Source organism: Microcaecilia unicolor, chromosome 2, assembly GCF_901765095.1.
Source record: "Microcaecilia unicolor chromosome 2, aMicUni1.1, whole genome shotgun sequence".
In the NCBI taxonomy this organism is placed as follows: Eukaryota; Metazoa; Chordata; class Amphibia; order Gymnophiona; family Siphonopidae; genus Microcaecilia; species Microcaecilia unicolor.
Window position 1 is genome coordinate 166,129,765 of NC_044032.1, and position 288,358 is coordinate 166,418,122.

The 288,358-nt window shown below is 42.8% G+C and overlaps 1 protein-coding gene across 1 annotated transcript; it reads left to right on the forward strand.

The window, feature by feature from the left end:
• The first annotated feature begins 11,363 nt into the window (after window positions 1–11,363).
• On the forward strand, window positions 11,364–239,406 carry MAN2A1 (mannosidase alpha class 2A member 1). Its single transcript, XM_030193463.1, has 22 exons — window positions 11,364–12,378; window positions 35,776–36,036; window positions 54,028–54,172; window positions 64,351–64,522; window positions 89,293–89,420; window positions 89,516–89,689; window positions 96,222–96,408; window positions 113,057–113,234; window positions 122,428–122,630; window positions 134,919–135,095; window positions 145,948–146,065; window positions 149,335–149,402; window positions 157,841–158,006; window positions 161,438–161,674; window positions 163,803–163,925; window positions 172,799–172,913; window positions 183,299–183,432; window positions 187,893–188,034; window positions 200,327–200,460; window positions 211,417–211,608; window positions 220,997–221,107; window positions 238,963–239,406. Exons 1-22 carry the CDS (start codon window positions 12,244–12,246, stop codon window positions 239,113–239,115), a joined length of 3,453 nt encoding a protein of 1,150 aa, XP_030049323.1. The 5' UTR covers window positions 11,364–12,243; the 3' UTR covers window positions 239,116–239,406.
• The last annotated feature ends 48,952 nt before the right edge of the window (window positions 239,407–288,358 follow it).

Consider the following 288,358-nt stretch of genomic DNA (forward strand, 5'->3'; position numbering starts at 1 on the left):
AAACCCACCCAAAACCCCCTACCCTCAACTGTACACCACTACCATAGCCCTTACGAGTGAAGGGGGCACCTATATGTGGGTACAGTGGGTTTCTGGTGAGTTTTGGAGGGCTCACAGTTTCCTCCACAAGTGTAACAGGTAGGGGGAGGTAGGAGCTTGGGTCCATCTGTCTGCAGCGCATTGCACCCAACACTAGACTACTCCAGGGACCTGCATGCTGTTCTAATGGACCTGAGTATAACATCTGAGGCTGGCAAGTAATGTTTTTCATCACATTTTTTGGGGGTGGGAGGGGGTTAGTGACCACTGGAGGAATAAGGGGAGGTCATCCCTGATTCCCTCCAGTGGTCATCTGGTTATTTAGGACATGTTTGTGTGCATTATTCGTTCTAAAAACAGGTCTAGCTCAAAATGTCATATTTTTAGTCCTGGACATTTTTGTTTTGTTCCATTATGGCTGAAAAACATCTAAATCTTAGCAACGCCAATGTCCCCGCCTGAACACGCCCCTGATACACCCCCTTGAGATTTGGACGTACTTCTGACTGATTTAATAGAAAAACATCTAGAAATGAGTTTTGAAAATACTGATTTGGACGTGTTTGTGAGAAAACGTCCAAATGCTGCTTCATGCCACTTTTTAGACGTTTTTCAGTTTCGAAAATGAGCCCGATAGTAACTGAGTAAATGTGACTAGTTACTGTACTTAAGTAAAGGTTTCATTACTTTTACTTGTAAAGAAGTACAGGATGACATTTGTTAATTTTACTGAAGAAATAATTTCACCAATTTTTACTAATTTTACTCAGTTACATCTGATACTTGCAATTAAAAGTAAAAAGTAAAAGTGGAAGCGAAATGTAATTGATGATTCCATAGAAAACCAAATGAAACAGCAAAACCAGGAACAGGATTGTTTTTATAGCAAACCTCGTGACTTAAACAGTAGATCATCTCATCTCAGTGAATATAGCCTAGAAGAACATTGGAGTCGCCTATGTTTGTTGAATTGGTTACTGGTCTCCAGCCAAGAAGAACAGTGATGAGTTGGGTCCAGTGGTGTGCTGGTAAATGTTTAACAACAGGCTCTCTCCCCGGTTCTCCTCTGCGCCCTCCCATCCCCCTCTGCGCCCCTCCCCCAAATTGCAGAGCTGGCTATAACCGGGGAGAGAGCCTGGGGGGGTGGCAATGCATTACTCCAGGAAAAAAAAATTTAAATGATCCCAGGTTCCAATCTAATTCATGTTTAATGTGCGATAAAAATGCCATAAATAAGTAAATAAATATAAACTGTTAATGTTGAGCACCTGATTTTCAAAGTGAACATATTCCAAACACTATAATGAAAATAAAATGATTTCTTTCTACCTTTGTTGTTGTCTGGTGACTGTTTTTCTGATCATGCTGGCCCAGTATCCGATTCTGCTGCTATCTGTCCTCTTAACTCCGTTTCCAGGGCTTCCTTTCCATTTATTTCTTTCCTTTCCTCCTTTCTTCTTCATTTCTGGTCCTCAGCTTCTGCCTATTTTCTTCATCCATGTGCAATTTTTCTCCTCTCTTCCTTTTCCCTCATCTCATCTCCTTCCTCAATCTTCCCTCCCCTCCATCCATGTCCAGCATTTCTTCTCTCTCCTCTCCTCTCCCCTCCATCCACCCATGTCAAGTGACCCTCCTCTCCCCCTGCCCTCCATCCACCCATGTCCAGCGACCCTTCTCTCCCCCTGCCCTGCATACACCCATACCCAATGACCCTCCTTTCCCCTGCCCTCCATCCACCTATGTCCAGTGACCCTCCTCTCCCCTGCCCTGCATGCACCCATACCCAGTGACCCTCCTCTCCCCTGCCCTGCATGCACCCATACCCAGCGACCCTCCTCTCCCCTGCCCTCCATCCACCCATGTCCAGTGACCCTCCTTTCCCCTGCCCTCCATCCACCCATGTCCAGCAGTGACCCTCCTCTCGCCTGCCCTGCATGCACCCATACCCAGTGACCCTTCTCTCCCCTCCATCCACCCATGCCCAGCGACTCCCTTCTTTCCCCTGCCACCCCCTCCCGAGTTGTTCAGCGAATTCTCCTCCCTCCCTCCCTCCGGATCCAGTCCATCATCGACTCCTTGTCCTTTGAATTCTTCGGGGCAGGCAGTCTTGCCTGCCCGCTGCCAGCGCTGACTCTCCCCCGCTGCCAGTTCGCACTTCAAAATGGCCGCCAAGACTTCAGCAGGTCCGCGAGGCCACCTCTGGAAGTCTCGGTGGCCATTTTTAAAGCACGAACCGGCAGCGGGGGGAGAGTCAGTGCTGGCAGCGGGCAGGCAAGACTGCCTGCCCTGAAGAATTCAAAGGACAAGGAGTTGGTGAGGGACCGGATCCGGAGGGAGGGAGGAGAGCCAGAGCCGGCTTGCACTTTTTAACAACCGACTCACAAGTCGGAAGAAAATTTAACAACCGGCTCTTGCGAGCCGGTGCGAGCCGGCTCCAGCACACCATTGGCTGGATCACTTTCAAGCGGAGATGAAGTTCAAACTTTTAGCCATTCTTGGTGAACAGACATATGTCTCTACAACAACAGACTGATGATCATCCCATAGAAAATTTTACATTGTGGTGACTGTCCATTGGATTGATAGAGTCTTTAGAGAGGAAGTCTGCTTTTCTGGCCTTAAGACTGAAAGGTTCCCCACACATTTGACATTCTTGCATCAATTCTCTAAGATATTCACACGGAGTTTGTCATCAGATGAAAGATTATTAGAACAACAACAGACAATAATTCCAACTTTGTGAAAGCTTTCTTTATAATTAGACAGCATGATGATAACAAAGATGAAGGTGAAGATCAAATGATGAATTTGACAGCAGTACTTCTAATGCAGATAATAAAGACAATAATGATGATAAAGTATTCTTTGCTATACAGAATCTTTTCGGCTGTGCTGGATTAATGACTTACAAGTGCACGCACATGAGTGACAGTCATTTTCAAAATTTAGTTTTGCTAAAAGCAATGTGGATTGAATTATAGAGCAACGTTGGTATTCGTATAAAACATTAACAATAGTTGCATTCATTGTAGTTGTGGTACTTTTACTTTTTACTCAAAAAGTATTATATTAGGCAAGAACTTTTTTACTTTCACTTAAGTAAATTTTTTAATATGTTCTTCACTATATTTTTTACTTTTACTTAAGTATTAAAATATATATTTATTTTTACTTTTACTTAAGTAGTGTGACCTAGTACTTCTTTGAACAACACTGCACATAGACAAGTAGCAAGTCATTGGGATGTAGGAGAAGCCAGCATTTTTAGTAGACTGGTCCCCCTGATATCCCAGGAGCAATAGGGCACCCTAGGGGACATTGCAGTGGACTTCATAGCATACTCCCAGGTACACATCTCACCACTGCTCCCTTACCTTGTGTGCTGAGCCCCTAAAACCCACCCAAAACCCCCTACCCTCAACTGTACACCACTACCATAGCCCTTACGAGTGAAGGGGGGAATCTACCAAATTCCTCAGTCTCCCTAGGCAGGTCCTGGACTAATCTACCAAGACTCAAGGAAAGGAAACTAATAGGCAGTGGCGTTCCTGGCCTGGATGGCACCCAGGGCATAGCGCCGATGCCCCCCCCCCCCCCCGCTAAATGACACCTTCCCTCCCCCTCCGGCGAAATGACACTCCCCTGGGTGCACGCCGCTGGGGGTGGTGCCGCGGCACGCGCCTGCTGCGAGTTCGCTAAACTTCACTTTGCTGCAGCTCCCTCTGCCCCGGAACAGGAAGTAACCTGTTCCAGGGCAGAGGGAGTTGCAGCGAATGAGCGACAAAGTTTAGCGAACTCGGAGCAGGCGCGCGCCACGGCACCCCCCAGCGGCGTGCACCCGGGGCAGACCGCCCCCACTGCCCCCCCTTGGTACGCCACTGCTAATAGGTAAGAATAAATTTCACTTTCCTTATCATCCTGCTAGACCAGTACAGATCTATGACTTTTATCCCACTGGACAGGAGGAAGACACAACACCTTCCAGGACTCCTACAAAGGCACTCTCCTGTCTAGTCCAAACATCAAACTTGTAATGTTTGGCAAAAGAATGGAGCCCTACAAATGTCTTCAGAGGCAACGGTCCCTTTTCTAGCCCAGGATGCAGCCTGTGATGTGGTAGAGTCTTAAGGCCCCAAGGAACCTCATTTCTCTGAATAATGTAGGTTGAATCAATAGTTGACCTACTCCAGCATGCCATTGAAGACTTTGAGGACACATATCCCTTGCAAGAACTATAAAAGAGAACAAAATGAAGACCCAACATCTAAAAAGGATGTGACCACCAAGTAACAGAAAAGCATTCTACAAATGTTTAGTTATGGAGTGTCTATAACCATCCTGACACTGAGGACCTCTGAAAAGCAGAGAGAAATTGTATAGTTCAATCTGATATAGCGTGGTGGTATATAAAGTTTTAATAAAACATAAACATAAAGGAGAAATCACCTTTTTCCAGAAAGGGGAGAACAGTATGCAAGGAAAAAGCTTCAGAAGAGAAGGACAAATAAAGATCCCTGCCAGAGAGTGCCTACAGCTCTGAAATCCTTCTAGCTCAGTGGGTCCCAAACCTGGTCTTGGAGGCACCCCAACCAGTCAGATTTTCAGGATATCCACAGTGAATATTCATGAGAGATTTGCATGCACTGCTTGGAGCTGATGCTGGTCAGCCTAGTCTTCAGCTGGCTCTTTGTGGAACAGACAGATGCATCGAAGGCTGGGCTTGGGGCAGTCTTAGCCCAAGAAGTGGATGGCGAAGAACACCCTGTGACCTACATCAGCTGTTTCCTAGGGAGCGAAAGTATGCAGTGATTAAAAGGAGGTCATAGCTGTCAAGAGGGTCTTGGAGACATTCCAGTATTATCTGCTGGGACGTCACTTCTTTCAAGTCATAGACCATAAACCCTTCAAGTGGATGGCTTGCCACAAGGAAACAAATGCCAGCATCAAGCGGTGGTTTATTAACCTCCAGCCCTATAGTTTTGAGGATTGACATTGGGTGGGCCGAGATTATGCCAACGCTGATTTTATTTTTTGTCATGAAAGGTAGACCCTGACATGGCAGGTGCTCAACCGAGCACAGCTGAGCTGAGGGGGAGGGTATACAAGGGAGTCTATAGGATGCTGCCACTTTCCCTTAAGGATACTCCCTCACAGTGTCAGAGCTAACATAAAACGCGTAGTCCTACCCAAGGGGAAAATGACACAGGATGGGAAGAGCCTGGAGGACATGGTTCAGGAAGTATAAAAGCCCAGGGCAGAGCTAGGTTAAGGAAATCCAGAAGGATGCAGCAATGCTCAAACACATTTGCACCACCTATATGTGAACTGCAACTGCTACTGTCAGGTAGGCCAAATTCAACTTGGAACCTTGCAACTTTGGATTTTGACCCAGACAACTGCTACAGACTATATTGGTAACTCTGGAGAACTAGGCCAAAGACAAGTAAAGTGCACTGCCGTGCTGACAGTAATGTATTGTGTGGCCCTGCAGGAGTAGTCCACTTTTGGGTTTATTTTCTTTTCCCTGCAAATGGAACAGGACCTCTGCCTGATACTTATAATAAAAAGTATTTTCTTTCACCTGCAACTGCTGCGTAGCTCTGTCTTACCTGGGTTCTGGGCCCACTTTCGTTCACGTTACCATAGTGACCTAGATTCAAATCTCACTTCAGCTGTTTGTGATTTTTTTTTTAAATTATGAGCCCTCCAGGGACAGAAAAATATGTACTGTACCTGAAAGTATAAGAAACTTACAAGCCTGAAGATTATTGAAGTGGTGTAAATTCAGGTACAGTAGGTATTTTTTCTGTCCCTGGAAAGCAAACAATTAAAAAAAAAATACAAAGAGCAGAAATGGGATTTGAACCTGGGTTCTCAGCCCACTGCACAAACCATCAGGCTGCTCCTCAGCTCTGCATTGAAAAATTAAAAAAAAAGGATTTTAAAACTTGCAGTTCCTGAAGCTGTCCTAGAGCCCAGTATTCCCTTGCTAATTTCACATTCTGGGGAAAGAGGGGGACAGTAACCACTAACAGAGGAGCCGACTTTTCAAAATGATTGGGGGTGCTGAACACAACCCAATATTCTCCCTCCACCTGCCACCACAAAAAAAAGCCTTAGGGACCCATTTACTAAGCCGCTCTAGAGGTGTGTTAGTGCTTTTAGCGTGCTAGCGTGCGCTGTGTAGGCACCCACAATATTCCTATGGGGGCGCCTACACAGCACGTGCTAATTTTGAGCACACGCTAAAAATGCTATCGCACCTTAGTAAACAGAGCCCTTAGTTTGCATTCAAGGATTTCCTGTCCCTCTGCACCTCTTATGGGAGCTTAAAAATGAGGCCAAATATATTTGTTTGTATAGCCCCCCCCCCACCTCAGTTCAAAGGATTATCCCTTCATTTAGTGCAACAATTTTATCTGAATTCAAGAAAGCATGGGACAAGCACAGAACAAGTAGACAAACATGGTTTAATGGGAGTCAGCATGGGTTCAGCTGAGGGAAGTTTTGCCTCACCAATTTGCTTCATTTCTTTGAAGGTGTGAATAAACATGTGAATAAAGGTGAGCCAGTTGATGTAGTGTATCTAGATTTTCAGAAAGATTTTGATAAGTTCCTCATGAGAGACTCCTGAGAAAATTAGAGTCATGGGATGCGAGGCAAGGTTCTGGTTGGATTAGGAATTGGTTATTGGACAGGAAACAGGGTAGGGTTAAATGGTCATTTCTCTCAATGGAGGAAGGTGAACAGTGGAGTACCAAAGGGATTTGTACTGGGACCGGTACTATATAACATATTTATAAATTATATGGAAATCGGAACAACAAATGAGGTGATTAAATTTGCAAAACTATTCAAGGTTAAAACAGGTGCGGACCGTGAAATATTGCAGGAAGACCGTAGGAAATTGGAAGAGTGGGCATTCAAATGGCAGATGAAATTTAATGTGGACAAATGCAAGGTGATGCACATTGGAAAGAATAATCTGAATCATAGTTACCTGATTCTAGGGTCCACCTTTGGGGTCAGCACTCAAGAAAAAGATCTGGGTGTTGTTGTAGATAATACGCTGAAATCTTCTACTCAGTGTGTGGCAGCAGTCAAAAAAGCAAACAGGATGCTAGAAATTATTAGGAAAGGGATGGTGAATAAGACTGAAAATACTATAATGCTTTTGTATCACTCCATGGTGCATCTGCACCTTGAGTATTGCGTTCAGTTCTGGTTGCCGTATCTCAAAAAAGATATAGCGGCATTAGAAAAGGTTCAAAGAAGAGTGATCAAAATGATAAAGGGGATAAAACTCCTCTCGTATGAGGAAAGGCTAAAGAGGTTAGGGCTCTTCAGATTGGAAAAGAGACGGATGAGGGGAGATATGATTGAGGTTTCCAGAATCCTGAGTGATGTAGTAGAAGTAAATCGATTTTTACTCGTTCCAAAAGTACAAAGCCTAGGGGACACACGAGGAAGTTACATGGAAATACTTTTAAAACAAATAGGAGGAAATACTTTTTCATTCGATGAAGAGGTAAGCTCTGGAACTCTTTGCTGGAGAATGTGGTAACAGTGATTAGTGTATCTGGGTTTAAAAAAGGTTTAGACAAATTCCTGGAGGAAAAGTCCATAGTCTGCTATTGAGACAGAAATGGGAAGCAACTGCTTGCCTTGGGATTTGTAGTATGGAGTGTTGCCACAATTTAGTTTTCTGTCAAGTACTTGTGACCTGGCATGACCACTGTTTGGAAAACAGAATACTGGGCTAGATGGACCATTGGTCTGACCCAGTATGGCTACTCCTATGTTCTTATGGACAGGAAGAGATTGTGGAGCTTAGTTGGCGTGGATTGGCAGTCAGGATAATCTTTTATCTGTTATCATTTATCTATGCTTCTATGTTCGGTATTTAATATTTTTAATGAACTTTATTCAAAACATTTTAAATTATAGCTTTTGTAAGTAACATTGTTTTCACCCGTGATAGGTATTGTAGGTTACTTGGTCTAATGTACTGATTTTGTGGAAAATTGTTCCTAGAAAATATCGGTGTTACTTAACACATATCAACAGTATATTATATTATAAAAATGTCCCTGTGCACCTATTGCAATCTAAAGAAACCCGTTGAAAAGTGCACACATGTGGAGCAGCCTTTTAGAAAAGACATACAATTTGGATCTACTGACACACAGCCTGTTCTAAAATACATGGAGAAACAGATGTTTATACACCAGTTACATGTGGAAGGAGTATCCATTTTAATTAATAAACTTCTAAAATATCAGTGGGCACAACCTACAACAAAAAGGTATATTTCAGAACATACACTTTTATGTGCTGACATATAAATGTTTATATTGGCCCTTTTGGAAATATACAGGTCCATGTGTTCCAATGCTGTAACAGAGCCCAATATTCTTGGATGGTATTGCACTTTTTTCTTGGGGGGGGGGGGGGGGGGGGGGGGAGGGGGAGACAAGAAACACAGGGGAATTAAGGGAGGTTACTTCCCATAATTCCTCTGGTAGAGCACAGTACAAAACAAGCACTCTTCTAAAACCTAGATGTCATAAGTACATAAGTATTGCCACACTGGGACAGAGCAAAGGTCCATCAAGCCTAGCATCCTGTTTCCAACAGTGGCTAATCCAGGTCACAAATACCTGGCAAGATCCCAGAAAACTCAATACATTTTATGCTGCTTATCCCACAAATAAGCAGTGGATTTTCCCCAAGTCAATTTAATAATGGTCTGTGGACTTTCCTTTAGGAAGCCGGCCAGACCTTTTTTAAACCCTGCTAAGCTAACCACCTTTACCACATTCTTTGGCAGTGAATTCCAGAGTTTAATTACACGTTGAGTGAAGAAACTTTTTCTCCGATTTGTATTAAATTTACTACTTTGTAGATTCATCACATGCCCCTTAGTCCTTGTATTTTTGGAAAGAGTAAACAAACGATTCACGTCTACCCGTTCCACTCCACTCATTATTTTATAGACCTCTATCATATTGCCCCTCAGCCGTCTCTTTTCCAAGCTGAAGAGCCCTAGACACTTCAGCCTTTCCTCATAGGGAAGTTGTCCCATCCCCTTTATCATTTTCTTCGCCCTTCTCTGTACCTTTTCTGGGGAGCAGGTGCAAATTTCAGGGTTGATCTTTTTGGACACAGGCATGCATTCCCATTCTGAGATGGGGAGTGCACATTCATTTTTTTTGGCCTAGTCCTAGTCCTGCCACTGCCCCAAACATGCCTAGACTACACTCCCTTGCCAAATGAACATTTTAGAGTTTTAGATGTTTATATCCTGGCTTTGTAAAATTGGGATTTAGATGTGTAAAGTGGAGTATTTAAACTAGGAGTGCCAGTGGCATACACACCCTCTATCAGACCCAGTCCCCCACCTTAAAATCCTCTTGGCATTAGTCTTCACCAGTGCAGTGGCACTCATAGGCTGCTTGTGGCCTAGGAGTACCACTGCCCGGGTAAAGACTAAAGCCAAGAAGATTTTAAAGTATGGGGGGGGGGGGGGGGGGGAGATGCACCCACTTAAAAATGTTCCTGACTACACTATTGGAAGTGTATATTGCATACACATCTAAAACACATCTAGGGCTTCTAAAATAAGCAGCGTGGTGTGACAAAAAGGTGTTTCCCCTTCCTCCATTTGCAAACTCATGCATGTGTGTTGATGGACTTAGTGTGAAAAGTCAAGATAAAATGTTTCTTCTTATTGTGCACGGACATATGTGCACAGATGGAAAGATTAATGGAGCCTCCCCAATAGGCACTATCATTTGGGCAAAGCATGCCTAATTTAATTAAAATAAATGACAACAATTATGACTCTTCCCACTTCCTCCTCTACCACCTTCCTCCCTTACCCATCTTACTTACCCACTTTTATTGTTCACCTCTTTATCCTATATAATAATTCTCACCTCCAACGTTCTGTCTTGCTGCCTGGGACCGTGGCTCCTTCCGAGTTGGTCTGCTAGGCTCCGTAGATCAGGCTGACATCACCGTAGCCATTATTTTATTTATTATTTATTTATTTTACAGTGCTTATATCCCACAATTTCCCACCTCTGGTAGGCTCAATATGGCTTACAACATTTGAATAAAAAATAGACAGGATACAGTAAATGGAAAGGGGTAAGTAGGGCAGAGAGGTAAGGATAAAGAAATGGGTCCATAATAGCAGCGCCAGAGCGCAATGACAGCGTCCTGAGGTTAGTGAGGTTGGCCTGGATCTTTGGGGTATGCTTGCTCAAATAAGCAAGTCTTAAGCGACTTCCTAAAAGCCAGATGATCCTGAATCGCTTTCACTGATTTCGGTAGGGCATTCCACAAGTGGACGCCGACGTAGGCAAAGGAGGAAGCATACATGGTTTTATTCTTCAGCCTAGAACACGCAGGGTAATGGAGGATTAAGTAGGAGCGGGCAGTTCTGAGACAGTCAACTTCAGAACCCAGGGAAAAAAAACATGCCTCACAGCTGATCCATGTCCAGAGGAGGGTCGCTGGACATGGGTGGCTGGAGGGGGGGGCAGGGGAGAGAGGAGGGTCACTGGACATGGGTGGCTCGAGGGGGACAGGGGAGAGAGGAGGGTCACTGGACATGGGTGGCTGCAAGGAAGATGAAGAAAACCTTGCTAGCGCCCGTTTCATTTGTGTCAGAAACGGGCATTTTTTACTAGTATACTATATTTAACTGTTTTATCTTTTTTTGTGTTATCTTTTAAACCTATTATATATTATGTAAGCCACATTGAGCCTGCTAATAAGCGGCAAAAAGCGCGGGGTATAAATGTTACAATACAATACAATTTATTTCAATTATGGAAAGAGAGTGGGAAAGTGCGGGGTACAAATGTAAAAAAAAAAAAGTTAAGTAGAGAAGGTCACCATGTCAGGCTGCTTTTTGCAACATACATGAGAAATAATGCACAGTGGCACAGCTACGGTACTTTGTTATAGTTTTACAGACCTGCTATTTACAGCACAGATGTTACACAACCCCAACCTATTATCTAAATGTCTTACGCACACACCCTTCTTTGACTGACTTGCAGAAGCGTCCTTTGCCATGTTAAGAGGAGAGGCTCTAATGGCTCTAACAAACATTTTCCTTCTTTGTTGCTATAGCTTTGTTATTGTAGGTATTTTTTTAATGCTTTTATGTGGTTCTTTTACTACTTGCAGGGAAAAGCGTGTCGCGGGAAAACAGCAACATCCCCACACCATCACCATTTTTGCTATGAAGAGATCCTTTTACCCTTTCACTTTGTTACCCCCCCCCCCCCCCCCCCTATATAGTCCGGCACGCGGCGAGGTAAAGTCATTTCCCAGGTTCTGACGTCATTGAACCATTCCTCCAGTTTTTAACATTACCCACGCCAAGGACGGTTGGGCCATTGGCTGTCAGAACGTCCAGTTTAGAGCAATGGGCTGTAGGTGGCGCGAGCCCTGCTGCGATTCTGGCTGCGTGGACTCTGTCGCCGCCTATGGCAAAAAAAGGTTTCTGCAGCTCGTAGCGGAGCAGCGGTAACGAATTGGAGCTGTCTGTCTATATGTATATGTGTGTGCGCGCCCGCCTGCGCGTTCTGGTTATCGGAAGAGTCTGCCTGCCAGTGCCAAGCAGCTTGCTTATTTCTCCTGTGAGCAACCAGAGGACGCACCGGTGCTGCTGCCCCCAGGACTAGAGGGGTGCTCTTTTACCCACTATATCCTCCCTCAATTCTTTCAGAAATAATTCCCGTAGTATAATCTTCCACTCAAGCTGCTACCCCCGCAATAACAGCCCACTAAACTGCGACCACCGAGGTCGTCTGCGGGTGCTGGAAAGTGAGGACGCTGTCCATCTGCTGCTTACTTCCTGCTCGAGGAGATCTCGCCTGGCTCTGTGATTCTTTATCGGTCGTTTGGCTCATAGCAAAGGACGGGGTGGGCGCCGGGAGGCTGCTCACTTGGCTTTGGTTTCCCCCCTCCCAGCCCTGGAAGTTGAAGTGAAACTAGCTCCCGGGGTTGAAGTCCTCTTGTCTGCTCGCGCTCGGATTTGACGGGGTCCTTCCCCACCCACCGCCGAGCTGGGAGTTTCGTTTGCTGCCTCATAGCTGTCTACTCACTGGAAGTTTGCCGGCCCGTTGCCTCTCCACAGGTTGGGGGTTTTGGGGGTGGGGGCGCCTCTCTGCGGCCGAGTAGAAAATGAAACTGAGCCGGCAGTTCACCGTGATCGGCAGTGCCATCTTCTGTGTGGTGATCTTTTCTCTCTATCTGATGCTTGACCGGGGACACCTGGACCAGCTGCAGGGCCCCCGGCGGGAGGCCGCCTTCCACAAGGTGAGAGAGGAAGGGAGGGATCATCCGGGGACAGGGCTGTTGCACCACATCGGTCCTTGAAACCTTTGCACTTTTACACACTGTCAAATGCGAATGAACGAGCAAAGGGAAGTGTAGAATTTGATCATTTTTGCATCACAGAATAGGGAGGTACTTAAACTGGGAGACAGAAGAACTGTCAGGATGGAAAGTGGTGGGGCGTTTATCGGGCTTGCACGTTCACATTGTTCACATTGTTCTAATGAATTGTTTTCAGAAGGGCTTAAGAAGTTGTTGCAGACGGGTTTTCTCTCTGTGCTGCAGGCAGCCGATATGCTGGTGGTTGGGTAAAGGGCTCGGGTTAGTAGCAGTTGTGATCGGATGGTTGGGTGGTTCTTTCCAGATAACTCGCCTTGGCACGTGTTATTAGTGACATCTAAACACTTACTAACAGGCTACATGTGCACGTATCGAAAAATAGGGAGTGCAGATGATATGCTGCTTCTCTGTTAAACTTTTTCTAAGTACTTTTTTTTTTTTTTACAAAGGTTTACAACTGAGCATGAGAAGGTGGATGTGTGGTGTTGGATTATTGAGCTCTATGACAACCTAAATTTGCACCTTTGGGAGCAACAGTGTTTCCGCTCGCCAGAGATTGATAAACAATGTATCAAGACCTGTCAAAGGGCAATGAACGCGATCGTGGCTTCCATGCGGACATGCTACCGATACGTTTTTCTTAAATATCAGTGTAGAACGTTTCTCTTTGATTTTTGTTTTGTTTTTGAATATATGATAAGAGAAATACTTTATTTTAAGCATTGCTTCTACCAATATATTGATTTCCATTAGGGAGTTAGTTGTACTGAGAGGCTATGCAAGAAACTAAAACCAAACTTTTGAGTACAGCATGTGCAGCTGAAAAATGAGGCGAAAATATGGAAGAACGCAAACAATGAAAAGCGCACAACTGATTTGAAATGTAAATATTTAATAGGCTTATTAAAAAAGAACTTCTAATGAAATCTCGGAACAAAACGGCTTTTAAGACATTCCTTATATTCTAGTATAGTAGCAGTAAAAACATTTTTTGGGCCCCCAAACAGCTGATCACTTAAGGAACCCTTAATATACAAAGTGAGCCCTATATCTTCTTTAAAGTCTGATAAGAATATAACCTCGTTATCTATGAATGTTTAAAAATTACAGCCTTCCCATTTTGATATTACTTTATTGCCTGTTAATAGCAGCTCTAATTCCAACATTAGAACTTAGAAACATAGAATATGAACACAAACAAGAACCATAAAGCCCATTTAGCTTCGCCAAACTTAGTGGCTGATTTCTTAGTAAAAAGGCACCTAACATGCCTAACACAATTAAAATGGAGTGCTGCAGAACACGCTCAGTTGCGGTAACCCCAAAATGTGCACACACTAACTGTGCTCTAAAGTTTTTATTTTTTTGAGGGGGCATGTCATGGGCTGAGAGTGGGCATTCCTGCACTGACTGATTAGCGCATCTATACTACCGTGTACTAACTGGCTAGGTCAGGGGTACTGCGTGAACTCTTCCTTCCTACAAAATAGGTGGTGGTAAGTGCTTACATGGTAACTTTAAAAATGGCTGCACACCAATGGCAACATTAGCTTATGCTACAAAATATAAGTATAGGAAAACTCTCGTAGGTGTAAGTCTATATATACATATGCAACAAGGAGGAAAAAGCCTCTAGAAGCACTTCTTTGCTCAACAAAGTGAAAAGAGAGCTAGGGCTTCATCATGGGCAAAAAAACCTCCTGTGTCAGTATGCAAAAAGCACCTGATTGAACACTTTCTTTTTAAAGTTCAAGTGATAACAATGTAAGTGGGCACTTAACTTAGCGTTGTCCTGACTCTTCTCGTCTCTCCTGTGTTTAATGACTGTGGTCAACGTTGGCCTCCATTTTGCCGATGCTGTGTCAGAACCACACGTCCAATCCACAAAAGTCCGTTCAATCTTCCGATGGTTGCAAGTTGAACATTAGCTTATGGCCATTAATGGGGAAAAATAGAAAGTCAGCCTTAGTTTGTGGGAAAGACCCATGTAAGGGCATACTAAGGCCACTTATCTGTACCCAACGGGGCCTGTTTCACCCACTGGCTTCATCAGGGGTATAATGCTTTAACTGTTTGTTGCCATTATTAAAAAAAAAAATCTGCAATCAAGTGGAGAACTCGAACGCCCCACGGGAAAACACAGAAATAGGTAAAAAGTGGGATGTTTGACCATGGAAATACAAATCATGGAGACAATATCATAACTTTTTTCAATAAAGAAGTTTTTATGATATTGTCTCCAGGATTTGTATTTCCGTGGTCAAACATCCCACTTTTTACCTATTTCTGCTGCCATTATTCTTCAGGCTCTTTTGGGTACAGATAAGTGCGCTGCAAGTTTTATAAAGTTTTATTGGTATATATAAAAGAACAAAAAACATAAAATATTTGTTGGGTTAAATAAAGTGTGGTAATGGATGGAAGCAGATGAAAGTGTTTTTGCTGATGATAGATAGTGGCTCAGTGTGAACAGCCCAGAGTAAGCTTTAAACAAGCATATAAAGAGAGTTCCACATATTCAGCAGACTGCTAAAACCTGTCGTTTCTTTCTCTATAATATCAGCAAAATTCGCCCTTTCCTTTCTGAGCACACTACCAGAACCCTCATCCACACTCTTATCACCTCTCGCTTAGACTATTGCAACTTGCTTCTCACAGGTCTCCCACTTAGCCATCTCTCTCCTCTTCAATCTGTTCAAAATTCTGCTGCACGACTAATATTCCGCCAATGTCGCTATGCTCATATTAGCCCTCTCCTCAAGTCACTTCACTGGCTCCCTATCTGTTTCTGCATACAGTTCAAACTCCTCTTATTGACTTATAAGTGCATTCACTCTGCAGCTCCTCAGTACCTCTCCACTTTCATCTCTCCCTACACTCCTCCCCGGGAACTCTGTTCACTGGGTAAATCTCTCTTATCTGCACCCATCTCCACTGCTAACTCCAGACTCCGTTCCTTTTATCTTGCTGCACCATATGCCTGGAATAGACTTCCTGAGCCAGTATGCCAAGCTCCATCTCTGGCCGTCTTCAAATCTAAGCTAAAAGCCCACGTTTTTGGTGCTGCTTTTAACTCCTAACCCTTATTGACTTGTTGAGAACCCTTATTTTATCATCCTCACCTTAATATTCCCTTATCTCTTGTTTGTCCTGTTTGTCTGTCCTAATTAGATTGTAAGCTCTGTCGAGCAGGGACTGTCTCTTCATGTTCAAGTGTACAGCACTGCGTACGTCTAGTAGCGCTATAGAAATGATAAGTAGTAGTAGTAGTAGGACTGGTCTGATAGGGCGTTGTATTTACCATGGACCTCTGAGGGTTTTCCCATTCTTTCCCTTCTACACATGTAAGATACAAAGACTCAGTTAATGACTATTCAGCTCAATCAATATCTAAACTTACAATCTAGACTTCACAGTCAGGATTCCGTACATTTTTTAGTACAGAGACAGTAGTGTGTTCTTTGGATCATGTAAAGTTATTGTTGAGCTTAGGTAAAAATGCTTTATAACTTCTGTTTGATTTATCGTCGGCTTTCGAACTTGTGGAATTTTCCTTTTGTTATATGAGTTGGAGGATTTAGGGATTACAGAGGTGGTGCTGGATTGGTTCAGAGGTTTTTTGACTTGTAGTTCGTATAGAGTAAAATTACAAGGGGATCTGTCCATCAGTCGGAGTAATCCTTGTGGTGTTTCAGGGTTCTCCACTTTCTCTGGTGTTATTTTACATTTTTATGCAATCTCTAAGCCTCTTATTAGAGAACATGGGTTCCTTCATTATATCTATGCTGACAATATTTCAGTACTAATTCCTATACAATCTATTACTAATTTAAATACCACAAACATTCATTTATGTATGAAATTGATGAAAGGATGAATGTAAGATCATAAGCTACAAGTTAATTCAGAGAAAAGTTTTGTGTTTTAATTTTCATCCAGATTTAAATCCTCAGTTGATTACTATTAATGTAGATTTCACTCTTTCTCCAGTTATTAAAATCCTGGGTGTTTATTTGACTTGCTCAATTTCATTAGACACTCACATATCGGTGAGGGAAGTCTGATTGTCCTGCAAGATGCTCTTAATGGAGCGCAGTTCATCCATTATAACATGGAGCGAAATCTCAGAGGCCGCTTCCGTCGCCATGTTAGGGGAGCGGAGATCTTGCTTGTGCCGCTTAGGGGCCGGGAGCGGCGTCAATGTCGGCTCCATCTTCGGATTTTTCCCAGCCATATCACGCTAAGGTTGTCCTCAAGCGACCCCTCGACGTTTGAACTCACAAATCAAGTAGCTAGAGAGCGACGAAAGTTCAGGAGACTTGAAAACAGTGGGAGCTGTTACATCAGGCAGCCATCCTGCTCAAGGCTTAGACACTCACATAAGCTTTGTTATTAAAAAAATGCTTTTTATGATGAAAATAATTGTGGTGTATATGGAAATTCTTTGAACTTGCTCAGTTTGAGCTGTTGGTTCATTCATTGATGCTTTCATCACTTGATTATTGTAATGTGATATACTTGGGCTGTACAAAGCGGTCCATTAAAAGACTTCAGACAGTGCAGAATACGGCAGTTAGATTGATATATGGTCTCTTTAAGTTTGACAGTTTCTCCCCTTTTTACGATAGGCTCCATTGTCTTTCCATAGGTGCTCGGGTAAATTTTAAACTTGTATGTTTCCTTTCATGATCAAATTCCTGGTTACTTACTCATTTCTGATTTGTTTCCTCTCAAAGAGCGAGGAGATACATCGATGACTTTTTTACTTTTCCATCAACTAGAGGGGTAAAGAGATTTTCAGTTTTTGATAGATTGTTGACCGTTCAAGCAGCACATCTATGGGAGGATTTTGCAGTGCAACTTTTTTCATTCATATCCCTCCTTTAGAAAAAAAATCTAAAGACTATCTTACTTAGAAAATTCATCCCTTAATTATGGTCTCTTTGCTAATTTGATACCCTAGGAGTTTGTCCTGGTTCTCTTGTTATATGTAACCCGTTTAGAACTTGATGGTATTAGTGGGATATAAGACAGAGTGTAATGTAATGTCATTTTTGGAGCCAGGCCCAATTCCTCGGTGTTGGCTTCGACTTTGGGTACTGCACCAGAATCGGGAGTGTCAGTATGTATGGCTGCTAGACCTGTAGATGCTGGGAGCGGTGGTGCATCGAGTGGGTCTCCACCTGACGCCGAGGTGACATGAGGATTCGTTGCCATCTTCATTGACACCAAGGAACCTCGATGATTCACTTCAGGTGAAGGCCAAGAAGCATTAATATCGATCGCCCATGACACACAGTGCCGGAAGCTTGTAGGGTGAAAAATAAGTAATTAGGGCAATAATTATTCCCTGATAATACTTATTACAAGGTTCCTGCTCAGTCTAGGGGATATTATAAAGGAACCTTGGAGCTGGCACCCTGCCAGTGTTTTGTTCCCCGCCAAAGAACCAGAGCCACGTCACAGATGTTATTATAATTTATTGTAGGTAGAAAAATAGGAACACTCTGCAATAGCTTATATGCAATATAATATATCTTACTGATATGCACACTAACAAAATATATTGGCTAACTACACTCTGATTATCCTGAGACTACATACAGTAATGATTAGAACAGTACAAATGATATCCTAATGATCCTTATGAAAACTTATCACATCTTATGCAAAATACACATTAGCAGCTGTCCCTGACCAAGAGCTGACATAAACCAGTCGTACTTAGATAAAACCACTGCCTAACCCCAGACTAGGAAATATAACACTGTGATCTTACCACGCTGTCCTGATGACGGCTTCAGATGAGACCGGAGCAGAATCTCCCCAGATGCTATCTCAGCTGTCTGTGTCAGAGGGTTGCAGCAGCCATCTTATTGTACCAAGATTTCATAGGCTTGTATAGGCCAAGACCAGCTCAGGCTAGATCACAAGGAAATACCCCTACAAGCTCCAGGACATCAAGGGATTCAGTACCTGAGGAGCGTCAGTGCCGTGAGAACAGCCCCCCTCCATTCAAGAGGTGTTGATGCGTCGGTCTCCCAGCAGCCAGAACTAAGCTCTCATCTCAACCTTAGCAGTTCTGCAGTTTGTCTCTGAGCCAATGCCCAAACCTTTCCAAATATTGGCCCTCAATGAGCACATCTGGGGCTTGCTCACCAAGCTGCTGGATGACTTGTTGCAATGGTGTGCATCGGCATCGGGTTGCTTACGCCTACCCTGCCTCCCGTTTTGGCTCTGCTTTGCCCTCAGCCTACGGTGAGGCCTCTGATGCTGGTGTTGCATGCAGCCCTGATGTCAACTGCCACCCAAGCCTGTACTCCCTCTATGTTGGTGGAGGAAGCTTCGCCAGAGAACATGGTTCCAAGTTGAGGCAGGCTCTGTCTCGGCCCTCCCATGAGGAGGTTTTGACCGACTTCGATGAGGAGTGCTCATGGTAGTCAGAGGAGGATCCATGGTACTTTTTGGAGAGTGAGTCTTATTGCGTCCCCTCTGAAACCTCCCCTCCACTTGAAAGGAGGAAATCTCCCCTGGAGAGCCTTTCCATTGGAGGTGGAGGACGAGCCCAGGACCAAGATGCTTGGAGTTCTGTACTATGTCTCCTAGAGAGGCTGTGACTGTCTCTCTCCACGAGGTACTACAGGAGGTTCTCATCCAAAATTGGGCGTCCCCTCTGTCCCGGTACTTCACAAGAAGATTGATATTATCTACCAGATCCACAGCACACCTGGTTTTGATAAACCCCAGTTGCCTCATCATTTCATGGTGGTGGAATCTGCCCTCAAAAGAGCCAGTTCTATAGACTATGCTTCGGTGCTTGGACTCTTTTGGGAGGAAGATGTTCCAGGCCTCAATGCTCATGTCACACATTGTCATACCAGCTGTTCACGAGCGTCTGCTTGCGGGACTCTCTCTCACCGGAGCAGGCCGAGTCACTGCGCAAGTTGACCAAGCAGCAGAAGGTGTGTCATAAGTTCTTGGCTGAGGAGCATATGACACTTTTTGATGTGGCATCCAGGATCTCTGCCCAAAGTATAGCAATGCAGAGACTCTCATGGATGCATGTTTCTGACTTAGAGCTGGTGGTTCAGCAGAGGCTGGCGGATGCCCCATGCCTTTTTGGAGAGAAGATTGAGGGGGTCGCTGATCAAATCAATAAACATACTACCTTCTGCATCAGCTTCCTCCTCTAAGAGGTCTTTTGGCAGGTCCAGAAGGGGTGCTTACTATTCTTGGAGGTGTAGATATGCCACCTCCTCTCGCCAGACTGCTCAGGATCAGCCCCAGCTCGCTTGTTCCCATCAACAGCATGAGCCTAAGGCCCCTGCTACTTCCCAGTCAAAGCAGGGGATGAGCTTTCGACTGGCTTCAGCAGAGCATCGTTGTCAAATTGTCCATCCCGGACGACTTGCCAGTCGGGGGGGGGGGGGGGGGGGGAGACTGAAGTTTTCCCATGAAATATGGTCCCTTATAATCTCCGACCAGTGGGTTCTTCAAATTGTCTTTGATGTGCCTTAAATTGGCGTTAGAAACCTCCAAATTGTCCACTGACAGCTCATTACTTCAGCTATCAGCACAAGCAGGTATTTACGTAGGAGCTCTCATCCCTTCTGAAGGTACTTCCTTGTGCAGAAGAAGATGGGGGGGGGGGGGGGGGGGAATGCTTCCTATCCTTGACCTAAGGTGCCCTTGGCCTGGATTGGCCGCTGTCGTGGACCGGATGCTGGGCTTGTTGGACCCTTGGTCTTTTCCCAGTGTGGCATTACTTATGTACTTATGTCCTGAAGAAATTCTTGGTCAAGGAAAAGTTCAGGATGGTTTTTCTGGGCACGCTTGTTCCCATGATTCAGGAACATGATTAACTGTTCTCACTGGACTTAAAGGATACATATATACACACATCCCGATACTTTTAATCCACCGGAACTATCTACCATTTTGACTGTAAACACATCACTTCCAGTACCGTGTGTTTCCCTTTCGCCTCATGTCATCTCCCAGGGTATTTACCAAATGTCTAGCGGTAGTCGCAGCATCGCTACGCAGACTGGGAATCCATGTGTTCCCTTACCTCGACGACTGGCTGTTGAAGAGCACATCAGAGGGATGGTGTTTGGGAGTCTGTGTGGAGGACTATTTGAGTGCTCGAGCTATTTGGGTTCATTTTAAACTACCTGAAGCCCCATCTTTGCCCTGCCCATCATTTGGAATTCATTGGAGCCCTGCTCAATACGCAGTAGGTTTGAGCCTTCCTCCCAGGGCCAAGAATAGACACTCTAGTCACACTGGTTTCTCAGGTTCTAGTCTCTCAGCAGGTCACGGTTCGGTAGATTTGAGGTTATTTGGTCCAAATGGCGTCCACAGTTTGTGACACCCATGACCAAGCCACGGGGGTCTGAAAGATGACATCCGAGGGTCCCTGGAGCTTGCTCGTTCCCTGTTGTAGTGGATAATTTGATCCAATTTGCCTCTGGGACTTACATTCCAAAATCCTCAGCCATAACAAGTGCTGATGACGGATTCATCTTTCTTGGGTTGGGAGCTCATGTTGATTGGCTTCACGCTCAAAGTTCTTGTTCTGCTCAGGAAACGGATGTGCAGATCAATCTGCTGGAGCTTCAGGTGATCTGGAATGCTCTAATGGCTTTCAGAGGTTGGCTTTCTTACCAAATTGTACTAATTCAAATGGGCAATCAGGTTGCCATATATTACAACAAAAAGCAGGGGAGCACCAGATCTGTGTCAGGACGCCGTCCGGATGTGGCGTTGAGCTTGCCAGTATGGCCTGTTCCTTCAAGCCGCTTACCAGGCTGGCAAAAACATCTGGCCGACAGACTGAGCAGGGTTATGCAAGCACACGAGTGGTCTCTCTACACGGGTGTTGCCCACAAGATCATCTGAGCATGGGGCAACCCCTCGGTGGATCTCTCTGCCACTCATATGAATCACAAAGTCCCTGTGCTCACTGCGCATGTGCGGAGTGCCTTCCCGCCCGTCGCACAACCATGCTCCTCTGCCTGAATGCTAGGGATTCTCCACTTGTGAGAATAATATAGCCTGCTTGTCCTCAGAGAAAGCGAAGATACTTACCTGTAGCAGGTATTCTCTGAGGACAACAGGCTTATTATTCTTACAATCCCGCCCACCTCCCCTTGGAGTTGTTTGATTCTACTTTTTTTCATATGCTGTTCAATTAAACTGAGGAGCATGGTTGTGCAGCAGGCGGAAAGGCACTCCGCGCATGAGCAGTGAACACAGCACGTGCAGCAGAAGGCTCTGGCAAAGTTTTTGCTATATATTATGCCGGTTCCCGGGCTGACATGGATCATCGACCCAATTGTGAGAATACTAAGCCTGCTGTCCTCAGAGAATACTTGTTACAGGTAAGTATCTTCGCTTCTCTTCATGTTGCTCTGTGCTTTGGTGATTTCAAGATTGGAGATAAATAAAATTGAAAAAGACAGTTTGAATTAAAAAAAAACAACAAATTTTATTTACTAGCAGTAGCAGCAGTAACAGCCTCTAGAAGGCCTAGTTGAGTCTTCATTCCCACCCACTCCTAGCACATCTCTTCATTTGTATTCTTAATTTATAGTCTGTTGTTCAAATTAGGAAAACAAGAGGGAGTTTTAATTACATTTCATTACTTTCTGAGAAACGAACACTAAATAAATCTCACAATGTACCATATTTTATTTATTTATTTTCAGCCCTTGATATACCGCAAGTGATCCCTGAGGCAACTATGCAGTTAATCTTTAGTCTCTTTTTATATTGCTTTAATATTTATTTATTTATTTATTGCATTTGTATCCCACATTTTCCCACCTATTTGCAGTCTCAATGTGGCTTACAATATTACAACATGACAGGCATCAATCGTCATAAGTAAACAAATGAATTACATAAAAAAATAGATGTAACATAGGGTAAAAATCTATACAGACGTCAGCACACAGTTAAACTATCAAGTAGTAATGTTTTACAGTTCTTATAATTGATTAATTGTGATAAGCCTGATTAAAGAGAGAGGTTTTTAGTGTTTTTCGAAAGTTAGTTAAGTCATAAGTAGTTTTCAGACCAAGTGGTAATGCATTCCACAACTGAGTGCCAATGTAGGAAAAGCAGGACGCGTGTACTAGTTTATATTTTAGACCTTTACAACTAGGGAAATGAAGTTCCAGGAATGTGCGACAAAAGTAGACGAAAGTATCCCTAGTACCTTAACAAGTTTTAATTAATTAAACAACTCGGTAATACTAAGATGTAGACATCAGTCCAGCAGCAAGAAGAGTGCTATCCAGTGTTTTACATCACTGAGTTTCACATGTATGATTATCTCCCAGTTGGTGAGAGGTTATATGTGTGTGCTTGATGCAAAAAAACTCCTAGCTCTCAGAGAATGAGCCCATTCTCTTGTGGCTAGAGTAGCAGACTTGGAGGAGCTGAGGGAAACAGAGAGGTACATAAAGGAGACGTACAGGCAGTGGTGTGCTGGAGCCGGCTTGCACCGACTTGAAAGAGCCGATTGTTAAATTTTGTACCGACTTGCAAGCCGGTTGTTCCTTAGTGCGAGCCGGCTCTCTTCCCTCCCTCCCGATCCGGTCTGGTCCCTCACGTCACTGACCTGACTCTTCTAATTCTTTGGGGCAGGCAGTCTTGCCTGCCCACTGCCAGCGCTGACTCTCCCCCGCTGGCGCTGCCAGTTCGCGGTGTAAAAATGGCCGCCGAGACTTCCAGAGGCGGCCTCGCGAGACTTCTGCTGAAGTCTTGGAGGCCGCTTTTGTAAGTCTCGGCGGCCATTTTGAAGCGCGAACCGGCAGCGCCAGCGGGGGAGAGTCAGCTCTGGCAGTGGGCAAGCAAGACTGCCTGTCCTGAAGAATTAAGAGTCAGGTCGGTGACATGAGGGATCGGGAGGGAGGGAGGAGAATTCACCGAACAACTCGAGAGGGGGTGGCAGGGGAGATAAGGGAGTTGCTGGGCATTTGTGTATGGAGGGGAGAGAAGGGTCGCTGAGTATGGGTGCATGCAGGGCAGGGGAGAGGAGGGTCACTGCTGGACATGGGTGGATGGAGGGCGGGGGAAAGGAGGGTCACTGGGTATGGGTGCATGCAGGGCAGGGGGAGAGAAGGGTTGCTGGACATGGGTGGATGGAGGGGAGGGGAGAGGAGGGGAGAGAGAAGAAATGCTGGACATGGATGGAGGGGAGGGAAGAGTGACGAAGGAGATGAGATGAGGGAAAAGGAAGAGAGGAGAAAAACTGCACATAGATGAAGAAAATAGGCAGAAGCTGAGGACCAGAAATGAAGAAGAAAGGAGGAAAGGAAAGAAATAAATGGAAAGGAAGCCCTGGAAATGGAGTTAAGAGGACAGATAGCAGCAGAATCAGATACTGGGCCAGCATGATCAGAAAAACAGTCACCAGACAACAAAGGTAGAAAAAAAATCGTTTTATTTTTATTATAGTGTTTGGAATATGTTCACTTTGAGAACCAGGTGTTCAACATTAAAAGTTTATATTTATTTACTTATTTATGGCATTTTATCGCACATTAAACATGAATTAGATTGGAACCTGGGATCATTTAATTTTTTTTTCCTGGAGTAATGTATTGCCACCCCCCCAGGCTCTCTCCCCGGCTATAGCCAGCTCTGCAATTTGGGGGGGGGGGGGGCGCAGAGGGGGACCGGGGAGAGAGCCTGTTGTTAAACATTTACCAGTACACCACTGCCTACAGGGATCTTGTAGAGAAGTCCCACTTCCAGTCTGGCAGTCCATGTTCTGTCTTGAAGGAGGGAGGTCTCCTAAAAGGAGAGCATCATCCTGCTGAAGTAGGAAGAAATCCTGTGTCCATGACCGGCCCACTAGGGAATGCAATATCCTCTTGCGCCAAGGGTATGTCTCCAGGACAGAAGGGTTAGGACAGCTGTTCCTTAGCGTCAGCAGTAGATGAATCCAGAGACTTGTGAGTTGTGTCCATCTACCAGTAGGAATTAATAGAGAGCGCTGAATTGTACTTCCTTATATGATGAAATGCTCTTGGTCAGACAGTATTCTGTATCTCCAGCAGGCGGATAGATGGTTTCTCACAAGCTCCTGGTCTTTCTGTGACAGCTCCTGTTCTGGGTCTCTCAGTTCATTTGAGCTAGGGAGATGTGCAGCTGAGCGGTGCCACTTTTAGGGGGTACACCTGGACACCCACCTTAATACTCTCTGGCCCTTCTCCATTCTCCTTCCGCCTTCCTAAAAAAAAAAAAAGTAGAGTCTTAAGACTACATTAGCTCCTGGAGAGATACTGGAGGTACTGGAGACCTAGTGGACTCCGATGACCCCAGAAGTAAGTAGGCAGGCCTTGCAACAGCTTCCTGGGGTGAGTGTTTCTTTGATGTATAGCTTATTTTCTGGGGCTGTGATAACTGCAAAGGTGAACGCGTGCTATGGCCACCATACAGGCTGGGGAACAAACCTGCATCTTACTCCAAGATATATGGGCTCTGTTCAGACATGGACTGTGTTTGCATGGGCTGTTTTCCCACGTGAGTGGAGCGTGATCTGCTCTTTAGTGCTGACTGGGCTTCGACGGCCATTTTGTCAGCATGAGAGCTAGAGTGTCTTGTCTTTCCTGCTTCTTTGCCGGTTCAGATAGACCAGGTATGTCTACTGGGGGGGGGGGGGGGGGGAGTACCTTACTCTGGTTTCCCTCATGTTTATCTTACTAGAAAAAAAAGGGGTCCCGTCCAAGTGCTTCCCTCCTGACTTCAGAGCTCTTGGGTGCCGTCGGAAATTGCACACTAGACTTAGATTCCTTTTGCGCTGCCACTGTTGGCACAGGTCTGGCATAACATGTGGCAGGGTCATAGGTGGTTCCAAAATTTTTTATTAACAAAATTCAGTTTAAGTACTGAGGATTGTATTGAAGTCACTGGATTTCCTTTGTCAGGTTTCTGGACAGCTGTTTTTATTACTGACCAACATCAGGCTAACTGAGTGGCCTTCTAGTGACTGTACCCAGCTGGGATTATCACCAAGTTTTACTGCTGCGGGTCCACATCCACTGTGCCTTGCGTTCAGTGATACAATCTGGTTCCCACAGCCAGTTTCTGTGGCACTGCATACCTGGGTGGTCAGCCACTCTAGGTATTTCCATAGGCAGTCATGCCAGCCAGTTCTGGAGCTCAGTCTCACCGTCCGTTTCTTGCCACTGTCAGCATACAATCTGCTCTGACTTAGAAGCCTCTTCTACTGTCTATTGCTTAGGTCACTTTTAGCAAGCTTCATTTGCAAAAAAAGAAAAAAATGGTTTCAGACAACCTCCAGTTTTGTGGTTTACACACCTAAGGTGGCCAAATCTCTGGGTTTCTAGGTGCACATCAGGCAAGATTCGGGTATCTCCTCTGGCTCTTTGAGGTAGAGGGCCAGGTACTACAGACCAGCCAATTTTTATGTTCAGGATTTCCGCTTCTTCTGCATTTCCCACGGGGCTTCCTATCCAGAAGGCCTCAGCTCCGCATTCCTGTTTCCATGGCCTTACATACTGCTTGTGGAAGGGATTTCGCATTTCTCCTTGGAATCTGGAGTGGCATTGTACTTCTTCCGGTGGTTTTGGGTGGTTACTAACTGCCTCAGTCCGATGGGGCTTGGCCATGCTTCAATGGGGTTACAAGCTGCAGTTCTTCCATTCTGCTGTGTAATTTTTCTCTTGGTCTCGTCATACCAGCTCTGGCTCATCTTTCAGGCAATTCTGTCTGCCTGGCAGACGCTGCTTCTTGGTACCACAGCTGAGGCTATCCCCGGTATCCATGGAGGGGCACTGGGGTTATGCTATTTTTTTAGTACTTTCATAAAAGTCATTCCTTCCACCTATTCATGGAGTACGATACAGTCCTTTCTTATTGGGACCTTGCATCTGTTATAGGGCTTTCCTTTGCCTTGCACTGCTTCAGAGTCCTTAAACATGTCAGCCACTCGGTGGGGGGGGGGGGGGGGGGTGTCTCTGGGGCTGGGGTCTTCAGACCTTCCTCCCCCCCCCTTCCGGAGTTCATTCTGCTGTTGCATAATGATTCGGGGCAGGATCCATCAGTGGACACTGAGGCAGGGAACAAGCCAGAAGTTTTCAAAGGCTTCTTCAACGTATGTGCATTATGGTTGCAGATGCAGCTTCACACAGTGGCTGGTTAAGCTCCCTAACTTTTGTGCTGTTCTGTGTCCTTTTTGCAGAGTCATAAGAGATTTCAGCGCTTGTGTTCTGCAGAGGCTCTTCTCCGTCATTTGCGATTTGTCTGATTTACAGCTTTCGTCTACTATAGATACCCGTCTTCACTCCTCAGAATGAATATTCAGTTGCACCGAGAAGCAGTTGTTTCATGAAGTAATACTAGACTTAGTCTACAGGAGGACATTCTTTATCTGGCTCATCAGCAAACCCTCACGCCCTAGTTCAAGGCAACTCTCTTTTTCTGGTCCTTGACTCTGGGCAATAGTCTTAGTTCTTCATCAGACTCCTTCGGGGTTCCTTGTTGATCTCTGTATTTACTGGACTCTCTAAGTCACCTCAGCCGTGACTGAGGGTTCCAGTCTTGTTTTCCTCAGGCAATTTGGGAATTCTCTCTCTCTTGGCACATAGTTCTCTGTAGCTGCTTTGCCAGGTCTTGGCTGGATGCAGCAGATTTTGGAATATTCCAGGAGTCCAACAGTCAGCAGTTTCTTGAACGGCCAATTGTGGTCTCGAGTCTGGTATACTTGGCCAGTTCCTACTTGTCTAAATTCAGGCGTCTTCTGAATCATTGTCTTTGGCAGTCGCAGCCTCACTGTTTCTAGGCTTGCACCACCGGGCGGCTGGTCCACCGTAGCACAGTAATTGGTTCATCTCTCTGTTTCTGGCAGGCTGGTGTTTTGGGGTGGATTTAGCATATTTGATGCAAGCTCCAGTTGGCACAAGGACATAGTGTCCTCCTCCTTTTGTCGATTCGAGGATATTGTCTGAAGCACCCTAGTTTGGTCAATGCTTCAGGTATCAGCCTAAGCAGAGGCTTGGAGTACAGGACTTAGGCCTGTCAAGATCTCTTGGATTCTTCTCCTAGGGTGCAGGTACCCTTAGTTCTTCTTTCTTCTGGGGATCTGTCTTTCCTCTTTCTTGTCTTGTTCTGGCTGTTTACATGGTTTCTGTGCACGTATCCTCTGTTGCACAGTGTTAAGAACTGTGTTTGTCGGAGCACAGGTTTCTACCTTGCTTGAATCCTCAGCAAGTACTGCGGTTTCCTCAGCCATGCTAGCTCGCTGACTCAAAGCTTCCACCTCCGCAGATCTTATAGGAGCCGTGCTTTTTGCCCAGTTTCCGGCTGTTTTTGGTCCACACGGAGACATTCTTCGGGGAGTAGGTTTGTCTTTTTTTTTTTCCTGGGGAAAATAGGTAGGCCAGCTCATTGTTATTCCTTGCCTGCTTTCTACAGGCATTTCCATGGTTGCCTGCATCTTTTGGCATGTCAGTGCTATCCGTAGGAGATTTAGGTCTTCCTTACCTGCGTTTCCTACACACTTCCATTTGGAGGTCTCCTTCAGTCGGATACATCTTTTGGAGTGTTAGTGGTACCCGTGAGAACTTTAGGTTCCCACCCTACTTCAGGACTGCTTTGTTACATCCCACAAGTCTCTGAATTCATCTGCTGCTGACGCTAAGGAACGAAGAATTGTCTTGCATGGTAATTTTCTTTCCTTTAGTTGCAGCAGATGAATCCAGAGTGCACCCTGTTCATGGGTAATTTTGCAGGTTCCTCTCTCTTCTCTATATAGGTTGGACCGTGTTTCTGCATTTTCCAATTTAGTGAAACTGTTGTGCTAGTTTGTCCTCTTGGACATTCTTGGTATATCCTATTTTCTGGTGGGGAAGGAGAAATGTTCTAATTTGTTATGAGAAATACTAACTGACCAAGAGCATTCTATCCTCAGGGCCGGTCTTAAGGCGAGGCGGCCGCATAGGGCCTCGCGCTCAGGGGGGCCCCGCGCGGCGCGCCTCAGGTCGCCCCGCCCCAACTGCCCGAGCTCCACTCTCCCTCCCTCCCAAGTTCAACAATGCGCGACGGCGACATGGTGGGGGCGGTCCGCCCCAGATGTCAGCGGGTGTTGGTGGGGGGGGGGGGGGGTGCTCCGAGTCCGCTCCCGGCGCTGCTCGCCCTGTCCTGCCTTTAAAAAAACAATTTGAAGCGCTGGACTAACAGGCAGCAGCGCCTTGCGTCTGCCCTGCTACTAAAAATCTCTTCGACGACATCGTTGGGCCTTCCCACATTGAGTCCCGCCCGCCCTCGCGGTAATTGGAAGTTACCTCAGAGGAGGGTGGGACTCAATGTGGGAAGGCCCAACGACGTCGTCGAAGAGATTTTTAGTAGCAGGGCAGACGCGAGGCGCTGCTGCCTGTTACTCCAGCGCTTCACATTGTTTTTTTTAAAGGCAGTGAGGGTGGTGGGCCTGGGCGGCAGGAGAATGGAGCTAGTAGGTGGGGAGGGACTCAGATGGGAGAAGGGTGTGGGGCTCTCAGGTGGGGGAAGGGTGGGGAGGGGGTTCTAAAATGGGAAGGAGACTGAGGTGGGGAGGGGGTTCATGATGGGAGAAGCAGAAGGGGGTGGGGAGGGGGTTCTTGGATAGTTGAAGGGGACAGGTGGGGAGGGGACGGGTTCTTGGATGAGAGAGACTGGGGAGGGGGTTCTCGGATGGGAGAAGGGGACGGGTGGGGAGGGGACTGGGGTTCTTGAATGGGAGAAGGGGATTGAGGTGGGGAGGGGGTTCAAGGATGGGAGAAGGGGATGGGGAGGGGGTTCTTGGATGCTTGAAGGGGACGGGTGGGGAGGGGACTGGGGTTCTTGGATGGGAGAGACTGGGGAGGGGGTTCTCGAATGGGAGAAGGGGACGGGTGGGGAGGAGACTGGGGTTCTTGGATGGGAGAAGGGGACTGAGGTGGGGAGGGGGTTCTTGGATGGTTGAAGGGGATGGGTGGGGAGGGGACTGGGGTTCTTGGATGGGAGAAGGGGACTGGGTCTGAGAAGGGGCAATATGGGAAAATGGGGGCCATGCCTGGGGCTGGTGGGAAAATGGGGCATGCGTGGGTCAGGTGGGAGAATGGTTCTGAAAAGGGGGCCCTAATACAAGGCATGTGGATGAAGGGGGCTGGAACTGGGGGCTGAAAAGGAGGTTAGGTGGGATAAGGGGGCTAGTACTGGGACTGGAGGCTGAAAAGGGGCAGGGGCTGAAACTGGGGACTGGGGGCTGAAAAGGGGACAGGGAGAAGTGGCTGGGGGGCTGAAGCTCGGGACTGGTGGGAGAAAAGGGCTGGGGCTGAAATGGGGGACTGGTGGGATAGTGGGGCTGGAACTTGGGGCTGAAAAAAGGGACGGAGAGAGGGGCAGATCCTGGATGGGGGGGAGCAAGAGGGAGGGCAAGCCATGGATGGATGGGAGAGGGAAGGCAAATGGTGGATTGAAGGGGCAGAGAGAAAGGGCAGACAGTGGATGGAAGGGATAGAAAGGGCAGACAGTGAATGGATGGGGGAGAGAGAGAGGGCAGGCGGGGCAGATGGTGGATGGAAGGGGCAGAGATAGAGGGCAGATGTGGATGGAAGGGGCAGGAAGAGAGGGCAGACATTGGATGGAGGGGACAGCAGAGAGGGCAGACACTGGATGACAGAGAGAGACCGAAGACAGATGCTGGATGGAAGGAAGACAGTGAAATGAAGATGAGGAAAGCAGAAACCAGAGACAACAAACTGTAAATAAAATATATATTTAAATTTTTTTGCTTTAGGATAAAGTAGTATTGTAGATGTGTTAATAAATGTTTATAATAGAACATATAAACAAGGTAATCTTTTTATTGGACTAATTTTAATACATTTTGGCTAACTTTCGGAGAACAAAACCCCCTTCCTCAGGTCAGGATAGGATACTGTATTGACCTGAGGAAGGATGTTTTGGCCTCTGAAAGCTAAATGTATTAGTTCAATAAAATGGTATTTTATTTTCTATATTTGTTTTATTTCTATTTGTTAATTTGTAAAGTGGTGATTGGTATTTGTTAGGTTTTTTTCAAATTTATATCTGCTGTCTTTATATTTTGCACAGTACTAGAGGACATTTTCTGTTTCTGTGGTGTTGCATTGTATGCAGAGTCTGGCATCTTGGGGGTTCATTTTATTTTTTTGTCTAAATAGAAAGTTTATGATTACTTATTCTATAGTGGATTAGGGTGTATCTGTGTTTGTGAAAAAGACATGGCTTTCAGTTGGCATTGACTGTGCAGGATCGACAAACCCTGGAGCTGGGGGCCTTGGAGCTCGGAGGGAGGGGTGGCGGGCCCTGGAGCTAGGGTGGGGCGGAGTTAGGGTGGGGGCAGGGCTAGGGTGGGGCCCCATTAAATTGGTCTGCATAGGGCCTCGCACTTGCTGAGACCGGCCCTCTCTATCCTGTAAGGAGGGTTAGTTCAATGCTCTCTTTCTCCACCTGCTAGTAGATGGACACAAGTCTCTGGATTAATCTGCTGCAACTAAAGGAAAGAAAATTATCAGGTAAGACATAATTTTTTGTTGTAGTTGATTTGATGATTAGGCGTGTAGCTAGCTGGGTGACTGCTGGGCATGAGGATCGCCTGGCCACATGACTTCCTGGTGTGAAGGTGGCGGACCTCATGTGTCATCTAGATAGGATTTTAGTGCTGGGGAGGAACCGGCTGACTTGGTACATGTGGGTTACCAATGACATAGGAAAATGTGGTAGGGAGGTTCTGGAAGCCAAATTAGGCTCTTAAGTAGAAAACTGAAATCTAGATGCTACTGGGTAGCATTTTTGGAAATGCTCCCTGTTCCACATTCAAGACCCAAGGGGCAGGCAGTCTCAATGCGTGGTTGAGACGATGGGGCAGGGATAAAGGATTTAGATTTGTTAGGAACTGGGCAACATTTTGGAGTGAGGTAGTGCATATTCTGAAAGGATGGACTCTACTTTAACCAGGATGAAACCAGGCTGCTGACGCTAACATTTAAAAAAAAGAGGGAGAGCAGCTTTTAAACTAAAATGGGCTGGTGGGAAATCAACAGTTGCCCAGAGGCACATGGTTTGTTGTGGAGTATCCTTGAAGGATATCATTGAAACATGACATTTAGGGAATCTCAATAGAGAGGTTTCAACAATGTGAAAGAAAGCCAGGAGTTTGTAAGGGGAGAGCAGGGTAAAGGATGCACATTATCCTTATCCCTGTCAACTTCTAAGCAGCTTGCAGATGCAAGGGAAAAAAACATTTTGAAGTGTCTGTATAGAAATGCTAAAAGCCTAAAAAAATAAGGTTAGAGTTAGAGTATATGGCACTAAATGATGAGGTAGATATAATAGCATCTCAGAGACCTGGTGGAAGAGGGCAATCAATGAGACACAGTATTAACAGGGTACAAATTATATGCGGACTGTGAAAAATTGCAGGGAGACCTTAGGAAATTGGAAGACTGGGCATTCAAATGGCAGATAGAATTTAATGTTGGAAAATTCAAGTGATGCATATTGGGAAGAATAATCCAAATCATAGTTACTTGATGCTAGGGTCCACCTTGGGAGTCAGCATCCAAAAAAGCAAACAGAATGCTAGGAATTATTAGGAAAGAGATGGTAAATAAGATTAAGAATATTGTATTGCCTCTGTATTGCTTCATGGTGTGACCTCACCTTTAGTATTGCGTTCATTTCTGGTCACCGTATCTCAAAAATGGTATAGTGGAATCAGAAAAGGTTCAAAGAAGAGCGACCAGATTGTAAAAGGAATGGAACTCCTCATATGAGGAAAGGCTAAAGTGGGTAGGGCTCTTCAGCTTTGAATAGAGACAGCTGAGTAGAGATATGATTGAGATCTACAAAATCCTGAGTGGTGTAGAACGTGTCGAAGTGAATTGATATTTTTTTTACTCTTTCAAAAAGTACAAAGACTAGGTGACGCTTGTTAAGTTAATTTAAAAACAAATGGGAGGAGGAAATATTTTTTCACTCAATGAATAGTTAAGCTCTGGAACTCATTGCCAGAGGTTGTGGTAACAGTGGTTTGCGTATCTGGGTTTAAAATAGGTTCAGACAAGTTCCTGGAGGAAAGAAACTGTCACATCTGTGGTCGTGACCCCACTCAGGCTTACCTTATTTCTGGCGGTCAGCTTCTAAGCTGGCTTCTGTCTGGTCTTTCTAAGTTAGCTCTGTCTCTGTGTGCTGGCTGCTTCCAGCATGGCTCTGATTTCTCCACTATACTGCACCTGTGTGTGTTAAGCCTCTCTGAGCTTCTGTATGCCTTCTGCTTGTGCTTTGGTTTGTGTTCCTCTTGCCCTCTGGTGGCCAGACCTGGTGGCTGCATTGGATTATCTATGTGCTGTTTCCTGTTCCAGACTTCAGCCCAGTCCAGTCCGGATCTTCCTGCCTGCCAGACTTGCTTGTCATGTTTGAACGTGCTCAGCACCCGTAGCTGCCGGGTGATTGCTGCGGCTGAATCTCAGCTGCTGCTGGGCTTATTAGCCATTTGAAAACTCTCTGCTGTGCCTTTGCATCGCCTAAGGCCCTGGTTTGTTGGTGCTTGTTGCACTTCTGCCCAGTCCAGTTTATAGTCTGTATTCTTGCCTGATTCTAGATTAGTCTTTGTGTAGCTTTGTGTTTTGTATTGCTTGTTTCCCAGTCTTGTTTCTTGTTTGTAGTTCGGTGTGTAGTTCCTAGGTTGTCTGTGTTTCTTGTTCAGTGGCTGCCTGGCAGCTTTCAGTTCTGTCTCTTATCTATCAGTGTTTTTTTCCCCTGTTTCAGTGGCTGCTTGTAGCTTTCAGTTCTGTCCCTTGTCTGTCTGAGAGTCCTAGTCTAGTATTCTGCCTAGCCTCCCTGTGTGCTCTAGTCCCTGAGTGTATCCTGCTGGTATCCAGTTCCGGCCCTGTCCGGCAAGTCCTGCCGGCCACCTGCACCCAGGGGCTCAACTCCTGAGGAACGGTGGTCAAGTGCAGGTGAAGTCTAGCTGGCCCTGTCAGAGTTCTGCCTTATCCCTGTGTGGGGTGGTTTTGCCTGCCACTCCTCGGCAGTGGCCCAAGGGCTCACAAACCTAGTTCCTGCTTTTGGAAAACGTGACAGAAACATGAGGAAGCCACTGCTTGCCCTGGGATTGGTAGCTTGCAGTGTTGCTACTACTACGTATCATTTCTATAGCGCTACTAGACGTATGCAGCGCTGTACACTACTATTTGGGTTTCTGCTAGGTACTTGTGACCTGATTTGTCTACTTTTGGAAACAGGATATTGGGTTAGATGGACCATTGGTATGAGCCACTATGACTATTCTTATGCTCTCCATGGACAGCAGCGAAATGGAGCCTTACATTCTTGCCCACCACCCCCTTTCAGCTGTGTTGTGGACTGAAGAGTGGGTCTGATGGTTTGTGATACTGGAGTTCCTGCGCATGCTCAGGAAAACCAGCATGAGCTCTCAGAACTTGTAGAAATCAAGGGGTCTGGACTAGGTGATGGAGGATGGTTTCACTCAGCATATGGCTCCATTCTTCTGCTGTCCATGGTGAACCCTTCATGCTTTAGATTGCAAGAAAACCATCACCTTGTTCCTGGAGCTGACTAAACGCTCTAGTTCACTCAGCTTTTTGTTTTTGACCCCTTCAAATATGGAGTGGTTGTGTTGAAGGGAACACTGTCTAATGGTATGGAAGATTATATTTATATTTCTCTTAAATTCGTGCAAGCCTGATCTTAGAAGGGCATGCAATAGTACATGATGCTATGTTCATGACTACTCCAGTGGCCCTTCTAAGGTCAACTTGAAAATCTTTGAAAAGGTGTGTCATGGAGTTCAGTTTATGGTTCCATCCTATTAGTGTTTTAATACTTAATTCAGATGTGACAACATTTTTGGGCAGTCTTTTCCAGCATACCCAGGGCACATTCTTAGAAATGTCTTCATTTTAGGGTGGGGGGGGGAAGACTCTAACCCACCAAAATGAGTTGTGCTGCCTTGTTGGGAGTTGTTTTTGCTTGTAAATCCCATATGTATGGTTAGAGTGAACTGTGTTTAGAGAAAATGAAATTGCTTTCCTTGTAACAGGTTTTTTTTAAAAAAGAAAGCAATTCACTAGTTATATATAGTTTTCCTCCATCCCTTCTGGAGTTGTACCGTTTAGGTGAGTTAGAGAACTGAGTAATCCTGCATGGCTCTGGGTTGTGCACTTTGAGATATTATTAAAAATGTCATAGAACCTGGGCATCATCAAATGATGTTGTCCATATGTGTGTCATTAGAGAACAGGAACTATTTGACTACTTGTTTATGTGACTAGATAGTGGTGTCTCTGAAAAATCACACTGATGAAATAATCCTATCCTGTAAAATGTAGAGTGTATTATTCCTGGTAGTTTGTGAATCTGTGTTGTTTGATTTTCTTAGCAAGTGCTTTTGCTTCATCACTGACTTATTTTAGTTTTATTCATGTTTTGATTATACTTTGTGGCCTATTTACTATGCTGCATTAGCTATATAATGTAGAAGTTAATCTGGCAGTTAGTATGGCATCGTGCCAAGTTAAAGCAGTTCACTAACTGGTGTGTTTTGCACAGGGCTTTTTTTTTTGAGGTGGGCATTGAGTACCGGCACCTTTTCCATTGTCTACTAAAATTGACCCATGAACCCCAAGTTTTAGTGAAAGAGCTCAGGCTCTACACACCAATTCTGCCTTGTCATAGATTATGTGACTGGTTGCAGTGGGCCTAGCTATTGAGGGGTGGGTCCTCGGTGATCACCCCACCCCTGAAGGGTGGTCTATCATTTGAGTACCGGCACCTTTTTTGTAAAAAAAAAAATGCGCTGGTTTTTCAGCTAGTGAGGAATGGTCATGGACTGGGCCTTACTGTGAATGCAGAGGTCATCACTAAGTTGTAACTGCTAATGCAGCAGATAATGCTACCATGAGAGAAGCAGCTAACTGCACTGTGCATTTCCTGTCATGCAGTTAATACATAATAGTACCTTTCTCTGTCTGTTTCCCCCAAAGTGCTGGAAAATGCCCCCACCCAAAAGGAAGAGGTTTTGCAGTTACCATTTGCTAATTTTTATTATTAGTGTGCGGTAACTGCATTACCTTAACATAGCTTAGCAAATAAGAGCCTTTGTGTTTACAGTATATTATCTGTAAGTGTTTTATACAGACCTGCATAAATGAGTACAATAAACAAAATATTTTGTGTTAAGTTGTATTTGGATTTTTTACAGAACATAAAGGAAGTAAATACAAATTTTCCTTTTCCTTTTCCTTTTTTTTTTCTTTACAGGGTCAACTTTCAGTTTTGCAAGAGAAGATAGATCATTTAGAACGCCTTTTAGCAGAAAACAATGAAATAATATCTAACATAAGAGACTCTGTAATCAATCTGAGTGAATCAGTAAAGGATGGTCAAAAGATCCCAGAAAACATTAACTTTAGCCAAGAATCTGATTCCCATCTCATGCCATCTGTGCCAGTTTTGCTGCCAGCTGACCCCAAGGACTGTTTGTTTGCTGGGAAAAGTGGTAATCAAGTTTCAGATGTGCAGGTAAGTGATAGTAAATGTCTTTTATCATACAAATTAAATTCCAGTAGTGTACTGTAATGGTCATTTTGAATTTATGGAGCATTGTGTTCTGTGGTTTATATAAAATATATTCTATTACAACCTTTCATATGACATTGAAATAAAAAAGCAAACAAAGCATTATTGCTTTCCTGTAACATGAGGCATGACAGATCTTGGGCACCAGGTTGCCGTGGAGGGGCATAATCGAAAGGGACACCCAAGTTTTGCTGAGGACGTCTTTGCAAAATGTCCCAGTGGAGGGGCAGGGAAACTTGTATTATTGAAACAAGATGGACGTCCATCTTTCGTTTCGATAATACGGTCAGGGACACACAAATCTTGAGTGGATGATCCCTCTCACTTTGGTCTTACGGCCTGGTGTTTTGAGAGTTCGACTCTGAGGAACAGAGTTCTTTGGACGCTATGGTTACTGTTCTGTTGCGATCTTGTATGTCCACTGCAACCGCGTATTCTCAGGTGTTGAGGATTTTTTGAGGCTGGTTGCGGCCCAGTCTTGCTCTTCATTGTTTGCGTCTGTTCCTCAGCAATTGAGTTCTTTCTGCAGGAAGGGTTGCAGAAGGGCCTGCCCTTGCACTCTGAGGTGGTTCATTTCTTGCAGAGTGCTTTGCTCCTCCGCTGCTGCGACCTTCTTCTCCCTGAAACCTCGTTCGTATTCTCCGAGTCGTCTAGCTTGGGGTTCCTTGTCTACCGAGCATTGCTTTGGACTCATTTTGTTCCTTTGGTTGCCAATTCTTCTGCATGCAGTGTCTGAATTTTTAGTGCAGCCATTCCGAGCTGTTGTTTCTGCAATTTGCTGAGTCTGGAGTGACCTTGCTTTCGGTTCCTTCTTTCTTTTCCAGCTATGGTTTGGCTTTTTCAGCCTCTCTTTCTTCCCTTCTTTCGGGAGGGGGATTTTCACACAGAGTACACGGCGCTTCATCTTCTGGATGTTCAGAGGGCTCTCCGGTATTTGCAGATGTTGCATTTTTTCAGCATTCGATCTTCTCTTTGTCTTTGTCGCTGGTTCTTGCTGTGGGACGGCAGCCTCTGGTCTAATCTGATTTTTTTCTCGTTGGATTGCAGATAATTTGTGGATTTTTTGGAAAGGCTCAATCCTGCCAGTGGCATTCCAGGCTCATTTCTCGAGTTTGCTATCTACTTCTTGGGCGGAATGGGTGTGCTTTCACTATTCAGATGCTGCCTTTGCAGCGGCGGTTCTGTCTCGCGAAGCGGCGACTTCCCACCCTTCTTAGGGATTGCTTTGGTACATCCCACCAGTTCTTGGATTCATCTGCTGCATACGCTAAGGAAGGGAAAATTATGCCTTACCTGCTGATAATTTTCTTTCCTTTAGTAGCAGCAGATGAATCCAGGATCCCGCCCTTTGTCAGCCGCGTTTGTTTTACCTCTTGTTCTGGTCTTTAGTTTCCAAAAACAAAAAAAAAAAAAGGAGAAGAGGAAAGAGAACAGAAACCACTGAAGAGGACTCCTTTGCAGTCGTGGTTTCTGTTAAGTCAGACTGACAAGTTTCTGTTTTGTATGGTTGGTGAGGAAGGCTTCCTGGTTTCTTGTCTGATTCTGCTTGGTGATGAGACATGTACTGAGGTGAAGGAGGAGCTGGCCGTCTGGTATCACTGCCTTCAGCTTTGTAATCTCTATCTCCACCTGCTGGTAGATGGACACAACCACCAGTTCTTGGATTCATCTGCTGCCACTAAAGGAAAGAAAATTATTGGCAGGTAAGGCATAATTTTACCATTTAGGTCGTCCTTAGAGATGGTCGTCCCTAGACTTGGTCGTTTCTGATTTTCAGCGATAATGGAAACCAAGGATGCCCATCTCAGAAACGACCAAGTGCAAGCCCTTTGGTCGTGGGAGGAGCCTGCATTCGTAGTGTACTGGTCTCCTTGACATGCCAGGACACCAACCGGGCACCCTAGGGGGCACTGCAGTGGACTTCCTAAATTGCTCCCAGGTACATAGCTCCCTTACCTTGTGTGCTGAGCCCCCTAACCCCCCCCCCCCAAAAAAAAAAAACCCACTACCCACAACTGTACACCACTACCATTGCCCTTATGGCTGAAGGGGGCACCTATATGTGGGTACAGTGGGTTTGTGGTGGGTTTTGGAGGGCTCCCATTTACCACCACAAGTGTAACAGGTGAGGGGGATGGGCCTGGGTCCGCCTGCCTGAAGTGCACTGCACCCACTAAAACTGCTCCAGGGACCTGCATACTGCTGTGATGGACCTGAGTATGACATTTGAGGCTGGCACAAAATATTAAAAAAAAAATTTTTTTAGGGTGGGAGGGGGTTAGTGACCACTGGGGGAGTAAGGGGATGTCATCCTCGATTCTCTCCGGTGGTCATCTGGTCAGTTTGGGCACTTTTTTGTACCTTGGTCGTAAGAAAAACATGACCAGGTAAAGTCGTCCAAGTGCTCGTCAGGGATGCCCTTTTTTTCCATTATGGGTCGAGGACGTCCACGTGTTAGGCATGCCCAAGTTCCACCTTCGCTACGCCTCCAACAGGCCCCCATGAACTTTGGCTGTCCCTGCAATGGAAAGCAGTTGGGGACATCCAAAATCGGCTTTCGATTATACCAATTTGGGCGACCCTGTGAGAAGGATGCCCATCTTCCGATTTGTGTCGAAAGATATTTGTCCTTCTTTTTCGAAAATAAGCCTGATAGTGTCTAGAAATCGCATTTTGGTGCTAAGGATTCCTTACATATACCCAAATATGTTGGGTTCCCCCCCATTTACTCTGTTGCTGAAGAAATTTCAACAACTCCTAGTTTCTCACTATGATTTGGCTCTCTTTAAATTTGAGCTGTGTGGTAGAAGAGCTTTGAGCTGATCTTGTGCTTGTTAATCCCTTATGGCCAACCCTGTTTCACTGCCTATGTTGTTTTCAGCTGCAGAAAAACAGTGCTTTTCCTGCTTCCACACTGTGCTTCAGCTTTCTGTAAGCTTGATCCAAATGGTGGAGAAACTTTGGGCTGATTTCATGGTTTCAAGCCAGACAAAATTGTGAGACCAGCCTGAATGTTCTCCACCACACATCTCATGTTTTCAGAGAGCTGAATTGTGGCATGGAAATTGAAAATGTGCTGGGTTTTTTTTGGCAGCTGTAGATAACATAGGCATTGGTATGGGTTGGGCTACAGGGGCTATATGGCCTTACAAATGTTTGCTTCACAAAACATTAGTGGGGAAAATGAGATTGAGAGGAACTGCTGGGGGGCATTGGTCTATGAGAGAGAGACAAAGTGAAAGATGGTTGTGTGGGAAGTTGTATGAGGGAAAGGAGGAGAATACAAAACTGAGGCTCTGCCATAGAGGAGATCAGATGGTAGTTGATCCTTGGTGCAGTTGCTGGTCTGTTGTTGCTGTTCTCTTCCATGGACACTTCTGATTCTAATTTTCTCCTCGGTGAGTAATCCCGTTCAGCAGCAGCTAGGCAACAAGAGCAAACAGAAGCAAAACTATAAACAAGGCAGGAACAGGACTTGGCTTGGCAGGAGCAGGAACCAGTAACAGAGCTTTGGCTTGGCAGGAACAGGATTCAGGAGCAGACGACTTGGCGACAGAAACAGGATTCGGGAACACAGGATTCAGGGACAGACTTGGCTTAGCAACAGAAACAGGATTCAGGAACACTTGGCTTAGCAACAGAAACAGGATTCAGGAACACTAGGCTTGGCAACAGGAATAGGATACAGGAACAGACTTGGCTTAGTAGGGACAGAAACAGAGCTTGGTTTTAGCAGAAAGCAGAAACAGGGTTTTGGCTTTAGCAGATAGCAGGCACAGAGCTTTGGCAATAGCAGAAAGCAGGGTTTAACAGTAGCAAGGCTAGACTGAATGTAGGAGCCAGGTTAGAGTCAAACAGACACCAAGAGCAGGGTGTGACTATAGAGCCAGGCTTTCAGGAAGAAGGTTGAAAAGCAAGACACACAGAATTAATTGGTCGCCTTTGCATAGGTGTTGTTTGACATATATGTAGTTAGAACTAGCAGCAATGTTTCCATACCATGTAATGATCTGAAGCCAAATTGTGACCAGTGTAATATAGAAAATTTTTCCAGATATAAAGAGAGTTGTTTACTGATGTAGGTTTCTAATATTTTAATGAAAATGGGTATGCTTGCCACTGAACGGTAGTTTGCAGGTTTTTACATCTAGCCTAGATCTCTTCAACAGCAGAGTGAGAACAATTTTGCCCATATTAGGAGGGAGAGAGCCAGTTTTTAACAGCTCATTGAGATCATCGAGTAAAGGGATGGATTTGAGTAGGTATTTTGGGCATTGATTTAGGGAGCAGTTGGCTCGGGAGCATTTCAACAGCAGTGATCTTACATCCTCAACTGGTAGTGGTTGAAAAGATTCCCAGTTTTGGTCAGTTTTGACTCCTTGTATTGTAGGGTCTCCTTCAATTGAGGCTGAACTACAGGTTGGATTATTTTCCTCTGTTGGAGTACCTCCGTTGGAGTAGCTTTAGATAGTTCAGACCTAATTTGGAGGAACTTATTGGCGAAATGATACTGCAGGTAGTTATTCTAGCACAACAGTATATCTTATTAATTCTGATGATGCTAGTGAGAGTAGGTGATGAATCCTCTGTTTCACTACTTCTACCAGAGCAGCCGCATTCATTCCTGCTATGATTAATGAATTTTTAAAAGAATATTTCAAGGACAAGCAGGTTGAATTATTCTCACACATGAGTTGGCGATCTGCGTCGGTCCGGGAATCGGCATAAAAACACTGCAAAAACAAAAAGATTTGCCAGAGCCTTCTGGTGCATGTGCAGCGGCATGCCGCGCATGTGTGGACTGACATCTTGCCAACCTTGCGAACGCGTAACTTTGTTTTCTTCTGCGTGAGGAGCGACAGCTTTTTCTGTGGCTCCTCTCTTCACCTGGGAAAGAGCCTTCTCAATTTTTTGAGTGTGAATTTTTTGTCTTTTCATTTAGTTCTGTTAAAAAAAAAAGGTTTTCTCCTTATTTTTTCATTAGTTTTGTTAGCCCCTGTTAAAGTTTCCTTTTTTTTCGATATCGGCCGTCTTTTAGGCTGCGCGGCCGGGTCTCTCTCTTTTTGTGCCTTTTTTCTCAGTACAATTGAGCCGTTTGATTTCGCTGGTGCGGTTTTTCCTTCCATGTCAACAAAGACTCCCAGCGGCTTCAAGCGTTGTACTCAGTGCAACCGGATCATCTCGGGCACAGATACACATTCCTGGTGTATCCAGTGCCTTGGGCCCGACCATAGCCCAGCTCATTGTGTCCTTTGTCTTCGTAAGAAGAAAAGGACTCAGTTGGCTCAAGAAGCCCAGAGAAACTTTTTGGGGCTCAATCCGGTCCTTCAACATCAGTATCAGAATCGAGGTCAGCGTTGTCGACTTCGACATCGAGGGAAGCCTTGACGTCGGGAGTGGAGGTAGGCATGGCTGCTGAGAGTAGTGAAGCATTGAGTGGGTCTCCACCTACCTTGAGGCCTCCTGCTGTACAGTCCCCCGGGACCGTCCATCATTGGACCCGATCCCGAGGCGATGTGGGGATTCGACGTCGTCCTTATCGGCACTAAGGAGCCTCGGTGAGGTGCATCGAGCGAAGGCTAAGAAGCACCGACACTGTTCCCCCTCGACGCATGGTGCTGGTCCAGTTCCGGCTCCCAAGCCTCATTAGACTCTGCCACAGACTGCTCCACCAGCCCTCAGCCTTCTCCGATGGCGGCTCTCGATGGAGCACATCCGGGCCCTGCTTCCAGAGCTTCTGGAAGGGCTTCTGCTTAAATCTGCTTAGGCATCGGGGGTACTTTTGCCTACCATGCCGTCTGCTGTAGCAGCGTCTGGCCCTCCGCCTGTGATGAGGTCAGTATTGACTGCCACCCAGGTTGACTGCCCATTGACGTCTGTGGAGGAAGCTTTGCCGCAGTCCATGTGGGTGTTGGCCCCTTGACATTGCCATCGAGACCATAGGTCCTCAGCGTCGAGTCAGGCTCAGTCTCGGAGGTCCCTGAGGGAAGTGCTTTCTGACACTGAGGAGGAGCACTTGTGGGAGTCAGAGGAAGATACCAGGTACTTTTCTTCTGATGAGTCCTTGGGGATTCCCTCTGAACTTTCCTCTCCTCCAGAGAGCCTCCCCTTTTCATCGTTTGTGCGGGAAATGGCTGAGGCAATTCTGTTCCCTTCTGATGTGGAGGATGAGCCCAGGGCTGAGGTGCTCGAAGTCCTGGACTACACCTCTGCACCTAAGAAGGTAGTAATGGCTCCTTTGCATAAGGATCTCCGGGAAGGCCTTATGCGAAACTGGTCGTTCCCTCTGTCTGGCCCTATGATCCCTAAGAACGATCCCCAGTATCAGATCCACGATGAATCTGGGCTGATGAGGTCTCAGTTACCACATAACTCCATGGTGGCGGACTCCGCCCTCAAGAGAGCCAAGAGTACTAGAAATTATGCCTTGGCGCCCCCAGGCAGAGAAGCTAGAACCTTGGACTCTTTTGGGAGGAAGACGTATCAGGCTGCTATGCTCGCTGCCCGTATCCAATCTTACCAGCTCTTCATGAGCATTCACTTGTGGAACTTGGTGAGGCAGCTGTCTAGTTTGGTCGATGCCTTTTCTCCGGAGCAGGCCGAACCTTTTTTGCCAGGTGGTCAGGCAGCAGAAGGCGTATTGTAAATTCCTTTACAGGGGTGCTTAGGACTCTTTTGATGTGGCATCTGAATCTCTGCTAAAGGTATAGTGATGTGCAGACTCTCATGGCTGCGTGTCTCTGACCTAGACAATTCGGTCCAGCAGAGGATGGTGGGTGTACTTTGCTGGGGGGATAACCTTTTTGGAGAGAAGGTAGAAGACCTGGTCGATCAGATGAAGAAGCACACAGATGGTATGGCTTCTCTATCCCACCGGGCACCTTCTGCTACATTCTCCTCAACTAGGAGGTATTTGGGGGGGGGGGGGGGGGGGGTCGCGGAGTGCTCCCTATTCCTATGCCAGGTGTAGGTACACTCCGGCATCTCAGCCCCAGCGCTCTCGTTCCCTTCAACAGCATGCACCCAAGGCCCCTGCTGCTCCCCAGCAAAAGCAAGGGACTGGATCCAGAACAGCATAGCCTCAATAACAGTATCCGTGCCGGATGAGTTGCCGGTTGGGGGGAGGTTAATGTTTTTTCACCAAAGGTGGCCTCTCATAACCTCCGACTGGTGGGTTCTTCAAATAGTCCGGTTAGGATACATACTCAATCTGGAATCCAAACCTCAAAATTGCCCACCGGAAACTAATTCATACAGCTCCCAGCACAGGCAGGTACTTTAGGAACTCTACGCCCTTCTAAAGGCCCATGTGGTTGAACCTGTTCCAGTAGGGGAACAAGGGCTGGGATTCTATTCCAGCTACTTCCTTGTTCAAAATAAAACGGGGGATTCGTCCCATCCTAGACCTAAGGGCGCTGAACGAATTCCTGGTCTGAGAAAAGTTCAGGATGGTTTCCTTCGGCACCCTTCTCCCAATGATTCAGGAAAATGATTGGCTATGCTCTCTGGACTTGAAAGAGGCTTACACTCACATCCCGATACTTCCAGCTCACAGAAAGTATCTTTGGTTTCGGCTGGGAACGCAGCACTTTCAGTACTGCGTATTGCCATTTGGCCTAGTGTCAGCTCCAAGAGTTTTCACGAAATGTCTTAACAGTAGTCTCAGCGTCGCTGTGCAGATTGGGAGTGCATGTGTTCCCTTACTTTGGCTAGTGATTGGCTAGTGAAGAGCACCTCAGAGGATGGTGCACGGGAGTCCATGCGGATGACTATTCAGGTGCTGGGACTACTGGGGTTTGTAATAAATTACGCCAAGTCCCATCTCACTCCTCTTCTGAAATTGGAGTTCATTGGAGCACTGCTGGACATGAGGATGGCTCGAGCCTATCTCTCTGAGGCACGGGCAGACAACCTTCTGTCCCTGGTGTCCACGGTTTGAATGTCTCAGCAGGTTACAGCTCGGCAGATGTTGAGACTCTTCGGGCACATGGCCTCCACAGTTCGTTACACCCATGGGACATTTACACATGAGATCTACTCAATGGACTCTAGCTTCTCAGTGTTTTCAAGTTGCGGGGAATGTAGAGGATGTGATCCAACTGTCCACCGACTTTCGCAACTCTCTTCAGTTGTGGACAATCCAATCCAATTTGACCATGGGACGCCCATTCCAAATTCCTCAGCCGCAGAAATTGCTGACGACGGATGCATCCCTCCTGGGTTGGGAGCTCATGTAGATGGGCTTCACACTGGGGGAGCCTGGTCCTTCCATCCCATCCAGATTCTGCCAAATAAAGCAAAATGCCCATATTTGGAAGACTGACCCCCCCCCCCCCCCAAACCATGTGTCCCAGGATGCACTGTATGGGGCAGAAGTGCAAAGAGGTTTGATTGAGAACAGGAGATGGCATTAACTCAAAAAGTTGAAGCCAATTAGGTAAATCTCTGTTTCCTCTCCCCCGCGCAGCCGTCTTTCCATGTACTCTCAAAACCAAGCAAACAAACTGTTAATCTGGTCGTGAGCCCTTGAGCCCAGGCCGAGACCTAGTATAGGGTTTTGGCCAAGGCCTAGGGTAGACCAAACAGGCAATATGCACTACCACAGCCACCAAGCCCCGCACACACACAACAACCAACTAGCACCACCAGAAAATGGGAGATAGAGCATTCAGGCGGGCCTCACGGCCTTTTGGGAACCCACTTGCACAGAGTTCAAGCGTGCGGGCCTCACGGCCGAACAGGAAGCGAGTCATACACTTGGAAGGGAGAAAGAACAACGAGGGGTCCCCAAATGGACAGGAGCACCAGCAATGCACACAGAGCTAGCTAAGAACTCAAGGGAAAAGGGACTGACAGACGTTCCTACAGGAAACACAAGGCTGTGCCACAGGCAGTCAAGGATAAAGGAAGCCGCACAAGACAACACCCCATGCTGTACAATACAGCCACACAGCACACAAGGACAAGGGAAAGGTAAGCAAACAGAGATTGTTGCATTAACACACACAGATCAGATAAGGAGCAGCACTCACCAGAAACAGGAGACAGACACAGCAAAGAAGGAATTAAAGCAGGCTAAAGGAAAAGACAGCTTCAAAACACAACCTGCCAGAAGCAGGGCTTACACTGCAGACATAGGGTTAACAAAGAGGAAAGGGAAACAAACAAACTGGAGCAATACAAGGGACAAGCTTACCACAAACAATACAACACCAGCCAAGCAGAGAATAGACCCAGGTTCAGAGTAGTGAGGCAATCAAGCACACGCTGGGAACACCCAGCACTCACACAGAATCTACAAGCTAAGAGGAGAGAAAGCAAATTTTCAACGTAAACACAGTGTGCACTAGCACAAACAGAGAGAGGAAAGGTGGCTTCAGCTGACAGCAATCAATGCTAAAGCAAGAGAGGTAAGGAGAAGTAGGCTTAAGTAGATCAGGCTTCTGATGTCTGCTGCTCCAGCCGTCAGCTCAGCCACTGACAAGCCAATCAGGAGTGAGTCCCAAACATTTCACTGCCTGTCTAGCAGAATGATAACACAAACCTACAATCTACTGCATTCACGTTGTTGTTCTTTATTGTTGGTAACATTTTTATTTAATCTCACTTATATTTTCAAATATGCCAGCTTGTTCAGCATACGGATGTACACAGGGGAAGTATAATAACAGAATAACTTTTCATAGGTAGAGCTGTAATTTGTTATAAATCATAATCAGTGTGTCATTTGGAGAGGCTGGTTATAGGGACACCCTTGCACGTGTTATATTTGTGCAGATTTTTTTCTCCTGGTAAAGGGCCACTAAAATAGACATGAGAATTAGGTGCTCAACATTCAGAGTTCCTATTTACTTATTTATGGCATTTATTTCCCACTTTAAACATGAATTAGGTTGAAATCTGAGAGCATTTGAAATCTTTTTTTTTTCTGTGCCTAGATCAAAAGAGAGAGGTGATTTATGGGAACTTGCCCCTTTTGTTTGGTAGAATGCAGTGGTATATTATAAAAATTCACTTAATATTGTTTATTACTACTATTTAATAACATGAGCAGAGCTACCTTTCTGCAGAAGTCCAGACTCAGTGTAAATGTTCCAGTGTTTTCCAGTTCTTTGATATATATTTATTTCTTCTTCAAGTCTGGTTGTAAAAGACGTTTTTTTTTGGAGGGGAGGTTAATCTTTGTCTCCTGGCTGTGTGTTTGTATATAAATGAGTTCTGGGAATAATGACAGCTATAAGAAAGCAGCAGTAAAACAGATGGAGCTGAATGACATTTATTTTTTCCAAATGGTGTTGCATAGCTTGATGGGGTGTCCTTGTTGTAAGCTTAAAATTAACCAAGGAGGAACAAATCTGGTGGAGGGGAAATGAGTCAGCATGAGTTCAGCAAACAAAATCTATCCTTAAAACTATTAGCTGGTTGGGGAAGGGGCGTGTCAAGATGGCTGCGTGACTGAGCGAGTGAATCCACAGAGCTCTGAGGTTGGGCTTTTTTCTTTTTTCCTTTGAATATTTTTTCTTTGAAATGCCTCATACTAAAAGAAAAAGCTCGGTGAGGTTTATTCCTCCACCTACCTCATTGTCGTCCCCGACCCAACAGAGCCTGGATCGATTCCTCGCCAGGATTTCTCAGAATGAAAAGAGGACGGAAAGTCTCATAGCAGAGGCTTCCGGAGAAGCGGAGTCTCTGCAGGGAAGTGAGACATCTCTTTCTCCGCTCTCACTATCCAACATTCCCCTTTGCCCAGCTCTGGTGGCATCGCAGACAGAAAGCCTTCAAACCTCCAAAGTTGGGATAAAAGGCATTCCTGGTGGGGGGCCTTCAACGCAGGAAAAGAGCTTGAAAGACGAGACTCAAATTACATCTGAGGCCTCAGGAGCAGCAAAGGAGATTGATCTAGGAAAAATTTGGAGTAAGCTCAATCAGATGGATTCCACACTACAAAAGTCCTCCGGGGAGGTAAATTCTTTATATTTAAAATTTGAAGAATTAATCAACAATGTAGAGTTGTTGAAAGTGGAGTTAATTACAAAAGATACTCAAATGAAAAAAGAATTAGACCATCTTCAAGAATTTAAAGCTGCAGTGGCAAAAGATAATTTGTCCATTAATAAGAGGATTGAACAGATAGAGAACTTTAATAGGCGGTTAAATCTTCACTTACTGAACTTCCCCAAAATACCTGGGTCTCTGCCAAGAGATTTGTTTAAACGATTCTTAATGGAAAACCTAAAAATGCCTCAAGAAGCAATTCCCCCGATAACAAAGATATTCTATATATTGAAAAGACCAGGTGTAAAGGAGAGTGAAGTCCAGAGTGAAATACAAACAAATATTGATGTGAATAATATATCCGCTATCTTGGAGCAATCATTGGAAATAGTATCTGAACGTGCTACACTAGTTGTTACCTTTGTTTTCCAACAAGATCTAGACGCAGTTTTGAGACTATATTTTAAACTGCCTAAGACCCCTTTTTGTGGGGGGGAAAATTTGGTTTTATCCGGATGTAACTCGACAGACTCAAGATCGGAGAAAAGATTTCCTGAAAATGAAATCAGAAGTTTTGAAAATGGGAGGGACTTTTTTTCTTTCATACCCTTGCAAGTGCTTAGTCCGGTTTGCTGATATTAAATATACTTTTTTTGTTCCTGAACAGTTAAAGAGTTTTCTAGATTCTAAACAACTTTAATAATGTTGGACTATAAAAGGTGCAACCTTTAATTTGAATGTTCCGCTGATAATCTTCTATAAATCTGTACGCGCTCCCCATTTATAGTGGTCTAAGAAAGCGACAATTGAATAGTATGTTAAATGTGGGGAAGCAAAATTGTTTCTTTTCTTTTATTAGTGTATCTTATATTCTTTTGATTTGCTGTATTGCCATAACAAGTATATGCTTGTTAAAAGTTTGAAAAGTTTAATAAATAAAAAACAAAACAAAAAACTATTAGCTGGTTGATATTCAGCAGAAGTTAACCAAGTCTACGTCAAGCTTCCTAATATGATTCGATAACAGCATTTTCTCAGTTATTACCCAAATGTGAACAAAATTATAAAGTTAATACGCTTTGGATGTTGCTGAATTCTATTATTCTCTCACTCTATTTCCAGTTCTGGCACAGTATGTCATCACAAGGACAAAATATAAGAAGACCAATGGACTGCATTAGGGGCTTATAGCTCATTTACCTGCTTATTTTTGAACGATTTGTGTCGGAAGATGGCCGGCCATCTAAAGCCGGCGAAATCGGTATAATCGAAAGCCGATTTTCGCCGGCTTCAACTGCTTTCCGTCGCTGGGCCGGCCAAAGTTCAAGGGGGTGTTTTGGCAGGGTATAGAAGGCGGGTCAGGAGTGTGGTTACGAGCTTCGGCCGATAATGTAAAAAAAGAACGTCGACTCTGACGATCACTTCGCCGGCTTCACTTGGTCCATTTATTTTTAGGACCAAGCCTCAAAAAAGTGCCCCAACTGAGCAGATGACCACCGGAGGAAATCGGGGATGACCTTCTCTTACTCCCCCAGTAGTCACTAACCCCCTCCCACCCAAAAACAAAATTTAAAAACATTTTTTTGCCAGCCTCAAATGTCAAGACAGCAGTATGCAGGTCCCTGGAGCAGTTTTTAGTGGGTGCAGTGCACTTCAGGCAGGTGGACCCAGGCCCATCCCCCCTACATGTTACACTTGTGGTGGTAAATGGGAGCCCTCCAACCCCCCCCCAAATCCACTGTACCCACATGTAGGTGCCCCCCTTCATCCCTAAGGGCTATGGTAGTGGTGTACAGTTGTGGAGAGTGGGTTTTGGGAGGGGGGGGGGGTTGGGGGGCTCAGCACACAAGGTAAGGGAGGTATGCACCTGGGAGCAATTTTTGAAGTCCACTGCAGTGCCCCCTAGGGTGCTCGGTTGGTGTCCTGGCATGTCAGGGGGACCAGTGCACTACAAATGCTGGCCCCTCCCACAACCAAATGCCTTGGATTTGGCCGGGTTTGAGATGGCCAGCATCAGTTTTCATTATCGGCAAAAACCGATGCCGGCCATCTCAAACCCGGCCATCTCTGGCATTTGGCCGGCCCCAACCGTATTATCGAAACGAAAGATGGCCGGCCATCTTTTTCGATAATACGGTTCGGGACCGCTCTGCCGTTCGATTATGCCCCTCTTAGTTATGTTTAAACAACTGATAGATCTGCATGAAAGAAAATATTTATTTTTATTATTTTGACTTATGAAAACCACTTGTCCTTGAAACATGCTCAAAACAGAATAATCCATTTGTACAAAAGAGGAGGTGAAGATATGACTCCATGTGCCCCAATGAAAGGAGAGTTTACTTTTACTTCCAGTCTTTAACACCAGGCTTCCCAGGGCAGATTACAACAACAGTTAAGATGAACCCATCAGTAAACAGGACCTTTTTCTCACACACCTTGAGGACTTTGGGGGCTCCTACCAGACCCCTTGATTCTCAGTACTCATACTGCACAGGGGCCTGGAGCCCAGAAAGAGTTTGTGTAAGGCAGTCCAAGAGTGTATGACAGCATTGTGGTCCTAAAAAATTGCAACTCCTCCTGGGGCCTCTTCCACAGGACTGCAGCTGCGTGGTGGTGCTAGCGTGTGTGTAGGGGAGTAGTCCCTGATTCAGGAGAGTGGAACATGATTCTCCTTGGACCTGTTCTGTTGACAAAATGGCCATCGTTACCACCACAGTACCTTAGCTTTTTGATACAAAGAGGTCACCTTCCAGTGCTGCCACTCAGAGGATGACTGTGGTTAGAACCCCCCCCCCCCCAAAAAAAAAAAAAAAACAACCCAAAAAACAAAAGAAAGAACACCAAACTCTTCAAAAATATCTGCTACTTCGGGCCTGGACAGAAAAAAAGAATAAGGTTAAGTGGCCATTTTCCTCAATGTAGGAGGGTGAATAGTGGAGTGCTGAAATGATGTGTACTGGGATCAGTGCCATTTGACATATTTATAAATGATCTGGAAATCAAAACAAGTGAAATGATTAAATTTGCAGATGACACAAAACTATTCAAGGTTGTTAAAACACATGCGAACTGTGAAAAATTGCAGGAAGACAGCCTAAAAATACTCTGCGTCACAATTGACCACAACCTTACTCTTGAGAGCCAAGTAAACTTCGTAAAAAAGAAAATGTTCTACTCAATGTGGAAACTTAAATGCGTAAAACCATTCTTCCCGAGGGAAATATTTAGAAACCTAGTACAATCAATGGTTCTAAGCCATGCAGATTACCGCAATGGACTCTATGCGGGATGTAAAGAACAACTCACAAAGAAACTCCAGACCGCCCAAAACACAGCAGTGGAATACCAATAGATAGTTTTTGGTAGGCACATCTACCCTTCAACAACTTACATAAACTACCTTTCCTAACAAAATGGTAAATTTAGCACAGAATGAAAATGTTCCATTATCGAAGAATCCATCTCCTGTTTCTTTTTTTTTTTTAAGGGCCCTGTTTACTAAGCTGCGCTGTAGGCACGCTAAATAGTTAACTTACCTGCAGCGTGGCTTAGTAAACAGGGCCCTAAGTTTTTAAGGAAGAAGTAGTAAAATAAACGCTTAAAAAAAACTACCTGTGTTCAGACTTGTATTAATGATAGTCAACAGCCAGAAAAACTTCTGTTATTTTTCTCAGTTTGTGCACAGAGGATAAGGATATAAGCAACAGAAAGAATTCTCACGTTGAAAAATATATGCAAGTTAAGCAGAAGTTAACTCTATAAACCTATCCCCAAGTTCCCATCTCTATCCAAAGTAAATGATATGACTGGGACAAAATCCATGTCTACCCCCAGTTTAATTTGATCCTATCTCAGGATTGCTTCAGTTAAAGGGAACTCTGGAAATCCAGATCAAATGGCCACTATCTTAGCATGAAAACAAATTAAAAAAAAAAAAAAAAAAAAAAAACTTTGGTGAAACATTCTCTGGAGCCAACCCCAAAACGGGGGAAAATTGCCTATTAATTCAGACAATAATATGAAATAATTTCCTGTGTACAGACATAGTTAAGTGCTGATAGCTTAAAAAAAGGGGACAAAAATGATTTTGACTGTGCATCATCTTTCTTATAGAATTGGATAGTCTTACAATGTTTAGAATTCTCAGTTGTCACTTTTTTCCATCACTTTTGGGCTCATTTTTGAAAGAGAAGGACGTCCATCTTTCGACATAAAACGGAAGAAGGACATCCTCCCAGAGATGTCCAAATCAGTATAATCGAAACTCGATTTTGGACGTCTCCAACTGCAGTCTGTCGCAAGGACGTCCAAAGTTCAAGGGGTCGTGTCAGAGGCGTAGCGAAGGCGAGACTTGGGCGTGCCTTACACTTGGACGTCATTGACCCATAATCGAAAAAAACAAGGACGTCCCTGATGAACATTTTCACCCGGACCAGTTTTTTAAACAAGTCACAAAAAGATGCTTGAAATGACCAGATGACCACCGGAGGGAATCGGGGATGACCTCCCGTTACTCCCCCAGTGGTCACTAACCCCCTCCCACCCTCAAAAAAACATCTGTAAAAATATGTCGTGCCAGCCTCTATGCCAGCCTCAGATGTCATACTCGGGTCCATCATAGCGCATGAAGGTCCCAGGAGCAGTTTTAGTGGGTACTGCAGTGCACTTCAGACAGGCGGACCTAGGCCCATACCCCTCCTACGTGTTACATTTGTGGAGGAAACAGCGAGCTCTCCAAAACCCACCACAAACCCACTGTACCCACATCTAGGTGCCGCCCTTCACCTGTAAGGGCTAAGGTAGTGGTGTACAGTTGTTAGTAGTGGGTTTTGGGGGGCTCCGCACACAAGATAAGGGAGCTATGTTTCTGGGAGCATTTTGTGAAGTCCACTGCAGTGCCCACTAGGGTGCCCGGTTGGTGTCCTGGCATGTCAGGGGGACCAGTGCACTACAAACGCTGGCTTCTCCCCACGACCAGATGGCTTGCATTTGGAAGTTTTTGACATGGACGTCTTGGGTTTCGAAAATCGCCGAAGTCAGAAACGTCCATGTCTAGGGACGTCCAAATTTAAGGATTTGGACGTCTCTGACGGTATTTTTGAAATGAAAGATGGACATCCATCTTGTTTCAAAAATACTGGTTTCCCCGCCCCTGAATTTCGCCGTTTTGCAAGGATGTCCAAATCGCAACTTGGACGTTTCTTTTGAAAATGCCCCTCTTTGTCATTTAGTGTGACTTGTCTCAGGAGACACAATTCCTCCCTAAACTAAGGATAGTGCTTCCCCTGTTTAGTTTCATTTTTGGGTTTCACATATGAACTCAAATTAATAATGCTGCTGATCTACCTTCTGATCCAATATAATAAGGGATACTCAACGCCTATAAAACAATCAATCTTGTCAAATTTTCTGATGTCTACGTCTGTTTACTAAGGTGCGCTATAGGTGCATTAGTGTTTTTAACGCACGTAAATGGTTTACGTGCATTAAACGCTAACGCCCATAGAAATGTATAGACGTATTCGCGTTTAACGCGCCTTAACTTTAAAGATGCATTACAAATGTTAATGCGCCTTAGTAAACATACCCCCTAATTTTGTTTCTTTCTTTAAAGTGTTTGAGACCCATTAATATTATGAACTGCACCAGAAAACAATCTGACCAAGACACAGATAAAGCAACTAATTTGCCTTGTCCAAAAGGAAAATCTAGTCTGCAGTATGACTTTTTTTTTATATATGAGTTGGAATACTAATCATCTCATGGAAGCTTTTTTTGTCCTCCATCTTCCAAATAAAAGATTTTTCCACAGCTGATAGTACCTTATCTACCTGTAAATTGAAATTTCCCATCAAAAGAAGTTGCTCATATGAAAGAGAGAAGCCAGAAACAATTATAAAAATTCAGAATAACCATTATTTTAGTTTATAATCCTCTCTAGTTTAAAAAACAAACAAACAAGTGGCTGTAAAGGGGGCCCTGCAGTGGTATCGGTGCTTGGATTTGTCGCATGCTGAGATCCCTTTTAGCGCTGCCAGTAAAAGGCTTTTTTAAATTTTTTTTAAAAGGAAGGAAATGGCCATGTGGAAAGTTAAACACTTGCTCTGCGGCCATTTTCTGGGGGAGTCCTTACCATCTCCTGTTTAGGAGGTGATAAGGGCTCCTGCGGTAGCTTGGGATAACCTATTATCACTGGGCACACCCCTGGTGCTAGAAAATACAAAAATATTTTCTAGCACTGGGAATGGAACATGATGGGGGCTGGAACTACTTCCAGCTGCAATGTAAGTCTGCTGTGGGCTTGCCACACTTTCGTAAAAGGGTCTCTGAATGCATTATGATGACCACTGCTTTTACTACTAAATATTCCATAATCTGATATACTCTTTTGTCTCCAGGGCTAAATAATTCTGAATTGCAACTCTCCACCCATTTAAAATGCTATAGTCAGTGGCGTTCCTAGGGGGGCTGTCACCCGGGGCGGATCGCCGATGCGCCCCGCCCCCCGGGTGCAGTGCCCCCCCAGATGCCACGCGGACCCCCCCCCCCGGCGAAAGGATACCCCCGCGAAGGAACCCCCCCCCCCCCGCCGGGGGCCCCCCGCCGGGGGGGGGGGGGGGGGTGCCGCGCGCTTTTCCTCTGTTGTTCGATGCTTCTTCTCTGCCCCGGAACAGGAAGTAACCTGTTCCGGGGCAGAGAAGAAGCATCGAACAATGGAGGGCAGGCGCGCGTGGCACCCCCCTGGCGGCGTGCACCCGGGGCGGACTGCCCCCCCCTAGGAACGCCACTGGCTATAGTAGTACTTTTTTTTGTTTTTTAAGAGCACAAACAGGTCGAGGAGACTGTCTACTCTTCCCAGGTTTCAGTTGAGCAAAAGGTCTGAAAAGTGTGCTTTCTTCTCCATATGAGATTTTTTTTTTCTTTTTATCATTTCAGATGCTGGATGTCTATGACATTCTTCCTTTTGATAATCCAGATGGTGGTGTTTGGAAGCAAGGATTTGATATCACATATGATGAGAAAGAAATGAATAATGAGCTTCTTCAGGTCTTTGTTGTACCTCATTCTCATAATGACCCAGGTATTATATTTTATTGTTCATTAAATATTTATTGTGGCTGTAGCTGTCTAATCATATAGTTGAAGACTTGAAATATCCTATTCTCAGAGAACAAGCAGGTATAATCTCTCATATGGGTGATGTCATCCACAGAGCCCAGTGTGGACACTGCCAAGTGCACTGTCACTTTAAATCTCTGAGGAAGTGTCCCCACCCTGCATGCGCAGGTACCTTCCTGCCCGACGCTCAAGTGTGGGACCATCAGTCTATTGTTTTCCGTAGAACAGAGAGAGTGTTTTTTAAATCTTTCCTCTGCACATTAAACTTTTGCCTTTTTGGTGCCTTCTTTTTTTTTTTTTTTTTTTTTTGAGACTCTTCATATTTTTCTTTTTCTTTGTTAACTTATACAAATTATACATTTTTTCAATTAGCCTCTGAGTCCTACTTTTACCTGGGAAGCGTTGAACATTTTCGGTACACGAGTACTGGATCTCCTCCATGACCTCATGTTAGTCATTTTCCCTTCCATGTCAACGAGTGTTTAAAAAGTGTGTTCAATGCAGTTGCACTATTTCAGGCACAGACCCCCATAATATTGGTGTGTTCAGTGCTTGGGTCCAGTGCACCGAGACATACAGTGTAGCCTCTGCCTGTGCATGCAAGCAAGGACCTTTAAAGCCTGCAAAATCCAATGTGAAAAACTTTTTGGTTCTGCATTGACATTGGCATCCGCGTCGAGCATGGCAAGGGATTTGGCACTCATCGTAGAACCTGCATTGGCATCTGCATCGACAACAGGTACACTGACGCAATATTGAGAAGATCCAGTATCGGACTCAGTACTATGTATATAAAAGGACTTCACATCCTCGTCGGTGCTGCTTGCAACATGGGACCTGCAGTGTAAAAAGCCTAAGAAGCATCACCATCATTCTGCTCCAGGCACTCTGCCCACACCTGTCTTACATCAGTGTCCTCAATGCACAGGAAGTGTCCATGCTGCAGTGACCACTCTCCTTCTCTCCAACTTATTTCTCATGGAGAGTCTTCGAGATCTTCCAGAGCTCCTATATCTACACAGGCTATAATTCAGGCTGCGTCCACACTGCTTTCTCAGCCAATACAAACGCCCTACTCTTCATGAGGAAATACGGCCTATACTCAAGGAGGACCTTTCAGGGCTACTGTATTCACAGTCTATACAGACTTACAGGGTGCTTGTGCCAGCCTCAGCCCAGCCTGTTGATACATCGGAGAGATAATAACCGGAGAGGTCCTGCTCAGTGTTGACCATCCAGGGTGGCACGAACCCGACTGATGCATTCGTCAGCATCGGCAGAAGAACTTTCTCCAGCTTTGGCGATTCCTCTGCCTTGACACAGAGCTGACACTCTATTCAACGCTCTCTTCCATGTACATCCCATGAACAGTACTTTGAAGAGTCAGACTCTGACCTCTCCTGGGAGACCAGGAACAACAGGACCTCTCAGCTGAAAGAGTCCCTATTGCATCCCATCTGATTCTTCTCTGTCACCTGGGAGACGTAGATCTCCTCCAGAAAGTATATACTTTCTTTGTCCGTGAGATGGCTCAAGCTATTCCTTTCAAATTAGAGACAGAGGAAGAACCTTGTTCAGAACTCTTTGAGGTTCTCGATTTTGACTCTCCTCCTAGAGAAGGAATCACTGTTCCACTTCATATAGTTATGAAAAATACTCTACTCAAAAACTGGGGGACTCCGCTCACAGTTCAGGTAGCCCCAAATAAAGTTGTTAACAGTGTATAGGTTACAGAAATCCACTGGGTTTGAGAAAACAGTTACCCCATCATTCCCTAGTTGTGGAATCTGCTTTAAAATGCACTCATAGTGCAAGATCTCATGCTTCTGCGCCTCCAGGAAGAGGACCTAGAACATTGGACTTTTTTTTGGCAGGAAAACTTTTCAGACTTCAATGCTAAGCAATCAACTTCATTCTACAGTTTACTTAGAATACTCTGTATTGGAGATTTTATCTTTTGCAGAATTCCTTCCCTCCTGAGAAAGCTGAGGAATTCCATAAGCTTCACAGGAAACTTCTTGACTGCTGTAAATATTTGGCAAGGCAAGCCAAATGATGTTGTTGGAAGTAGGATCTAATCAGCCAAAGTTGTCTCATTAAAGAAAAATGTTTTTTTTCCAAAGTTGGGAAACTTGAAGGTCAAAAGTAGGAGAGGAATCTAAAATAAAGCTCAAGATCCTTGAACTATTTTCAACAAGCAAAGAAATTCCTGATGGCAAAAAAATAAAAGAAGGGACCTGAACATCAGGATTTGTGAACCATAAAACCTTGGTTTTAGTAGTGTTAATTTTTAGCATGTTACAAAGTTCCCAAATTTGAAGCTGAGAAAGACAAGAAGATATCCTACTAAAAGTATCAGTTGGAATGGCAGAGGCATGAATCAACATGAAAATATCATCAGCCTATGAACATAGTCATTCACCTTGTCAGAGTTTGATAGAACCAAGCAAACTCATAAAAAGATTAAATAACATCAGGGACAAAGGGGAGCCCTGAGGTATCCCACACTTTGAAGGCCAACTGTGGAAAAAGATCTCATTTTTACATACACTACGTGACCTATTAGAAATTCTTAGAACCAGTTTAACACAGATCCTTTCATGCCTAATTCACTCAACCTATTTAACAATAATGTGGTAGGTTCAACACTTTGCACATGGGGCATCTATTTCTTCTGCTATCTGGACAACTGGTTAATCAAGGCAGACTCCTGGGAGTCAGCGCACACCTCCATTATATCCGCTATAAAGCTCTGAGAACTCCTTAGTTTTGTGATCAAAATTACCCCAAATCACATCTTCAACCAGTTCAGAACTGGGTTCATCAGAGCCCTTCTGGACAGCAACTCATTCCCAAATGATTGAACAAGGATGTCACAATTTGTGCAATTCTGCCAGTTATACCGACAGATCCAGCGCTAAACGCTCTGCAAATCCCCAACAAGGATCCAAGTTTTGCCCCACTGAGCTTCTTCGGGGGCAATCTACATAAAATTAAAAACTGATCAATACAAAAAATAAAAAGTATAATAATCCAAAAAATTAAATCTAATCTTATGGCTCATTGGCTGGATGGAACACTGCCGCTTCCAAAATGGCGTCCAACAGGCCATAGCTAGAAGTTAACAGAAAATGTTATTCTTAGGAAGAAAGATAACATAAGAGTAGCCATAGTGGGTCAGACCAATGGTCCATTTAGCCCAGTATCCTGTTTCCAAATAGTGGCCAAGCCAGATCACAAGTATCTAGCAGAAACCCAAATCGTGGCAACACTCCATACTACAAATCCCAGGGCAAGCAGTTGCTTCTCATGTCTATCTCAATAGCAGACTATGGACCTTTCCTCCAGGAATTTGTCCAAACCTTTTTTAAATCCAGATATGCTAACCGCTGTTATCACATCCTCTGGCAAAGATTTCCAGAGCTTAACTATTCGTTGAGTGAAAAAAATATTTCCTCCTATTTGTTTTAAAAGTATTTCATTGTAACTTCCTCGAGTGTCCCCTAGTCTTTGTCCTTTTGCAATGAGTAAAAAATCGATTTACTTCTACTCGTTCTACACCACTCAGGATTTTGTAGACCTCAATCATATCTCCCCTCAGCCATCTCTTTTCCAAGCTGAAGAGCCCTAACCTCTTTAGCCTTTCTTCTTACGAGAGGAGTTCCATCCCCTTTATCATTTGTTCTCTTCTTCAAACCTTTTCTATTTCTGCTTTATCTTTTATATCTTTAGGTGCTCATTCTCCATGTACATAGACTTACCAAGTTAGTATTTTCAAAGCACTTAGACTTACATAGGGGCTCACTTTGAAAAGAGAAAAATGTTTAAAAAGTGGCAAAAGCAGCATTTGGATGTTTTGCTTGCCAAAACATTCAAATCACTATTTTCAAAACCTATTTTGCAGATGTTTATCTATGCAGTTTGTCTGCAGTGCATCAAAATCACAAAGGGTCATGTCGGGGGCATCTTGGGGGTGAGATTATGGCTCTCCTAGCACTTGGACGTTTTTCTGTCATTATGGAACAAAGCAAAAGTGTCTAGGACTAAATCTAAGGTATTTTGAGTTAGATCTGTTTTAATAAAGACCAAGCCATAAAACAGTGCCCTAAATGGCCAAATGACCACTGAAGGAATAAAGGAATGACCCTCCCTTAGTCCCCCAGTGGTCACTGAATCCCTCCTACCCCTCAAAGATGCGAAAGAAATAGTACATGCAAGCCTCTATGACAGCCTCAGATGTCATAGCCAGTCCTATTGGAGCAGCAAGCAGGTCCCTGGAGTAGCCCAGTGGTCAGTGCAGTGCACTGTAGAGAAGGGGACCCAAGCCCATTCCACTCTTACACTTGTGAAAAGTGTGAACTCCCCCAAAACTCACCAAAAACCTACTGGACCCACATATAGGTGACACCTGCAGCCATAAGGGCTATTGCAGTGATGTACAGTTTGTTATGGTTGGTGGGGTTTGAAGGGCTCACCATACAATATAATGGGGTAATGGTGAGATGTGTACCTGGCTGCTTTTATGTGGAATCCACTGCATTGCCCCCTAGGATGCCCCATTGTTCTGCTGGGACGTCTGTGTGGCAAGTGTACTAAGAATGCTGCCTCCTCTTACATCCCAATGGCTTGACTTTTGTGTGTTTTTCACTTGGACATTTTTTTTCTTTCAAAAATGGACCAATAAGATAAACGCACAGAACAGAAAAACATCGAGCAAGTGGCCATTTTCAAACAAAAAAGAGACGTTTTTGCTGTTTTTAAAATCTCTATATTCCCCACTTGGATTCTGGATGTTTTGAGCAAAACTTTTAAAGTCAGATGTAGACGTCATATTGAAAATGCCCCTCATAGTAACCTATGGAGCTTTGTAAGTCTAAGTGCTTTGAAAGTTAGCCCCATAGTGTAAAGACAAAATTCTAAGAACTTTATGGAGAAAAGTTTTTAGAAGGGTTTAGACGTTTACATGTGTAAAAAGTTGATTTACACCTGTAAATTAGTATTTACATATAATTAGCAGTTTTAGAAAAAGGACAAATTATACATATATGCTAGTCATGCACAAATTTAAAGAAGGTATTTTCTGGGTATGGTTTGGTGGGCCCTTCAATGTATATGTGTATTATGCATTTTAAAATGTCAAGATATGAGCAGTCTGTAAAATTTCCCTCGTACTTATCCACAGCTTGGAAGGAGAAAGTGAGGTGAAGAATTGTGTTTACCTCATTGGTGTTCAAATTCTTTCAACTGCCAACAATTAAGAGTTTTGAGGATGGCTCCTTTATCATAGACATGCAGAGTTGCAAAATTTGCTGCTTATATATGTATATTGTGCTGCTAAAATGGGCAAAACCCTGAGTGATGCTTTTTTTAACTGAATATGCTCTTTTTAAAAATGAGTTCTTCTGATGTTCATCATGACAAATACAATTGTATTTTCATGGCATTATGAAAGACTCCTTATTAGTTTAGCACTTGAAAGAATACTATTGTATTGCATGCTCATCTAAAGTTCTATTTTCCAACCTATACATCCTATACAAAATTATTCTCTGGCTGTCATATTAGTACAACTTTACTTAGATTAATGTAGTTATAAACTGGAATTATAATCAAACTTTACTTGGTGCTTATATTCTGCTCACACCTCAAGAGGTTCGGAGTGGATTACAGAGCAAAAAGAATTCAACAATATTGGATTATGAAGACAAGTTTCATAGCAGATTATAGAGCAGGTAGATAAGTCAGTCTAATACATAGATGCAAGAAAAGGACTTCAGTTTGACGTTAGACATATTGGAAAAAGTCATGTTGGGGAATCAGATTTACGAGGAGTTTAGTAAGACGTAGTTCTTGAATAGAACAGATTTTAAGGCTTTACAGAATTGAGTGTAGCAGTTGATGTTGAGCATTGGTGTCAGTAGGGCGTTCCAGAACTTGGCGACTTGATAAGAGAATAGGTTTGAGAAAAGTCTCTTTGAGTCGAAATTCCTTGAAGGATGGGAAGGATAATTTTCTAGTTTCTTGTCCTGTAATTTGAGTGCCGATTCGTGATTACAGAGAACATGTATTGGGGAACACAGCCCTGAAAGATTTTAAAGACAAAACAACAGAGTTTAAAGATAATACTGGCCTCTACTGGTAGCCAGTGCAGCTGGGCATATCGGTGAGAGACCCTGTTAGATTTTTTTTCAGACTGTAGATTAGTCTTATGGCTGTGTTTTGTGTTGTCTGTAGTTTGAGTATTAAGTTTTTAGTGCAGTTTAAGTAGATTATATTGCAGTAGTCTAGTTAGAATTAGAGCTTGTGCCACGAGTCTGAAGTATTCGTCTGAGGTTATGCAGTTGGAAGAAGCAAGACTTGACTGTTCTATTCCTCTGTGTTTCCCAGGATAAGTTTTGGTTTATTGTAATACTTAGGGTTTTGAGGGAGGGTTCAAGGAACTGTTTTGTTCTATGGTTGTGTTATGGCTTATCAGTAGGAATTTTGTTTTATCACAGTTTAGATTTAATTGGTTCATTGCCATCGAGTTGTGATTAGGGTGATGCATTTGTTTATGTGTTGTTTTATTGAGTGAATGTCGTCATTTTTTGGAATTAGTGTGATGATGTCATCTGTGTATATAAATGCTCTGAAACCCGCTGCTTCGAGGATGTATCCCAGGGAGGCCATAAGGACGTTGAATAGAATGGGAGAGAGTGGCAAGCCCTGGGGGGCACTGCTATCTGTGGGCCATCTTTCTGAGTATGTTCCATTCATCCTAACTAGGTAAGATCTGCTTGTTAGGAAGCCACAAAACCAGTTTAGTATGTGATCTGTTATGCCAATGTTGTTTAGGATCATTAGGAGCAATTTGTGATCTACCACATCGAAGGTACTTGAGAGGTCGAACTGCATGATGAGTGCTTTCTTCCCCTTGGCCTGAAGGGTGTTTATGTTATGTATCCGAGCACATAGAGTGGTCTTGGTGCTGAAATTTGCTCGGTATCCTGATTGTGAGCTGTGTAGTATATTGAATCTCTCCAGGTATTCAGTTGGTTGTATGGTTGTACTATTCCTTTCATTAGCTTTTTCAGGAATGGTATGGATGCTACAGGTCAGTAGTTGTTCACATTGGCCCTTGATTCTTGTTTGTTTTTCAGTATGGGAGTGAGGATAGTATTTCCCATTGAAGGTGGAAAGGAACCTCTGGATATAGAGTTGGTCAGCCAGTTGTAGAAAATGGGCATATGTCTAGTCAGGAGTGGGATTTGGAGAATTTCCCAGTTAGTCAATCTAATTCGGACCATTTGATGGTGTGGAAGTTATCCCATGTCATATCTTTGGGTATTGCCATGTCGGAATGTTTGGTTATTTCATATTCTTTGTTGGTGGTATTATTATTGAATTGTGCTCTGATTTTGGTGATTTTCTCTCTGAAATGGAAGGCTAGTTGTTCTACTGTTGGGGCGGATTCCTGAGTTGGTATGGTGATTCCCTCAACGTTTATTAGGTTGTCAACTTTTGAGAAGAGACGTTTGGTGGTGTTGATGATGTCATTCAGTTTGAAGTAATAGAGTTTTTTTTGGCATCAGTTAATTTGATTTTATATCTGGATGCTGCTTTTCTCTAGTTTAGTCTATCAAAGTTTTGTCTTTCTTCCAGTTTCTCTCAAGGTGTCTACATGTTTTCTTTAGTAGCAAGAGATCTTACTAGCTTTAGATTTTTCTTTTATTTTCATAGGGGGTCATGCTATCTAGAATGATCCCACAGACCTCATTCCAATCTTCTAGTGTTGCTTTTTCATTCCTTGAGTAGTATTTACCTGCTTTATCTCAGAATTTTGTGCCGTCAATCTTTCCTCTGGCATAGTATTGTATTTTAACATTGTCTGGGGTACTGTAGCCATTATTTTGGGAATTTGCATTTTGTTGTGTCCAGTTTATATTGAAGTCTAATAGGAAGTGATCTGACCAGGGGAGACCATTTACCCATTTCTATGTATGGGCTGGATGCTGTGCTTTTGGTATATACAACTAGGTCTAGTTGGTTACCCATTTTGTGAGTTGCCAGGCCTGGTGGGCTGTGGAGATCTAGGGATTCAAAGAAGGTAGATAGGTTCTTGACTTTAGGTTGTTTGTTATATTTAGGTGTAGGTTGATATCTCCTAGTAGTAGGGTGCAGGTTGGCAAGTCTACATTCTTGGCAAGGAAATCAAAGAAGTCTGTGCTAGCTGTGCGCCATTTCCCTGGTGGGCAGTAGAATAATATGCATGTCAATGGGTTTAACAGTGTCTTCTATTTTACATGCCATTATTTCTAGTTCTGATGAGTGATGTGAATCAGAGTAATTTTAAACATCCCATTGTACATAAGGCCTAGACCCCCTCCTTTCTTCAGTTTTCTTGGGACAGATAAGAATTTGGAGCCTGGAGGACAGTTTTCATTTAAGTGTGGGTCACTGTTAGAACACAACCAGATTTCTGTAATAAATACCAGACCTGGTGTGTGGCGTTCTATCCAGTCTTTGATTGTACTAGTGGTTTTGTTTTCAAGCGACCTCGCATTTAGGTAATAAGCAGAAACTGGAATGGTTGTAGAGGACGGTTTATTCTCTAGGCTCAGTCTTGTAAGGGATCTTTTTTGTGTTTTGGTAGGTTGGTGGTATTTTTTCCCTGTGTGTGCACTTTCTGGTGTTTGTTAGTGTTGTGATGTTGTGTTGCAAAGAGTCTGCATAATCAGGTAGGAGCCTTTCAATTTGGTGGTTATGGTATTTTATTTTATTTATTTATTTATTTGTTGCATTTGTATCCCACATTTTCCCACCTATTTGCGGGCTCAGTGTGGCTTACAATACATTGTGAATGATGGAAATACAATTTGTTGCAGTATGATTATGGGTTACATTGTGAAGAGTTATGGTAAGACAAAGTCAAAGTCAAAATATCATTTGGGGAATAGAACAATTGAATGTAACAATGGGGAATTGATAGGGCGATAAAACAATAGCAAGAGAACATTAGGGTATAACAATTTTATCTGTGGGTAGGGTTATAAGTGTGGTGAAAAAACGGGAGAAGAGAACTCAGAAGAGAGTGTATTGATGCATTTCTATTAGTATGTATGGACTTCATGTGTTTTGATCCTTGCAATAAATTTTCTCAAAGAGATGAGTCTTCAATAGTTTGCGGAAGTTGATTAGTTCGTAGATCGTTTTCAGGTTGCGTGGTAGTGTATTCCAGAATTGCGTTCTCATATAAGAGAGTATAGTGTGAGGGAGTATATGGGCGGTGGTCGAGTGTCAGACCTGTCGACAGGCATGCGATCAGGATCCCCGGTATTATCAAAAGTATTGTTTCCGTGTCTTTGGGTTTACCTATCAATGTACTTCTCGGGTCTTGTCTCGTCATGTAGAGGGGTACTACTCGATTAGTAGGTGTATTTGAAGTCTTAGGTTAGAATCTTGGTTCCAGCCCGGGGTGGATATCCTCTCATTGCTTGCTTGTAACTGGATGGTATTTTATTTTTATTGTAATGTGGAGCAGTCAAATTTTCCCTTAGGTGTTGTGTGTTGGGTGGGCTTCTTACCTTGGCTTCAGCATTTGTATGTAGGGGTCACGTTAGAGTGATATGGGTCTCAGAATGAGCTGTCCGCAAGGGTGTGGATTTAGGTCTCCAGTTGAGCTAGCTTCGTTGTTTACAAGGAGCCTTTACAGTCTGCTGCTGTTGTGGTGTATTGTCCTGACCTATGGGAGGAGGTTTTGTCCTCTTAATGCTCTACCCTCAATGGCCCCAATATTGCCCACTAAGGTGCATGGCCATGCCCCTTCGGCATGCTCCTTCAGCGGCGTGCCTCAGACTAGGTATCCTGATATAGTTACTCCGTGAGAGTGTGTTTAGGACATTGATTTCACAGGGGTGGGGCTTTGCACCACACTTCAAGAAAGTAAGCTGGAAAAATCTGTAGTTGAAAATGCTCATGCTGCAGTCCGTTCTCTTTAAAGCAACAAAGGAGACAGTAAAGATGGTGGAAGTACCTCAGATGAGGCACCCTGATATAGTTCCACCATGAGAGCGTATTGAAGATGTTGATGATGTCGGGTGGGGGGGGGGGGGGACTTCACGCCAAACTACTAGAAAGTAAGCTTGCCTTTCTAATTTTTAGGATGGCTCAAGACATTTGATGAATACTTTCATGACCAGACGCAACATATCCTCAATAACATGGTGGTAAAGCTGCAAGAAAACGGCAAGAGAAAATTCATATGGTCTGAAATTTCCTACTTTTCAAAGTGGTGGGATGGAATAGATATACAGAAAAGAGAAGCTGTAAAAAGGTATGTCTTTATATGTAATGTTACCACAATTCTCCTATAAGACATTTTATCTTTAAGGTAAAATATGGCCACATATATGTAGTATGTTATATACTTGCTGTATTATTGCATTTTATCTTAGATATTAGTAAACATCGTTGGGTCCCTGTTCGGTGGAATAAAGTGGTTTTAAGCCTAAAAACAAAATTTAGTTATTTTTTCAGGATATTGAAGCTAAATTTTCTCTTGCTTAATCCTTTTCCATTATAGGTTAAAAGAAAACAGGGAAGTACTTTATTTCCATATTTTACATAGTATCGTCTAGAAATAATAAATGATTAGGCATTTAAAGGCAGTAAACAGTAAAGTTATTCAGTTATTTTTATCTGGTTAATTCTAGTGGCATTTACTTGGGAAAAAGCACTGATAAATATACCCAGATAGTTATCCAATTACATTTAGGTCAGATGTTTGGACAGGTCAGCTTACTTTAGCTCTGAGTATTAGTGGCTGAATGTCTGACAATTGATTTTCTAGACAGAATTTAGTTAATCATTTATACAAAATTATCCTCTGAGTGTCAGTCCTGAAAGCATGCCATATTTTCAGAAGCAGTCCTGCAAACCATGATGGTGAGAGTTCTAAGGGCTCCTCCCTTGTGGTATAAAATTCAAAATTCAGAAAAAAAGCTTTTTTTCACCATAGCTCATCAGGAGGCAGAACTTTACAAGCTGCAGGGTGAAACAATTAAACCTTATACATAGGTGTTTAACATTAGTGGATAGCTATTAATGCACACAATTTAAAAAAAAAAAGGCATATTTACCGCTGCGGTAAAAATGGTCTTAGTGTGCAGGAAAGACCCGAATAAGTGCTTGCTAAGGCGTATTTGTACTGCACCTTAGCAAAGGGGACCCCATAGTGACTTGAAACAGCTATGGTTCCTTTCACTAAGGTGCACTAATAATTAGTGCACGCTAAATGCTAAGAAGCCCATAGGAATGAAATAGACTTCTTAGCATTTAGCATGCGCTAATCGTTAGCGCACCTTAGTGAAAGGAACCCTATAACTTAAAATCAGAATGCATTTCTGAATAATTAATTACCTAAGAGCTAAATAGTACTACACCTTTCTCTTGTTTATCAAAGATTCAACTGCTTTAAGGTCCCATGGCATCCTCTTTTGTCTTGAACTCTTCACTATGCTGTTTATTTCCACAGTGGAATAAATTATTTCCGGGACCTTATCTGATCTTTTTTTCTTTAACAAACAATATGAAATCAGGCATACAAATGAATATCATCTCACTCCACTGGGATGGAACAGCTTTTCCACAGCTCGGATCTAAGAGTAAAGTTCTGAACATGCATGGCCCTTACTGTGTGCAGCAGTCTCTCCCATCCCTTCAGTTTTGTTTTTTTTTCCTCTTTGCCAAATGCCCACAAAAGGAAAAATTTCCAAAAACTTAAGATGTTTAACCTGATTGCATCTTCTGACTTTGTTTTAGTTCATTATTTTCTGTGAGGACAAGTAGGACAGTAAGATCCATACTCATGGGTGATGACACTGTTGGAGCCTTGTGCAGGAAGCACTACTTTAGCAACTTTTTCTAGAAGCTTTGGAGCAAGCATATGGTATACCTTTTTCTGTCTGTAGCTGTCACATGGGACCTCCTCAGTGTTCCAATTGGGCCCTTTTTGTTTTGAGGTTTCCTCAGCACTTTGTTCAAGTTCAAATGTTTCTCGTGTGTAAGTCCTGTTGGTATTGTGTGGATTTTGTTTTACTCTCTTTCTTTCTTAGTGATCTTAGTTAGGTTTCGTCTTTGTTATAAAGTTTTCTTTCTTTTCTATGTTAGCTTGATTTGGGCTTTGTATGGACTTTGAACTCTTGTGTATAGAATTTCTGTCACCATCAAGCTGTTTGATTTAATTTCAGCTATTTTTCCAGACAGTATGTCCCAAAGGAAAACAGCCAACAGCTTTAAAAGGTGTTACTGTTTGTAACAGGGCCATGTCCATCATGGATACTCTTCCCTGGAGCCTGCAGTGTCTAGCACCTGACTTTGACCCCTCTCAAGTTATCTGTTTGAAGATGTCAAAAAGAGGGGTTTAGAATAGAGAAAGCAATGTGAGATGATGTTTGGTGACAAATCTGGTCCATTGATGTCAGCATCAGAAATATTGCACTCAGTGGGTCCAGTAGCTGCACTGGACTCTGGAGATGCATCAGCATCAATAGTGTCTTGGTCACCCTTAACATTGAGTATCACTAGAGATCATTGGGAGCAGTCGTCTGTATCCTGTCTGAAGAAAAGGAAGAATTTGTCCTCATCTTCATTGGAACCAAAGAAATGCAATGCCACTTACTGGGCAGGGATGCCTTTGGCATGGTTCACCATTGATGCACTCAAATGTGAAACAAAAGACCAAACAAGAAGTATCGAATTAATCACTTTCACTTCATTAAAAATTGGAGAGGAAAAGGACTCAGAAGTCTGCGGTACACAAATGTTCTTTAAGCACCTTGCAGACATAAATTTCAATCATCGGCCATAAAAACCTTTCCCTCCCTAATATATATAAATTTTTATTTTGTATCCATCAATCTATTCCATTTTTTATATTCTATTTTTCTATATTATAAAAGCAGCACACTTATCTCATTGACTGTTCTTTATCACTTCCCAGCAGGAACTCGTTTTACAATGAGGATTCATCAGTGGTATTTTGTGCATTTACCTAAAAAATATAAAGCAATATCAATAAACTGGACATGCACTGCTACTTGCTTCCATTATATAGTTTCGGCAATCTGATCCAAAATGATGACCATTTGTAACTAGAATGCCAATCAGAACAGCTGACTACTTAAAAGAAAAACCCTGATACTCACTTAAAGGAGGGAACAAGTGTGAATATAACCTCCTCACAGAAACATGGCCCATTTAATTAATATATTAAGATCCACAAATTCTATAACACCAAATTTAAATATCCACCTCTGTTCACATTTCAGTAATCTCTAGCTCAATCTCCACCATGTGCCATGGGTGCAATTCTATCAATAACCCAGCAACGAAGTTGTTCAAATGAATGTTTCTGAATCATATGGTGCACTACCATGGGTGCTCATGCTTTCAAACAGGATATACAAGAGCGATGCTCAATCAAACAAGTGTGCCATTTTCTTATGGTCATACCCATTTATATTTTATCACAAGGACACTGTAAGATATGAACAACAAAGTCTGAATGGCAATTGGTTTTCCACCGCAATTTAAAGATCTCTTCAGTAACAGGATTTGTGAATTCATGACGCTCTAATGCAATAGAGCACGTCATGCGTCCTCCATCTTTATAATGACCCAAAACTGTATCTTCCATATCTGGAGTCTTAAAATCTGGTAGAGCCGCTGGGCTTAATATTTCTCTCAGATAACTGCCTCTTAAATATGCAATCCCTAGATTATGATCTTTAAATAACAGATGTGTCTGTACTATATCCCATTTGCATTGCAAAATTCTTGCCACCTCTTTCACACTCCAAGTACTTCAACAAATGTTTCAATTGCTTCACATTGGAATGTATCAACAACAGATCTCTATTATTAAATTAGACTCTTGTGTAAGCTTTCTTCACAACTCTGGTTGAATATCTTTGATCAATCAAATCCTTTGAAAACTTTTATGCATGAAATCTGTAATCTGTCATTTCAGTACATATACCCAGGCCAAAGTCTCGGCCTGCTTATCCGACATTGCTGCCTGGATGTCCAACCGCCACCTGAAACTGAATATGTCTAAGACTGAACTTATTGTCTTCCCACCCAAACCCACTTCCCCTCTCCCTTCACTCTCTATCTCAGTTGAGAACACCCTCATCGTCCCCGTCTCATCTGCCCGCAACCTCGGTGTTATCTTCGACTCCTCCCTCTCCTTTTCTGCGCACATCCAGCAGATAGCCAAGACCTGTCGCTTCTTCCTCTATAACATCAGCAAAATTTGCCCCTTCCTCTCCGAGCACACCACCCGAACTCTCATCCACTCTCTCATTACCTCTCGCCTTGACTACTGCAACCTACTCCTGACCGGCCTCCCACGTAGCCATCTACTCCCCCTTCAGTCCATCCAGAACTCTGCCGCACGTCTTATCTTCCGCCTTAACCGATATACTCATATCACCCCTCACCTCAAGTCACTTCACTGGCTCCCAATCAGATACCGCATACAGTTCAAGCTTCTCCTACTCACCTACAAATGCACTTGATCTGCGGCCCCTCCGTACCTCTCTACCCTCATCTCCCCTTACGTCCCTACCCGTAACCTCCGCTCTCAAGACAAATCCCTCCTTTCAGTACCCTTCTCTACCACCTCCAACTCCAGGCTCCGTCCCTTCTGTCTCGCCTCACCCCATGCGTGGAACAAACTCCCTGAGCCCATACGCCGTGCCCCCTCCCTACCCATCTTCAAATCAATGCTCAAAGCCCACCTCTTCAATGTCGCCTTCGGCACCTAATCACTACACCTCTTCTCAGAAAACTTATTTACCCCAACTTGACATTTCGTCCTTTAGATTGTAAGCTCTTCCGAGCAGGGACCGTCCTTATTGTTAACTTGTACAGCGCTGCGTAACCCTAGTAGCGCTTTAGAAATGTTAAGTAGTAGTAGTAGTACATATCTGACAAAACCTTAAAAATTTTAAAAAGGGTAAGCTGAGTCATAGGATGTCCGCTTTGATATTGTAAAAGTGTATTTCTGTCTGTCCTCATATTAAAAACCCTTCACATAAATGGATCTCAACATCCAAAAACTTTACAGTTTCAGAGGACTGATAAGTAAATTCAGTGGCAACATGACATCCATAAAAATGACAGACAAGCACAAAATGGAAGAAAATAAAAAAAAAATTCAAGTCCAATATCTTCCAAATATAAAAAGTTTTTATTCTTCAATAAGAAAAGCATAAACAGTCCAGACCCAACATGGGCCTTGTTCCATCAGAGAGCCTTCTTCAGGGATCATAACTGTACAATGAATACATAAAATAACATAACCAATAATAAGTAAGTGAGACCATAACCAGAAATGAGTAAATAATTATATAAACGCATAAGCAATGAATAGCCAAATATGACAAAACATGACAAGGTGCATACAGAGAGGATATGTATAAAAGTGTATACAAGATATGCATTATGAATGAATATATATAACTTACATCTAAATATGTGATAATAAACTAAAGGATATGTAAATATAAAAAAAATGTGTGAATGTAAAAGTGATATGTGAATGTAAGGAGTAAAAAAAAAAAAAAAAAGCTGTGATGAAAAATAACATGTGAATCAGAAAAGATGTGGAAGAGCCATACCAGCAAGAAGGTCAATAATAATAAGCACTATGAAAAATACATGAATTGTACCTTTACTTGAATGCAACACCAGTAAGGACGGAAAATCTGAAATGTTATGGAGTAACATGATAAACAGTAGTTATTGGTGACAAAAGTAATATGTTACCAAAAATAGACATATGATTCATGCAGAATCTACATCATAGGAGTTAAAACTAATGGCTACAAAACAGCCAAAATATATTAAACAGTCCTTACTTAAACAATCTAAAATGTGAATAACTAAAAACGAATGGTAAATACATTAATATTAAATCATAAGACCCAAAAAAGCACAAGATCCGAAAAAGCACAGAAACACACTATGAATAAATAGGCTGCATTAAAAACAAGTAGTGTTTTAGAAATGTGAGAACCAAACCAAACGCGCTAATATATGATGAGCCATAAATATATAAAAATTGTAAAGACTTAATATGTTATCTATATCTGTGAGCAAACGGAAATAGTGCAGGATCAAAAAAACTGGCAGCGAGATTACCAACATTAAAAATCCCGAGAACCATATAAACGAAAAAATAAATGGCAACACATATAAAACAACTATAAAAGATTGTTAGAAAACCTTGAAAGCACTAATAAAGAGATTGAACTGCAATAGGTTGAATGAGGTCCATCCTAGAAACTTGCACGGGAACGGGGTTCGCGGGGACGGAAGCAGTTCTGCAGGGATCCCGTGGGGACGGAAGCAGTTCCTGTGGGTTTCCCGTGGAAGTGTTTGCTGCACTTGCGCCAGCCTCTCACCTAACAAGTACCGAGTTCTTTGAGTGCTGTCTCCTTGCTTTAACAGCACAGATGTAGAAAGCCTCCATTAAGGAGGTGGTAGAGATACAAATGGTGACGAAATTCAAAAAGGCATGGGATGAACACAGAGGATCTCTATTTAGAAAATGGAAGTTATAAAAAACCTAAACTTAAATGACTGCATGTGTGTGGATGTGTCGCGTCACACTTACATGGTGACTCTGGCTGTGATGAACTAGGGCCGATACCGGGAGACCTGTACGGTCTGTGTCTCATATATGGCAATCTGGTTTTAGATGGGCTGGAAAGGGTTTAGACAGCAACTTTAGTGGCTGGAACATGAGGACAGTTCTGGACAGACTTTTACGGTCTGTGTCCCGCAAATGAGAAGATAAATAGGCTGGAGTGGGCTTTGAGGGCAACTCCAGCAGTTGGAACATAAGGATAGGGCCAGGTGGACTTCTATTGTCTATGTCCCAGAAACGCCACAGAAAGTCCGTAATCAAGTATATAATATCACATTCATTGTTGATTTAATTATGAATTGATAATGATTGTGACTATTGGGCAGACTGGATGGACCGATCCGGTTTTTATCTGCTGTCATTTACTATTACTATTAATCCTCTGTGCTTCTGGGCTGATGCGCAGACCTCAGCTCTGACATAAGCATGAGCATCAGATGTCACCTGACCTACTGGCGCGTGCATGTGGTGATCTCTTAGCACACAGTGCCAGTGAATCAGAGAAGCCTTATATGTGCGCACCAGAGTGTTCCAACTTCCGTTCCTTCCTTGCCTGCAGTGCAGCGGTTCAAACCCAGAGACTGAGAGAGCTGACAGAATTTTTTTTTAGTGTACCATTAAATTCTTGTGGGTGAGGACAGGATAAATTCTTGCGGGGACGGGTAAGATTCCCTACGGGGACGAATGGGGACGGGTTGGATTTCTGTCCCCGTGCAACTCTCTAGTCCATCCCAAAGTGGAAGCGTTAGAGAATATATTTAAATAAGGCAATTACTTATGCAAAATAGTAAGTGCATTATACTGATGAAATCTGAATATTGCAAAGCACAATGTTATTTAAAAGATAATAGTTAATATAGAAAGCAATAGAAATATGACAATCAAACCAGCCATACCCAAAACGTACTGAAAAAAGAGCGATAGCGCAAAGGGAATAAATGATAGAAATATCCAGCATTGAACTGTGGATTAAAAACAGAGTGTCTTTTACAAAGGTATGCTAGCATTCTTAGTGCGTGCTAATGATTAGGAGATGGGTGGACATGGATGGGAGCTCGAGGATGGATGGTAGGAGAGAGAACAGTTGATGCACACGGGTGGATGGAGTGGATGGGAGGGGGAGAGGAGGGTTGCTGGACATGGAGAGAGGGCAGGGGAGAGAGCAGGGTTGGTGGACGGGTGGAGGCCATAGGAAAACAAAAAACTTGCCCGTTGTTACGGGTTTAACGACTAGTAAGTGTATTAAATGAATAAAACACATATATGGGGAGGCAGATGCTTGCCCCGGAATTGTTGGCATGGAATGTTTCTAATAATTGGGTTTCAGCTAGGTACTTGTGAACTGACTTGGCAAAATGGGATACCGGACTACATTGACCATTGGTCTGACAAAATTCCTCTGGATCTGTGCACAACTTACGTAATCTTAAAAACTGACGATATGGAAGGTTGTTTTTTAATGTCTATTATAATAGCTGTAAGTGTTGATTTTTGTCAGTTGGCTTCTTATAAAGTGTTGTTTTAAATTATAAAGTGTTGTTTTAAAACCATATCAATCTTTGCTAATAAGGATATCTAAAAAGTCTATTTCTTGGTGATTATATTGCATTTTGAAGTTTTAATTGGGATCTAAATTATTAAGCTAATCATAAAATATATTTAATCTCTCAATATAGCATTTCCACAAAATTATCAAGGGCATTTTCGAAAGAGAAGGGTGCCCATCTTCCAACACAAATCGGGAGATGGGCTTCCTTCTCTCAGGGTCGCCCAAATCGGCATAATCGAAAACTGATTTTGGGCGCCCTCATCTGCAGTCCGTCATGGGGACAACCAAAGTTCACGGGGGCGTGTCGGAGGTATAGCGAAAGCAGGACTGGGCGTGCTTAAGAGATGGGCGTCCTCGGCCGATTGATGGAAAAAAGAAGGGCGTCCCTGACGAGCATTTGGTTGACTTTCCTTGGTCCATTTTTTTTCACGACCAAGCTTCAAAAAGGTGCCCGAACTGACCAGAAGACCACCGGAGGGAATTGGGGATGACCTCCCCAGTGGTCACCAACCCCCTCCCACCCTAAAAAAAAAATTATTATTTTTTTTTTTGCCAGCCTCAAATGTCATACTCTGCTCCATGACAGCAGTATGCAGGTCCCTGGAGCATTTTAGTGGGTGCAATGCACTTCAGGCAGGTGGACCCAGGCCCTTCCCCCCCTACATGTTACACTTGTGGTGGTAAATGTGAGCCCTTCAAAACCCACCAGAAACCCACTGTACCCACATGTAGGTTCCCCCCTACTCCCCTTAGGGCTATGGTAGTGGTGTACAGTTGTGGGAAGTAGGGTTTGGGGGCTCAGCACTGAAGGTAAGGGAGCTATGCACCTGGGAGCAATTTGTGAAGTCCACTGCAGTGCCCCCTAGGGTGCCCGGTTGGTGTCCTGGCATGTAAGGGGGACCAGTGCACTACGAATGCTTGCTCCTCCCACAAGCAAATGGCTTGGATTTGGTCGTTTTTGAGATGGGCGTCCTCGGTTTCTATTATCGCCGAAAACCGGGGACGACCATCTCTAAGGTCGACCATCTCAACATTTAGGTCGACCATCTCTAAGGTCGACCTAAATGTTGAGATTTGGGCGTCCCTGACCGTATTGTCAAAATGAAAGATAGACTCCCATCTTGTTTCGGTAATAGTGGTTTCCCCACCCCTTCACGGGGCCGTCCTGCGGGGACATCCTCAGGAAAACTTGGGCGCCTCATTCAATTATGCCCTTTCACATCATCTATGCATCTCTTATATAGTCTAATTTCTTCTTTAAAAGGATGTTCTTGATAAATATGTTTTCTCAGACTTCACCATCTATACATTCGCTATGTCTGGGCCATAGAGGCCCCCTCATTGCGGTTCCTTTGATTTGTTGATAAAAACAACCATTAAAGAAACATTAAGTAATTTTCGTGAAGAAATTAGAAAAGCGAAGATTTAAAAATTTGAAAGATGAGAAGGAGTTTTTAAAAATAAGAGTGTATCCATGGATGATTAAAGATCTTCAGAAGAGGGTGGATGTAACTGTATGGTCTAGTGGTTTTTATAATTTTTTTTTTCATCTGATTCAAACTCATCGAGTGTTAATGAGATAATGGAAGATTTTTTAGACTTCTTTGACGAGGCAGGGGACATGGATCTCTCAGAGGATGGATAGGTAACACCATTGGATCTTTCCCTCAGAAGTGGTTTGTAAGACCACAGAGTCGGTGGTGATGAATCTGTCGTATCAGAAGTTATCCGCTTTAGATATATTGTTGCTTTCTAAAGGTTTATCCTTTGTGGCTGCTTTTTCCTTTTCTGTGTTCCAGTTTTAATATTGATTTGGATGGATTTATTAGAAGATTACAGATAAGAGAGAAAATTACATAAGTATGCAAGTGTTGCCATACTGGGACAGACCGAAGGTCCATCAAGCCCAGCATCCTGTTGCCAACAGTGGCCAATCCAGGTTATAAGTACCTGGCAAGATCCTAAAACATACAACACATTTTGTTCTGCTTATCCTAGAAACAAGCAGTGGATTTTCCCCCAAGTCCATCTCCATAATGGCTCATGGACCTCTCCTTTAGGAAGCCATCCATACCTCCTTTAAACCCAGCTAAGCTAACTGCTTTTACCACATTTTCTGACAGTGAATTCCAGAGTCCAGTTACACATTGAGTGAAGAAATATTTTCTCCGATCGTTCTAGACTATGTCCTAAGTCAACTTGGTTACCCCCCAATTCCATTGGATCCAAAACAGTTTTTAATGAAGTAGTCCTGCATGATGTAAAAACTGCATGTCAGGATTTGAAGTTTGTGGACAATTTATCCAAAGCTGAGAGAGGTTCATTGAAGAAAGAGGAGAAGTTGATAGCTAACAAAGGAGGAGTTGTTGTTGTAGAAGATCAAACAGATTATGTGAATGAAGCAGCTTCCCAGTTATCAGTAGTTGATATGTATGAGAAGTTGGAAGTAGACTGTATACCTCAGCTTCAGAAGATTATTCAGAATTTAATGAATGAAGGTTTAACAGATGGCTTTTTGACTAAAAGAGAATTTAAATTTCTCAATACAACTATTTATTATGTATGAATGTAACAATTTATGAATTTTAACAATATTAAACAAGCAAAATAGACTTGCACAGAAAAGCCTTGCAATATCAAAATGAAAAGCAAGAAGCCTGTGGTTGTGGTAGTAGTGGTGGGGTTCTGAGGTCCGGGCTCAGGGTGGTATCAGGTCCAGCCCTCACTCGGATCCACTTCCAAGCAGGCCAGAATCTGGACATGCTGTCATTCACCCAGCTGGTCGGGTCACATGGGGGGCATAATCGAACGGAGACGCCCATTTATAAGGGCGCCCATCTCTAAGGACGACCCCGTAAAGCTGCGTTGCCGACCGTATTATTGAAACAAGATGGGCGGCCATCTTTCGTTTCGATAATACGGTCAGGGACGGCCAAATCTCAAAACAGCAACCTTGTTTTTAGCACCTTGTGAGCATTGCCACTATCCAGTTGTCCATGCCAAGCAACCTACCAGTAGGAGGCTGACTAATCCTCTTTCAATAGATGTGGCTGGTCATAACATTACTGTTGGATGCTATGTATCATCCAGCATGGCTATGCCCTGTGTTAGGGAAATAAGACCTCCTGACCATCCACCAAGAGAGTCTTGTTTGAACTCCCTTCAAATGATAGTCCCCTCCGGCAGAATGCAGTGGTACCAGTTCCTCTGCCTTAGAAGGGTTGAGGGTTATACTGCAGATACTTTCTCTTACCAAAACAAAAAAAAATGGGGGAGTATGACAAACACATAAACGTTCTAAATGTGTTTCATCATTTTGACAGTGTTACAGCTTTATATTAGAGCGTAACTTATTGGCTTATATCCCTGTACTGCCATTCACTGTCTAACAGTTTTCCTTTGTCAACTAGACTGGAATATTTCTGACTCCTGAGGCAGGTGCTTGCCACATCAAAATGCAGAACTATGTTGAATCCATTCAGTCTTCTTGATATTTTGGACTTATCAGCCTTTGTAACTTACATATTTTTAGTATTATCAGTAAAGTGTTTCCTCTGGTTGGAATTATATTGGTCTCTCCCAATTGTTATTTTGTTCTTGTGTTGTGCTTTGGGGGCAGTCATCTTCTTTTTTTATTTGAACATTTTGGCAGTGGGGAACCCCAGCAATAAGCCTGTTCACTTCTCCTCGGAACAAGCAGCTTCCCTGCTTTTGTTCCAAAATCTATGCTTCCAGTTGTGTGTAGCCCCAGATGCCTTCTTGCTCCATTGGGGAACAGATCTTCTATATGCCTTTCCCCCACTGCCTTTCATAGGGAAACACTTCTCACACTGTACTGGGACCAAGGGACTATGATTCTAATAGCTCCCTACTGGCCACATCAAATCTGGTTTCCTCTTCTAGAATTATCATCCAAGGGACCATTGAAGTTGGATCCTTTTCCAACCCTAATAACACAGAGCAAAGTGTCCTTCCTTCAGCCCACACCCTTGCTGTCTAGCCCTGATGGCTTCGTTCTTGATTATGTAGTTTACGTTCTTTAAACCTTCCTGACACAGCCTCAAGAATACTTCTAGCATCTGGGAAACCACCTACACGTAAATTTTACCTCTTAAAGTGGAAAATATTGTCTCTCTGATGTGCAGCCAGAGCACTCAACCTTACTACAAGCTATCTATCCTTATGGAGTACCTCCTCCACCTTTCAGATTCTGGCCTCAAAACTAACTCAGTGAGAGTGCATTTGAATGCTATCAGTGCATTCCAGTCTAAAGTTGATGATAACCCAGTTTCAGTTCCTCCTTTAATAGTTATAATCATAAAAGGCTTGTGTCATACCAAATCTCCTATCAAACTGCCTCTGGTGGCATGCGATCTGAATGTCATCATAACAGTTCTCATAAAACCTTCATTTGAACCACTTTGTTCCTGCTCTCTAAAGTTCCTCACATATTAAGTAGTGTTCTTATTAGTTCTTCTGCTAGAAGAGTCAGTGAGCTTCAAGTCCTTGTGGCAGACCCTCATAAGAACATAAGAATAGCCATACTGGATCAGACCAATGGTCCCTCTAGCCCAGTATCCTGCTTCCAACAGTGGCGCCAATCCAGGTCACAAGTACCTGGCAGAAATCCAATTAGTAGCAACATTCCATGTTCCTGGTCCTGGGGCAAGCAGTGGCTTCCCCCATGTCCATCTCAATAACAGACTATGAAAGTTTCCTCCAGTAACTTGTTGAAACCTTTTTTTAAACCCAGACATGCTAAGCGCTATTACCACATCCTCCGGCAGCGAGTTCCAGAGCTTAAATTTTCTTTGAATTAAAAAATATTTCTTCCTATTTGTTTTAAAAGTATTTCCTTGTAATTTCATTTAATGTCCCCTGGTCTTTGTACTTTTTGAAAGAGTGAAAAATCGCCTCATTCTTTTTCCTCCTTTCCTGAAGTTACTATAGAGGAAACTACACTTCTCCTTTCTTCCTCAAAATGTACCACCTGTTCCTCTGATCCCATTCCCACCCACCTTCTAAATGCCATCTCACCTGCTCTTATTCCTTTTATCTGTCACATTCTCAACCTCTCACTTTCCACTGCAACTGTCCCTACTGCCTTTAAACATGCTGTGGTCACACCTCTCCTTAAGAAGCCTTCACTCGACCCTACTTGTCCCTCTAATTACCGACCCATCTTCCTCCTCCCTTTTCTCTCCAAATTACTTGAGCGTGCTGTTCACCGCCGCTGCCTTGATTTTCTCTCCTCACATGCTATTCGTGACCCACTACAATCTGGTTTTCGCCCTCTCCACTCAACCGAAACTGCTCTTACTAAAGTCTCCAATGACCTATTACTGGCTAAATCCAGAGGTCTCTATTCCATCCTCATTCTTCTTGATCTTTCCGCTGCTTTTGACACTGTCAATCACAGTATACTCCTTGATATCCTGTCCTCACTTGGATTCCAGGGCTCTGTCCTTTCCTGGTTCTCTTCCTACCTCTCCCTCCGCACCTTTAGTGTTCACTCTGGTGGATCCTCTTCTACTTCTATCCCTCTGCCTCTCGGCGTACCTCAGGGTTCTGTTCTTGGTCCCCTCCTCTTTTCTATCTACACTTCTTCCCTTGGTTCATTAATCTCATCCCATGGCTTTTCCTACCATCTCTATGCTGATGACTCCCAAATCTACCTTTCTAACCCTGATATCTCACCTTGCATCCAAACCAAAGTTTTAGCATGCTTGTCTGACATTGCTATCTGGATGTCTTAACGCCACCTGAAATTAAACATGACCAAAACCGAACTTCTTATTTTTCCCCCCAAACCCACCTCCCCATTCCCCCCGTTTTCTATTTCTGTTGATGGCTCTTTCATTCTCCCTGTCTAGTCAGCTCGAAACCTTGGGGTCATCTTTGACTCTTCTCTCTCCTTCTCTGCTCACATCCAGCAGACCGCCAAGACCTGTCGTTTCTTTCTTTACAACATCCGTAAAATCTGCCCCTTTCTTTCCGAGCACTCTACCAAAACCCTCATCCACACCCTTGTCACCTCTCGTTTAGACTACTGCAATCTGCTTCTTGCTGGCCTCCCACTTAGTCACCTCTCCCCTCTCCAATCGGTTCAAAACTCTGCTGCCCGTCTCGTCTTCCGCCAGGGTCGCTTTACTCATACTACCCCTCTCCTCAAGTCGCTTCACTGGCTCCCTTTCCGCATCCTGTTCAAACTTCTTCTACTAACCTATAAATGTACTCACTCTGCTGCTCCCCAGTATCTCTCCACACTCGTCCTTCCCTACACCCCTTCCTGTGCACTCCGCTCCATGGATAAATCCTTCTTATCTGTTCCCTTCTCCACTACTGCCAACTCCAGACTTCGCGCCTTCTGTCTCGCTGCACCCTACACCTGGAATAAACTTCCTGAGCCCCTACGTCTTGCCCCTTCCTTGGCCACCTTTAAATCTAGACTGAAAGCCCACCTCTTTTTTTTTTTTTTTAATTATTTTATTTAAAGCTCTTGAAAATAATACATTCATATCACTATAAATGCAAGGTTTAAGATTAAATTAAACAATATTATCATATCGATGAAAAAGGAAAATTAAATCATATACATAATGACCACCATATTTGGGAAAACAAGATATCAGAAAAATAGAAAGGAAATAAATTCAATCAGTCAAGGTGGAGAGCGTTATCCACACACTAGCAGGCATTAACAGTATCATTTCCTATGTTGTCATTCAGGGTTGAACCTTCCCCTCTTCCTTGGCTTTTATGAATACAGCCATTTTTTGAGGGTCTAGAAAAACATAACTAACATTTTCAAGTGTAACCAAGCATCTACAGGGATACTTCAGCATATACAATCCGCCTAGGGCAATAATCCTTGGCTTTAAAATTAGAAACTCATGACGTCTTTTCTGAGTATCCCTGTTGAGGTATGGGTAAATTTGAATTTTATCCCCCATAAATTTGGCTTGCATATGCTTAAAATACAAACGAAAAATATTATTTCTATCCACTTCGAAAGCAAAGGAAACTATTAGAGTCAATCTTTGTGTCACTGTCTCTAAAGAGTTCTCCAAAAAAGCGGATATATTTAAATCAGGTGGGGATTCTGGTAAACCAGATTTAACTCCAAAAATATACTGCGCCTTGGCAACCGGTGGTAAAGCATCCTTAGGAATATTTAAGACTTCTTCCAAATATCTTTTAAACATTTCAACTGGAGGAATTAACGGTATTTTAGGAAAATTAAGAAGTCTAAGGTTATTCCTTCTTGCTTGGTTGTAAAGGTATTCAACTTTTTTAACCAGTATCTCCTTATCCTTGAGCATTGTAGTTGTTAAATTATGGAGAAATTTAATTTCACCGTTCATTGTCCCAATTTGTTCTTCGTTTTTCTGTGCTTGGGAAGCGGTAAGATTCTGAGAGGTTTTAAGGGAATTTATATCCTCTTTCATAACATCGGTTACCTGGAGTAGGTTGTTGTTCATGCCCTGGATGGCGTCCCATAGGCTCTCGAGAGTGATCACTGCAGGTTTTACTGGTCCACGAATACTCCCGGAAGCACTTCCCGATTCACTGGTGTAGAGAGGGTTAACTACCCCTTCTTTCCAGGTAGTAGTCATAACTGGGGTCGCCATTGTAGAAGGCCCTCCTTTCACAGTCTGTCGGCTTGCCTCTTCGGACAGCTCAACAGGCTGGAATCCCGCTGCAAGCAAACTGCTTCCGGGTCGTGGAGGAGCAGAGAGTAGTGGCGGGCTTAACGATGCCCCCTCGATACTGCAGTCTGGCGATCCAACGTCGGAACTGGCCTTCATGTGTGTCTGCGGCTCAATTCTCTGTACTCCGCAACTCTCAAGTGTCAGCTGCCGGGGAGTAGAGCTTACGGGAGCTGAAGAGGTTAGCATCACCGTCTTCCCTTTCCTCTTACCCATGATGTCCTTCGGGTAGGGAAATCTCAACCTAGAGCTTAGCGAGATTCAGGAGCTCAGAGACCAACATCCTCCTCGAACGCCATCTTGTTTTTGAAAGCCCACCTCTTTAACATTGCTTTTGACTCGTAACCACTTGTAACCACCTGCCTCCACTTACCCTCCTCCTTCCTGTACACAATAATTGATTTGATTTGCTTACTTTATTTTTTGTCTATTAGATTGTAAGCTGTTTGAGCAGGGACTGTCTTTCTTCTATGTTTGTGCAGCGCTGCGTATGCCTTGTAGCGTTATAGAAATGTTAAATAGTAGTAGTAGTAACCCATTCTACACCACTCAGGATTTTATAGACCTCAATCATATCCCCCTTCAGCTGTCTCTTTTCCAAGCTGAAGAGCCCTAACCTCTTTAGCCTTTCCTCATATGGGAGGAGTTCCATTCCCTTTATCATTTTGGTTTCTCTTCTTTGAACCTTTTCTAATTCTGCTTTATCTTTTTTGAGATAAGGTGACCAGAATTGAAAGCAGTACTCAAGGTGAGATTGCACCATAGACCGATTCAGAAGCATTATGATATTCTTGGTCTTATTCTGCATCCCTTTCCTAATAGTTCCTAGCATCCTGTTTGCTTTTTTGGCCACCACTGCACACTGGTTAGAATATTTCAGTGTATTGTCTCCAATGACATCTAGATCTTTTTCTTGAGTGCTGACTCCTAAGGTGAACCCTAGCATCAGGTAACTATGATTGGGATTATTATTCCCAATGGGCATCACTTTGCATTTGTCCACATTAAATTTCATCTACCATTTGAATACCCAGTCTTTTTGTTTCCTAAGGTCTTCCTTCAGTTTTTCACAATCCTTATACCAGGTTGATTTTAGGCCTTAAGAGACATGATAGTGCTGTTTCTGCACTAGTATATCTACACTGGCATGCTATCCACTTTAGGGCATTTTTGAAAGTAGCATGCTTGATAATTTAAGTTATTTGGTGGCTCCTCTCCAGAATATTTTTTGAATTTGATCTCTTTCCCTTTTATACGAGGTTCTCCATGATTTAGAGATCCGTTTTGCTTAATATTACCTTATTTTGCTGGGATTAAATAGAAGAACATATTGGAATCATCTTTTTGTTTTTATGCTCCTCAATTTTGACTTTCCTTACCTATGTCTCTTAGAAACTCTTCTGGTTATCTTCAATTTTGCAAAAATCTCAAGACTTATTTGTTTAAGCGTTTTTTGTCCAAGTCTTTATTTTACATTAACTTCTTTCATGTTTACTTTGTTTCAGTTGTTTTTCATATTATTAATTTGACCGCTTTTCAAGTGGGAGTTGGTAGGATACAAGAATTATATCGCATCACAACAGGGTTGTACTCCGAACCCACCCCAAATTCCTTCCTAAAGTGGTATTGGGAGTTCCATATCAATCAATCCATTGTGTCTTCTTCTTTAATCCACATTGTAATCCTGGAGAAGCAGTACTGCATACCTTGGACTGCAAGCATGCTCTAGCATACTATATAGAATGAACAAAACCTCATCGGAGAGCCTTCTAGCTTTTTGTGCCCTTTGACCCTAACAGATTAGGGATAGCCATCACCAAACGTAAAATCTCAACTTGGCTGGCTAACTGTATCTTCTACATGTATACTCAGGGTGGGCTGAGCGTTCACGGCCGGGTCACCGCTCACAATATCGGAGCTATGGCAGCTTAAGTAGCCCATTTCCATTCTTCCTCCTTTGAAGATGTTTGGAAAGCAGCTATGTGATCTTCTATCCTCACTACTGTCTGGAGCAGCAATCCAGGCGGGATAGCTGGTTTGAACAAACAGTGCAAAATCTTTTTACTACTTAAAAGCCAACTCATCCCCCAGCCCTTTTTTTTCACCAGGCTCACTATCTCTTTAGTTGCAGAAACTCATTTATATAAATATAAAATAATATAATATAAATATAAAAACAATTCACTGTGCTAATTTTTCCTATCAAGGCACCAAAATTTGGAATTCTCTTCCTAAATCAATCAAGTTTACAGATGATTACCTAACTTTTAGAAGTCTTCTAAAAAGAATATTTCTTCATTCTGAATACAAAGAACTCTATTTGAATTTTACCCAAACCCTTTCTTTAATCTCGTTTCCCATCTAGTCCTGCCCAATTATGTTTCACCTATCCACCCTTAATTATTTGTTTGTCCTTGAGGTAGTCTAAATCACTGGTTACTTAGTGCACATGTATTAATTTGCTTTTTGAAATTATTGTAATTTATGTTATATTCTGTACATCATGTTTTACTCACTTTGTTTGTAAGCTACATAGAACTTGAGTCTGTTTCGGGCTAATGTGAGGTATAAATGTCATGAATGAATGAATGATTAAATAAATATTGTGAGGTTTGCTTTTGTCAAAGCCCCCAGTCAAACCTCCACCAGTGTTATGGGATCTCAATGTTGTCCTCACCCAGCTGATGAAACCTCTTTTTGAGCCGCTGGATTCCTGCCATCTGAAGTACTTGACCTGGAAGGTCATTTTCTTGGTGGCGGTTACTTCAACTCGTAGAGTCCGTGAGCTCCAAGCCTTGGTAGCCCACGCTCCTTATACTAAATTTCATCATAACAGAGTAGTCCTACGCACGCACCCTAAGTTCTTGCCGAAGGTGGTGTCTGAGTTCCATCTGAACCAGTCAATTGTCTTGCCAACATTTTTTCCCCGTCCTCATACCTGCCCTGCTGAACGTCAGTTGCATACATTGGACTGCAAGAGAGTATTGGCTATGTGGAGCGGACAAGCCCCTTCAGACAGTCCGCCCAAATGTTTGTTTTTTTAAAAATCTCAACAGGAAGGGAGTCGCTATCGGGAAATGCACCATTTCAAATTGGCTTCAGATTGCATATCCTTCACTTATGCCCAAGCTGAGCTGACTCTTGAGGGTCATGTCATGGCTCATAGTGTTAGAGCCATGGCAGCGTCAGTGGCTCACTTGAAGTCAGCTACTATTGAAGAGATTTGCAAGGCTGCGATGTGGTCATCAGTCCACACATTCACATCTCATTACTGCCTTCAGCAGGATACCCGACGCGACAGTCGATTCAGGCAGTCGGTGCTGCAGAATCTCTTTGGGGGTCTAGAATCCAACTCCACCCCCCCCCAGGCCCATTTTTGTTCTGTTCCAGGCTGCACTCTCACTTAGTTGTTCTTCTTAGGTCAATCTCTGTTATGTCCTCGCCATTGCGAGGTCCAATTGACCTTTCTTGTTGTTTTGAGTGAGCCTGGGGGCTAGGGATACCCCACATGTGAGAACAAGCAGCCTGCTTGTCCTCGGAGAAAGCGAAGATACATACGTGTAGCAGATATTCTCTGAGGACAGCAGGCTGATTGTTCTCACCAACCCGCCCTCCTCCCCTTTGGAGTTGTTTTGTTCCTGCTTTATTTGCTTTTCATTTAACTGAGGCGGGAATGGACGTGCGCGGGCGGGAAGATGGCCGCGCATGCGCGGTGCGTCCGCTATTCGCTCTACTGGCTGTCGCAAAGGTTTTGAAGATTTTGCTGGAAAATCCCCGTTCCTGGGGCCACCATGGACGCCGACGCACATGTGAGAACAATCAGCCTGCTGTCCTCGGAGAATACCTGCTACAGGTAAGTATCTTCGCTTTTTCAGGGCACAGACCATAGAATTTTGCCCAGCACTAGCCCCGTCTCCCACCACCGGCTCTGCCACCCAATCTCCGCTAAGCTTCTGAGGATCCATTCCTTCTAAACAGGATTCCTTTATGTTTATCCCCGCATTTTTGAATTCTGTTACCATTTTCATCTCCACCACCTCCTGCGGGAGGGCATTCCAAGTATCCACCACTCTCTCCGTGAAAAAAATGCTTCCTGACATTTTTCTTGAGTCTGCCCCCCTTCAATCTCATTTCATGTCCTCTAGTTCTACCGCCTTCCCATCTATGGAAAAGGTTTGTTTGCGGATTAATACCTTTCAAATATTTGAACATCTGTATCATATCACCCCTGTTTCTCCTTTCCTCCAGGGTATACATGTTCAGGTCAGCAAGTCTCTCCTCATACGTCTTGTAACACAAATCTCATACCATTTTTGTAGCTTTTCCTTGCATCGCTTCAATTCTTCTTACATCCTTAGCAAGGTACGGCCTCCAAAACTGGACACAATACTCCAGGTGGGGCCTCACCAACGACTTATACAGGGGCATCAACACCTCCTTTCTTCTGCTTGTCACACCTCTGTCTATACAGCCTAGCAACCTTCTAGCTATGGCCACTGCCTTGTCACACTGTTTCGTCGTCTTCAGATCCTCAGATACTATCACCCCAAGATCCCTCTCCCCATCTGTACATATCAGACTTTCACCGCCTAACACATACATCTCCCGTGGATTTCTACTCCCTAAGTGCATCACTTTGCATTTCTTCGTATTGAATTTTAATTGCCAAACCTTAGACCATTCTTCTAGCTTCTGCAGATCGTTTTTCATGTTTTTCACTCCCTCCTTGGTGTCCACTCTGTTACAAATCTTAGTATCATCCGCAAAAAGGCAAATTTTACCTTCTAACCATTCGGCAATGTCACTCACAAATATATTAAACAGAATCGGCCCCAGCACCGAACCTGAGGCACTCCACTACTCACCTTTCCCTCATCCGAGTGAATTCCATTAACCACCACCCTCTGGCGTCAACCAGTTCCTAATCCAGTTCACCACGTCGGGTCCTATCTTCAGCCTGTCAAGTTTATTCAAGAGCCTCCTGTGGGGAACCGTGTCAAAAGCTTTGCTGAAATCTAAGTAAATTATGTCTACAGCATGCCCATGATTCAATTCTCCTGTCACCCAGTCAAGGAATTCAATGAGATTTGTTTGGCACGATTTACCTTTGGTAAAACTATGTTGTCATGGATCTTGCAACTTATTGGCTTCCAGGAAATTCACTATCCTTTCCTTCAGCATCACTTCCATTACTTTTCCATTAACCGAAGTGAGGCTTACCGGCCTGTAGTTTCCAGCTTCTTCCCTATCACCACTTTTGTGAAGAGGGACCACATCCGCTCGTCTCCAATCCCATGGAACCTCTCCCGTCTCAAAGGATTTATTAAACAAATCTTTAAGAGGACCCGCCAGAACCTCTCTGAGCTCCGGTCCCATGGGTTTGTCCACCTTTTAGATTTTCAAGTTGTTCATACACACACTCTCTTCTGTGAACGGTGCTATATCCACTCCATTCTCATATGTACTTTTGCCAGTCAATCGTGGTCCTTCTCCAGGATGTTCTTCTGTGAAAACAGAACAAAAGTATCTATTTAGCAAATTAGCTTCATCATTATCTACACAGCGGTTCATAGCATCTTTCAGTCTCACAATTCCCTTTTTATTCTTCCTCCTTTCACTAATATACCTGAAGAAATTTTTGTCACCCCTCCTTACATTTCTAGCCATTTGTTCTTCCGCTTGCGCTTTTGCCAGACGTATCTCTCTCTTGGCTTCTTTCAGTTTCATCCGGTATTCCTCTCCGTGTTCCTCTTCTTGAGTTTTTCTGTATTTCATCAACGCCAACTCTTTAGCCTTTATTTTCTCAGTCACTTGCTTGGAGAACCATATCGGTTTCCTTTTTCTCTTGCTTTTATTTACTCTCCTTACATAAAGGTTTGTGGCCCTATTTATAGCTTCTTTCAGCCTGGACCACTGCCCTTCCACTTCTCATATGTTCCCCCAGCCCATCAGCTCCTTTCTCAGGTATTCCCCCATTTTGCTAAAGTCAGCATGCTTGAAATCCAGGACTTTGAGTTTTGAGTGGCCACCCTCCACTTCAGCAGTCATATCAAACCAAACTGTTTGATGGTCACTGCTGCCCAGGTGGGCACCCACTCGGACATTTGACACACTATCCCCATTTGTGAGCACCAGATCCAGTGTCGCTCCCTCCCTCCTGGGTTCCGTCACCATTTGTCTGAGCAGAGCACTTTGAAAAGCATCCACAATCTGTCTACTTCTTTCCGATTCAGCAGATGGAACCTTCCAATCTACATCCGGCAGATTGAAATCTCCCAGCAACAGCACCTCTCTCTTCTTTCCCAACTTTTGAATATCTGTGATCAGATCTTTATCTAGTTCCTACAATTGTGTCGGAGTTCTGTAGACAACACCCACGTGGACAGAAGTTCTATTATCTCTTTTTAAGGTGATCCATATCGCTTCTTCCTTTCCCCAGGTCCCTGTCATTTCAGTCGCTGCGATATCATTTCTCATATACAGAGCTACTCCACCTTTACGACCATCTCTATCCTTCCTAAATAGATTATAGCCTGGTATATTTACAGTAAATCTTGCAATTGAGATTGGGCCAGCAAAGAGCCCTGGAAGAATAAATTCTTTACAGTGAAGGAATCCTACTTCTGCAGTTTTTCCCTAAAGAGGTGAAAATAGCCTGTTGCCCAAGTCTTTAAGCTAGCTATAGGGCCCTAGCCTTCCTCACAAAACAGGAAAGCTGCCATTGCAGACTAAATTCATAAAAGAGAAGTAAAAAAAAAAAAAGTAAAACCCAACTTTGTGTTCCCTTGTCCCACTTCAGCAGCTTCAAAGACTGGATATGGGGCCAAATAATTTTTCTCTAATCTAATCCAATGTACTGAAGGGTGCTCCCTATAATGATCTCACATGACCTTCAATACTATAGCCTGCTAGTATTTCTTTAAGTTAGGAAGGCCAAGTCCTCCCCTTCCCTTGTTATATTGAAGGGCAATTTGTCTAGCCTTCATTGCCTTTCCTAACCAAATAATCCTTCTAAACATTATGTCTCATATATGAAACTGTTTTGATGGAATATGTATTGGTAATTGAGCAAGTAAGAATAAAGATTTGGGGAGTATTGTCTTTTGCATGGTCACTATCCTACCCCACCAAGTCACATTCAAGGATTTCTGGTATCCGAGTCTGACTGAATATGTTTAGCTCTTCAAGATTATGAGAAATGTAAATGCAGAAATATCTAAAAGCCTTCCTAGCCACTCTAAACAGGTATTCCTGAAGCTATGAGGGATTCAAATTAAACAGTAAAGATTTGGTTTTGTCAGTCTTTACTTTGAAACCTGATACCCACCGAAAAGGCAAAGTTTATCGATTAATTGAAGTAAAGGACTCTTAGAGGTGTATTTTCAAAGTGCTTAGACTTAAAAAGTTCAGTAAGTTACTATGAGGCATATTTTCAAAGCACTTAGCCTTCCAAAGTTCCATAGGGGTGGGAAGAGGAGCAGATACTGGGTGGAGGGGGAGAAAGATAACGATAGCAGGAGAAGAGGGAAAGTTAAAAAAAACTATATGTATGTATGTGGGTGGGACGGGCCCACCCAGGTTAATTCGGGGCCCACCTGAAATGGCAGGTCTGGCAACGTTCCTGCACAAAACCCTCCTACCTCTAAGGAGTTAATTTCTCCATTGTGTAGCTGTATGCTGAAATGACAGAGTGACAGTAATACTTTCATATTTTATACCACTACAAGATGCACAGAGTGCTGTACAGTGTGTTGAGGTTCAATATGCACCAAAGAGCTTACAATTTAAATGTGCATCTGAGATAGTGGGGAAGTAGTGACTTACCCACAATTACAAGGAGTATTAGTAGCAGAAACACTATTTGAATCTTGGCTTCGCTGGTTCTCAAACTGTTGCTTTAACCAATGGGCCTTCTCTCCAACATATGTGACAGGTTTGATACATGGGACTGAATTCTATAAATGTCGCTTAAAAAATCATCACCGAAAAAAAACAGTGCTAAGCGCTATTCTATAAGCAGTGTTCAAAGTTAGGCGCTGTTTGTAGAATAACGCTTAATGCCAGGAACTGTGACTACATTTAGCTATGACCATTTACACCAATGAAACCTTGGTGTAAATCCCTGCACCTAATCTGTAAATGAAAGGAACACCCCTGATCTGCCCATATCCACGCTCCTTTTTGGACCTCCGCGTAAAATTTACATGCATAAATTTTATTTAAATACAGTTAACACCAACAATTTCTTGTTAAGATCTCAATTATTGGCGCTAATTGGCTTGTAAAACTGCATTGGCTCCCAATCAAGGAATGCATTACCTTCAAAATTTGCTCTTTGGTCCACAAGATTATCTACGGTGAAACTCCATGATACATGGTTGACTTGATAGATCTTCCAACCAGAAATAGAACTAGTACCTCACGTACCTATTTGAACCTCCACTATCCGAGCTGCATAGGACTCAGATATAAATCAACCTGTGAATCCAATTCCTCCTATTTAGGCACACAAATGTGAAATACACTACCAAAGACTGTGAAAATGATTTACGACCATCTTAACTTCAGGAGATCATTAAAGACTTACCTGTTTTGCAAGGCCTGTCCCACTGACCCTACTTAAATGCTTCAATTCTGCAACACAACATAACCTTAGATTGTATTGGACATTATATATTCCTTATTATCGTTGACCCTTATTGTACTTACCTGACCCCTATTTCAATCTATATTTGTTTACCCCTACCGGACTTGGCGTTCACCTTTACAGTATTTTATAAGCCACATTGAGCCTTCTAATGGGTGGGAAAATGCGGGATACAAATGTTACAAATAAATAAATAAATTCTGTGCACAAATTGGTTGCATGCCCAAATTTGCGTGCACAATTTTTAACACTGTTTATAGAATTTGGGGGATGATGTCCATCACATTCTCAATTGTGCATGTTGGAAAGCTATGTTAGAGACAGACGGTCACTGTTCCAATCATGGCTCCATTGGATGTCATTCCTGTGTGTATGAGAATTGATATGCTGCTTATCTTGGAGAATACTCTTAAAGAAAAGCAACTTTGTTTTCTCCTTTTAAAATTCATTTTTTTTCTCGCCCCCATTTTCTTTTATATCTTAGATTAATAGAGCTTGGCCAGTTTGAAATTGTAACAGGAGGCTGGGTCATGCCTGATGAAGCTTCATCTCATTATTTTTCCTTAATTGACCAGTTGATAGAAGGACATCAGTGGCTGGAGAAGAATCTTGGTATGTTTTGAATTTCCTTTTCCAGTTCAGACAATGGTATTTTTAGCCCATGTGTATTGCTTTAGATTGAAAACCTTCCTGATATTTTTAAACAGGTGTAAAACCAAAGGCTGGATGGGCTATTGATCCCTTTGGGCATTCTCCAACAATGGCTTACCTTCTGAAACGCTCAGGATTATCTAATATGCTTATCCAGAGAGTTCATTACTCAGTTAAAAAGTACTTTGCAACCCAGAAGACTCTAGAATTTTATTGGAGACAAAACTGGGGTATGTATGCATGTATCATAGTTTCTTATCCTTTCACTTAAGAAAGAAACAATAACCAAGCACTGTATCCTTTCACTTTAGAAGATTCCTAGTGTTGCTGGTTCTTTAAGGGCACTTTTTATGCAAGCAAGAATTATAAAAATGTTCAAGCATGGTGAAGGGAACTCTGTTAGTTGAGTTTGTGTCTATAGTGAAGTCTCTGGGTCAGACAATGAAGAAATGTCTGCATAAACAGGAATTACTGGAACAAGTTTTGCTGTCAGTATGCCTAAAAAAGCAAATTCATTCAACTGGACGGTGATACTCTCTTTCACTCCTGAATTACACATGGTAGCTAACATGTAGAATTCCATCTGGGTAAGAGGTTTCAGATGACTTGTCTTTGTTCCTTTAAGGTGAAGCTTATACCTTGATTCACAGAAGAGTGGGAAAAGAGATGCAATGTATAAGGTAAAGAAAGAATGCTTGCCTTGCAGCTCTTTCAGTATCATCTGCATCCCAGCGACATCAGCTACCTCCTCTTCTCAGCTACTACTTTTCCCTTTCTACCGTAGGGTGTACTATTTTGGCAAAGGCCATATGTTCAGCAGTTGGCAGCATAGGCCAACCGCGTTACCTCCCACAAGGGACAACCGTAGAAACTGTGGTCAAGTGTTACCTTTTGGAGCCCATTGAGATTATGGCCACAGACCCTGTCGCATACTGGACATACAAGTCCATCATCTAGTCAGACCTTGCTGCTCATCTTGGAGAATACTTGGAGCCCAGCATTTTCTTTGATGCACACCAACTAGTGTTCTAACTGAATGTTTTCTCTATGGTGGGGAACATTGTAAGTTCACATTATTCATGTATGGCACCTGAATTGATGGAAAAATTGTTGTTCCTTAAGATTAGCCTCCCTATATTGGGTTTCCCTGAAGTACCATATGAATGAGATGAGGATTGATGCATACTGTGCCACTGCCCTGTCCCTTCTTCATTAAATGGAATATTGTGGCCGCTCCATGTGTTTCCTTCTCTGTGTGTTTTGAATGTAGAATAGATTTCAGTAGACACTTTGTGTCCTGGGGTGGGGCTGTTATGCCAAATTTTGTGTTTTATCCCTTTCTGGTACAAGATCCCCAGATCACACATTCCCTGTCATAAGACCCAAGGGTGCTGAGCCTAGCGGATAAATAAGACATCACATATAGATTATTAAAAAGTATTATTTTGAGTTTTTGAGGGAAGAGGGGGTAAGGAAAATTTAGCAGAAAACAAAAACAAGGGGGGGGGAAGGGCAGTTCCAGAGAGATCAGATCAGGTCCTGATAAGCGCTTAAGAGGGGCACTGCCTGAGTGAGGGCCTTTAGATCGTATAGAATCTCTAGTACAGACTGCAAAGCGAAAAGATCATACTCATTAGATGAAGACAGTCTCTGCACTTCAGCTGCCATCCCTCTAATGTCCAGCAGTTCCTGCAGGATTTGCTATAGCAGGCAAATAGATTCCCCAGTATTTTAAGAGCTGGAGGGCACTGTAGATGGAAGCCTTGCTGCCCCCCACCAGTCACAGCCAGCTCTGTGGAAGGCTGCTTTTCCATACCTTGACCTGCAGATTGTCCCCAACAGGACTTGTGTCCTAATTTCCCTGAGATTGTTGAGATAAACGAGCGATAAGAACAGTAGGAAGAGTGAAGAATATACTGCAGGTGGCAGTTCTGGTGCTGCTGCTGCTGCTTGTCTTTTCCTCTTGTAAGAATAAAAGATAGAAATATTAAGTTCCAAGGAAAAGGTTAACAATTGGCATAAGAGCCATTTAAGCATTTGGGTACATTAGGTGAAACTAGAATTTCTGGCTGAGAGGTGCTCCACACCTAACACAGTCTGAAATGTGGCCCCTTCCCGCCTTACAAAACCATTTCTAGACCTAGCTGATGCCCCTGTCATATAGTGATACACTCCACAAAGTTAACAAACCAAATCTGATAACGTACTCCACAGAGACTTTCCACCTGTTAAAACAGATAAGGTAAATGTGAGACCGAGACAGTGTAGATGTTGGATTAATTGTTGCTGTGTACAGTAATAGATTATGATGAAGCAGGGAATTAAGAGTTCCAGTACTGGCATTCCTATTGATACTGCCCTTCCCATAATGGAATAGTCACTTAGGAGTCGATATGCAAAGTCATTTTTTTCCAAAGTCTACAGACCTCTGGCACAAACAGAGAAGCTAGACATGGAGTTGGTGAAGATATTCAAAAGATTGGTATGAAAGGGGAGGTGCTACTTTTGGGAGATTTCAACTTGTCTGATGTGGATTGGAGCGTCCCGTTTACAGAATCGGAAAGAAGTAGGGAGATTGTGGATGCCTGTCAAAGTGCCTTGCTCAGACAAGTGGTGACGGAACCCATGAGGGAAGGATTGATGCTGGATCTAGTGCTCACAAATGGAGGAAGTATTGCCAGTATCTGGGTGGTTGCCCACCTATGTAATAGTGATCATCACACGATGTGGTTTGATACAAGGGCAGAGGCGGAGTGCGGATGCACAAAACTCAAAGTACTGGATTTCAGACATACTGATTATGATAAAATGGGGAATAACTGAAGTAGCAGCTGTTGGCATGGGAAGGTGTAGGAGAAGTGAAAATCAGTAGTCAAAGCTAAAGGCTGCTATAAATATGGAAATTGATCTTTACGCAAGGAAAGTAAACAAGAGGAACAGCAAGCCTATATGGTTCTCCAAAAAAGTAGCTGAATAAATAAGAGCAAAAGAGGCTTTGTTCAAGAAATACAAAAGAATGCAACGAGAGGATCATGGAAAAGATTATCGGATTAAATTCAAAGAAGTGAAGAGGGAAATACGGCAAGCGGAATTAAAAATGGCTAAAGATGTAGAGAGAGGTGACAAGACCTTTTTCAGATATACTGGAGAATGGAGAAAAGATAGGAATGGAATTGCATGACTGAAAGATAATGAGAATGACTATGTGAAGAATGAGGAGGATAAAGCGAACTGCTAAACAATTACTTCTCTTCGATGTTCATGGAAGAAAATCCTGGTGAAGAACCATGGTTGGCTGCTGAAGGAATATCTGGGAATGGAATGCATACTGTGCCATTTACGAAAGAGTTTATAAACAGCTGGAGAATCTGAAGGCGTGTTTCCCTACTCCTCCCCTTGCTTTCGAATCAGCTGTCACTGACGTCAGTGCGTGCCTGCCTAGCAGACCACCTCCGAGGGAGGCACGGTCCCAGGCACATTAGAACATTGGAGGTGAGAATTATTATATAGGATATTGTTATTCGGATATTAATGACATCACATATGAGAAACTAGATATTAGGTAGGGCTGTTACATATCTGCTTTGCAGTGGTCTTAGCACTTGTTTAGCAAATCTCCTTATGTTTATAAAACAGCACAGTTATATCTCCCAATCCTTGAACAATGTAGTATGCAGTGTGCCATGGATATTGAATATTGAAGAGCATTGTCATAAATGAGTATATGAAAAGTTGATTTCAATATATATTTAGGTATATATGTGCATTTAGGATTCGGGGATAAAACTAATTATAATTAATTACTATCAGAGTAGCTGCGGTAGGCTTTTGGTGTATGTACATACATGACTTAAGGAGGCGGAACACCTAAATGTGCTATGATGGTTCCATCTGTGACACTGCCACATATTCCTTTTGGGGATATAATGGTTGGAATGGGTATGGACTGAGCACATTAATGTTATCACTTATGTGGTTAATTTGAGGATAATTTTAGTTTATTAGTAAGTGGGTAAAGGTCTGAGTTATAGTATTTAGTTAAAATTTAATGCCAAGAAGTGCAGAGTGATTCACTTGGGGTGCAGAAACCCAAAAGAGAGACACCAAATAGGAGGGGAGAGAGTAGTAAGCTCTACTCAGGATAGAGACCTTGAGGTGTTGGTGTCAGAGGATATGAAGGTGAATAAACAATGTGACAAAGTGATGGCTGTGGCCAGAAGGATGCTAGACTGCATAGAGAGGGGTATAACCAGCAGAAGAAAGGAGATGTTGATGCTCTTCTGCAAGTCATTGGTGAGGCCCCACTTGGAGTATTGTGTTCAGTTTTGGAGTCTGTATCTTGCTGAAGATGGAAGAAGACTGGAAGTGGTGCACAGAGAAGCTACAGAAATGCTATGGGATTTGCGTTGCAAGCTGTACAAGGAGAGACTTGCTGACATGAACACATGTACCTTGGAGGAAAGGAGAAACAGGGGTGACATAACAGACGTTCAAATATTTGAAAGATATTAATCTGCAAACAAACCTTTTCCAGAGACAGGAAGGCAGTAGAACTAGAGGACATGAATTGATTTTGAAGGGAGGCAGACTAAGGAGTAATGTCAGGAAGTATTTTTTTCACGGAAAGGGTGGTACATATGTGGAATACCCTCCCACGGGAAGTGGTAGAGATGAAAACGATATTGGAATTCAAACATATGTGGGATAACCACAAAGGAATCCTGTTTGGAAGGAATGGATCTATGGAATGATCATAACTGATAGATATGGATGGGCTGGAGTGTAAATTTTAAGGGGCTTCTATGTTAGTTTCAGACCTTTAAGTACAAGAACAGTGCTAGGCAGACTTCTACGGTCTGTGTCCTGAGAATGGCAAGGACAAATCAAACTCGGGTATACATATAAAATATCACATACCATGTAAAATGAGTTTATCTTGTTGGGCAGACTGGATGGACTGTTCTGGTCTTTATCTGCTGTCATTTACTGTGTTACTATGGGGCTCATTTTCAAAGCACTTAGCCTTACAAAGTTCCATAGATTACAATGTAACTTTTAAAGTCTAAGTGTTTTGAAAATATGTCTCTATGTTTACTAAAGGTGCACTCCTCAGTATCTAGTTGAGTGCATGCTCGGTACTATAAGTAGGTTGCAGACTAAGATGCTCCAGGGTTGGAATGCCTGGGTTCACTCTGCTCACTGATATCAAGAGATCTTTCAAATATTTATTATAAGTGTATGGCTATTTGAATTGAGAAGTGTGGAAGGGGAGATAGAGTTCTGTGTTAATGTCATGAACCAAGAGTAGACGCGCATTACTGCAACTGGTGACTGCTAATGTGGTAAGGATTGAGAGTGAGGCAATGTTGTGTGCATGGATTGGGTTGTCTGAGGAATGATATGATTGTGATGGGGAGACATGGGAGGGGCATGATAGAGGGACAGTTTAATGCCTGGCTTCTTTTGAGATGGAAGGCATGAGAATGGGAAATTGCTTGCTTGTAGTATTGATTAATTTTTCTGGTTGAGAATGGGTAGGATACAAATAATATCTATGAATATCTGGAGGATTCAGTGCACAAAATATCAGAGAAGTTATGCATAACTCGGAATTTATGGCTGCTGATTATATTCTTATTCCACGAGACCCAGTAATGGATAGATTGAAGGCCACCTGGGGGGGGTGGGGAAGGTCTGTGAGTCCCTGTGAACTATCAGTAATACTGGAGTGGCTATAATAGTTTGCAAACACTCTCAAGTTGCAGTACACTGTCAATGACAGGATGGGAAGGGTAGAGTAATTATGGTAGAATCAGGTCTGGGAGGAAAGTTTGTATGCCCCAAATGATGGTCAACTTGATTTTTTAGATGGTTTGCAGAAAAGCTTAGAATTCTCCTGCTAGATTGTAAGGGAAGACATAAATATGGTTGGATCCTTGGATTTAGGTAAAACAGGGAAAACACCCATAGGAGAGGAGTGAGAGTATGAATTTACATAAACTACTGGAAGCTCAGGGAGTGTTAGATATACTCCTTATCCAGTGGATGCCTCAATCTCCATATATATCCTATTCAAAAATTTGACTCGTACTCTAGGATAGACATTTTTCTAATCTCTGTGGTGGTGTGCCCGCACATTCTAGACTAAATTGGCCTTAATACCTGGCCAGATCATGCCCCCATATCCTTAGATATTAAACAATTGATTTCAATTTTGAAGGGACACAAGAGTTGAGTGTAATTTATTTATTGCATTTGTATCCCACATTATCCCACCTCTTTGCAGGCTCAATGTGGCTTACAATTCATCATGGAAATTGGAAATAGAAGAGAATATACATTTGGTTTACAGAGGGTATTGGTTACATGGTGTTGAAATACATAATAGTTTTAAAGTAAAAGACATTATAAGACATTTCTGGATATATTAAAGAATATACAGTTACACGTAATAACATTGTTATTAGATAAGGCCATATGCAATGAATAGAGTCTGCCATTCCAAATTTTCTTCACCTCAGTTGGATTAAAGAAAGATACCAACACCTTAATTATATGGGAGGCCCTGAAATTGAAGCTTAGAGTTAAGCTGATGGAATGAAAGCAGCAGCAATGAGAAAAGCTTAGACAACTGAGGGAGATGCTTGTAGTAGCTGACCAGAAACACAAAAAATATGAGATTATATTCTTCAATTGCAGCATTTAAGTTTGTGTATTTATTTCCATATTAATTACTATTTGCTATTAATGATTTTATTTTAGGTTGGGACTCTAACACAGATATTCTTTGCCACATGATGCCCTTTTACAGCTATGATGTTCCTCATACCTGTGGCCCAGATCCTAAAATCTGCTGCCAATTTGATTTCAAGCGCCTGCCTGGAGGCAGAGTCAGTTGTCCTTGGAGAGTACCTCCTGAGGCAATTCATGCTGGAAATGTCCAGCATAGGTGAGATCTAATTTGTAATTTGTTCCCATTTACTGTTTATCAAAGTAGGTACTGAGATCAGAATACATTTTTATGGTGTTAAATCTAGTGAGGTTGCTTTAATATAAAATACTGTTGTTTTAATTGTTGTTGGTGGCTCAGGGGTTTAGATTACCCTGGATTTCAGTTCTTGCTTTATTTCTTTTTCGCATTTGTTTTTTTCATTAGATCTTTTTCCATGAGACATTCATTCAAATTATATTAAATATGTTGATGTAATTTAATTTCATGTAAAACAAGAGACTTGAATGAAATATATAACTCTGGTTTTAACAGAGGAAGTCATCAAACAAATCTTATTGGGGGGACAAATGGAATGTGGTTTATTTACAGTGGATAGCAGTAGTTTTTGGCACCTTTATGCAACCTACTGGCAAATCCCAAACTGGTAAAGTGAGTTAGAATCAGGTTGCATGACAGTCATTTTTATGAAAGTTATACTTTCTTATGTTTTAAGCACTGCTTTTTGCTTTGACCCACCTTTATTTCACCTCTTTTCCCTCTTAGAAAAACTCTTTGTATCATCATATAATGTTATCTTAATTTTTGGTGCAGCCATAGTCTGCACTAGCTTCGATGCAGCAAGTAGTACCATTCATTATTAACTATTGAATCATTTGATTGCATTGTGGATATTTGTTGCTAATTTCCTATAGCTAAAGACTCCCATTGGCTTTAAGAAATATGTGATGGTTGTGCAGTATCCATGAGTTTTGCATGTTGTGCCTCAGGCCCAAACACAACATCCCTACTTGTTTCACTTGTCAGAAAATGATACCTAGGGGTCCTCATGGCCAGCAAAAGGAGATGGAAAAGATTTGTGGTTTGATCCAGTTTGGCCCAAGTGCATCAGCAATGAAGTTGTAGACTCCAAGGACCCATGAGCTGCACCAGATTTTCGAGAAGCATCCTAGTTCTTGTTTCCCCTTCAGATCAGTCATTCTACTCTACCTGTAGAGAGGACCATTCATCCTGATGACATCTGGGAATGTAATTGTTTGCAAGGGTTCAGAGTCCAGCAGTGATAGATCTCAACTGATCCATTCTAGTATTGGTTTACACATTAAATAAACTGATTCATAAAGTTTAAATAAACATAAGCATATTGGCACTCGCAGTTTCCAAAGAGGAGTTGAACAGGAGGCTTCAGGAGATGCTGGACTGCACCTGTCTTGGTTCTCAATATTTACATTACATAAGTACATAAGTATTGCCACACTGGAACAGACCAAAGGTCCATCAAGCCTAGCATCCTGTTTCCATTGGAGCTGAAAGTGATCCGACAGCCATTTTACAGCAGTGCAATTTGGGAGCAGCGCTGCCGATGGTTCTTTTACTTGGCACTGCTTTGTAAGTCCTTACACAGATGTCAGCCACTCTGGGTGTTTCTCCAGGGTTGGGGGTCTTCTGACCTTATCCCCCCCAGTTCATTCTGCAGCTCCATAATGCCTGTATCCACCTCAGCAACCCAATCAGTTTGAAAGCCCACCTTACACATCTACTCTAATCACTCCCTTCCCTCTTCACTCTTCCCTCACTTAATCTCTGCACAACATTAACTGTATCTAATATCCTGTAATGACAATGTTAACCAAACTATATAAGCCACTTTGAGCCTGCAAATAGGTGGGAAAATGTGGGATACAAATGCAATAAATAAATAAATAAATAAATCTGATAGGGGAACTGAAGGTTCCTTTTTAGCTCAGTCTTTGGAGATTTCAGACTTGCGGCCTGCCGCAGTCTTCCTAATGGACCCTGCCCCAAAGACATGTTTGCACTTTAGCTCAGAAGTAGGTCTATTGCTCCCCTGTCTCCCTCTCAATCTGAGGGAGTCATGTCAGGGCAGTCCCTTTCTTCATAGATGGAGGAGGAGGAGCTGTTTATAGAGGAATCTGATGAGCCCACCATGGTGCAGATGTTGCATAAGGAAGAGTTGTTTTCCTTTATAACTAAGGCTCTCAGTTCTTAATATTTCTTCTTTTGATCCTGCTACACCTGCGTCTGCTAATCCTAGAATGGTAAGCACTAGAAGACCACCTTACCCCAGAAGCTATCCTTTGGGTGGTGAAGGCTATGTTGGGGCTCATTTTCAAAGCACTTAGCCTCCCAAAGTTCCATAGAAACCTATGGAACTTAGCCTCCCAAAGTGCTTTGAAAATATGCCTCGTTGTGTCTTTACTCCGTATCCATGCCTGAGCTGGAAAAGCAATGTTTGCCTAAAGTGGATTCATTGGTGTCAGCAGTCACCATGCTGCCTGTGGTGAGTTAAGATTTTACTTATAGTTTCAGAGTTGGTGCTGTTCCTAGGCTGGGAGCCAGGGAACAGTATCAGGGCAATTCACCATGTGTGTTACGTCCTCTGAAAGGGCATATTTAGTGTTCTCATATTCTTATATACCTTTTATTTAGAGAGCGTTGAGTCCTGAAAGTTTCCCTCACTTCATTTGTGGAACTTTTTTGTTACTAGAACTCTATATTGGTAGTTCAGGTATTTCTTTTTTCAGCATCTTTACCAAGGAGTTTAGTGTAGAGTCAAGCATAGTGCTATTAGTCCCATGTTTCTCAAGTTTTACATCTTGAGTTTTTTCTGAGGCTAGTATACTGTTCCCATGTCTTTCCTGGTCTCCATGGTAACCATTGAAAAGTGGGAACCTCAGTGTTGCCGTGGTGGGATTTTCTCTACGTGCAGTGTTACATTGCTTTGAGAAGCAGAATAGTTTATTCTGGAAGGTGGCAGGCTTTCAACATGAAAGTCGCAGGTTCAAGGCTGGTTTGTGCATAATATTAGAAGCTGAGGAACTTGACTCTATTTCAAATGGAGCATATTTTACTTCACTCTCCCATATTGCTTGCCTTCACAAGCAGTTCATTACATGTCTAGGCAGCTAACACTACGCTACAGTGCTAAAGGTTAGCAGTGTTGGTTTTCCACAGCAGCTCTGCTGTCTGGTATTGCATACTGATACTGGCCAAAATTCTTGCATACCAGCTCCAGCCACCACTGTTATCAGCGGCACCATTAGCTGCTTGTCATAGTGTCTCTATATGCTTCTGTTGCACTTTTGCACATTTTCATTTTATTGGACAGCTAGCGACATTACAGAGCTACTTCAATGTAGACGAATAGCTTAAATGGTTAAAGCAACCAGCTGAGAGTGAGTACAGATATCCAGAGATTGCTGGTTCAAGTCCCACTGCAGCTTGCCATCAGTAGCTCTTTGAGCAGGGACTGTCCTTTTATGTTAAATTGTACAGCGCTGCGTAACCATAGTAGCGCTTTAGAAATGTTAAGTAGTAGTCAGGGCCGTGCTAACCCGGTAAGCGGGGTAAGCACGGCAGGGGGGCGCCTCATGTTCAAGGGCGCCGCCGCCGCCACCGCCTGCCGAGTCAGTGTTGTGTTTAATAAAATTAAAAAACACATTACAAACCTCTCTCGCGTTGGCGCCTATATGCGCATGCGCTGCTGGCTCGCTCTGGCTTCTGCCTTCCCGTGCGCTGCGTCGTTCGTCTGTTCAGGCTGTTAGCACCGCCCCAGCGTGACGCACGGCGTGACGTCATCGTGCCTGGAGCCTCGCAGGCAGTCCGACTCCGAAGGACAACGACGACGCGTTGAGTGCACTGACTGCTGAGAGAGGAGAGCCGGCGCCACTGCTGGATCACTGGATGATTAGCTGCTGCTGCTGCCCGCTCCTGCAGCGCTCCGCAAGTCCGCTGCATCGGCATTCATTTTGTTTTGTTTTTTTAGAGAGAGTGGTGGACAAGGTCAGGACATCATTGGCATTGGTAAGGACGGTTTCGCCTTAACGTTTCATTATGGCTGGCTACACTTGTTGTTAATTGTAATATTGATAAAGAAAAAGTTACATTGAGGCTGCAGTTGGGGGAACTGGAACGTGGAACCAACCAGGCCAGCTGGGGAAAAGAAATACAAGGCAAGGAGGAAATTTCTGGGGGGGGGGGGGGGGGGGGGGGGAATGGGAAGAGAACAAGCTAGACTCGGAGGAACGAAGGAGGGGAGAGTAAGGAAAGGAAAATAAGAGCTGATGAAACAGAAAGGCAAAGAGGAATTTGACCCAGCCTCACTCCTACGTTACTCAGGGAGAGAGGGAAATTGCTGGAAAGGGATGAATGGAGGGGGCAGGGGACAGAGGAGCATGGATGGGCATGGATTGGGAGGGCAGGGCTCAGGGAGAGAGGGGAATTGCTGGATAGGGATGAATGGAGGGGGCAGGGGACAGAGGAGCATGGATGGGCATGGATTGGGAGGGCAGGGCTCAGGGAGAGAGGGGAATTGCTGGATAGGGATGAATGGAGGGGGCAGGGGACAGAGGATCATGGATGGGCATGGATTGGGAGGGCAGGGCTCAGGGAGAGAGGGGAATTGCTGGATAGGGATGAATGGAGGGGATGGATGGATATGGATTGCAGGGCAGGGCTCAGGGAGAGAGGGGAATTGCTGGATAGGGATGAATGGAGGGGGCAGGGGACAGAGGAGCATGGATGGGAGGGCAGGGCTCAGGGAGAGAGGAGAAATTGCTGGACATAGAGGGGAGGGAAGAGAGATGAAGGAGATGAAATGAGGGAAAAGGAAGAGAGGAGAAAAACTGCACATGGATGAAGAAAATAGGCAGAAGCTGAGGACCAGAAATGAAGAAGAAAGGAGGAAAGGAAAGAAATAAATGGAAAGGAAGCCCTGGAAATCAGATACTGGGCTAGCATGATCAGAAAAAGAAAGTCACTAGACAACAAAGGTAGAAAAAAAATAATTTTATTTTCATTTTAGTGTTTGGAATATGTCCACTTTGAGAATTTACATCTGCTATCTTATTTTGCAATGTATAGCAATTTGTTTCTAAGAATTTTGCTGACAATTCCTGTCAGTGTGGCAAGTGGTGAGCGATCATTTTCACGGGGGGGGGGGGGGGGGGGCGCCGCCGCCGCCGCCGACTGATAGTCTGCAGGGGGGGCGCCAACTGATAGGCTGCAGGGGGGCGCCAGAGACCCTAGGCACGGCCCTGGTAGTAGTAGTGCACAATGGTGCAAATAGCCATATTCTTCTACACCATCTTGCTCTGGCTCTCAGCCACAATAGTTAGCTCCAATGCTTGCAGCCATGCCAGCCAGCTCTAGTGCGCAGCCATGCCAGCCAGCTCTAGTGCACAGCCACACTAGCCAATTTTTGACATTCTCAGCAAGAAGATAGCTCTGGCTTAGGCATTGGTCAGCTGATGTGGCTTCTAAGTCACATTTAGCAACCTACCTTTTAGAGGTAAACTTTTGCTTGGAGAAGATCTAGAGAAGTTGGTTAAAGACCTAGGGAGCTCTAACAGGCTTATTTTCGAAAGAGAAGGGCGCCCATCTTTCGACACAAATCGGAAGATGGGCGTCCTTCTCCCAAGGTCGCCCAAATCGGCATAATCGAAAGCTGATTTTCGGCGTCCTCAACTGCTTTCCTTCGCGTGGATGACCAAAGTTCACGGGGGCGTGTCGGAGGCAAGGCGGAACTGGGGCATGCCTAACACATGGGCGTCCTCGACCAATAATGGAAAAAAGAAGGGCGTCCCTGACGAACACTTGGACGACTTTACTTGGTCCTTTTTTTCTTATGACCAAGGCACAAAAAGGTGCCCGAACTGACCAGGTGACCACCGGAGGGAACGGAGATGACCTCCCCTTACTCCCCCAGTGGTCACTAACCCCCTTCCACCCTCAAAACATTTAAAAAAAAATATTTTTTCCAGCCTTTATGCCATCTCAAATATCATACCCAGCTCCATGACAGCAGTATGCAGGTCCCTGGAGCAGTTTTAGTGGGTGCAATGCACTTCAGGCAGGCGGACCCAGGCCCATCCCCCCCCATCTGTTACACTTGTGGTGGTAAATGTCAGCCCTTCAACACCCACCAGAAACTCACTGTACCCACATGTAGGTGCCCCCCTTCACCCATAAGGGCTGTGGTAGTGGTGTACAGTTGTGGGGAGTGGGTTTTAGGGGGGTTCAGCAGACAAGGTAATGGAGCTATGCACATGGGAGCAATTTGTGAAGTCCACTGCAGTGCCCCCTAGGGTGCCCGGTTGGTTTCCTGGCATGTCAGGGGGACCAGTGCACTACGAATGCTGGTTCTTCCCATGACCAAAGGGCTTAGATTTGGTCGTTTCTGAGATGGGCGTCCTCGGTTTCCATTATCGCCGAAAATCGGGGATGACCATCTCTAAGGTCGATCTAAATGTTAGGATTTGGGTGTCCACGACCGTATTATTGAAACGAAAGATGGACGCCCATCTTGTTTCGATAATACAGGTTTCCCCGCCCCTTCGCCGGGACGTCCTGCGAGGATATCCTCAGGAAAACTTGGGCGCCCCTTTTGATTATGCCCCTCCACATCTCAGAGATTGCTAGGTTCTACTTTCCCTACCATATCCCTGAGTCTGGGAATATGTTTACGTTCTGGGCACAATGGCCTCTATCTTGGACATTCTTCCATCAGATTCCACATCAGACCACTTCAGTGGTCCCTTCTCAGATGTTCGCCTCCATCTCTCTTTGACCATCCAAGCTACACTCAGCCTTAACTGGTGGATTCAGCAAAGCATTCCTATGACAGTGCAGAAGTGATCTCTGCATGTGGCTATACACCTCTATATGCTGCTAGGGTGAGCCTTAGCTGGGTGCACAAGATTTCAGATTACTTCCAGGAGTCTGATGGTCAGCCTCCTACTGAATTGATGGAGGTGGAGACTGGGCTGGCATATTTGGCGGATTCTTTGTATGAATTGATTCTGGCATCATCCAAGCAGATCTCTTTGGCTTTCACAGCCCATTGTTTGCTGTGGTTGCCAGGGCCACCGAAAGACTGGGCTGGGCCCGGGGCAAGGTCGCCCCCAGGGTCTCGCCCCCAAGGTCGCCGCCACTGCTCCCCCCTCCGTCTGCCACCGGGCCGGGCCCTCTGCATTGAAATCACAGCACCTCTCACCTCCGTGTGAAAGCGCTGCAGGCAGCAGCAGATCGCCTCCCTTTGGGCCTCCTTCCTTTCCTGTGTCTCGCCCTCACGGATGTTACGTCAGACGAGGGCGGGACACGGAGGGAAGGAGGCCTGAAGGCAGGCGATCTGCTGCTGCCTGCAGCGCTTTCACACGGAGGTGAGAGGCGCTGTGATTTCAATGCAGGGGGCCCAGCCTGATGGCAGACGGTTGACGACGGAGGGCGGGTGTGACTGCGGCACCGGGCCCAGGGAAGTTTGTCCCCCCTGACCTCCCCTCTCGGCGGCCCTGGTGGTTGCACCACTGGGCAGTGGATGCAGCCTCAAACAGTGGCTGGTTTAGCTCCCTTTTAAGGGCAAGCTGTTGTTTGGTGAGGACTTAGCGAAGTTGGTGAAAGATCTGGATGACTTAATGACTCGGCACCTTCCTGAGGACAAGTCTAAACATTCTTTCCAGTGGGGTTAGGCTCGCCCTCGTTTTAAAGATACCAGATGCTATCATCCAGGGCGGCCTAGTTTTAATCAGGGATCTAGGTATCAGCCCAAGCAGGGTTTTGGAACTCCCAGGCTTTGTCCTGTTGAGATCCTCCGGATTTCTCCTGAAGAGGGTGACAGTGCGCATAGTCCCATCTCTTCTTTTTAAGGTGATTTCTGCCTTTCATCTCATGTATTCAAGGGAACTGAAAGATCTTAAACATGAAATTGCTGATCATCTGTTAGTAATTTGTAACCTGTCATTAAAATTGTCCATAGTACCTGAAAATTAGAAGGTGACCAATGTAACATCAGTTTTTTAAAAGGGGTCCAGGGATGATCCAGGAAGTTACAGACTGGTAAGCTTGATGTCAGTGCCTGGTAAAATAGTGGAAACTATTATAAAGAATAACATTACGGAACACATAGATAAACACGGTTTAATGGGACAGAGTCACCATGGTTTCAGTCAAAGGAAGTCTTACCTCACCAATTTGCTTTATTTCTTTGAAGGCATGAATAAAAATGTGGATACAGGTAAGCTAGTTGATGCAGCGTGTCTAGATTTTCAGAAAGCTTTTGACAAAGTTCCTCATGGGAGATTCCTGAGAAAATTAAAGAGTCATAGGATAGGAGGCAATGCTCTGGTGTGGATTAGGAATTGGTTATTGGACCGAAAACAGAGGATATGGTTAAATGGCCATTTTTCTCAGTGGAGGTTGGTGAATAGTGGAATGCTAGAGAGATTAACATATTTATAAATGATACGGAAATTGGAACGTGTGAGGTGATTAAATTTGCAGATGATAGAAAACTATTCCAGGTTTTTAAAACACATGCAGACTGTGAAAAATTGCAGGAAGACCTTAGGAAATTGGAAGACTGGACATCCAAATGGCAGATGAAATTTAATGTGAACAAATGCAAACTGATGCTAGAGTCCACCTTGGGGGTCAGCACTCAAGAAAAAGATCTAGGTGTCATTATAGACAGTATGTTGAAATCTGCCCAGTGTGTGGTGCGGTGGCAACGGTCATAAAAGCAAACAAGATGCTAGGAATTATTAGGAAACGGATGGTAAATAAGACCAAGAATACTATGATGCTTTTGTATTGCTCCATGGTGCAACCTCACCTTGAGTACTGCATTCAGTTGTGGTTGCTGTATCTCAAAAACGTTATATCAGAATTGGAAAAGGTTCAAAGAAGAGTGACCAAAAAGATAAAGGGGGTGGAACTCCTCTCATATGAGGAAAGTCTAAAGATGTTAGTGCTCTTCAGCTTGGAAAAGAGATGGCTGAGGGAAGATATGGTTATGGTGTAGAACGAGTAGAAGTGAATCATTTTCTTTTTACTCTTTGAAAAAGTACAAAGAACAGGGGGACACTCAGTAAAGTTATATGGAAATACTTTTAAAACAAATAGGAGGAAATATTTTTTTTACTCAATGAATAGTTGAGCTCTGTAACTCTTTGCTGGAGGATGTAGTAACAGTGGCTAGTGCATCTGGGTTTAAAAAAAGTTTTGACTAGTTCCTGGAGGAAAGGTCCATAGTCTGCTATTGAGACAGACATGGGGACACCACTGCTTGCCCTGGGATTGGTAGCACGGAATGTTACTACTATTTAGGTTTCTGCCAATGTTGGAAGCAGGATATACTGGGCTAGGTGGACCATTGGTCTGAGCTAGTATAGCTATTCTTATATTCAACTTTTGTTTCTTCCCGCTTGCTTGATGTTCATCATTACTCCTGCACTATTTGGAAGTGACCAATGAGTTCTGTGGGTCAGAGCATTTGTTTGTTCTTTGCTCAGGACCTCAAAAGTTAATGTGGTTTCGAAAGCCATGATCGCTCGCTGGGTCAAAGAGTCTATTGAGCCCGCGCATTTACTAGTGGGTATACCACTTCTGGCCAGATTCTGGGCGCATTCTTCTTAACCTGTCACGAATTCCTAGGTGAAAGCCTGTCTATTCTCATTGGATGAAATATGTAGGGCGTTGACATGGTCTTCCTTGCATACGTTTTCCAGACACTACCGTTTGGATGTCGCTGCTCAGTTGGATGCATCTTTTGGAATATTGATGTTACCCGCGGGAAATTCAGGTTCCCACCTTTCTTAAGGACAGCAGCAGATGAATCCAGAGACTTGTGGGATGTAGCAAAGCAAACGCTAAGGAAAGAAAAATTATGTCTTACCTGATAATTTTCTTTCTTTTAATTGCAGCAGATTAATCCAGAGACCCACCCTGTTTTTCTGGTTGTTCCTGTTAGTTCTTTCTGTTAAATCATATTGCTCTATTTTTACATTTTAGATAGACTGTTGTAATCTGTTTGTGTTTGCAGTTCTTGGTTTATCACTTTTCCCTGTGGGGAAGGAGAAGTGTTATAATTCTGTTTCCTTCTGCTTTGTTATGAGAAATACTGAGTGCCCAAGGAAAATTCCGTCCTATAAGACAATTCAGTTCAGCGTTCGGTATCTCCACCTGCTGGTAGATGGTCACAACCCCTAAGTCTCTGAATTCATCTGCTGCAACTAAAGGAAAGAAAATTATCAGGTAAGACATAATTTTTTGTTAAACAGCTGAATTTTGCCATTGACTGTTTAACTTTTGTCTACCCTTGTTCTTGTAAGGGGTACAGCCTCTGTTACAATTTACTGTGTATATCACAGAATTAAACCTGAACCAAAGGCCTGTGACATCACATGGATTCTCTGTGCTAAAGACCGTTACCCTGCCGTGCATCAGGTAAAGGTAATGACTGTGACCCTGATGGAATATATGTTCAATGACTCATCTGAGAAGTAGTCTAGAAGAATGGAGGAGACATTAAAGCAGGGAAGTTCTACCCTATTTTGGGCTATCTACTGCTGATGTGGCAGGCTGTTACAAAACTGGCAGGTTTGTGTCAGCAAATACACCTGGCCAATGCCCATCCATGATGCTAGCATGACTTGAACAATGTGACAGATAAAAGAATTCATATATAAGGCTATGCAGGTACTCAGCCAGTCAGCTCCAACTTTGGGTGCCATCTCCTGCACCGGACCTGTTTTGTCTTGCCTTCAGTTACCATTGTAGAGAGGAAAACTCTACTGACATCTGCAGCTTGTATCATTTTTGAAGTTCTGTGATTGTATATCCATCTAGGTATAGTTGGTTAATTGCCAGTAAGGGAGTGTGTTGAAACCATCTGAAACCAACTCTCTTTCATCTATTTTTGATGTGTTCAATCCCCAGATGTGATTCATTTTTATCTTTCACAATGATCAGTGAAAACCCCTCAGAGTACCTTTTAATAAAATGTATAGCTTTACCTGTTTTGTGAATGAAACCACCAAACTGCTATTTGTTAAACTGCAAGGAACTTCTTTTTAAAAATCAAAGCACATATGTGGCTGACATTGCAGCTGACCACACAAGTGTTTTTGAATATTGACTTAGATGTCGTCATTCACATGTCAAGATTTATGAAAGGTTTATGGCATTCAAAACCTCTTGTCAAGAAGCCATCAGTTTCATGGAACCTTAAACGCGATGTAACCCAGCTCACAAAATGATCGCTTGAAATTTTGAAATTAATAGAGCAAAATACTTATAGTGGAAAGTGCTGTTCTTAGTGGAAGTAATTTCAGCCTGAAAACTAGGCAGGCTTTTCATATGCTTCATACTTACAATTCTTCCACAGTAGGGTAGTCTAAATCTAAATTCACCCAAGTTTTACCAAAGGTGATATCTGCTTATAGCAGATTCAAAATTCGCCCAACATTTTGTCTGCAAGGTTGTAAAAGAATACTGACTTTTTGAAAAGAAAATAACCACACCACCAGCTCGTTCATCTTTTTTCTTTTGTTCCTAGCAAATTAAAGATGACACAAAAACAAAATATACATATTGAGATGATTATTTATAGAATATCTGTAGATGGAATGGATACCATTATAATAATGGCTATGGTACCTGTTTCTTCTGTGCACTTCAGCTATTTTTTAATGCTGTAGCAAAGGCTTTTTTAGCTGAATAGCTTGAGTCTCTTTTCTTTGTACAACTTGTGCTATTGTCCAAAGTAATTTTTATTCACATTTCAAAGATCAAAATTAACTTGGGTGAACAGAGCCTTAAACTATTATTAAAGAACTAGTAAAAAAGGCCCGTTTCTGAAACCAGTGAAACGGGCACTAGCAAGGTATTGCCTTTATGCATTTAATGTTTTGAAAGGGATTGTTAGGATAAATGTGTTCTCACCCTCCCTCCCTCCGAGTTCCAGGGCCGTTCCCTCCCTCCGTCCCTCCGAGTTCCAGGGCCGTCTCTCCCCTCCCTTCCTCCAACTTTCAGGGTCGTCCCCTCCCTCCCAGTTCCAGGGTCCCCCCTCCCTCCAAGTTCCAGAGTCCCCCATCCCTCCAAGTTCCAGGGTCCCCCCTCCCTCCCTCCGAGTTCCAGGGTCCTCCCCGCCTCCCTCCAAGTTCCAGGGTCCTCCCCCCTCCCTCCCTAGTTGTGTGTTGGAGGTCGTTTGTTAGGGAGGCTGCAAGTTGATTTCTGGGTGTGTGTTTGTAGCGCCGTTATGATCCAGTACTTTTGTGGGTGTGTGTAACTTGGAGGGAGGTTGGTTGAGGTGACGGGGACGTTGGGACAGTGGGTAGTTTTGTCTGGGAGGGCGTTTGTTAGGGAGGCTGCAACTGTGTTTCTGGGTGTCTGTTTGCGCCATCACATACCGAGAGCAGGAGCATGGGCATCCAAATAGTATTCTCCTTCCAGCGATGTTCCTCGTCTCCGTGCTGCAGAGAAAGTGACCGGTTGTGCTGCTCATTCTCCTCCCTTGTTCCCATGCAGTTGCTCATGATTGGTCCGTCATGCGTCTGACGTCTCCTTCCCTGGCAACGGTTCGGCGATTCCTTCATTGTCAGCTGCTGATACTCCTTCCTTTTTTCATGCAGGTCGTTCTCTTAGGTCCATGATGCGTCTGACGTCAAGTCTCGTGGCGTAGCAACGGGTGAGCGATGCGATTCGGTGAGTGTCAGTGCTCTGACCTCGACGTCATCACGTTGTGATGCGAGGGCGGGGCAGACACTCATGGGCAAACAGCGATCTACACAACTACAAACTTAGAACTTTGAAGCTTCCGGCTTCATTAGAACGTTGGAGGTGCGTTTTATATAGAGAGATAACTAATAACTACTTGGACTAGTATTTCTCAGATTTTTTGTAGCCACTATGGATGAGGGAGCTGGTTAAAAGTAATTCTGAATAGATTTGGGAAAAATCTTGAATGTAGTCACAAAAAATTGAGATCTAAAGTTATATAGTACCAATGCCAAACACATACAAGAATTACTCATTTGTAATTTAGTAGTTTCATCAGTGAAGATACGAAGGCAAACAGGATATATAGCCAGAGCCTTCTCCTTGGCAATGCTAATATTATGGCATGAATGCCCAAATGATGTGAGCTGAATTATGGATCATCCTATTAAACAACAACAACAAAAAAACCTCCAAAAGAAAATAAAAAAATATATTAAGATTTCCTTAAGGAGGGATATTTTGTGATTTGAGATTAATGGAGGGACACCGCAAAAGCAGAGGACTGTAGTCCACTACGTCAACAAATACAGGGGAAAGGAGTAGTGTGACCAGCAGGGCTCTCCCGTGAAGAAATCAGCAGGATGAGGAATAAAGTAAATGAAACCTTTATTTTTCAGGACCAGACATAGCACTGTGTTTCGGCGAGAAGCCTACACCAGGGATCTGCAAACAATGGACATACATGGAAGAAAAAAATGTATACACACACACACACACACACATGCATGCATGCATGCATGCACAAAGGTAAATAAGCAATTGTATCCAAGTGCATATAAATATATAAGAAAAGGTGGATAATCCATTAAAATTATAAAACATGAAGATAAAAACAAAAAGCATAAAACATAAAAAAAACTCCATGTATTAATGTATGATATTCTAAATTGTTTAAAAAAGTGTTTCACATGAAAGAAACAATCCAGGAAAGAAATGAAACATAAGAACATATTGAATAAAACAACTAAAATATTCAAAGAACATATGTATATAATGTAATTAAAAGATATATAAAAGAATATCTCTTTCTGTGGATCTCTCTCTATATATATATGAAACAACCAAGAAAGTGACAGATCGAACATGAGGGTACAGCAAAACAAACCTGTACACAAGATCACTGAAGAGTATAGGTAATTGTAATCATTGGAAAATAGTCTGCAAAAAATACATGCAAAGTGGTGATGCTAAGCAATAAAAGCGATAGAACATGTTTGTCTGTCAGCATATAATAGAGAGAGGCCATATACAGTGGGGGAAATAAGTATTTGATCCCTTGCTGATTTTGTAAGTTTGCCCACTGACAAAGACATGAGCAGCCCATAATTGAAGGGTAGGTTATTGGTAACAGTGAGAGATAGCACATCACAAATTAAATCCGGAAAATCACATTGTGGAAAGTATATGAATTTATTTGCATTCTGCAGAGGGAAATAAGTATTTAATCCCTCTGGCAAACAAGACCTAATACTTGGTGGCAAAACCCTTGTTGGCAAGCACAGCGGTCAGACGTCTTCTGTAGTTGATGATGAGGTTTGCACACATGTCAGGAGGAATTTTGGTCCACTCCTCTTTGCAGATCATCTCTAAATCATTAAGAGTTCTGGGCTGTCGCTTGGCAACTCGCAGCTTCAGCTCCCTCCATAAGTTTTCAATGGGATTAAGGTCTGGTGACTGGCTAGGCCACTCCATGACCCTAATGTGCTTCTTCCTGAGCCACTCCTTTGTTGCCTTGGCTGTATGTTTTGGGTCATTGTCGTGCTGGAAGACCCAGCCACGACCCATTTTTAAGGCCCTGGCGGAGGGAAGGAGGTTGTCACTCAGAATTGTACGGTACATGGCCCCATCCATTCTCCCATTGATGCGGTGAAGTAGTCCTGTGCCCTTAGCAGAGAAACACCCCCAAAACATAACATTTCCACCTCCATGCTTGACAGTGGGGACGGTGTTCTTTGGGTCATAGGCAGCATTTCTCTTCCTCCAAACACGGCGAGTTGAGTTCATGCCAAAGAGCTCAATTTTTGTCTCATCTGACCACAGCACCTTCTCCCAATCACTCTCGGCATCATCCAGGTGTTCACTGGCAAACTTCAGATGGGCCGTCACATGTGCCTTCCAGAGCAGGGGGATCTTGCGGGCACTGCAGGATTGCAATCCGTTATGTCGTAATGTGTTACCAATGGTTTCGTGGTGACAGTGGTCCCAGCTGCCTTGAGATCATTGACAAGTTCCCCCCTTGTAGTTGTAGGCTGATTTCTAACCTTCCTCATGATCAAGGATACCCCACGAGGTGAGATTTTGCGTGGAGCCCCAGATCTTTGTCGATTGACAGTCATTTTGTACTTCTTCCATTTTCTTACTATGGCACCAACAGTTGTCTCCTTCTCGCCAGCGTCTTACTGATGGTTTTGTAGCCCATTCCAGCCTTGTGCAGGTGTATGATCTTGTCCCTGACATCCTTAGACAGCTCCTTGCTCTTGGCCATTTTGTAGAGGTTAGAGTCTGACTGATTCACTGAGTCTGTGGACAGGTGTCTTTCATACAGGTGACCATTGCCGACAGCTGTCTGTCATGCAGGTAACGAGTTGATTTGGAGCATCTACCTGGTCTGTAGGGGCCAGATCTCTTACTGGTTGGTGGGGGATCAAATACTTATTTCCCTCTGCAGAATGCAAATAAATTCATATACTTTCCACAATGTGATTTTCCGGATTTAATTTGTGATGTGCTATCTCTCACTGTTACCAATAACCTACCCTTCAATTATGGGCTGCTCATGTCTTTGTCAGTGGGCAAACTTACAAAATCAGCAAGGGATCAAATACTTATTTCCCCCACTGTATAAGTGAGAAAACCAGGGTGCAAAGGGTAGAAGGATTTATCTCTGCAAGATGGGGCCCTAAGGTATATAGAGAATGTACCATTAAGAGTCCATGGAAATAGTGTGACTATAAAGCATAAAACACAAGTTATTGGAGAAGTGCCAAAAGGTAAGTGAAAAGTAAAAAAAGTGGATAAGTGTAATTATGAAATGTGCTTCAAACATATAGCCAAATTTATATCCAAACCAAACATGATGAGCAAGTGCATAGGATAAAAATAAAGGAACAAGCAGTGCAAAGCAGACCGCAGGAGAGGCCACCTGACGCGCCGAGAAACCGATGAAGCAGGGGAAACTGACCAATGCACAGACAACTACATAAAAAAGAAGCCATACTTAGGAAGGGATGGGGGTCTGTGACAGACTAACAAATAGGTCTGTGCAGGTGAAAAAAGTGACTGTGGCTCAATAAAACAAAGAGAGTTAAAAAGGCTGCGGCAGCACGAAGAACAGAGAGGAAATAGATACCGAGGCAGGAGCATAACGAAGTCTGTGTAGGGGAAGATGGAGAAAGTAACTGGCAATGGCAAAAAAAACTCCAAAACACTAAGAGAGCACAGCTCTTGAATAGCAAGTTAAAAAGACCAAACTGGCAGGGAAAAAGTGTTGGGAACTAAAAGAACCAGAAAAAAGAGGGGGAAAAGGTGCAAAAAAAAAAATGTGAAAGGCAGTGAACATGGCCAAAATGGCACCAAAAGCAAAATGCAGATACCATACCTTGAAAAAGACGTGATCCAAGAAAGTAGTGTCAGTTTGTTACTCCCATTAGCAGCATACTTAAAAAGAAGGGTATTTGCACCAAACCCAGGAATAAAAAGGAAAAAAGGCTCCAAAACAAATCAAGGACGCAACATGTACGTTCTTTGAGATTAGCCAGGAAAAATCAGGTAGTAAATGGTTCAATTGGATTTGTGGCAGTGGTGCAGGAATTTGGGAGAGGGAACATTGGCTCGATACAGTTTTTTTGTAAAGTTTCACATACATCACTTTAGGTGAGGTTAAGTAAATTGGGAAAGTGATTAATTAAACATTTAAAATAAATACATTTGTTAAATTTAGTATACAAATATGTTTAAATGGAATTCAGTTCCTCAATTGTAGATGCTAAGCACTATTGGTTATTTATGTATGAGTCAGCTGCTTTAACCATATTTCTCACTGTCCCTCTTTAAAATCTTTCTTTTTCTATAGAGCTTTAATGATTTTAGATCAGTACAGAAAGAAGTCAAAGCTCTTCCGTACCAATGTGCTTTTGGCTCCACTAGGCGATGATTTCCGTTACAGCGAAAGCTCGGAGTGGGATCAGCAATACCAGAATTATCAGAAACTTTTTGATTATATGAACTCCCATCCTGAGTTACATGTTAAGGTATGTGTAACTATTTTGTCACAAGTTATCATCTTATTAAACCAGATTGTACACCATTCTATCTTCCTTTGCTGCCTTCTCATTGGGTAAGATACAAATGACATAAGCTGCAGAGTGGATCTCCCAAGCCAATTTTATTTTCTCTTTTTGTAATTTGGGGAGATTTACCTCAACTAGGTCCTGATCTATTTCAAATTCTGAAACAGGTAATTTCTATTGATATAATTTCTCATAGAATATTTTAAGTTCTGCAGCAATGGTTTTGTTAGCCACTACAGGTTGTATTTTTTTAACCCTACTAGAACACCTTTGTTTCTGTAGCAGCCAGGTTAGCTGCCAGGATTTACAACCCCTAGCAGTGAAGTTCCCTACCCAGTGTCCAGAAAGCATGGTATGTTCTGATAGTACTATTGGATGAATCTGGATGGATGATGTAGCCTAGGGGTTAGAACAGCTGGCTTATCATTCAGGTTTGGTGGGTTCAAATCCCACCATTGTTACTGTCAGGGGCGGACTGACCATTCGGGCAACCGGGCAGTGCCCGAGGGCTCTGAGCAGTTAGGGGGCCCAGTGCCTCCCATCCTACATGTCCATTTCTCACTCTGCTTCCCCTCCACCTCAGGGTCCGGCACCCACTATTCATCTCTCTGAACTCCTCTCCCTCCCGCGGCCCAATATCTCCTCCTGTGTCTGACACCCCCTCCCCTTTAAAACCTGCATTTCTGTGGTAGATTGGCAGTGACTCCCTTCATCTGTCTGTGATCGAGCTCGCTGCCTGCTCTCTACTCATCCTGCCCCTTTCTGATGCAACTTCCTACTTCTGCGAGCTTGGCTGTGGTAGACAGTTGAAGGGATTGCTGCAGGTTTGAAAGGAGAGGGGAGGTGGGGTCAGACACATGAGGAAATACCGGGCTGCAGGCGGAAGGGAAGGAGAGGAGTTGAGAGAGATGAATAGTGCAGGACCCAGGGGCAGAGGGGAAGCAGAGTGAGAAATGATGGACAGGTGAGGTATGGTGGGGGAAAGGGAGGGAAAGATGATGTTGGACCCAGGGGTAGTAGAGAAGGAGGAAACAGAGAGGAAGAGATGTTAAATACAGGGAGGGAGGAAGGGAAGGAAGGAAGGAAGAGAGATGGAGACATTGATCCAGGGGCAGAGGGGAAGGAGGACAATAATAGGTGTTAGACATATGGGGTGGGCAGGGTAAGGGAAAGAAGAGAGATGGATAAACATTGGGCAGGGGGAGAGAGAGAGAGAGATGTTATACCCAGAGTGGAAAGAAGAGTGATGGAAGGACCTGGGGGTGGAGGGGAAGGAGATGGAAACATGTTGGATCTGGGGGCGGAGGGGAAGGGGTAAAGGAAGGAAAACAGATGGAGAGACGTTGGACCCAGGGGCACAGGGAAGGAGGGAACAGAGGGAGAATATTATACCCAGAGAGGGAGGGAAGGGCTAGAGAGAGAGAGATGTTGGATGTGGGGGGTGGAAGGGAGAGAGGGAGAGATGTTGGACCTCAGGGAAGGGACATAGGGAGAAAAAGAGAGGGAGAAATATTGAACCTAGAGGCAGAAGGGAGAGAGGGAGAGATTCTGGACCATGGGTGGGGACAGTGGTAGAGTGGAAAAGATATCAGACTACAGGGCAACAGGGGGAGGGGCAATACTGGGAATGTTGAAACCATGTGAGAGAGGCCATGGGGGTTGTCAAGGTGATGAGGAGGACAGAAATGTGGTATTAGGGAGTAGATGAAAGAGGCTGGGTAAAAGGTGAGATCAGAAATGGGAGAGCTTTGGGTGAGAGAAGGAGATGGAAGGTTGATAGGTAGGTGAAAGGAAACAGGAGATGGAGAACTGGAAGGTAAGAAAGAGGGTGAAACTTGAGCGGACAGAGGCGGAAAAGAAAAAATGGATGAAATAACTAAAAGAGAAAGATCCGTGTGTCAGACAGGTGTAGCGGAGGAATGGAACAAGACAGGAGGAGAGAAGGGAGAAATGACGAATGGACAACTGATGGAAAAAGCAGAAGGCAGGAAAACAAAAAAGAGAAACTGGAAGTAGCATGATGAGGGGAAAAAATGTCCAGACAACAAAGGTAGAACATTTATTTTGAATTTATTAACTGGAATATGTTAGCTTTGGGAAATGTGCATTGCAAGTGGCTTTGTATTATGCTCATTCGTTTGTTTTTATTTCTTCAGTGTTGCGATATGTACTGAGTTTGACTTCTTGGGGTTCTCAGATCAAATTTTGTCTTCATATTTCTATTAGTAATCTGTGATCCCTTTTTCTGTATTTGATGAGGATCTGTCTGTGTTTTGGATATGACTGAGGGGTGATATTCTATACATAGTTTCTGTGAAGAACTCGTTAGCAATTCTACTTTTTCTGTTTTGCCTGTAGTTGGTATATTGGTGTTTTTGTATAGTGACTGCCATGGAGAAATTTCCTTGGTCTGATCTGCATCTGTTTTTGGGGAGAGGTATTTTGTGAATGCAGGGCAAATGTATATTTAACTCATAAGAATTGCTATACTGTGTTAGACCAAAGATCCGTTAGGCATAGGAGCCAACTTTTCAAAATGATTGGGGGTGCTGAATTTTTTTTTTTTTTTACAGGTGGTGCATTCCCCCTCCCCCTCCCTCTCCCTCTCCCTCCCTCCCTCCCTTGGGAGGGCCTTGAATCATATCTCTGACCTTCTGAAAGACCATCAGATTGTTCGCTGTTGTCACTATCCAGAATGTTTGAGTTATGCATTCTTCATCACTCTGGGAATGAGACCAATTGCTAATCATGCTTTCTTTGTCTGATTCTTCCTCATCCAGATCTTGAAGTTGTTTTAGAATTTGTTCAACAATAAAACAATGCAAGGCACAACATTGGTCAAACATTAGTGTACAGAAAGTTCTATAAAGCCGTCAACCAGTGGGTAGAAGAGTGCATTACAGAAGTTTTCTAGAAGAAGCTAGAAATTACTGGTGTCCTCTTTTAGTATAAGCAGTAAGCATCAAAGTGACAAAGTTCTCAACATAAACAAAACCTGGCAACCCACTTATAGGAAATTTAAGATTAAAAAAAAAAATCAATGCCCAGGTCAATGACCGCGTCTGCACTTCAAAGCTCAAATTAGTCAATAACCAAAAGTTACACCATCTTTTCTTCAAACTGAGCAGACAAAGGCGTACACCACTACTTTTCTCTGGAGGAGCTAAATTTATTAGAGAGAGATTAATTACTTTTCCAACATCAAAAAATCCAGTTTGGAAGTATTACAAAAAGGAAAACAGTCCCACACACAGACTCCGCTACTTCATTTTGAAGAAAGCCATAGCAAAATGGTTGAAAATTCAAAATTCAAACGGGTCAATTTGACTCCTTTGTTTTTTCTAGATATTACTGCTTTTCTCAGAGGACATACAAAAAAAGAAGGAAATTAATGGCTGAACTCTACCTTGATATAGTTGTAGCATACACAAATTGAAAAAGGAGAGCTACTTGACACAACAGAAATATATTGGAAATACCAATATGTGTGTAGATATAAGGAGCGTCTCATACAGTCACATGGACACTTGTATGTGTCTGGCTTTTGTTGAGCCCGTGTAGCTGTGACAAAATGTAATCATAGACTGCCCCCAACCACCTGTGATGCACGGGAATTGCGTTCTAAGTGAATGTGCTTTAATGTCTTATTGTGATCGTCACTCTTTTTTTAGTGTGATTTTTTCTCCAGTGCATACATGGGGTTTAGAGTCTTTACTTTAAAAAAAGTGCAGGCTGCTTGTTCTCACATGTGGGTCGGCGTCCACGGCGGCCCAGGAACGGAGATTTTTCCAGTAAAATTCCACAAAGCTTTGCGATAGCCTCCAGAGCGCGGGATGGACGCACTGCGCATGTGCGGCCGTTCCCACCTCAGTTTTTCTTTTTCCGCGGTGGAGAGTGGCTGCATGTCGGTCTCTCTCCCTCAGGCCCAAGGAAAGATTTAGGCGTCCTTCGCGTTGTTCTTTAGCGCTTTCTTTTTGTTTTATGTTGCCTTTTTTTTGTCTTTCTTTTTTTCAGTTACAAAAAACCCCAAAAAACTCTTTTTATCTTAGTTTTTCCCCCTGTTAAGTTTCCTTTCGCTTCCGTTGTGGCCTTCTTGGGCCGCACGTATGCAGTACGCCTTTTTGTGCCCTTGGTCGGCACAATTGAGCCTTTTGATTTCGCCGCCGCGATTTTTCCACTGATGTCATCGAAGCCTCCCAGCGACTTCAAGAAGTGTGCTCGGTGCCGGCGGTCGATCTCGGGCAATGACCCGCACTCCTGGTGCATTCAGTGCCTTGGGCCCGACCATCGCCCAGATGCTTGCAAGTTGTGTCTGAGTTTGAAAAAACGGACACAGGCGTCGAGAAGAGCTCTTCGGGACCGTCTTTTCGGAGCTCCAACTGAATCCTCGGCATCGACATCGGGAGCGCAGGTAATGGCTGTCCAGACATCACCAGTAGCTGGGAGTAGCGAGCTGTCGAGTGGGTCTCCACCTGTCTCGAAGGCTCCTGCTGTGCAGGCCCACCGACCCCGAGGAGGCGTGTGGATTCCACGACCTCGTCGGTACCGAGGAGTACCGGTGACGTGTTTCGAGCGAAGGCGAAGAAGCATCGGCACCGTTCTCCTTCGAGGCACGGTACCGGGAGCTATAGGGCGTCGAAGGATTCGGCACACGGAAAGCGTCGACGCCGGGAGGAGCACTCACCCTCCATACAAGAGGTGTTGGTGTGTCGATCTTCGGACAGCCCAGTACCACCTCCCAGGCCTCCACAGATTCTGACATTGACTTCTGTACTGGCCACACAGCCTTCCTCGAGAGCGACTCTGGAGGAAAGCATCCGAGCCATTCTTCCAGGCCTTCTGGAAGGGATGCTGCGTCAGTCTGCCTCGGTACTGGAGGTGCCTGTGCCCTCGGTACCGTCAATGGAAGCGGCAGCTGGCACCGTGCCTGTGGTGACGTCCCCAATGCCAGTACCGCCTGCGGCATCGGCCTCGGCTGCCACCTAGGTAGACTCCCCGTCGACATTGTTGGAGGGAGCTTCATCGCCGCCGGCATGGAAGTCGACTTCTCGGCATCGCCATCGAGGACATGGTTACTCGGCGTCGAGACGGGCACGGTTTCAGACTGCAGTTCGAGAACTCTTGTCCGATACTGAGGAGGATGCCTCCTGGGATGAAGGGGAAGATCCCAGATATTTCGCTTCCGAGGAGTCTTGTGGTCTTCCTTCTGATCCCACTCCTTCACCTGAGAGGAAGTTTTCTCCGCTGGAGAGTCTCTCCTTCTCGTCATTTGTCTGGGAAATGTCTGTGGTCATTCCCTTCCCTGTGGTAACTGAGGATGAGATGCTTGAGGTCCTTGACTATCCTTCACCACCTAAGGAGTCATCCACTGTCCCTCTGCATAATGTCCTTAAGGAGACATTGCTGAGGAACTGGATGAAAACCGTTAACTAATCCCACCATTTCCAAGAAAGCGGACTCCCAGTATTGAATCCACGGAGAACCTGAGTTGATGAAGTCACGGTTACCTCACGACTCTATGGTTGTGAATTCCGCTCTCAAGAGAGCCAGGAGTACTAGAGATTTCGCCTTGGCGCCCCTGGGGCGAGAGGTTAGGACTTTAGACTCTTTTGGGAGGAAGGCCTATCAGTCCTCTATGCTCGTGTCCAAAATTCAGTCTTACCAGCTCTACACGAGCATCCACATGTGGAACAATGTAAAGCAACTGGCAGACTTGGTGGACAAGCTCCCTCCGGAGCACACCAGGCCTTTTCAGGAGGTGGTCAGGCAGCTGAAGGTGTGTTGTAAATTCCTGTCCAGGGGTGCTTATGACACTTTTGATGTTGCATCCAGATCCGCTGCTCAAGGTATAGTGATGCGCAGACTCTCATGGCTGCGTGCCTCTGACCTGGACAGTCGGACCCAGCAGCGTCTTGCAGATGTTCCTTGCTGGGGGGGATAATATTTTTGGCGAGAAGGTCGAGCAGGTGGTAGAGCAGCTGCACCAGCGGGAAACCGCCCTCGACAAACTCTCCTACCTGGTGCCTTCAGCATCTACCTCAACAGGTAGACGTTTTTTCAGGGGAAGGAGGAATCTCCCTATGCTTACAATAAGCGTAGGTACAATCCACCTTCCTGACAGCCTTCCCAGGCTCAGCCCCAGCGCGCTCATTCGCGTCAACAGTGTGCTCCCAGACAGGCCCCTGCAGCTCCCCAGCAAAAGCAAGGGACGGGCTTTTGACTGGCTCCAGCTGAGCATAGCCGCCATAAAAGTACCTGTGCCGGACGATCTGCCGGTCGGGGGAGAGGTTGAAATTTTTTCACCAAAGGTGGCCTTTCATAATCTCCGACCGGTGGGTTCTTCAAATAGTACTGTTGGGGTACTCCCTCAATTTGATCTCCAGACCTCCAAATTGTCCACCGGGAGCTCAGTCCTTCAGCTTCCAGCACAGGCAGGTACTTGCAGAGGAACTCTCCGCCCTTCTCAGCGCCAATGCGGTTGTGCCCATTCCACCAGGGCAAGGAGGGCAGGGATTCTATTCCAGGTATTTCCTTGTGCAAAAGAAAACAGGGGGGGATGCGTCCCATCATAGAGCTAAGGGCCCTGAACAAATATCTGGTCCGAGAAAAGTTCAGGATGGTTTCCCTGGGCACCGTTCTTCCCATGATTCAGAAAAATGATTGGCTATGCTCTCTGGACTTAAAGGATGCTTACACTCACATTCCGATATTTCCAGCTCACAGGAAGTATCTTCGATTCAGTCTGGGAACACAGCACTTCTAGTATTGTGTACTACCCTTTGGTCTCGCATCTGCGCCCAGGGTTTTTACAAAATGCCTAGCACTAGTTGCAGCGTCACTACGCAGACTGGGAGTACATGTGTTCCCTTATCTCGACGATTGGCTGGTGAAGAACACCTCAGAGGCAGGAGCTCTACAGTCCATTCAGATGACTATTCGACTCTTGGAGATACTAGGGTTTGTCATCAATTACCCAAAGTCCCACCTTCTTCCAGTTCAACAACTAGAATTCATAGGAGCTCTGCTGGACTCATACAGCTCGGGCCTATCTTCCCGAGATGAGGGCAGACAACCTTCTGTCTCTCGTTTCCATGGCCAGAGCGTCTCGGCAGATCACAGCTCGGCAGCTAGGCCATATGGCCACAGTTCATGTGACGCCCATGAGAAAGAAGTATAATTATCCCCGCAATCAATCCTACAAACCCCATGTCCAGATGAGCAGCTCGTCGCAGGTATAATGCAGTGTTCAGAATTTTGTATGATATATAGGTATGATTATTGCTTAATCAGGTGTACGTGTATACATTTCAGACTTGCCTACAACATGCCTACAACAGTGAACTGGTGCATCTTGCAGACACACACATTTAGGTAGTGTGTTTTTGACATCATTGTTATGACATATAGGACTTATAACGTATACAAGTTACACAAACCTTCCAAAATGACCTTCTTTGACACTAAGCTCGCTGGGAATTTGGAATAACCCAATATACTTGTATGTAGCTCGCCTTGTGCTATCAGTGAAAAGATGTGAGGTTACATCTAAATAATCTACTATAATAAAACGCACCCTCAACGTTCTGAAGACAACGTTCTGAAGTCACTCCACTCCAAGGGTTCGGTTCGTTAGTTCATGGTGGTGAAGCCATGCCACTCACCATGTCTCTCTGCCCCGCCCTTGCGTCAAAATGTTATGACGTCGAGGGCGGAACAGAGAGACGCATCCCCAACCCCCCAAGTCGTAGCACAGATGGAAATTAGTCCTCTGACGCCCTCGATGCAATGCCACGCCCCCTCCCAAGTCGCAACGGAACTGACATTTTAGAGCCGATTTAGAAACACAGAGGAGGCAGAGGGAATCAGCTGAACGTTCATGCTGGGCACGAGCGGCACACATAACCAGAAAAACAGCGCGCACACACAAAATCTGCTAAATTGCACACAGGGGCACTCCTTTTCACGAAGTCACTTCGAGAAACAACCGAAAAGGTAACCTTTCGTCTCCTCAGCAAAACAGACACCCACTTCCTCCCCCATCCTTTGTAACCACGGACAAAGCTGCGCGGCAAAGGCTCTGTCCCAGCCTCATCTCAAGCTGTCAGGTTTCATTTGCCTTTGACAGGAGCTCCCAGCCCGGAGGATATCACAGATTAGGGAGGAGGGAAGCACAGCAGCGAAAACAAAAGACAAGAAGAGGAGGAGAGAGCAAATGGGATGGAGGCACTAAAAGTGAGTTCAGAAAGACCCCTGACGTTAGTTCAGAGCAGAGGAGAGGGAGCTGCTCGCTCGCCCCGATCCCTTCTCATGCACCTCCTCGCCCCTCCTCCAGTGAGGCGTTGCGGTGCTCTGGAGACACAAACAAACTCCCTTCTCCCGAGTCCCAGCTCAAACTCTGTAATGCCCTGGGATTCACTGCCACCCCCCTCTGAACCTGAATGCCTGCCAAACTTCTCCAGCAGCCAAGGGATTTACTTGGGCTTCTCTTTCTTAAGGGGTAAAAATCCAAATCCTTTGTATTTCAAGTACCTGTATTTAAAAAGTTATTGAAGTGTACCTCTATCATAAACACACACAGACACTCATTCAAATGCACCTACCAACCTCCACCCTCCCGCCACAAAACAAACACACACACAAAAAACAAAAAGGCACACACACACACACACACACACTCTCGCACATTCACTCTCTCTCTCTCTCACAGAGACACTCTCACACACACAGTCTCAAACATACACACTCCGAGGAAAACCTTGCTAGCGCCTGTTTCATTTGTGTCAGAAACGGGCCTTTTTTACTAGTATAATAATATACAGCCACAAGGTATCATCTTTGACTGTCCCACTGGCTATGAACAGTGCCCCCAACCAAGTCAAGGAATGGAAGATCTGCATAGGGTCATCAACATGGAATTGCAGAGTACTGCCAGTGGAGTTAGCTTTACCTTGGCCCTTGTCAATGGCAAGTAGTTCCTGAACCACTTCTGGCTCCTACAAGTTGCCTGCTAACCTTGTTAAGCTTTATTTTCACATAACATGTTTAAATATTCATTGCTCTTTTGATAAATTTAAAAGTTATATCGCTTCCGAGCTTTCTAGATTGGTGTGCCTTATTTTCAGATAATCAACAGCCCCATATATTTTTACTACAGGCACAATTTGGGACACTCTCAGATTATTTTGAAGCTCTACAGAAAGCCGACACTCTAAATAAAAGGAACAATAAGCCATCATTTCCTGTTTTAAGTGGAGACTTCTTTACGTATGCAGACAGAGATGATCACTACTGGAGTGGATATTTTACTTCAAGGCCTTTCTACAAACGACTTGAAAGAGTTATGGAATCCCACTTGAGGTAAGTATATTAACTCAGACTAGCAAAACGATCGAGGGATGTGGTTAAACATTGAAACCAAATGTTTAAGAAATGCGAAGCTATTAAATTTAGGGGTAATATTGAGTGGCTGCTTCTAAATATCTATATTTTGCAGTCAGTGCTGCAGCTATTCAGTAGAGGTGTGCACTGGGAATGGGGGACCATGGGACGCCACAGTATTGGTGACAAAAGATCCATTTATACCAGGGATTTAGTGGAGATGGGTCTAAAGTGCCTGGGAATTGGTGGGGATGGGGACCATATTATATCATAGTCTATACATTTAGTTTTCTACTCTTATGTTCTGTATCTTTAGGGATGTCATTTAAAGCCCATATAACCAACAATATCTCATAAGTGGAGAAAAAAAGACTTCCGTGAATATCAGAGTCACTCCTATTTGTAAGGACCAAGCCTTCAGGATTGTAGGAGGCTCCATTCAATCATCAGTCATAAAACAACTCCACTCAGATTTTCATAGAAAAATGACAACTATCTTCTATAGATACAGAAAGCATTCAGTGAAGCAAAATACTAATGCCCACAATGTGGTACTTATCTTGGATGTATTCGCTATTATAGCACTTGCACCGTCAGTTATCAACAGCATCCAGCGTTCCTTGCGAACTGCAACGCTGTAAATCCCAGATACATCCGGTGTTCAGGCAAAGGTCAGGCAGCAGGCAAAGCGTAGTCAGGATTCTAGCCGAGATCAGATCAGGTAGCAAGAAGAAGACAAAGTCACTTGGGAGCACAATCCAATCTACAAAAGTAGAAGCCGAAGCAACAAAGTGGCAAGGAGCAGCTCCTTAAATAGTCCTTCCCCCAGGGAAGTCCGAATCAGCTGGCAGGCCGAGCCCATAGCCCCTCCCTATCAGGAAAAACTAGAATCAGCTGGCAGGTCTCCTCCCATTGGTTACAAGCCGAAGGAGCGACCGGGACCAATCCTGGAGAGCTGCAGGCGGGGCGAAGGAGTCAGCGTTCCGCGTAGTAGGGAGCACCAGACTAGCCAAGATGGACGGTGCTCCGCATCGCAGGAGAGCCCCCCCTGGAGCGTTGAGCAGGCAGGGGCTAGAAAAGCAGGGGTCTCGGAACGTTGCAGAAGAGGCGGTGCAGAGACAGAGGAGCATCAAGGCTGGCAAGGGAATCCCTGAAGCACCAGACCAGCCAAGATGGCCGACGCTCTGCGTAGCAGAGAGGCAGAGGAGAACCCCGGAGCATCGTGCTCATAGGAGCGGCGCCTTACCGAGGTGAGGAGCATGATAGCTGCTTAGTACTGCTTAGTAGATGAGCCCCTCTGTTTCTTCTTAATACAATGCTCCACTAATAGTTTTTCTTTCATCCTTCTCCTAATACAACTTTTAAGTTCTAGAGGCCTGATATTCATCCAATGGCAGACAGCATTTTTGCTGTGCGCTGTCAGCGTTAAACCCGGATATTGAATGCTGGGCTGTATCTGGCGACCGGCATTGAATATCCAGGGTTTATTTGTCATTAAAAATTAATCATGCTGACAATCAGCGCTAACCAGTCAATGTTTTAGCAGTCAAAGATAGGCCTGCTATTTAAGTGGCCTATTTTGACCGCTTAGCATAGCTGGTGTGGCGTGCAATATAGCCGGTTAGTGGCTAACCGGAATATTCAGTGGGAGATAACCGATGAACATCTGCAGTTAGGCACTTAAACCCTATTTAACTGGCAAGGAGCTGTTTCTGCCTTGTTAAATAGTTTTGAATATCTTGGGGTAGAAGTCTAATTCTCAACTTTCTCTTCATCTTTCCCACACTATCACCACACAGTATGGGTTAATATAAGAGTTAAAGTAAAGTACAGGCACACAAAACTCAAAAGTCCTGGATTTCAATCATTCTGACTTTAATAAAACATGGGAGTACATGAAGAAAGAGTTGACTTAATGGGAGGACATAAAAGAAGTGGAAAAATAGTGGTCCAAGCTGAAAGGAGTTATAAAAATGACAAGATATCTTGTTTTTCATCCACTTGTTTAGAGGATGGTATCAATTTCCTTTTCTTCTTACTTTTTTACATAAAGGCAAAAAAAGGTAGCATTCATGAAGAACAGAAGAACACAGAAAAAAAGAATACTGGGTAAAACTCAAGAAGTGAACAGGAGTATGGTTGATAAAAGCACAGAAGGGAAAAAATGACTAGAGATGTAAAGATAGTTGACAAAACATTTTTTGCATATATTTGAGAAAGGAGGAAGGCTAGAAAAAACTGAAAGACTGAAAGTTGATGTGAACTGCTGTATGGAGAGTGATAAGGAAAAAGTGGACATTCTAAACAAATACCTCTGTTCATGGAAGTAAATCCTGGAAAAGGGCCACACTTGTTTGGCAGAGGTATATATGAGAATGTAGTAGATATTACACTATTCATAAAAGAAAGTGTTTTTGAATAACTTAAAAAATTGAAAGTTGGCAAAACCAGAGATCTTAGAGAGGTCCTGGTGGTCCTCTTAAAGATTTGTTTAATAAATCCTTGAAGATGGGAGAGATTTCATAGGATTTGAGAAGAGTGAATTTGGTCCCTCTTCACAAAAATGGTGACAATGAAGAAGTGGTAAACTACAGGCTCGTAAGCCTCATTTTGGTGGTTGGAAAAGTAATGGAAGCACTGCTGAAGGAAAGGACAGTGAACACCCTCAAATACAGCAGATTGCAAAATCCAACATGGTTTTACCAAAGCCAAAATCATGCCAAATGAATCTGATTGATTTTTTTAAACATTTTTTTTACTAAGTTACCAGAGAATTGTTTTCCTTGCTCCCGTCAGCTTGCACCCTTGAGCTTTTAATTGTAAACCACCTAGCTGCCATATGGTGATTGGTGTTATATGAATTGTAATTAAAAAAAAAAAAGCTGGATCAAGGACATGTGCTAGATGTAGCCTTTATGGTACATCATAGGAGGCTCATGAATAAACTGAGCAGACTAATTTAGAACCCAAAGTGGATTAGAAATTCATTGACTGATGACAGAGGGTGGTGGTAAAGGAAATTCTCTTGGAGGAAAGAAAGAAGAGTAGTGGACTGCCTCAGTGATCGGTACTGGGGCCAGTTCTATTTAATATATTTGTGAGCAATATTGCTGAAGAATTAGAAAGGAAAAGTTTGCATTTTTGCAGAGAGCATGAAGATTTGCAACAGAACGGACACCCTGGAGGGAGTGGACAACATGAAAAGTGATCTATAAGATTTAATGCAATGAACCAGAGAGAGATGTACTTGGGTTGTAGAAATCCAAAGAAACAGTATGTGATGGGAGCAAGAGGCTGATGTGAATGTACTGCAGAGAGACGTTGGAGTGATAGTGTTTGAGGATCTGGGTGTGATGAGGCAGCGGCCAAATCCAGAAGGATTGCTAGGTTGCATAGAGAGAGTTGTAACCAGCAGAAGGTGTTAATGCCCCAGTGCAGATCATTGATGATGTCTCACTTGGAACATTGAGTTCAGTTTTGGAAGCCGTATCTAGCTATGGACATAAAAAGAATTGAAGCATTTCAAAAGAAGGCAAAAGAAAATGGTATGGTGTTTGGGCCAGAAGATGAATGAGAAGAGATTTGAAGACCTGAAAAAATATACATTTGAGCAGTGGTTTTCAACATGGTCCTCAGGGCTACCTGGCCTGTTGGTTTTTCAGGATATCCATGATCCTTGGTATTCAAATCTCTCTCATGCATATTCATTGTGGATATATTGAAAACCCCACTGACCAGGTGGTCCCTGAGGACTGGGTTGCAAACCACTGTACTACAGGAAAGGAAGGATGGAGGAGATATGGTATACAGTAGTTATTTAAATACTTGAAAGATCCTAATATAACAGATATTTTCCAGAGATGGTGAAGCAGTAGAGTTAGGACATGAATTGAAATTGCAGGAGTAATATCAAGAAATTTGTTTTCAAACAAATGCTTGGGATACTCTCCTGTAAGAAGTGATCTGAAAAACCCCCAATGATGGAATTCAAAAGTGCATGGGATAAACACAGAGGGTGGAATGAAAACCAAACTTATATAACCTTCAAACAAGGCATGGGGTGGGGGGGAACCTGCATGAAGCAGCAGGTACAACTCTGACTGCCTTATTGGTAGACTAGATGGACCATAGAGGTTTTTATCTGTTGTCATTTACTTTGTTAATATAAATCAAATTAAATGGACACGCACTATATAAATTACATTTGTTATATTAAAATTTGAAAGATCTCTTAACTTACAATCCTGACTGGGTGCACAAAGATTTGTTTTTGCGGTGCTACTGACACTGAACATACTATTAAGACACCACATTTTATTTGGACTAATTGGAATCCCCTTTGGGTGTTGGTGTGGATAAAATTGAATGTAGCAGGTGATCATTTATATTCTCACTTATACTCACTCGTAAACTCGTTTATCAGAAAAGCCATCTAAATTTTGCATTATATACCGTTGTTTACTTAATATTTTACCTAATCTTGCCAGCTAGATTCATAAATACTAGAGGACATATACAATGCCATTTTAGATGTCAAGCTTCTCACAGAAACACAGGGTTTGTGAGCCCTTGGACCACTGCTGTGGAGCGGCAGTGGCAGGCAAACCATCCCCAAACCAGAGGCAAGGCAGAACAGGACTGGAACCCCGGACTGGAGTTGCAGCAGAGGCAAACAAGCTGGGACAGGCAGAGCAGGAACAGCTAGACTTCACCTGCGTTTGACCGCTGTTCCCCAGGAGTTGAGCCCCTGGGTGCAGGCGGCCGGCAGGACTTACAGGGCAGGAACTGGATACCAACAGGAAACCCACAACAGAGTCAGGACTAAAAGCTGCCAGGCAGCCACTAAGACACAAACACAGATAGGTGAGAGTCAGGACTGAAAGTTGCCAAGCAGCCAATAAAAGGAACACAGACACAAGACAAGGAAATGCAGACCAGAAACAAGACTAGGAACTAAGCAATAAAACCAAAGCTAACTACACACAAACAAACTAGAACCAGGCAAGAAACTCAGACTAAAACTGGACTAGGCAGAAGTGCACAGAGCACACCCACATACCAGGGACCTTAAGACGATGCAAAGGCAAACACAGAAGTTTCCAGGTGGCTAATAAAGCCCATAAGCAGCTGAAGTTCAGCTGCAGGAATCACAAGGCAGCTACGGGTGCTGTTCAGGCACAAACAAGAAAAGCAAGTCTGGCAGCCTGGAAGATCTGGACCGGACTGGGCTGAAGTGTGGAACGTGTGACAGTTCATAGCAGCCACCAGTTCAGGCCATCAGAGGGCGAGGTGAGCACAGACAAGGAAACAGTCACCACCGTGACATTAGATAGTTTTTGTATATGTGAATCTTGATGTGGAGCAAAAACATGCAGAAAATGGGACATAAGGCTGCACTGTATGTGCCTTGTAAAATAGATGTATTTCTGTTCTCTTGGAAAAACATAGAAAAAGGGGAGAAAATGGCTAGGAGATGTTAGCAAAATACTGCAGTGGAACTCTTGCAAATCCCAATGGGTGATAAACGGGAGACACATGTTGATTGCGGGCCTAAATAGGGAAATACATGGATAGCTGTCCCATACACATTCAGCACACAACTGCTGTGAGGCCCTTCTGGTTGTGGAAGATGCCCGTGTAGTGCCTGCATCTTCCACTTATTAACAGTAGCATCCCCAACTAATTTATTTTGGTACATTTTCTTTGCCAGCTAATATAAAGTTGAAGTAATAGAGAAATTAAGAAAAAGTGTAATTCCTTGTTGTCAGCAGCAGATGAATCCATTAACTGATGGGTTGTATCCGCCTACCAGCAGGTGGAGATAGAGAACACTGAAAAACCATAGTGCCTCTAGGACGGCTAGCTCCAACTGCCTTCAGTATTTCTCTATCTCCCAGCAGGTGTGGCCGTAGCTTGATCAGCTCCTGGATTTCAGACTGCCTGGGGTGGCTCCTGTGCTTTGCCAGTTGAGCAGGGGTGTTGTGGCTGGTGGTGCCCACTTTAAAGTCATATAGGTTCGCTATTTCCCTGCCTTACCCATTCCCCCTGCCTCCTGGAGTTCCTCTGTTGCTGCCTGCCTCCAACTTTCCTCACAGTGTTAAAAAAAAAAAAAAAAAAGAGCTCGCTTTTACTGCGTGGCTGTTCTGAGGCTTTTTCCAGTGATTCTGGTTCTGTGCAGCTTGACCGGAGCTCGTTGACTTGGTCCTCTGAGGTGAGAGTGGTGCCCAGCTCCCCCGGGGAGGTCCTGCCGACGCCGTTCTGATCGGGGTAAGTTTTGGCACGAAGCCGCCATTTTATTGCTATATTCCCGTCCTGTCAGACGATGGCTGCTGAAGGAGTTAAGCGCTGCTCCTGTTGTGGTAAACGCAGATCAGCAGCGGGACTGTAAAACGTGCTCCTTAGATGCTCACGTTAGTATGAGCATGGTGAGCGATGTTTCTTCCCACACGATGGAGCTGGCAGCGGGTGCCATTTTGGAAGCTCCGCATGTCTTGGCCCTCGCGGTTGCGAAGGAGTCTGAGTGCAGGGGGACGCCTCGTTTAGAGGCTGCCAGAGGAGCTACTACATCCGTTTCTCCTAATTCGGAGGCCGGAGGGTCAGGGTGAGTTTTTCTCCCCTGAGTTTGTGCTTTTAATGCATAAGGCTTTCATGCTGAAAAGAGCTCTGCCGCAGGTGTCTGACACTGCTTTGCATCCTGGCTTCCCTCCGGGTGTTGATGCCTCGGGGATGACTTCAGAGGTTATTTCCTCCCCTGAGCGTTGGAAACACACTAAACATAGACGGGTATATTCCCCGTCTGAAAGTGGCGCATATCCTCTCCCCCCCCCCCCCCCCCCCCCGTGGTTGGGCTGTGGAGAGTCTGAGGGATCTGGCAGGCCCTCAGGGCCGGATGATCCAGCGGAGGGTGCCTGTTTGCCACTGGATTTGGATGATCCCAGTGCGGTCCGGATTTTCCACTGCGACGAGCTGCCAGCTCTCATTACTGATGCCTTTCATGCCCTCTCGATTGATGATCCTGCTGAAGGAGAGGCCTCCTCTGTTAATCTTAGGATGGCGAGTACTAAGAAACCTTCTCGGGCCTTTCCGATGCATGACTCCATCCAAGAGCTTATTTCTACTCAATGGTGTGACCCCGATGGGCCTTTGAAAGTGGCCAGGGCTATGGGTCAGCTTTACCCCCTGCGTGAGGAGCACTTGGCCCCTTTGGGGATGCCTAAAGTGGATGCATTAGTCATGGCGGTGACAAAAAGACCACTCTCCCAGTAGAAAGACATGCAGGACTGGCGGCTGGAGTCCGCACTGAAGTGGTCCTTTGAAATTGCGGGCCTTGCCTTGAGGGCGTCTATTTGCAGTTCCTATGCAGCCTGGGCATGTCTTTCCTGGCTACAGCAGGCGGTGGAACAGCCTGCCGATGGTGCGGGCCCCCTTTCTGAGGTTGCCACGCGGATGGAGTTGGCTCTGTCATTTTTGGCTGACGCCCTTTATGATCTGGTCAGAGATTCGGCTAAACAGATGTCTGTGGTGGTGTCCGCATGCCGCCTTCTTTGGTTGCGGCATTGGGCGGCTGACATGGCTTCTAAGCAAAGACTGGTGAGGCTACCCTTTCGGGGCCTCCTGTTATTTGGAGAGGAATTGGAGAAGATTGTGAAAGACCTGGGGGAATATAAACCCCAGAGATTACCTGAGGATAGGCCGAGGCCTTCTTCCAAGGGTTCTGTGTTTCCCTCCTTTTCCAGACCTCGCTTCCGTGAAGCTTGCAGGTATTGTCCGGAGTGCTCTGCTGGGTTTTCTCAACGTGCCCGTTTTCAGCAGAGGAACTCCTTTCGCTTAGACAAACGTTCCGCAGGGGCCAGTTCAAGGCCAGGAGTTCAGGGGCGTCCTCCACAATGATGGGACGCTGGTCCACTCCTCCTTGCCTGCTATAGGAGGACGTCTTTTCCTCTTTCTAGAGGAGTGGACCAAGATTACCTCAGATCAGTGGGTCCTGGACCTGATCAGAGAAGGTTACCGACTGGAATTTGGTGCTCCGGTGAGAGACATGTTTGTGGAGTCCCGATGCGGCACTACCGTAAAAAGGGCGGCAGTAGAGGAGACCTTTCAAGTCTTGCTGCACCTCGGGGCGGTGATCCCGGTGCCTCCCGCCCGAACGCGGCTGCGGCCGCTATTCCATTTATTTTATTGTGCCTCGAAAAGGCGGGTCTTTCAGACTGTCCTCGACTTACGAAGAGTCAACTAGGCTCTCAGAGTACGACATTTTTGCATGGAAACCCTGCGCTCCGTCATTGTGGCGGTACAGCCAGGAGAGTTTCTCATGTCTCTGGACCGAAAAGAAACTTATTTGCACATTCCTATCTGGCCTCCACACCAGCGGTTCCTCCGCTTTGCGGTGTTGGGAAAGCATTTCCAGTTTCGGGCCTTGTCTTTCGGCCTAGCCACAGCTCTCCATACCTTTTCCAAGGTAATGGTGGTCGTAGCTGCCTGTCTCAGGTGAGAGGGTATCAGAGTTCACCCTTATCTCGACGACTGGCTCATCAGAGCGGATTCGGCAACTGAGAGTCGTCTTGCCACAGCCAGAGTGGTGGCGGTCCTGCAGACGCTAGGCTGGGTGGTCAATATACCCAAAAGTCACCTGACCCCCTCTCAGTCTCTCGAGTATTTGGGGGTCCGGTTCGACACAGCATCGGGGTTTGTCTTTCTCCCCGACCAAAGGCGGTTCAAGCTTTAGAATCAGGTCTGTCTGCTCCTGCGCATGCCTCGCCCGCGAGCTTGGGACTTTATCCAGCTGCTGGGGTCGATGACTGTTACTTTGGAGGTGGTGCCTTGGGCGAGAGTGCATATGAGGCCTCTGCAGATTGCCCTGCTTCAACAATAGTCTCCAGTGTCTCAGGAATATCAACGCAGACTAACGTTGCTCCCTGCGGCCCGGCTCAGGATGGAGTCGTGGCTCTCCGACAGGATGCTGCGCCAAGGAATGCCTCTTGTGCTTCCTTCTTGGTGCCTGGTGATAACAGATGCAAGCCTTCTAGGCTGGGGAGTGCATTGCCAGGGAATCTGTGCTCAGGGTCTGTGGACACCCGTAGAAGCGGGGTGGTCCATCAATCGCTTGGAATGGAGAGCGATATTCCAGGCTCTTATGGCTTTTCAAAAGACTCTGAAGGGGCTTGCTGTCCGGGTTCTGTCAGGCAACACAACAGCGGTGGCATATATAAATCATCAGGGAGACACTCAGTGCAGGGCCCTGGCCGCGGAGGCCACCCAGATTTGCCACTGGGCCGAGCTACACCTGCAGCTTCTGTCGGCAGCTCACATAGCAGGTCAGAGCAATGTGCAAGCCGATTTTCTCAGCAGGCATCATATCGACCTGGTGGAATGGGAACTGGCAGAAGACATTTTTCTTCAGATTTGTGCCAAATGGGGGACTCCCGGAATGGATCTAATGGCGTCAAGTGCAAATGCCAAGGTACCTTGCTTTTTCAGCAGAAGGAGAGATTCTCACTCGGCGGGGTTGGATACTCTGGCTTAACCCTGGCTCTCGGAGCTCCTGTATGTGTTCCCTCCTTGGCCCCTGATAGGGCGAGTCCTACTGCGGATTCGACAGCACCGAGGTCTGGTGATTCTCATCGCTCCAGATTGGCCAAGGCGTCCATGGTATGCGGATCTCCGCCAGATGTTGGTGGATGCTCTGGTGCAGTTGCCCCTGGTGCCGAACCTGTTGTTTCAGGGTCCGGTGTCTATGGAGGATCCCTGCCGATTTGGTCTTACGGCCTGGCTATTGAGAGGGCGCAATTGAGAGACAAGGGCTACTCTAACAAGGTCATCTCCACTCTCTTGCAGGCCCGCAAGCGGTCCACCTCCACAGCTTATGCTCGGATCTGGCGCAAATTTGAGGCATGGGGTGTTTCAAAGACGATCACTCCTATGCGGGCTACAGTCTCGACAGTGCTGGACTTTTTGCAGGAGGGCTTACAAAAAGGCCTGGCTTACAATTCCCTGCGGGTGCAAGTGGCAGCATTATCATGCTATTGAGGGACGCTCGCTGGTTTGTCCCTTGCTGCTCATCCGGACATTGCCCGATTTCTCAGAGGGGTGCTTAGGCTCCGTCCTCCTGTCCAGTTGCCCTGTCCAGCCTGGAACCTGGGGCTGGTGTTGAAGGATCTTCAGTGTTCGCCCTTCGAGCCGCTTAAGCGAGCTTCAGAGAAGGATGTGAGTCTCAAGACAAGTCTTTTTGGTGGCCATGACATCGGCTAGACGCGTGTCTGAGCTGCAGGCGCTGTCCTGTCGGGACCCTTTTCTGCAATTCTCGGAGTCCGGAGTAACGGTACTTACAGTGCCTTCCTTCCTGCCTAAGGTGATTTCAGCGTTTCACCTGAACCAGCCCATTTTTCTTCCTTCCTTTTCTAGGGAAGAGTTCCCGGACTCCTTTGGGCAGTTACATCTTCTGGATGTCCTCAGGGCGCTGTTGCAGTATCTACAGATGTCAAATGACTTCAGGACTTCTGATCACCTTTTTGTCTTGTTGTCAGGTCCTCGGCATGGAGGCCCAGCGTCTAAGGCCAATATAGCTCGTTGGCTCAAGGAAGCCATTTTTGCCTGAAGCGTTTAAGGTGCATTCCATGACAGCAATTTCCTCCTCGTGGGCTGAAACGGGTGTACTCTCTCTTCAAGAGATCTGTAGTGCGGCTATTTGGGCTTCTCAGCTCTCTTTTGCCCAACATTACAGGCTGGATGTTGGAGCTCAAGTATTGGCTCGTGGTGTGGCCTGTTCCCACCCTATTTAGGGAGTGCTTTTGTAGATCCCATCAGTTAATGAATTCATCTGCTCTGATGACAAGGAAGGGAAAATTAGGTTCTTACCTTGGTAATTTTCTTTCCTTTAGTCACAGCAGATGAATCCATGATCCCTCCCTGTCTGACTTTGTTTTTTGTTCAGATCTTTCATGCAGATATAAATCTCATTGGGAGAAGTTTGAAAACAGTTATCAGAATTTCTACATGATGTTCTACTACAGGAGGTTGAGATCGTTCCTCCTTTGATGCTCCTGTTCTGGGGCGATTGTTCTCTGTGAGGAAAGTTTGTTATTATACCTTTATGGTTCACTCTGCTTTGGAAATCTCAAATACTGAAGGCAGTTGGGACTAGCCATCCTAGAGGCACTATGGTTTTTCAGTGTTCTCTATCTCCACCCGCTGGTAGGCGGATACAACCCATCAGCTAATGGATTCATCTGCTGTGACTAAAGGAAAGAAAATTACCAAGGTAAGAACCTAATTTTCCCATGTTAGAAATAAAAATCCAAGACACATCGTACAAATGTATTTTAATTCCATTTTACCATCAGTATGAATACTTAATGCTAATCTATTTGAAAATCAATATATAACCCTGGTATGGATGCAAAAACTTATAGCATATTTAGATGTGTTGAAACTATCATATATGATAGAAAAAGAGAGTGAATGTTAAATGGAGGGATTCACTCCCAAAAGTGCACTATCTCCCAGATTCTGAATAGTGCACCTAGCGTTCTGCGCTGAAAACAAGCATATTCTATAACAATGGGAATAACTTAATTGGCTTAACAAGCCAATCAGCATTAACAGCACTTAAGCAATAATGAGCACTAATTGGCAGTAATTAGAATGTATGTGCACAGCTCTCTAAGCGTATTCTGTAATGCACTGCCCCTAAATTTTAATGCACGCAGGCAAAAGGGGGCATGGTTATGGGTGGGGAAATGGGCATTTTGTGGGCTTTCTGAAATTTACATGCATTGTTATAGAATATGGCCCTTTGTGCCTAAATCTACGTACTGGGATTTACGCAACATTTTCTTTGCTGTAAATGGATGTGCATAGTTTTAGGCTCTAGGATATTAACTAAGCGTATTCTATATACTGCACCTAAATCTAGGTGCCACTTATAGAATGCGCTTAGGCAGAAATGTTTTCCACGCCGATTTTTTAAGTGCCATATATAGTGTGGCCCTATATGCTTGTGTCCCCGCCAAAAAACTTGTTGGGTTCCCTGGAGGTACTACAGATATGTAGGATCTAAGAAGAGAAGCTATGCATCTATGGTATTCCCAGCAAGTTTGAATAAATTATAGTTTTTTTTTTTTGCATCCACAGTAGGATTATATATTTTTGCTTTTATATTTTGTATCTTTTGTGTGTGATGAGTAGCATTATAGAAAACCATTGGTGTTGGGTACCTATATAGTACATTTTCTAGAACCTGAAAATGTATTTTCTATTATGCACTTTTAGGGCTGCTGAAATACTTTATTCTTTGGCTTTGGTGAAATCTAAGAAAATGAGGACATTCCCTTCTGCTGAACATTATAAATTACTGGTAGAGGCTCGGAGAAACTTTGGACTCTTCCAGCATCATGATGCAATCACAGGAACTGCTAAAGACTGGGTAGTTGTGGATTATGGCACCAGGTAAATTGAATTATATATGCATATTTATTTTATTTACTGTATATTGAAAACAAAAAAGAACATCTTCAATTATTTTGCTTATATTCAGCATTTCTTATTCTTCACTTATTTTGCACAGGAGCTCGTATTTTGAAAGGAACACAGTTCCCAAAAACTTAATCACAAATATTTTTGGCAAGCTGGTCTTTATTTTTCTGTATCTTTGTGAACTGAAGCAATGGTCCCATTATTTCATTCATGGTTTTACAAAGCTAGTGACAAGAAGAGGATGTGTATTGAAATAATAACAATAAAAATATGTGCATTTATTGTCCATCCAAGCTCCACTGAACTACAACTCAGTAGTACGTTGGGTACAGTCATTCCATGCACCTAGTTTTTATGCATGCATACTTGTAGGTAATTTTTCATGCTTTGCTTGTAGAAAGCGCTTTATGGAATTCCTTTCTTAATTTATTGCAGCAAGAAACTTTTTTTTTTTTTTTGTGAATGGAGGAAAAAGACTTCTGCTGGGACATTACCTAATTTTTTTTTTATATGCAACTGTCCATTACCATCATGAGTCAAAAAATCCTACCTCATCTTTTATTTTATTTATCTCTTATTTTTTCTCAAACTAATAAATTTCTATACGTTTTGTACATTTTTTTCAAAATTTTCTTCAGTTAAAATATTTATAGAATCATGGTGACTTAGCTTTCAACGTCTGTGTTATGCCTGGCTTGTGCTCGATTCATTTCATTTGAGCCACTGGCAAAAAAAACAATCACTAAGTATACACTTTTAAAATAAAAAATATATAATTTTTATTTTATTTATTTATTTGTTGCATTTGTATCCCACCTTATCCCACCTCTTTGCAGGCTCAAAGTGGCTTACAATACATCATGAGTAGTGGAAACGTGTTAGTATCATAAACATTTAGTATTGCATGATCTTAGTTAGTATGATGATAAAAACAAAGTAGTAGTATACAAGCAGATTTTAAGAAACAGTTCTGAGATTAAATAGGCGAGTTATGTAGTGTATGTTCACTTGGGTTAATACCAATGCAGCAAACAGCCTAGCTTTAAAACTAAGCATATATTGGGCTCACAGTGCTAGCTGTCGTTTGCTACTTTTGATTCCAAAGGGAACAAAAATGGATATTTATGTTTAACTCCATAGAACCGAAGGGACTCAATATGGTTGTGGCATAGAAAGCATTCTTTTGAGATTTGGCGTTTTAGTCTCTGCAACAGCTGCTTTGCTTCATTCTGTGGTTCTGACATGAGTTTAACATAACAATATGCTTCTAAAGTCAAAGAGAAAGCGTTAACCTTTATACAGTACAGCTGTACAATAACGTTTTTTTGACAAGGATTTAAAAACCATCCAGGGAAGTTATGTCTAACCGATCCCTATAATGGCCTTTTCTTATAAGCTTGTGATTGGTTGATTAGTTATTGATGTTTTCCTTCATAAAAAACGCTATTTTGAAAAAAAAATTCTTTTGGAATCAAAACTGGCAAATGACAGCTAGCACAGTGAGCCCAATGCATGCCTAGTTTTAAAGCTAGACTGTTTAAAGATTGCACTGGTATTACATTACATGAGGAAGCAGTGAAGTGAAGTATGTCTCGGCACAAGCCGGGCATAACACAGTCGTTGAAAGCTAAGTCATAATGATGCTATATAAATAAGTTATTATAACTAAAGACAATTTTGAATAAATCATACAAAACTTATAGAAATGTGTTAGTTTTAGAAAAAATAAGAGATAAGTATAATAAAGGAAGGGGGAGGTTTTTGACTTAGGATGGTAATGAACAGTTGCTTATAAAAAAAAAAATGAATTCGGCATTGTCCCAGCTGAAGAGTTTTCCATCTGTGCATCATAATATCCAGACTTATTTAATATATGTGTATTTTCATAATTTAGTCTAATAAAGATTGTGTAAGAAACATGTAAAATTTTCGTACTAATAAGTTTTTTAAAACAGAAGTAGAAGTCTAGATAAGGAAAGTGAAGTTGGTATTGCCTATCGTACTGCTAAACCAGTTCCAGACAAGTGGATTGTGCCCCCATGTAGGCAGAGAACATTGAGCTTTCAGTGATGGCATCATTATCATAAGGCATGCTGCCATAAGCGTAGTTTGCCTACTTTGGTTTTTTTTTTGAAGGGGGGGGGGGGGGGGCAAGGGGATAGGGAGTTCAGATTGGTTGCAGAGGGAGAATTTTCTCCCCCTCTATCAGATGGGCATTGACTAGCTTTCTTCCTCCCATCTATTTCTTTTGTTTTCACATTTTCCATGTGTTCCCCTTTATCCTACCTACACTCTTCTGTTTTCCTCTTCTTCACTCCTCACCTTCTCACCCACATTCTTTCTCTCCATAATGCCCTCATTCTTCACATCTTGCCATCATCTCTTCCTCCACCACTCCCTCTTTTTCTCATCCACACCACTTGCTTCCTCATTCCTTCTTTTATTTTTGGCCCTTTCTACACATCTTTCCTTCCTGCCCTTCTGAGCAATTCTTCCTCACCTGTTATCTCTTTCCTTCCCCACTTCCTTTCTTCCATCTCTTCTTTCCATGTTCGACAGTCTCTCTCCTTTTTCTTTCCTCTCACACCCTCCCCTTCTATCTCTCCAGGTTTCTGATCTTCCACCTCCCTAGCACATACTCTCTGTCTCCCTTATGGCACTTCTTACCCTTCAACCCCGACACACTCTCTTCCCATCTCTTTCCCTGTCCCCTCCTGGCACACATCATTAGGTGCAGTGGAACATCTTTTTACTTGGCATGGCCAAGCTCTGTCCCTTCCCCCCCCCCCCCCCCCCCCCCCCGGTGTTGAAACTGTGTGGGGCAAAAAATTGGTCCCTGTTACTCATCCTATTCCACTTTGTTTGTTCTCCCTCTTTTCCCTTCCCTCAGCACACTCCTGACATGCTGGGAGACTACAATTGTAGTAATGAGGGATACATAGGAAGGAGGATTATTACTTATTGAACAGAATTGGGGTGTTAAGGAGCATTCCTAACATACGGCAGCTTCTTCTACTGGCAAATTCAGAACACTCGATGTACACACAGTACAACAGAAATCCTCACAGGCTTGCAATCACATAGGAAACAGTGAAGGTGACTCAAAATGGAAGACTGGGCAATGCTTTAGAATTCAGAGTTTATTGAACAATCTATAGACTTGATCTGTCTGTCCGTTCTATCCTGGTGGACAGTAGTACAGCTCTACAAGAATATTCCTTCCGTTCACACATGGAATTTTATTCATGATTCCATTCTGTTATGTTTCATGTAGAATGTTTTTTTTTTTACTCAATTCCCTCTTTAACATATAGTGCAACCCCCCTGCCCAATTTGATCCCCTGTTAACAGTGTCCGATTGATTATCGTCCCTCCACCAAGACTCTGAGATGCCTATTGTATCTACCTCATCATTTATACTCTAACTCTCCCATCTTATTTTTTAGTCTTCTAGCATGTATACAGGCACTTCAAATTGTGTTTTTTCCTTGTATCTACATGCTGCTTAGAAATTGACGATGATAATGTGCATCCTTTACCATACTCTCTCCTTAAACACACCTGGCTTTCTTTTACCATTGTTGAAACTTCTCTATTAGAATTCCTTAAATGTCCTGTTTCAATAGTATTGTTTAAGGATACTCCACACCAAACTATGTACTCCTGGGGACTGTCAGCTTCTTCAACCCCCATTTTAGTTTAAAGCTGCTCTATCGCTTTTTAAAATTTGCGCCAGCAGCCCGGTACATCCTGGTTAAGGTGGAGTACATCCTTTCAGAACAGGCTCCCCATTTTCCAGAATGCTGGCCAGTTCCTAACAAATCTAGATCCCTCATCCCTGCAGCATCATCTCAACCACACATTGAGACTTTGGAGCTCTGCCTGCCTTGGGTCCTGTGCATGGAATAGGGAGCATTATTGAAAATGCTACCTTGGAGGATCTGGGCTTCAGCTTTCTACCTAATGGGCAGATGATCAGAAGCAAATGCGGGTGCTAGAGGCTATTAGCGCCGTACTAGCACCCATGTTTGCTATTTCCCTATGATCACAGTCCCCCTGAGCGCATGAAACAACGTGCTCGCGGGCTCTGACCGCAAGTAGCATGCAAATGCATGCTAAACAGGGCTCTGAGCGTAAGTAGCAAGCAAATGAATGCTAAACAGGTATTTTATTATTCCTACCCAATGATCAGTGGGCAGTGAGCCAAACTGGTGTGCTGTCCAAAGCAAACCCAACTCTAGCTCAGAGCTGGTGTTAGCGGCCCCCTTCCCCGCCCCCCACAATATCCGAAGTGATGGAGAAGGGAGTAGTACACTCCCTCCTCTTCCACCGCCATCTTGAACATGGCAGTGCCCAGCCTTGCGCAGTGCATCCTGGGATGCGCTAGGCAGGGCTTCACCACCATACAAGGGAAAACTCCCTTATTTGGTGGTGAAGCCCCTCCTAGCACATCCCAGGATGCACTGGGCAGGGCTGGACACCACCATTTTCAAGGCAGCACTGGAAGAGGAGGGAGTGTACTACTCCCTCCTTTCTCACTTCATGTGCAGGGGGGGCCCACTGTACCACCAGGTTGGGGGGCTTGTATTTGTGGCCCACTGGGCCACCAGGGCTTTTATTTTGGGGTGTAAGGGGGACTGGAGATTCTGGATCTCTAGCTTCCTGTGAACTTGGGTCGGGGGGGGGGGGGGAACTGGAGGTCTGCCAGACCTCCAGCCCCCATGCCGCTGGATTGGGGCTGGGGGTGGGTGTTGAAGGGGGTCTCTAGGCCACCAGGGCCTTGAGTTGTAGGGGGGTCTGGGAGTCCCACAGACCTCCAACTCCTATGTTTGACAGGTCTGGGCTTTTGACAGCCTGGACCTGTCAAACAAGTGTGTGAGGATTGTGCCTTAACACATGCTCAGGCACAGTCCTACTGCACTTTTACCGTGTGATCAGAGATAATAGCTTGCTTAAAATTTCATTTTATTATCTCAAAGGGGCGGTAAAGCCCCACGCTGATCCAGTGCTATTTTTAGAGTGCTGTTTGGAACAGCATGGGGCTTTTGATCAGCTGCCCATAAGAGCCTAAATTTGGCTTCCATAATCTCCCTCCCACGTTTTTTTTATTTCATTGGTACCCACATGTACCAAGACAGCTGGCTGCTCCCCAACATTGTCTAAAATCCTATCTAGGTGATGAGTGAGTTCTGCCACCTTCGCACCAGGCAGGCAAGTGACTAGTAACATAGTTGATGACGGCAGAAAAAGACCTGCACGGTCCATCCAGTCTGCCCAACAAGATAACTCATATGTGCTAATTTTGTGTATACCCTACTTTGATTTGTACCTGTGTTCTTCAGGGCACAGACCGTATAAGTCTGCCCAGCACTATCCCCGCCTCCCAACCACCGGCTCTGGCACAGACCGTATAAGTCTGCCCAGCACTATCCCCGCCTCCCAACCACCAGCCCCGCCTCCCAACCACCGGCTCTGGCACAGACCGTATAAGTCTGCCCAGCACTATCACCGCCTCCCAACCACCAGCCCCGCCTCCCACCATCGGCTCACATCCACTAGGCACCCAGCTATCTGCATGCTTAATGATCAAACCACCAACTACAACAGCTGTCCTACCCTTCCCTCCTGGGCAGAAGTTCTTGTAGACATATCCTCTGTGCGAGAGTATAGTGCATACCCTGGTGGGCAGGTCCTGGCTACAGGATTGCTTCCTACTCCACAAGTGTGATGCTTTTCTTTTAGGAGACCTCCCTCCTCCAAGGCAACTCAGTGAAACCCAAGCTTTAAGTCCTCTACTATCTGTGTACACAGTTTTCCACTCACAAAGTATTCCTGCTTAGTTAAGGTTATTCTCAGATTTTCATATTAATCTGTTAACTTGCTTGTCATCTTCCCAGATTCATTCCCTTGGACATCTGAAGGAAAGCTTCATTTTTCCAATTGCAGACAAGCATTACTTTACTATGTGCACGCCACAAAGCAATTGCATAAATCTTTACATTTTATTTACTACAACCCAAATAAACTGAGAATTTCTGTTTAAAAATAATTTTTCTCCAACTGGGTTTCAGAACTAATCTGTTTTAACAGGGACAGCTATTGTGAACCTTCATAAAACCTCCTTAACTGATATTTGCAAATCTGCAGTGAGGTTATTGGTTCACATGTTTACCAAGCATTACTGTGTGGATGCTGCTTCATCCACAAATTCATTTTCATTGTTTGGACAGGCTATCCTTCATAACCCTTTTGCCGTAATGACTTTGTTTCTTACAGGCACAAGAGACCCTGAACTCATTGCCAGCTGCCCATACCTTCTCTCCAGTTCGTTTTCATGAAGTTACATGAACCTTTTACAGTTTGAAGCTCATCCTCAGCTTCATAGACATCGGAATGGGAGAAGCTACAGGTGCCAATGAGGCATATTTTCAAAGCACTTAGTCTTCCAAAGTTCCATAGGTTTCTATGGAACTTTGGAAGGCTAAGTGCTTTGAAAATATGCCTCATAGCATCCCCCAAATTTTCCTTCCCTGCCTCCCTCCCCTGTGAACTGTTTATTTGCATATCTCGCTCCCCGGGGCAGCAACTCTACAAACTTCATAAAAAGAGGCATTTCTCAGCTGTCTGGTGAGGTGCCTTGAAGAGCTGTGCATGGCCAAGACCTGACAGCTCCTACCCCCTCTGAATGTTTGCTCAAAGGCTGCTGACTCCAGCCCCCTCTGAACATTTCAGAGCTGGTAGGCCTTGAGCGTGTGCGGGTGCTCAAGGCCCTATACCAGCTGGCCATGTGATTCCATCTCTTATGACGATTGTAGAGTCGCCGCCCCAGGGGAGCAAGGTAAGCAACTAAATACCTCCTGACAGGGCAGAAGGGAAGAAAAGAAATGCTGAAGCTGGGAAAGGGAAGGTGAGAAATGCTTCAGACTGGGGTGGGGTGGTTGCGGGGGAGGGAAGGAGAGAAATGCTAGACACCAAGGGAAGGAAAGGAAGTAGACAAATGCTGGAGGCCATTGAGGGGTAAGGAAGGAGATATATGCTGGACACTATAGGAGAAGGATTGAGCAAAAGAGAGAGAGATGCTGGAGACCATGGGGCGAGAGAAGGAGAGACAATGCTGGAGACCATGGGGAGGAGAGAGGGAGAGAGATGCTGAAGAAGCGATGAGGGAGGTAGGGAAGGAGAGAAATCCTGGAGACCAGGTCAGGTTGAGGGGGGAAGGAAGAGAAAGAAGGATGCTTAAAAGGGAGTAAAGGAGGTGGGGAAGGAAAAAATGCAGGAGATCATGGAAGGAGAGAGATACTGGATGCTATGGAGGGAAGGGCTAGGGGTGGGGTTGGGGCAGAGTTTGGACACCCCCAACCAAAAGGTGTTCTGCTGCCAATGCTCAGCTTTGAAATCATATTTAGTGTGCTTCTCTGCTTATCTGCAGAGAAAATGGGGTTGCTTTCCAGTAACAGGGGATGTCCTTACCAGCAGCCACACTTCTACTCCTCCTATCCCCATGACACCAGCTACAACAAAAGGAAGACATAGAAAGGAAGTGCTGTGATATGGGTTGAAGAGGGGAAAAAGACCTTTACCCAATATGGAAATGTCCATACATCAGACAAGCCAAAAAGCTTGCTTGAGCTAGAAGAGAGCTCTGCACATAGTCTTGTTCAGTGTACACCACTATTTAGTGTGGCTGCATTCCCCTGCTCTCTATGGAGAAATCCCATTACAGATAAGCAACTCTGCTTTTGGAATGGTTCTGAAAATTTGAGCCCTGAAATTCAGAGGCTGGTGGATACTCTTATAGGAGTTACTTCCAATACTGTCTTGATTCAGATTAGGAGTACAGGATCAATGCAATCTAGGCAGCTCTCATCCTTCCTTAGGAGGGTGGTCTTAGAAAGAGGGTCTGACTCTGGGCCTCCTCTTATTGCTGTCTACTATGTTTTGGCTATGTTCCTCTTGGGGATTGTTTGGAGTCTTTCTTATGGGGGGTTTGGACCCTGCACAGGAGGACTTCTATTTATCCTCACTGTAAACTTCAGGGACAATATTAGGCTGGGCTAGAGGCCAAATTATTTGGATCATAAGGTTCCCTTTCTTAAGGCTCTATGCTTGGTCTGTTTGGTAGCTTTCTAACACTGTGCTTAAGCCAGGTCTCCTTGCCCTAGGTTGTGGTCACTTTTTCAGTAACCAGTTCATTTTTTGAATTCTTAAAGGATGCATGTACGCAGAGTTTGTCTCAAGGTTCCCAGCTAGCTGATTTCCCTTGGTTGGGCCATTCAAGGTTGCCTCACTTGGCAGACAGCAGGTGGGCAAAGCAGAGTAAGCTGTATTGTCCTGGTACACTAAAGGCTGTGAATGTCTAGGTTTGTTCCAGGGATCTAGCAGACTTGGGTTGAACTTAATGGTGGCATCACTGCAGACTTACAGAAATCTAAGGTGGTGGTGCATTAGGCTGTGGGTGATATGCCCTCTTTGGCATTGCTTCTCCCATGCTCAAGCATTGTAACGGGGATGCTCGGGATGAGGAGGATATCACGTCTCCACCCGGGGCCTTTAATGCTTTGGTATGGCCAACTCATCTGAGCTTGTCTAGCAGGATAAAGAAGGTGAAATTTCCTTTCCTTGAATCCTGCTAGACTTGTCCAGGACCCACCCAGGAAGGCTGCTGTTCCATGTATTCCTATTGGTGTTTTCTGTGAGTTGAGGTAGACCTGTAATGTTTTTCTTGGATTCTCTTTTGACATGTTTTCCAATCCTCTGGTAGTTAGGGTTCAGAAAACTTGCTTACAATGTGCTTGAGTGTTTCAGATCTGCTGTGGCAATAGTATACTTGTGAGTTCCAGAATTACACCCCTTCTTATGGCAGGGACATAGGCGGTCGGTGGCCCAACTGTTTGGGGAGGCTAAGGGGCGGGGTTAGGGGTGGGGCCAGGGGTGGAGCTTAAATCCATAATTGTCTGATAACACGCAGAATAAAAATAAAAATAAAAGTCACAATTAATACCTTTTATTAAATTAGATATTAGATATGTATCATATGTCAAAGGATAAAGTGGTTGCTCAAAGCATATACTAACCACAGTCGCTCAACTGCAAAACACTATGCACAACTTTGTGCAAAACACACTCAGAACCTTACTGTACCATAAATATTACACTGGGCAGACCCTAATACACCATATACCACCCTGTACCATAAATATTACACTGGGCAGACCCTAATACACCATATACCACCCAAATGGACAACATCACAGACCGTCAACAATATGAAACAAGGGATCATATCACAATTCGCATGTCATATACAGCCACAAAACATCCTTTTAAGGTGGAAATTAACAATGAGCTCCTTTTATTAATGACCAGATAGAGAAAACAGTTTTCAAATTTCAATTTTGGCACAGTATAAGTCATCACAAACAAAATATAGGAACCCAAAGCATTAGGGGCTTATAGCCCATTTAGTTATGTTTAAACAAAAAGAGATCTGCATGAAACAAAATATTTTTTTTATTTTGACTTAAACCTTCAGAGTCAGCACCTACCTCTCCTGAAATCCAATGTGCGCTGCGTGCCACAATTTCCTCTTCTTGAAGGAAGTGGGAACACCTCAGACAACCATTGTAACCAGCCTGGAGCGTTGAGCCTTCCCTTCCATACTTTGACGGCCCCTCCCGTGGGGAACAGGAAGTTGCATCGCTCTCGCTTAGGGAAGGCTGACTGGCTGAGAGCCTGCACATCATGAATATCCCACCTGCTCCGCCGATCCATCTCGCCCCTTCCCCGTGCGAGCTCTGACTGTCCCCACGATCCCCGGCCCGCGTCAACGCAAGAAGAGGAGGAGGAGAGTCACGGCACGCCGGAACCGGGCATGGCACTCAGCTGATGGTGAGCTGGCTGGCAGTGCTCAGAGCACTGCAGAGAGGACAGACGGATGGTGAACGGATCAAGAAAGACGGCATGTCGGGCCGGCATCGCGTCGGAGAATGAGACTACTGCGGGCGGCTGGGGAGGCTTAGCCTCCCCAAGCCTCTTATACCGGGCGCCTATGGGCAGGGATGAACATAACCTCAACCAGCAGGTGGAGGTTATATTCCTTCACCTGCTGGTTGAGGAACATATCCTGCTCATCTGGATTGGACTAGCAGGACTCAAGAAAAAGAAATTAACAGATAAGAACATATTTTATCTTTCTGATTCACTAATTTTGTCTCCATCAAGTCTGACAGGATCTTTCCTTGATGAAACCATGCTATCTGGTGTTATGTAATCTGCTTACTTCAAGGTGCTTCCTTTCATTTTGCTTCCATTAGTTTTCTCTACCACTAAACTTAGATTAAGAGGCCTACTGCTTGTCTTCTAATTTGTGGAGGAAGTCTACACTTACTTTAAGTCCCTTGGAACATCCTCCTTGTTTGTTAATCCTGTGTGTATGATTTCCTTCAAGGCCTTTCTTACTTTAGTTACAGTATTCATTCTTTAGTGAGAGCATTTCACTGAAGATGCCAAACTTTTCTCTCCCCCCCCTTTTTTTTTTTCATTCATTTAATGCATTCTTACTGAATGTGTTTTGATCTGTTATTTGATCCCTTCTTATGCATACTGAGGAATGTTTTTGTGGGAATCATTCTCGATTTCTTTCTAGCAAGGCATTGTTGAATGCATTTGTGTGACTGTTTGTATACTGTCTTCAGACAATGACTGTTACAGGTTAATTTCACTTTTGATAGTATGTACCACAGTGGAGTTAAATGTAGTGATAACTGTTAGGATTCATTAGTGGATCAATTTGTTAGTAACAGGATGTACTAATATTTGTCTGCAGACTTTTCCATTCCTTAATGAACTTAAAGAGAATATTAATTGATTCTGCTCACATTCTTATTCTGAAGGATGGGGAAAACACATACAGTTACAACCCTTCATCTCCATTCTTTAACATGGTAAGTTGATACTCTGCTTTAGACAATGTATTGCTAGTGCTGTGTTTGACAGTGTTATGGTGTAGTGTTTGTATATGATGGAGTTTTTTGGGGGAGGAGGTAGGGGATTTAAAGAAGAATCAGATTTAAAACACTTTTCAGACAAGAATTTGTAGAAACTTCCACATTTTTTAATTTTTTAAAAATCTTATATAGTCTGGAGGAAGTAAAATTTCATTGGATGTATCCTGATCAGAGTTGAATTTTTCCTTGGTTGAACATAGGGCTATTTTCCTTGGCAAATGCAGGCTCATTTCATAGTTTTATTAATGGTTATCACTCTGGGCTATCTCTGGTAAGGGCGGTTTAGAAGAATAAAAAAAAAGTATTACAGTGAAGCAAATTTGAATCTTGGTGTTTTCCAATTCAAAAGCAGATTTTATAAGTGCCTAAAATTAATTTAAGTATCTTTCAAAGTATTCATGGCATAGGTCTTTGTAAAAGAGTCTGTAATCCAGCAAGTTCTTCTTTTGGTGTACTGAATTCGAGTGGTACCACTGAGCCTTGCTCCCATGTATTGGGCCAGCAGTGAATATAAACAACACAAATAGGAATAGAGAAGAAGAGCAAAAGGGAAGAATGGCATTCTTTTGCAATTATTTTTTCATGTTCTTTATATGTGCATATAGCGTCATTATAAAATCATCAGTTTATTTTCGTTTTATCCTATCTTCTTTCAAGTTTAGTTTGCTTGAGTTTTTTTAGCCTATGTTAATAGTCTTTGTACCTACAACACATGTTTTTAGTTAAGTGTTTTTGACTAAACAGAATGAAACCCAGGTATGGTTCACAAAGCACTTAAATTTGACCTATGAGAGCCTAAGGCATATTTTCAAAGCACTTAGCCTTCCAAAGTTCCATAGAAACCTATGGAACTTTGGAAGTCTAAGTGCTTTGAAAATATGATGAACCACCAGAATGCTTAAGTAACTTGAGAGAAATTATTCTGTTTTTTTGTTTGAAAATATTTTACAGAATAAAAATCAGCTACTTCAAAACAGTGTTCTGAAGTATGCAGATAAGAGTATAAAATCCTATTATATGATTAGTCCTTTTGAAAGTTAGGCATCCATTTATTAAGATGTGGTAAGACACGTTATTAGTGAGTAGGCCTCATTAAAAATAATCACTGCTAGTATTCACATGCCATACCTTGGTAAAATAGGTTACTTAGTGTACATTTACTAAAAGTGAGCTAGCTGGGCAATGTCCTGGCCAGCAAGAAAAAGATGGGACTGGCCACTAACTCAGGCCAAGATTGGTTGGATTAGGCAGGCTAAGTGTATGTGTGTGTGTTGGGGGGAGGATGGGGTAAGGGTTGAGGATAGATGGAGAAGCTTGTGGGTTAAAGAAGGGATGGTAATGGTGGTGTGGTGTTAGACGATTAGGGGGTAAGATTGGTTGTGAGAGTAAGGGAATTATGGGAGGAATGGAAAGGGCTGGCAAAGGAGGTTTGTGTGGTGCATTGTGTGGGGCACAGGGTTCCTGTGTGGTGGCGTGTTTTACTGCCTACCCTCCCACCTGTTGAAAGTTGTTTGGTTGTCACAGCTATTGTAAGGAAATAGGGGGTGGGGAGGATACCCAAGTCAGGCAGTATATTTTAAGTGCTAGGGAGCCTCAAACTGTGGCAGCCATCAGGTGGTAACAGTTGTGTTTGTAAGAGCATGCTGGTTTTGATGGGTGCTGGGACAGCCTGGCAGTTCTCAGCTGGTAATATGGGGGTCTGCTTGTGGGAGAAAACCCGGAATGAGTATCAGTTGTGCCGGCTAATTTCCCTCCTATCAGGTAACATAGTAGGCAGGGAGTGGGTGTGGTACTGTTAGGATTAGCTCAGGAATACCCCACCCCTTAATGTATTATCGCTGTTGTGCTGTCATTTTACAGGAAGGTTGCAGCCAAGAAATGTTGCCACTCATGATTGTCTCTGGACTGTTTTGTTGTTAAAAGGTTATCAGTGGGGATTAGGCAATGTGGGAGATGTGAGTTTGGCTGGGCCTGGAGTGCCAGATCCCATGGTTATTTAGCAGGACAGTAAATGTTGCTGATAAATGATACCTCAAATACCTATTATACAGTTTTTGAAATATAATTTTGTGTGCATTTTTGGTCACGCCTTCTCAGAAATGCTGTATCAGATTTAGAAAAGATTAAGAGAAGGGCAACAAAAGGGTAACATTTCTCTTGTGAAGAAAAACTAGAAGACTAGAGCGCTTCAGTTTGGAAAAGAAATGAGTGAGAAGGAGATATGATGGAATTTTTATAAAATTACAAGTGGTATGCAGTGTTTAAATAACAGTGTTTTAATCTTTCAAACAATAGTTAAAAACTACGACAACTCAATAAAACTAACCACCATCAAACTGAAAACAATTTGTACAAAGTATTTTTTTCATACAGTGTACAATTAAGATGTGGAATCTGTTGCCAGAGGACACATGGTCAAGGTGAATAACATGGTGGAGTTCAAAAGAGATTTGAACACATTGCTTGAGAAAACATTTATAAAAATTATTAGCTGTATAAATTTGGGAAAGGCATCACTTATCCTTGGAAGTGAGCTATAAGAAATAGATTTGTCTTTTTGTTTGTGCTGAGTACTAGCCACCACTGAAGGCAGGATGCTGAGCAGAATGGATCTCTGTCTGACTTAACAAGCCGTTTATGTTCTTCTGTAAGTAGTTGGAAATGATAGCATTGTACCTGTTTGGCAGAGTGGTGTGATGGGGCCAGGTTGTGGGAGAGAATGTGATGGGGAAATGTGTGAGGAAGGAGTGAAAATGGTTGGAGAAAGCGACAGGAAAGGATAAATGTTGGAATAGGCTAGGAGGCAAAGAAAGTGAATGGTGGGGTGGTTTGGGGGAATTGGGTTCAGAGAATTGAGGGGTTGTTAGATAAATTTTGAGTATGGGCAGGGGCGAGAAAGTGATGGGGATAGATAGGGGAGGGAATGGTGGGGATGGTTGAGGGGACTGCATAGGAATAAGAGAAAAAGATGAGAAATGGGCACGAGAATGTTGGTGATGGGATGGGGAAAGGTAAAGGTGAGTGGTTGGGTAGGCTAGTAGACAGAAAAAAGAGAAGAAACCTGGTTGGAAGGTAGAGGGCATTGTGGCAAGCTGAGTGTAGTATTTTTATTATAATGTTTTATGTGCCCTTGTAGCTTCAAATATAAAAATCCTTTAACAAATGAATATCTAATAATCCTATGTATAACCAATTTTGTATTTTAGGATGATGTTCAGCCATCACAAGATGCATTGCCACACAAAACAGTTATAAAGATCAGTATGCGTCCAAGGTAAAAAGTGTAATCATTTTTGACTTTGTAAACAAATCTACAATGTCTTTTGTTTCTTTTGGAGATGCATGAGATTGAGTTTAGTTGTTTAAAGAATATTTCAAATTTGCATAATTCTTTCTCTGAGGACAAGCAGGATGTAGTCTTCTCACATATGGGGTGATATCCCCGATGGAGCCCCTGTGCTGCCCAGCATTCTAATGTTTCTAGGAAGGTCCCCACTACACATGTGCAAGTGCCTTCCCACTTGCCCAACTCATGCGGTACTCTGTGTTGTTTTCTCCATGATGCAGTGAAGACGTGTCTTCTGTCACTGAGGAGAAAAACCGCTCACCAGAGTTTCTTGGCTTCCTGCCTCTCTTTGTCCATGGTGAGTAGCTCGGGACCTTGTTTGTTCTTTGATTTATTCCTCTCCCGTTGTGTTCTTAGTTTTTTTTGGCTCTTTTTACATTTCTTTATTTTTCCGTGGCTCACATCCACTTCAGGCCTAAGCACCTGGCCAGTATTTTCTTACAAACTAAATACATTTTATAACTGAGCCATTTGATTTCGCTGCAGCTAGTTTTCCTTTGATGTCCCAGAATCCTTCCATTGGATTCAAGCAGTGCACAGATTGTGCTAGGACTGTGTCTCTGACTGACCCACATGACTTGTGCCTAATCTGTCTAGGCCCTGATCATAAGCTCTTACTGTTCCCTTTGTGCTCAAATGCAGACGTAAAGCTAGAAAAGTCGAAAGGCCCTGCATGAAAGACTTTTTGGCATGCAGAAGTCTGGTCAATTGGCATCGGCCTCGACATCTTCAGAGACTGTCTCACACTAGCACTGGCCCAGTCTTCACTGATGCTTGCCTTTAAGGAGTGGCTCTGGGTCATGTTACAGGAGGAGAGGGAGCGCATCCTGGATTGCTGTGATACTGAGGCATCGAGGACACCGGCACTGACTATGGTGTCATCCAGCCCATCCTGGAGACCCATGCCCTATTTGTTGGCCATTCATTGATGCCAGTGCCTCACTAGGCGTCAGGGCTGGCACTGACAGATGCAGCGCTCCTTTCCAGTTCATCAGGGGAGGAAGTGGCCCCGAAGAAGAGGAACCATATCTCAGCGTTCTTGCCCAGAGCCTCTCCATGCTCCAGTAGGCTGAGACAGGAGTAGACTCAGACTTCCCATGAGGAATATTTTGTTAAGTCAGAATCAGATCACTTTTGGGTATCTGAGGTTGAGCCAGTGAACATTTTGGAGGAGAGATGCCTTACCCTACTTTTAGACCCCTCCCCAGAGGAACTGTGCTTTGTTGTTTTTTTGAGTGAAATGGGTGAAGTCCATTCCATTTAAGTTGGAGGTCAAGGACAATCCCAGGGCCAAAACGTTGTACATCCTTGATTATGACTCCTCTCCTAAGGAAGCTGTGATAGTACCCATTCACAACATCGGCTTATGTATATGCAGATGATATCCAGATCCTGTTTCCCCTTAATCCCACCAATCTTCAGCACATCAACTTTCTTAATAATGGCTTATCACATATTATTACTTGATTAACTGATAACAAGTTAAAATTAAACCCAGATAATTCTAAAGTTTTCCATCTTTCTGCCAGCAGTAGCACCACTGTATTATTGCCAGTTTTGTGTGGTTTCCAAGCGCCCTTAGTGTTGTCCTTGAAAATTTTGGGCGTCACTATAGACTGCTCACTTACCTTTACACCACAGATTACCTCACTTGTGCAGTGCTGCTTCTATAAGCTGCTTATGATCAGATCAATTAGATTATTGTTTCAGCATCTGCCCTCATGATCCTGATACACTCTTGTACTCAACCAGTTAGACTACTGCAGTTCTCTATACCACGGCCTCAAACAGAAGGACCTACACAGCCTACAATAAATTCAAAATACTGCCATTAAATTAATCACTGGTTCCTAGAAATTTGATCATGTCACACGCCCCCCCCCCCCCCCTCGAAAACTGCACATTGGCTACCACTCTCACATAGATCACCTACAAGATTCTCATCCTTATCTTTTAAGTCTGGGCTACAGGTCTTCCATTTTTTTTTTCTTGATTACAGATGCCCTACTGCCCTCCTTGGGCTTTTCGATCATTGCAGCAAAATCTTCTTGATATCCCACCTTTCAAGCAAATTGGATATGATATTACCCAGTGCTCAATTTTTTGTGTCACTGGCCCTTCCCTCTGGAATGCCCTGCCCTTCCATTTGCATTCACGAACCTCACTGGCTAAATTTAAATCTGAGCTCAAAACATTTTTATTTGAAGATGCGTATAATTTACACCTAGTCCTTTGTCCCACAGGCCCCTGTATGGGAGGCAGACATGCTATTTTACTGTTCCTTTCCTATCTTTTTATCCTATCACATATTGTAGTTCCCTCCTGTCTCTATTAGTACATAAGTAATGCCATACTGGGAAAAGACCAAAGGCCCGTCAAGCCCAGCATCATGCCCCCGACAGCGGCCAATCCAGGTCAAGGGCACCTGGCAGCTTCCCAAACGCACAAACATTCTACACGTTATTCCCGAAATTGTGCATTTTTCCCCAAGTCCATTTAGTAGCGGTCTATGGACTTGTCCTTTAGGAAAACGTCCAAACCCTTTTTAAACTCTGCCAAGCTAACCCCCTTCACCACGTTCTCCGGCAATGAATTCCAGAGTTTAATAATAGTTGAGTGAAGAAAAATTTTCTCCTATTTGTTTTAAATGTACTACACTGTAGTTTCATCGCATGCCCCCTAGTCCTACTATTTTTGGAAAGCGTGAACAGACGCTTCACGTCCACCTGTTCCACTCCACTCATTATTTTATATACCTCTATCATGTCTCCCCTCAGCCGTCTCTTCTCCAAGCTGAAAAGCCCTAGCCTCCTTAGTCTTTCTTCATAGGGAAGTCGTCCCATCCCCGCTATCATTTTTGTCGCCCTTCGCTGCACCTTTTCCAATTCCACTATATCTTTCTTGAGATGCAGCAACCAGAATTGAATACAATACTCAAGGTGCGGTCGCACCATGGAACGATACAATGGCATTATAACATCCTCACACCTGTTTTCTATACCTTTCCTAATAATACCCAACATTCTATTCGCTTTCCAAGCCGCAGCACACTGAGCAGAAGGTTTCAGTGTATTATCAACGAAGACACCCAGATCCCTTTCTTGGTCCGTAACGCCTAATGTGAAACCTTGCAGGTTCTTTTTTCCCACATGCATCACCTTACACTTGCTCACATTAAACATCATCTGCCATTTAGCCACCCAGTCTCCCAGTCTCGTAAGGTCCTTCTGTAATTTTTCACAATCCTCTTGCAAATTAACAACTTTGAATAATTTTGTGTCATCAACAAATTTAATTACCTCGCTAGTTACTCTCATCTCTAAATCATTTATAAATATATTAAAGAGCAGCGGTCCTAGCACTGACCCCTGAGGAACCCCACTAACTACCCTTCTCCATTGTGAATACTGCCCATTTAACCCCAATCTGTTTCCTATCCTTCAACCAGTTTTTAATCCACAATAAGACATTACCTCCTATCCCATGACCCTCCAATTTCCTCTGTAGCCTTTCGTGAGGCACCTTGTCAAACGCCTTTTGAAAATCCAGATACACAATATCAACCGGCTCCCCTTTGTCCACATGTTTGTTTACTCCTTCAAAGAATTGAAGTAAATTGGTCAGGCAAGATTTCCCCACACTAAAGTCGTGCTGACTTGGTCTCAGGGTTTTGGGGGTATCAGCACACAAGGTAAGGGAGCTATACACTTGGGAGCAATTTGTGAAGTCCACTGCAGTGGTCCCTAGGGTGCCTGGTTGGTGTCCTGGCATGTCAGGGGGACAAGTGCACTACGAATGCTGGCTCCTTCCATGACCAAATGGCTTGGATTTGCTCGTTTCTGAGATGGCCGTCCTTGGTTTCCATTATTGCCAAAAATCAGAAACGACCAAGTCTAAGGACGACCATCTCTAAGGTCGACCTAAATTTCAGGATTTGTGTGTCCCTGACTGTATTATCGAAACGAAAGATGGACGCCCATCTTGTTTTGATAATACGGGTTTCTGTTCCCCTTCACGGGGCCGTCCTGCGAGGATGTCCCCAGGAAAACTTGGGCATCCCTTTTGATTATGTCCTCCAGGTGTATTTGGATGCTTAAGTAGTAAGCTAATGACGTCACAGCGAAAACATCATAACATTTTCATAAAAAGCTTATCCTTGGCAATATATAAAACAACTTGAGTGGCGTCCAAAATGTAAAATGCACAGAGAGTGAATTGCTACTCTAAATAATAGTCTAATAAAATATTACATTACATTACATATCAACACTTCTATTCCGCAGTCACCTATCCAGTTAAATGCGGTTTACAAACTTATATCAAATTTCTGGCCAGCACCATAACATTAGAATCATTAAAATATCTGCAAGCATAGATCATAAGTCAAATTAAATATATGTCCGCTTACAGAAAGAAATAATTGAAATAAAAATGTCTTCAAAATCTTCCTAAATTTATAATAATTTAAATCAGAATGCAAAAATGTTGGTAAATTATTCCAGGTTGCCGAAGCTTGATAAGAAACTGACGATGTTAAAAGACCATCCTGCTTATTTTCAAAAGGAGAAAAACGCCCATGTTCAGGAGATGGGCGTCCGTTTCCCGTGGGCGGCCAAATCGGTATAATCGAAAGCCGATTTTGGTCGTCTTCAACTGCACTCCATCATGGGAACGAATACAGTTGGGGGTGTGTCAGAGGCGTGGTGAAGGCGGGACTGGGGCGTGGTTATCGGCCGAGCACAGATGGGCGCGCTCAGCTGATAATGGAAAAAAGAAAGGCGTTTTTAGCGAGAATTTAGGACACTTTTTTTTTTTTTACCCTTTTTTCTCACGAACAGGTCCCAAAAAAGTGCCCTAAATGACCAGATGACCACTGGAGGGAATCGGGAATCACCTCCCCTGACTCCCCCAGTGGTCACTAACCCCCTCCCACCAAAACAAAACCCACTTGCAAAAACCTTATTTCCCAGGCTCTATGCCACCCTCAAATTCCTTACCCACCTCCATGACAGCAGAATGTGTTAGATCCTCTCACAGCCTTTCCCTGGGTCAGATGTGGCTCTCGGGTGCACTGCAGGGTCACATCAGCAATGCATTGTGGTGGGTGTAGGGTATTGGGCTCCGTGATTTCACTAGCTTGTGTTACAGTCTCACGATGTTGGTAGGCTCTTCTCCCATTGTGCTTTTCCCCCTGCCTACTGGGCCAGAGTGTGCCCTATTTTGTTTCCGGTAGTCCACGAGGTAGTGGCCATTTTTGTAAGTCCGTTTTAGATCCCTTTCGTGTGTTAGCCACGTTACAGAACTTAGTTCTTACCTTGAATGTTGCTGAAAGAGGGCATTGCACACCATTCTGCCAGCTCTGAGCTACTGCTAATCTTAGTACCAGGGAGACTCGTTGCCAGTGGGCACAACCTCCGATCTGCAGTTAACTGTGAGTAAATGCGTTTATTGAAATAAAGGACGTTTTCAGCGAGATTAGTCTTATGGTGTGAACTGCTGTGCCAAGGTTATACAGCAGCAACAAGTCCTGTCCCTGGAGCAGTTTTAGTGGGTAATGCAGTGCACTTCAGGGAGGCGGACCCAGGCCCATCCCCCCCTACCTGTACCACTTGTGGTGGTAAATGGGAGCCCTCTGTGCCCCCCTTCACCATTAAGTGCTATGGTAATGGTGTTGAGTTGTGGGGAGTGGGTTTTGGGGGGGATTTGGGGGTCTCAGCACCCAAGGTAAAGGAGCTATGCACCTGGGAGGTAATTTAATGTTTTTTCCTATTTTTTAAAAGTGCCCCCTAGGGTGCCCGGTTGGTGTCCTGGCATGTGAGGGGGACCAGTGCACTACGAATCCTGGCCCCTCCCACGACCCAAAGCCTTGGATTTGGTCGTTTTTGAGCTGTGACGCTTCGTTTTCGATTATAGCTGAAAAACGAAAACGCCAACTCAAATGCCCACATCTCAAAAACGCCCACATCCAATGCATTTGCCTGGCACAAACCGTATTTTCGAAACTAAAGATAAACGTCCATCTTTTCCGAAAATAAGATTTGGCCCACCCCTTCACGGACCTGTTCTCGGAGATGGACGTTCTTACACATAGGTGTTTGCGTTCGATTATGCCCCTCCACTGAGTATTATTTGATTACCTAACATATAAGATTGACCATTTGCAGCCAATATCAAACATGTCAAATATGATGGGATTTGTCCATGTAAGATTTTAAATATAATTATACGTACTATAAATTTAACCCTTGTCTCTGACGGTAACCAGTGAAGCTTTATTATAATGCTGAGCCCCAAATAGAAGTCGAGCTGCAATGTTTTGAATGACTTGTAACCTATGAAAAAGAATTTTTGTACAACCAATATAGATCACATTACAGTAGTGCAAGACTCTTGACAATTAACTGAAACATTGAGACATCAAAATATTTTCTAATAGCTCTCAACTTCCTGAACATCTTAAATGAGTTTCTCACTAAATTGTTTACTTGATATTCCATTGTGTGTTGACTATCAATTAACAATCCCAATACTCCAGTAATTGTTTCAATTTAAACTCTTTCCTTAACAGCTCGTTTCTCATATTACTAATGGACTAGTCCATAGAAATTTGTATTTTTTCTTTATTCAGTTTAAGTTTGAGAGCAAACCCAATCTTCTACCAGATTGAAGCAATTTCCAAAACATCCCACATTATACTTGTCATTATCTCTCAAAGGAAGTACAATTCCAATATTATCTGCATAAAGAAAACCATCTGCTTTAAGTTGCTCTAAAACCATCGCCAAAGACTGCATCACAACATCAAATAATATGGGAGAGAGCGGTGAACCTTGTGGTACACTGTACATTGCATTCCAGGGAGCAGACAAAACTCCATCCTTCTAAGTGATGTGGTCAAAAACTCAGAAAACCACTTTAAAACTAATCTAGAGATGCTTATTTCCTCCAATTTATTAAGTAACATTTTATGATCGACCAGGGAGGCGTATTTTCAAAGCACTTAGACTTACAAAGTTCCATTGTAACCTATGGAACTTTGTAAGTCTAAGTGCTTTGAAAATGAGCCCCCAGGTCAAACATGCTTGACAGATCAAATTGTACCAGCACAAAGTTCTGTTTCATAGCAAGTATGCGCTTGGCTTGGTTGATCAAAGAACAAACACAGTCTCTGTACTATATCCCTTCCTAAAACTTGATTGTGAAAAATACAAAATGTTAAAATCTTCCATGAGGTCAACTAATTGAATACTGACCCATCCCTCCATAATTGTTGTAAATAAAGTATTGATGCTACTTGGCGATAGTTAGCAACATCCTTTCACTCCCCCATTTTTATTTTTCAGATTTGGGGGTCAAAACAAAATTACCCTCTAATATATGAAGATTTTCTTGTGGTAGCTCTAAATTCAACCATAACTATATCGTCTCTAAAAATAAGGATAAACAATTCAGCATAAGATGTCTCGGACACTTATCAAGACAACTGTTCCTGCACAAACTTTTTAAATAACTTCAGGATAGTCTGTGATGATACTTCCTGAAATTGAGTCCAAATTCTATCAGCAGGTTTATCGTTATTTAACAAACAATTATCTAATGATAAAATTTCCTCATCAACAAAATCCTTCCTCAATTTCTGCACCTTAGAATGAAAATAACATGTCAAATCGTCTTCAGTAGGTGCATCCGACTTATATTCAGTTAATAAATAATTCACCATAGTAAAAAGCTTTTTACTGTCTATATTTTCTTTACCAATTAATTTAGAGTAATATTCCCTGTTTGTAGTCATTAGATTAACCTTATAATTTTGAAGTTTTTTCTTCCACTCCAATGTATACTCATCACAAGACAGTTTCTTCCACCTCCTTTCCAATCGTCTACACTCCGTGTTTAATTGCAATAATTCATTTGTTTACCACCGATCTGATTTCCTCACAAATCAGAAAAAAAACTCTTATTCCATAATTACATTCGTAACTCAAAACCACACCCCCGTTATGCCCAAAACACCCATGAGTGTCCATTTTCCGCGCACCTTTTTCAGGTGCATGTAACCATTACATGTGTAACATCCAGTTAAATCTAATTAGTGATAAATGCTTGTTTAAAAAAACAATTATTGCCACTAATTGGCTCATTCAATTGTGCGTGCAAATCAAAACTGTGCTGAAATTTGCGCACACACCTTTTGGTGACCTTTATAGAATGAGGGGTTTAATTCATACATTGTGTTTATAAATATAACTTGGCAAGGTATAGAAACGCTTATATTGATTTAGTACTGTTAGAAGCTACAAGGATGGTGCTTATAATTTTTTATAAATAGAATTTTAATGAGGATAATTCAACTCTCATTTTTGCAGGTATCTTGTGATTTATAATCCTACAGAACAAGATCGCTTCTCTGTGGTATCAATCTATGTTACTACACCCAAAGTTAAAGTTCTGTCTGCTTCAGGAAAACCTATAATGGCCCAAGTCAATGCAGTTTGGGATGGATCTACTACTGTCTCACATGAGTCCTATCAGGTATGTTTGATGATGATAATAATAATAAAAAGTTAGGTCAAAAAAGGTCAGTAATTAGGGAAATTGTTTGTAACCAGGAAATGTTAAAAGGAGGGAGAGGGAATAGTTCAAATGATGATTTGTTTTCATTAAACTATAGGTGATGTATAAAAACCTGTATAAATAAGTAGTAGCAATGTAATACTGTTACTATATTGTTACTGTATACATTCCTACTTGGAGACTAAGGCATCTCTCTATATAAAACACACCTCCAACGTTCTAATGAAGCCTGAAGTCTCCAAACGTTCTAAATTTGTAGTTGTGTAGATTGCTGTTCCTCCATGAGTGTCTGCCCCACCCTTGCGTCACAACGTGATGACGTCGAGGGCGGAGCACTGACACTCAACGAATCGCATTGCCCACCCATTGCTATGCGACGAAACGTGACGTCAGACTCATCGCGAACCTATGCGAACGACCTGCAAGAAAGGAGGACTACCATTGCCCCGCCCTCGCGTCACAATGCGATGACGTTGAGGGCGGAGCACTGACACTCAACGATTTGCATCGCTCATCCAAAACGCGCTTCCTGGCTACTGTAAAGGCAAGAAGGGCTCCTCCCTCCCCGCCCGAGTCTTTCTCTTCTCACCCTCTTGGACAGACCAGTGTGAGCTTTTGCAAAACGCAGCAGACCACAAACAAAGGCAGGCAGGCAGCCTGAACATCGGAGGGTGGGAGGGAGGGAGCCAGGCCAGCCAGCCTGAATGTGGGAGTGGGAGGGAGGGAGGGGGGCCATGACCCTGAAAGGCGCGGGGGAGGGGGGGGCCACGACCCTGAAGCTGGGAGGGGGGAGGGGAGGAAAAGGGGAGGGGGAGGGGAAGGAGGGGGGGAAGACAGGGGGGAGGGGGAAGGAGAGTGGGAGACAGAGGGGGGCCCCTGCTGCACACTCTCATTCTTTCTCACACACACACTCTCACACAGACAGCCTCACTCTGTCACACACACACACTCGCACATTCACTCTGTCTCTCTCTCTCTCACACAGTCACTTTCACACACACTCTCTCAAACATGCACGCTCCGAGGAAAACCTTGCTAGTGCCCGTTTCATTTGTCTACTAGTTACATATAAAACACACGCACTCATACAGTGGTTCTACCTGTGAGGTTCTTATCAGTGCTTGGTTGTTATACCATAACTACTACTTCAACTGTTAATAATTTCTGTAGCGCTACTAGATGTACGCAGCACTGTACACTTAATATGCAGGTACTTTCTCTGTCCCTAGAGGGCTCACAATCTAAGTTTTTATACCTGGGGCAATGGAGGGTTAAGTGACTTGCCCAAGGTCACAAGGAGCTGCAGTGGGAATTGTACCCAGGTCACCAGGATCAAAGCCCGCTGGACTAACCATTAGGCTACTCCTCCACCCATAATCATGGCCTCGCACCAGGCTTCGTCATTTATCCTTTTATTTATTTATTTCAAAATGGTTTGTCCTCCCCTCCTTGGTTAGAGACCCAAAAACTCTCTTCACCTCTCCTACCTCCAACCTTCCCCTCACCCCCCCCCCCCCCCCCAGCTGTAAGGAACACACAACAAACTGGTTTGTTGGAACAACTGCTGGCTGCAGCTTTATTTGCAGGGAACACAAATATCACATAACAGAACTGGGGTGGGTGTACCCAACCCAACCAGTGAAACAATCTGTCCTTGTCATCCTTTCTGTCATATTGTTATCTAGGAAGTTGTCACTCCCACATACAAAGATCCTCCTTCATGAATCCGCAAGCCTTGTCCTCTTCATATCACTTGCTAAAGACAATGTCAATGACCTTGCAACCTGTCAAGTCAAACTGTGACTATACCTACCACCCACCCACAGTGGCTGTCAGTGACTCCATTGGGGGCTGCCACCCATGGAATAGTAACCCTAGCTTAAGTACCTGCCACTCTCAGCACCAGCTGTGATAAAGAATTTTACCAGAAAAACACATGGAGGGTGGGCGGGGAATTGGCACAGATCCTGTAAGACTGCTGTGCCTTGCCATCTGCCCTTCAGTAACAGTACTCCACAGGATCCCCCTCCTCTCTCTCCCATGATCCTTGCACTGCAACACCCAGTCCATGAGTATCCCACACATTCAAAAGAAAACACGTCCCCCACCACCACCACAATCTCAGCTCATATGATTCTAGCACCCACACTCCAGCTTGTGGCAGCCCCGATGTGGCCCAAGTTACAATCACTGGGTGGAACACAGCCTACCCCAAGCTCTCCATTTTTTAAATTCACTTAAAACTTACAACAAAACTGTGTCACTTGTACGAACAAATTACACATCCAGGAAAGCTGTTCAAATTGACATGCAGTCCTCAAAAGTTGTCAACCATATATGCGGTGTAGTACAGTGTTCCAAAATAACTATCGCATCCAGTAGTCCAGCATGGCACTGTGTTTAACATCTGCTTCATGGAACATTGTTTGATCATTCTATTTAAACCTGGCTCTCTCTAAAAGAAAAGAGTAAAATAATGTAAGTTAAAATGGCTGTGCTGCTCTCCAAAGGTCAATTAGAATTAACTTCCTCTGGGTTACTCGTTGGTTATAAAGCTGGTAACTAAAATATTTCTATAGTAATAATGTTAGAAACATAAGATCATTTCCAAATGCATGTAAACATTGACACCAGGCTGTGCCATTTAACTTCAGCATACTTGCCATGCAAGTTATAGGGGTTTTTGTGTTCATTGTAATAACCTAATATAGTCCCCTACAACATATGATCTTTTATGTATAACATATTCTTCTTGACAAGTAGCTTTATGCCTTGAGGAAAAACAATCAAGACATGAAGAAAACAATCACTTAAATATAACATGATTATATGGATGAATCACAAAGAACATTGTTGAGTATGAGTGGTTTATATCTTAGTCTCTAGGTACCTTGAACTAAAGTATACACCATTGAATAATTTGTTTCACAGTGATATTGTAGATAACAGGTTCTAATTCAGTCATTGGGACACACCCAGTCATTCTGGTTTTCAGGATATCTACAATTAATTATGACTGAGAGATTTCTATGAACTGTCTCCATATTATGACTGGAATGAAAGGCAATATATTAAATGCACATAACTTGAAATTCCATTTTGTGCATATCTATCTCATACATGAATGTATAGTTAAAATGTTTAGAAAACTTGTATTGTACCTAATGTCATTGTATAGGAGATAAACAATACATAGATAATCACAAAAGTACATCTTTGGTTCTCAAGAATTTAAGATTCATCATCCCATATACAGTCTGGCTTCTTCCCTTTCCTATGTCATTTTTTATGCCATTATTTCCATTGCCTTTCTGCCAATAGATCTTTAGAAGGTAGTTTGATATTTGCACATAAAATACTCATTTTATGTTATTTTCTTACCTCAACAGTTATCCTTCTTAGCACATGTAACAGCTTTGGGACTTGGAGTCTACCAACTGCTGGAAACATTGAGCTCAGATACTAACTTATCTGATTATAGCATGTACACTCATGGAAGGGATGTTGTAAGAGTGACTCCAGATAGAATGTTCAAGATACAAGAAATACAGAGTACTGTAAATGAAATAACTATTGAAAACATTTACTTGAAACTCTGGTTCTCTGGCATATCTGGACTTATGGAGGTTTGTAAAATTATAAATAAAATTGTTTTCTAAAGTATAGCTTGTCAAGTCTTTAAAAACACCTGGTTCTGGCTGAGCTTGTTGTCCTTACAAAAACAAATCCAGTCACAAATCAAGTGAACACCAAATCTCCGTCTATCTCAATCCATCAACAACTTTCTCTTTTTGTCGCTTTTTTCTTTTCATTACTACTCCTCCTGTGTCTTCCATCTTCTACAGTCTGTGCCTCTTCCTAATATTATAATCTTTACTAACTTCCCCTGTGCACTCCAGTACCATTGATTTCTGCTGGTGAGTCTGAACTACTTGAAGCTCAAAAAATTGCACAAATAATACAAGAATACTATGGAACTGCCTGGTTCACATAATTTTGGATTTCATAAACCTCATTAATACTGCATAAGAAGGCAAAGAGAGATGAGCGTATGTTGGAGACAGGTTTAAAGGTAGTAAGATAGTCTTTTGAAGCTGAAAGATGAGGGTGAGAGGATAGGAATGGGATTGAAAGGCCTCTATGGTTGTAAAAAGATGCACAGTAATGGAAGGGGTGGGGAGGGGTTATGATAACCTATGGAAGAGGAGGGTTGAAAAGATTTAAGGAAAGGTATTTGAAACTTGGGTGAGAAGACAGGGGAAGAGACAGAGTGATGTGGAAAGGAAGGTATATGGAAGGATGAAAGGCAAAGGGAGTAAAAGAAGAAAAGGTATATGGGAAAAAAACTATACACAATGCAGACAGAGATGAAGAGGGCACATAAGAGATTAATTTGTATGTACTGAGAAAAGTTGCAGGATGAATGAGAGGGAAGAGAAAGACCCAAATAAAAGATAAAATCACAAAAGGAAGAATTTTTCAAATTTTTACATATTTTTGGTTTGGATTTTGTCCTTTTGTGTTTTTCAGTAATCTATTTGGCACTTCTTATGTTGTGTCTGTGATCCAAAACAGGCTCCTTCACATGACTCACTTAATACATTTTTCTGGTGCTCCTCATACAAAGGGGCACATTTTCAAAAGAGAAAAATGTCCAAAAAAGTGTCATAAAGCACCATTTGGATGGTTTTTTTCTCAAAACATCCAAAGCGGTATTGTCAAAACCTGTTTTGCACATGTCTATCTATTCATTTCGTGTGCAGTGCATCCAAATCACAAGGGGGTGTGTCGGAGACATTTTGAAGGCGGAATTAGGGCAGGCTTAGGGAGTGCCTAACACTTGGACATTTTACAGCCATAATGGAACAAAACCAAAATATCTAGGGCGAAAACTTCAATGTTTTGGTCTAGACCTGTTTTTCCAACAAATAAGACACAAAAGGTGCTCTAAATGACCAGATTGACCACTGGAGGGATTCAGGGATGGTCCCCCCTTACTCCCTCAGTGGTCACTGACCCCCTCCCACCCCTAAAAAATGTGAATAAAAATATTACTCATCAGCCTCTATGACAGCCTTAGATGTTATAGCTCGGTCCATTAGAGTAGCATGAAGGTCTCCGGAGTAGTGCAGTGGTGGGTGCAATGCATTGTAGATAGGTGGACCCAGGCCCATACCTCCCCCTACCTGTTGCACTTGTTGTGGAAACCGTGAGCCCTCCAAAACTCACCACTGTACCCACATATAGGTGCTCCCTTCACCCCTAAGGGCTATTATGGTCATGTGAAGTTGGAGTGGTGGGTTTTGAAGGGCTCAGCAGACAAAATAAGGGAGAAGTGGTGAGAAATGTACCTGGAAGCATTTATATGAAGTTCACAGCATTGCCCCCTAGGGTGCCCTGTTGCTCTCCTGGGATGTCTAGGGAACCAGTCTTCTAAAAATGCTGGCCCCTCCTACATCCCAATGGCTTGATTCTCCACGTTTTTCAGTTGTGCTTTTTTTTTTTTTTTAAAATGGCCTGAAAATAAACGCACAGGACATAAAACCTTGTTACAAACGATATTTAAAAAAAAATAGACATTTTGCTTTTTTGAAAATGGTTACATTTGCTATTTGGGTTTGGGCTGTTTAGCGCAAAACGTCCAAAGTCTGACAGACATCATATCAAAACTGTGCTTTAAAATATAGATTTACAATTCATTATGATGCGTGTAACTTTTATTGATTGCTTGAAAGCACACTGTTCTGTTTTTAGAAAATGAAGATAAAAGATGATGATAAAATTTATCAAACCAAAGTGGACTTTATTTGGTATGGAACCACAAGTAAAGCAGATAAGAGTGGCGCTTATCTTTTTTTACCAGATGGAGAAGCAAAGGTAAGACACTTTGAGAAAATGTTTCACCTGTTTGAATAAAGTTAGTACCTAGTGAGCCAGTTTTTAAAATGTGTTTTTTGTTGGGGATAGGGCCCAATAATTACAACTTTTTAGTGCTTAAATCACAGTTATGAAGGTTTTTTGATCTGTAAGCCCTATAAGTGAAAATATACCTAAATGTATACATTGGAGGAAAGGAGGAATAAGATTTATATTTGGCTGAACTCAAAGATGTAATTACGTACCAGGTACAAACTAGAAAGAAAGTTCTGTAACAAGGGGTTTTTACGTTATGTTGGAAACGGGTAGACAAAGAAGTACTATCATATAATTTACCTTGTCTACAGTATAGCTTCATGTTTGCAGTGCAGCATAAAAGATGCTTAATGAATGACCTAGCCAACTAGCCTTGCTCAAGTCTTCTCCATTCTGTTCTGCCAGAGGACAACTCCTGCTCTCTGCTTGAGCTCTACCCTCCTGGCCACACAGTCTAACATACCTATTCTTAAGGTAACCCTGCATCACTGAGGAAGTATTCCTAAGGAAACCCCCCTGCCTTGTACCACTCACTCCCTTATACCTTCCTACTTCTACCCACAGAATCTTTGTTTTCTCTGGAATTATCTTAATTCCATGCTGTCTCATACAGCCATATATAAAGGGGAAAAAAACCCTAATCAATAAATGATGATGTATCTGCTATGGATTCCTGTTCTGGACAGGTTAAAAACACATCTTGTACATATGAAAGATTAAAAAAAATTTGTCATATGGACCAATAATTTGGGCCAAGTAATGGAAATAAGGGTTAAACACTATAGGTGAAAGGAGGGGGGGGGGGGGGGGGGGGGGAGAGAAGACCTCTAGAATCCTGCAGTACATTTTCTAGGATGTGCCTAATTCTCCCTTCCAAAATACCATCCTGCATTTTTCTACCAAGAGCAAACTGAATGCTGCTGACAGATCAAGCTCGTTTTTTGGTATCCAGTATCATCTATAATTTTTTCAGCAACACAACAATTATTTTGAGCACTATGTTGCAGGGGCGTATCTGAGGTTCGGTGGTAGGGGGGGCAGGGGCTAGAGTGAGGGGGCACATTATAGCCCCCCCTACCGCCGTCAACCCCCCCTACCGCCGTTAACACTCCCTCCCTCCCTCGCCTACCGCCGTCACCTACCCCGAGGTCCGCTTCCTCCGGCTTTTTAAAATATTGCTTCAGCTGGCGGGGGACCCCAACCCCCCCGCCAGCCCAGCCGCGATCTTTAACTTTTTCATCCTCGTCGTGCAGCGCGCTGTGAAAGCTGCATGCATCTTTAGATCCAGTTGCTGCGACGTCAGACTCCATCCAACTGGATCTAAAGATGCATGCAGCTTTCACAGCGCGCTGCACGATGAGGATGAAAAGTTTTAAAGATCGCGGCTGGGCTGGCGGGGGGGTTGGGGTCCCCCGCCAGCTGAAGCTATATTTAAAAAGCCGGAGGAAGAGGACCTCGGGGTAGGTGACGGCGGTAGGCGGGGGAGGGAGGGTTAACGGCGGTAGGGGGGTTCCGGGGCAAAATCTGCGGGGGCCCAGGCCCCTGTGGCCCCACGCAGATACGCCCCTGGTATGTTGACACACAACTCCCCAAAAATCAACCTTTCAAGGGCTGCCATCTCCATAACCTTCACCAAGATTGGAACATGTGTGACTGAATAATAACTAGCTCATCATCCAAAAAAGATAAGTACATAAGTAATGCCACACTAGGAAAAGACCAAGGATCCATCGAGCTCAGCATCCTGTCCATGCCATGGCGTTGGCATTTTTCATATGATGTCTGTGTAGATTAAATCATGACTTTAGCATCTGGCTTGTTTCTCCAATATAGCACCCACACTTTTTACACTGAATGATATATACCACATTAGAAGATGAGCATGCTGAATTTTTTTCCCATGTAAATGACTGTGGGATCCTGTGAAATGTGTTGGCACAGTTTGCCGCTAGATATATTGCAAGGATGTGTGCCATTCTCTTCTTTTTGAGTTTCTATTGGGAGCTTGGTTTTTACTAGTTTGTGTTTTAAGTTGGGTGGTTGTTGGAAGGCCAGCAGTGGTGGGGCTGGGAATATCTCTTTCAGTAGTTCATCTTCCTGGAATAGTAGGTGTAGATCTTTTATGATTTTTCTCAATTTTTCTAGCTTTGGGTTATATGTCACTACAAGGGGGATTCTTTTTGTGACTTTCTTTTCCTTGTACTACCAAAAGGTTTTCCTAGGTATTTTAAGGAAGAGGCAACATTCTTGGAGATTATTTTGGGGTTGTAGCCTTTTTGTTTGAAGGATTCTTCAGTCAGGAATTTGAGGTGTTTATCTCTGTCTCCTTGGGTAAGAGCAGATATGGGTGTGTTGTAAGTGGAGAAGTAGTGTAGTGGTTAGTGCAGCGGAACTTTGATCCTGGGGACTGGGTTCGATTCCCACTGCAGCTCCTTGTGATGTGGGCAAGTCACTTAACCCTCCATGCCACAGGTACAAAATAAGTACCTGTTTATATGTAAACTGCTTTGAATGTAGTTGCAAAAACCACAGAAAGGCGATATATCCAGTCCCCTTTCCCTTTCCCTCTGCCCCAGTGATAACCAGTGATACAGGGATTGTATGTGAGGTTCCTGAAGACTGTCAAGGTAGCCCAGTTTATCCTTGGCTGTTGGAACTGTTGAAGCTGTGTGGGAACTGTGATTATGCTAGTGAGAGTTATTGCAGATTGAAGCATGTAGCCATGTTTGGGATTGTGCTTGAAGAGAATCTTTAGAAATACAAGCCTATGAGAAAACGGGGCTGATATTATCCTTGTGTACATATATAAAGTACTTTGACTTGCAACTTATGTGTGCTACATTTTGTGACGTCTGGCTAAGCCACACTGCCACAGAAGGACATAAAGCTAGTAGATGTTCCAACTCTAGCCGTCATTCAAATTCCATTGAGCTGTGAGTCAGAACTATTGAGAGTTTATATAAATACCCATTTATCTATAGAAATTCAAATTAATTCTGGTTTAAAGATTGATTATGGTTAATCGAGGCAGTTGCACCAGCTATTGCCTGCTGAGCAGGACAACTTTGAATGGTGTAGTTCAGTCAGTTGTTTGGACTATTGCAATATAGCTTTGTTTGGCCTGCAAGTGTGACAACTCAGTTACAAGTAATACCTGCCAGAATGATCCTAAGAGACTTCAAGTGGGATAGGGCAAGGCACTATTTGATATATTTGTGGCTGGTAGGGGCTCATATACAGGTTAAAATATTGTGGTTCTTATTTAATATCTTACATGAAATAGCACCAGATTACTTGAAATGTTGGGTGTCTTGATATACCCCACAACACAGTTTTTGCTCAGAGGTACAATTAGAGTTCAATTACCCATGATTCATTAATTTAGATTACAAGAACATAGCAGTAGGTCCTTAATGGGGTTAGGACCAGTATTGTGGAATTTATGACCTTTAGAATTTTATTAGGTTTCAGTTGGCTTATTCTGTTGACCTTTAAAGACCTGGCTGTTTGAACACTATTATGGAAGTGATGTTTTAAATATAAAGATTTTAGATTTTAATTGATTCTGTTTTAATAGCATGGGGAGGGATTGAAGGAGAGAGGATCCTGTGAGGGTCCTGTTCAATATATAAGATGGTTGGAATACTGTACATTGCATGCTTCTTCAAGCCACATACCTGGCAGGCGTAAACAACAGTCTGTAGACAGACTGAGCAGAGTCATGCAACCGTACGAGTAGTCGCTCCATTCCAGAGTGGTACGCAAGATCTTCCGAGAGTGGGGCACTCCCTCGGTGGACCTTTTCGCCTCTCAGACCAACCACAAGCTGCCTCTGTTCTGTTCCAGACTACAGACGCACGGCAGACTAGCGTCGGATGCCTTTCTCCTCCATTGGGGGACCGGCCTCCTGTATGCTTATCCTCCCATACCTTTGGTGGGGAAGACCTTACTGAAGCTCAGGCAAGAGCACGGCACCATGATTCTGATAGCGCCTTTTTGGCCCCGTCAGATCTGGTTCCCTCTACTTCTGGAGTTGTCTTCCGAAGAACCGTGGAGATTGGAGTGTTTTCCGACTCTCATTTCGCAGAACGACGGAGCGCTTCTGCACCCCAACCTTCAGTCTCTGGCTCTCACGGCCTGGATGTTGAGGGCGTAGATTTTGCTTCATTGGGTTTGCCTGGGGTGTCTCCCGTGACTTGCTTGCCTATAGAAAGGATTTCACTAAAAAGAGTTACTTTTTCAAGTGGAGGAGGTTTGTCGTTTGGTGTGAGAGCAAGGCCCTAGAACCTCGTTCTTGTCCTGCACAGAACCTGCTTGAATACCTTCTGCACTTATCAGAGTCTGGCCTCAAGACCAACTCAGTAAGGAATTACCTTAGTGCGATTAGTGCTTACCATCGTCGTGTAGAGGGTAAAGCCATCTCTGGAGAGCCTTTAGTCGTTCGATTCATGAGAGGCTTGCTTTTGTCAAAGCCCCGTCAAGCCTCCTGCAGTGTCATGGGATCTCAACGTCGACCTCACCCAGCTGATGAAACCTCCTTTTGAGCCACTGAATTCCTGCCATCTGAAGTACTTGACCTGGAAGGTCATTTTCTTGGTGGCAGTTACTTCAGCTCATAGAGTCAGTGAGCTGCAAGCCCTGGTAGCTCATGATCCTTATACCAAATTTCATCATAACAGAGTAGTACTCTGCACTCACCCTAAGTTCCTGGCAAAGGTGGTGTCGGAGTTCCATCTTAACCAGTCAATTGTCTTGCCAACATTCTTTCCCAGACCACATACCTGCCCTGCTGAATGTCAGTTGCACACATTGGACTGCAAGCGAGCTTTGGCCTTCTATCTGGAGCGGACACAGCCCCACAGACAGTCCGCCCAATTGTTTATTTCTTTCGACCCCAATAGGAAAGGGGTCGCTGTCGGGAAACGCACCATCTCCAATTGGCTAGCAGATTGCATTTCCTTCACTTACGCCCAGGCTGGGCTGGCTCTTGAGAATCATGTCACGGCTCATAGTGTTAGAGCCATGGCAGCGTCAGTGGCCCACTTGAAGTCAGCCACTATTGAAGAGATTTGCAAGGCTGCGACGTGGTCATCTGTCCACACATTCACATCACATTACTGCCTCCAGCAGGATACCCGACGCGACAGTCGGTTCGGGCAGTCGGTGCTGCAGAATCTGTTTGGGGTTTGAATCCAACTCCACCCTCCAGGACCCGATTTTATTCTGTTCAGGCTGCACTCTCAGTTAGTTGTTCTTCATAGGTCAATTTCTGTTATGCCCTCGCCGTTGGGAGGTTCAATTGACCTGGGTTCTTGTTTTGAGTGAGCCTGAGAACTAGGGATATCCCAGTCGTGAGAACAAGCAGCCTGCTTGTCCTCGGAGGAAAGCGAATGATACATACCTGTAGCAGGTGTTCTCCGAGGACAGCAGGCTGATTGTTCTCACCTACCCTCCCTCCTCCCCTTTGGAGTTGCGTTTTACTCATTCCTTGCTTGTCATTCAACTGAGCGGGAACGATCGCGCACGGGCCGGGAAGACGGCCGCACATGCGCGGTGGGCGTGCCCTGCGAGCGGACCGCCCGCGAAGTTTTGTTCCGGTTGGTGGGGACTGCCATGGACGTCAACCCACTCGTGAGAACAATCAGCCTGCTGTCCTCGGAGAACACCTGCTACAGGTATGTATCATTCGCTTTATCTGCCGTCGTGTACTATGTTATGTTACTATGGTTTAAGCCAATGCAGGCTCAAGCAGTCTTTTCATAGAACCTAGTGTAAATTCAGTGGTCTTGGCCCTGACGGACCTGACTGATCAGTACTTGTATTCACAGAAACAATTTATGGAGGCTTATTGGAGTACAAGTATTTGACTGTCTGTGATCTTATTCTTTAATATATTTAGGCCCCTATTACAAAGGTGTGCTAGCTTTTTTAAGGTGCGCTAAAAATAAGAGTGCATGCTAAAAACAATTGTATGCTAAATGCAAGAGATGCCCATATATTCCTCTGGGCGTCTCTAACGGTTATCATGTGCTAATCATTAGCACATGCTAAAAACACTAGCGTGCCTTTGTAAAAGATCCTTTTAATGAATGTTTTATTATAATATTTTATCATCATTATTTATTTATATTTATTCAGTCGTGCTATTAGTTATGTGCTTAATGTTGATTATTATGTTATCTGTTTATAAAATTTGTATTCCACCTAGATTTTTTTTAATTATAGGTGATATATCAAATGTAATAAAACATAAATACAGGCTAGTAGCAAACACATTCTCTATTCTTTGGGAAACAGGACATCTGTTGGCAGCAAACACCTTACTAAAACCCAGAAGGAATTGGGAAACATTGATATTAGTAGATCCAGCTTGGGTAAAGGGTCATGAATTTAATATACCACCTTTCTGTGGTACAACCAAAGTGGTTTACTTATATTATATGCAGATTTGGCCAAAATAGAAGAGGTTTCACCTTGTTTAGGGAACCCTACTACAATTTATTTTTAACCTTTATAATACAGTACCAAGGTTTTTCTCCATACCAGTATTCAGTCCATTATCAGTCTTTTTTTTCCCTGATAAGTATTTCAGGTCAGTCTAGCTTCTAGAATGAAATTACAAGGAGATCTTATAGTGTCAAGTAGTCTTAGAACCCTTTTCCTATTCCATACACAAACTGCATGATTTAACTTATCCATCTCTGTCTTGTCTAAGAATCATGTATTAAATTCTACTTCAGAGTAATTGGTGCAGATTACTATGTTTTGAAATAGTCCCTTTCTGTATAGCCCCTGTCAGATTCACGTAAACTCGATTCAGTTAAAGCATTCCCCATAACATCCTGTTGTGTCATGAGCCATCAACATGTTTCTGGCTGAACTGATGAAAGCCCCATGTTAGCTATTTGATTGTTGTGAATTCAGATGCTTGGAAAGTCACTTTTATGGTAGCAGTTGCTTCAACCCTCAGAGTTAGTGAGCACATGTCTTTAGTGACTTATTCTCCTGATACTGTTCCATCATCATAGGTATTTCTTATATATATCTTAAGTTCCTGAATAAGGTAGTGATGGATACACATTTAATTTCTGCAATGTACCAGGCTGCAAACTGTGCCAGCACCTATCACAGGACCCCACAGTTACATGTGAAAAGCATTCAATATGAGGGTACGTATTTGTGCTGTTACTTAAATGTGCCATATATCATTCAGTGCAGAAAGTGTGAATAAGGGTGCTACAATGGAGAAACAGGACAGATGCTGAAGACAAGAATCAACCTACACAGACACAATATTAAACACCACAAAGCTAATCGGGGTGACACATAGCACTTTGCAAGGCCACAGCATTGCACCAATGACTTTATGGTCAGAATACTAAGAAGAAATTTTAAAATAATCCAGGAACATAAGACCTTAGAAGTTAAGATGATGATATATTTTGACACTAGCATAAGCTGTCTTAGAGATCTGGATTTCCTATCACATTATTAACCTTTATATTATACAGTTCTGTCACCTTCTGATCACCCATCCATCTCTCCCTGTTTCTCACCCGCAGCCCGCATGCCCTACCCCCTACCTTTAGCTGTGAGACTGTCATTGGAATTCATGTATGTTTCACCAGTATATTCTGATGTGGAGGAGTAGCCTAGTAGTTAGTGCAGTGGACTTTGGTCCTGGGGAACTGAGTTCGATTCCCACTGCATCTGCTTGTGACTCTGGGCAAGTCACTTAACCCTCCATTGCCCCTAGTACAAAATAAGTACCTGAATATATGTAAACCGCTTTGAATGTAGTTGCAAAAAAAAAAAAAAAAAAAACACAGGCGGTATATCAAGTCCCTTTCCCATTTCCCTTTTTGTTCATTCTGGCTTCAAGAAGGCATACTTGGAAAGCTTATCAAAAAATTTTAGTAAGTTAGTCCAGTATAAAAGGTATTATATTATCTTTGTTTTGTTTTGTTTTAGTTTTTATTACATTTAATCAGTCATCTCCCTTTCAACATTTTCTTCTTGACCCCTGTCTAAGGTTGCCCTCCCCTACGCAAAGGTTTGTATCCCTTATTTGGCGCAGACTAAGCACTTAGAAATCTCACACAGCATTTTGAAATTTTTTACCTCACCAAGCCAAGACTTGTAGTGATATTTTTTTTTGTTACATTTGTACCCCGGCGCTTTTTTCCCACTCATGGCAGGCTCAATGCGGCAGGCAATGGAGTGGTTAAGTGACTTGCCCAGAGTCACAAGGAGCTGCCTGTGTGCCGGGAATCGAACTCAGTCATCCCAGGACCAAAGTCCACCACCCTAACCACTAGGCCCCTCCTCCACATAAATACCATTTCCCCTTGAGTAAGAATGTGTGTCTCCCATTATTGTACCGTGTCAGGTTGGCCTTTGATGAGCATACTAAAATCCATGCCATCAGGGCCAAAATGATTGTTAAGCAAAATCTATCTTCCTGGAGAGATTTCCAAGGCTGCAGAGGTGGTGTTCAAGTCCTCCCATTTAGAATCCCTTACTAACTGCACTCTTACTAACTAGCCTTGAGCTCTCAGTCCTCCAAAATCTTTTAGCAGAAACCCCAAATTTCTTGCAGGCCCATTTTGTTTCCTGTTTTTGTTTTGATAATGTGAAATTGCATGTAGCATGCATTCTCCAAAGATTAAAGTTGAGCAAACCCATCCATTCTCCTTGGGAGTTTCAGGGTCGGGGTAATGCATAGGAAACCTCACAATATGTTCAGAAAGACTCTTAATGTCTACTGGAATGTTCTGGAACACATTCTGATTGCTGTATTTAGAACTGAACTTTTTTTTTTTTTTTTTTTTTTTTAGCCTTATGTGTTTACAGAACCACCGGTTATAAGAGTCAGTCATGGAAGCATTTTCTCAGAAGTTACGTGTTTCTTCCTTCACATAACTCATACTGTGCGACTCTATAATGTGCAGGGTAAGACCACTTTAGTATATTTTTTAATGAGAATGTTTTGCAACATTATTGGGCTAGAAATTTCATATATTTTGTCGTTTGAAACGAAGGGGATTAGACAAATAAAGAAGAGAATAAGATAGCATTCAAGAAAAGCTCAGCCTCCATTGTAAAATTGTATGAAAAAGGTTTACACAGGATGAATAAAAATGTGTTTATCTATAATTATATAGATGTATTTCTCTGAGGACAATCGGGCTGTCATATTCTCACAACAGAGCCCGGTGTGGATGCTGACTAGTGACATCAAGAACTTTCTAGCAGGTCCTACCACACATGCATTGGTGCCTTCCCACCCGACGAGCAAGTTATGCTATGCTACGTTATATGTTGCTTCTAGTCTGCATATACCTGCACAGTTCAGTGTGGATTACAGTAAAGAGAGACCGGGCAAACAAAATCCAGGAATTACTATTTCAAAACAGCAAAAAGCAATTAATTAGACCGAAAACACTTTTAAAATAACCAAGTTTTTAAAGTTTTTCCCAAAGGTAGGGAATTCCATATGACCACAGACTGATAATAAAGAGAATTAAACATAGACCTAAATTTCAGTTGTCTAACAGATGGAAAATGTAAGAGTATCAAATTGCAAGTGTGTTTCTGCAGAGCAAGGAGGATGCATCATTGTGTTCTTCTCGCAATGTATTTAATGTTTTCCTGTGTGCGGTTTTTCCAGTCCATATAGATAATTTTTCCTTTTTCTTCACTTTCCTTTTAATTTCATTTCGTTTTTTCAGCCCTTAAAGTTTCCTTATTCTTTGTGTATGCTAGGCCAGTTTTAGGATGGAGCCCCAACCTCGATGTGCACACTGCTTCTTTTTCTGGTCAAAATTGAGGAGTTTAATTTGGCCATGATTTCTCAGTGTCCAACCCAGTGGCTTCAAAAGGGCATCCAACTGTAATTGGATGATTTTCCATGACGTACCCGTACATAACTGTTGCATCGGGTGACTTGGACCCTGGACAATGAGCCAACTCCTTGTTCTCTCTGTTTTGCATATGCAGCTGAGAACACAGAAGGCATGGCAGGTTTTTTTTCCTTTTTTTTGTTACATTGTACCACGCGCTCTCCACACTCTATGGCAGGCTCAACTGCGGCTTACATGGGGCAATGGAGGGTAAGTGACTTGCCCAGAGTACAAGGAGCTGCCTGTGCCTGAAGTGGGAATCGAAACTCAGTTCCTCAGTTCCCCAGGTACCAAAGTCCACCACCCTAACCACTAGGCCACTCCTCCACTCAATAGGTTCAATAGGAAAAGCTCTTTGGTTCCTTGTAGGCTGGTCCACCTTGATGGCTGCCAAGACTTCAGCATCCACTGGGCATGCACCAGCATTGATGAGGTCTCCACCTCTCTCTCACCATCAGGCACTGAGGGGTAGGCCCCAGGACCAGTCATCATCGGACCTGACATGAAGGGCATGGACTGATTCAACGTTTCCCTCATCGGCAGCAAAGGACCTGTAATGCTGTGCATTGGGAGAAGCCCAAGAAGCATAAGCATCGGTCCTCCTTGACATACAGTGCCAGGAGCTCTGGTGCATTGATATTGCCAGTACCTGAGAAGCACCAGCACCGGGAAGAGGACTTCCTCAACATACAGTTCCAGGTTCTTGTGCCAGCACCGGAAGGAGAACTTCCCCTCTTTGGAATAGGTGCTAGTGCACAAATCTCCCAGCAGCCAGGTCACTGCTATCGGTCTGACACAGACGCCTCAGGCTTTCTCTCTTCTGGCTCCCCTGCCTTTGCTAATTCCTTTCTTTGATGGGCTGTCCTGAACCATGCTCAGGAAGGAGCTGACAGATGCAGTTGCAAACCGCTCAGGCATCGAGGGCATTTGCACTTACTGTGGATCAAATCCAAATTCTTATTGAGACTCCTTCCATGCCGGTGCAGAGATCCACAATGCCAGCACCTCGAAGGGTGTCTGTCAACCTCAACGCATACAGTACCACTCTCAACGTCGGTGGAGGAAGCTTCCCCAGAGTCAGAGAGTAGGGCTGTACCTCTGCGCTCTTTGGGGTGTGGACATGGATCCATTGAGTCAAGGCAGGCACAAACTCATTCAATACAACCTGAATACAGGGAAGAGCCTGAATGGGACCGCTTACAGGATTCAGAGGTGGACTCACATTACTTCTCAGAGGAGGAGTCTTAAGGGATACCTTCTGATCCCTCTTTACCTCAAGAGGTCACCTAAATTTAGGCACTCTTTAAAGAATACTGCCATTTACTTATGTAAGTGTACACTTACAGAGGAGCATACTAACTTGCTATTCTGTAATATACATGCACAAATGGCTTAGCATATAGTCATAAGGGGGTATTTCCAGAAGAGGTGCAGACATAGATAGGACCAACATTTACACAGTTTATAGAATACTATAATATATCCACATAAATTCCATGTTTAGGAACTTGAATTTAGATGAGCCTCATAAATGTGCATGCATAAATGTACCAAAAGTAAACTACAAATGATTTACATACAAGATTGTTAAAGGAGGAAAAGACCTCAGACGCCACAAAGAATTCCTACCCAGCTCTGTCTGTGAGAGGTCCAGGTAAATAACTTTCACTGACTACTATAATCATTGGTCAAAGCCTCCTCCCTCACCAAAAAATACTTACTCTTTTTTACCTAACTTTTTATTTCTGAACCCTTCTTCAATGTTTTATTGGTGTAAAACTATCTGACTGTTCAGATACTCATAACTGTCAATAATAACTTATACTGCAGCAGCTGTATCAGTGCAAATACTGCAATAGCAATAGTGACACATCTCAAATCACCCAGATCCCAACATGCTCTGTTTTGACATAGCTTATTCGGGAAATCTTCAAAAAGTCACTAGCAGTGCTTACTCTCTCATCTCTACTTGCCTAAATGTAGCCACATTGACATAGTTTTACACAATATTCTATAAAAACTCTTACATGTGTAAGTGTTCTTGTAGAATAGGGTCACTACCCCCCAAAAGTAGGTGCCCACATTTTGGCGACCTGTTATAGAATTGCCTTCTGAGTGGCCAGAAGCTATGCATATGATTATGGCCTGGATAGGTAGCCCTGAGTTATTTGTTTAACAGCAGTACTCAGCCACTAAATAGTGCAGTCACAATTACCGCGCTCTATATATTCAGTGCTGTTGCTTTTATGGATAACGGAACTGAATATGTATACTAATTTAAGTGTCAAAGTTGCTGCTTAACTTAGTAAACGCACTGGCAGAATTTTGACCATATTTAAGTATGAGACCTAAAGTATGTTGATTTCTAAATAGATTAGTGAAAAAGGCCCATTTTGGTGAGCAATGAAACGGGCACTAGCAAGGTATTTGATTTCTGCAATGATTGTGTTTAAAGTGGTTTATTTTATAATTGTGTTATGTGCCATTTCATTCGTTATTTTTTGTTTTGTTGTACTGTTTTGTTGTTGTGTTTGTAGGATGTAGTGTAATGAAGTTACAAAGCTTTTTTTTCCCCCAAATTTTATTAGTTTTTAGATTTGTAATATTTCTTTATACACAATGTTTTTGTGTACTATGGATAGTGTTATTTTTCCCCCCTTTTTTTGTACTCTGTGAGGAGACATAAAGTTTGGCAGTTACATGACGTGAGTGTGTTAGGAGACATTAAGTTTGGCAATTACATGAAGTGAGTTTGATTGTGTTTGAGTGTGTTGCATGGGAAGGAGTATGTGTGAATGAGAGTGGTTAGGGGGTCTGTGTGGTGTTGGGTTACGTGTCATCAGTGTGTGTGTGTCACAGGGTGTGTGGCTGTGTGTCACAGTGATAGTTTTTGTTGTTCTGAAAGTGTGAGAGGGTTGTGTTGAGTGGTAGATTGTTTGTGAGTTTCTGTGTTTGTGTGATCTTGTGTTTTTGTCTCAGTCTGTCTTTTGGGGGGGTGGGAAAATAGTGGGTGGTGGTGGAGAAATGTGAGTGTGTGGTGGGAGAGAGAGTGAGTGTCCACCTGTTCATGTTGTGCATCTGTTTTGTGTATGTTTTTTTATTAAGGGTTTGGGTGGGGGGGGGGGGTTGTGTGGGGCGGTATTGTTGTTTGTTGTTTAGAGATACAGATGTTTCTGAAAGATAGTTTTTTTTGTTGGGAAGTGAAAGAGGTTGGGTCAAAATTGGAGTGCGAGGGCGTGTATGCTGTAGTAATGTTGTGAGTGGGGTGCCGTCTGGATGTGTTTTTTTTTTTGTTTGTTTTACAGTTGCAGTTCTGTTGTGTTTTTTGTTGGCCTGGGGGTTGGGGGCATATGTTGTGGATGGGGCTTGTGTTGTGATATTTGATTCTGCTTCTGTGTGTTCTGTAATATACATGCTCAGAGAGTGTGTCTGTGTATGTTTTACAGAGAGTGTTTGTGTGTGTGTGAAAGTGAGAGAGGGTGGAGTAGACTGGTAGTGTTGTTTTTTTTTTGTTTTTGTTATGTTGTGTGTGTGTCTCAGAATGGAAAGGGTGGGTGGGATGTTGAGCTGACAGTGTTTTGGTGTAAGAGGGGGAGAAGGGTGGTTATATATTTAGGGTGAGAGTGAGTTTGTGTGTGTTTTTTGAGTTTTTCTTTTTTGTTTTGCGTGTGTGTTAATGGCAGTGCCTGCATTGTTTTTTTCTTCTTTACTGCTTCGTTAGGAGGGTGCCGTGATTTTGAAGATGTAGGACAACCTTTGAACTGATGTTTGGAAGGGTGGGGGTCTGTAGGCGCACAGGCGTTTGCTGACGGGAGGGTGGTGATAATGTATTTTCTTAATGGGGTAGGTCGACTTCTGAACTGATGTGTTAATGGGTGGGTGTTGATTCTCCACTGACCTGTTAAACAGAGCATAACTCTCAAATGCTTGTCAAAGATATTAGCCCGATAAAAAGTCTCGCTGCAGCTTGCTTGTTAACCCTTACTTTCCACAGATCCATGTGTGCTAATACAGCAGCTAGAATTCTCTCTCTGATCTGAATAACGCAACCTCCCTTATATGCCTGTGGGTTTCTTTTCTACTGCTTGAACAGGGTCTTGGAGTAGCAGGTTCATCTGAAATGGTTTGCGTTATTAACAGATTCTCATGTTTAAAGACCTGCTGCTTTGATTTATTGTGTCTGTAGTCGGGAGGGTGGAGATAATCTGTTTTCTTATTGGGTACTCGGGAGGTAGTCGTTCGGGGAGGAGGTGGAGTGCGGTGTTCCGACGTCGTAGAAGAGAGGGAGGGAAGATTTGGAGGGCGGTGTTTGTAGTAGAGAGGGAGTTATGTGGGTGCGTTTTGGGGCGGAGGGTATGTGAGGGGGGCTGTGGCCGGTTGATGTGGTCTTCTGTTCAGTTTTGATGGGCATTGGGTTTTATTCCGTGGTTGCAGGGAAGTGGTTTGGGGGGGGGGGGGGGGGGTTGTTGCATGTGTGTTGGTGTGGGGATTAACCTGTTGTCTCCGAAAGTGCTGATGCCCTTTTTCTTTCTTGTGAAGTTTTTTTTTTGCGCCGTTTGCGGGGGCTTTTTTTAAATACGTTGTAGGTGATGTTGACTTGCGCTGCTGTGCTGTGATTGGGCACAGTCGTTGGTGACACAACCGTAGGTGCGATGCGTCATCATGTCAGCAGATGGATACAGGAGCACGAATGCTTCAAGGTTTTTGTCCACACTGCCAGCTTCAGAATGTTGGAGGTGCGTTTTATTATATAGGATATGGCTTTGTGATACTATACCAGGTTCCTTTAATTATTGTTTCACTGTCTTCTAACTTTAGTTTCAGAAAGTTTACCTACTTATAGGTATGTAATTTGTAACAACATTGAGTTATAATGGTTTCTTGGTGACATTTCTTAAGTAGTGTTTCATTTATCATCACAGCTGTAATTATTTGTCTCAAATGTCATGCTTTCTATCATCAGCTGCTTTGAAGTGTAAAGTTGCTATGGGTTACTAATATATCATGCAATTTTCTGCATACCAACGAGAGTTCAAGCCCTATAGCTTTTATGATGCATGTCTTCAAGTTTTCTCTAAGGCACATATTTTCTGTTTTTATAAACTGTGATGCTCTTTATTAGCGTGTTGCAGCTCTTAGGAAATGATAGTGAACTAAGGGCCCTGTTTACTAAGCCGCACTAGAGGCGCGTTAGCATTTTTAGAACACGCTACGCATTAGTGCGTGCTAACCATGTAGATCCTCATAATATTCCTATGGACATCTACACTGTTAGCGCCTACACAGTGTGCTAATTATTAGCATGCTCTAAAAATGCTAGCACTCCTTAGTAAACAGAGCCCTAAGTTAATTTAGCTCTGTTTACCCCTTATCCCTCCACCAGTACACTATTGGAACAATACTTGTAATAGATTTAATAGAAGAAAAATAACTAGCCCCTAGTCAGCTTAGAATAAGTTGTCCAGAAAGTGTGGGAGGAAAATGTTTGCACCTTGTGTAAACTTTTAAATGTGTTGTAATTGATAAATATGGAAAAACTAAATTAAAATTTTTTATTGGAAGGTATATTTTTAAAGTTTAATGATCTAATGAAGCTATAAAATAGAGAAACACGAAGGCAGGTAAAGACCATATGGCCTAATCCAGTCTGCCTATCTATGCCATCTACTCTCCCTTTCACTCCCTCAGAGATTCTATGTACTTGTCCCAAGTTTTATTAAATTAAGATACAATTTTTGTCTCCACCAAGAGGCCATTCCACAAATTTACCACCTTTCCATGAAGAATTATTTCCTGAGGTTACTTCTGAGTCTGTCCCCTTTCACCTTCATCCTATTTCCCCTCGTTCCAGAGCTTCCTTTCAATTGAAGAAGACTTGTTTCCTGTACATTTACACCACGTAGGTAATTAAACAGCTGTGTCATATCTCCTCTTGTACAATTCTTTACACTCTTGTACATTTTTCTTACAGTGCTATCTAAAAAATACAATTCAAAATGCAATAAAATAAGGGGTCCTTTTAGTAAGCCATGGTAAAAAGTGGCCTGCGGTAGTAGGCGAGGGTTTTGGGCACGCAGAATTATTTTTCAGCATGCCTGTAAAAAAGGCCTCTTTTTTTTTTTTTTTATCCCCCCCCCCCCCCCCCCCCCCCCCCGAAAATGGACGTGCGGCAAAATCAAAATTGCTGCGCGTCCATTTTGGGTCTTTGACCTTACCGCCAGCCATAGACCTAGCGGTAAAGAATTTGGGCGGTAATGACCTATGTGCATCAGAGGCAACTTGTGCGCCAGAAAATAAAAAATATTTTTCAAACGTGCATAGTGGACGCGCGGCAAAACTGAAATTACTGCAACAGCCACGTGGTAGTCGGGCGGTAAGTTCATTTTGGCGCACATTGGGCGCACTTAGACGCTTATGTGACTTAGTTAAAGGGACCCTAAAATAGTAAAGTAGAAGGGTTTTCAGTGACCTACATATCAAACTCTTTTAATGTGAAAACAATTATAGGAAAATAGTAAAAATTAATAAGAAATCAAGTCTTGATTGCGTAAGTCTTCATAATCTTTGTCATTATAAACCCAAATAACTTCTGTTGCAAAATTGTTTTAACAAGCCTCATAAGAACTATAGCGCCTACCTGTATCCACTCACAGTAGTTAAGCTGATTCAAATACTTCTGAATAAAGAATCAAGCTGTTTCTTTTGCATGAGGTGAATTGTGAAACAAAGGTCTAAAATAAAAGTGAAGCTACCAAAGTATCTTCAGGATAACATTATGCAAAGGTACAGATTGAAGGAAGGCAATAATATTTCATTTGTTTGCCCAAAGGCATATTCTTGATGATACAATATATTTGACATGCTTATCAGTCAAAGCAGGTTGCCAAGCCAATGTACAGCACTTGAAGTACCACCATGTTTTGGCCCCACAATAGGTTCATCTGGCTGTTTTAAAAGCCCAAATATCACCTTAGCTTCCCACAACCAATCCTGTGTCCTGCCCTCGCGGAAGTTACATCAGACGAGGGAGGGAAGGCACGAAGGGAGGCAAATCCGATCTGCCGCTGCTGGCTGCGCTTTCAGTCACGGAGCGAGGTAACAGGTGAGGCGCTGTGATGATTTCAATGTGGGGGGGCCCAGCCCGGTGGTGGATGGAGCCGAGGGCGGGTGAGATCGGGGACTGTGGCGCCGGGCCCCCCTTGGAGGCCCGGGTTCGTGGAATTTTGCTCCCCCTGCCCCCCCTCTCAGCGACCCTGTGTCTATGCCTTTTGAAAATCAAGATACACAGTATCAACTGGCTCACCTTTATCCACTTGTTCATTCACCCCTTCAAGTAGATTGGTGAGTTAAGATTTCTCTTAATTAAATCCATGTTGACTTTGTGTCATTAAACTGTACTTATGTATATGCTCTGTAATTTTTTTCTTTAAAATAGTCTCTACCATTTTGCTCAGCACCGATGTCAGGCTCACCGGTCTATAATTTCTCGGATCTTTTCTGGAATCCTTTTTAAAAATTGGCATTACATTGGCCACCCTTCAATCTTCCAATACCATGCTTGATTTGAAAGATATTACATATTATTAACAAAAGCTCTGTGAGTTCATTTTTCAATTCTATCAGTGTTCTGGGATATATACGATCCGGTGCAGGTGATTTTCTGCTCCTTAGTTTGTCAAGTGGCCCTATTACATCTTCAGATTTACAGAGATTTGTTTGTTTCTCTGACTCATCAGCATTGAATACCATTTCTGGCACTGATATCTCTGTCACTTCTTCCTCAGTGAAAACCAAAGCAAAGAATTCATTTCATCTCTCTGCTTGTGATGAAAGTACTTTGGAAACAATATATTTAAAGAAAATAAAAGGTCCGGATGATCCTGGACACACACTGATAAACCACAATAAAAAAAAACTAAACTTATAGTGGAAAGGAAAGTATGAGTGAATTAATAGCAATCACTGTTGACTGTATGGTGGAACAGTGACAGAAAAATAGCAGAAAGAAATAAAAGCACAAATGCCCAATGCTACTGCAAACATGCAGATATGCTCCAAAAATAGTATGCATAACGTAAAAGTAATTGATAAATGAAACAATCAAACACAGGCAAACTAAAATGTAGCAACACTAAACAATGGGACCCCCCCCCCCCCACACACACACACACACACAAAGAATTACATATAAGTAAGGCACCATTAGTCTTGTAGATTTAAAAAAACATACTTGTTACAAAAGCTGAGGTAAAAGGGAAAATTTTAAAGACTCATCACTAGTGATTCTCAAACACTGCTTTGGTGCCAAACTAGTCAAACAGAAATGCCATGCATGCATCTAACTCTCTTTTTAAAGGCAACATCATAGCTATAAAAACAGGGATGTTTAAACCTTTGATTTAAAAATAAACCAACTAAAAATAATAATAATAAAAAAAAAAATGCAATGAATTGGTTCCATTAAGAAGAATAAAAGATCAAACCTAATCGTTGCCAACCAATGACATCAAGTGCACACTTAGGGGTACTTATACTAAGGTGCACTAATAAATTTAATACATACTAACAATTATCGCACACTAAATGTTAAGATGCCCATAGAAATATTATTGGTGTCTTATCATTTTGCATGCAATAATTAGCATGCACTAAGGGCCCTGTTTAATAAGCTGTATTATAGTGCATTGGCAGTATATGCACCTACAGTATACCTATAGGCGCCTACACAGTTAGCGTGTGCGCTAATTGTAGATGCGTTAAAAATGCTAACGTGCCTTAGTAAACAGGGCCCTATATCTATTAGCTTGCCTTAGTAAAAGGACCCCTAGATGCTAAAAGCCCATAGGTATAGAATTGGCTTTTAGCAGTTAGTGCACGCCAGTGGCTCCTAAACCTGGTCCTGGAGGCACCCCAACAAGTCAGGTTTTCAGGATATCCACAATGAATATTAATGAGAAATTTGCATGCAGTGAAGGCAATGTATACAAATCTCTCTCATGAATATTCGTTGCGGATATTCTGAAAATCTGACTGTCAGGGGTGCCTCCAGGACTAGGTTTGGGAACCACTGGTGCACGCTAATTCCTTTAACACATATTATGTCCACAGCGCTGCTTGATGAATTCCCCCTATGCGTGGTTATTAGCTGACTCCATTTTTTACCTAGCTTGCTATAGGAAAAACTGTAACATTTAATGATGTATTGACTACACAGTCACACAAAATGCAAAGAAAGAAGCTAAGTGTTATGAAATGTTCAAACAACCTGTTTATACATTAATAAAAATCAGTATACAAATATTTTAATTATGATTTATTCACGCTATGTTAAAGTTAATTATTTTCTATTTAGTTATATGTATTTCTGTTTAAAAATGGTGTGATCTGAATCAAATCTCTAATCTCTGAATCAAATCTCTAATTTGTCAAATTTAGGACTAGAGGGCCAGTCTTTGGAGATAGCAAACACTGTGGACATAAGAGGAGAGTACAATCGTGAGATTGCAATGAGAATTACTTCAACTGTCTACAGTCAAAATAGATTTTATACTGACTTAAATGGATATCAGGTAATTTCAGGCTATTAAAAATTGTGCTGCTTAGAGGAGGGTGGAGACTAAAGAAATGGAAGGGATTTGGATGAAACACTGTTAGTCTGATTCACTAAAGCTTTTGTCCTGTTCCGTGTGTATGGGGAAAGAAAAGCTTAATGAACCAGGCCCTAAATGGTTTACATAATATGAGTTATTGTGATCTATTTTGGTTATGTGCCACCTTGCTTAAAGATGTCAGCCTACTTCAAAAATCTTTCGTGGATCTATTATTTATATGAGATGGTGTAGAGAAATTCAACAAATCATTAAGAATTTTATCCATTAATGTTGAGCAGATAATTGTTTTCCTGAATCCAAAGAGCATATCCATAAACCAGCAGCTATTAAAATTTTGTTAAATGTAAATAAACAGCAGCACCATTAACTTCCAGAAGCTAGCTCAGTTGAATTTTTTTGTTCACTGATTGTTGATGGCATATTCTATACCTTCCCATTTATGGTGGTGTCCTAAGCAGATATTGCCTAAATTGAGCAATTCATTTTTCTTGAACAGTAATCAAAAGGACGAGAAAGTGACTAATTATAAAAAGTGGAACACATTTCAATCCATAAGTCCTAGAGCAAGAAAACACTCAGAACCCAAGCATTTCGTTTTCACCATGACTTTCTCACTGCTTGGTTGGGGCATGTTTTTAAAGTGTTTCCGCTACTTAATTCTATCTGTATTACACTTGAAAACAAAAAGTAAAAAAAAAATATTTGTTTTGCCTGTTTAACGTAATTATGTGATTGCTCACTGTTTTTCTAGTATTTGGTCCTTTTCTACTTTACTATTTTGGTATATTGCTGTTAATTTGTGGATGTTAGTTTGTGAAATTCTCTGAGGGCCTGTTTTGCCTTTGTAAAGTAGGTAAAAAAAAAAAAAAGAGCCTTGGGGCTTAGATTAGTTCAGAGAGTCTGCATACCCTGATGCATTTTTAAACTTATACCCCCCTTCACACACAAAGAGGCATATTTTCAAAGCACTTAGCCTTCCAAAGTTCCATAAGTTTCTATGGAACTGGAAGGCTAAGTGCTTTGAAAATATGCCTCAAAGCCTCTATTGCTTTATAGAGGTCCCAATAAATATTGATACTCAAACTGTCACACTCAGGTAATTTTGCTAATTGGTATCAGAGAGAGCTTGGGAAAAGTACATAGGAGCTCTAAGTGAGTGATAGGTAGAATAGATGTCATGGATGGGCAGACTGAATAGGCCATATAGAGGGGCATAATCGAACAGGGTGCCCAAGTTTTCCTGGGGCCGTCCTCGCAGGACGGCTCCATGAAGGGGCGGGGAAACCTGTATTATCGAAACAAGATGGGCGTCCATCTTTCATTTTGATAATACAGTCGGGGACGCCCAAATCTCAACATTTAGGTCGACCTTAGAGATGGTCGCCCCTGGTTTTCAGCAATAATGGAAACCGAGGATGCCCATCTCAGAAATGACCAAATCCAAGCCATTTGGTCGTGGGAGGAGCCAGCATTCGTAGTGAACTGGTCCCCCTGACATGCCAGGACACCAACCGGGCACCCTAGGGGCATCCAGGCACCCGTAGTCATATTCTCAGTGCAGGAAGCAGCACCGCCGATAGACATTTCGTGTAGTGTACTTTCCATTTCTGGAAACGTGTATTACTGAACATCTATGACCATTTAGCGCAGCCTTTTGCAAAATGTTTATTTTGGTTATTTTCGAATACCAGAAAACACTTATTTTTTTTTTTCTTTCATTATAGACTTTAGTTTTTGGATGTTTTGCAATAAATGTTTATTTGCCATTTGGACGTCATATTGAAAATGCCCCTACACATGTAATTTCCATATGATCTTAATATTTTCATATTTGTTAAAAGGTATCAGCAGTTTTGCGTCTCTTTTTTCTCTAATTATCGACTTATTTTTAGCAATGTATGTTATTCTTGCACCATTTTATAGCTTTAATAATATTATTTAAGAAACTTCCAAATTGGAAGACTGGACATCCAAATGACAGATGAAATTTAATGTGGACAAATGCAAGGTGATGCACATTGGAAAAAGTAATCCAAATCATAGGCTAGGTCCACCTCGGGGGTCTGCAAACAAGAAAAAGATCTAGGTGTCATCGTAGATAATGTTGAATAAGACCGAAAATACTATAGTGCCTCTGTATCACTCCATTGTGTGACCTCACCTTGAGTACTGCATTCAGTTATGGTTGCAGGATCTCAAACACGATATAGCTGAATTAGAAAAGGTTCATAGAAGAGCGACCAAAATGATAAAGGGATGGAACTCTTCTTGTATGAGGAAAGGCTAAAGAGGTTGGGGCTCTTCATCTTGGAAAAGAGATGGATGAGAGGAGATATGATTGATATCTACAAAATCCTGAGTGGTGTAGAGCAAGTAGAAGTAAGTTGATTTTTTCCTTTTTCCAAAAGTACAAAGACTAGGGGACACTCGAGAGAGTTACATGGAAATACTTCTAAAACAAATAGGAGGAAATATTTTTTCACTCAACAAGTAATCTCTGGAACTCTTTGCTGTAGGATGCAGTAACAGCAGTTAGCATATATGGATTTTAAAAAGGTTTGAAGAAGTTCCTGGATGAAAAGTCCATAGTCTGCTATTGAGACAGACACGGGGAAGCAACTGCTTACCCTGGTATTGGTAGCATGGCGTGTTTCCACGATTTGGGTTTCTGCCAGGTACTTGTGACCTGGCTTGGCCACTGTTGGAAACAGGATACTAGCCTACATGGACCACTGGTCTGACCCAGTATGGCTACTCTTATGTTCTTATGAGGTTAGGGCTCTTTATCTTGGAAAAGAGACAGCTAAGGGGGGATGTGATTGGGGTCTATAAAATCCTGAGTGTTGTAGAATGGAATTGATTTTTCACTGTTTCAAAAAGTAGAAAGGCCAGGGTACACTCAATGATATTACATGGAAATACTTTTAAAACAAATAGGAGAAAATATTTTTTCACTCAAAGAATAGTTAGACTCTGGAACTCATTGCTGGAGGATGTGATAATAGCAGTTAGCGTATCTGGGTTTAAAAAAGATTTGGATAAGTTACTGGAGGAAACGTTTATAGTCTGCTGTTGAGATAGACATGGGGGAAGCCACTTCTTCCTCCAGGATTGGTAACATGGAGTGTTGCCACAATTTGTGTTTCTGCCAGGTATTTGTGACCTGGATTTACCACTTTTGAAAGCAGGATACTGGGCTAGATGAACCATTAGTCTGACCCACTATTGCTATTCTTATGTTTTTTCTTGGTCTTATTATAGTTACCCAGAAATCCTAGACCATGACATAAAAAATTGCCTTACTGGGTCAGACCAAAAGTCAGTCTAACCCAGTATCCTAACAGTGGCCAGCTCAGGTTGCAAGTATTTGGCAGAGTCCCTAAAAGTAGCAACATTCCATGCTATTTATCCCCAGGAATAAGCAGTCACTTTTTCCTCAGGTCTGCTTTAAGAATGGTTTATGGATTTTACTTCCAGTAATTTATCTATACTCTTTTAAAACTCAGCCACACTAACTACTCTTACTGCAACATCGTGCAAAGATTTCCAGCACTTAAGCTTGCATTGAGTAAAAAAAAAAAAGGTTTTTTTTTTTTTCCCTATTACTATGTAACTTAATGTTGTGTTTCCTAGTTTTTGTACTTTTTGAAAGAGTAACCAGTCAGTTCATGATTACCCATCCTACTCCACTTAGGATTTTGTAGAACTCTATCATATCCCCCTCTCAGCTGTATTTTTCCAGGCTGAAGAGTTATAATCTCTTTAGCCTTTCCTCATGTGAAATTTGTTCTGTCCCCTTGACCATTATGTTCCCCTTTCTTTGTACCTTTTCTAATTCTGATATATTGATTTAGATTTGGCTACAAGAATTGCATATAATTCTCAAGGTGTGGAGTGATTTAGAGTGATATGGAGGCACTTTGATAACTATTTGTTTTATTCTCGATTCTTTCCTAAAAATTTCTAACATTTTGCTTGATTTTTTTTTATACCTGCCACTTCACACTAAACAGAAGATTTCAATGTATGGTCCACAGCCTAATGTGGGACTTAGCATCATGTATCTGTAATTTGGTTTATTCTTTGTGGAATGTGGATTGTTAGCTGATGTTTTCTCCCTCTGTGCATTGTTTGATCTTTTGTCTCCCTCATTTAAGCTTTCCATTTTCACTGGTACCATGAACTACTGTACATTCAATATTAATCTAAATTAATGCATAAAGGTAAGGAGAAACAACCTAAAACAGCAAAATCTTTGTTCCTTTTATGTAGGCTCACTTGTGATAAGACGTATGGGTGCAATTTCTTGTTTTGAAGGGGCAAAGAATGCATAAAAATGGGATAGGATAATTCTGTTTTGAATGTACTTTCCTGTTTCAGAATCATTTGTTCTTATTGCTGATGTTGTGGTGTTACAGATTCAACCTAGACAGACTATGAGCAAATTGCCTCTTCAAGCAAATGTCTACCCAATGACTTCAATGATTTACATTCAAGATAATGCTGTACGTTTGACACTTCTGTCCGCTCAGTCCTTAGGAGTTGCAAGTCTAAAAAATGGTAAATATCACAGAGCTTTACCAAACCTAAAAATTTAACACATTTAATTCCCCCCCCCCCCCCCCCACACACATTTTTACAAAGCCGTTCGACAATGCTGACAAGGCCCATTCAAAGTGAATGGACTGTGTCAGCACTACCTCACCAGCAGTCACTAGCGAGACTTTGTAAAAGATGAGGGATGCAATGTAACATTTTCAATCAATAAATCTGAGATGGGTAAAAACATAAGAAAACAAGTGGCCAGCGCATGCTGCTGATAAAATTCTTTCTAGTCCGTTATCTTTGTGTGTATGTGTGTGTCTGTCCTGGAGGAGATAGAGATGGGTAGTTTGAACAGAGCCTTCCCTAGGTTTAAAAAGAATAATTAAAAGAGGGTGTGGAGTCGGGAATCCTACCAAGATGACTGATGACTGTGTAAAGCTTGTGCTCCACTATTCACCAATGAAAATCTTTCTCCAGCCTTGTCTAATCATGCAATTCAACTTTAGAATCTTCTCTAGGTGTTTGCTAGATGTTCAGAAGCAAGGTAAATGAAATTAAATTTGTAGTGAGAATCACTGGTAAGAGGACAAAACAAGATCCGCCTACCCCTGCCAAGATGGAAGCAGCAAATGAACTTTGAGGCTCTTGAGCTTGTTCTGCTTACTTACCTCATATTAAAAACATTATGCACAAAAATGCAGGCAATTTACATGAATTTAAGGCAGACATAATATACCTGGCTACTCAGTTCAATACATTTAAAGATAGTACAACATATATAGAGGAGTGTGCCTCAAATTTAGAATACACCATGCAGCAAACATACCAGAATAGGAAGGACCTGGCTGAATTGAAATCAGAATTTAAAGAAGTCAGTAACCTCAATGTCTGTAATAACCTGAATTCCCAGCTTACCTAAAGAATGGAAACAACCCAGCCAGTCCTGTTCATTGAAGAATTTCGGCCAAAATTGTTGGGATTGCAATTGCAACATCCTTATGAGGTAGAAAGAGAGCACATCATTTACCCAGCCAGCAAAAACCCAGGAATGCTGTAAAGTTTTTTTTTTGCTTATAAAAGTCCTGCAATTTCTCCCAAGTAGTTGAGATTTTTGTTTTACATGACTAAAGTGAAAGTACCAATCCTTTGGCAAGGTAATTAAATCAGTATTGTCTAGGACTTGCAGAATCTAAAGCATTGAATTGTCAAAAAATTTTGGTATTCCACCTGTAACTTAAATATATAGGGTTATGATATGACATCTTTTAAATACATAAGTACTGCCACACTGGGACAGATCCATCAGGCCCAGCATCCTGTTTCCAACAGTGGCCAATCCAGGTCACAAATGCCCGACAAGATCTGAAAAATGTGCAAAACATTTTATACTGCTTATCCCAGGAATAAGCAGTGGATTTTCCCCAAGTCAATTTAATAATGTCCAGACCTTTTTTTAAACCCCACTAAACTAACCGTCTTTACCACATTCTCTGGCAATGAATGCCAGAGTTTAATTACATGTTAAGTGAAGAAACATTTTCTCTGATTCGTATTAAATTTGCTGCTTTGTAGCATCATCGCATTCCCCCTAGTCCTAGTATTTTTGGAAAAAGTAAACAAGTGATTCACGTCTACCCGTTCCACTCCACTCATTATTTTATAAACCTCTATCATATCACCCCTCAGCCGTCTTTTCTCCAAGCAGAAGAACCCTAGATACTTCAACCTTTCCTCATAAGAAAGTCATCCCATCCCCTTTATCATTTCCGTCGCCCTTCTCTGCACCTTTTCTAATTCCACTATACCTTTTTTGAGATTCGGTGACCAGAATTGAACACAATATTCGAGGTACAGTCGCACCCTGGACCGATACAAAGGCATTATAATGTCCTCACTTTTGTTTTCCATTCCTTTCCTAATAATACCTAACATTCTATTTGCTTTCTTAGCCGTCGCATCACACTGAGCAGAGGGTTTCAACGTATCAACAATGATGCTGAGATCCCATCTTCTCTTACCAACATTCAAACTATAAGAATTGTACTTGTTATCACGAAATGATTGTCATAACCACACTCTGTAAGCCACTTTGAGCCTACAAATAGGTGAGAAAAGGTGGGATACAAATGCAATAAATAAATAAATAACTCCTAACATGGAACCCTGCATTACGTAGCTATAATTTGGGTTCCTCTTTCCCACATGCATCACTTTGCACTTGTTCACATTAAAAGTCATCTGCCATTTAGACGCCCAGTCTCCCAGTCTCATAAGGTCCGCTTGTAATTTTTCACAATCCTCTCGTGATTTAACAACTTTGAATAACTTTGCAAATTTAATTACCTCACTAGTTACTCCCATCTCTAGATCATTTATAAATATGTTAAAAAGCAGCGGTCCCAGCACAGACCCCTGGGGAACCCCACTATCTACCCTTCTCCATTGAGAATACTGACCATTTAACCCTACTCTGTTTTCTATCCTTTAACCAGTTTTTAATCCACAATGACTCTCCAATTTCTTCTGGAGTCTTTCATGAAGTACTTTGTCAAACGCCTTTTGAAATTCCAGATACACAATATCAACCAGTTTGCCTTTATACACATGTTTGTTCACCCCTTCAAAGAAATGTAATAGATTGGTGAGGCAAGATTTCCCATCTCTAAATCCATGTTGGCTTTGTCTCATTAATCCATGCTTTTGAATATGCTCTGTAATTTTGTTCTTTATAATAACCGCTACCATTTTGCCTGTAACCGATGTTAGGCTCACCGGTCTATAATTTCACCGATCCCCTCTGGAACCTTTTTTAAATATCGGCGTTACATGGGCTACCCTCCAATCTTCTGGTACCGCACTCTATTTTAAAGATAAATTACATATTACTAACAATAGTTCTGCCAGTTCATTTTTCAATTCTATCAGTACTCTTGGTTGAGTACTATCTAGTCCAGGAGATTTGCTGCTCTTCTATTTGTCAAATTGCCCCATTACATCCTCAAGGTTTATAGAGATTTCATTCAGTTTCTTCGACTCATCAGCTTTGAATACCATTTTTGGCACTGGTATCTCTCCCAAATCTTCCTTGGTGAGCACCAAAACAAAGAATTCATTTAATTTCTCCACTATGGCAATGTCTTCCCTGATTGCGTCTTTTAGCCCTCGGTCATCTAGCTGTCCAACCGCTTCTTTTGCTGGCTTAAATTTACTATCCAGCTCATTTTCGAAAGAGAAAGACGCCCATATTTCGACCCAAATCGGAAGATGGGCGCCTTTCTCCCATGGGCGCCTAAATCGGTATTATCGAAAGCCGATTTTGGGTGCCTCCAACTGCAGTCTGTCGCGGGAATGAACAAAGTTGACGGAGGCGGGACTGGGTGTGTTTATCGGCCGAGGAGAGATGGGCGCACTCGGCCGATAATGGAAAAAAGAAGGGCGCCAGAAGCGAGAATTTCGGTCACTTTTTTGGACCCTTTTTTTCACGAACAAGTCCCCAAAAAGTGCCCCAACTGCCCAGATGACCACCGGAAGGAATCAGGGATGACCTCCCCTGACTCCCCCAGTGGTCACTAACCCCCTCCCACCAAAAAAAAGAACTTTAAAAACTTTTTTTTCAGCCTGTATGCCAGCCTTAAATGTTATACCCAGCTCCATCACAGCAGTATGCAGGTCCCTGGAGCAGTTGTTATTGGGTGCAGTGGACTTCAGGCAGGTGGACCCAGGCCCATCCCCCCACTACCTGTTACACTTGTGCTGCTAAATGGGAGTGCTCCAAACCACCCCCCCAAACCCACTGTACCCACATCTAGGTGCCCCCCTTCAGCCATAAGTGCTATGGTAATGGTGTAGAGTTGTGGGCAGTGGGTTTTGGGGGGCTCAGCACCTAAGGTAAGGGAGCTATGGACTTGGGAGGTATTTTGATTTTTTTTTTTAATTGTTACAAGTGCCCCGGCATGTGAGGGGGACCAGTGCACTACGAATCCTGGCCCCTCCCACGACCAAATGCCTTGGATTTGTTCGTTTTTGAGCTGGGCGCCTTCGGTTTCCATTATCGCTGAAAACAGATACCGCCCAGCTCAAATCCGCCCAAACCCGATGCATTTGCTCGGCACAAACCGTATTATTGAAACAAAAGATGGACGCCCATCTTTTTCGAAAATACGGTCTGTCCCGCCCCTTCGCAGACCCGTCCTCGGAGATAGGCTCCCATAGAGATGGGCGTTCGCGTTCGATTATGCCCCTCTGTGTTTTTGCCTCCAACGCAATCTTTGTTTCAAAGTTACTCTTTGCTTTCCTTATCAGTGCTTTGCATTTGACTTAACGTTCTTTATGCTGCTTCTTATTATTTTCAGTCGCTTCCTTGTTCCAGTGAAACTGAAGGTTACACTTAAAAATAAACACACATATCTTTAAAGCATTCAGTGTGCCTGAGTTGCCACTCATGGACTACAGAAAACTTCTAACAGTAAACATTGAGGCACTAATAACTACTGTTTCTTTTCAGAGACATATGTGATAAAGCGTTTACAAAAAATTGCAATACATTGTATTAGTTTTCTTCAAACTTACAGTGTAAACAGTTAAACGAAAGAGAAGCATTGTAAGTATCAAAAATATGAGTGTTCAATATCTGTGAGAGCTATATATTTGATAGATAATCCTATAAATATGACCATCATCTAAGAGCAAGGAGTTCATTGTGAGTACCAAATAGAAGATATTTCTCAAACTTACAAATTTGGCATGTAGTGTTCCACCAAAACTGACTGAATGTAAAGATGCTATTTTCCAATTAGCATACACCTTCTGTATTGCTACTGCAATTAACAAGTCAAACTCATCTGATCCTCCATGAATGTCTTGTCTAATCATAAATGAAAGAAAATAATATCAGTTGTAAGCTATGTCTGTCTTAAAAATCCCTTGAATTTCTTTCCATATCATAGTCTAAAATGTTTGAAGTCAGGAGCATTCAAAAACTTCCCCCGATACTATTTAAGTGGCCAGACATGGCTGCTGCACAAAAAAGAAACAGGTGGAAAAACAACTTCAAGAGATCAATCCAAGACAAGGGGTGAGATGCTCCAGAAAAACTTTATTAGGGACCCAACACGGTCCGTGTTTCGGTTTTTAAAAAAACCTTCATCAGGGGTCAATCAGTAGTTGCACAGAGGATATACTGACAGACAAAGGAGCTCATAAAATGTAGTCTCTTACATAAAATAGAAAGTGTTGCCTCGTACCAACAGATTCAATTTGAAATAGTATTGAAAAATAGTATTTCAAATTGAATCTGTTGGTACGAGGCAACACTTTCTATTTTATGTAAGAGACTACATTTTATGAGCTCCTTTGTCTGTCAGTATATCCTCTGTGCAACTACTGATTGACCCCTGATGAAGGTTTTTTTAAAAACCGAAACACGGACCGTGTTGGGTCCTTAATAAAGTTTTTCTGGAGCATCTCACCCCTTGTCTTGGATTGATCTCTTGAAGTTGTTTTTCCACCTGTTTCTTTTTTGTGTTGAACTTTTGTGGAAATTTTGGACCTTTTTTGTTTCTGCGGTTGTCAGACATGGCTGCTGACCAGTTAAATAACATATCAGCATCTAACTACTAAACGTCAGCAGGAGATAGCCAGTTATCTCTGCTGAATATTGCCGGTTAGCGCCTGGCTGGTTAGGCGCAGATATTCAGCTCAAAACTGCATAAATAGCAGGCCTATCTTCAACCACTAAAAAGTTAACCAGCTAGCGCTGAATATTTGCATAACTGGTTAACTTTTTAGCAGTTAATAAACCCCTGGATATTCCATTCCAGTTGCTAGAAACCGTCTGGAATGGAATATCCAGGTTTAACGCCATTGACGGACAGCAAAGCATTCCTTGTCGCCAGCTGAATATCGGGCCCTATGTAAGTGATCCCAAATGAAGTCCACAATGTCAAAACTTGTTAGTCACTTAAACCCACTCTCCAAATTTTTTGCAAAGTTCAAAGAGCTCTTTATGCCAAAATAAAAAAGAGAGAGATTGAATCTTATTAGCCTATCATGTTGGGTGTTCACTTTCATCCAAAGCTGACGGCATTTGAAAAGAGCATCCGTAAGATTTTCATCTTTTAACCAAACTTTTTCTAGGCATTTAACAAATTTGTGATGCTAAAAGTTGAGCAGCTTATAGACTTTAGATACTACATGGTCTTCAGCTATTCTAAATGTACAAAGATGTCAAATATTTGGCTCTTCAGAATCATAATAATGAGAGTGTAGTGGTGTTCAAGACTATATTTCAGTTGAAGCCAATAATAGAGAGTGGAGTAACTCATATTGTCTTTGTAAATCTTGAAAAGACAAAAATTGCGCTTCATGTACAATATGGTCCAATGTCCAGATGCCTTTCTGTTGCCATGAAGTTCATGATAATACTCATTGCCCTATTTTTATTTTTGAATTATGGGGCAAACAAAAAGCACCAAGAGCCTTTAAAAAAGGAACAGTTCTTTAATTCATGGACCTGACATGGGCCATGTTAGGGCACATATCTACTGTGTCAGGGATCATAAAAGCAAATGGATGCCAGATACAGCAAGCCCAAGTCTGGGGTATTAACTATTGTGACAATCGATTGTGTTGTGCCTATAGACCAAAACCAAAAGCCCAAAGATAAATTCCGAGGACATTCAATTTTAATGTTCCAAACTGTTTATTCATCAAGAAACATATAGGAAAAACCCAACATGGGCTGTGTTTTGGTATGATAGCCTTCATCAGGGGTTCTCATAGAAAAACATAAACACAAATAACAAAAATAAGTAAAATACTTAATATAATGAAACAAAAAATATATATACATAAAGATAGTGACTATAAAAATAAGTGCACAAAAACAATACTGATTACATATATTTGTGATAAATAATTAGAAATGTGAATTGTGATATAAATGTGAGTCACATAATTTAGCAGACAAAAAGAAAATACTATCTATATAAAAAAGTGAAAATTATTTGTGAAAAGGGGTATATTTAAAAGTCATATTTTAAAAGACATGTATTTCAAAATAATATATTTCAAGTATATTTTAAAAGAGACCAGAAAGGATGTTAACAATGAGGATCACACATAACTGAATACCTGTTTGGAGTTAATGAATCTACAACAAGGTATATAAACACTCTGCTCTGTTGAAAAACAGATATGATATGCTAAAATAGAAAAAACATATTGTAATGTCACACCAGGGCGTGGCACAGTCTATATCACCCTCTTACATTTTCCTTGGAAGAGGTCAAGAAAAATCCCCCCGATCCAGATCCCACTCCGGTCCAGGACTTCCAACTCTCCAGCTCAGACACTACACAGCAACCAGGTTCCAAAATATAAAGAGCTTTTATTCAGCACAAAGAATTAGATTCCATAAGCAAAGTTTAGTCTGCAAAACACAGCACAAGTTCCCCTCACATGTGACTCATGATTCACAGAAAAATATGAACCCAAAAGAATTAATGCAAAAACTGCACAGGAAGGTTTTTTTCTTTTCTTCTCTAACCCAGCTTGCATTTTAAGTCCATAGCAGTTCATAAGTTTCTCATAAGTTTGAACCAGCGTTTCCAGCAAGGGCGTAGCTACATGGGGGCAGGGGCCCCTGTAGATTTGGCCCTGCCCCCCCCCCCCCCCCGCTGCCAACCTTCCCCCGCCGCCGTCGGGTACCTTTGCTGGCGGGGGTCCCCAACCCCTGCCAGCCAAAGTCCTGTTCTCCGGCGCGGCTGCGTTGCTGCTGATCTGCAAGGGCAGGCTTCTGTTTCTGAGTCTGATGTCCTGCACAGAAACAGAAGCCTGCCCTTGCAGATCAGCAATGCGGCCACACCAGAGAAGAAGACTTCGGGGGTTAGGGACCCCCGCCAGCAAAGGTATGCAGTGGCGGGAAGAGAGGGTCGAAAGGGTTGGCGCTAGGGGGGGTCAAAGGTGGTGGTGGCAGCATGGAGGTCAAAATGGGGGGGGGGGTTAAAAATGGCAGGGGGGTTGGCAGCGCTGGGGTGGGGATAAAATGTGCCTCCTTGCCTCGGGCTCTGGACCCCCTCCCGCCGAAGTCTGGCTACACTTCTGGTTTCCAGGACATAGCCTAGAGCTGTGCCCTTATGAACCTCTTTCTGACCGTTACTGGTGCATATAGCCCAGTATCCTGTTTTCCAAACAGTGGCCAAGTCAGGTCACAAGTACCTGGCAGAAACCCAGATTGTGGCAACAGTCCATACTATAAATCCCAGGGCAAGTTGTTGCGTCCCATGTTTGTCTCAATAGCAGACTATGGACTTTTCCTCCAGGAATTTGTCCAAACCTTTTTTTAACCCAGATATACTAACCGCTGTTCCCACAACCTCCGGCAAAGAGTTCCAGAGCTTTAACTATTCATTGAGTGAAAAAATATTTTCTCCTATGATTTGAAAAACATAATCAAAAATGAAAAATTAAACACTCCAAGCTTAGAATGAATAAACTTAGCTTTTTCAAGGCTGGCTTGGTAACCCCACAATCCAACTGTTAACTTTCATTATCCAGTATAACACCCAAAATTTTTATGGGTTTATCCAGCACAAAATGATTTTCATCAATCGACAGATTTCATGTTTGTTCTGTTCTAGCCCTACTAATTAGAATTTAGCTTTTTTCCTTATTCATTTTCAAATGGTGAGATAGCATTCAATTAGTAAGTTGTTTCTTTTAATCTACTACTACTATTTAGCATTTCTATAGCGCTACAAGGCATACGCAGCGCTGCACAAACATAGAAGAAAGACAGTCCCTGCTCAAAGAGCTTACAATCTAATAGACAAAAAATAAAGTAATCAAATCAATTAATGTGAACGGGAAGGAAGAGAGGAAGGTAGGTGGAGGCAAGTGGTTACGAGTCAAAAGCAATGTTAAATGGGTGGTTGCCATCGGGGAAATGCACATTGGCTGGCAGATTGCAATTCTTTCACTTGCGCCCAAACTGGGCTGACTCTTGAGGGTTATGTCAAGGCTCATAATGTCAGAGCATGGCTGCATCGGTAGCCCACTTGAGGTCATCCTCTATAGAAGAGATTTGCAAGGCTTCAAAGTGGTCTTCAGTCCATACATTTACATCTCATTTTTGCCTTGAGCGAGATACCCGATGCGATGGACAGTTCTGCATAATTTGTTTGGGGTCTAGACTTCAACTCTACCTTCCTAGGCCCATTTGTTCTGTTCCAGGCTGCACACTCACACAGTGTCTATATAAGTACATTTTAATTAGTATTTTTCAACTCGCCATTGCGAGTTGGAATTGTCCTTCTGTTGTTTTCAGTAAGCGAGGTAGCTAGGGATTCCCACATGTGAGTATTAACTGGCCTGCTTGTCCTCTGAGAAAGCAAAGATACCTGTAGCAGGTATTCTCCAAGGACAGCATGCCATTATTTCTCACATACCCTCCCACCTCCCCTTGGAGTTGTTTTGTATAGCTATTATACTGTACTGCTGTTCCCATACTCCTGTGGTGGGCGGGAAACCACTCGCACATGTGCGGTGGGAATGCTAGCACGTGGCTCTTAAAGTTAAATACGCTATTGTAGCATTTCGCACCAGGCTACATGGATGACATCACCCAAATTTGAGAATTAATGGCCTGCTTGTCCTCAGCAAATACCTGCTACAGGTAAGTATCTTTTCTTTCTTGAATGATACTATCCAAAGAAAAACTCCAATTAACACCTGGGTCACACAGATGTAAGTGAATATATTTGGGAAGTTCACCAATAAAGGTCTTTTAAGAGAAATTGGTGTAAAGTCTGGAGGTAAAAAAGCACTTGGAAACTTTATACTTGTGTCCATGTTTCCAAAGTTTTTCCCCTGCCCCCAAATCCCAGCCTTTCATAGCACAGAGAATTCCTGGAGGCCATGGTACATTTTGGAATGCTGGCAACTCTTCAGTAAGAGTGCCTCCCAGAGGAAGACAGTGTGCAAGAGCCCTGACTTTTTCCACAGCTGGAAAAAGGGGGCATATTTTGTGGAATGGCTGAAAATACAAAACCAATTAAATAAACCCATACAACACCCCCTGTGCAGCCTGTGAAGGCCAGGGAGATGTATTTGAAGTCTTTATAAGCAACATATGAGAGAGACTTCAAAGAGTTTGTGACAAGGGCGTCCAGGTCCAAATTCCTCTCTGCCTAGTACATTTGTAGTGGAAATTGTGAGCTCTCCAAATACAACAAACTACCTACTGTACCAACATGCAGGAGACACTTGAAGGCATTATAGTGGTATACAGTTAGGTACAGTCGGTTTTATTCTGTTCCTGGAGGGCTCGCAATAAAGGAGTTGTGGTGGGAATTGTACCTGGGTGCCATTGTTTAAAATCTACTGCACTGACCACTGATCTGCTGAGACATCTGTATGGCCATTTCTCTCAAAATGATGCCTGGTTTTGTGCTGTTTATAAGTTAGACGTGTCAGTTTGGAAAATGGCTCTTTTTTTTTTTAGACGTCTTTTGTGCAAAAATGTCCATCTTTGACACTTTTTCAAAATGGAAACCCAGATGTTTTGCCTGTTCAAAAATGGCTGTAAGATGGAATTTTGTTTGGATGTAATGAGCAAAATGGCCCAATGTATTTTCAAAGGTCATACTAAATGTTTAAACAATTGCAAAGTATCTTTAAACTATGTAAGGGGTCCTGTTTTTTTTCCAAACACCGTCTATATGCCATTTGAGAATTTCTTCTTGGTGCATTAATTTATAGGGTTCTCTAATATTTGTTACCATACACTTCTCCATATGGAATGTTGTCCACCTATATTATGTTAATTTATCTTAGGTTTTAATTTTTTCTGTAGAATTAGTCAGTCTTGGGTTGAATTCCTCTATTTTGGATCAGAAATTCTTTGAGTGCCATTGGGCCAGTCATCAGGGCAGTGACAGTGCTGAAGGCAAAGAACTATAAGTGCAGCCCTTAAAGTTGCAGGGACTTGCTGGCTGGGAACATTAGAATTCTCTGAGGAAAAGAAAGGCCACTTATTCTCATATGTGGATGGTGTCAACCACAGCGTCCGGTGCAGAAATGCTGCCCAGTGTACTATAAATTTAAGAGCTTGAGGTAGCGCTCCTACCACACATGTATGCGTGCCTTTCTGCCCAAATCACGAGCGTGGGACCAATCATACTTTTTTCATCTATATTGAGGGCAGCTTCTCTCAGTGTTGTTTATGCTGCCCAGTGTACTATAAATTTAAGAGCTCGAGGTAGCTCTCCTACCGCATATGTGTGCATGCCTTTCTGCCAAAATCACGAGCGTGGGACCAATCAGTCTTTTTTCATCAATATTGAGGGCAGCTTCTCTCAGCGTTGTTTACTCTCATGTTTTTTTGGTGCCTTCCATCATAGTAACATAGTAGATGACGGCAGAAAAAGACCTGCACAGTCCATCCAGTCTGCCCAACAAGATAAACTCATATGTGTTACTTTTTGTGTATACCTTACCTTGATTTGTATCTGCCGTTTTCAGGGCACAGACCGTAGAAGTCTGCCCAGCATTAGCCCCGCCTCCCACCACTGGCTTTGCCACCCAATCTCTGCCAAGCTTCTGAGGATCCATTCCTTCTGAACAGGATTCCTTTATGTTTATCCCACGCATGTTACTGTTTTCATCTCCACCAGCTCCCGCAGGAGGGCATTCCAAGTATCCACCACTCCCTCCATGAAAAAATACTTCCTGACATTTTTCTTGAGTCTGCCCTCCTTCAATCTCATTTCATGTCCTCTAGTTCTACCGCCTTCTCATCTCTTATTCCCTTTTTGGGATTTGTGTTGTTATTTTTCCCTTATATTCTTATTCTGCTACAAGTAAGTATCCTCACTTTACTTGCCAGTCCATGAACCTGTGCTCCTTAAATAGGGTGAATTTGGAGGGTCACACTTCCATGGCTTTCTAACTGGTTAATAGCCAGTTTTCACCACAGTTCACCTTGAATCATGAAGTTTATTAAGTTCCTAGCCAAGGCAGGAACAAAATCAAAAGAGAAAATTCATTCAGAGAGATTTGTTTACAACAAAGAAGAATATAAACATTAGGGTTCATAGTTCCAGGTAGTGTGTTATGGGTTAAGTAAATTTACTACTTAAGAAAATAATTATATTGTAACGGAAAACAGTTTTAATCTTGGCACAACTAAATGCAGTAGAGGTGCAATACCAATACATTATCATAGCTTTTCCAGTGTTTCATGCATATTATTACAATAAATATAATTACCCTAGTTAGTATTTATAACATTTGCAATTTTGTTTTTCAGGACAGTTGGAAGTATTTATGGACCGTCGGCTTATGCAGGATGATAACCGTGGACTTGGGCAAGGCATTCAAGATAACAAGATCACGGCCAATTTGTTTAAACTTCTGTTAGAGAGAAGACATGATACAGATAAGGTAGGAATAAATACGTAGCACAGTCTTGTTTTATGTATAAATTGTGAGGGGTTGCTGAGAGGACGGCCGCAGGGAAAGCGAGAGCGGCCCAGGAAAGAGTGAGAGAGACGAACACACCTCACAGATGGGCGGGAAGCTCGCCCCCTGGTGGATAAAAGATTGAGAGAGGAATAAGGATAGGAACTACCATCCCCAGAATGCACCTGACCCAGTACAGCACTCGCAAGAAGTAGAGGAGGAGGGACAGGATTGGGAGATGGTCACTAATCAGGGAGATGAGGAGCAGCTGAGAGAGTCCTGGGTGGAGGAGGAAGTAATGGAATGGGATAAATTGGAGGAGGCAGGTGAGAGTGAGAAGAGAAAGGAGGTGTCTGCATTGGCTCAGGCCGCTGGAGCTAAAGTGCGGGGTTTGCTGTCTGCTGTATTTCCTCAACTGGTTGGAATTGGAAGGGGAGAATTGAGGCAGCTGGGGAAGAAGCTGTGGCAGCAAGTAACTCAGAGCATTAAGAGAAGAGGAGAGTGAAACTGCATGTTGAATGAGCTTTTGGAATCAGTTTGACGTGTAGCTACCTGAGAGGATAGAAGGTGGCATTGAATTTCAGTAAACTATATCCAGCAGGGTGGAGGAGGGACCCTCATTGAACACTGTGAATATAAACAAATGTCAATGACTGAGGGTGGAATGGCATTAAGTACTGTAAGAATGATGATTCTGGACTGTGAAAAATAAAAAAAAAGAAACCCTTTTATGATATGACTGGAGTTGTTGGTCATTTTTGGGAAATACTACTCATATGAACCGTGGGAATCCTCTCAACTAAAGTGGGACAAGAAGGTGGGAGTCAGAACTGAGAAACAACTAGTGCCAGAGGGAGCAGGAGCCGGTGTTGGAGCGTTCTGGCTAAACAGGGTTGACCCTGGCCAAGGAGTGGAAGGGAGACCTGCTGACAAAATGCATGTATGTATAGATACATAGGTATATGTATTCACAAAAACTATGTTACACTAACATGGTAATAATATAAACACACAAAAGTCAGCTCTTCCAATGTACAATAGACAGTTGCGCAGATGCCTAAATGAGGGGACTCTGGACAGTCATGTACTCAGTCCCTGTGGTGATGTTACCTCGCCTTTTCCTTTCACATTTGAAGCATGCCCAAAAAGCAAAGATATCAGAGTTTTGACTATACGAAGATTATGAGCATACTGCAGCCTACAGCCTGCTCCATGGCTGCCCATGATGAAAGTGAGGGTTTGGGGATCAATGAGGAGCTAGGAGATGGCGTAGATGGGGACAGCGATGTAATAGACACTTTCACCATGCCACTTGGGTCTTGCTTGCCCTGAGAATAAATTCTATACTGTATATTTAAACAGTATCACATTTAGATTATGGATCTAATGGAGTCAAGGGTTGAAGATTTGGGGAAATTAGCAAGTTATAGTGTGCATAACAGATTACAGACCCCCCCCCCCCCCCCCTACCACCACCACCACCATTACAGGACATGGAGCTGATACAACCTGCTAAGCAACCACTTATACTATAGGCTCTTAACAACTGGGCCACAGTTCTTGCTGTCTATCAAGCAGCCTACTACTTTACTTTATTGGATTTATACTCCACAATTATCTGAGTCGAGAAACTCAGTTCTATGTGGCTTACATAATTAATCAGATATACAAAGACAGGTAAAGGATGCATTATAAGGCAGTGAGCAAATAGATCTGTGGATACAAGACTAGGGAAGGAGACCTAGTGAAGGGTAGACAGCTCCTTGGTAATAGGCATGAAGCCCATAGGTAAGTTAACAGAGCCAGGGTGAGAGAGGGTAGGTATATATGATCAGGTTGTGATTATCAGGGATGCCTTGCAGCTCAAATGTCAGTCACATCTATAGGAATTTCTTGTATAAAAATGTTTTTATTTTTTAAGAAAGCTTTTGTAGGTGGTATCATGTTGTATGTCTTTGAGCAATGCATTCCACCATTTGGCTACATTATGTGGAAAGCCGGCATTACGGGCTGATTTGTAGACCATCCCTTTACAGCTGAGGAAGTGGACAAATAAGTGGTCTCTCTGCTTCTCCATGAGATTTGGTAGCAGTAGTTCTACTAGTGACATCATATAGCTTGATGCAGTGCCAAAGACAACCTGGTATATGAAAGCACAAATTTTGAAAACCACTCTCACTCTTATTAGTAACCAGTGCAGGGATTGCAGGAATGGTGTAGCATGGTTGTATCTGGATATGTCGCTGATCAGATGCGCAGGGTTATTTTGTACTGTTTGGGGTTACCTTGGGGTTATCTTTGACTCTTCTCTCTCCTTCTCTGCTCATATCCAGCAGATCGCCAAGTCCTGTCGTTTCTTTCTTTACAACATCCGTAAAATCTGCCCCTTTCTTTCTGAGCACTCTACCAAAACCTTGTCACCTCTCGTTTGGACTACTGCAATCTGCTTCTTGCTGGCCTCCCACTTAGTCACCTCTCCCCTCTCTAGTTGGTTCAAAACTCTGCTGCCCGTCTCGTCTTCCGCCAGGTTCGCTTTACTCATACTACCCCCTCCTCAAGTCGCTTCACTGGCTCCCTATCTGTTTTCACATCCTGTTCAAACTTCTTCTACTAACCTATAAATGTACTCACTCTGCTGCTCCCCAGTATCTCTCCACACTCGTCCTTCCCTGTACCCCTTCCCGTGCACTCCGTTCCCTGGATAAATCCTTCTTATCTGTTCTCTTCTCCGCTACTGCCAACTCCAGACTTCGCTCCTTCTGTCTTGCTGCGCCCTATGCCTGGAATAGACTTCCTGAGCCCCTACGTCTTGCCCCATCCTTGACCATCTTTAAATCTAGATTGAAAGCCCACCTCTTTAACAGTGCTTTGACTCGTAACTACTTGTATCCACTCACCTCCACCTACCCTCCTCTCCTCTTTCCTCTACACATTAATTGATTTGTTTGCTTTATTTTTTGTCTACTAGATAGTAAGCTCTTTGAGCAGGGACTGTCTTTCTTCTATGTTTGTGCAGCGCTGCGCTGCGTACGCTTTGTAGTGCTATAGAAATGCTAAGTAGTAGTTGTAGCTTTTTGAAGATGTATTCCCTGCATCCCACATAGACTATATTACAGTAGTCTATCTGGGACAGAACAAAACTTTGGACCAAAATGCGAAAGGTGTTTTTTGAAAAGTAGGCTGTTAGTCATCGCAGTTGCCATACCGATCTGATAATACTTTTGACATTAGGGCAGACACTTGCGGTTCTAAGGTTAGGTGCTGGTCAAGTAGTATTCCCAGCGCTTTGATGTTAGTGTCTATAGAATATTCTGTTTGATCAATATAAAATGTGTTACTGTTGGTTTGAATGGGCTGTTTATAGTCATGAACTTCATCTTTTCTCTGTTAAGTTTCAGCTTAAAAGCCGTGGCCTAGGATTTCATCAGATCAAGTGCACGTTTGATAGCTCCTATCACATTCAGGATGTCATTAATAAATGGGATGCGTATGGTTAAGTCTTCTGCATAGATGTATATGTTAAAACCTCTCTCTTCCAGTTGTTTGCCTAAGGGGGCCATCAGAATATTAGTGATGGAGATATGGGGAAATTTGAGGCAGTTCACATTCTAGGATCCATTCTGATGATAGAGATCCCAACATCTTCACTTTGTAGGATCTGCTGCTCAGGAATCCCTCAAACCAGGATAGTACCTTGTCCCCTATACTTAGGTTGTCTAGCATGTTTAGCAGCAACCCATGGTCCACCAGATCAAATGCCAAGGACATGTCAAACTAGAGGATCATGACCCTCCTGCCCATTCTAACCTCCTTTCTCAGTTCTGTCTCCAAAGATGTTAGAACGGTTTCTGTACTGTAGTTAGGGCAGAACCCCGATTGAGAACTGTGCAGTATTGAAGAATGCATCATATATTCCATAAGTTGTTTGGCCACTATGCCTTCCATCACCTTGGTAAGTAAAGGTATGGAGGCCACGGGTCTGTAGTTGGATACTACATCCCACATGATCTTCCTAGTTTTAGGAGTGGGAGTTAGGATAATGCCTCCCTTCTCTTTGAGGAATTGGCCCTGGCGAAACATAAAAGTGATATACTTGGTTAGGCTATATATGAATGTATAAGAAATTTGGACAAGTATGTAGTAAACATTGGGATTTGGCGTATTTATTCCCAGAAGTATCTGACCATGTCAGAGAGTGGTGTGAAAGATGACCATGATCTGTCTGCTGGCAGGGAGTCGTCCTCGTTTCTGGTCACATCTAGGAAGTTCCCTATGTTACTCATTGGAATGGGCAGTCCTCTTCTGATAGTGGTGACTTTCTGCTCAAAGTAGTTAGCCAACTCCTGGGCTGAGAGAGGTTGTCTATAATCTGCAGTCAGAGCCTGTGTGTCCAACAGTCAGTTAACTAGCTCGAAAACCTTTTTGAAATTTAGTTGTGCTTCACCTTCATAGCCTTTATAATACTTAGTAATGGCTTTTTAAATTTCAGACTTGTATTGTTGGATCAGTTTGCACTCGTGCACTCTGCTTTCATCGGATTTGCAGGAAATCCAATTCCTCTTTAGCCTTCTTCAGGTTTTTTTTCTTCTGTGTTAGTTCCTGATTGAACCAGGGATAGGTTTTCTCCCGTGATTACATTTCAGCTTCTTGGGTACTATTTTGTCCAGTGCTGTACGACTCTTTTTGTCCCGTTGATTCAGGAAGGCAGTTTTCTCAGGCTGGTCCAGCACGGAGCTCTCGTTTATGTTGTTCCAGAAATGGTCTATGTGGTTCCCAAACCTGGTCTTGGAGGGACCCCAGCCAGTCAGGTTTTCAGGATACCCACAATAAATATTCATGAGAGAGATTTGCATGCACTGCCTCCACTACATGCAAATCTATCTTATGACTGGCTGGGGTGCCTCCAGGACCAGATTTTGGAACCACTGGTCTATGTCAATTTTACCTCTTGATTTAGATGAGTTAGGTGGGACATCATATATTCTCTTATCCTGTTCTGGCCAATCCTGGATAAATTTTAGCTTGCTTTGATCTGACCACAGGTTTGGTGGCCATAGGCTATCTCTGATTCTCATCTCTTGATTGTTCTCAAGTCTGTAAGCTAGCATGTCCAGCTTGTGCCCTTTGTTGTGGGTGGAGTTATTTGGCGGGTGTGGAAAGTCGCACATATCTAGGAAATCTAGTAGGTTCTGAGTGTCCATCACTATTACAGGTTTGTGCCGCCTAATAGAACCACATTGTCCTTGTGAGTGCAAGTGTTTGAGACTAAATCCATTAAAGCATCCTGTGCATCTGTCTACTTACCAGGTGGGCGGTAGAATAGTGTAAAACAAATATTTCCCATGCAAGCCAGAATTTTAAGTTTGAGTTTAAAGAATTGCAATGCTGCCTCCTCTCTGTGTGGCCCGGGTTAGGTGTGTGATTTTATAACCTCGTGGACTTGCACTGATATGACCAATGGGAATGGGCAGTTTAGAACCAGAATGTTATTTGGAACTGGTTCTTTGTTTTTCCCGAGATATGTACAGATAACAGTCGGACAATCAGCAAATATAGATAAAGATAAATGTTTTATTTCCAACAGGAATATGCTGGTCACCACATAGCCACAGCATAGTTACAGTTGCCAAATGATCAGATAAGATAGCACCAACACAGCAGACCCTAAATACCTCTCTCTTCTCATCTCTGACTTCAGAACAAGAGGGTTGGAGAGACCCAAAGAGACAAGTGAAGTGCAATAATATAAAAGCATGTAGCACAGACAAAGACCTACTCTTCACACTGAAAGGCCCTAGTGGCAATCAGCCAATAAGGAAGTATATGACCATTCCAGGGAGAAGAGAATGCATGTTTCTGTGCATGTATTCTCTATCTCCATGCTTATCAGATGAGGAGTGTAAAGAATTTCTCTTTTTCTACACTGACTTGGCTCTAAAACTGTTTTAAAATGTTCATTTTTCGTAAACTACCAAGATAGTAGAATATACATTAAAAAAAATGACACACATTAATACACTCCCATGCTTAGACAACTGCCTGACTAATAAAATCCTGTTTCTGTACTGGTTAGGAAGCATCTCTAATAAAAAAAAAAAAAATGCAGTTTTACCCAGTGCTTTTTTTTGTGTTAAGAGAGATGAATGAGTAGGATTGACCAATTAGGGTGTATTGAAGATACCTGTCTCTTGATATTCTTATATAGAGGGAGTTAACCTAGAGGTGGGTGGTAGAAGGGTGGATAGGGAGGGGACTATAGGGAAAGGGAAATGGGGCTTGATATACTGCCTTTCTGAGGTTTTTGCAACTACATTCAAAGCGGTTTACATATAGTCAGGTACTTATTTTGTACCAGGGGCAATGGAGGGTTAAGTGACATGCCCAGAGTCACAAGGAGCTGCAGTGGGAATCGAACTCAGTTCCCCAGGATCAAAGTCCACTGCACTAACCACTAGGCTACTCCTCCACTCCAAAACATCTGCAAGTGAAAAGACAGGGAGATTGTTTTGTTTTGTTTATAGGATAGATGGAGGTAAAGTCAGCAGATTATCAAGGAGATATTAAGAGAAGACAGGGCAAGAATAAGGGCACAGAGGGAGGAGATGCTCAACCTGGCGGCAAGATAAGGACAAGAACACAGAGGTGATCCTGGGAAGGGTGGATAGGGATACAGCGAGAAGATGGATGGTGGACATGGAGAGAAAAAGAAGTGTGAAATGGACAAGGAGACCCTGGCAAGACAGTTAAAAGAAGACAGAGGAAAACAGAAACCAGATACTGGGACCAACAAAATAATAAAAAAAAAAAAGTAAAATTACCAGACAACAAAGATAGAAGAAAAATTTGTATTTTCTATTTATTGATTAGAATGTCAGTTTTGGAATATAGATATGCTAGAGCTGGCATGCATGGCAGGAGCCTGTGAGAGAAATCTTGTTCATTGGCTTTAAATCTGCAGCATAGAGGGCAGCATTAGATGTGGAAGATAATTAGGTCAGCAGTTCACTTTCTGGCTTTTTTCTTCTGCAGCATTCAGTAATAATATGCAGTCATTTTGTGTTTTCTGCACAAAACAAAGGGGAAAAAACACAATACAGTTTTATTTTTCATGTGATTAATAGTGTGCACCTTCTGAAAACAATTGCACTCTTTTTACAAAACATACACACACTTATGAAAATGCTCCCAAAATGAAGAAAAATAACTTTAAAAAAATGAAAGAGCCTATAAATGACACAGCAAATAAAACAAGCGCTAACGTGCAGCTCAATGAGTTTTTAGCTCTGTGGAAAGAAACAGCTGGTGGAAGTGGGGGTGGCAGTGAGTACTAAATCATTCAGGTACACCTGGCAGGACCTTTGTAAAACACGGCTGCATTTGCACTGTATATATATAAAGTAGTGGTTTTTAGATGGATTTCTGCCTCCCAGAACAAATGGTATAATGGAAGTAAATATTTTGTAATATTTATTTTTACTTGTTTTTTTTTGGTATTAGACTTCTGGTATAAAATCTGTTTTGTGCATGGATAATCTTTTAATGAATTGCTTTATAAATTAGCTTAAAAACATCATTTCACATTCAAAACATAAGACGTGCCATACTGAGTTAGATCCACACCCTCTGCAACAAATTACACAGCTTGAGTGGGCTTAGCCACTGAATAGCCATCAAACAACTTTCAGATGATGATGTTTAGCCTTTTATTTGAATCTGTAGCCTACTAGTGGAAAGTTCAGTATTCTTGTTCCAGTTCCCTCGAATCATCCAGTCTGCTTTTGTGGCGTTGTTAAAATTAACCTGACTGAAAGAAGCGTGAGCCAAAGCCTAGTAATACTATAGTAGTAGTAATAATATTATACCTGCACATATGTTAACATTCAGAGAGACTAGAGAGGTTCTTATCTGAGGTCCTGTTCCTTGTTTCTATGTGTTATATTTTTGCATTCAAAACTTTGTAATTGCCTCCATTTTTAATTTCATATATTAGGTTAATGGCTGTGGTGAATGTATGAAATCTGGGAAAGCATGAACAGTTTCTAACTACATTGTATCTGTATAAATGCATTGGGTGTAATTTGAAATCTTGTTTAGTTATTTTAATCCAGTGGTTCTCAATTTCTTCTGTTGTGACACACCTGACAGATAAGGGTGACACACAATACAAATTCCCAGCTAAACAAAGCACAACTGTGTAACTATATGAATTTGCTATCTCATATCAAAAAGCTACATGCAATACATCAGATTTCTCACTTGTCATACAACAAAACAAATATATATTCAAATTCTTGTGTCACCTCAGTAATAGCAACACCAAATCCCTCCACTGCCAGGTACTGTGGAGCAACACAAAAACCTACAACTGTGCTACAGAAACTATATAGCAAACATTCTTCGAGGACAAACAGGTCATGTTATCCCCACATATGGGTGATATCATCTTACATATCCCCGGTGTGGACGCTGATTCGCAAGTAATAAAGAAAATTCTAGCAGCAGCCCACCCCACATGTGCTGGCGCCTTCTTGCCCAACACTTGAGTGAGGGTCCCTCAGTCTCTTTTTTTCTTCCACAGAGCTGAGGGGACACGTTTTGTTTGTCTTCTCACACTGTGTTATTTTGGACATGTTTTTGCTTTCGTGAGTGCTTCCCTAGTGGATAATTATCTTCCTTATTTTATTTTTCACTGTTTTTCCCTTCCTCATATTTTTCATCAGTTTTTGGCATTTTTTTTAGTTTCCTTTGTTTTTCATGAGTGGGCTATGTGGTTAGGCTGCAGCCCTAACCTCAATTTGATCGCACCTCTTTTTACTTGTTCAAGATTGAGGACATTAATTTAGCCAAAATTCTTTTCTCGGTGTCCCAAAGGAACACCCAGTGGCTTCAAGTGGTGTGCTAAGTGCCACCGTGTTATTTCTCTCACAGACTCACACAGTTGATGCCTTGGATGCCTTGGGCCAAATCATGACCCCTCTGTTTATGATCTTTGTCTTCATATGCAGGCAAGGACACAGATTGTGATTTGCTCAACAAGAGAAGCTTTTTGGCTCTTTGAAGGCCGGACCATCATCTTCGGCATCGGCAACATCGACCTCCGTGGCTGCTCCGACACCAGTAACCATTCGGAGTGCACTGGCATCGAGTGGGTCTCCAACTGCCTGAACACCGAGTGCTGTTAGCAGGCCCTGGGACCGGTCAGCATTGGACCTGATTCCAGTAAGATGCTTGGATTTGGCGGCATCCTTGTTGGCACCAGGAGATCAAGGCTCTATGCATCGGGTCCTCCTCGAAGCACAGTGCCAGGAGCACTGGGGCATCAGACTCTTCGATACATGAGAAGTGCCGGCATCAAGGGGAGCGCTGTTCCTCTTTGGAAGAGGTGCCGGTGCGCCAGTCATTGAGCAGCCAGGTCCCTGTCATTGATCTCTATGCTTTTGCCGATGCCCTTCCTCAGTGAGCGGTTCCAGAGCATTCTCCAAGAAGAGCTGGCACAGTTGCTGCAGCGCGCTCCTGTTTTGACTTCTCTGAGGCTCCACCAACACCAGTGCTCAAATCATCAACACTGGTATCTTGCAGGGTGCTAGGCCCCCTCTGACATTGGAGGAGGAAGTTTCCCCTGAGTCTGAGAGAAGGGCTGCACCTCAACTCTCCTTGGAGCATGCACACTGTTCGACTAGATCAAGGCTGGTGCAGACCCAGTCTCCTGATCCTAATGAGGAAGAGGAGTCTGACTGGGGGCGCTCATAGAAATCAGATACAGATCCACATTACTTCTTGGAGGAGAAGTCATATGGTATCCCTTCTGATCCTTCATCTCCTCAAGAGAGATGAAAGTATCCTCCAGCGGTGCTCTCTTTCACTGGTTTTGTCAGGGAGAGGGCTGCGGCTATCCCATTTAAATTGGAGATGGAGGAGGAGCCCAGGACATACTGCATCTCCTATTCTTATGCCCAGGCTGGGCTGACTGTTGAGGGACATATTCCAGCTCACAATGTCAGAGCCATGGCTGCATCAGTATCCCACTTGAAATCAGCCGCCATAAGGACATTTGCAAGGCTGCAACATGGTCTTCAGTCCACACATTCACATCCCACTACTGTTTGATCAGAACACCTGACACGACAGTCAGTTTGGACAGGCAGTTCTGCAGAATTTGTTTTGGTGTCTAGAATCCAACTCCACCCTCCTAGGCCCTGTTTTACTCTGTTCCAGACTGCACCTACACAGTTAGTATGTATATAGTTTCAGGTTGATTGGAGTTTTAGTCTCGACATTACGAGACTTCATTATCTTGTTTTTGGAGAACCTGGTAGCTAGGGATTCCCACATGTGGGAATAAAGTGGCCTGCTTATCCTTGGAGAAAGCAAAGATAACTACCTGTAACTGGTGTTCTCTGAGAACACAGGCCACTTATTCTCGCATACCCTCCCACTTCCCCTAGGAATTGTTTTTGTTATACTCTTTATGCTTTTCTCCTGACTGAGGGACTTGTGCTTGAGCATCGGTTGGGAACATGTGTGGTGGGACACTGCTAGAATTTTCTTTATTACTAGTGAATCAGCATCTGAACCAGGGCTCCGTCAGATGATGTCACCCACATATGAGAATAAGCAGCCTGTTGTCCTTGGAAAACATCAGCTACAGGTAAGTATCTTTGCTGAAACTATAGATAGCATACCTGCAGCATTTTCAGTTGGGGCTGGTGGCAGCAGTTATTACTGGGGCTAGGAGGGGAAGCAGAAATAGGATCAATTATGGGAATTTCAAGAACTTGACTGTCAAGATTGCTGGTTGTTCCAGCTTGAACCACTGATTTAATCTAATACTATGGCTCCCAATTCTTCAACATTATTTAGAGATGAATGTTAAAGTTAATTGTGCCCATTTGCAGATGATTCACACAGTTTTTTTTAATTATTATTTATTTTCAATAGAAAGAAGATAAGTTCATCAGTTATCCCTCTTTGCTAAGTCATATAACTTCATCTTTCTTGAATCAGCCATTTATTTCAATGGCTGCATCTTCTGATTTGAATGTTCCTCAGTTGTTGAATGCCTTTTCTCCACTTACGTCGCCATTGCCTTGTGATGTGCATATGCTTAACTTGAGGACAATACAGTCAAAGGTAAGTTTATTATATATTATTTTTATATATTGGCATCTATTTTTTTTAATATATATATATTTCTGACTGAACTTGAACACAAGATTTGGCAAAGCTATTATTCCAAAAAGTAAAGCTTGCTTGAATGTGGATTATTGTACCTCGTATCAGAGGCTGAGGTCAGTAGTATTCTCCAAAAGGTTATGTTTTCCCCATAGTTTGCCAATGTGTTTTATTGAACATGGAAATTACTGGGCAGAATATGATTTAAGCTCTTGTACAGATATCAACACCAGGAGCAAAGTATGACCTTGCAGCTAGAGAGCTAGTGCAGGTGATTTTCATCCAGGTAGCAAAATCAGGCTGTAGAATCAAAACAAGTCATTTGAAATGTAAACCTGGGAACGAGAGGAATCCTGAACTGTTCTCTGTTCTTAAGCAAGATATAATAGAGCAGAGTGGACTAAGATGAGCTCTGCATTTTGAAGGGTCACAATTTTACACTAGTTCTGAAATATAGGAGAACTGTCCCATTTATTGCACAACACAGGAATGGGACAATTCTCCTATATTTTTCTGCTCTGTTAAATGGACATGAAAATAAAACTCTCTCTCTTTTTCATGAATTTTTCTTTTTTTGTCTTCTGATTCTCTTTCATCACCTTCAGTTGTGTTTTGTTTTTAAAAGGATTAATAATTTTGTTATTTTATTAATTTTTTTTCTTCCTGTGGATCATGGAGCAGAACAAGTCAGGGTTTTGACTAGGTCCACAATTTGGTAGAAGAATCTAGGTGTCTCATCTATTTGCGGGTCATATCATATAATTAGGCTGATGTAACCACTGCAGAAGAGTTTCTTCTCAAGCCCAAATAGATTACTTCAGTTTCCTCCATAACCACTATGAGACAGAAAAGTAGGTTCCTGCTTCCACAGAAAAAAAGAGCAGCCAGGAAAGAAGCCTTGACTGGAATACCACACTGAAGTATGCCACTTAGGATTCAAAATGGAACTCCTATTCTCTGTTACCAAGGTCAGAGAGGTTTGGAGCCTGAATAGAGAGAGAACCAAGAGTCTTTTGAGAAGATGAAACCAGTTCTCACAAGACCAGTATTGTGTTACGCATATCATTATGATGGATTGTCTGTGAAAGTTGGTTAGATTTTTTTTTCTGTTAGATGAGTGAAAGTATTAAAAAGAGAAGGGAGTCTAGTTTATAGTAAGTGTAAACCTTACTAGATGATGTGGAGATGGACGTGCAAAACAATAGAAGGGCAGCTTTGTGGTTTTTTGCTACTGGCAAACATCTATTGGAGTACATTTGTGCTTCTGATATTGTGGATCGTAGTATTTTGGTACTGAAAGTAGCATGCCTGGATATCTGAAATAAGATTTTTGAATGGATAAAATCTTTTCTGCATGAATGTTGTTAGGCTTTGAGGCTGGGTACAATGATCTTGGAATTTAGGGGAGGGTAAGTGGGGGTTGTCACAGAGATCAGCATTCTCCCTTCTGTTTTTTTAATATGTATATGATATCCCTAGCACATAGTTTGCCAGGGCTTAATGTAAACTGTCATTTGTAATCTGATGGCATTCAGCTGTTTCTGGAGGAAAGTGATACAGAGCAGTTTGTGAAAAAAGGTTAATAGGAATTTGTAGAAAATCATCCCCTTACTTGGCAGCAAGTATATTAAAGCTGAATTTAAAAAAAGCTGTCAACTTTCTGTCTATTGGTAAATTCTTTGGCTTTGGGAGATAGTGAGTATAAGGAGCAGAGGGTGACTGAAACAGCTTTTTTTCAATTTTAACTGATACTGAATCTGCAGCCAAAAATTGCTGCTTGGCAAAGCCAAAACTGGCCCCACCCCCAAACAGTAGCAGCCTCCACTCCCTCCCCCCCCCCCCCCCCGAAAAGAGGTAGCCCTTGGATAGGGTTACCATATGTCCAGATTCCCCCGGACATGTCCTCTTTTTGAGGACATGTGCGGGGCGTCCGGCGGGTTTTGCTTGCCCGCCTGTTTGTCCGGATTTCTGGACAAGTGGGCAGGCGAGTGGCGTCGTGGGTCTTCCCTCCCCTCCCCTTACTTACTATCTGCCCTGGTGGTCTAGTGACCTCTTTGGGGCAGGAAAGAGCCCCCTCTTTCCTGCCAGGAGTGCTGCCTGCCCTTGCCCTGCATCCATGGGCGTAGACTGGGGGGTGAGGGGGGGCATTGCCCCCCCAAACGCAAGGCCAGAGAGCCGGCACAACGCTGCTCCCTCCCTCCCGAGTTCTCGTCTGCCCGTCTCTCTCGTCCGCGTGGGCACTCACTGGCCTGAAGCCTGCCTTCTCCGTCTCCCTCCTGCGCAGCACCGGCGATTCAGTCAGTCAGTTTTCTGGCAGCGTCTGGGCCTCTCTCTCCTCAGGCGCGTCCCGCCTACTCTATTGCAACTTCCTGTTTTCTGCAGAGGTGGGACGGGCCTGATGAGAGAGGCCCCGACGCTGCCAGAAAGCTGACTGACTGAATTGCCGGTGCTGCGCAAGACAGAGAAGGCAGGCTTCAGGCCAGTGAGTGCCCACGCGTCGCGGACAGGAGATCGGCACACGAGGACTCAGGAGGGGGGCGGGCAGGGGGAGGGAGAGAGAGAGGTGGGGAGGGTTCTGGAGTCAGGGTGGGGGATTGATGGCGGCAGGCCAGCAGAGAGAGAGAGGGGGGAAACAGAGGGTGCTGGCAGGGGATTGATGGCAGCGGAGGGAGAGAGGGGAAACAGAGGGTGCTGGCAGGGGATTGATGACAGCGGAGGGAGAGAGGGGAAACAGGGTGCTGGCAGGGGATTGATGGCAGCGGAGAGAGAGAGAGGGCAAACAGAGGGTGCTGGGGAGGGGGATTGAAGGCAGTGGAGAGAGAGAGGGGAAACAGAGGGTGCTGGCAGGGGATTGATGTTCAAATCATAAAGAACCAGGCACGTTATTTTGAGTTCTACCTATATATCTCTGGAGTTCCTGATGAAGAGAAATCGAAACCCTGCAGAGTTGAACTTGCAGAGGTTTTAGGTGGATTACAATTATATTTATTTGGAACTTTTGAGTGAACATTTGAAGTTATAACACCGAGAGGGAGTCCCACATATGTTCGTGACTACCCCACAGTGTGTTATTGAGAGGAGGAATTTTGAATCATAAAGAAGACATCAATATGGATTACTCCTGCTCAAGCTAAGTGCCTCTTATTTGAGAAAGCAAAAAGAAAAAATATATAACACTTGAGGTTTGGTGCTAGTTAGTGTTTGTCAGTGCGGGAACATGAGAGAATAGTTATTTGTGCATGAAAGTTTATTTAAGAACACTGGGTGTTTTGCTCACTTGAGAAAATTGAAAATCACGGAGTGTATCTATGATAGAGAAGCTTGTCCACCCTTAGAGGTTTAAATCGCTGCGGCGTATCCTCGCTTGGGTGAGTTTTTATTCTGAGATCACTCCTATAAATATATCAATTGTTGTTTCAGCTATTCAGCTGTTGGATTATTCTCTCATTGATTCCCTGCACTGATTGGAACCCTGGTTTTTTATGATTTGAACATTGATGTTACATTACCAGTGGTTTATTTTGGGGCAGGGGATTGATGGCAGCAGAGAGAGAGAGAGGGGAAACAGAGGGTGCTGGGGAGGGGGATTGATGGCAGTGGAGAGAGAGAGGGGAAACAGAGGGTGCTGGGGAGGAGATTGATGGTGGTGGAGAGAGAGAGAGGGTGCTGGGGAGGTGGAGGACAAAATATAGGTGGAGGACTGAAGAATGAGAAGATAAAATCTGAGGAGAGAGACAGAAAACAGAGAAAGAGGAAACGAGTCCGAGACAGATATAGTGAGGGAATAGAAGAAGATAAGAATGAAATGGAGAAAGGACAAATGGATCGCACCCACTGGAAAGACAGCAGAAGACAGACAGAAGAAACTGGGACCAACATACAAATAAAATACCCAGACAACAAAGGTAGAAAAAGTATTTTATTTTCAGTTTATTTGGTGGTGTGTTTTTCATGTGTGATCAAGGTGCAGTATTCTGCTAGTGTGTAGTATTTGCAGCCCTTTTGTTTGTTGTTTTTTTCTCATTAGGTAGTGTACTGGTGTTTTAGAGCGCCGTGTAATTACAGTGCTGCCTTTCCACGCATAAGGTTGCAGCTCGTCCTGTCCTTGGAATTAGTGCTGTTATGGTTTGGTAAGGTTATGAGTGGGTTTTTGCATAAGTTTGTGTATAGTGTTTTGCAGTGGAGAGATTGTGTGTTGGCCTTACTGAGGTGGCACCAATACATCAGAAAGGGTGTAGAGCCTAAATCATGACACACTACATATGGTCGTTAATAAAAGGAGCTCATTATGAACACTATCCATCCTAACTTCTTGAGTTAACTTTCCAGTTCAGTATTTTGCCTTCATACATATTCATTATGGTTATTCCCCAAAAAAGTCAGCTCTTTTTCCCTTCCTTCCTCCATATTAGCATATTCATTTGCATATACATATGCAAATGAATATGCTAATATGCTCCGCCCCATCCTTTGCCCCCCCCCCCCCAAATGAAACAGTCAAACTACGCTTATGCCTGCATCCTTCTCAGTCTCGGCTCGGGATCCAAAATGGCCACCGAGTGTTGAAGCAGCCTCAAGAGACTTCAACTCTCGGCGGCCATTTTGAATCCTGAGCTGAGACCGAGAAGGATGCAGGGCAAGGCAGCGCTCCGGGCAGGAAAGAGGGGACTCTTTCCTGCCCCAAAGAGGTCACTAGACCACCAGGGCAGTAGATAGTAAGGGGAGGGGAATATGTGACAAGGGGGAGGGGAGGTGACAGGGGGGCAGGGGAGGGGAATATGTGACGGGGCGGGGTGAGAGCGAGAAAGGGCGAGGATCCGAAAGGGACATGGTATAGGCAGAGCAGGGGCAGGGGGCATGACGTGTCCTCTTTTTCAGAGGACAAAATATGGTAACCCTACCCTTGGAGCCACCCATAGCCTCCCATCCCATCCTAATTTACAGTCCCTGGTTGTCTACTTGCATATTCCGAGATGGAACAATTGGGAATCGCTCCTGCCCCAATTATTCCACTAGACCATCAGGGACTTTAAAGTAGGCTGAGGGGGGAGGGAGTGAGGGCTACTTCTGTTCAGGGGAGGGGTCTGAAGGGAGTTGAGCTGAATCCTGTTCAATGATAGGGAGTGGGTGGAGCCTGCTCCTTTTGGGGGGGGGGGAGGGAGTACTATGGAGACAGCCAAAACATGGCCAAATACTGATTTCAGACCAGTTTCAGCACCGAAACCAAAACTGAAATTCATTCGGCCTCTGAGGAGGCAGAAGAAGTCGGGGATCTGGGAGTTAAATTGGAGGTAGCACTTATTATGGAGGCTTTTGCATCTGATACTGTGAAGAAATAGATGTTAAAGTTCTGTATGGTATGTGTGTTGGACCCTTTCATAGAGTTTGATGCCATGAGGAGAGTGATCCTTTTTCTTGTGATTGCCCACTTAGATTGTTGTACCATACATCTTGTTGGGCTCTTGAGGCAGATAATAAAAAGACTACGCTATGTCCAGAATATAGCAGCCAGGTTACTTTTCAGTATTATTTGTAGGGATCGGGTTATGCCATTATGATTTGCATTGATCCTTGGTAATGTGGCATAATTTAGGATGCTAATAATGACATGTAGAAGGTAATTTGATAAAGGGGCATCTAGTTTAAAACGGCAAGAGGGCACCTACTTAAATGTCTTTTATAAAGACACATAGAGGCATATTTTCAAAGCATTTAGCCTTCCAAAGTTCCATAGAAACCTATGGAACTTTGGAAGGCTAAGTGCTTTGAAAATATGTCTCATAGGTGCCTATCCAGCTTATTTTCAAACGAGAAGGCCGGCCATCTTCCAACACAAATCGGGAGATGGCCGGCCATCTCCTGAACCCGGCCAAATAGGTATAATTGAAAGCCAATTTTGGCAGGCTTCAACTGCATTCCGTCACAGCACCGGCCAAAGTTAAAGGGGGCGTTTCAGCAGGGTACGAAAGGCGGGACGGGGGCATGGTTACCAGATGGCCGGCTTCGGCCGATAATGGAAAAAAGAAGGCAGGCTCTGACGAGCACTTGGCCGGCTTCACTTGGCTCATTTATTTTTAGGACCAAGTCTCAAAGTGCCCCAACTGACCAGATGACCACCAGAGGGAATAGGGGATGACCTCCCCTTACTCCCCCAGTGGTCACCAACCCCTTCCCACCCCAAAAAAAAGATTTGTTAACATTTTTTGGCAGCCTCAAATGTTATACCCAGCTCCATGACAGCAGTATGCAGGTCCCTGGAGCAGTTTTTAGTGGGTGCAGTGCACTTCAGGCAGGCAGACCCAGGCCCATCCCCCCTACCTGTTACACTTGTGGTGGTAAACAGGAGCCCTCCACCCCCCCCCCCCAAAAAAACCCCACTGTACCCACATGTAGGTGCTGCCCTTCATCCCTAAGGGCTATGGTAGTGGTGTACAGTTGTGGGGAGTGAGATTTGGGGGGCTCAGCACACAAGGTAAGGGAGGTATGCACCTGGGAGCTAATTTTGAAGTCCACTGCAGTGCCCCCTAGGGTGCCCGGTTGGTGTCCTGGCATGTGAGGGGGACCAGTGCACTACAAATGCTGGCCCCTCCCACAACCAAATGCCTTGGATTTGGCCGGGTTTGAGATGACCGGCATCGGTTTCCATTATCGCTGAAAACCGATGCCGGCCATCTCTGACATTTGGCCGGCCCCAACTGTATTATCGAAATAAAGGATGGCCGGCCATCTTTTTCGATAATAAGGTTCGGGACCGCTCTGCTGTTCGTGGCGCCGGCTATATAGATGGCCACCCATATAGATGGCCGGCGCCGTTTGATTATGCCCCTCCACGTGTCTTTATAAAATACTAACATATGAGACAGAAACCACACCTATGTTGCAGGTGTGGAGATTTGCCTCTGTGAATACATTGTGACCTGGATTGGCTACTGTTGAAAACAGGATGCTGGGCTTGATGGACCTTTGGTCTGTCCCAGAATGGCAATACTTATATACTTATGACTATTCTAGCCTATAATAATGCAACTGGTAAACATAAATTACATCTCACATTTATTGGAAAGTCAAAAAACCTGGCTTCTGCTGCACATCCAGTTTCCTATAAGAAGCAGAAGAATGCCTGGATGGACATTTTCCATACCTGGTTTTTCAGTGAATTTGTTCCATCAGTAGAAAAGTTTTTGAAATTGCCAAACCTGCCTAGGAAAGCAACCCTTCTCATTCACAGTGCACCATCTCATCCTGATGAGGATGAACTAAGAAGTGCTGACATTAGAGTGATTTTTCTTCCTCCCAGTATGATGTCATATTGTGTCAGCCAATGGACCAGTGTGTACTTGAAATATTAAAGAAAAAATATTGCCACAACCTTTTAATTAAATTGTTTCTGCACTGGTTGATGGAAAAAGAATGTTAGAAATTCTTAAGAAAGCGAACATTAAATATGTTATTTACTGGATCGCTCAATCATGCATTGAAATTGAACCACAAACCCTAGCAATATCATGGAGAAAGTTACTTTCTGAAGGTGAAAATGGACAAGGAGATGACAGTAAATGTGAAATGTCTGAGGAAGATGATGCTAATCTCCTTCCTTTGTTACCAGAAATACCTGGCTGTGAGAATGCTAATAAAGGTGATATAAAGGAATGGATGCACAAAGATGAGCAAGAACTAACTTACAGTGATATGATTACTATAGTGAATGGGTGGGAGAATGATGGTGATGAAGACAACTGCACTGAGCCTGCATATAGACAAGATAAAACTATGAAAATGAGTCATAGTGAGGGGTCAAGGCTATCGAGGCAGTACTGGCTTACCTGGAACAACAAGAGGAAGCAACTTCTACTGATGTTATGTTACTGAGATCCTGGCTTGACCTTGCTACAAGGAAGAGAATTAAAGCAGGAAAACCTTAATTACAAAATGTTTAAAATAAGTTTTGGTTCTAATTTGTTCTAATTACACTACTGTTCTTGAATTAATTGTATACATGTTATGAATATACACTTTCCCTAAAAAAAGTTAGTTATAAGCACATGTACAATACTGTACAATAGGTTGCTGAATGGTATTAATAAACGGATTTGAAACATATTCAGTATGTACTATACAGTCAACTGTACTATACAGTATGTATTTCTCTAAATATTTGAATCAGTAAGCCACATTGATCCTAAGTATTGTGTTGGAAAATGCAGGATATAAAGGTCTAAATAAATCACTATGCCTCTTATTTATGCATCATCCGCTTTTTTCTGTATTATCCAGCATCCAGTGGGGGGGGGGGGGGGGCATTTATGTCAAATAATCGAGACTCTACTGTAGTTCCTATTATAATGCATTAAGCATGTTCATCATTCTGTACGTTGTAGTTTATAATATTACTTCAGTATGTAGCTGATTTTTTGTTATATATCACATACTTTGCTCAAGGTATGTATGAGTCTGTACTGTGTGTGTCTTTCAGTACCCCTCTTAGTGAAAACCTTAATATAATTGAGTGGTCCAAGGAACCTAAACCTCATTTTCTCATCCTGTTAATGCAGAACAAGTTTTCCATGTTCTGCATTCAGGATTTTGCAGCTCCATAAAAATCCTTTAGCACATAGTGCCATAAGAAAGTCAGGGTAATTCTTTAACTTTGTGCCTATATTTACTTGCCCAGTGAGTGCCTGATTGACACATTGTATAGAGGAAAATAGGTGCTTACTTTCCATTATGGTAACTAGGTATATATGCACTTAGGCATAAGCACCTAACACCAGGCATAGAGCTGCGATGTGTGCACCTATGTTCTGGAGATATGTGCATACCATTCTGCCCAGATTCAGCCCACTACACCCACCTGCAAACTGCAATACTGAAGATGTCCGTGTAGTTATAGAATGGTAATTATGTGCATATCTGGCATGTATATACGTATGTAGGTGCACAAATACAGTACTCATTTTAATGGCATGCTGATAACTACTTTAGAATTACCATCTGAGAGTTATGTTTTAATGCTATGAAATCTTAGTATGATTCTATTTTATTTTATACTAACTGTTTGGGGCAATCTAGCCCTTTTAAAATGTGTGTCTGTCCTATAATTTATTGGGGTTCTTTTCATGACTTTCTTAATTTTTAATTACGTACATCGCTGTGATATGGCCTGGGCTAGGAGTGGTGATTCATTAAATTTTAAAGTATGATTATATTTAAAAGCTTCAGATTCGTGGATCCTGTGAGTGAAGATAGATTCATAATACAATCTAGACCTAGCAGCGCAATGACAGAACTGATGTTTAGGAAACTGAGGTTTTTAAAAAATATATATTTGAATGTGGCTTATTTTTAGGTGGATTCTGCGCCATCAGATGAAGCAGCACTGATTCTTCACAGAAGAGGTTTTGACTGTAGATTCTCAAATAAAGATATGGGACTTTTCTGCTCTACTACTCAGGGAAAGGTACTCAAAATTTCATTTTGTTTAACATAAATCCATTTTTATTGTTTTTATTGAAGTGTCATAATGTTTCTCTTTTGTGTCTTTTTTTTTTTTTTTTGTTCAGCTTGCAAATGAACATAAATGTCAGATACAAAATCACATTTACATAGTTGTGGAGCCTACAGACTATTCATTTAAGAAACAGAGAAAATGACGGCAGATAAAGCATATGGCCCATCCAGTCAGCCCATCCATATAATCCGCTAATTCTTCCTCCCCGTAACAGATATCATATGCCTGTCCCATGCTTTCTTGAATTTAGATACATTCCTCGTCTCCGCCGGGAGGTGGTTATATGCGTCCACTACCCTTTCTGTAAAAAAGTATTCTCACAGCTGAGTGACGTCATCTGATGGAGCCTGGTGTGGATGCTGACTAATGTAGAATTTTCTTGCAGTGTGCCTTCCCACTTGACAAGTGAGTACAGATCCCTCAGTCTTTGTTTTCTCCTCTCAGGGCGTCTTTTTCTCTGATTCTCGGCGCCTTCCCGTGTGGGTATTTTTGTCCCTTTCGTGATTATTTTTCCTTCCTCTTATTTTATTCTGTTACCCTTTAATTTTTGTAGCATTTTCTGTTCTTCAAATTGCCTTTCTTTTTTGAGAGTTGCTAGGCCTGTTTAGGCTGGGGCACCAACTCAATTTGAACAGTGCCCCTTTTTACAGTTCATAATTGAGGAGTTTAATTTGGCCGCAATTCTTGAAGAAGACCCCCAGTGGCTTCAAAAAGTGCACCCAATGGTAATCGGGTGGTTTCCGTGATTAACATGAACTCTTGGTGCATTGAGTGCCTTGGGCCTGACTATGAGGCTAATTATTTTTCTCTTTCTGTTTGCAAATGCAGTTGAGGACACAGAGGGAGTGGCAGGTCCACAAGAGAGTTTTTGACTCCTTGAAGGTCGATCCATTGACATCCGCACCAGAAGCATCAACCTTAGTGGCTGCTAAGACTTCAACTACCATTTGGAGTGCACAGTAATCAAGTAGATCTCCACCTCTCTCAAAATCAGGCACTGATAGTAGGCACTGGGACCAGTCAGCATCTGACCCGACACTGAGGGCATGTAAGGTTCGATGTCATTTTTATCGGCTTTGAAGGACTGTGATGCTGAGCATCAGGAGAAGCCCAAGAATTATATGCTTTGATTCTCAATGATGCACGGTGCCAGGAGCTCCAGGACATCTGCATCGCCAGAACTGGGAGGAGTGCTCTCCCTCTTTGATAGAGATGCCCATGTGCAAGTGTCCGGGCAGACAGGTTCCCACTTCTGGTTTAGCACCAAGATCACCTTAGGCTGCCTCTCTGTTGGCTTCCCCTGCCTTTGCTGATGCCTTCCTTTGATGAGCAGTTCTAAGCCATAATCATGGATGAGCTGGTGCATATGCTGCAATTACAATCCACTCAGGCATTGAGGGTGCTGGCGCCAACTGTGGATCAGCCCCAGAGTCTCCATCCATGCTTGTGGAGAGATCCTCTGTGCTGGCACCTTGAAGGGTGTCAACATCAATACATGCAGTATCACTGAACATCGGGGGAGGAAGCGTCCCCTGAGTCTGAGAGTAAAGCTGTACCTTTGCATTCTTTGGGGCATGGACATGGTTCCACTGAGCCGAGGCAAGCAGACTCACTCAATCTGGTCTGAGAACAGTGAGGAGTCTGACTGGGGCCACTCATGAGACTCAGAAGAAGACCCTCATTACTTCTCAGAAGGAGTACCTTCTAATCCCTCCCTACCTCGAGAGACAAATCGGCACTTGAGGGTCTCTCTTTCACTGATTTCATTAAGGAGATGGTATTTATTTATTTGTTACATTTGTATCCCACATTTTCCCACCTATTTGCAGGCTCAATGTGGCTTACATAGTACCGTAAGGTGATCATCAATTCCGGTATGAACAAATACAAAGTGATGAGGAAGAATAAAGTTAATGTGTAGCAGACACATTAGGGAATCGTAGGGAGGAAGAGTTAAGTTATGTCCAGTATGAGCTTTGGTTTCGTTGTGATGCAGGGTTCAGGCATTTAAGTTGGCTCGGTAGGGTATGCCTTTTTGAACAGGTTAGTTTTTAGTGATTTCCGGAAGTTTAGGTGGTCATACGTTGTTTTCATGGCGTTTGGTAATGCATTCTATAGTTGTGTGCTTATATAGGAAACGCTGGATGCATAAGTTGATTTGTATTTGAGTCCTTTGCAGCTTGGGTAGTGGAGATTTAGGTATGTTCGTGTTGATCCTGTTGTGTTTCTGGTTGGTAGGTCTATGAGGTCTGTCATGTATCCCATGGCTTTGCCGTAGATAATTTTATGAACCAGGGTGCATATTTTGAACGCAATACGTTCTTTGATTGGGAGCCAGTGCAGTTTTTCTTGGAAGGGTTTGGCGCTTTCAAAACGCGTTTTTAAGTTGGAGATTGAGGAGAAACCCAGGGCAGAGATGTTATCTGTTATGGACTATGAGTTGCCTCCTAAGGGAGGGGGTCACAGTATCATTGCACCCTATCTTTAAAGATGCACTGACAAAGAACTAGGAATCTCCCCCTCTCAGTGCTGGTACACCTAAGAAAGTGGATACACAGTATTGTATCCAGAAGGCTTCCAGATTCTTGATGGCACAGCTGCCTCACCACTCTCTACTTGTCATATCTGACTTCAAACGAGCTAGGAGCACCAGGACTCATGCCTCGGCTCCCCCAAGTAGAGAGACTCAGACACTAGATTTGTTAGGGAGGAAAACGTTTCAGGCCTCGATGCTTATTGCCCACATCCAGTCCTACCAGATCTACACAAACCTTTGCTTGCAATCTTTGCTACGCAGTACACTAAGTCTTGCAGATTCTTTTCCACAGGAGCAGGCCATAGAGTTGCCAGTTGGCAACTGGAGTGTTGGAAGTATCTGGCCAGAGGCACATATGATTCTTACTATATTGAGTCCAGACTCTCTGTCATGGGTGTGGGGATGCGCACATAAAGCAATATATTGATACCATCCAAACTCTGTCTTGGCAACCTCCTTCTGCAGCCTCTTCATCTAGGAGGTTTTTGAGTGGGCCTAGACAGTGACCCTACTACTATCAAAGGCATAGGTTTCTGCTGCCTTCTCGCTCTACCCAGAACCCCCAGTCACAGCATTCTCAACCTTGCCAGTCCTGAACTCAGACATCTCAACTGGCTCCCCAGTCGAAGCAAGAGGTGAGCTTTTTACTGGCTCCAGGGAGAGCATAGCCACACTCAAAGTAATTTTTCTTAGATGGGCTACTGGTAGGGGAGAGGCTGAATATTTTTCCAACACAGAGGTGGCCCCTTGTAACCTCCAACCTGTGGGTTCTTCAAATAGTCCCTTTCAGTCACGCCCTGCTTTGGCATCAGAGACCACCAAATTGCTCACCGAGAGCATTGTTCATCAGCTCTTGGCATAAGCAGCCATTTGTAGAATGTACAGGCCAATGCAGTGAAACCCATGCCACCAGGGAAAGAAAAGAAGGGATTCTATTCCAGGTACTTCCTTGTGCTCAAAAAATGGGGGGATTTCATCCCATCCTAGACCTAAGGGCCCTGAACAAATTCCTGGTCAAAATAAATTCAGGATAATTTCCCTGGGCACCCTTCTTCACATGATTCAGTAAAAAGATTGGCTATGCTCTCTGGACTTAAAGGATGCCTATACCCACATTTCAATGCGTCCCAGTTATAAGAAATATCTCAGATTCCGAATAGGGAAACACCACTACAAGTATCACGTTCTGCTATTTGGCCTAGCCTTCCCTTCGAGATCGTTCCCTAAGAGTCCCGCCCTCACAGAAAGAGGAAATGACGTCAGAAGGCGGGACTCTGAGGGAACAAACTCACGAAGGGAAGGCTAAAGACGGCCAGGGCTTTCAATGACGTGGCCGCTTCAACGGAGGTAATCAGGGGAGAGAGGAGAATCGCTGGTGGCGCAGGCAAATGAAGGCAGTAGTGGGAGGTGAGGTAAATGGGGTAAGCATGGCTTGTGGCGCCCTCCTGCCATGCTTACCTCGTTTACTGGAGCTGGCTTGCCGTGCTGAACAACCGGCTCGCAAGATCTTTAAAAAAATTAACAACCGGTGATGATGTGGTCGAATAAGGAAGATGTGTTTCAGGCGCATTAGGGTCAAAAGTAGGAAAGGTTATTTAGTGTCCAGTATGATCTTTGGTTTTGCTGTGTTGCAGAGTTTAGGTCTTTATGTTGGTTCGGTAAGGTACGCCTTTTGGAACAGGTTGGTTTTTAGTGATTTTCTAAAGTTTAGATGGTCGCAGATTGTTTTCACAGCTTTTGGAAGTGTGTTCCACAGTTTATGGTTTAGCTGTCTGGATAGCAAGGCATGTACATGCTTTGTGAGGCCAGAACATTCAGATTTCTAGTTAATTTTCTGAGGTCACAAGTTGTGCTGTGGACTATCCACACTTAGAATATAGTAATTGGCTTATTGTATCACTATAATCAGAAGCATAGCCAGGTTTTGACGTTGGGGGGGTTCAGACTTTTATAAAATAGGCGCCAGTTGGTGTCAGCTAGACAGCAATGCCTGTGCTGTCGCTCAGGTGCAGTGGCTGTGGCAGGCAATGATGTAAACAGGAAGTTATATCAGTAGGCAGGATGCAAAAAAGGTCCCAGGACTGGCCAGAGCAGGCAACCTGTCTTCTTAACTACAAAGTAAAAGTACTCAAATTGTGACCACCCCCTCAGGAACAGTACACACACTCCTTCCACTCCCAGACACTTGTTTAAATCAGATGGGCTTTTGTTTTTGTGGTGACTCTACAGGATGTGGAGACCACTAGTCCTGAGCATTTTTATTTTGGGTGACAAGGGCCACCAAATGCAGTCCTTGCCTCGGAGCAGCTGAGCCTACTTTCAGATAGGGCCAGACACTTTGTGAAATAACACAAAACCCTGCAAAAAGACACCCAAAACCTATAGTGAAAACTTACCACACCATAACAGTCCTAACCCACCTATGAAAAGACGGTGCTACAAATATTACACTGAGCCCTAGAGAAGTGTTTCCCAAGGTAGTCCTGGAGTACCCCCTTGCCATTCAGGTTTTCAGACTGTCTACAATGAATCTGCATGAAAGAGATTTGCATGTAATGGAGCCAGTATGTGCAAATCAATTTCATGCATATTTATTGTGGGTATCCTGAAAACCTGACTGGCAAGGGGGTACTCCAGGACCAACTTAGGAAACACTGCCCTAGAACACCAAACTTACCACACCATAACAGCCCTAACCTACCTATGAAAAGTCAGTGCTATATATATTACACTGGGTTCTAGAGCACCAATATACCTACTATTGGGAAACTGGAACAAGCTGCCTTGTTACACATTCCTACACAGAAACTACATGCTAGCAGAATCCTTCATCTCAGTCGCATATGCAGAACATGGACAGACCCTGATCTACATAACATAAGAGTAGCCATACTGGGCCAGACCAATGGTCCATCTAGCCCAGTATCCTGTTTTGGCCAAGCCACGTCACAACTACCTGGCGAAAACCCAAATTGTGGCAACATTCCATGCTACCAATCTAGTACAGAATAAGGAGTCACACAAAAAACATACAAAAGTTGAAATAGCCAGATTCTATAAACAGTGCAATACTGGTGAAAGAGAAACAGAAATGCTTTTTCTCCTGTACTTTGCAAAATAAAAATAGAAAAAAAAATGTACATTTTATGAAGCAGGTACATCTTTTTTTTTTGTTACATGTGTACCCCGCGCTTTCCCACTCATGGCAGGCTCAATGCGGCTTAGGTACTTATTTTGTACCTGGGGCAATGGAGGGTTAAGTGACTTGCCCAGAGTCACAAGGAGCTGCCTGTGCCTGAAGTGGGAATCAAACTCAGTTCCTCAGTTCCCCAGGACCAAAGTTCACCACCCTAACCACTAGACCACTCCTCCACTCAGGAGTGGCCGTATATGTGAGAAAATGAGTATAAAATTACTCCTAAAGTATTAAATAAAAATAAATGTTTCTTTTCTACCTTTGTTGTCTGGGAATTTAATTTTCTAATTGGGCTGGCCCCAGTCTTTTTTTCCCACATTCCATGAGTCAGCCTTCCAAATTCTTTTCCAGGTTGGTCTTGCCATTTCTTCTCTTTCCCCTTGTCTTCTTCCTTTCCTTCTCTACATCTGTCTGGCACTGATCTTTCATTTTATGTTTCCACTATCAAATAGCTGTGTATGGAGCTGCGAAGTGATCCTGTTCCAGAAGCAAGATTTTTCACACAGTCCTAGTGTGAACTCACATCCCAGATTCATGTGGGATTTGCAATCCCTGATTCTATCCATCAAAATCTGTGCTGCAGGTTCCAAAATGCACCAGGATAAGACTATCAGAAATCCAGGACTTGTCTAAAGTCTCCCTCATGGAATTGGATAACTTGGAAACTCTGTGTGGAGGTTCCATACAATATTACACCGTTCAAAAGCAACACTTAGTAAGTGGATTTAGGGTCCCTGATTGCAAGGTGATGGAAGGAGCACTGTGACTTAGCTGAGGCCTGCAGTATGTAAATTTTGAGGGGTGGGGAGTGATATAAAATAGGGCATGGTTATAAATGAAGGCTCCTGGCTCCAGATTCCAGTCCTGAATCCAAATGAGCCCAAAGAAAGAGAAAGAAACGAGCCAAATTTTCAAAAAAGAACCAGAGGAGAGGGGTTAGGGAAAGGTACTGTAAAAGGAAGGATTCCTGATGAAAACCTGATAGAATTAAAGATAGTGAATCTATTACGTGTGGAGTGTTCCAAAAGGGAGTCAGGGAGGGAGTCACATAATACTCCTTTAGTGGAAAGAATAAGCCTGCCTCTCCCTCTGACAACAGGATTCTTCTGAGAAAGATCTGCTAGCCCTAGCCTTCCCATATTAGGCAAAATCCTCTGCAGAGACAGAGTCCTGACCTCTGTATTTTGTTTTCTGAACAGTGGAAACATGGAGGGGCATTTTCGAAAGAAGTGTCTAAATCAGAATTTGGACGTTTTACAAAGACGTCCAAATTCTAAACAGGAAAGAAAGTCATTTTCAAAAAAGATGGACGTCCATCTTTTGTGTTCGAAAATACTATGGACGTCCAAATGCAAGATGTCCAAAACAGAGGAGGAGTGGCTTAATGGTTAGTGCAGTGGGCTTTGATCATAGCAACGTGGGTTCAATTCCCACTACTGCTCCTTGTGACTTTGGGCAAGTCAAATGCACAAGGGGCATTTGTGGATATGACATCTAAGTCTGAATTTGGACATTTTTTTAAAACGTCCAAAATCAGAACAGGAAAGGTCATTTTCTACCAAAAAAAGTCTGTTTTCCTGTTGAAAATGCTGTTTGGAAAAATGTTTTGTGATTTGGATGTTTTATTTTTTGGTCCATTTTCAAACAAATACATCCAAATGCAAAACGTACAAAATCCACAATAAAGTGAGACCATTCACATGTTCTGTGTGTGGTAAAAGCTTTGTTTGTAATGTAAATCTCAAAGTGCATCAGAAAATCCACACGGGAGAGAAACTATTTGCATGTTTTGGTAAAAGCTTTGGTCAGAAGGTAAACCTCACAATGCAAGTTTAAAACAGGAGCTCAGTAAGGTAAAACAGGAATTAGATGCACTTAAAGCAGCTTCTAAGACTACACAAAACCATACAGCACAGAATCAAGCCAAATTCACACCACTGCCTCCAAGGATAAAACCACCTAGGAATAGATGGTTCACAATAGGCTCAGGCAGACTTCGATATGTGACACAGAGGCATCCGCCCTCACAAGTGTTGCCCCTACAGAATCTTTTTGCTCCATTACAGCATGGTGGTGATCCTGAAAATAGAACTGAGGCAGAAGAGAAAGAAATGAATTTGGAACAAAAGGATATGAAGGTACCCAGAGAGAAAAGACAACCCCAAATCACAAATGTTGAAGCACATACCAGGAAATGTACATGGAAAGCGATGGCCACAAATGCTCGCAGTCTAAGCAATAAAGTTCATGACCTTCAAGCCCTGATGTTGGAGGCAGACTTAGACCTTGTTGCAATCACAGAGACATGGCTAAATGGTTCCCATGAATGAGATGCAAACATACCAGGCTATAATCTATTTAGGAAGGATAGAGAGAATCGTAAAGGCAGAAGAGTAGCTCTATATGTGAGAAATGATATCACGGCGACCGAAATGAGACCTGGGGAAAGGAAGAAGCGATATGGATCACCTTAAAAAGAGAGGATAGAACCTCTGTACACGTGGGTGTTGTCTGCAGACCTCCGAAACAATTGGAGGAATTAAATAAAGACCGGATCGCAGATATTCAAAAGTTGGGAAACGAGAGAGGTGCTGTTGCTGGGAGATTTCAATCTGCCGGATGTAGATTGGAAGGTTCCGTCTGCGGAATCGGAAAGAAGTAGAGAGATCGTGGATGCTTTCCAAAGCGGTTTGCTCAGACAAATGGTGACAGAACCCACGAGGGAGGGAGCGACGCTGGATCTGGTGCTCACGAATGGGGATAGCGTGTCAAATATCCGAGTGGGTGCCCACCTGGGCGACAGTGACCATCAAACGGTTTGGTTTGATATTACAGCTAAAGTGGAGCGCAGCCACTCAAAACTCAAAGTCCTGGATTCCAAGCGTGCTGACTTTAGTAAAATGGGGGAATACCTGAGGAAGGAGATGATGGGCTGGGAGGAAATACGAGAAGTGGAAGGACAGTGGTCCAGGCTGAAGGAAGCTATAAATAGGGCCACAAACCTTTATGTAAGGAAAGTAAATAAAAGCAAGAGAAAAAGGAAACCGATATGGTTCTCCAAGCAAGTGGCTGAGAAAATAAAGGCTAAAGAGTTGGCGTTCTAGAAATACAAAAAAAACTCAAGAAAAGGAACACGAGGAGGAATACCGGATGAAAATGAAAGAAGCCAAGAGAGAGTGACGTCTGGCGAAAGCGGAAGAACAAATGGCTAGAAATGTAAGAAGGGGTGACAAAAATTTCTTCAGGTATATTAGTGAAAGAAGAATGACTAAAAAAGGAATTGTGAGACTAAAAGATACAGCGAACCGCTATGTGGATAACGATGAAGAAAAAGCAAATTTGCAAAATAGATACTTTTGTTCTGTTTTCACAGAAGAAAATCCTGGCGAAGGACCGCGATGGACTGCAAAAAGTACAAATGAGATTGAAGTGGATAGAGCACCGTTCACGGAAGAGTGTGTGTATGAACAACTTGAAAAGCTAAAGGTGGACAAAGCCATGGGACCGGATGGGATCCACCCCAGGATATTGAGGGAGCTCAGAGAGGTTCTGACGAGTCCTCTTAAAGATTTGTTTAATATATCCTTGCAGATGGGAGAGGTTCCAAGGGATTGGAGAACGGCGGAGGTGGTCCCTCTTCACAAAAGTGGTGATAGGGAAGAAGCTGGAAACTACAGGCCGGTAAGCCTCACTTTGGTTATTGGAAAAGTAATGGAAGCGATGCTGAAGGAAAGGATAGTGAATTTCCTGGAAGCCAATAAGTTGCAAGATCCGAGACAACATGGTTTTACCAAAGGGAAATCGTGCCAAACGAATCTCATTGAATTCTTTAATTGGGTGACAGGAGAATTGAATCAGGGACGAGCTATGGATGTAATCTACTTAGATTTCAGCAAAGCTTTTGACACGGTTCCCCACAGGAGGCTCTTAAATAAACTGGATGGGCTGAAGATAGGACCCGAAGTGGTGAACTGGATTAGGAACTGGTTGACGGACAGAAGCCAGAGGGTGGTGGTGAATGGAATTCGCTCGGAGGAGGGAAAGGTGAGTAGTGGTGTTCCTCAAGGATCGGTGCTGGGACTGATTCTGTTCAATATATTTGTGAGTGACGTTGCCGAAGGGTTAGAAGGTAAAGTTTGCCTATTTGCGGATGATACTAAGATCTGTAATAGAGTGGACACCCGGGAGGGAGTGGAAAACATGGAAAAAGGATCTGAGGAAGCTAGAAGAATGGTCTAAGGTTTGGCAATTAAAATTCAACGCGAATAAATGCAAAGTGATGCACTTAGGGAATAGAAATCCTCAGGAAATGTATGTGTTAGGCGGGGAGAGTCTGATAGGAACGGACGGGGAGAGGGATCTTGGGGTGATAGTATCTGAGGATCTGAAGGCGACGAAACAATGTGACAAGGCGGTGGCCGTAGCTAGAAGGTTGTTAGGCTGTATAGAGAGGTGTGACAAGCAGAAGAAAGGGGGTGTTGATGCCCCTGTATAAGTCGTTGGTGAGGCCCCACCTGGAGTATTGTGTTCAGTTTTGGAGGCTGTACCTTGCGAAGGATGTAAAAAGAATTGAAGCAGTGCAAAGAAAAGCTACGAGAATGGTAAGGGATTTGCGTTACAAGACGTATGAGGAGAGACTTGATGACCTGAACAGGTATACTCTGGAAGAAAGGAGAAACAGGGGTGATATGATACAGACGTTCAAATATTTGAAAAGTATTAATCCGCAAACTAACCTTTTCCGGAGATGCGAAGGAGGTAGAACGAGAGGACATGAAATGAGATTGAAGGGGGGCAGACTCAAGAAAAATGTCAGGAAGTATTTTTTCATGGAGAGAGTGGTGGGTGCTTGGAATGCCCTCCCGCGGGAGGTGGTGGAAATGAAAATGGTAACAGAATTCAAGCACGCGTGGGATAAACATAAAGGAATCCTGTTCAGAAGGAATAGATCCTAAGGAGCTTAGCCGAGATTGGGTGGCACAGCCGGTGGCGGCAGGCGGGGATAGTGCTGGGCAGACTTATACGGTCTGTGCCAGAGCCGGTGGTGGGAGGCGGGGCTGGTGGTTGGGAAGCGGGGATAGTGCTGGGTAGACTTACATGGTCTGTGCCCTGAAAAGGACAGGTACAAATCAAGGTAAGGTATACACAAAAAGTAGCACATATAAGTTTATCTTGTTGGGCAGACTGGATGGACCATGCAGGTCTTTTTCTGCCATCATCTACTATGTTACCAGAGAATACACACAGGAGTGAAACCATTTACATGTCCTGAGTGTGGTAAAAGCTTTGGTTGGAATGAACGCCTTACATGGCATCAGAGAATCCACACAGGGATGAAACCATTTACATGCACTGAAGAGGTAAAAACTTCAGTTGCATTGGGAAAGGTAATTAGGGAATGTGCACTCTTGCTATGAAGTATGGAAAAATAGCACTCTGGTATTTAGATATATGTAATTAGACCTCCTTTTCATCTGTAGATCTGAATTCAAAGCCCAAATCTAATGATAAACAATAGACACAAGGCTCAGATGTTATACAAAAATATAGAAAGCTTGGCATCAGGTAGAATAGTAGAAAAGTGACATCCCAGGAAAGCAATAGAGAGGGCATCCTTGGAGGCACTGCAGTGGACTTTATAAAATGCTCCCAGGTACACATCTAATCATTGCTCCCTTACCTTGTCTGATGAGCCCCCCCCCCCCCAAACCCAATACCCACAACTGTACACCTCTACCATAGCCATTACAGGTGAAGGGAGCACCAATATGTGGGTACAGTGGGTTTTGGAGGGCTCACAGTTTCCTCCACAAGTGTAACAAGTAGGGCGAGGTAGAAGCCTGGGTTCACCTGTCTCCAGTGCAGTGCACCACTACTAGACTACTCCAGGGACCTGCATGCTATTCTAATTGGCATGAGTATAATCCCCAGTATCTCTCTACACTCGTCCTTCCCTACACCCCTTCCCGTGCACTCCGCTCCATGGATAAATCCTTCTTATCTGTTCCCTTCTCCACTACTGCCAACTCCAGACTTCGCGCCTTCTGTCTCACTGCACCCTATGCCTGGAATAAACTTCCTGAGCCCCTACGTCTTGCCCCATCCTTGGCCACCTTTAAATCTAGGCTGAAAGCCCACCTTTTAACATTGCTTTTGACTCGTAACCACTTGTAACCACTCGCCTCCACCTACCCTCCTCTCCTCCTTCCTGAACACATTAATTGATTTGATTTGCTTACTTTATTTTTTGTCTATTAGATTGTAAGCTGTTTGAGCAGGGACTATCTTTCTTCTATGTTTGTGCAGCGCTGCGTACGCCTTGTAGCGCTATAGAAATGCTAAATAGTAGTAGTAGTAGTGAGGCTGGCAAGTAATATTTTTAATCACATTTTTGGGAGGGGGATAGTGACCACTGGGGGAGTAAGGGGACGTGATCCCTGAGTCCCTCCAGTGGTCATCTGGTCATTTGGGGCACCTCTTGTGTGGAGCAGAGGAGTAGCCTAGTGGTTAGTGCAGCAGACTTTGATCCTGGGGAAGTGGATTCAATTCCCACTGCAGCTATTCGCTATAAAACAGGTCTAGCTCAAAACGTCTTAAGTTGTAGTTTTGGATGTCTTTGTTTTGTTCAATTATTGCTGAAAGATGTCCATGTCTTAGGAATGCCCAAGTCCCACCATGAACGTGCCCCTGGCACACCCCCTTGAGATTTGGACATCCTTCTGACTTCAGAGAAGGACGTCCAAAAAGAGGTTTTCATAATACTGATTTGGACGTTTTTGTGAGATAAACGTCCAAATGCTGACTTATGTCACTTTTTGGATGACTATCTCTTTTGAAAATGAGCCTGATGGTGTTATAAAGATGGAATATATTGAATTTAAATGGAAATTAAATTAAACTCTCCTTTCATTGGGGCACATGGAATCACATCTTCACTTCATCAGTTTTGTAGAAGTTAACATTTGAGATACACAAATGAATTATTCTGTTTTGAGGCATGTTTCAGGGACAAGTGATTTTAGAAGTCAAAATAAAAATAAATTATTTTGTTTCATGCAGATCTTTTTTGTTTAAACATAACTAAACGGGCTATAAGCCCCTAATGCAGTCCATTGGTTTTCTTATATTTTGTCTTGTGATGACTTATACTGTACCAAAACTGAAAACTCTTATCTCCTTTATCTGGTCAATAATAAAAGGAGCTTATTGTGAACACTATCCACCCTGAAAGGTTTTGTGGCTGTACATGAGGAATTGTGATGCTGAATAAATAAGTATATGGTTGTGACCCTAGTCATGCATCCAAAGTTTATATAATCCTTTCAAGAAAGCCAGTTAATCATTTAACTTATTAGTAGACCATAACCATAGAGGCATGGTATGGCCTCATTTTCAATATGGTAATACTAGAGCCCAACTAAGGAACAGGTTATTTCACTGAACAAAATTTGCTTTCTTTGTGCCATCACCATCCAGCTGGATAGGCAGTGTCTTAAAAAGGTGGAGGGTACAGAATTTTATTTTGTCATTTATATCACACATTATCCCACGCTTTTTATTTTTACGTTTATATCACACAGCCCAAGCAAACACAGGTTCAATGTGGCTTACATTTGGAAATACAGCGAGACAGAATAATAGAATTCAGTTATATCATGGGAGCAAGTACATGGATATGGCTGAAGCATTTGACAAAGTTGAGATTAGCATTTATACCCAACTGGGCATTTAAAAGTCTGGCCTTTAATGATGCCGCATGTTCAGAAATCATAGCCATAAGTATAGGCAGTTATTCAAATATTATCATATGCACACACCAGAACAAGCATCCTTACACACATTGCAAAAGTAAACAACAACTTCTACAGAGTACATCCAAAATTTAATTTTTATTTTCTCATTTCCATGTTCTAAAATTCTAGACAGCAGACGTACAGATCAGCAGGATCCAAAGTAGTCCAAAACAAATAAAGTCAGAAACAACACTTTTTATACCTAATTGATCAACCACCCTTAGGATTCACCTTTGGGTTTAAAAAGCAAAATGTGCATGTAAAGACTGGATAAATGAATTAAAACAAAGTTTAAAGCAAATGCCCATAATATGTAATACTTAGTAGCAATATTATTTTTATTATTATTATTTATTATTTGTAGCATTTGTATCCCACATTTTCCCACCAATTTGCAGGCTCAATGTGGCTTACATTTGCCGGAATGACGGTCGCCATTTCCGGGTAACAGAATTACAAATGGTATTGCGTTAAGGTGCATACATACATGGTAACATGCATGGAACATAGCATACATGGAACAGATCATGGTATAGATATATATCATGTGCATGTATACATGGTAAGGAAGAATATATTATGGTAATGCACGAAGGTTCTTGAGTAATAAATTGGATTGTAGCATACATTAGGTCATCGACTATGGAGAGATCCTATTCTACATAAAGATTAAAGTGGTAGTGCTTGTTCATTAATGGCAAAGAGGTTAACCAGTTCAGTGAAAGATTTCAGTTCTGTCTAGGTCGTGTAAAGTCTTATTATTTAGTATTTCAGATGGATGTTTATGGTATGCCTTCTTGAACAGATCTGTTTTCAGTAGCCTTTGGAAGCTAGCTAGGTCTTGTGTTGTTTTTATGGCCTTCGGTAGTGCGTTCCATAGCTGCGTGCAAATGTATGAGAAACTGGTCGCGTATGTGGATTTATATTTTAGCCCTTTGCAATTAGGGTAGTGGAGATTGAGGAATGTGCGTGCTGATCTTTTTGCGTTCCTTGTAGGCAAGTCTATAAGGTCTGACATATAGGCCGGGGCTTCCCCATGAACGATTTTGTGGACCAGGGTGCAGACTTTGAATGCAATTCGTTCTTTTAGTGGGAGCCAGTGTAGTTTCTTTCTTAGAGGTTTGGCACTTTCGTATTTCGCTTTCCCAACTATGAGTCTGGCTGCTGTATTTTGAGCGGTTTGAAGTTTCTTAATGATTTGTTCTTTGCATCCAGCATAAATTGCATTGCAGTAGTCTAGATGGCTTTGTACCATTGATTGTACTAGGCTGCGGAATACTCCCCTTAGGAAGAAAGGTTTGATCCTTTTAAGTTTCCACATTGAGTAGAACATCTTCTTTGCTGTATTTTTCGCGTAATCTTCTAGTGTGAGATTTCGGTCAATTGTGACTCCCAATATTTTCAAGCTGTCTGAGATCGGAAGGGTGTAGTCCGGGGTATTTATGGTATTGGGTTTGTTTGTATTGTATTGTGAGGACAGGATGAGACATTGTGTTTTTTCTGCGTTTAGCTTTAGTTGGAATGCGTCCGCCCATGAGTTCATTATTTGGAGGCTGTGTGTGATTTCGTTTGTGATTTTGGTTATATCTTGTTTGAACGGGATGTATATCGTAACATCATCTGCATAGATGTATGGGTTGGATAGCGATTTGGCTAATGGTGTCATCATTAAGTTAAAAAGAGTCGGCAAGAGCGGTGATCCTTGTATTCCGCATTCAGGTTTCCATGGTGTTGACGTTTTTGAGTTTGTATCACTTGGTAGGGTCTTGCCGTTAAGAAGCCTTCGAACCATCTAAGTACGTTTCCTCCAATCCCGAAGTAGTCCAGGATGTTTGAGAGTATTTGGTGGCTGACCATATCGAACGCGCTGGACATGTCAAATTGTAGGAGGAGCACGTTGTTTCCAGTTGCAATTGTTTAAATTTGGTTATGAGAGTGGTTAGCACTGTTTCAGTGCTATGGTTGGATCGAAATCCTGACTGTGATTCATGTAGTATAGTGAATTTGTTTAAGTAGTTGATAAGTTGTTTGGTTACCATACTTTCCATTAGTTTGACTACCAGGGGGATTGATGCTACTGGTCGATAGTTGGTTGTGTCGTTTTAGTTTTTTCTTTAAGTCTTTGGGTATAGGGGTAAGAAGTATATTTTCTTTGTCCTTGGGGAATAGTCCGTGTTGCAACATGTAATTTGAAACAGTGATAGGCATATTCACATAGCAAGCAGCCTGAGACAACAGATTTATTTTCTATTGAACTAACCTAATAGGATGCTAAACTGGTGGCACATTTAGGGCCCTGTTTACTAAGGTGCGTTAGCGTTTTTAGCGTGTGCATAAAATTAGTGCGCACTTTCTAGGTGCCCATAGGAATATTGTGGGCACCTACACAGCCCGTGCTAATGGTTAGCGCATGCTAAAAGCACTAACATGCCTCTTGCGCGGCTTAGTAAACGGGGCCTTTACTGACTGGACAGAACTTCTGCATGAAGGAAGCCTTTCCCTCATTATTCAGTAGCTCTCTGCAAAATAGTAGTAATAAAAAAGGCAAGTGCATTTTTATAATATACCACTGCAATCCGCAAAACAAAAGGAGCAAGTTCCCAAATGCCATCTTTTTCTTTTGATGTAGGCACAGGAAGAAAAAAAAAGATGTTAAATGCTCCCAGGTTTCAACCTAATAAATGTTTTTTAAAAAGTTGTACTTATGAATAGTAAGTCTGATTGTTGGCCACCAAAACAGACACATTATGAGAATCAGGTGCTCCATTACTAGGTGGAGAAAAAAAAAAGAAAACATTTTCTGCACGATTACAGGAAGTCCCTATAACCAGCCACTCCAAAAGACACAATGATTTAAAATGTAGAACAAATTAGTACTCTAACAAATGAAACCAATGCTGTTTCTGTGTACATCCTTTTGCTGCACAAGCTGGCATGTTTAAAAAAAAAATACTTCCTCTGTATACATCCGTATGCTGCACAAGCCGGCATTTTTAAAAATATGAGATCAAATAAAAATGCTACCAACAATTTTAAAAAATGACAACTTGGATAGAGTAGCTTCTAGCTTTGCTTACTTGTTTTGGGTAAACAAGAATAATGGCTGCATGAAGAAGAGGGAAGGGAAGACCTACCTAATGGCTTCAACTTTTTGATGTCAAGCTCCTTGTTCACGCTGTTGCCTCCCCAACTTGGCTGCAACAAAAATGAAGCTGTGTGTGGGGCCATAGCCCTATGAGTTCCACTACCGGTTTCCTTCTTCTCCGCTCCCTCCCAAACAGGAAGTTACATCTTGGAGGAGCGGAATAGGGAAATTGGCAGAGACTGCAGTGGTGTGCATAGGGCTATGGCCTGGCTGGCGCACAGCTTCATTTTGTTGCAGACAAGTTGGGGAGGCAGCTGCGCAAGTCAGTCAGCGAGGGGAAGGGAAACTCTTAGTTCCTCTAGGCTGCCGCAGACTGAAGAAAGCAGCATTCAGGAGGAAACGTTAGTGGCATAGGCACCACTTTCTCCTAAAATCTATTTGGAGGAATTACTGCCCCCCCCCCTTAGCTACGCCACAGACTGAAATGTTATGTTGATTAGTCTTTTAGTATTCTTTACTACAAAGTCAAGAATAAATACTACTCCTATGTTAGAATTTTCTTATTACACTTTTGTTTGATAATATGCTAACTGATCTATGACATGATGTAGTTTGCAGTTTGCAATCTAAGCAGAGGGAAATAAAGGGGCCCTTTTACTAAACCCCGTAGGCGCCTATGTGCGCCCAACGCACACCAATTCAGAACTACCGCCTGGCTACCATGTGGCCTGGGCGGTAATTTCATCTTTTATGGGCGCCCACTATGTGTGCCGGAAAACTTCCAGTGTGCAGCGCTAACCAGGCAGTAATCAGCATTTGCACGCTGACAATTACCGCCGGTTAATGTGTGAGACCTTACCACTAAGTGAATGGGTAATGGTAAGGTCTCAGGCCTAAAATGGACATGTGCCAATATTCATTTTGCTGCGCTTCCATTTTTGACCCCAAAAAAGGCCTTCTCTTGGAGATGTGCTGAAAATGGTCCTGCACGTGCCCAATTCATGCATCTACACCAGTGCAGGCCACTTTTCAGCGCACTTTAGAAAAAGAACCCTAAGTAATTAGCTCTAGGGAACTGAAATCTTCAACCTCATATCTCTGTACTTCAACTGGTGTGACATACTGACAGTCCAGGTCAATTTTGATAAAATTGCTTGCGTAGACATTTTAAATAAATTATTTTATATTTTTCAGATTCTTGTTCATAAACTCTTCAGTCAGCTGAACATTGAAAGTCTTGTACCTGCATCTTTATCCTTGATGCATGCATCTCCAGATGCCAGTAATACAAGTGAAATCCATATGAATCCTATGGAGATAAGTGCATTCCGAATTAAACTGAGATAAACATGACTTGAAAATTTTAAATGAAGAAAAATGACTGGCAATTATATCTCATCTGTTGAACTTGCAATAAAAGAAGTACATTGTTGTTAACAGCTTTTGGATACTGTGAGAAGACATTACATCAATTATTTTTTTCAACCAACATGAAAAGCCATGTTGTAAACATATTTTTAAAACAAAAAGTATTAATGTGGATGAATGCAATGAAAAACATATTTCTAAGATGCTAACCTCTCAGCAACAGGTTGAATCTCAGGTTAAATGTTGCTCCTTTTTATTTTATTGTATTTTTTAAAATATAATTTATATAATTGCAACGTTGAAGTCCCATTTTTACAAGTAAGAAATGAAAGTTGAACAAGAAACACTTTTGGGGGTCTTCTACAAAGGCACAGTAGCGTTTTTAGTGGGTGCTAAATGCTAGGGACACCCATTGGTGTCTGTAGCATTTTTATTTTTAGCGTTCCTTTGTAAAAGATCCCCTCGGTAAAAGCTGATGCCAAATAGTTTATATAAGTAACTGGAATATTTTGTGCTGTGATGATTTAATTTTTTGATAAAGTGCAATCAAGAGCCTTTTTGACATCAGTGATGGTCAGTTTTTCCCCCAATCCCAAGTGTTTATCTTAGCAACTTATAAATCCAGATTCATTTTGAAGCAAAACTAGATATATTAATTGGTCCTGCTTTAAAAGAAAGTTGTATGTTGTATACTGTATAGCATTCTATAAATATGCACATCAAATTGTACTTTTCCTATTTCAGTGAAAAGATTTTACTGCAGAATCATTAGTTTGAAGTTACTTAAACTTCTGTTCTGAAGTTTCTCTGAACTTCTGGGAGCTGCTTTGTTTTGAACAGTATCCTAAATACCTCATTTAGATTGGCATCTGATTCGTGTTGTTTATGTGTGGTCATTGTTCTAGCAATTCAGGATAATTATGAACAATCTGTGTGAAAATTTACAATGACTTAAATTTTAATTAATACAGTCCCTAAGTATTACTACTTCCTGTGTACACTAATGAGATAGCACACAGAAAATGCAGCTTTCCTTCAGTGGGATTTGTGCAATTATTCCATTTCCACCTTCCAGTATGAATGCTCATTGTGAGATGATATATAAAACTCATGTGCATACTGTTTTTCTCCAAAATGGAGGATTTTTTTATTCCAAAATAACCATGTCACAATTAATGTGCCTTATTTTTTGATACATGCCTTGTTACTATTTTACAGTGTTGTATATGACTTTTTTGCAAAGGAGGAAGAATTTATATGAATTGTATACCTTATTTTTGAAATGGTAATACTGATCTATGATAAATCATCACATACTGATTGCTGATATTACTCTGAACATTGACTGTTTGAATGTATTAAGTTGATGTATTTAGTCATAAAGGAAAGGGAACAAATAATGCTGTAAATGTTAATCTCAATTGCTGCCAAGGATTCTGCAGAGTGTTGCAGAAACTGCAACATGCACAGTTCCTAACAACTATTTTGCAGTACGGTCACTTTCCATAAACTGACACGTGCTGACAATGATGTGCCTATAAATGTACAACTTCTAAAATCACAAATGATCATGCTAAGAATTTCCAATCTTAAAGTTTAGTTTATTTATTACAGTATTCTCCAACTCATTAAATCATTTTTTTAATTTGCCATGTTTGATAAATCTGTGAATATCAGAATTTCTAGTACTAACGATGCTCTTTGATTTATCTTAAATTCAGTGAAAAATATTTCGGTATGGCAATTGTCAGTCCATAAACTTACAGCCTCTTCTACCAAGCTGCGCTAGTAATTCCCATGTGGGAATGCCGACAAAGCCCATTCGGCTTAGTCAGCATTGCCACATGGGAATCATTAGCGTGTCTTGGTAAAAGAGGCTGTTAAGGCCCTGTTTACTAAGCCATGCTATAAGTGCACTAGCGTTTTTAACGCACGCTAATGCTAAAGACGCCCATAGGAATGTATGGGTGTCTAGTGTTAGCACGTGCTACTTTTTAACGTGCAAAAACACTAGCGCAACTTGGTAAACAAGGCCCTTTTTGTTTTGCTTATCTATCTATGCAATATAGAATGTTCAGATGTTTAAAAACTCAAATGCAAAGTCATCTGAATTACATGTACATTTCCCGTATCTTTAATCAAAATCCTTGCTGCCAAATCCGCTAACTGCTTCTTTGAACAATTACAAACAAAATGTCAACTTTCATAATTTCACTCAAAATTAAAAATAATAAATTTGCCTTTTGCTGTTTCTTCTTAAGCATGCAATAATAATTTACTGCTTATTTGATAGGATTTTTCAGGACCATTCATACATACTATTGATTTACTGACACGCCTGCATCTCTGTTGATTCTCTGAAAAACTTTTATTCTGCATTTAAAATAAAAGTTTATGTTGGAAAACTATAGAGTATGCTTTAAAAAAAACACTTGAATTGTGATTTGGGCAACAACAAAATACTGTTTGAAAAGTGAAATCTGATCATTTTTAAATCTTTATCAACCAACAGATGTGTTTTGTAGTACATTTTAGCGTCATGATCCTGGTTCCTTTTTAAAGGATGACAGAAAGTTTCCTTAACATTTAATTGCAACCCTTACTTACAAGCTTGAAATGTATAATTTCTTTTGTGTTTACAATGAGAGAAAAGAACTAGAAATTTATTTTCTGTTAAAATAAAAAAAAATGCTACAAAGGTATTTCAAGAATTTCTTTCTTCTTTTACACGCATTCATACTGCAATATTTGTGTCTGAGCAATGATATAAAACATTATTTTTCCACTTCATTGTACTTAAGCTTGCTCAAATTGTTTTGTTCTTTAGCATTCATGCATTTGCTTATATCGTGCTCTTACTATATTGGAAAGCAGATTTAAAAAATTTTGGTATTTTTCCATTGAAAGTTTTATATCTTTTGGGATAATATAAGCTAACAATGTTTTCTAATAGACTATGATGTTTGGGACATTCAGGGGGTCTTTTACTAAGATGCACTGGTGTTTTTAGCACACACTAAGAATAGGTGTGGGCTAAATACTAGAGATGCCAATGTATTCCAATGGGTGTCTCTAGCATTTCGTGCATGCCTATTTTTAGCATGCGCTAAAAATGCCAACGCACCTTAGTAAAAGACCCCCCTCATTTTTATGTCATTACTCTAGACCAGTGATGGCGATCCTATGGCATACGTGCCAGAGAGGGCACGTGCGCCGTCGCTGGTCCTCCCACTCTCCCTCCCTCTGAGTACCAGGCCGGCCTCCCTCCCACCAAGCACCAGGCCGCCTGCCCTCGCTCCCTCCCTCTTCCAACCAAACAAGCATCAGGCCGCCTGCCTATCCTCCCTCCCTCCCTCCCAGCACCAGGGCCCCCCCTCCTCCTCTGAAATTTAAAAAGCGTACCGGGTTAAGGCGGCGTCGGCAGTGGCAGCGAAAAGCATGTTCTTCGTTCGGCGCACCTTTCCTTCTGTCTTTCAGACAGAAGGGAAGGCGCGCCGAGTGAAGAACACACGTTTTGTTGCCACTGCCGCCTTAACCCGGTACGCTTTTTAAATTTCAGAGGAGGAGGGGGGCCTGGTGCTGGGAGGGAGGGAGGACGGGCAGGCGGCCTGATACTTGTTTGGTTGGAGGAAGGGTGGGAGGTAGGCCTGGTTCTGGGTGAGAGAGAGGTAGGCCTGGTGCTGGGTGGGAGGGAGGCCTGATGCTGGTTGCTGCTAGGTACTGGGTGGGAGGGAGGCCTGATGCTTGGTGCTGGGAGGGAGGGAGGCCTGGTGCTACTGGGTGCTGGGTGGGAGGGAGGGAGGCCTGATGCTGGGTGCTGCTGGGTGGAGGCAGGCAGGCCTGGTGCTGGGTGGGAGGGAGGCTTGATGCTTGGTGCTGGGAGGGAGGGAGGCCTGGTGCTGGGTGGGAGGGAGGCCTGGTGCTGGGTGGGAGGGAGGGAGGCCTGATGCTAGGTGGGAGAGAGGCCTGTTGCTGGGAGGGCAGGGGGGAGAGGAGGGTGGCTGGACATGGGTGGCTGGAGAAGAGGGTTGGCTGGACATTTGTGGCTGGAGGGGAGGGGAGAGGAGGGTTGCTGGACATGGTTGGAGGGCAAGAAATGAAGAAGAAAGCAGGAAAGTAAAGAAATAAATGGAGGCAAGAAATGAAGAAGAAAGGCGGAAAGTAAAGAAATAAATGGAAAGGAAGCCCTGGAAACGGAGTTAAGAGAACAGATAGAGAGCAGCAGAATCAGCGACTAGGACCAATATGGATAGAAAAACAAAATCACCAGACAACAAAGGTAGAAAAAATCATTTTATTTTCATTTTAGTGTTTGGAATATGTCCAATTTGAGAATTTACATCTGCTGTCTTATTTTGCACTGGGTATACTGGAGCTGTAACAGCTTATAGAAATGATTTATAATGAAAGAAAATCATGTTTTTTTTCTCCTATACTAGTATAATATTTTCAATGATGTCTGTTTATATGCGCCATGGCTGGTATAAGGGGTGTGGCTATCATAGGGGTGGAGTCATAGGTGGTGACCCCGCCCGTAATGAGTACCGGCACTTTGCGATAAATAATTAGATTTTGGGTTGTTGTTTGGGCACTCGGTCTCTGAAAGGTTCGCCATCACTGCTCTAGACAGTAGTTTACTTTGTTTTACGGGGTAGAGATGCTGGTGATATAACCCATGTTGTATTCTTGAATGCCCCCTTTCAATATGGGCATTGAAGCCTGCATGTAAAAGTTTGTTAGTTGGCTGAAAACCTAAAGGACATCAGGAGTCTTAGCTAGAAGTTGTAACTGATACACTTCATAGCATAAGATAAACTAAAGGAAAAAACAAATAGGATTCGTACACAGGAAAGGCTGTAAAGAGTGCATAGCACAAAGGGAGGAATGTACTCGGGTTACAGATCATGTACGGAGAAGTGCTTAAAATGTTCCAGGTTGCTAGGCAACCTGCACTGTACTCTTTGCTGTCTGAGTGGAAAGAATCTTCTTTTGTCATTTTTCATCACTACCATTGTCAAATAATTGTGACATATTTTGAAGCAGCAGTACAGAATAAGGCTTTCAAGAAGATTTGGGCAATCTACATGAAACTGTTACTAACCCCCCCCCCCCCCCCCCAAAAAAAAAAAAAAACCACAAAAAAAAATCAGTGGTTTAGCTGCATTCCAGGAAGGCTAAGCTAACCTGCATAGAACAGTAATAGTTACAACCCTAAGTACTCTGTATCAGGTTTCTAATTAGCAAGGAACAATCATAGAAAATGATGGCAGATAAAGGCCATATGGCCTATCCAGTCTACCCATCCATACCATCTACTGTCTCTTCCTTAGAGATTCCATGTGCTGTCCCTTGCTTTCTTGAATTCAGATACAGTCCTTGTCTCCATCACTTCCACCTGAGTCTATCTATCCTCTTTTGACTTCATACTATGCCCTCTCAGTCCAGAGTTGTGGCCTGGACAAATATGCTAAGATGGCTTTCCTCAGGGAAAAGTTGGGCAGAACTGAAAACATCTCTCTGACTGATGACTATGAAATAAAAGGATGAAGGAGCAACAATCAGGCAGCAATCACTGAGAAAAACAATCAGTAAAGAGTATTATAGGGGACTAAAATTGATATTAAAAAGTGCATTAACATCATGAAATAAGATACAAGCTATTAATCAGCTGGCAATTCCTGCACCCTCATACAGCTTTGGGATGGTAGACTGGCCTCTGAAAGATCTTGAAAAACTGGATATATGAATGAGAAAACTCCATGCACATTTATAAGAATCAGTATATGCCAAGGCTGTACATTCCCTGAGCTGAAGGAGGAATGGGTCTCATAGAAATAGATTATACCTATTGAGCTGCTATTGTAGGCCACAAAAGGTGTTCAAATATGAAAGAAAACATCCAGAATCCATTTGTACAAGCATTACAATGGTTGGAAAGTATGAGTGAAAATCCATGAGTACCAAAAGGGAGGCGGCAACAGAATTTGCGAAGGAAGAGGAAAAAAACTTCAAGGAATTAAATCGGCAACTGAGGAACAACATATAGCAAAATGCATAAGTACAACGGGAAATACAAAGTCTCAGTCCAGGAGCCATTGTTTGATGAACACCAGACACATGAATGGCTAAGGAGAGGTGAATTGAAACATAAGGATGAACAATTGATAGCTGCAGCCCAGGATAGTGGATTTTGGACAATATGGTTTACAGCAAAAAGAGAAAAAAAAAACTGGTGCCACAGACATCTGTAGGTTCTATGAGAAAAGGCTGGAAATGTTCACTCATCTTGTAGCTGGCTGTGAAGTTCTGATGACAGAAAATCTGTATGCAGAAAGGCACAAGGTGGTACATTTCATCCATTGGAAACTTTGTAAGCACTACAACATTACAGTGCCAGAAAAGAGAATCATAGAGAATGAAGAGGTTATGATCACTTGGGACATACCCATTCTGACAGATAAAAAGTTTAGTGTGAGGAAACTGGACAGTGTAAAAGAGAAAAACACCAGATGATTAAAGAGGTGTCAGTCCCAAGTGACAACTCAATAAATAGTGTACAGAGAGTGTAATATCAAGAAATATTGTCTGAGACCAGGAAAATGTGGCAAAAGGATACAGAAAATTTCCCATAGTTTGGGTGCTACAGACCTGATTAAAATGAATTTCCAACCACACCTGGTTAAATTTCCTATATGTGTCACATCTTATGAACTCCAGAATGCAGCTGTCTTTGGCATAATACAGGTACTATGGTGAGCATTAGCAGTAAATTTGAGAGACTAAGATCATAATCCAGAATTGTGCACAGTAGTCTAAATGGGTGACTGAATATTGAGACTAATTTTGTTGGCTGTTTGACTTATTACAGAGCTGGATAAGGAGGGATGCAAGGTAGCCTGGATGTTGAATTAGGTATGGATTGTTTTGACTGCTTTATTGGTGTGTGTGGGGAGGGGGGGGGGTATTTTTTGCACATTAGGACTGGTCTCGGGAATAGGTGATGGTCAAATGTAGTATTTGGTGAGGAAGGGTATGATTTCTCTGAGGACAAGCAGGATAACAAGTTTTCACAAATAGTAACATTACCAATGGATCTCAGCATGGTAAAGCTGCTCCAGCTTAGATGAATCCAGAAACTTTTGAAAAGCCCACCATATACGTCTGCCACTTACATGCCTGGATTACTTCAGCCTTGTGTCCAACAGATTGCAGAAAGATGATCACTGTAGCTCCCTCTCAAGATGTAGTTTTTGTAGGGCTGCATTTTGATTGAAATTTTAATCATGATTAATTGCATGATTTAAAGGTATGTTGTTTATTTTTGTGCCCACTGTAGCTCCTTATGATTCTGGGCAAGCCACTTAACCCTCCATTGCCCAGATTCACAAGGAGTTGCAGTAGGAACAAAATAAAAAATAACATAGTTAGTTGTGCAATTAATCACAATTACAAATTTTAATCAAAATGCATCCCTAAAGAAATTAAAGAATAAAAAGTAATGAAAAGTTAATAAATACAAACTGAAAAATTGCAAACTAAATAATCACCAATGACCACCAATTCAGGCTTTCTTTATGGGCCTAGGGAACCTATGTTGATTTAACTATGACTGCTTTTTTGGTATTATAGCCCCAGCAACTTTAACAAGTTCATTCTGCGCAGTATTATCATATCCATAACAGATACTCATGGTTGGTGCTTTTGCAGTGCCTAGAATCTGACAGTGAACTCACTTATTGTAATTTGTGCTCACAGATGTCAAGGAGTGGTGGTCTTGCTTGAGAGAAGAATTGTTTTGCACTTTCAAGTCTGGTCCATCAGCATTGGAAGAATCAGTCTTCACGGATCCAGGAGTTGTAATGGATGCTGGGAATTCATCAGTGTTGAGAGTGCATCAAGCATTGATCAAGGCCATCAGGATTGGACTTCCTCTGATGAAGGATTTGTCCTCATTTCTTCATTAGTGTTGCGAGCCCATGATGTTAAACACCAGGTGGAGGAGGCTAGGGCGCATTGATATTGCAACTCTTTAGAGTACAGCGTTGAGAGCACCAAGGCACCGGGGTCACTAGTGTCCAAGAAGCATCCTGCCAAGAGGACTGCTTAATGTGCTTCATAATAGAGGGGACGAGATAGTCACCAGGGACCCAAGAACAAGCTTCCAATACACCCCAGGTAACTCCAAAAGATATGGTCACTCCTGTCACCCTTGCACCTTTCACATTGGACACCTTTGAGGTGCAACTCATGAGGAAATTCAGTGAATAGCTAAATCATTTCTTTGCTCAGCATAACACTGTGGCTTCAACATCGGTGTTGACGTGAAATCTAGCTGGACCTTGGCTCAGGTACTATCTGGAGGAGTGACTCTGACACTAAGGCCACAAAGGGTCTTGGATTCAATATGTGTCACACCAGTGACCATTCCCTGTGTATTGGAGAAAACACTTCTGAGACATCAAAAAACATCAGTGCCTCAATACTGACATTTGAGGCTCTCCTGCATCAAAGTGCAGAGATCAAGACAGGCAGAGGCCCAGACATCTGTTCTGTAGTATTTGTCAGGGTCTGAGACTGAGCACTCCTGAGATTCTGACTGTGAGCCAGCCAAATTCTAAAGGTTAGTGTTTGACTGGTTTGCCATCAGATCCATCTCTACCACATGAAAGAAGAAAGTCATTATCTGAGAAACTCTCCATTTGTTTTATCAGCACAATGGTGGAAATCATTCCATTTAAATTAGAACAGACAAGGAGCCCAGGGCAGAAATATTAGCTATTCTCCAGTTCCTTGTAACAGGGCCTGTTCCATGAATCCATAGGATTAGAAAGTGACAGCCCCCACTCCCCATTTAGCCTGTTAATAAGAGATTTGTGGACAGATTAGGAAGATTTCTGGATTGAAGAAGGTGCAGCTTCCTCGTCAATCCATGGTGGTCAAACATGCTCTCAAGAGAACGAGAAGCAACAAGTTGTACTCTATCCAGCCTCCAGGGAGAAAAGCTCTTAGAATGTTTTGGGAGAAAATTCTTTCAGAGCATTATGGCAATATCTCACATAGTTTCTTACCAGTTCTTCATATGCACAAGATGGAGGAGTTTGCAGATTCTCCTTCAAGAACAGACCAATGTAACTGCATTCTTAGTGGGCAAAAGAAAGAAATATGGAAAACACATGATTTCATCAATTTATGATGATGTTGAGATGGCATTCAGAGCTCTCAGAGCTCTTGCTTTGGATATTGATGCCCAGAGTCTCTCATGGTTCCCAGACCTTGAACATGAAGTATGATGTTCAAGACAAGCTTGCTTTCTTGCTGTGCTATGGAGATAACCTCTTCAGAGATAAGGGTGATGTAGTTGGTGATTTGATCATTAGGCATATAGATATCTGGGTGGCTGGTAGATGTGCGGATCGCCTGGTGACTTGACTGCCTGGTGCGAAGGTGGTGAACCTCACTCATCACCTAGACAGGATCTTAGATATTGTTGAGGAGGAATCAGTTGGTACATTTGGGTACCAATGACATAGAAAAATGTGGGAGGGAGGTTCTGGAAGCCAAAGTTAGGCTCTTAGGTAGAAAGCTGAAGTCCAGATCCTCCAAGGTTACATTTTTAGAGATGCTCCTCATTTCACACACAGGATCCAAAAGGCAGGCAGAGCTCCGAAGTCTCAATGCGTGGTTCAGATGATGGTGCAGGGATGAGGGATTTAGATTTGTTAGAAACTGGATGACATTCTGGGAAAGGGGGAGACTGTTCCAAAAGGATGGGCTCCACCTTAACCAGGATGGAACCAGGCTGCTGGTGCTAACTTTTAAAAAAAGAGAGCAGCATTTAAACTAGAATGAGGGGGGAAAGCCAGTGGTTCAGTGTAGAGTATCCTTGAAGGATACTATTGTAGCAGGACATTGAGGGAATCCCTATAGAGAGGTTTCAACAATGCTTAAAGTAAGTCAGGTGTGCTTAATGAGAGAGCAGGATAAAGGATGCACATTATCCCCTCAACTTCTAAGCAGCTTGTAGGTCAAAGGAAAAAACACAATTTGAATTGCCTGTATACAAATGCTAGAAGCCTAAAAAACAAGATAGGAGAGTTAGAATATATAGCACTAAATGATGAGGTAGATATAATAGGTATCTCAGAGACTTGGTGGAAAGAGGACAATCAATGGGATACTGTGGTAACAGGATACAAATTGTATCACAGTAATAGAGAGGATCAAATTGGGGGTTGCGCTGTATGTTAAAGGAGGGAATTGAGTCAAATAAAATAAACATTCCACATGACACAGATAGCAGCATGGAATCATTATGGATAGAAGTTCCATGTGTGAAGGGAAGGATTATTCTTGTAGGGCTGTACTGCCATCTGCTGGGACAGAATGAACAGACAGATGAAATGTTTATAGAGCTTAGGAAAGCTGGCAAACTGGGCAATGCTGTAATAATGGGTGATTTCAATTATCCCGATATTTACTGGACAAATGTTACATCAGGTAGTGCCAAGGAGATAAAATTTGTAGATGTAATAAACGACTGCTTCTTGGAGCAGGTGGTCCAGGAACCGACGTGAGGGGGAGCCATTTTGGATCTGGTCCTTGGTGGCATGCAGGGCATAGTGCAAGAGGTGGCGGTGTTGGGTCCCCTGGGAAACAGTGATCATAACATGATTAAGTTTGAGCTACTATCTGGGATGGACCCGCAAAAGAAATCTACTGTAGCTGCATTTAATTTTCGAAAAGGCAACTATAATAAAATTAGGAAAATGGTTAAAAAGATGCTAAAAGGATCATCTGCAAAGGTTAGGGACACTCAATCAGGCGTGGACGTTATTCAAAAATACCATCTTGGAAGCCCAGTCCAGATGCTTTTCACGTATTTGCAAAAGTGGAAAGAAGAGAAAACATCATCCAACATGGTTAAACTGTGAAGTAAAAGAGGCCATTACAGCCAAAAGATTGTCCTTCAAAGAATGGAAAAAGGACCCAAATGAAGAAAATAAGAAGCAACATAAGCACTAGCATTAATAAAGAAGGCTAAAAGAGAATATGAAAAGAAACTTGCCACAGAGGCTAAAACTCACAATAACAACTTTTTCAGGTACATCAGAAGCAGAAAGCCTGCAAGGAAATCTGTGGGGCCGTTAGATCATGAAGGAGCAAAAGGGGTGCTCAAGGAGAGCAAGGCCATAGCGGAGAAACTGAATGAATTCTTTGCTTCTGTCTTTAAGGAAGAAGATGTAAGAGATCTGCCTGTACAGGAAATGGTTTTCAAGGGTGATGATGCGGAGGAATTGAAAGAAATATCAGTGAACCTGGAAGATGTACTGAGCCAAATTGACAATTTAAAGAGTAATAAATCACCTGGACTGGATGGCATACATCCAAGGGTACTCAAAGCATGAAATTGCTGATCATCTGTTAGTAATATGTAACCTGTCGTTAAAATTGTACATTGTACCTGATGATTGGATGATGGCCAATGTGACACCGATTTTTAAAAAGAGTTCTAGGGGTGATCTGGGAAATTATAGACCAGTAAGCCTGACTTCGGTGTTGGGCAGACTAGTGGAAACTATTATAAAGAATAAAATTATAGAATACATAGACAAACATGGTTTAATTAACAGAGTCAGTTATGGGTTCAGCTGAGGGAAGTCTTGCCTCATCAACTTGCTTCATTTCTTTGAAGGCATGAATAAACATGTGGATAAAGGTGAATTGGTTTATGGAGTGTATCATGGTTTTCAGAAAGCTTTTGATAAAGTTCCTCATGGCAGACTCCTGAGAAAAATAAAGAGTCATGGGATAGGAAGCAAGGTTCTGGTGTGGATTAGGTATTGGTTATTGGACAGAAAACAGAGGGTATGATTAAATGGTCATTTCTCTCAAAGGAGGAGATCGAACAGTGGAGTGCCACAGGGATCTGTACTGGGATTGATACTATGAGGCATATTTTCAAAGCACTTAGCCTTCCAAAGTTCCATAGAAACCTATGGAACTTTGGAAGGCTTTGAAAATATGCCTCTACAGTGGTGGAAATAAGTATTTGATCCCTTGCTGATTTTGTAAGTTTGCCCACTGACAAAGACATGAGCAGCCCATAATTGAAGGGTAGGTTATTGGTAACAGTGAGAGATAGCACATCACAAATTAAATCCGGAAAATCACATTGTGGAAAGTATATGAATTTATTTGCATTCTGCAGAGGGAAATAAGTATTTGATCCCCCACCAACCAGTAAGAGATCTGGCCCCTACAGACCAGGTAGATGCTCCAAATCAACTCGTTACCTGCATGACAGACAGCTGTCGGCAATGGTCACCTGTATGAAAGACACCTGTCCACAGACTCAGTGAATCAGTCAGACTCTAACCTCTACAAAATGGCCAAGAGCAAGGAGCTGTCTAAGGATGTCAGGGACAAGATCATACACCTGCACAAGGCTGGAATGGGCTACAAAACCATCAGTAAGACGCTGGGCGAGAAGGAGACAACTGTTGGTGCCATAGTAAGAAAATGGAAGAAGTACAAAATGACTGTCAATCGACAAAGATCTGGGGCTCCACGCAAAATCTCACCTCGTGGGGTATCCTTGATCATGAGGAAGGTTAGAAATCAGCCTACAACTACAAGGGGGGAACTTGTCAATGATCTCAAGGCAGCTGGGACCACTGTCACCACGAAAACCATTGGTAACACATTACGACATAACGGATTGCAATCCTGCAGTGCCCGCAAGGTCCCCCTGCTCCGGAAGGCACATGTGACGGCCAGTCTGAAGTTTGCCAGTGAACACCTGGATGATGCCGAGAGTGATTGGGAGAAGGTGCTGTGGTCAGATGAGACAAAAATTGAGCTCTTTGGCATGAACTCAACTCGCCGTGTTTGGAGGAAGAGAAATGCTGCCTATGACCCAAAGAACACCGTCCCCACTGTCAAGCATGGAGGTGGAAATGTTATGTTTTGGGGGTGTTTCTCTGCTAAGGGCACAGGACTACTTCACCGCATCAATGGGAGAATGGATGGGGCCATGTACCGTACAATTCTGAGTGACAACCTCCTTCCCTCCGCCAGGGCCTTAAAAATGGGTCGTGGCTGGGTCTTCCAGCACGACAATGACCCAAAACATACAGCCAAGGCAACAAAGGAGTGGCTCAGGAAGAAGCACATTAGGGTCATGGAGTGGCCTAGCCAGTCACCAGACCTTAATCCCATTGAAAACTTATGGAGGGAGCTGAAGCTGCGAGTTGCCAAGCGACAGCCCAGAACTCTTAATGATTTAGAGATGATCTGCAAAGAGGAGTGGACCAAAATTCCTCCTGACATGTGTGCAAACCTCATCATCAACTACAGAAGACGTCTGACCGCTGTGCTTGCCAACAAGGGTTTTGCCACCAAGTATTAGGTCTTGTTTGCCAGAGGGATTAAATACTTATTTCCCTCTGCAGAATGCAAATAAATTCATATACTTTCCACAATGTGATTTTCCGGATTTAATTTGTGATGTGCTATCTCTCACTGTTACCAATAACCTACCCTTCAATTATGGGCTGCTCATGTCTTTGTCAGTGGGCAAACTTACAAAATCAGCAAGGGATCAAATACTTATTTCCACCACTGTATGTATCATATTGATAAATGATATGGAAATCTGAACAACGAGTGAAGTGCTCAAATTTGCAGATAATACAAAACTATTCAAGGTTGTTAAAACACGTGCAGACTGTGAAATATTGCAGGAAGACCTTAGGAAATTGGAAGACTGGGCATCCAAATGGCAGATGAAATTTAATGTGGACAAATGCAAGGTGATGCACATTGGAAAGAATAATCAGAATCATAGTTACTTGATGCTAGGGTCCACCTTGGGGGTCAGCGTTCAAGAAAAAGATCTAGGTGGTGTTGTAGGCAGTATTCTGAAATCTCCTCAGTGTGTGGAGGTGGCCAAAAAAGCAAACAGGATGCTAGGAATTATTAGGAAAGGGATGGTGAATAAGACCGAAAATACTATAATGCCTTTCTATCACTGCATGGTGCATCCACACCTTGAGTATTACGTTCAGTTCTGGTCACCATATCTCAAAAAATATAAAGGTTCAAAGAAGAGCGACTGAAATGATAAAGAGGATGGAACTCCTCTTGTATGAGGAAAGGCTAAAGAGGTTAGTGCTCTTCAACTTGGAAAAGAGACGGCTGAGGGGAGATATTATCAAGGTCTACAAAATCCTGAGTGGTGTAGAATGAGTAGAAGTAAATCGATTTTTTACTCTTTCCAAAACTACGAAGAATAGGGGACACTCAAAGTTACATGGAAATAATTTTTAAAAAATAGGAGGAAGTATTTTTTCACTCAACGAATAGTTAAACTCTGGAACTCTTTGCCAGAAGAAGTGGTAACAGCGGTTAGCGTATCTGGGTTTTAAAAAGTTTGGACAAATTCTTGGAGGAGAAGTCCATAGTCTGCTATTGAGACAGACATGGGAAACAACTGCTTGCCCTGGGATTTGTAGATTTGGAGTGTTGCCACGATTTAGGTTTCTGCCAGGTACTTGTGACCTGGCTTGGCCACTGTTTGGAAAACAGGATACTGGGCTAGATGGACCATTGGTCTGACCCAGTATGGCTACTCATATTCTTATGTAAGGATGCTGCTGCTCTAATATTAGTGATACCCTTAAATACCTGTCCTGGCCCACTTCTGACCTAATCTCAGCTAAAGCAGCCTCTGTGGCTCAGCTACAAGTCTCCAGTCATTGGCCCAGCAAACTGTTACCCTACTTAGGCTTGATAATCATTACTGATTATGGCCAAGAATCTCCAGGTGATTAAATTTGAAGTTAAGAAAAAACTATTCAAAATTGTCAAAACATAAGCAGACTGATTTCCCTGTGGGTGACAGGCCACCAGTCCAGCAGTTCTATTGCCCCTTCCTTTCATGGTTCCCCCATCACTCTTTTTGACTGTTTTAAATATTTGGGTGTGGAGTCTTCGACTCCACACTTTCCTTCCAGTTGCAGAACTCATTGGTTGTCCATTCCTGTTTTTACTCCCTGCATTTATTTTATCTGCTGTAACTACCCTTATGTGAGTTGGGTGCTACTCTATGCTCTGGTTGTCACAAAACTGGACTACTGTAAGATCATTGCATTGAAGAGACTTCAAATAATCCAGAACACCTCTGTCCATGTTCTGGCTCATGCCCCATCGATTTGATCATATCACACCCTTACTGAAGCAGTATCATTGGCTTCCCATTCCATTCCACATTCAACACAAGGCTCTCACCATTGTACACAGGGTTCTTTATTCTGGCTCTCCTTCTTATCTGACCACTCTTCCAGTACCATCTTCCCCATACACTCAATTCCTTGTTTGGTAATTACCTCTCTGTTCCATCCTTGCACTGTGCTAGATTCAAGGGTCTAATTTGGGGGGGAGGGGGGAATTGCCCCCCCCCCTCAAAAGCTTGCCACCTTCAGCATTGCACTGAGTGGAGTGGTGCAGTATCTCCCTCTCTCCTTCCACTCTCCTCCCTGTACTATCCAGTATCACTCTCGCCCCCTCCTCTGGTTCTGCAGTCTTCAATCTGTTGGGGCCACCGGCAGCATTAGCGATGTAAGCACTCCACCTTTAGCCTGCCCTGGAAGCATTCTGTCTATTGCAGCTTCCTGTTCCTGCATAGGTGGGATGCTGCAGATAGAAGGCTTCTGAGGAAGGCAAAACACATATGCTTACATTGCTAAAGCTGCTGGTGGCCCTGACAGATTGAACACTGCAGCGCCAGAAGAGGGTGAGAGAGAGAGAAACTGGACCTCGTGGTGGGGAGGATAGAGGGAGAGTGACACTGGACATCATGGGGGAGGGAGGGAGAGTGAGTGACACTGGACCTCATGGGGGGGAGGAAGAGAAGAGAGGGATAGAGACATTGGACCTTCCAAGAGGAAGGAGGAGGAGAGGGACATTGGACCTCACAAGGGGGAAGGAGGAGGAGAGAGGAAGAGTGACCCTGGACCTCACGGGGCATAGTAGAAGGAAAGAGAGCAACACTGGACTACTACTACTATTTAGCATTTCTATAGCGCTACAAGGCGTACGCAGCGCTGCACAAACATAGAAGCAAGACAGTCCCTGCTCAAAGAGCTTACAATCTAATAGACAAAAAATAAAGTAAACAAATCAAATCAATTAATGTGTACAGGAAGGAGGAGAGGAGGGTAGGTGGAGGCGAGTGGTTATGAGTCAAAAGCAATGTTAAAGAGGTGGGCTTTCAGTCTAGATTTAAAGGTGGCCAAGGATGGGGCAAGACATAGGAGCTCAGGAAGTTTATTCCAGGCGTAGGGTGCAGCGAGACAGAAGGCACAAAGTCTGGAGTTGGCAGTAGTGGAGAAGGGAACAGATAAGAAGGATTTATCCATGGAGCGGAGTGCACAGGAAGGGGTGTAGGGAAGGACGAGTGTGGCGAGATACTGGGGAGCAGCAGAGTGAGTACATTTATAGGTTAGTAGAAGAAGTTTGAACAGGATGCGAAAACGGATAGGGAGCCAGTGAAGCGACTTGAGAGGGGTAGTATGAGTAAAGCGACCCTGGCGGAAGACGAGACGGGCAGCAGAGTTTTGAACTGATTGGAGAGGGGAGAGGTGACTAAGTGGGAGGCCAGCAAGAAGCAGATTGCAGTAGTCTAAACGAGAGGTGACAAGGGTGTGGATGAGGGTTTTGGTAGAGTGCTCGGAAAGAAAGGGGCGGATTTTACGGATGTTGTAAAGAAAGAAACGACAGGTCTTGGCGATCTGCTGAATATGAGCAGAGAAGGAGAGAGAAGAGTCAAAGATGACCCCAAGGTTTCGAGCGGAGGAGACAGGGAGAATGAGAGAGCCATCAACAGAAATAGAAAACAGAGGAGTGGGGAGGTAGGTTGGGGGGGGGAAATGAGAAGCTCGGTTTTGGTCATGTTTAATTTCAGGTGGCATTGAGGCATCCAGACAGCAATGTCAGACAAGCACGCTGAAACTTTGGTTTGGATGCAAGGTGAGATATCAGGGGTAGAAAGGTAGATTTGGGAGTCATCAGCATAGAGATGGTAGAAAAAGCCATGGGATGAGATTAATGAACCAAGGGAAGAAGTGTAGATAGAAAAGAGGAGGGGACCAAGAACCCTGAGGTACGCCAACAGGCAGAAGGATAGAAGTAGAAGAGGATCCACCAGAGTGAACACTGAAGGTGCGGAGGGAGAGGTAGGAAGAGAACCAGGAAAGGACAGAGCCCTGGAATCCAAGTGAGGACAGGGTATCGAGGAATATGCTGTGATCGACAGTGTCAAAAGCAGCGAAAAGATCAAGAAGAATGAGGATGGAATAGAGACCTCTGGATTTAGCCAGTAATAGGTCATTGGAGACTTTAGTAATCGCAGTTTCGGTTGAGTGGAGAGGGCGAAAACCAGATTGTAGTGGGTCAAGAATAGCATGCGAGGAGAGAAAATCAAGGCAGCGGTGGTGAACAGCACGCTCAAGTAATTTGGAGAGAAAAGGGAGGAGGGAGATGGGTCGGTAATTAGATGGATAAGTAGGGGTCGAGTGAAGGCTTCTTAAGGAGAGGTGTGACCACAGCATGTTTAAAGGCAGTAGGGGCAGTTGCAGTGGAAAGTGAGAGGTTGAGAATGTGACAGATAAAAGGAATAAGAGCAGGTGAGAAGTCATTAACAAGGTGGGTGGGAATGGGATCAGAGGAACAGGTGGTACATTTTGAGGAAGAAAGGAGAAGTGTAGTTTCCTCTATAGTAACTTCAGGACAGGAGGAAAAGGAATGAGGAGGAGAGAGAGAGGGGAACGGACTAGTGGAGGGAGAGGTGGCGAGGTAGAGAATTCAAGGTTTGTCGTGAAAGAATTCAGCAAGGGTCTGAGGAGATAATGAGGGGGGAGTTGGGGGAGGGGGCACCTTGAGGAGAGAGTTCAATGTGGTGAAGAGAAGTCGAGGGTTAGAGCCAAGAGAGTTGGTCAGTTGGATATAATAATCCTGTTTGGCAAGTAAAAGAGCAGATTGGAAGGAGGTCAGCATGAACTTAAAGAGTAAGAAATCAGCAAGGGCCCGACATTTCCGCCAGAGGCGTTCAGCGGAGCAGGTACAGGAACGTAGGTAGCGGATATTAGAAGTCAGCCAAGGTTGGGGTTTTGTACGCCTTATAGGGCGGGTCATCAAAGGTGCAAGAGTGTCTAAGGCAGAGGATAGAGTATTGTTGTAAGAAGAAACAGCCTTGTTGACAAACGTGGATGGTGCCACAGTAAGAGAGGAGGTTTGAAACATGGGAGGATAGAGATGAAGGGTCAATATCGTGAAGATTCCTAGATAAATTAGATAAGATAGGATGGGACTGGGAGGGAGGAGATTTAAGTGTGAAAGTTATAAGATGGTGATCAGAGAGGGGAAGATCAGAGGCAAGGAAACTAGTGGGTGAACAGTTGGAGGAGAAGATGAGATGAAGACAGTGACCATTTTGATGAGTGGGGGAGGTGGAGCATAGTTGGAGATTAAAGGAGGATGTTAAAGCGAGTAACTTGGAAATATAAGAGTTGGAAGGATCATTAGCAGGAATATTAAAGTCACCAAGGATGAGAGAGGGGGAGGAAGGATCATGGAAGAAGGCAAGCCAGGCATCAAAGTCACTGAGAAAGGATGAAAGGGACTTATCAGGGGGACGATAAATGACCGCTATTCGAAGAGGCAGAGGAGAGAAAAGGCGGATAGAGTGGACTTCAAAGGAGGAAAAACAGTGAGATTGAGGTGGAAGAAGGGGTTGAAATCTGGAGGAGGGAGAGAGAAGTAGTCCAACACCGCCCCCGTGACCAGCAGGGCGAGGAGTATGTGAAAAAAGATAACCGCCATGGCAGAGGGCTGCGAGTGAAGCAGAGTCATCAGGGCAGAGCCAGGTTTCTGTTATGGCAAGCAGATGGAGGTGACGCGAGATAAAGAGGTCCTGGATATAGGGGAGTTTGTTACAGATAGAGTGGGCATTCCATAGGGCGCAAGAGAAGGGCAGAGAAGAGGGGAGTAGAGGAATAGAGATGAGGTTAGAGAGGTCGCGGTGAGATCTGTAGAGTTGGGATAATAGTTGGTGAGGAGGGCCACGATTGGGATTGATGTCACCAGCTGAGAGTAAGAGAAGGAGTAAAAGAGAGCGGAGGAGAGTAGGAGAGGTGTGGCCACGAAGGTGTCGAAGGCGAGAGGTATTTAGGTGGAATGGGGAAGGCAAAATGGAGGGAAGAAAGAGACAGAGATTAAAAGCCAAGAGGGAGGAAGAGGGTAGGAGAGAAGGTGAGGTGATGAAGTCGATGGATGGGCAGTGAGTTCCTGTAGCGGAGAGAGGTAGGGGGTGAGGGAAAAGATTAGGAAGGGACAGGGCTAGGAAGAGAATGTGAATAGGGGCCATAAACGACTGAGGTACTTTAGCAACTAGGAAGATTAGATGTAAAGAGAAAAATGCCCCGGCGCGTGGCACCTAGAGCGGAGGCCCTGAGTGGACCTGGGTGTCACCCCGGAGAAGGCTGTAAGGATATGCAGATGAGCTGCAAGTCCTCCACAGCACCTGAAAGGCAGCCGGTGGTAGAACTGGGCACCTCTCAGCTGAGGAAAGGCTTACCAGGGGTTAGGCCGAAGCCAGCATTTCTTCTCCTGAGGGTTGCCTGATCCTAGCACCTGGAAACTCTGTGCAGTTGGAGCGAGGGCCCTGGGAAGATCGGGGTAGACCTGGAGTCACCCTGGATACAGCTGTGAGAAAATGCAGAAGGGCTGTAAGTCCTCCACAGCACCTGGTGGGAGCGCTGGACACCTAGAGCAGAGGTCCTGAGTGGATCGGAGTGGACCTGGGTGTCACCCCGGAGAAGGCTATAAGGATATGCAGATGAGCTGCAAGTCCTCCACAGCACCTGAAAGGCAGCCGGTGGTAGAGCTGGGCACCTCTCAGCTGAGGAAAGGCTTACCAGGGGTTAGGCCGAAGCCAGCATTCCTCCCCCTGAGGGTCGCCTTACAGAGAGGGCTCTGGTGAAAGGAGAGAGGGAGATTCCCCATCCACAGATGGGGATGAGAAAAAAGATGCCAGATTATAAGGGTTAGGGAGAGAAATGCCAGACCATGGGGAAAGTGGAGAGGAAGCAAGAGCTTGGATGAAGAGAGGGGGAGAAAAACTAGACCTATGGGGAAGAGAGAGACAGGCTTGGATGGGGGGGGAGAGGACAGAAAGATGGAATGTGTATGTGTGGGGGGTGGGGCAGATTGAGCAAGATGTATTCAAGGAGGGTAAAGAGAAGAGAGAGACGCTGTACCATGGGGAGGGGGCAGGAGACAGAAGAGAGAGAGATGCTTGCCTTTGGGTGGAGAGTACAAGGACAGGAATGGGACAAGGAAGGGATGGGAGACCCAGAGAGCAGATACTGAACATGGAAATAGTGACAGAGACACAGAGGGGAGGTGCTGGACAGGACAGATAGGGACACAGGGAATGACAATGGGCATGGAGAAATAAAAAATTAAAATAGGAGATCGTGGAAAGCAGAATATGGAGGGGATGGGGTGGAGGGAAGGAGCAGGAAATGGACAGGGCTGGGGGTATGGGTAGAGAGGAGGGGAAGAACAGAAGATGTGGCTCGAGCGTATAGGTAGAGGGGAGTGGAACAGAGTAGAAGATGGGACTAGGAGGTGGGGGGGGGGGGAAGTAGCAGGACATGGATGGAACTGGGGGTATTGGTAGTGAGGAGAGGAACAACATAAGGTGGATGGGGCTGTGGGAAGAAGAAGAACAGAGTAGGGAATTATGGATAGGAGAGATGGAGTGGGAATTTGAGGGGATAGTGCCCTAATTTCATCCCATGACTTTCAATACCATATTTATGCAGATGACTCAAAGATCTACATCTCCACCCCTGAAATCTCAACCGTAATCCAGGACAAAATTTCATCCTGCTTGTCTGACATTGCTGCTTGGATGTCTCTACGCCATCTGAAGCTAAACATGACTAAAACTGAACTTCTCATTTTTTCCCCTAAACCCACCTCCCCTCTTCCCCCATTCTCTATCTCTGTTAATGGCTCTCACATCCTCCCTGTCTCCTCAGCTCGTAACCTTGGAGTCATCTTTGATTCTTCTCTCTTCTTCTCTGCGCATATTCAACAGATCACCAAAACCTGTTGTTTCTTTATCTACAACATTAGCAAAATTCGCCCCTTCCTTTCTGAATATGCTACCAAAACCCATATCCAAACCCTTGTCACCTCTCGCTTGGATTATTGCAATTTACTTCTCACTGGTCTTCCACTCAGCCATCTCTCTCCTCTCCAGTCTGTCCAAAATTCTGCAGCACAACTTATTTTCCGCCAAAATCGTTATAACCACACTAGCTCACTTCTTAAGTCACTTCACTGGCTCCCTGTCCGCTTCCACATACAGTTCAAACTTCTCTTACTGACCTTTAAATGCATCCATTCTGCAGCCCCCCCATTACCTCTCCACTCTCATCTCTCCCTACATTCCTCCCTGTGAACTGCGCTTACTGGACAAATCTTTCTTGTTGTCCCCCTTCTCCTCCACTGCTAACTCCAGGCTTCGTTCCTTTTCCCTCGCGGCACCTTATGCCTGGAATAAACTTCCTGAGCCTGTACGTCTAGCTCCATCTCTACCTGTCTTCAAATCTATGCTGAAAACCCACCTTTTCACCACTGCTTTTGGCTCCTAGCCAAGTACTTCTCAATTGCCCTCCCCTTGTTCCTTCTCACCCAGTACTTCCCTCGCCCTTAATTGTCTTATCTGTCTGTATTTTTTTATTTTTTAGATTGTAAGCTCTTTTGAGCAGGGACTGTCTCTGTGTCAGGTGTTCAGTTCTGTGTGCATCTGGTAGCGCTTTACAAATGCTAATAATAATAATAGTGACTATTTGGCAGTTTTAGATATGAGCGAGAGTATATTGATGGGTTGGAAGAAAGAGTGAGGGTGTAAAATGAGGGCTATGAGAAGAGGAGCAAGAAAAGGGGATGAGATGTGGAAAGGTTGAGACAATGTGAATTACTTGAAAGACTGGAGAGAGGATGAGAGGCATTGAAAATGGATAGTGGTACTGGGGAGGGGTATGGGATGAAAGGGATGGGGCTCTGAAAGGGGTTCAGTAAGGGTGGAAATGGAGTTTAAAAGATGGTAAAAAGAGAGGCATTAATGTCACACTACTCCACTTGGGGCATTGGGTATAAGGTAAGAGACAGAAGAATGAACTTGGAGGGAAAGAAGAAGAGACAGGGATGGAGCTGGGACTGATAGGGTGATAAGATGCAGTGGAGGGAAGATGAGGGCTAAGAGGGTAAAGTACAGAAGATGGGAATGGAGACTAAGAAAGGGGGTGAAAGATGGGGGAGGGTTTAGGAGACTGGGTAACGGAGAGACAGAGAGGGCAATGGGAGTGCTGGAGAGTGAATGGGAAGGAGATGGTAAAAGCCAGTAGGTAGATGAGAATTGAGACAGAGACTAAGGACTAAAGGGTGAAAGAAAAGTGGGGGGAAAAGCATAAAATGAAAGATCAAGTGCCAAATATATGTAGAGAAGGAAAGGAAGAAGACAAGAGGAGAGAGAAGAAATGGAATAGACAACCTGGGAAAGAATTTAGGAGAAGACTGACACATGGAAAGTGGAAAAGAGACTGGGACCAGCCTAATTAGAAAAATAAAATGCTCAGACAACAAAGGTAGAAAAGAAAAACATTTTTATTTCATGCTTTTTAAGGACTAAGATGTGCCTGCTTTGTAAAATATACTTTTTTTCTATTTGTGTATTTTGCAAAGTACAGGAGAAAATACATTTCTGTTTCTCTTTTACCAGTATTTGCACTGCTTACAGAGTCTGGATTTTTTTTTTTTATTATATTTGTACCCCGTGCTTTCCCACTCATGGCAGGCTCAATGTGCTTACATAGGGCAATGGAGGGTTAAGTGACTTGCCCAGAGTCACAAGGAGCTGCCTGTGCCTGAAGTGGGAATCCTCCTCAGTTCCCAGGACCAAAGTCCACCACCCTAACCACTAGGCCACTCCTCCACTCTTTCTTGAGGGAATCCCTGTTTTAGTTGTGTACCTTTGTTTTGTGGTTCACTATTTCGTGTCACATGAATGTCTGTCCATGTTCTGCATGCGTGATGGATTCTGCTAGCATGTAATATCTGTGTAGGAATGTGTAACAGTCCAGCTTGTTCCTGTTATCCAGTAGCCAGGTATATTGCTGTTCTAGAGTCCAGTGTAATATTTATAGCAATGTCTTTTCATAGGTGGATTAGGGCTGTTGTGTGCTACGTTTTCTGTGTAGGTTTTGCTTGTCTTTTGAAGGGGTTTGTTTGTTATTTCATAGTGTCTGGCCATATTTGAAAACAGACTCTGGGGCAAACAAAACCCATCTGCTTTAAACTTGTGCTGTTCCTGAGGTGGTGATCACAATTTGAATATTTTTGTGTGGTGAGTTGTAAGGGGGGTAAAGCAGTACTATCTTAATGCAGTTTATCCTAGCAGGTTAAGTGCTGAATATCACACTAGCTATGTTTTATCCAGTCACATATGCCTGGATATTCAGTGCAGGTGCATGGACTTGGCTTGACATTGAATATACAGGAATAAATCTGGCAGCGGTTAGCAAAACACTAACTGCCGCCAGCTGAATATCAGGCCCAATATGTCTGCTAGAGAGGGGTTATGTTGCTGATACTGAGATGAAACCAGAATCAGATTTTATTTTGCATGGTGAATCCTATGGGGAAATGCTCTAGTTGAGCTCAGCATCATTGTTGCATGAAGAATGCTCCTGTGGATGTGGAATATATGCTTGCATTTAATACTGTGACAATGCAGAGTCAGGGGTCAGTATTTTTTAAAATATATATTAGAGTTTCAGGCAGCATAGTTTAACTCAAATAATTTTTGTTGAGTAAAATCAATGTTGACAGGTTTGTTTTTGTTTTTGTTTTCTATAGCTTGGGAATATAAATTGCTTTCTTTTTTTTCCTGGGGCAACTGCCTGACTAGTGTTTAAGTGAGGGGACCTCCTCACCCTCCTTCCTGATCAGAGTTTTCAGGGTGCCCTTTCTTTTGATTGCTTTAAGGGGAGGGAGGGGTGCCACTTCAACCCTTGCTTTAGGCAGCAGACTGCTGTGAGCTGCCCCTGGGGGTAAGTGCTGCCTGTAAGGGGGGAGGGGTAGAAGAAAACATGCTGCCTGTGGATGGCCCAGGAAAAAAAAATACTGCCTGTTTTTTTTTTTTTGTTTTTTTTTTGGGAGGGGGGGTATCTTTTTTACCCATGTGGCATGGTATAGGGAGTTGCTGGTAAGGAGGGAGAAAAAATTAGAAAAGGGATTTGGAGGAGAAAAGCTAGTGTCAGGCCTAGTGAAGGGGGAGAGGAAACATGCATTCTACCATTGTTAATTCATGTGAATGTGAGAGGGGACATAATGAGAGAAATTTTCCATGACGCTGGATATTTTCATTGTTTTGATATGCTAGCTTCATATTTAGCATTTTAGTCTGGTGTGTGTATTTGGGTTTTTTTTAATAAATAACCATAATAAATATGTTTGAGATGTATATATGCAAATGAATATGCTAATGTGCCAAGCCACACTCTTTACCCCCCTAAATAAAACAGTCAAATTACGCCCAGGGCTAGACTGGAAGCTACCCGCCATTCTACCTTTTTCTCTTTAGTTCCCTCTCTCTGGAATTCTCTTCTGGATGACGTTCAGTCTACTCAATCCTTTCCCCAGTTCTGTGCTCTCCTAAAGACTTGTTCTCAAAAGCTTTCTCAAAGGTGCTATGATTTTAGCTGTGTTGGCTGCTTCCAAACTGCAGCATCTGCTCTCTCTCCTCTTGATGGTAATTTGGTAGTGCTCTCTGTCCTCTTTTTGTATTCATTTTTTCCTTCCCCTGGATTCTTATTTCCGATTCGTTCTTTCCTTTTCTATCTTAAATAGTAGTTCCTTTCAAATTTTTCTACTATTTTTTAGTTTGTGCACCGCTTTCATTCCTTTTCTGAAAGACGGTGTAACAAGAGCAAGTCACCTAATCTAGTTGGCTGTTGTAGCAGTTATATATTGGATGACTTTCTGCCAAAAATCTGCCTAGTTTTGGATGAGTGTTTTTTTTTTTTTTTTTTGAAAACTGACTGCTATACTTTTGATGTCTAAAACCCATTCAACCACATTTGTATGGTTTATCACAGTCGGTTAAAAATCACCTAGTAGAAATATTTTCCTAAATTCTAAAGGTAACTTATTAGTTTCTGATATACAATGCTTTTCCTATCACAAGCTGTAGGAAATTTTGAAGTTCTACATACTGTCAGAACATAAGGACTCTGAAGAACAATGGGTTAATGCATAATGAAGATGGAGTCAAAACAGGCTCCCTTGTGATGCTCATTAAAAACAAGAACTGCATAGTTATGGAGAACTACATAATGATTTATTTATTAGTTTGTTACATTTGTATCCCACATTTTCCCACCTATTTGCAGGCTCAATGTGGCTTACATATGTGAGTGTGATATGGTAATGAAGAGAACAAAAAACAGCTGCTCTACAGATCTGGAAATATCAGATTATAAATTGGTAGCAAACACCCCCATAGCATTAACAGAATGAACTTCAATTTCCTTTTTAGTGGAAAAAGACCAAGTTCATGATAATTTATGCACTTGGGAAGATTAGCTGGAAACAGGAAGTCTTTGAGATAGGATTAATGCAAATCCTCTCCCACCCACAATACCCTCCATTATGATTTGTGATATTTTGCTCTTTTCTACAAGACAGCATAAATATTGTCATGCAGCTGACAAAGAGTTGGCTAGACTGCAATGAGTTGAAAATGTGCAATTTCACAATGTCTTCCTAATAGAAATGAAAGATGGCAAATAAAACATAAAATGAATATTTGTCCTTTGCTAATTTTTTGAAAATCCTTTTGTACTTGCCTGTCTTCCCCTGCTTTTTCACACACATATTCTGTTCACTAGCTTTTCATGGAAAAATCTATATATAAATTCACTGAAGTAAAGAGCCGATGATAGAATGGAACTTTGAACTAGAAATCTCCGAAATGCAAAGTCCCTGAGGAATCTCAAACTGACCAAATGACCTCTAAACTCAATCCAATTTGCAGAAAGCAATGATCCTCATGACCCAAAGCACCTGAAAATCATATTATGGAAAGTGTAACTTAATGTAAAATGTCATCAAGCATGAGTTCTTGATCTCTTTTCTGCAACTTACGCTTTTAGGGGTTAATATAAAGCTAATGTAAAACCTATTTTGTGCACAGAAAAGAACTCGTACAATTATACAAGGTTATACACATATAAAAAGTAGGCATACATGATCTGCACATTGGCATTCCTGGAGGCCAGTTTGGACAGAACAGGAGCTGAGTTATGATTTATGCCATATCTTATAAGTAGAACTTCTGTTCCTAGGTATTGATAACTTACACTTCCAGCTGTTTTTTTCTAAATAAATTATTTGAGGGTACAAAAATAATTGGTGTTTATCAGTGATTTCATTCCACAGGTACTATTGCTTGATACCTCTTCTGTTGGAACCTAATGTTTGTCACTCAGCACAGAAATAGCAACAAAACTGCACAGAGAAGAAGTGGTGATTTTCTGGTGCTTATTGGATGAACACCTATTTTAGGGGCCCTTTTACTAAAGTGTGCTACAATTTGTATTTAATGTGGGATTTTTTAGAAGGTGCTAAATGCTCCCGCATTAACTTTCCATTAACCAGTTAGTGCATGGTAATAGTAATACATAATTATTATATATTATCAGATACCAAAAAAAGCTCAAGATGATTTACAATAATAAACTATAGTCTTAAGACCAAATAGAATAACAAAATTATCAATTTATTAAAATGCTTGTGAAATACCCAAGTTTTTAACAATTTATTCAAGTCGTAATTCAACAGGGACAGAGTTCTAAAGATTTGATGCTACAGATAAAATTACTTCTTATGAGATGATAGTAAACAAATATGTGAAGATGATAGATCCAATTGGTTAAAATGATGCAGCCTACCACATCTACACTGAGATTGTAAACATAGCAAGCTAGCCAAATAAGTAGAGCTCAATCCATTTAGAATTTTAGAAACAAAACATAGAATTTTAAACTCAGTACAAATTTTAATGGGTAGTCAATATATTGATATCAACAGGGCAATCCTATCATACTGTGATTTGCTCAGGCTAAGTCTGGCTGCTGTATTTTGAAATCTGTTGTAAACGAAAAAGTGAGTTTTTTGTAATTCCTAAATCCAGCACATTGCAGTAATCTAAAAAAAAGAAAAAGAAAATCAAAGCATGAACCAATTTTTGTAGATCATCTGTGGACAAATAAGTAGGAATCTGATGAATAAAACATAATTTGACACAGGACGTTGCAAATCTTGAGACTCGCCACTCAGAGCTGAATTCAGCATTACCCTTAAACTCCAAACAGTTGTCTGTCATCTTCATCAGATTCCTACTTATTTGTCCACAGTTGATCTGCAAAAATTAGTTCATGCCTTGATTTTTTTTTAGATTACTGTAATGTGTTGGATTCAGGAATTACAAAGAACTCACTGTTTCGTTTACAGCTGATTCAAAATAGGTCAGCCAGACATATCCTGAGCAACTCACTTCTGAACTCCACGGAATACTAGATCAGGGACATTGTACGTTTGTTATGCTATTAGGTTACCTTCTTTCTCAAATCTCAAATGTGGAATTCTATGAGTCCTCCTGCCCACCTATAACCTTGATGTTTTTCCCACATTCAGTTTAAGCATATGAGTGAACATCAAATGAGGTATTTTAGAAAAAAATATTAAGAAAATGTAATATGTAAGTCGCTTAAGTGCAAGGGTCTGGGGCCAAAGAAATACATGCAGTTAACCGGAGCATGCACTTAACCATTGTGACCCAAAGAAGCTTGACATCTGATAAACATGTACAGTAGTGTTTATTATACATACAGTATACAGTCTCCGTTAACTGATGTTAGGCTTACTTGAAGTAATCATTGGCCTTTTATGTGGAGCGGATAAAGCCCTTTAGACAGTCCACCCAGTTGTTTGTTTCTTTCGATCCCAACAGGAGGGGAGTCGCCACTGGAAAACGCACAATCTCAAATTGGCTAGCAGATTGCGTTTCCTTCACTTATGCCCAAGTTGGGCTAACTCTGGAAGACCATGTGTGTCAGCTCATAATGTTAGAGCCATGGCTGCGTCAGTGGCTCACTTAAAATCAACCTCCATTGAAGAGATTTGCAAGGCTGCAACATGGTCATCAGTCCACACATTCACATCTCACTACTGCTTTCAGCAGGATACCCAATACGACAGTTGGGCAGTCAGTGCTGCAGAATCTGTTTGGGTTTAAAATCCAACTCCACCCCCCTAGACCCATTTTTGTTCTGTTCCAGGCTGCACTCTGTTAGTTGTTTATGGTGTCAGGTCAATCAAAGTTATGTCCTCACCTTTGCGAGTCCCAGTTGACTATTGCTCATTGTTTTGAGTGAGCCTGGTTGCTAGGGATATCCTATATGTGAGAACAAGCAGCCTGCTTGTCCTCTGAGAAAGCGAAGATACTTACCTGTAGCAGGTATTCTCTGAGGACAGCAGGCTGATTGTTCTCACAATCTTGCCTACCTCCCCTTTGGAGTTGTTCTTTGCTTCTTTTTATGCTTTTTGATTTAACTGAGGGAACGTGCTCACGCAATGGGCAGGAAATCGGTCCGCGCATGCGCGCTGCACGCTGCATGCACGCCAGAAGATTCTGGAAAAACTTTTTAATATTTTGCTTGCAAAATGCCAATTCCTGGGCCGACGCGGATGTCGACCCACATGTGAGAACAATCAGCCTGCTGTCTTCGGAGAATACCTGTTACAGGTAAGTATCTTCGCTTTATTGAAGGTTGTTGGGTTTCTAACCTTTTAATGCTTTCATGTCTGGTAAGGCAATGTTGCATCTGCAACCATCTGAAAAAATGATTGGATGGTAATGAGTATTTGTTTTGCAACATTTGAAAAGAGTTTAAGAGACCATTGGTCAATACTTAATCTAAATAATATATTCCTTTATTAAACCATTCATTCCCCCAAAAATAGGAGCTTTGTTTATTTTGATATGTGGGCTCTCCCATAGCATAGAATGAGTTGATGTTTCACTAGAGATATCCATAATCCTGTCCAGTTCACGTAGGCATCCATGACAGGATGCAGTAATTGAGTTACTACTCAGGTGTTTGGGTAAGTAAAAAAGGAATACACTGTGGTGGAAGGACCACAATTCTTTTTCTAGGTTCAGCCAAATCGGAGTATAGTCTGATTGTGATCTGATCCAGAAACTAGCTTGCTGTGTTATAAAAGCTTTATGACATGTCCAGAAATCTGGGAATGCAATGCTAGCTAGTTGTTTGGGATTTTTCAAGGTTCTTAAGGCAATTTTTCGGACTTTGGAAGCCTAGAGAAACTGTGATAATAACGTGTCAATTTGTTGATATAAAGAGATGGGAAAGGGCACTGGAATCATACTTTAAATAAAATTAACATTCAGAATTCTCATTATTTTAATGGATTCTAATCCTCCCCACCATGAAATGTGCAATGGGTTCCAAGAAAGTAGGCAAACCTTTAATAATGGAAATAAATATTTTTGAAATTCAGAGGCCATAGTAGATTCTAGATTTGGTAAAAGATCCAGACCAAGATATCTAAAACTGTTAGATGACCATACTAAACCAAATGAAGAGCTGATATCTGGGGTGGTATGCACATTCAAGGGAATTACCTCAGTTTTTTGTGTCATAGTTCAAGGACAAGTGAGCACTTAGGCTTCAGCTGGGAACAAACTATAGCAGGCGAGTCACTAGGGCTAGGCACAGAAGACCAGGCAGGCGGGACTTGACTGGAGACAAGGCACACAGCTGGACTAGACAGGACAAGGCATACAAGGCTAGAGCTGGATCCAGATGAGGCAAGGCAAGGGACTAGGCAGGAACTAGAAACAGACAAGACAAGGTTGGACAAGAGAGGCAGGACACAGACTGGAACAAAGGACAAAAGAGACAAGGCAAGGCAGAAACTCAAAGGCAAGGCAGGACTGCAGCTTGGCAGGAATTTGGCAGGATGAGACACAAGGAAACCAGGAATACCCTGCAAGGCAGGACATCTTGTTGCAAAGGCACTGGTGTAGAGTTCCAATGTCCCTTATAAGGACCCCAGAGGATGAGGTCATCATCAGGCATCTCCTCCAGTTTCCACCAGAGGACCTTTAAAGGAAATCCCTCTGCGCATGGCTAGGGGATGCCGACACCAGAAACAGATGAGGACTGGTGGTCTGCAAGACCCTCAGAACGCTCTGGCATTCAGGAACCACTGCACTGGTGGTCTGCTGCACCAAGAAACCAGTCCGGTGCGGATTGCACCATTCCTCACCAGCAGCAGGTAAGTAGGGACATGAGTCACGGCCCTGGCTGTGACATTTTGCTTGTTAATTTGCCTGAGAATTTGGAGTATGTGTTGACTAGTTGCAGGACGCTATCAACAGATGATTTAGAGTTGGTGAAAAATAAGAGGGGCATGCTGCAGCTTTGATTTCCAAATTATTCACTTTAATTCCTTGTATTGTAGGATCACTTCAAAGAGAAATGAGGAGGGGCTCAAGAGCAAAGTTGAGAAGAAGGGATAAGGGATTACCTTGTCTAGTACCCCTTTTCAAAATTATGGTATTAGAGAGAATGGTGTTAATTAGAAAGTGTGCTGTAGGGTTAGTGTATAGTATCTTGACTTTTTAAATAAATTGTTCTGGAGCTCCAATTGATGAAGTACTGAAAACAAGAAATCCCATTCCACCCTATCAAAACACTTTTTCAGCATCTATTGCCATGGCTACAACAGGGTGATTAACAGATTTAACATATGAAAAGATATGGTGGAATAGGCAGGCATTGTCAGTGATTAGTCTAGCAGGCATGAAAACCAATTTGATTGCGATGGATGACAGAACCTATTATTTTCTGTAAGCAGTTGGAGAGAATTTTTGCAAAAATTTTATAGTCCATATTATGTAATGAAATTGAACGGTAGTTAGAAACCAATGTGGTTGTCTTTGTTAGATTTTGTAAAGATTGTAATGACAGCTTTGGAGAACCTATTAGAAATAGCAGTGTGTGACTCATCTTCTAGTACTTCAAAGAATGAGCAAAAATTAGGGACCAGATTTTTTTTTTAATTGCTTATAAAACTCAGTAGGTAAACCATCTGACCCTGGGGCTTTTTTAGGTTTTAACTGAACAATAGATATCATAATTTCTTGATCAGTGATGGGAACCTGAAGAGATTTATCCCCCTGTTTACTAAGCTGCGCTAGCGGTTGCCCTGTGCTAATGCTGACACAGCTACTGCGACTTAGTAAACAGGGATATGAAGTTTCTGATTGATATAACTGCATATAAAAGATATGAAAAACTTGCAGTATATCTCTAATTTTAGTATTAGAAATGTCAGGGGTTTTGTTTTCTTAAAGTTTTTGGATTTTCATTTTTTTTTTTCGTTATTAAATAGTTGGCTAGCATGTAGCTACATTTGTTTTCTTCCTCATATATGGATTGGTTACGGAGAAAGAGTTCATGACCAGCTTTAATACTCTATATTCTATTCTACTTATATTAGAGTTGATATATAGAATCGAGAAGATTGGGATTTGGAGAAGCAATGTATTGTCATTCTAAAAGTTTAAGTTCGTTTTCAAGTTCTGATAGAAGTTTGTACCTTTCTTTTATTTTGATGTGCCACAATGGCAATGAGTTCTCCACATATTGAGGCTTGAAAGGCCTTCCAGATTGTAATTTGTCAAATATTAGGGTCTTGATTCCATTTAAAAAAATTAAAGATTGCTTTCTGGATTCTTTTTCTATAATTGTCATCCACAATAAATTGACTGTTAAGTCTCCACAGGGTTTTTTTTTGTCGTTCTTGTTGTTGAAATGGGTGACATAAATTGATTGACAAGAGAAATTGCTGCATGATCTGACCTTGTAATTGGAGCAATGTCTGTATAGGCAGTGTGCTCTAGTAAATTATTTGATATTAAGAAATAATAAATATGTGTTATTATTTCTTAAGATGGTATAGTATAAGTAGTTTTGGATTGTCTATCTAGCCATATGTTTAGCTGCATGTTGAAATCACCTGCCATGATGATTAGGGCGGGAGGACATTCTACTACATTTTCCGATATTGTGTGAAAAAAGGAGGAATCATCCTTATTTGGGGCATATACATTTAGCAAAATCAAGTCATACCTATTTGACACTACTTATAGTAAAATCCACCTGCCTTCAGAATCTTTAAGCTCCTGTTTTTGCTAAAGAAAATAGCAACACCTCCTTTTTTACCACATGCTGAGGATTGATAGAACTCACCTAACCAACTGCGAACAGTTGTATATCTGGGAGATGTGTCTCTTGTAGAAACAACTTGTGCATTCATCTTTTTAAGTTCCATACCTATCTTTTACTGGGTGCCGGAGACCATGCACATTCCAGGAAATAAACTTGGTGTCAAGCTTTTGGGTATTAGCCATAATAAAATGAAAATTGTAGTAAGTGGGTGTTACAATATGTCACAGGGCGAGAATGCACACTCATGCAGTATTTGAGACACCAGAATTAGAACCATCTATTTCCAGTTTTAGTCTGTATTTAAGTCCAACGCAAGTATTAAAGAAGAAATAACAGCTATGACTCATGAGTATACAGGCAACAAGAGCAAATAGCTCAGCCTATTGAACTAATAGATGGATGGAGAAAAATAACGGGGGGGGGGGTGGGGTGGGGGGAGGGGGAAGAAGAATCCCTCCAGGCAATTTAGAAGATTAATAACATTATCAAGTGCAAATAACCAAGGTGCATTACACTACCAAAAAAAATCCCAATTCACATTTAATAAATGCAAACATTTCATGTATGTGAACATTAAGTTGTCAGGAACAGTCCCAGCAGATCTCAAAGCTTTATTCAGCTAGTATCATGTAACATATAGCAGAAATAATTAAGGCTTTTCAGACGGCACCACAGGTACACTATCTTAAGTTAGCCAGTCATACCTTCTGTGTCTCTTTTATACAGAAAAAAACTGTAAGGCACTGGGGTGTCAAAACATGAGTAGTGTTGCTCAATGTAATGACCATTCTAGCAGGATACTGGAGGGTGTATTTTGCACTCTTTTCTTTGAGACACGCTCTCATAGCCAGGAATTGTTTTCTTTTGTATGTGGTGTTTTTCGAGAGGTCGTGGGCTATGTTGATTCTTTTACCTTCGTATATCAGAGAAGGGATTGATCTTGCAGTATTGACTGTTAACAGCACCTGAGGATAGCTGAGTAATTTTGTGATAACTGGGTGAGGAGATTTTGTATTGGTTTTCATCTTCCCCAGTGAATGCATTCAAGTTCCAGTACTGTATTCAATGTAGGTGCAGAATCGCAGGGATCCATGTGCTAAGAAATTTTAGTGGGTCAGGACTGTCAGCATTTTCCAGTATGCCCAAAAGTCTTATATTGTTCCTTCTACTTTTGATTGCAACATCCTCCAGTTGTTTTTCCAGTGTTTGTAATTTATCAGATGTGACTTTCACATGCTGGTATAAATCTGTGGCACTTTGCTCTGATTTTGTTTCCACTGTCTAGTCGCACTTGAAATTCTGAGACTGATATTGTTAGTGCTGGTAAGTCGTTCTTGAGAGTGCATGTGATTTCAAAGTATTTTGTTGTAAGTTCCCATAGGGTTTTCAGTTCATCCATTAGGGCCTTTGAGGACTGCATAGCAGGCCTGTTTAGCGCCATTTTTTCAGGTGATGGTGGGTTGCACTTGGATCTTTTCGCATCTGTAGATGAAGCTGAACCAGCATCTTGCTTGTGTGCTTGCTTAAAGACATTTTCACACTTTCATATGTGAAAATAGATTAAAAAAAACTATGCCAAAGACACCAAATATTACCGATTTAATAAAGGCTTAAGAGGGAGCTCTCTGTCTACACGTCCATCATGCTTGAGGTCCTCTAGCATCCCCGATGATTTTTTAATATGATGTGGGATTTCTTGCACTTTACAAGAGATTTAGGACTGAAACAGTTTACAGAAGTTCCCCCTCATAAAGTAGGTTACATCTTATATCTAGTCTTCACTTTAACTGTTCTTTTTCCTTATTTGATGATTTTAATGTGCCTTGCTCTTCCTTGGACAGATCATCTGTCATGTTTTTGCAGGTACTTCCTTCCAGTTGGAAAAAAGTGCCAAGGGAATAAAGACAAATAGGAATCTCTCTAGTTTGTCTTTAGAACTACTCCTACAGAAATTAGATAGTACTATGGATGATTTTATATTTATTTATTTCACATGCTTGATATACTGCATGCATCCTATCATAGGCTTCAATGCACTTTACAAAAAACAGTAAAGAGCTGAGACATGGATCAAGGCTCTAATTTCAACCTTTGATAAACTTACGCCAGTATGAACCTTTAGGAGTTCAGGGGGTCTTTTACTGAAGATTAGCGTGAGTTATCTGCAGCAGGGCCCATAGGAATAAAATGGGTCCTGCTGCAGATAAGTTGAGCTAATCTTTAGTAAAAGACCCCTTTAATACGATAAGAGCCCTGGTATACCCCAGGACTCTTTTTGATCTACAGACAGGTGTGTTATGTTGAAAGACTTATAAATCAGCAGCCTGATTCTATAAAATGGAAATTATAGTGGCCAAGAAAACTTACATTCTAAACTTATAACAGAGACACCACATTCTTCTAGGTTATTTGGTATTGTGAAATCACTCACTAATAATGCTTTATCATCACCACAGACTGGAATATTGGCACAGGATCTGACTGACTACTTCTCAAATAAAGGAGGAAACTCTACGGAGATTTGTGTTCTCTTTTTAGCCAATATTTCTGGAATTGATAATGAACCTAGAGCTACTGCTATGGGAACTAGCCTCTCATATTGAGGCATATTTTCAAAGCATTTAGACTTACAAAGCTTCATAGTAACCTATGGACCTTTGTAAGTCTAAGTGCTTTGAAAATAAGCACCTAAATAATCTCGTTCAATTCATTCTGTGGAGAACAGTTCATTGGAATTAGTTTTTATTCCATCTATGCTGTTTTGCTAAAATGTACAACCTCGCCCTGTGATCCTATACCTTCTCATTTGTTACAGAATTTTGATATGGTGTTTATGCCATTTCTGTACTTTTTAGTGTTGAGTGTAGGTGATATGATATTTGAGACCTCCCACTATATTAAATTATTGATCATTCAATTAGATTTTTTAATAATTAGTCTGTCATAAAATGACTTGAGAGAACCCAGTTCAATTTGCGTATACTGCTGATCAGGAAGCTATGATTCTTCAGAGATCATCCCTCTGGGAGTCGCATACTGCTGCAGGTAATAAGAACTCATGGACACAATTGGAATCGCAGTTGAAGCGCTTAACTGGGGCAGAGATTCATGATGATATGCTGGTCCATTATATCAAGACCCACATGACACCGAGGGGCTTACGTTGCACAAACCTCCTAAATTGTTTGAATATTATACAACATTTTTGAACAAATGGAATGGTATTTTGAACTAGTAAGGACTTAATGCTCTTAATAGTTGAGACAACTTCAAATATGGAAACAGAATTGAAGACTACTGTGAATCAGATCCTGGAGAATTTGAAACAGGGGGTGACAGTAGAAGAAATTACTAAATCTCATTTGGATTTACAGAAAAAGATCCAGATTTTTAAAGATGAATTAAGACAGCTTAAGATTAAAAAAAAAAAAATCAAGCGTAATTCTTGGATGACAGGAACCTAAAGGAAGGTCAACTAATAGTTTTGAGTCATCTTCATCTGATTCAGATTACAGTGGTGAGGAACATGACTTACCACCAAGACAAAACTATTCTTTTCCCTCAGGTTAGTGACCTCGCAGCTGCAACAGAGGAAATTTAGTAGCGGAATTTCATGACCCACTGGGACAATGGGGCCTGCTTACCAGAACCCGGACATCACAGGAATGGCAGTGACACTCATAGCTCAGTGTGTTATCACTCCTGCACAATTGGATGTTTTACAATTAGGTTTGGGTTTTGTACCTACCACATTTTATGATTCCTTCTGCATTGAGCAGTTCATTTATAAGCTTCAATTAAGAAAGTTTTTTGAGAACCATACAGCCTCTATAGATGTTTCTACAGTCAGAATGAAATCTACTTGGAAACCTTCTGGGCAATTAGATCCGGCTGTACAAATTTTCTGAAACCTATTATTGAAGGAACTTGAAACTTTGGAGCAGTCTTTTACTAAATACCATAGGAGCAATGACTAGTCATCATTCTGCATTACAAGTGCTGAGAAATAACAGACAGTTTATGATTTTGAAATCGAGATAAAGGAGGAGCCATTACAGTACAATCCACATCGTTATATTTACAGGAGGCTCATTGCCAACTTTCCAATAAGGCAGCATATTTGATTCTCATCATAGATCCTCTCAAAGATCTTCAACAATGGATATGTGATATAGTAACTAAAGCATTTCTGGAAAATATTACTCAGAAGTAAATGATGTTTTGATTAACAAACATCTAAAAACTCCTAGACTATTGTTTGTACTGAAAATGCATATTCCACCAGGATGTTCAATTGTGGCCCTTGAGTAAATTCATTGACATCTTTCTCTCCTCTCTGGCTAAAGGAGTTCATTCATTTTTGCAAGCTACTACTCATTTTCTACATGAAGTAAGAGACATACGTCTGACAGAACATACTATATTTGTCTCTTTAGATATTGTCTCTCTATGTACTCAAATTTCCCATAACATTAGTTATTTGTTGTGACACAAGCATTAGATACTTGCCCTAATCCACAAAGAATTTCTACTACCTTTTTGATACAACTAGCCACTTTAGTTATTAAGTGGAACTATTTTTGGTTTTCTGGGCAATTTATCCAACAAACACAAGGGGTGGCTATGGGAGCCTCGCTTGCACCTTCAGCAGCAACATTGTATGTAACAGCTTTTGAGGAAGCTCATATTTATCATTCAGAATGGTTTTCTAAAATAAAAATCTGGAAAAGATTTCTGGATATTTTTTTTCCTTTGGAAAGTTACAGTAGAATTTTTCAGATGGTTAAATTCATTGTCCTCAGACTATTAATTTTCTAGAAGTGCATATTTTCAGACAAGAATACACTATTCAAACCACCTTGTATCATAAAGAGGTAGCGAGGAACACCTTGCTTCATTATACAAGTTTTCGTCCTCATATTTTGAAGACAGTCTTACACATCAGCCAGTTTCTTAGAATCAAACAAAACTGATCTCTTGCATCAGAATTTGACGTTCATGAAGAATAACTGTGGCAGTGGTTATCTCAAAGAGGTTGTCCTAAAAAAATGATTAAGAAAGCATATTTAAGAGCCAAATGTGCAAACTGTGATCTTTTGATTTAATATATAGTGAAAGAACAAGCTGATAGACTTGTAGCAGTTCTTCCTTATTGTGTAGGAAGTGCAGCTGTGACCTGCTTAGGGGTCTTTTACTAAGCCATGTAGGCGCCTATGCATGTTTAACATGCGTCAATTTGGAGTTACCGCCCGGCTACTGCGAGTCCTGGGTGGTAATTTTGGTTTTTTTGCACATCCGTTACGCACGCTGGATTTCCTGTGCGTGGTGGAAATTGGGCAGTAATCGTCATTCTACACGCATAGATGATTACTGCACTGTTACCGTGTGAGACATTACCACTAAGTCAATGGCTGATGAATGGACACACGCCAAATTTTATTTTGCCGCACGCCCATTTTCAGCAAAAATTTTAAAAAAGGCCTTTTTTATAGGCATGCTGAAAAATGGATCTGCGAGTGCCCAAAACATGCACCTACACTAGCACAGCCCATTTTTCGGCGCACCTTAGTAAAAGGAGCCATTATTTTATAAATACTGGAATGTGTTGTCGGTGCACCAATGTTTTATTGGAGTCGGTCCAGAGGGCGGCTACGAAATTAGTAAGCGGTCTTGAATGCAAAAATTATAGGGACAGGCTTATGAACCTCAACATGTATACGCTGGAAGAGAGGAGGGAGAGAGGAGACATGATAGAAACGTTTACATATCTCAAGGGCATTTATGTACAGGAAGAGAGCCTTTTTCAAATGAAGGAGAGCTCTGGAATGAGGGTGGCATATGACAAAGTTAAGAAGGAATAGGCTTAGGAGTAACCTAAGGAAGTAATATTTCACAGAAAGGGTGGTGGAGGCGTGGAATGGCCTCCCGGTGGAGGTGGTGGAGTCGAAGACTGTTCCAGAATTTAAAAAGGCATGGGATAAGCATGTGGGATCGCTTAGGAACAGGAAGAATTAGGAGTTACAGATGATTGGCAGACTGGATGGGTCATATGGCCTTTATCTGCCGTCATGTTTCTATGATCACCTGATAGTAGCATACTGATGGGGAAAAACCATAGCAAAGGTGTTGTCTTATAAGAGACCTAATTATACTACAACCAACCTTGAAATTACTGGCCATACTGCATGCAATCATTGCCAATGGTATGAATATACCACAGAAAGGATTCAATGGAGAGTACCTAAATCTGGACAAAACATCTGAAGTTCCTACTGCACAACTAGTGTCTCACTAGATTGAAGAAAAACACATTTGGTCAGATCTACGCTGGCAAGTCGTTGACAAAATTGAACTTGTGTGGGAGGGAGGTAATGTGGAACAGCTCGTTCCTTAATTAAAAGGAACAGCTTGTATATATTCTTTGCAAATTCTAGCCCCTACGGGCTTGAATCAAGAACAGGTGTCCCTGTTGTAAATTTTCTTTGTTATCATGAATTAATTGTTGTTTGGATGGTACACATCTAGGTTTAAGAGATATACAACTTTTTTTTTACAATTAATTAGTTGATAAAAGACTTTAATTTCTCTGATTGTTCTGCATCAGCAGTGATTGGCTGGGGGATATGTGACATTTTAGTATAAGCGTTTTTTGCCACTGCCACCATCTTAGAATACACTGAGAATGATTGCTAGTGTGGGATTTTGGCATTGGTAAGTTCTAATTGTTCTAGCAACAGTGTTTTCTTGAATTTTGATTGAGTTTTTTGTGACTAATTTTTTGTTTTTATATTGTAGCGGACCAGACCCTGGCGCAACACTTAGTGAAACATACCACATGTCAACGAGTGGTCCTACAGTCTTGAGTTAAGTAATATTTCATATACAACTCTTTTAAATAAAAATTTGAAAAATGAAAAAAAAATGATTTAAAAATTAACCTGAGTTTGATATTGAAATTTGACCGATGGGAGGTTTGGTGAGCCAAGAGTTGAGTGACTCTTGTGAAAATAGTTGCTACTGAGGTCGTATTAACAGAAAATCCTGTTGCTTGTCTAAATTTTGAAAGACTTTTTAGCACTGGGTATAGATGATATGATAAGGTTTCTGTACTTTCAGCTTAATTAGTGGCATAGGCTTGGAAGACAGCTTATATAAGAACTCATTAGAGGGACAGCAATGAGTCTAAATCACTTTTGCCAATTTTTCATCTGGTTTCCAATGTATGTTTGCGGTGAAAATTGCAGAACACGGAGGAGGTAATTGCACAGGACAGAAGGGATAGACTGACCACTGTAGAGTCAATGATTTATTGACTGCCGCTGGCTTTATTCCTGGATATTTAATGTCAGGCCATAACCGGGCACCAGCATCGAATATCTGGGTATATGTGGCTGGCTAAAACATAACTGGTTAAGGCCCCTTTTACAAATTGGTGGTACTTGTACCGCTGCTTTGCCATGCATTATTTCGGCACTACTGCCAGACCACCATGGGAGCTAGCTGTAGTGTCACCCCCAGCAAGTACCATTTCAGGCACATCCGGAATATTCTTACTGATGGATTATTGTGGGAGTCCTTACCCAGGAAATGGCTGCATGACAAGTTTGTACTTACAGCACAGCCATTTCCTTTTTTTTTTTTTTAAATCCCTTTCTGCGGTAAAAGGGGCCTCGGCACGCAGAAAATCCACATGCTGACACTACTGCAGGACCCCTTTTACTGCAGCTTTGTAAAAGGGGCCCTAAGTGCAGTATTCAGCACTTAACCAGCTATGATGAATTGCATAAAGATAGGACTGTTAATGCGGTCCTGTTTATGCAGTTATCGTAGCCAGTTAAGGGCTGAATATTGGCATTTAACTGGCTAAGTGCTGATTCCACCCCTGGAATTCTGGTCACCATATCTCAAAAAAAATATAGTGGAACTGAAAAGGTTCAAAGAAGGGAACTAACATGTTTAAGGGGATGATAAGGGGCTGGAACTCCACTCATATGAGGAAAGGCTCTAGAAATTAGGGGTTACTCAATGAAGTTACATGATCATACTCTTAAAATGATTAGAAGAAAATATTTTTTCACTCAATGAACAGTTAAGCTCTGGAACTTGTTACTGGAGGATATGGTAACAGCAGTTAGTACATCTAGGTTATAAAAAAAGATTTGAACAAGTTCCTGGAGGAAAAGTCCATCATCTGCTATTACAATAGACATGAAGAAATCCACTACTTATTCCTAGGATCGGTAGTGAGGAATATTTTTACTGTATGGGATTCTGCCAGGTACTTGTGACCTGGATTGCCACTGTTGGAATCAGGATACTGGGCTAGATGAACCATCGGTCTGACCCAGTGTGACTATTCTTATGGATGCCCACAAAGTAACCAGTTTTGGCTCAGGCATTAACCAGATATTTTCAGTGGCACTATCCAGTTAACTGCTACTGAATATGCCTGGTTAGCATTGGAGAAGCAATTTAAATGGCCAGGAACTATTTCTGGCCATTTAAATCAATTTGAATATTGACCCCTCAGTTATTAGGTATGGCTGGTGGGAATGAGGTTTGGCAACTTGCCTGCTTGATGAACAGGTGGTGAACCTAATGCGCCACCTAAATAAGATTCTAGACAATGCTGGGGAGGTGCTGTCTGTTTTGGTACAAGTGGGTACCAAAGACATACAATAATACTGGAAGAAAGTTCTGGAAGCCAAATTTAGGCTTTTAGGTAGAAAGTTGAAATCCTAAACTTCAAGAGTAGTATTTTTCCATGTTGCCTCGGGTCCTGTAAATCCGTTGGCTTCTAGAAAGTTAACTATCCTTTCTTTCAACAGCAACTCCATCGTTTTTTCTACCACTGACATGAGACTTACCGTCTGTAGTTTCCCACTTCTTCCATGTGTCCACTTTTGTGAAGAGGAACCACATCTGCTTGTCTCCAATCCCATGGATCCTCTCCCGTCTCTAAGATTTATTAAAGAAATCTTTAAGAGATTCCTCCAGGACCTCTCTGAGCTCCTTCAGTCTCCTGGGATGTATCCCATCCGGCCCCATAGCTTTGTCCACCTTCAGATTCTCACACTGTTTATAAACTCTTTCTTCCATAAATGGCACAGTATCCACTCCATTCCCAGATGCTCCCTTGAATGTCGACCACGGTCCTTTACATACAAGAGTGACAGAATATCATTCCTGTATATCGAGGTTAAAATCGAGAGCACCCCTAGTTAATCACTGTATTTCTGCAAACCACAGTTTTGAATCTTTTCTCTGCTTTGCTTTAGATCATGTACTCCCAATAATTGGAGGTTGTGACAGGAACTGGAGACTTCTGCAAAGCAAACAATGGTGGATTCTCTGACTTAAGTCATTAGGACCGAATAGTTTAAACACTTCTATCAATTGGAATTGTTTTCTGTAAAAACGTTCATCATATATCCCTTGAATTAATTTTGAGCATTACATAAGATATTAAAAAAATTGTTGTAACTTCTTTTTGAATCTAATTTTCTGAAAGGATTTATCCAATCATGAGCTGTAGACATTGTTCATTGTTGAGATTGGTGGTTGAATTTGTGTGTCCTTTTAAATCAAAGGCACCATTTTGAATTCACAGCAGTGGAAAGTGAAGAGTTCAGTATTGGTTTCGCAGTAAGCAACACACCAGGATATTTGATGTATTCTAATTCCATAAAGAAGAGGATGCTAACATATCTTTTGCATTTTAGATTGTTGTTTTGGAAGATCCTCCGAAGAAGCCAGTCAACGAAATATGTGCCTGTCAAGATCTCCGCCAATAGCTAAGATAAGTGATATGTAATATTGCCTCCATAATGTTTTTAAGAGATTTAAGTACAAATTGAGTACAGATTGAAGTAAACATTTATCAAAAGAAGAAAATTGTAAATAAAAAAAATTGAATATTATGAATAAATAAAAATACAAGGGTTTTTTTTGGACCAATGAGAAGTTCTGTTCAAAAATATGAAAGCAGCTGCAATAAGGTGACAGTTATATCAGTGAGCATCATCTGAGGTCCTTTTTCCCTGACAAAGAAAGTTGAAACCTTCTGCTCAGTGTGCTGCTGTGTCTAAGAAAGCAAATAGAATGTTAAGTGTTATTAGGAAAGGAATGGAAAACAAAAATGAGGATGTTATAATGCCTTTGTATCGCTCCATGGTGTGACCGGACCTCGAATATTGTGTTCAATTCTGGTCGCCGCATCTCAAAAAAGATATAGTGAAATTAGAAAAGGTGCAGAGAAGGGCAACGAAAATGATAAAGGGGATGGGACAACTTCCCTAAGCGGAAAGGCTAAAGCGGCTAGGGCTCTTCAGCTTGGAGAAAAGGCAACTGAGGGGAGATATGATAGAGGTCTATAAAATAATGAGTGGAGTTGAACAGGTAGATGTGAAGTGTCTGTTTACGCTTTCCAAAAATACTAGGACTAGGGGGCATGCAATGAAGCTACAATGTAGTAAATTTAAAACGAATCTGAGAGAATGTTTCTTCACTCAACATGTAATTAAACTCTGGAATTCGTTGCCAGAGAATGTTGTAAAGGCGGTTAGCTTAGTGAAGTTTAAAAAAGGTTTGGATGGCTTTCTAGGCTTTCTAAAGGAAAAGTCCATAGACCATTATTAAATGGGCTTGGGGAAAATCCACTATTTCTGGGATAGACGGTATAAAATGTTTTGTACTTTTTTGGGATCTTGCCAGGTATTTGTGACCTGGATTGGCCACTGTTGGAAATAGGATGCTGGGCTTGATGGACCTTTGGTCTTTCCCAGTATGGCAATACTTATGTACTTATGAAAAAGTTCGAATTGGTTTATAGTTTACAATTACCCTCTACATGCATAACTGTATACATTTTTTTGCATCAAACCTTAGTTTCTGAAATCCTGACCTCATTGTCTCTTGAATCGTTCATGTGGAGCAGCATTTTAGAACGGCCATCCAACTCAGAATATGGACGTCCAAGAGGTTACGTCTCTTGAATCATTCTTGTGGAGCAGAACTTTAGAAAAGCCGTCCAACTTGGTATATGGATGTCCATGAGGGTACATCATAAACAGATGTCTATCTCACATGTGTTTTAGAACAGATAAGGCCTGTTCTAAAATACTTGTGAGATGGATGTCTGTGCTGAAAACATCCAGCATAAACATCCATTTTACAAACTGAAATGTCCAAATTAGAACAGGAAAGCAACGGATATGGACGTCTGTGTGGCAGTAGAGGAACATCCATATTACAAAATACCAGATAACTATCTATGTGCTGGAGTAACCTAATGGTTAGAGCAGAGATATAAAGGTTGTCTCACTGCAGCTTTTTTGTAATTTTTGTTTCTTTTTTTATGTTTAATTTCTTTATTAGTTTTCATTTATACAAAGATATAAATCTTTGATGGATAATCCAATATTAAGTAAATATACAACATAATAGAAACATATAACAGAAAAAGTCCACAAATAGAGAGAGCCAAGGTTTTATCCATGGAAGTGAAATTCAGTATTATATTATAAAAAGGAAATATATGTAGGTGGTAGTCCTATATTTAAATTATCCAGCATACATTTCTATCGGTCAATCATTCTTGATCTCATGCCTGTCTAGAAAGGCACATAATTGTTCTGGCTCATAGAATATATATCTATTATTTTCAAAGAAAACTAAACATTTACAGGGGAATCTTAGCTGGTAGGAAGCTTTAATTGCTAGAGTTCTCTGTTTTAATTCCAAAAATTTCTTCCTCCTTTGTTGTGTCCAACGAGAGATATCTGGGAAGATTAAAACTTTACTTCCCATAAACTCTGGTTGGGTATTTTTAAAGTACAAACGAAGCAATGCTTCTTTGTCCTGCAAAAACACAAATGTAATAATCATAGTTGCAAAAGACTTAATTTCTTCCTTAGATTGCTCTAAGAATTCCGATAAATCCAAAGTCTCTGAGGAAACTTGTTGATCTGGATCTCCTTGTGATGAAACTGGTTGTAACTTCTTTTTATCTTCAAGATAAAATATTTTTTGCAATGGTGGAAGAGATTGTTCTGTATATTTAAATATCTCCTTCAAGAATTATTGAACATTTCTCTTGCGGAAATATATTTAGTCTGAGGAAAATTTAATATACGTAGATTTAAATTTCTCACAGAGTTCTCTACGTTTCAATTTTCTATGATATAACAAACGATCTCCAGCCATCTGCGATTGTTGCTCCTGTACTTTAGCCAAGTCCCCCCTCTATGTTTTGTGTTTTAATGAGATTTTTTCAAAGGTTATCTTTTATTTCTTTAACTTGTGTTGTATTATTCAATGAGGCAGAATAAACACAGTACAGACCTTATGCATGGCCTCAGTGCTGACCATATAGACTCCAGGGTTATCTCTTGGGGTTTCACCAGAGGCTGTATTACCACGGTTTGTAGCGAAGTTTCCTCTCCGGAGTCAGCATTCCGGCTCCCCTCCGCTAACATTCTTCCTCCCACCATGGTTGGTGAACTCTTCTCCCCCTCCTCGGTAGACGCTGACACTGACACCACTTCCTTCGACGGGGTCTGCCGCCCCTTCGAGCCGTTGCTTTCCACGCTCGGAACTATGACGCCGCCGAGTTGTGGTGGTGGTGGGGGGGGAGTTGCTGGACCAAGTGGGCTGAGCAAAAACTCGCCCTCCAAGCTGGGACTCTTCCCAGTCGCAGCTAAGGATTCGCCCGTCGGAGTGGACACCATATACGCTGTTATGGAAGGCTGACCCGAAGAGAGAGGTTGTAATCTCGGGAGGGGAGGTCCCTTTGGTTTACCCTTTCTCTTCGGCATAATTCAGAGGAAAAAGGTAAGCTTTTCAATTTCAAGCGGAGAGCGTTCCTTCCATGCGTCCTACACTATCGCCATCTTGGTTCCCTTTTTGTTTCTTTTTTTAATTGTGAGTCCCCCCAGAGACAGGAAAATACATATTGTGACTTTCTTTACTCCATTCAGTGGAAAACTGCTCAAGCAGAGTGCCTTTCTATAACCTGGACATGCCAAGTACCAAGTCTAAATATGGATATCCATGAACATGGGTCATCCCTTCCCCTTCTGCAGTTGGGAGTTTGGACATCGATCTTTTGGCCCCTCCTTAGCCCCACTCAATACACACCCAGACCGTGGCTCCTTGCCATATGGACGTACAGCAGTTTAGATATCCATATTCGGGCTTTATAAAATCAGAATTTGGACATCCATGCAATATGGACATCTAAATGTCAGTTTCAGATGTCCAAAACAGGAGTAGAGCCTCTAAAATAAGTACCTTTGTCCACTGCATCTGATTTGTCCACCATGTTGCAAATCTTTTTATCATCTTCCAAAAATGCAAACCTTTCTACCAAGCTTCTGTGGAATATTGCTTTGCCAATCAAACTTGGAAGCCGTTCTTTTGTCTTTTATGCTTTATTTCAGCATTGGAATAGATTGCAACTGAGGTAGAGGAGCAAATCAATTCTCCTGCTGGGGGCTGCAATCAGGTAAAATTCCATTTGAAATGCTGTTTGAATGGGGTGAGAGTTTCAAGTCTCTGCTGGGCTATTTATTGGTGTCTTTGTAAGGATCTGCTTCAGATACACACAGGTGCTGTGTATCTATACATCATCATTCCTGGAGCACTAGTAAAAGGAAGTAGCAGCTGATTTAAAGGGAAAGGCTTTTAGGCTTGGACAGAAGTTGCATAAATAAAATGCTATTGCAGCTCCATAGTAAGCAGAAGAAAAATGGTCCACATTATCATTCAGACTAAATGAGTCTGTGTGCAAATAGTATAAATTTTATTTCAGTTTGGGTTTTATTTAGACTGAGAAGCAATAAGAGTTGTTGTGTCCTTGAATCTCACTGGCTGTATGCTACCTGCAGTTCTGTATGCAGAAAAATATCATCTACAAAGAGATCTTGAGATTGTCTAATTAAATACAGAATTCAGAGAATTAATATTTAGACCAGAACTTTTATGTAAAGACAGGACCAGTGCAAGGGCTTATGCACCTTAAATGAACCTTGAGCTGTCCATTCCCTCAATTAACTTTCAGACCACATAGGCCCCTTCGCCACCCCACCCCCCCTGATTTTCAAAAGTAAACCTAGCAATCAATGTCACCTGAAAACTGCCCCTTCCAGAAGAATACTGTAAAAGTTCATAATCTGAAAGCATATCTTTAAATATTAAACTTTGTTTATTTTGTGTGTATGTAAGTACTCAATATATACACAAATGCCCCCATATTCTATATATTATGCCTAGTGTTCTGTGCCAAAATCTATGCGTATTGCATAAAAATGCGTGCAATTGAATTGGCTTAACAAGCTAATCAGCATTGATAACAGCACTTAAGAAGCAATAATGGGCACATTGGCAATAATTAGAATTGACGCACACAACTCGCTAAGTATATTCTGTAATGAACTGCCCCTGCATTCTAATGCACGCTGTTCAAAAGGGGCATGGTTAGGGGTGGGGAAATGGGCGTTCAGAAATTTATACACATAGTTATAGAATATAGTCCTGGGATATCAGCTAAGTGTATTCTATATATTGTGCCTAAATCCAGGTGCTGCTTATAGAATATGCTTAGGTGGAAATGTTTACCGTGCGGAATTTTTATATATATATATATATGGGCCTTATATATAATCTGGCCCATAATGAGAGTAATTGTATAACAGGTTGCCTAGGTTGAGCGATCAAGCAGGTTCTTGCACATAATTGTCTATATGTCTTTACAAAGTTGCTCTATAAAAGCTGCAAATATTGCAGCTATAATGAAGCCACATAAATTTACACCATCTTAGGAATGCATGTATCACAATCATACCTGCACTCCACCCAAAACTCGCTCCCAAACATACCTATATCAGTTGCATACAAACGCACATTGTCTTGGCAGTACACATACTGGTATGCATGGGGTAATTATATAAGTGGCATTTTACTTGCATATACTGACATATACTGGGCATCCAAATGGCAGATGAAGTTTAATGTGGACAAATGCAAGGTGATGCACATTGGAAAGAATAATCCAAATCATAGTTACCTGCTGCTAGGCTCCACCCTGGAGGTCAGCACTCAAGAAAAAGATCTATGTGTTATTGTAGATATTATGCTGAAATCTTCTGCTCAGTGTGCGGCGGCCATCAAAAAAGCAAACGGGATGCTAGGAATTATTAGGAAAGGGATGGTGAATAAGATCAAAAGTACTATAATGCCTTTGTATCTCTCCATGGTGCAACCGCATCTTGAGTATTGCATTCAGTTCTGGTCACCGTATCTCAAAAAAGATATAGCGGAATTAGAAAAGGTTCAAAGGGGATGGAACTCCTCTCGTATGAGGAAAGGCTAAAGAGATTAGGGCTCTTCAGCTTGGAAAAAAGATGGATGAGGGGAGATATGACTGAGGTCAACAAAATCCTGAGTGGTGTAGAACGAGTAGAAGTAAATCGATTTTTTTACTTGTTCCAAAAGTACAAAGATTAGTGGACACTCAAGGAAGTTACATGGATTTACTTTTAAAACAAATAGGAGGAAGTATTCACTCAACGAATAGTTAAGCTCTGGAACTCTTTGCCAGAGGATGTGGTAACAGTGGTTAGCATATCTGGATTTAAAAAAGGTTTGGACAAATTCCTGGAGGAAAAGTCCGTAGTCTGACATTGAGACAGACATGGGGAAGCAACTACTTGCCCCAAGATTGGTAGCATGGAATGTTGCTGCTAATTGGGTTTCTGCCAGGTACTTGGAAAACAGGATAGTGGGCTAGATGGACCATTGGTCTGACCCAGTATGGCTACTCTTATGTTCTTAAAGAGCCTTTATAAAATGACTCCCAGTAAGGGCAATTCCAAAAGCCATTTACCAACTATGGGACCTTTATACTAGAGTACATTAGCACTTAACGCATGATTGTTCAACCTCTGTCCTCAAGGGCCACAATCCAGTTGAGTTTCCAGGATTTCCCCATTGAATATGCATGAGATCTGTTTGCATGCACTGTCTCCATTGTATGAAAATAGATCCCATGCATGTTCATTGGGGAAATCTTGAAAACCCAAGCTGGCGAGGGCCGAGGTTGGACACCCCTGGTTTAGTGCATGGGAACTACTACTGCACAAGCATGGTAATGGGATTTGTGGTACTTTGGCAGTTACTGCACACTAAATTATGTGTTAAGGGCATTTGGTGTTAAGGGGCAGTAACTATGCAGGGAATGGGCATGGAACGCATTTTGTATTTAGCATGTGGCACATATCGTGCACTGTCACTTCTGCAGTTACCTAGGGCCCAAGTACCACCTCCTAAGTAGGAAGCACCAATAGCTTACCAAGGGCGGGCCGGTGGGGGTGGTCCGCCCCAGGTACAGGCAGTAAGGAGGTGCACGGAGAAGGCGCATGGCTGTCGGCTCTGCTGGTCCTCTGCCCCCTCTAATGTTGCTTCCTGTTCTGGGGCAGGGGACCAGCAGAGCCGACAGCCATGCAAAATCTAAGAGTCTGTAATGAGCTACTTGTAAATTGCCTACCTTGTCTGAGGATAAGAGTACAAGCTTTGAGTTTGTGTGGTTATTAGAACCTATTGCTTTGGTTTGTTGCAGCTGTACGATAGGTAACTGCCTTGTCTGCCTAATGGTCAAGTCAGCCCTTTGTACAGGATTGGGTTTGTTCTGGATATATTTGTACTATATCCTAGGAGACCTCTTCTCTTTTAGGGGAGGTGAATTTAATCGCCTAAATTGACCCAAATAAATA

Coding starts and splice junctions, on each gene's coding strand:
- MAN2A1 (XM_030193463.1), top strand. CDS start 12,244: ATGAAACTGAGCCGGCAGTTCACCGTGATCGGCAGTGCCATCTTCTGT. Junction 12,379..35,775: donor GGGAGGCCGCCTTCCACAAG/GTGAGAGAGGAA, acceptor TTTTCTTTACAG/GGTCAACTTTCAGTTTTGCA. Junction 211,609..220,996: donor TGAGGACAATACAGTCAAAG/GTAAGTTTATTA, acceptor GCTTATTTTTAG/GTGGATTCTGCGCCATCAGA.